Source organism: Molothrus aeneus, chromosome 3 (assembly GCF_037042795.1).
Source record: "Molothrus aeneus isolate 106 chromosome 3, BPBGC_Maene_1.0, whole genome shotgun sequence".
Classification (NCBI taxonomy): domain Eukaryota; kingdom Metazoa; phylum Chordata; class Aves; order Passeriformes; family Icteridae; genus Molothrus; species Molothrus aeneus.
This window is the reverse complement of record NC_089648.1, coordinates 21,069,125-21,331,926: the sequence shown is the minus strand read 5'-3', so window position 1 is coordinate 21,331,926 and position 262,802 is coordinate 21,069,125. Positions and strand designations below refer to the sequence as shown.

The following is a 262,802-nucleotide window of genomic DNA, read 5'->3' as shown; positions in this document are numbered from 1 at the left end:
TTTCCAGGTTATCTTTTCAACGCAGTGAATTCCTGGAAGTTCTTGTCATGAATCAGAGACACTGATGACTGGGGAATATCTCTGGGAACATTTCCTTGCAAATAGATATATAAGCCTCACAACTGAAAAATCATTCATCTCTCCCATACCTTATTTAGCAGCTGAAACCAAGGATTCTTTCACTGTTGTACTGACAGGACTTACCAGATCAGTCAGCACTCAGATCATCAGTTGCTTGGTAGCAATTCTCTGGTACCATAGATGGAGGGAAGATTTATCCAGCGGTACATTTCCCAGGACACTCCATGACAGTCAGGTTTCACCATACTGCAATTTGTAGTGCATTTGAACAGTGTGTGGTGCACTTGGGCCTGCTGTTTCTCACCATTTGTCAGATGCTGCCCTGGCTCACCTGAGCACACTGCTAACACTGCAGGTGCTGCCTGCAGAGCCTTCATATTTTGGTGTCAAAGTCATGGACTCTGACAATGCCACTGAGGATGGACTTCTCCAAGCAGTAGCAATCATATTGCTGCTGTCTTCTGCATGGCTCCAACCACAAGCAAATAATCTCTCTCAGTCACTGACAGAAAGCAAATTTAATATGGTAGGGTTGTATTTGGCCTGCTGGCTTTTGTCTGAGCTGCTGAAGCATGCTAGTTAATATAATGGGGCTCACAGAGGGAACTCTGCTTTTTCACAGACATACAATCTTCCCTAGAAAAGTGCCACTTTCAGAGTAATCAGAGTAATATACCTTGTTTGGTTTGGTTTTGGTTTTTGTTTTTGGGTTTTTGGGGTTTTTTAGTGCTTGTTTTCTCTCAGCAAAACAGTTTTTCATTTACTGGAAAGATCTTCATGCTATTTACTTCAAATCCAGTTAGCCCACCCACACAGAAGTGTATCATGAGCAAAACAAGGGAAAGTTCATTCAGTCTCCAGCAGCAGTCCCCAGGCTTTGCAAGGCTGAGACCCATTTAAGAATAACTGCTGATGTTGCCATGTCTTTTCCAGCACATATTTCTTTCTCTCCCCTCTCCCTGCCCCCTTTCTCCCTCCACATGTTGTGGCTGGGCCCTTGGGTTGCTGCCTGTGCCCAAAAGGGCTGAAAGGCTTGGCTTTGGTATCTGTGCTGTGGAGGTGCACTGGCAGGGACCACGGGCCCAGGAGGGTGAAACAATCAGCTCAGAAAGGAGAGAAAGGAGTGTCCTGGGCCAGCAAAGGACACATGCTTAGATATGGTGCTCCAGAGCACAGCTGGACCATGGGCATGGCATACAGGACTTTCTCAGGAAAAGTCAGAACTATTCAGAGCAGGCTGTACTTTCTCCAGGACTCTGGGATAAACTTACCATAGAACTATTGCAGGGAGAGCTGTGACTGAAGTGAACAGCCTTTCTGCTGTCACCTTCTACAAGCTCCTGAGTGACAGACCCCTTGTTGTATCTCTGATGCTGGTTTTTTTGCTCTCCTTCCCTTTTTTAGGAGAAGATGATAGCTATGGTTTATTACAACCTAGAATCCTGAAGCCCTAGAAAAGAGAATCACAGGGTGTTACAATGCCAGGAGTGAGAAAAGATTGTTTAAAATTAGTATTAACTAGAGCAAAGGAAGAAATTTAAGAACAGAAAATCAGGTATAAGCAAACCCCTTACACCCTCCTGGAGACCCCCCAGAGCACAATAACAAACACTCCTCCTGCCATGGCATGTCCCTGCTCTCTGTGCACAGTGAGCCCAGAGCAGATGTAGAACCCCTGATGGTTTTAACTCTGTGCAGAACCACAAAACCTGAGCTGCAGCTTTTAAACTGCTCTTGCTTCTTTCTTGCCTTTCTGTTCACCACTTAAGAGTCATTTCATAGTAGTGTAGTGGTCTGTTTAATTGCTGATTTTCTTAACCAAGCAACTTAACTGAGTAACTGCAAATTGTGTTCTTTTAGCTCTGACTGAAAATGATGAAGTGTCATGAAATACTCAGCCAAAAAACAGATGTAGTAAGGCAAGCTGAGCAGCAAAAAATACAACACAGATGGTCACGATAAATTAATTGAAGACACAAGGGAGGGAGATGCAAAAAAATGCCATGGAGCCTGTAAGTAGACAGATGTCAAAAATATCTGTGATTATGCACTTAATTGCACTCTCTGTGATGGCTTGATTCCTGATGTACACTCTTAACAAACAATAATCTCCAAAGGGCATTGCCAAGGTTCTTGGCTTTTAAAATGACCACATCTCAAATGCTGACACAGTGCATGATACCACCTTTGCAGGGGTAATAATCTCTTAAACATTAATTTTCATTATGTGATGAAAATTTCTCCAGTACTAGACATTTAACCACTTTCACAAAATATTTGAAGGGGTTTTGTCTCTGTCTTACCAAAATATGTGTTATTTTATCTTACACTAATACAAATCCAGCTGACAGCAATTGACAGATTTTCATTAGCCCCAAGAGGCTTCAAATTATTTGTCCTCTTTCATTCAAAAGTGAATTTTTCACTGTTCAAAATTCAGTACAACAGGAGTTTTGCCATTAAATTCGACAGGACCAAGACTTTGTCCATGCTCTGTTTGAGTTCCAGAGTCAAATGAAATCAGTGCAGGGGAAGGAGGGATTTAATCTGATTTGGAAAGGAATTTACAAAGGGGGGGGAGGGGGAGTGTAATGATAATGCCATCATTTCTCTGAATACAAATATGGAGGGAATTAATTAATTGCTCCATTCAGTGTGTAACCTCACTGTATCACTGAAACTTCAAACTTCTTGTTGTGCAAGAAGCACAAACTTTTACACATACATCCCCTTCAGGAGAGAGTGGTAGGAAGAAAAAAGGACAAGGACACCTCAGTAACTGCTTTGGGGATTTGAGAGTGAAGGACAAAACAGTAGTAAGGTTGTCTGGAGGCAAGAACTGAAAACTCAGCGAGTCCCAGTGGGATCACACTGTTTGTGTAGAGGCTCCCAGAGAAAGCCAACTCCTCCCACTCTGGGACAGACAGAGCTCTGGACTGTGCCTCTGTTCCTGCTTGGGTCCAAGAGATGCTTCTTTTAAACACTTAGGAAAAGATGCAGGGTACAAAATCTCCCTGTCATTACACCCTGAAACCTTAAAGCCTACTTTCCACAGCTGGGGGAAGTAGGACCAGCCCTTCCTTGTTGCCAACAACTGCTTAAGAATGAAAGTTTCTGAAATGGTGGTGTTTCAGGGAGGGGCACCCTGTGGGCATTTGAATTAAGCCCACATTTTCTGAGATGCCATTTATATCCATGGACTCTCTCCAGGGTCACCCACACAGCACATGGGAAGCACTTGCATCTAAGTTTCAACCCAGCATTTGGGGTGCTGTTTGCACTGCTCCACTGACCTGCTGGGCACTCCAACACTGGCCATAAGCCTCAAATACCTCTTGGCACAGCTGGGAGCAAAAGCTGGCACACTGCAGCCCTCCCACTGGCTTGGCCCTGGAGATGATTTTCCCTTTGGCCAGGCTGTTTCCTGCTCTCCATCCACGTTCACCTCTTGGGCCTCCATGGAGGGCTCTGCTGCTGCAGAGGCTGCAAGAGACTCTGGCTCGGAGGGCTGGAAAGCAGAGGGCAGGCACAACAATTGATCCTTTCCTGCACACAGTGTTTTGGTCAGGCTGAGTGAGAGTGCTGCCTCTGCTGCCTCCTGACTTCATGTCTAAAGCCTGGAGGGCCTGAGTGCTGCAGGGACAAGGGGACACCTGAGTTGCTCCTTGTGGGTCCCTAACAAGCCATTAAAAAAGCATCACAAGGGGACAGTGGCATTTGTTTTTCCAGATTTTATCAAACTTGCTCTCCTCAAAATGTGAATTCTTAAGGTGAATCTTAAATATCTTGAACATAATTCCTTCAATTAAACGCCCATTCTCCAAAAGCTAGGTAGCATTACCCACGCACAGACATGTATTTCTTTCAGTGTGGGAGGTCAACAGTGGAAACTCCAATCCCAAAAATGCTGAGACTTATTCTAACTCTGTAATTTTTATTTATTTAGTCAAATTATTTAGATGTCATTTAAATCCAAGCAAACGACTGCCCTTTCCTGAAGGCACAGCACTCATTCATTCCCCGGCATTACCCCGGCACTATCAGCAGCCAGGGCAGGGAACTCTGCTGGAGCAGGTGCTAAATGCAGTGATTGAACAAGCCCGGCTCAGTCTCTTAAGCAGAAGGTGATCTACAGAAGCAGATGCATCCGGTGGATTGTATTCACAACACACAGAGAGTGTTCAAGCAGTGCCCAGCCTCAGTGCCCACCAGGGAGCTGCAGAGCCTCCCTGAAGCACGGTCCTGCTCAGCCCTGGAAGGTGAAATTCCTCCGTGCAGCATGAGGCAGCCGATGCAGGAGATCAGGCAGAGGCTGTTCTCTGCACCAAGAGAGCCACCCAGACATATCTGAAATAACTCGGGCTCAGCCTAGATGAGATGTTCTGATACGATGCTTATCTGACATCCCACCCTTCTGTATGACAGGAACTGTTTTGGGCCTGCCAGTGGAATGTTCCACAACTTAACTCAAAATATTAATTACTTGACAGGCTAGTGCTCATTTTCCTATCATGGCAGCTGTCTGTTTTCTGTTGTGATTCTAAATGGTTAAGCAAGCTGCATAATCTGCTGTAATACGCTGTGGTCTGCTGCATGCACCTAGATTGGAGTGTTACTTAAGCTTTAATCCCCAAGAAATCAGTGATTACCCACAGGAGACAAATGGAGGGCTGTTTATAGTATAGTTGCTAGACAACAGTGCACCATTGAAAGTATATTTGTCCAAAGATTAACTGCATCTCAGAGGCTGACAACTTTTCCAACCACCTGTTTCTGAAAAGTGAAGTTTAAAGCATCTAGATTTTCAAAAGAAAGGAGAGCAGCCCAATAATGGCTTGGCATTTTCAGGACACAGGGAAATGATGAGTGCAGTGCACAATGTAGAGGAAGGGGCTTGGTCTGCTGGGAAGTGAAGGAGCAGCATGATGAATACTCTGCACAGGTTCCTGCCACCTCTCTGCACACACAAGGTGTGCATTTCCCCAGCTTTTATCCACCAGTGCTAAGCAGCTGCTTTAAAGCCTTTCATTCCCTGCCTCCCTCAGAGAGTAAAACCAAAAATAGTAAAGAAATTACAGAAAGTGTACCATTAAATCAATCTGGTTTTCTCCCCTTTCCTCTCCTGAGTGTTACAGCAACTACCTTTGTTCCTTTTGGAAAAGGGGGATATGTAAATGGAGCAGAGCTGGGCTGCACTTACCAAGATCTATTTGGCTATGCTCAAATGCAAACTGCATGGATAATGTCCAATTTAAATGGTGTTTCCTTACTTACTGCAGTGCTATCACACTTAGCTTTGCCTCTTCCAATAGTTTTGCCTCTTCTTATAGTTTGTTGGTTTTTCGTTTGTTTGTTTGTTTTTGGTTTTGTTGTTGTTTTGTTTGTTTGGTTGGTTGGTTGGTTTGGTTTGGGTTTTTACTGTCTCTTTGACCACATTGTTTTTATCTTCTTCCCAATACAGCAAATCAAGCAAGGAAAGAATATATGGACAGGGGAGAGGGTCCTTTGTGTGGAAGAAGCAGGGGGACAAGAAATCCAACAGAGACCCAGAAAAGCAAGATTTTCCTGACTTGTCATTTCAAATACTGTTTTTATTTTTTAGGAATCAAGTGTCTGGAATATATAGATTTTACAGTATATGGCCTCTATGTGACTTGACAACTTTTTGAATTAATCTGGGGTTTTTTTGCAGAGAGGGATCTATTCAAAATGTACATGAATTCTAAAAAATCTAATCCTTTTAAATAATTTTCTCAAAGCAGCAGTGTGAGCAATGCCACCACATCAGTGCTCCCCCTCCTCAGCTTGGACCATTGGCTGGCCCAAACACGGGGAAAGGACTTTGCTGGAGAAGCTGCAAGGCAGATGTGGCTGCTGCTGCAGGGGCTGGGAGGTCACCCCAGCCACCATCAGGGTTGGGACAGCATGAAGCACAGCATGAAGCCTTCCCTGACAGTTCTCCATCTAATCTATTCCTGAATGCAGTGGCAGGGATCCTGTGGCCCCCCTTGGTTACCAGCCACAAGTTCCATGGTAACATTTTTCTTCTCATCTAACATAAATTCTCCTTCACACAGATTAACCTGATTTGCCCTCACCTTGTACCAAGTAGATGGGGAGAACAACTGCCCCAGTAGAATACCTGGGACTTGGATTTATCCCATGACCTGCTGTGACCATCCTGCTGTGACCCCTTGTTCTTAGTTTGCAGTACTTGTGCCACTTGTGTAGTTGTACATTCCTAAATATATAATTTCACCTTCATCATCACTGAATTTCATTCTGGGCCATTTTCCCTGTTAGTCCAAATCATCTTTAACTCAGGCCCTCACTCCAGGTGAGTCCTTCAGTCCTTTCAGGCAAGCAGGTCATAGCAAAGTTATATAAATACATTCTCCAGTTAGCACCACTGGACATAACAGTAAAAATATCCAGTAGAGACGGGCTCACAGCACATCCCTGTGAGACCTTATTTGAAATTACCTCTTGCTGAGATAAAGGAACCAGAGAGAGCTCAGAGAGTGGTTTTTCAACAAACATTTCTTTGTTATGGTGCTTCATCTACACCACAGGGTCCCTAGTGCATCATTAACTTCTAAATTGTTGCACAGAAGTCTGTGCAGCTGAGAGCAGGGTCTGGCCTGCACATTAGTAAGATTTGCTGTTCTGGTCTGTTTCAAAGCCATCAAGATGAAGACTCTCTATTCTTAGCTTGAGTAGTGGCATTAATGCACAGCACTGCAAGAAAAGCAGAGAAATATGTTCCCCTAAGTGCTACCTTTTTTGGGGACAAAGGCAGTCAGGGCCAACCATAGCTCCCAGGACACCCATTTTAGACATATGTACACACAGCCTCCAAAGCACTTGACACACATCCTCCCAGGCTGAAGCTAGAACTTGTTTGCAAATTCAGAGGAAGATTTGAACCTGGGTTATGTGCATGAATTTGAAGGGACAAAAGAGAAATTATATGAACTTCATTAAAGATGACCTCTCAGTAGATGTGCCAGGAAAATTGCATCCATTGTATCAGAGAATTTTGTTTCTTTTCTATGAATAGTGTCACAACATGAAAATTCAGAATGTGCAGGCTTAGTTTTCTGAGGAATTTTTCTCCTTTTTTTCCCTTATGAAGCAGAAAACCCCAGAATGTGATGGATTTCGGTACCTTATACCCAGTGTGGAAAACACCAATTTAATAAATGGGAATATTTGTCCAAATAAAGGAACTGAAGCTGCTGGAAAAGCGAGGACAGGGAGATCAGGCAGCTCTGTGAAGAAGAGCAGAAGCAGTGTAGAGAAAATGTAGAAGCAAGAAGTTATTTTCTTATGCAAAAGCTGTCCACCCCCTTATATCAAGAAACGACAAGCCATTCCCTCATGGAAGTGAGAAAAAAAATACTGAACATGTCTGTTCAACATTGCTTTTGATTAATTCTCTGTGAAAAGGCAGTCCCTGTCCCATCACACTCACTGGGTGTCTGCATGGACTTCGAGAGGAAGAAGACTTGAAGTGCATCAAGTGAACATTGTTGCTGCTCCAGTCTCTGAGAGGATCACTCTCCTCACCCCCCACTGCCAGCCCTTGTAGTTTGGAGAGAAAAGCCACACATGGAGATGGGCAGGTGACTGAGCCACCTTCCAGGGCTGGAGCTCAGCGCAGCAGAGGGGATGGAGCTCCTTTGTGGCAATGGGCACAGCTTCTCCCATGGCTCTGCCTGTTTGGAGGTGGATGCTGCAGCTCTGCTTACCAAGGGCTGACAGCCTGCAAGTGGTGCTGGTGCTAAAAGACACCAGTTATTTCTCAGCCCATGTCTGGAAGTGAACATGGAAAGGAATAGGTTAAAAATGGAAGCCTCCTTTCTTTCCTGAGCACTGCTATTACTGTGAAGTGGTCTCTGCTCAAAGCTTGCCTACAGGGGGGAAGAGATTGTCATTTGAGAGCACCTACTGCAAGGATATTCTTATTATTCTTATTCTGCTCTGAGACTGCTTTTTCCCAATTATCCCAAATAACATATTCCATAAGATTCAATGCTGTCTTATTTCTTTCATGTAGTCAAGCCTCAATTGCCAGCAGAAGGCAAAACAGAAAGCTGATGGACAAGGCTAATCTCCTGAAGAGGGGAGGCTGCAGGCACTGCCCTCTCTGAGGACCCATTTTAGCAGCAGGTAGCAGAACTAGACAGATTCCCCTGGAAAAATTACTGACAAAAACTCAAATGCAAAACAAATAACCTGCTCCACTCTCATCTGCTTATTGCTGAAGCAAAATCACTTGTCAGCAAGGGGGACATGAGCACATAGTATGTTGTCACGGCCTGGCAGCTTGCACCATCTGCATTTTGCAAGGACATATTCCTGCAGGCAGTGACCAGCTTTCTCTCTCACTTTGAGTGCTTCTGACAGGGAAGTGCTCCCACAGCCTTAATTCTGGTGGGAAATGTAACTTCTGGAGTGAGATACTAGCAGAAGAGAACCTATGACATTCAAAGCAAAGAGTCTGATTGCCCTCTTATCTTTCCCTCCAGCCTCTGGATGTCTCTGGCTCCTCCTCAAAGCCCAGCCCTACATCCTAACATGAAATGTGGTATAGAGAGGCTCTGGGACCAGACCCTGGTGCCCATCAGGAGTGTGGCTCCTGCACAGCTGGGAAGCTCCTTCATTTCACAGAGTGCTGCACTGCCCTGTGCAGAAGGAGCAGGTGGAGGAAAAGCCCTCTTCACTTCTTGTTGCTGGTCTGGTGACTGTGGAGGAGCAGACAGGCTAAAGCAAACAGTACAGCAGCAGTCAGTGCTCTGTTGAGCAAGAGAGCACGTGTGTGCAGGGTGGATTGAGTCCCACTCTAGAAGGCCAAACAGCAGACCTGGTGCTCTAATGTTTCAGATATTTTGCTTTTGATGAAGTACATTTCTGGTGGCTGCAGGTCAGTCACTATTGCCCCGAAGGACTGGATATTCAGTGTAAGGTAAACCAGCAAGCTGTGCTGACCCCACCCTGTTCACACAGCATGGAACCTCACCCATGCATCCATCACAGCAGAATCTGGCTTGGGATGCCTTCACCATCTCTTTACTCTCATTTCAGCCCTTCTCTGAGCAAATCATCTGTGCCTGTCACGCACTCAAACTTTAGACTGGAGAAGAGCTCAAAACAGAAAGTCAAATTTTAATCCAGCACAGCCACAGGGAGTGGAGGTCTCTTTTCTGCTGCAAATATTTATCTAGCACATTACTGATGCTTTGGGACATCACGATAGAAGATTAGAATGATTATGATCTCTGCAAAAAGTGGCTTGTCATGATTCGTGAAAGGCAGCTCAGCCAGAATGAACCTGGTCCTGGACCAGCAGCTGAAATGCAAGGAAGCCTAAGGGAAGAAACATTAATGTGTTTTCAGTGATAGGGCTACAAGAGGATTAGTTCTGTGATGTCTGAGTCCAGCGTTCCAGAAACTGAATTGGCTTTTGCAGAATAATTCATTATCTCTACTGAAAAGCTTTTCTGAGGATTTGAAAAGGGACACAAAGAGGGGCCAAAAATTCACACTGGCTCCAGGGGGCTGATCTTTGGCATTGAACTGATGTTCATTGTATGCTAGCAAAAGGAGGCTGGAAGGTGGAAATAGATACCCATGGGCACTATGACACTATAAAAAGCAGCAGGGCCAGCTCAAAAATGGCTGAGGCAATAGTACAAGGGAAAGAAGAAAGATTTAGTTGCAGCAAATGTTCACTGAGCTTACACAACAGATTTTTTTTCCTCCCTTCATACCATAGTGGTGCTTGACAAAGACAGATAAATGCAGTTTTGAGTTACGATACCAACTGTAACGAAATCATCACACCATTGAGGAATGCTGTTTTCAGCAGAAACACTTCGGTCAACTCTCACATGGGCTCCAGAATCCTGATTCAGATGGCTTTGTGACAGGATTTACCTGCATGTTTATTCTTTAAGGTATTTCATAGCTATTAGAGCTATTATTCAGCTCACTGGGTGGTTCATTTATTCTTTATGGAAGCTGTAAGTGTCCTGAGAAATGGCCTTCTTTCCAGTGACCGAACAGGTACCATACGGCGAGCTCCTGGTCCTCGCCTGCCATCTGCTCCAGCCTGCTGGGAGGGACCAGCTGCAGAGGCAGCAATCATTCCGTTTCCTCTGACACTCAGTCCTTGAGGTCTCTGCTGATTGCCCGTGACAGCCCGGTAGGTCTTATGGTGATGTGCACAGCTATCCAATCAGCAGAGGATTGGCACCATCTGTCCCCCTGAGGGCCCGCATCCCTGGCGGTGATTATGCCTGTAAAGGCAGGTAGCGCCCCTGAGCTCAGCACAGCCCTGACCATTCCTGGCAGCCAAGGACGGGCCCCTTCCCTGAGCCTGCCCTTACCACAGGCAATGCAGCAGGGCTCTGCTTGGGGCTCTGGCACCCTTGACACAGCCAAATGTGGGGTGACTGCTGGGACAAGTGTTATGAGTAGAAAAGTTGCCCATTTTTTTAAAGGTTGCAGAGTTCACAAATTAGGCCGGTTGCTGCCAAGGTGGAGTTCTAACTGTTTGTTGTTGTAATCACCTGTTGTTAATAGTTTTTCTTTAACTACCTGTTGCCGATGGTTGGGAATTCCCCTTTTTGTCGAGTGGCACCCTGCTGCTTCCTGGAGGATGGCACCCGGGATGGTGAAGAGGAGGGGACATCGGGGCTGGCATGCAAATGAGGCAATCCCTCACCAAACCTAGCAAAAACCCTAAAAACAACGAGCCAACACAGAATTGATGGATTGAAGTGATGTCTAGACACGAGGAACAGAATCCAGTGTCCACTTTTTCCCTTTTCACCCCTCATCCTAACCTAAAGATGTTGGCTGGACACAGGACCTCAAATGTCAAAGCAAAAAGGTGGGAACCTCCTGGTGTTCTCGTGAGGATAGAAGCCCCGGCTCTGCCTGCAAACCAGCAGACACAGCTGCACTTTTCCTCCTGCTCTTTGCCATTTCTGGGAGCAGTGGTGGTGTGAGTGTGACCTGCTGGTTCTTCCCACCCGAGCTGATTTTTTAATAAAGGCATTAAAGGGAGAAAGGTCTCCTGCCCTATTTATTTCACAAGGTTTTGGCAAGGTCACCCAGGACGCAGCAGGTGCCCAGCATGGTGCTCACCTCGTGCCTCACACACACCGGAGTCCTGGAATCTGTAATGAGGGATTCTCCTGCACCAGGGTGAACACAGGTGTTGTCTGCACTCTCACCGTGCTTGGGGTGATTTAATGATGGACGTGTCCAGGGAAGGTGGAGGATGCACAAATATTCAACGCACAACTGTTTAGGGAGCTGCTTCCCTGCACTGAGCTGTCCTCTCAGGTTTAGGGCTGAAGAATAAGACCTCCTGTCACTGGTTAAACTGTGCTTCAGGCACAACAGCAGTCAGGAGCTGTGCTGCAGGAACTGACTGACAGCAAGGCACAGAAAAGGGATTAGTCCTTCAAGTCAGCAAAAGAAGAAAGAAATTGAAATGACAAAGATAGAGTGCAGCCTCAGAGCTGCAGATTGCCCTGCATGGCTGTGGAGCACCTTGTTTTAGAGGTGATGGAAAGAGCAGGAAATCGAGCTCTCCTGCTGATCTCTATTACCAGCTCTCACTCCACTTGCTCTGCTACACGCAAACCTGCAGACCCACACCTGGGTTTTTAAACACATACTTAGCAGGCAGCTTGAAGAGGACAAAATGTAAGAGTCACAGAAGTCTCTTCTTAGCAACTGTGCAATGAGAAAACTTTAAAAAAGGAACCTACTTCTCGGGGCATCTCGCTGGTCACAGTGACCCCGAGAAAAGTCCAAAAGTCTCTTTTCCCAGCCTGGCAGTCGAAGAAGGAGTCAGAGCTGTTCATTTCTCAGTCTCAAGGTTGTTTATTGCTCCTTATCTATAAAATTCTTTCACTTGTACTGCCGAGGTCCATTCAGCAAGACAGTCTGAGGCATTCTGCCTGCCCCGGGGCAGTGTTATCTCTTTATACTAAAAACTACGTGTACAATATTTACAATTACTTTCCAATACCTATCACCTATGTTAGACAGTGAGCTTCTACTCTAAACCAATCTAAAAGTGCCAACATCACAGCAGAAGATGGAGGCCAAGAAGAAGAAGGAGAAAGGCTGGACACGCCCAGATCCCTCTATCTTGCCTCCTGAACCCCCATGCCAAAAACCCTAAAATCTACTTTTCCACCTTGTGATAAATTTACTATCATTCTACTTAAACTGTTGTGGCTTGCTGATCTTCATGCAAGGTTGGTAATTTGCTCCATGGGTCATAATCCAAACCACAGGCATTTTGGGCTCTGTGCCAGGGTCTCTGAACCCCCTGGCAGGGGTCTTGGCTGCTCAGGACAGACAGAGGGATGTCCTGGGTTCTGACATCTACTGACTCTGAAGTAAAAGGTGCTCAACTTATTATAAGATGATCCAATTTCTTTAAAGTTGAACATACTGGTGCTCCTGCAGTTCTACCAGCAGGTTTCAGATTAGGCATCTGCTCAGGCATTGCCTCAAGTGGGTGTGGGGGTCACTTCAGAAAAATGGTTGTGGAAAATCAAGCTCTCCTTCCATTCTGCATGCTGGCTGCAAGGAAATCACTGATGCCATTCACTAAAGCAGGACCAGCCAGAGTCTTTTGAAGCACTGGTAATGATGTATTCACTGAATAAACAATCTGTGATATCCTCACTGGAGTGCCATGCTAAGCACATGGGCAGATGTGGAGGTGCAAACAGCAGAATGGGGGGATGAGTCACTGCTCACCCCAAAGGCTTGTGATGGGCAAGTCCCAGGCACAACAGCTCTGAGCATAGATGAGCTGCAGTGGTGGAAAAGGCACGTTTCAGTTCATTCATTCATTCACTCACTCACTCCTAACACCACTGCTTTTGCTTCCTGAGACCCTAGCAGAAGTTTTAAGGCTCTCTGAGAAAGTTTAAAACTCTCTTTTCAGGAAGGGATGTTATTTTCAAAACCCATGCCTCTCAACTGCAGTCACTGCAGCCTTTGGAAGAAAAACAGGCTATCAAAGCAAAGAAGAGTCAAGCTCCTTGCACCCCAAGGGAGTTTGGGACCAAGTGTGGCCTGATCTCTGAAAGCAGAGCTGAACTGCCAGGAGCACTGAGATTTCTTCCTATGCAGCCACCAGGCAGGGCCCAGGAGTGAGAAAACTTCCTGATGCAGCTTGGGTTAGAGGTGACAACAACCAAACCAACAGCATACGTCCTCCACGTTTCTTAACATGATTGCTAGTTTCTGCTGAAAAAAAAGGCCCACCAAATATTACAGGTGAGGTAATATTACAGGTATTATTATAAAAGTGAGCCCCTGTGTAGAGCTGGAGAAGGGTTTGGCCCTGACCAGCACTCACTGTCAGCAGCACCAAAGCACACAAGAGCTTTTAAAGGAACAGGAATAGCCAGAAGCAAGGCAGTTTTACTGTGTCCCCTGCACCATAGGCAGGCTTTTAGCTATTTGAAAATTATTACTGCTCAATCTGAATGTGGCATCTTTAAGGACCAAGTTGTCCCTTTTTCTCATAGCCTGCTTCCATCCCCTGGCAAAACCCCTGCTTCACAGTTACCTTTGAGCCTGTAACCAGCTATTTAACTGCTAGAAACAAGTCAGATTTCATCACCAGGCCCCACCTGTGCCTGAACATGTCCATTCCAGCTTATACTGTCATGTCCTCGAGCACTGCTCTGGCAGGTGCTGGTGTGGTGGCAAACACTGACCAGCTTTGCCTCAGCTCTGTCCTTAGGAATGGTCACTGCTGTTAGTACTGGATCATGCCAGCTCCAACCAGGCATGGACATTGGCATACAAGGCCTGCATGGAGGCTGCACCATGCCTTAAACTGGTTTTAGCTGGCACAAGTTTCTTGGCACTAGTGGTGTGATACAGACATTTCAACCTGTGGAGGAAAAGCAAGGCCAAGCTTTGTTACCAACTTTAGGTGAAGTCCTAAAATTAGCATTACACAGAGTGACTGCCTGAAAAATCAGAGTGACAGCTTGTGGATTGAAGGCACAAAATTGAAAGCCTAAGAGTTTTCATGAGCAAAGTGCTTCAGGTGGCTTTGGGCATGGCAGTGTGCCAGCTGATACACACACAGGGCCTTCCAGCTAAAATGAGAAACAAATTCACCTCTAGACTCTCCTCAGGCTTCTAAAAAATTCTCTGTTTGTTCCCAACAGTTCAAATATAAAACTTAGAAGTTCTCAGGACTAAAGGAACAGAACCTCAGAGGGATTTTTAGCCAGCTTGCCTGGCCAATTGATCAAAGACACTCCCTGTTCAAACAGATGGGAGTAGAGCAGGTCTCTTCATGATCCAGCAGAGAAAAATTTTCCTCCAGCACAAAAATAGCCCAAACAAACCTGAATGTGTATTACAACCTAAATAGCACTGCCTCCCATCTGTTAGATAAGGCATAATCAAAACCTACGATGTCCTGCAAAAACTGACAAGGACTCTTTGCCTGAGACAGAAATGCCACTATGGTGTTTCTGGAGGGACTCTCACAGGCATGGAAGGGGTGGTCCTGTGTTAGATCTGACCTGCACCTCTTGCTTTTCCCAGAGTAAGCTGGCTCCTTACAGCACATGCTGAGAGCACTGGCCTGTGGTATTCACATGCCCTCTGAACAGAGAGAAGCTGTGAGACAAGCAGAGAAGAAGGAAAACACAATTCTTATCTTGTTTGCTGTGCCTGTGTTGTGCTAAAGTAGAATGCAATATGGAGATTGTTCACCCAAAGTGAGGATGTTTTGTTCCCTTGGCCTATCAGGGCCAAGAAGTGTGTGTGTGTATGTCCATGTGTGTGTGTGTGTGTGTGTGTGTGGGTGTGGGTGTGTGTGAGACTGTCACGGGACTGTCACGGGACAGTCACGAGAGAATCAGAGATGAGTGCAGGGTGAGCAGTTGTGAGCAAGAGTGAGTGCAGGGCAGATTCAGTTTAGATACAATGTACAGAGTATAGTACAATAAAGTAATTCTTTAGCCTTCTGATGACGGAGTCAGATGCATCATTCTCTGTCCCCTTCCTCGGAGTCACCTTTGATTTACAGTACTGGCCCACGTCTCTCTCGTCCTGGCCCTCTCATGCACGAGCCTGGGCTCTTGCCAGAGCTGCTCTTTGTGCCATTTGAGCCAAGCCCAGCTGAATTCCAGCACCACAGGCTTACTGTGAGGGAGAGGAGATTGCTCTTGGTCACATCTGTCCTCCTCCCTGGCTCACTCCTGAGGCTCACAGCAGGTTCCTGGTGGCCTGACAAAGCTCCCAGCAAAACCTACCTGGCAGCTCCCTGTTTCCCAAGCCCAGCAGAAAACAGGCAGCCCCACAGCCATCTCAGTGCACAATGCTGGGGGCTGTGCTGGGCAGGCAGCCAGCCCTGCTAATCCATGCCAGGGCCATGGAGTAACCATGAGCATCCCTGGCATGGCCAGGAGGGGCTGGACATGTGCCCATGGGCACAGTGTGGGCATGCAGGCAGGGGAGCATGGCTGTGCTCCTGACAGGATTTGCTATAAGAGGCACTTTTCAGGGAGGATTAGCAAACTTGCCCCTGAGCAAGTGGTGAGCAAGACAGCCCTGGCCAGGCAGAGTGTGCTTGAAGGAGATGAGCACTGGACCAGTTTGGGGTTGATCATTGCTGCTGCTGCTGCTAAAGCTGCAGGCGTTTGCAGCAAGGTATTTTAATGGAAACTAAAAGCTTTGCAGAAGGACAGCTTGAATCACAAGTGAGCGACAGAAAATTGACAGGCTAATTCCATGTTTCATTTTTAGCAGAATTATTCTGAAGTGTAGGATGGCGGTTAACTGATTTAACCAAGTTCTTACTTCACATAAGAGAGGCAGAACAAAGAAAACTACCTTTTTTCTTTTCTGCAATTTCTCATTATAATCAAGCAGCAACATGCATATCTTTAGCTAGACTTCCATCTATAAACTGTTAATTGCTAATGAATGTGATTATAAGAATAGTTTTGCTTCAAAACTATACATAGAGCAGTAACTGTGCACTTAGGTTTGTGTAGTAACAAATTTCACTTTTATTCACTTTTAATTTCACTTTTAAATTCCATATGATTTCCATCACCCTCAGATTGGCAGAACACACTGGAGTGTAGTCCTTGGAGATGCCCAAAACTGTACCAAAAAGACAAGCCAAGGAGAGAGCAGCTCTCCCTGGCCAGACAGCCTCAAGGACAGGGCCCAGGGATGTTATAGATGGATACAAATCAGGCAGGCTGCCCTAGGGAGGGGGTGCAGGCTGTGTCCATCACCAGGATGAGTGCAAGGAGGGGGGTCCTCCCCAGAACCCAAGCCCATCCTCACCACAGAGGGTGGCTGAGCTACTTCATCCCAATCTCAGTGGGCTCTGGCCTGAGGACAGAGGTGTGCTCCCAGCTCCTTTGGAATCATGCCCAGGAGGATCAGGTGCCCACATCAGCTCCCAGAACTTGTGATTGAATGCACAAACAAAACTGCTGGTAGGGCTGTGCCTACATTAGGCTGAGGTGTAGGTGAATACCCAGCTTTGTGCAGTGGGTATCACAGGGTGATTTACACTGGGAACAGGAATCTTCCAGGTTAGCTAGTGATCCTTTGTCCTTACCCCAAATGATAGCAAAGATGCAGAGTTTGGCAGAGGCTGGCAGGATGACAATTCCCTCTTTCCTCCCCAGCTGCCTCTCGGTGGGGGTAGGGTGGGGCTGGGTGCAGAAGACAAGTGCCCACAGCCCTTTTAGCCGCTCCTCTGCGGGGAAAGCCCGAGAGCTCACGTGGTTTAGGGTGCTCCCTTCCATCATCGCCTCCTTCGGCCCCATGAGGGTCTCTGGGCAGAAATGCACGCACTCATGGCCCACCTTCGCTGCTGTCATCTCCCTTTGCAGGGCTCGGGCTCGGCTCCGCTGTGCTCCTGCTCTGGCAGAAGGGAGCAGCGTGTCACACGCCTGATGCTCCCGCCCGACCCCAGCTGCGACTCTGCCCAGCGCTGCTCCCCGACTCGCAGCTGGCTCTGGGGGCGTTCCACGCCTGCAGCCGGCACACACTTTGTTCTCCTCTCCTCCAAAGGTTGGATCTCCCTCCTTATAGAGAATGCAATTTTTAGGATGCTGTTCAACAACACTTATTCTTTCACAGGAGCAAAATCCTTATTAGTGAGCCTATGAGCAATGATTATTACCTTGACTACCAAAGGGCTTTGTGTTTGCACTTCTTTTCCTGGCTGATCACCCAGTCCCGTGTGCTAATCCAAACAAGACCTTTAATAGTAACATGAGCAAACCAGTGTTGTGTAGGCTAAGCTGGGCAGGAACATCATCTGCTTAATTACATGAGGTGGGAAGGGTTAGACTCTGACCCGAGCTATGATGGGTTTAAGCTGTCTACACTCGAAATTCCCTCAGAGCTCCTGAGAATCCAGAGTCTGACTCACATCTCCAGAGGTAAGTTTTATGGTACAGTCAGGAGACAGGGTAATATGTGCCCTGACCAGCCCTCTCTAGCTGCTGTCCTTCCTTTATCTTCTTTTCTGTTTGGTGTGAGATACCTCCTCAGTGGCAAACACTTTTATGCACCATTTCTGCCCCAAAAGAGCACCACTACTACTTCTATGCCACTGGAGCATAAGCAGTAAGAGCACTCAAGTGGGGAAAAAGAAACCACCAGGGTGTCTTCACTTCCAAAACAAACTCCAAGAAGTTCCTTCCCTCTTTTCCTGAGTTTTGCCTTCAGAGTTTTCCCTCTAGTCTGCAGAGCAGCTTCTCCTGATGCTGTGAGGTCCATGTATCCCCCCATGCTGTAGTGCCTCGGTAGCTCTGGGGTTTGGCCCAGTCTCACAGGGCAAAACTGACACAGAAATTCACACAGACAAAGAGAAAAGGTGATCTTACAACAGTGGCTGATGTTTGTAAGCTGGTTTTTTTCAATAAGCTGAGCCTGCATTTGATCACCAAAAGCAGGTCATTTTGGGTAAAGAGCACTGACAGGGAACAGGCATTTACTGAGCTCCCTTATGGTAACAGACTAAAATCCCTGTCCCACTGCTGCTTTGCCTCGAAGGATGTGGTGAACAGGAAACAAACCCAGCCCTCCTCGATCCTCTGATCTCCAGCAATTTCCTCCATCGCCCACCGTGCAGAGCTGCCCTCATTGCCCTGGGCCTGCTTAACCCGGCTCTACCTTCACTTGTGCTAGCAGCAGCATTACATAAATGACTTACTCACTACTGATCCTCTCTTAAGTAAGCAAGTGGGATGACATCACCCACCAGGACACAGCAGCTGCTCAGGGAGGGAGGGAAGGGCTGAGCCGTGCGTGGGTGGGTGCGCACACACAGACCGCTCGAGCCACGGCTGCGTGGCAGAGCCCAATCCTCCCAGGCATGGAGAAGCAGCAGCAATAATTCAGGCCTGGAAGCACCTCAGGAGATCTCATCCCACCCTCCTGCTCACATTAGGGTCAACAATGAGGCCACACCAGGTTGTTCAGTGCTTTATTCATCTGAGTCTTGAAAACTTCTAAGAATGCAGCAAGTAGCTTCTCTGGGCAACGTGCTCCAGGGTTCAACTGTTCTCACAGGGAAATATTGCTCCCTACTATCCAGTCTGACTTCTTTTTACAACTTAAAGCCACTTTGCCAATTGTAAAGGTGGTTTTAAATACCCCTATACACAAAAATATCATGTAGGTGCATTCAAATCAATCCACATCTCTGCCCACATCTTTGTTCATAGCAGCCCAAGCCGTCTCCAGCCTTTAATAAACTTGTTATACAATATTTGTTGTACACAGCATCATTTAATTTGTCTGTGGGAGTGCAGAAATTGGTTCATCTCCTAAATACCTCAAGCAAGCAGGACTATAAGCACTAAGGCAGCTAAAATGACTGCATAGCTTATGTTTTGTCCAGATGCTGCATTATTCCTTCATACTACAGAAATCTACTGTTCACTAATTTCTCACAGCCTCCCTCCAGGCAGGAGGATCCCTGCCAGGTGCTCATCTCCAGAAAGTGTCTTCATGCCCAGCTCAGCCTTCTCCATGAGATCAGGTGGTCCCATGCTTGGGGCAGCCCTTCTCCAGCCCAAGCTGGCTGGTGACAGAGACCACACAAAGTCTCCTGTGTGCTGGGGCTCTGGCACTGGCCTCAGGCTGTGCTTTGGGATGAAAATCTTCAACCCCCCAAAACCACCGTCACTCCACAGGACTCTACCCAGCATCACCTAATTTTGTTCCACCCAAAAGAGGGGTCAGTAGGATCTGGTGTGAGTTGCTGCAATGGTCAGGAAAGGAAATCACATCCACCTGCCACATTCAGAGGCCACCTAGCAAACTGACAGCTGGTGAAGTGGAGGGAGTGAAGAGAGGCACTGGAAAGAACCAAAAGAAGTGGTGCTTGTTAATACCCACCTTTGGGAAGGGAATTTTGCTTGAGATGGTTTGGTGGCATAGTGCACAACCAGGACAGTGCCAGCTTGCACCTCTGGGCTCAGAAGTCTCTAAAACTGATTCAGATTAGAATGATCCTAACAACTCTCAACTCCCACCATTATGCACAGACCAGTTCTGCATTAGACATGTGGTGGAAGCAAATATTTCCACCTGCACTGGGACAGTTATTTCCAACACCAAAATCAAGAAATGTATAGAAAACCACTAATTCCCTGTCCTTGCACTTAGAATATGCTTTCAAAATTACCAGCTTTAACATAAAATCAAGTTCAGGAAATTTTAATTTCTCTTCTGATTTTGAGCCTCTTGGGTGTGCTCCAATTCTGTTGTGAGGCTTCTTTCTAGGAAGATGAGTGCCAGAAGTTTTTAATTTTTTTTAATCTAAAAGCAAGACTGTAATTCTGTGAAGGCACCCAGGGAGAACAAAAAACTACGAGACCTTGCACAGAAGCAATGATAGCAGACTGTACCACTGCAGCTCATACCACTCACACTGAGACACCTGTATCTGCTGGGGGGAACCCTGTAAACTGAAGAATACCCCTAAAAGGCAAAAAACCAGCGAAGAGTGTAGGAAGCTTAAGGAAGGAAAGAGGTTGGTTCCTCATGTGGTTTGCTCCCTGGCCACACCACCACCCAACACAAACACCAGGAGCAGGTTGAGTGCCCACAGCCCCAGCCCCACTGGGTGTTAGTGCTCACAAAGTGCTTTGAACACATGCCACAACAATTGTGCACAGACATACAAACAGCACAGGGGTGCTGGAGATTAAGTGTGCCTAAGGAATAAGGGGCTTTTCCTTTCAAAACTACCCTGAGTGAGTTGTCTTGGAGGGCAGGTGCCTGCAGAGACACTGTTGTTTGGTGTATAACCCACTGTGCAAAATTCTTGCCTGTCATCTCATATTAGATCTGGCAACTTGCTCAAACTGGAGGAGAAAATGGATTTCTGTAGTAAATTTCAGGCATCATAAAGAAACATACAAAAATTTAGGTTCTTTAATTATCAAAGCAAATTCAAAGCCAGAGGAAGCAGAAAAAGCTATTAAAATCTGCTCAAAAGGATAATTAAGATTGCTTGAAAATGTTACATGGTTAAATGCTGCCCTTTGTGCATTGTGAGAGCAAGGTTAGTGGCTCAGATATGTCTGTTTGTTAGGAAGAAAGACTCATCTGCAACAACCCTGCTCTGCAGGCTTCTGGCAAGAAGGAGAAATTGGCTCTTTTCAGTGAGTGGGTTAATACCACGCTCACAGAGATTGCTGGGGGATTGAGAGACCTCCCTTCTCCCTGTGGCTAGATTCCTGGACACCAAATCTACCGCCTGTAGAATGCTTTTTCCAAGTAAAATGGAGGAGAAAGTGTTCAGCCTGGGGGTTGCAGAAATCAGCCTCTCCCTACCCAAAGAAGAGGATCCAGCATATGTCAAAAATAGCACTAAGCGCCCTGGAGACCTTCCTAGAAGTGCAGAAGTCCCATCTGTAACCAGAAAAGTTGCGACGTCCGGTGTATATATAATTACCAGCAAGCAACCCGAGGAGCGCCAGATGTGTCTTGCCCAGGAGCAGAGCGAGGCCCGAGCTTTCCAGCGCCTCCCGCTCGGGAAAGGTGCGGCGGGCAGGCGAGGCGGCAGCACATGGAGGGCAGCCAGCTGGGAGCTGCTCCAAAGCCGGCGCCCAGACAGAGGTGAAAATCAATAATGCTGCTAATAAATCATAGCGCAACCGCTGGCGCTCAGCCCGGCTTTGCCCCGGCCTCGGGTTCGTCACTTCTGGCTGCTCTCTCCTGGGCTGGGCCTCGCTGGCTCCTGCGGCCAGCGCCCGGCCGGGGCAGGGGCTGCTCCCGGCCCCGCTCCCGGCCCCGCTCCCGGCCCCGCTCAGCCCTCCGGGGCGCCCCTTCCCGAGAGCTCTCCCGCATCCCCCGCGGTATTTGCGGGGATGCGGGGCGGGAGGGAAGGGGGTCAGGCGGCTCCCCCGGGAGGGAAGGGCTCAGGCGGCTCCCAGGGCTCCATCCCGCAGCCCCGCGCTGCCGGGCCAGCAGTGACACCGCGCGGCGGGCACCGGCACCGGCCCCGGGCACCGGCTCGGCGGGGACACCGCGGGGACAGCGCCTGCTCCGCCGGGGCCGTGCTCTCGGCTGTGGGCACAGGGGTCTGCGTGCCCCCATCCTCCTCGGGGGATGAGGCTTCTCCTCCCTCTCCTTCTGGATACACACACACACACGCACATCCATATATAAAAATGTATATATATAGCTGCAGCCCACCTCCCTCCTCCTCGACTCAAAGCCTATATCGCTGTCGTGTCTTGCCTCCACGCTCCGCATGCCCATTCCCACTGGCGGCGCCGCAGAGGTGCCCGCAAACCCTCCCGGCTCCGCGACACCCTCCGGGACGCAACAGCCTTATCTGTAATCAAACTCACCCCGCTTTTTCCCAACCTTAGTCCCTTACACTATCCCCATTTGGCTCGCCCTCCCGAGATGTTTTAAATGAGATTCTGATTTCTTCAGGCCAGGGATGATCTTTTATCATGTCTGGTACAACCCTTCCCGCGCGGGGGTGCAGGCAGCATGGGACCTCCAGGCATAATTTCAGTCCCGATAATAAGTACTGGGCACGTTGTTTGTCTCCCCGCTCAGGCTGCCACGCTGTGCTGTAATCAAACTTGCTGATTGTTTTTAACAGGCAGGTGTGTACTTTGGGCCTGATGCAAGGCTGTCCTACATTCTGCTCTGGGTCACTTCAGGATCTGTGCATTTGATACTGGAGGGCTGTGGTAATCCTCCAGGCTCCTGTGCTGCAGGGCTCTGGTTCCCTGCCTCCCTAAAAAACCTGAGACCCCTGCACTCAGCACAGCGTGTGGGCACGATGCTTGCCCAGGGGACACACCTGCTTGCTTGTCTGCCATGAAGGAGAGGTGAGCTGATGCTGTCCTCTCATTCCACTTTGTGAACCACAGCACTCCCTGAAGGCTGCCAGCCCCGTGATGCCCAGCAGAACGGACGTGCTGGGTACATTTCTCCTAATTTTCCCATTAATAAGCATGTGGTCAGTGCTGGTGCTGGACTGTGCTGTACTGCCAGCACCACAGACTCCCATGAGGAGCCATGGCAGGACAAGAAGACTCCTTGCTGCTCCTTGGATTAGCATCTGTCAAGCCAAGCTGGTCGCTCCAGCTGTGCAGATCAGTAGAGCAGAGACATCAGCACTTTCTGAGGTGCCAATTTGCAGCTGTGGCTCCCTGTGTGGCCAGCCTGCCCCATGGGAGCCACACACCAGGACTGACAATGTCTCTGAGGAGGACACTGGTGCTTGCAGATACTGCTGGCACATGATGCTGCTGTGGAGCTGCACCACAGACACAAACTTCTGCAGAGATCATGTCCCTGGTTTTCTCCAAAGTGACCTGGTTAAAGGGCAAGTCTTTGGGGTTGGGGAGACAACCAGAATTGTCACTGCCAGATCTGTGATGTGGCAGATCACTTGGGAATGCACTGAGACCCTGGAGAATAGTTTTCCTTCCAGATGCTGCTGTGCTGAGGCTGACAGTGCTGTGTATCTCTGTGTCCAAGACCCCTTGGCATGCCCAGGACCCATGGGCAACCCCAGCCCTGGAGTGACTCATCCCCACAGGTCCAGAATGAAAACTCAGGAACATGTCTCTTCTTTCTGCTTAGCATTCTCCCTTGAATGCTAGCAGTTTCTTCAGTGTCTTCAGGGGCCTCAGATATTCATTTTTAAGCCCCCTAAAATATGGCTTGGAAAAATGGAAAACACATCCACACCTGGCATCAGGCAGATGCCCATCTGGATCTGGAGAATGCTACAGAAGAGTCTGTTCTCTGAATATCACCGAGATCAGAGAGAACTGGGCCTCTCATCTGCTGAGCAAACAGTTGCATAAATGAAACTGCCTCGGGCTCACTGGAGTAAACCCACACACCCAGTGTGTTCTGGAGTTCAAGCGTTTTATAGAAGGAAAGCATGGAAATACCACTGTCTGCTAGGGACAGTTCACTGCTCCACCTTTTTCAGCTCTCCTCTGGCAGGCTGTCATCACACCTTGCCTATCACACTGCTCTCCTCTGCCCTGCACTCTGGGCAGCTTTCCAGGCTCCAGCTGGGGAATACCGACTTGATTAGATTTGATTCACAAAGGCACTTCACAACAGTTGTTCACCTAAACAAAATAAAAGTCTTAGATCTAAGGATATTAATTAAGGGCAGGATAGATCCTTTTGAAGCAAACTACTGGTAACTCACCAAATTTTAAATAGTACACTTTCCTGCCAAAATCCCCTGCTGAGGGAAAGTTCACATAAGTTCAGCTGCTCAACCCATGATTTCCTGAAATAGGAGGTGACATGTTTCTGACTTTTGGGTCCCTTAAACATAAAGACTCCTGTTCCAATTTTGTCAATTAACCACTCATCTGGTATGCTGGAAGTTTTAGCCATTTTTTCAGACCTCAGACAAACAGGATGCCAACAAGGATGAGGAGGATGTTGTATCTCTTACTCCTTCCCCTCTGGTTCTTCTTGCTTGGACTCCTAATTGATGTGTCCAACATGCACTCTAGAAATGAGAACAAAAAGCCATTGCACCTGCAGCAATGTCCAGTTCCCAATAATTTCTGCTCAGGCTGAGCTGGGAGGGAAGAATCCCTGGCCCAGTTCCATGCTGTGGTGTCCATCATACCCAAAATTCACTTTTTCTCCCCTGGCTGATTACTCAGTAGATACATATAGATGGGAATGAGTTGATTCCTTTCTGAAAACTGGCAGACTTTGATGGCTACTACTGAGTTGATAATGTGGTTTGCCACCCCATGGTCTCAGTCTGTCACCATGTTCAGTTTTTCCAATCTGTGAGGCTGTGGCTGGAACTGCTTAAAAAGCAAAGCATGTTGCACAAGGAGAAAACCAATGGTGACATACCAACAGCCTTCCTGGGTGCCCAGGGAGAAGAGCAAAGCTGACCTCTTTGGAACCAGGATAGGGGAGCATCATTTGCAAGCCACTGTCCTGGTGAAGAGGTCAGCCTCTCTGACCAGCTCAGCTACCAGCTCCTCCTGAAGCACTCACAGGTGCAGGGACCAGGCTGGCTTTGACTCCCTCCCTTCTGGCAGTTTCATCTTGAAAGAAAACCACTATGGTGACACATTCAGTTTCCTCTCCATTAAACCATTCCAGAAAAATAATCTCTACCAAATGTACTTTCTTCAGAAGCAGCACAAAGCCTGCTCTGTGAATCCCAACAACAATGTGCTCATTAAAAACTTGCTGTTATGCAGCAATGAAAGTGCTCTTGGGAAATGGGTCTAAAAAAGGGGTACAGTCAGGAGCAGAAAAGTGACAGAGAAAGGAATTTACAGTCAGACACTCCTTCACTAGGATGGAGTTACTTCAGTCTTACTGCAAAATGCTCTAAGGCAAAATGAGAGCTGTTCCTGAGCAGAGGAAAACATGCAGGCACATGTGACACTGGCCTATGGACACTGCTCACGTTATGGAAAGGGCACCTGGGGGCCACATGACATCTCTCAGGAGAAGGCCATGGTTGAGGTGGGCCTCTGAGAAGAGCAGGAGACTGGCCTGAAGCTCAGCACTGTTCCCATCAGCTCCCAGCCTTGCAGAAGGTAGAGGCGTTTCCTGCAGTGTCAGATACAACACCGGATTGTGCCACCGCCCATGCCCAGGCACAATCCCACTCTTCCTCTGGGGAAGGACAGCCCCCAGCTTGCCAGGCAGGTCTGGTGCACCACACTGCAACATGAGACAAGAGAAAAGACTTTTGGCCGGATCAAAATGAGTCACTCTTTTAACTGGAAATGTAAGCGAAGTGAGGACCATTGTGCAAAATGTTTCCATGCTGATGAATCAGCCTCTTCCAAAGGGAAAAGCAGAGCTGTGTGAGGAACACTGGCCCGTTATACAGCACAAGCCCTCCCCCAGAGACCTCACAATTAGGGCCTGAGACAAGCTGGAGCAAGCAGGCAAAATAAATCCTGGGTTCACAGGTACCAATTAAGCAAGGAGAGCAGAAATCTGAGTTTACCACTGGCCTGACCAATGCCAAAGGGGAAGAGTGTGTTGGCCATTTTCAAAATTAGATTTAAAAGAAGAAGAGCTGGTTAATATGAACCAATAGGCCTCGCTAGGCTGAAAAATGATGCAATAGCCCTCTGTGTGTTTCTGCCTTCCCCTTTTATGCATATGTCATGAATAATTAACTGGTTCTTTGTCTTCAACCCTTGATGAATTCTGGGGTGTAGTAACAGGAGTAGCCGATGGTATCTCTTGACTGTTTTCCCTTCAGACAATACTACACTCTTGCATGTAATCCTATAATGGCACAAAGCAGGTTCTCCTTATCCTCCCCATCAGGTTTCTATCCTGTCTTCTTCCTGTGCATGTAATTATCTTCTGGAGTCACGTTCATGGAAGCAATAAGCACACACACCACTCAGCAGCACCGTTCAGACTGGCAGAGCTGCTAGTGCTGGGCTATAATTACACAGTAGAAATCCTTCAGCAGCAGTCAGCAGCCCTGGACAATAACAGCAAACAAGTAATACCTTGTAGGCCAGCTTACCCGTTCATTTTTTATTATTTTTGTGGTCATGAGTCATGTGGGAGCATCTAGCAGGTAACGTGTCCCATACAAGTGTTGGGCCTGGAGACCAACGGAGCAAACAATATTTTTTCTTTGGCTGTAATCTGAGCCACCCTCAGGAGACAAGGTGGGTTATCACTGTCCTGGCAGCCATGCAGGTGGCCAGGCACATAGTGATGGTCCACCATGACCAGGAGTTAGGGAGTTGCCAGAGCAAATGAAACACAAGACAGGAGGTACATGAATAAATCTGGTGCACCAGCACTGCAGAAAAACACAATCCATGCTGGGAACAAGCAACAAAGAATGTGATCCCATCCTACCCAAAGGCAGGATTGTCATATTCAACTTTCTAGCAAACCATTCAACAGTCCAAAGCTTGGGAAGTTCTGCAGGACACCTTGCACACGTTCATGCACCTCCCAGGAGCACCATGAAAGCCACAGTAATCCTGGAAGCGTGACAATATTGGAGGCTGAACTAAATCACACCACTATGTGCAGGTGCCCACATTTCATTCGATGTGGTTGAAGAGGGGAAAAGCAGCCTGATGGAATTAGTGTGCACTTCTGGTGTGGACAGCCATCACAGGCTGCCAGAGGGAAGGGAGCTTTCTGGGGAAGGAGACAGAACATGGCTGGCACAGAGGGCATAGATGGGAGGGCTGGCCCCAGCCAGGGTGAGACAAGCAAGTTTACTTGAGATCTTGGGGGATGATTAAAAAATGAAACACAAAGGTAGGTCTGAAGAGTTGCACGAGCAGTCTCACAGTGAAGTAGCACAAACAGGTACCACTGGTCTGCATCTCCCTGCTCTCACCCACACTCCTCATCCTGCCCCAGCTGCTGGCTCCACAGGGCCTGAGTCTCCCCAGCTCCCTTCTAGGAAAGGACAGCTCCCACCCTTTGTCTCCTGCCAGGCTGGTAGGGCTCTGCCTTTCTTACATACATCCTCAGGAGTCCTGTGGACTGTCCTTGGCTGGCACTGCAAAGGTGCAAGGGGCACCCACACCCCTTGTGGCCCCTTCCTGAAGGAGCATGTACTAAAGTGCAGTAGTGAACTTCCCCCCTCTTCCCATCATGTATTACAAGCCTTTTATGAAAGCAAATCATTAGAAAAACAAATTAGTAAAATAAAATTACCTGAGACATGACCTCAGCCTGGCCGCTTGGAGCAAGAGGCAGTGTCTGCACCTGGTCAACTGTTGCTACAACTATGCCACAGCATTTTATGGAGTAGTCACAGAAAAGGCAGGGTCCATGCTGCATGTTATTAATGTTTCTGGTGAAAGAACAACACTATTTCCCTGACTTTCCAGCTTTTTCTTATGGCAAATTACTGGGAAGTGTTTACCTAGCTACTGGAGCTGAGAGTGAAATGAGTGCATTGCAGCAAATAAACTGCCCATTTTTTTCCTTCGAAACAAACATAAAACAGTGGGATCAAAATCTGCTCTTTTCTTTGGTAGACGCAATGCCTGACTTGTCCCAGCTAAACACATTTCCCTCCAGCTTCATCCTTCACTTTTCAGTGATGCTCCCAGCTAGCATGGGATTCCAGAGCAACATGGAGACAACACAAGGATCTATCTGGGACAAACACTCCTGTGCAGAGTGACAACAAGCACAAGACAGGGGATTACTGCAGGCTAGGGAGTGTATCCACCTCAAAAATGCTGTTGACTGCAGATGTATGAGGAAACATGTCACCATTGTAGACAGACATGTACATAGTGATGTCTGATTCAGATCACTACTAATTACTCTGGCAGGGTACTTGAGGTGCCTTAGAAAGCCAACACCCGCTGATGAGGCGTGATCCTTCCTGGAGCCGGGTTCTGCCACTGACTGCAGCTTGGGTGATTCAGCTTGCGCTTGTCTTTGCTCCTAAGAAAGGGTTTGCAACTTCTTCTGGTGCTGAGCTCCCACAAGGAATGTGTTCACTGCTCTGTCATGAACTGAATGACAGCCCTGAAAGCAAGTAAATTTATGACAGTTTGATACTCAGCTATAAATAAATGCTCTCGGGGTGTGGGTTTTCACCCACTTTTGCTTGGCAGTAAATTCTCTCAGGAACTGAAGGAAAAGTATGGTGCAATCCATGCTCTAGGTGAGGAAGAGGGAAGATGCTAGCTCTGCCCCTCTGTCCATGCAGAGAGGCTCCAAACAAGACTAAAAGCAAAAAAAAGAAAAGGCAAGAAGAAATGATGGATGTGAAATGCAGAAGAGAAATATAACTAAATATCAGAGGGGTAAATAAACATCCATTAAGGGATGTGCACTTGAAGCATCCCTTCTCCATGGGCAGGGCTTCCATTCCCAACTGTGCCACCTCCAGCCCCACCATGGCCTCTAACCCATCTCAGAAGACCTGAGAGATGTGAAGGCCACTCTGATCCAAGGCTCACTCATTTGTTCCTAGGGCATAGTTCATCTTGCCCAGCCACCTCTGTATTCCAGCCACAGTGAATGAAGAGGTAAATGCCACCTCAGTGACACTAAATCCACAAATTCCCAGGGTGACACTAAACCCACAAACACTGGTTTCTGCAGTACAGGTAGTCTTCTAAAGAGCCAGCACCCCAGGGAGTAGGTATTTAGGCATACTTGTAATTTGATTTTAAAGGTTGGAGAATCCTGAGCAAAGAGCTGGGGAAAGTGGTGTGAAAAGACTGCACTGGTTTTCTAATTGGCATCTTCTTGGCATTGTAGCAATATACATTAGCAATAGCAAAACATCCAAGACAAGACATTCAACAGAAACGAGGTCAGTGGAACTAAACACATTATTGCTGAAACCAGCTTGCCTCTCAACATTAACTGTGCCATGAAAGACACTGACTCAAACCCAGTAAGAGATGGAATATTAGAGGTTGCCGTGCACATTTCTCAAGATCTCCTCCATTGATCCTGCTGCCCAGTTGACTATCAGCCTCTTTGACGACTTCCAGTTTCACCAGGGAGTCCTTTTATTTTCTACCTTGTGCTGGTTTGAGGCTCCCATATGGAAGTTTGTGCCATCCAGTGCTCACAGCAGCACTGACTGCTCTGGTGTCTTCTGCACAGTACTTACACACCCATGGCAGAGGTCTGTCCCATACAGAGGCTGTGCTATTCCATCATATGCTCACTCACTTGTTTTATATGGGTTTTTTCCCAAAAAGGAAAATAGAATTATTTTTTCAGGTTTTCTTTCTGTTTTTGTTTCATCTTGGTTTGGTTTTAAATCATCTTAATATTACTTGGAGAAAAAGGAATTGCATTTTGGACTGATGCAAGTAGCCATGGGTGAAAGGATACTCTCATTCAAATATTGTACTGAGGTCACACAGCACAAGAAAGTAAATTAAAATATTTTTATCACTGTTATGGTAAAGACTCTTGAAAAAAACCCCAGTATTTTGCAACCTTGCATTTCCTGACGCATGAAGATGAATCTAAGTCCCAGCACTGGGAATGAAGACCTTTGGTTTTTTTGCTCCTATGGAAAAAGAAAGTGGAAAAGCACATCAAAAGGGCACTACTGCTTGTCTAGGTGCCTTCTGGGAAAATGGGGAGACCATGCTCTAACAGAGCATTGCCTGATGCATTAAACAGATACCTGCAGGTGGATTCAGAGCAATGACGAAGTTAGGAAACCCAACAATTTGGGTCAGAAAGAAAAAAAAAACTTTGGCTGCAGCTGAAAAAGTGCTCTTGACTTTTAACAGTGTTGACCCTCAAAAAATATGAGGTAGACTCTGGCTGTTTCTCTAGAGAAAATAATGCCAAAGCTATACTGAAAACTGGAAAATTAAGGTTAGGAAGAGGGTGGTTCATTAATGATAAATCATCATGTCACTCTTTTATTTGCAGGGAAACCAGAAAGTTTCTCTTCTCAGGTGTACCAAGGTCTTCAGGTGGAAATGATTGCATACACAGTTGCTGAGTCTGTTACGGATAATTGTAATCTGTTTTTCCACTGAAGTAAACTCCCTCATCCTTTTGCAGTTCAACTCAGGTGATAGTTTTCAACACTTACATCATCATCATCATAAAAAGGAGTGTCCAAAGTCCTGCAGGGACTGGGAGGGGCAAGCAGCAGGCATCATCTCTGCCTCCTGCCCAGGAACATCAACAGCACCTGGCAGGTGATAAGCAGCATTTAGCCTGGGTAGGGGCAATATCCAAGCAGGCAAAATCAGTAGGTTCTGAAGCAAAATAAATCTGCTGAGTTTTGAAATAGACTTCTACTTGAAAGAGAAAAGTTAGCATGGAAGAGCAGCTGGGAGAATCAAAAGGGCTGCCAGTGTGGGCTGGTCTTGCAGAGTGAATAGGGAAACATCATCCCATCACAAGCCATCCCATCCCTGCTGCCATTTGAGGGACCCCAGGAACACTTACCCTTGGAGCAGATCCAAAGAAGGAGAGTGACTGGCCCAGGCACCACAAGAATTGAGGGATCCCCAGCAAGGAAGCGTGGGGTGCTCACCCTGTTCTCTGCACCCTCACACAGCCCTCTGGGTCAGATCAGTACAAGGATTTAGCTGCCTACAAATGCAAATCAGGCCAACGTGGTGTTTCCCAAAGCATTTGCATCTCAGACACCCACATATTCCTAAAACTCTCCCCTCCCGCCCATGCACTCTGCGTTAGTTTCTTCATTTCTAAAATGGATATGGTAATTACCCGCCTCTCTGGCAGCAGCAGCAGCAGGAGGAGGGAGATACCTGCTCTGCTGCCGTTCCCTCCAAGGTGGCAGCACCACATCCCCTTCCCATTCCCCTCTGAGCCATGTGCCAGGCAATGCAGGCTACTCCATCAGCACCTGCACTTGCATCTGGAGACTTTGGGAGAGGAGAGAAATGCCAGCTCTGCATCCAGCCCTGTTTAAGATGGTTTTCTGGGATGATGCTTCCTGACCATTACCTCAATATCTTCAGGCTTCTGCCTCAGGAAAACTTCAGGCTCCCCAGACCAGCAGCACATCTGATCGTTGTGTTTCACACACGCAGCTGCTGGCAGGCACGTGATGGGCACTTGCCAGAAATACCATGGGGTCATGAGCGTGCGCTGCAGGGAAATGAAATCTGTGTGGGTGCCTTTCAAGGAAACCACAAGTCTTTGGGTGCCCCAGCAATCACACAGCTCAAGAGAATCAGTACCCTGTGTGAATTTTTTGCAGTGTATTTTTCCTGCACTGTCAGCCTTTTGTACTTCCCTTTCATAGCTAAGCCATGTCTGCATCTCTTCTTGGCAGTGCTCATTTCTCACAGTAAGAGAATATCATCAAAACCTAAGAATAACAAACAGAAGTGTATTCTTGCCAATCAGCATAAAGCAATCGCACATTAAATTGACCTTCTGGATAGCACTTTATGTTCTATTTACTCAAGCATAAAATCCTATTTTCCTTTATATAGGAAAGAGGGAAGTGTACAGACAGAGAGGTTTCACTTCAGGAACACAGAATACCAAAGAGAGTTCACCAATTCAGTTTGCAGGCTGAACTCAGCAATTAAAATATCACAACACAAGTAGGAATCTATATGCTCAAGCAAACACTTCAGCTGATCATCCACCTACTTCAGGCAGGTAATCCATCAGGTCTGGCCACTCTGACACTTTTGAAAACTTGTGCAAACAAAAGCAGTAGGCAGTGCAGCAAGTTAGACCTTGAGGCAGATGCACCAGCTGATGGCAGAGCAACATACCTGACCTAAAATGTCCCAGGCCAAAGAGGGAGCCACCCAGACTAAGCTCACAGAAGAGCACGTATGGTGCGGTCAGTGTTAAATTCTGGGTGCTCAGGTGCTTCTAAACCTCTCAGACACAAAAGGTACCACCAAAACAGCAATGTAGCAAGCAAGAGGATGCAGCTCCCCTTGGCTGCAGTAGATGCAGCTCATTCCATACAGGCCCTCAGGGAGGTGCTGAGTGTGGTACACTAAATTAGCAGAAATGGTGCAGCACACTTATTCATGCATCCTGTGAGCTGCTGGACTCACAGAAATTCCACAGAACGTGGTGGAAACAAACTCTCGTCAGCTGCAGAGCTGTTTGCTCAGCCATTCCAGCTCTTATTTTTCATCCATGTCAGGCTCATCCTGAAATAGGGAGCACCATATGGTGATGGTGCAGTGGTCCTGTGCTTTTCACCACAAACCTAACAAAGAACAGCCCTGGAGTTTTAACCCAGCCCATGGTGCTGCCTCCCGGGTGTCTGCTACCAGTGGTTTTTTCTCATCTGAGCACTCAAAAAATTGTTTGGTTATCTAAAAATGCCAAGATACACAAAACCATAGGAAGATACTAACAGTGGAGAGCTGAGCTGTAGTGATTAATAAAGACACCAGATCCTTCAGAGTTTCATTAGGAAATACAGCAGAGACCTGAGTCACTGGCTGCTCACAGCATTTTCTGCAGCAGTGGCACTCATGCACCTTGCAACACCTCTGCTGGCTCAGCCACCTCGCCTGCCTGGGAGTTTCACTACAGCCCATGAGAGTTATGCTCCAAATTGTGCTGGAGGATTGAAAAATTGCCCAAACCACTGTTTCTTGACTAGCAGACTGGCTTGTGGAGTATGTGCGTCAAATCTCATGCCATGTGGAGGAATGTCAGGGTACCCAGACCCAGGAGTCACAAGAAGGAAGCCACAATAGCCCTGGTCATTAAAAGGTCTCAGGGATTAGCTGCTAGGCATGATCTTTCTTCTATTTGAACATTCCATGTTCATAAGCTCGTAAATCGCTGTAGTTTTGTCACCAGGGACTGCCATCCTGGGTCTGATAGGTCTTTCCTTTTGTAGCCTGCCTCCAAAAGGACTCAGCAGTGGGTGCTGATGGAAAGAGGGTAAGACACAAGGCATGCACTGCCCAGCCCCTCTCTTGGCGGATCGTCTTTTTCAGAAATTCTTTTTCCTCCAAGGTGTACAGGGCTAGACAGGCATTTGTGCTCACAGATAGCTTATCTCTCCAGTTCATCCTCAGTCCTGGGCCTCCAGCTGCATGCACTGCCTGCTGATCAGCAGCAAACCTGCAGGTTCCCTTGGGCAAAACACAAAGGGAAAACAAAAAGAACATCAGGACTACAAGGGGACTCAGGTCAAAGGGTCTCCCAGCAGGCAGCCTGCCCACTACCTGGCAATTCCCATTGCAAATACCCTTGCAGCAGAACCTGCTTTTACTTAGCCAGCCACAGGAGCAGACTTGGGCCAGAGAAGCAAGTGACAAAATTCCTGCTCATTTCAATGAGAAGCAGCAGGCCAAGCTCCAGTGCTCCAGATATTCCCACCAGACACCAATGCAGATTTTCTTCAGAGCTGGTTCCTGTTGTAGTAGGAGACACAAAGCTGGCTTCTTCTGGCATCCAGAGCACTCTCCTTAGAGAGGAAAGATAAGTAAAGACTTTGGTATTCATTTGTGCAGCCTGGTCTTTTGCCACTCACTCCTCACACAAATGACAACCACAAGCATGGTGGAGGGGACAGAGGCAGAGCCCTGAGATGGGTCTGGCTCAGCAAATGCTGCCTAAGACTTAGCACAGGCCAGGGCTCAAACTCCTTCAACATCCACCCCTCCACAGTGTTAGCTCCTGTTTTGCTGACAGTTGCAGCTGTGGAGAGCCTTTTGCTGATTCACAGGCTTTGCGAGGGTTATTATTAGCTTATGGAGATGAAATGGCTGTTGATTTGAAAAGATTTGGTAGAAAACCAGGACAGGGTGACCTGAAGCTGGGAGGATTTCATTTTCTTGATGGCAAATGTCGAGCCCATCATGCTTTGCCTGTATGCACATACAAGCTGATGAGGATTAATGCACGAGAACTATTGACACTATTAAAACAGCAGCACCCTCCCCCTGAAGAAAATAGGAGAGAAGAGAGAAATCATTTTACATGGCTCCCCATCCCCCTAATAAACAAGGAGCTAGGACCTGGGGAATGACAGTTCTGGGAGATAAGGGAGTGGGGCTGATGGTCACTGACATGAGGTGTCCACCTGCTCTGGCTGGCTGTGTTTTTTTATGCAATATTGTCTCCTAGCAAGAATGCCCAATGTCTTTGCCCTCCATCTTCCACAGTCATCTTAATCCTTCAGAGCAAGAGCTCTTGTAGTAGTAGGTGGGAAATGGAGTCAGATGTTTCCTGAACTGTCCTATAAAGTTTCTCTGCTAGAGTGTTCAAGCAGCACTGATGCCATGGGGAAACACAGCAGGAGTGGCTACACAATCCCTCCACCACCTCAGCAAAACAGTACAGGAAACCAAAGAGAATAAAATGGTCTGTAACAATTTATTTGCACAAATCATCCAACTCCAGAAGCAAATCAGATTGCTTCCTTGGTGCCTAATTAAGTTGATTTGCTCTCCCTCGGACACATGGGAGTAGGACTGGTTGCTGTCACAGCCTTGACAGACTTTTCAGGGCTCCAAACAGATTCCCACCTGGCCCCCTGTGTGGGTATCAAAAGGGAAGGACTGTTTTTAGTACCTTGGGAAACACTCCTTGACCAGCTACTGCACCAAGAGGTCAGAGCTGAAGTCCCTGCTCGTGCGGCACCCCAGGGCCAGCATTTGGGCCGGTGCTGTTCAGCCCGGGCTGTGCTTGACACACCAATCCAGCTCTGCAGCCTCCTGCCTAGGGAAACAAGGGCGCCGCAGTGCTCCAGGCAGGCTCATGCTCAGCTGCATGCATCTGCCTGATGGATTCAGCCTGCGGAGCTACTCACACAGCTCTCCTGCTCGTCTCAGTGAAAGAAGAGAGATCAGTAACAGAGCTGACAGCTGAAGCCAGACCTGTTCAGATCTGCTGCCACCGGTGAGCCTGGTTCAGGAATCTCTGTCTGAATTTCCATTTGGACCCACAGAATTAGTTTGAGTACAAGAGGGCAGCAATAACGCACCTAATTTGTTTCACCCTGGAATACATCATCATTTAAAAGCCTGGAATATTTATTGTTGGCAAAGAGATATTGATTGCTTAGCCACAGGCAGAGTAAAAATCATTGAGGTTGAAAAAAGAACAAGCAACAAAACAAACCAGAAAAATTGCTCTGGTGGCTTCCTTCCACACTGGAGTGCGATGCACTGCCTCCGTTGTTACTGCCTTCCAGCATCCCTCAGCCCTCACAAGTTTCCAGGGCACAAAAAAATGGCCTTTCCCTTTGAATTTATTGGAGAATGGATTCCAGCAGCTCCCGGGCACTCTATCACCTTCCTGCAGGGGAACATAAAACAGGGCCCTTGTCTCAGCCTGTGCCGTAGGAACAAACAAACAAGGGCAGCTCCCTGCGGCTCGGCCAGCGGCCCATCCACGCGAGGGCTGCCTGCATTGTACCAGCGAGCTCCAGCTGCGCGCTTCTGAGCCCGCTCGGCTCCCAGCTCCCCACCGCCCCTGGATGTTTGGAGCCACTTATTTCCTTCTTAGGGTTCGCCCAACAGGAAAGCTGCTCCCCACCCCTAAAACCTGATTAAAAGCTAATGGTCCATTGTGGCTCTTGTAAAAGATGGATTTCCCTGCTAATGCGGGCCGCCGGCTTTCTTGTGGCGGCGGCGATTCTAGCGCTGCTTGGACGCCGCAGTTGGGTGCATGCGGCCGGAGCGGTTTCCTTTCAGCAAATAGCATTTTAATAGCCTGAGGGCAATGGCTCTCCTCACTGGGGTGCTGCAGTGGCCCTGTGGCAAGCCTCGCTGTGGCTCCATTTGCCACAAAACCCCTCACGCTTCTTCCTCGGTGGCCTCTCCTCAGGCACAGCGGCAGTGGCGCCTGCTGGAGCAGCTGTGGGGCAGCTCTGGACAGGGACTCAGCGGCAGGAGAAAATGGGGCTGATCCTGTGGGCACTGGCCTGGCCATTTTCTGCCATGGGGGCTGGGATAAAACCTCCTGGGCGAGTGGGCCGTGCTGGAGGGCTCAGGGAATTGCCGTGAGGGCACCGCTGCTGGCCAGGGCCTGCTCCAGCTCCAGCCCCGGCGCGGAGCTGCCCGCGCTGCCTCAGGCCCGGCGAAAGGCAGGGTGCGCCGGGCCGCTTGGTGAGATAAGTGCGGGGCTGTCCCCCTCCCCGGCAGCCAGGCCTCTGTAATCTGTCCCCTGGCACCCATCCATGGCCATCCCAGCACAGCTGGGCACAAGGATTGCAGCCTTGCGAGGTGACTTCGGCCACGCACAAAGACTGAGGCCAAGTGTGAGGATCGCAGTGCTGCAGCCCCTCAGAGGCAGCCAGTCCTACAAACCCTCTCTGAGACTGAAATGTCAGCAAGGTTGTGCTGGCATCCAAGGAAGAGCAGGATCCCGGCACAGCCACGCTCCCCTCTGCTCTTCCCAGCCGCCTCTTTGCTGCAGTGAGGAGGAGGAGGTAAATTAGTGCCTCGTGGGTCTTTGCCACCCGCCTCTGGAGAGAGGGTAGGTGTTCCTCAAGGTTTTGATTATTCTCTTTTTTTTGCCTGGTTTTAAAGGGAAAAAAGATAACATAAGGTGCCACCCATATTTCAAAAGGAAGAAATGTGGACTAACCTGTCAGTTCATTCACAGGGAACAATTTATTGTGTTCTCATCAAGCCATCCTACTGGGTTTTTTTTTTTTAAGTACTGTCTTTTCTCAGCCTAACCTTATTGATTATTCCTTCCCAAAGCTTTAGATAATTATTTGGTTCAACATTTATCAGTTAAAGAGTAATTCATGTGCTAATACGTGTAATCCAACAGCACAGTTTAATTGCAAGATCTTAGCACTGCAGTTGAGCTGCATTATTTGGTTTAATTTCTCTTATTCTTTTACGGGCTCTAATTAGCCCCATGCAAAAACAGACTTTCTAGATGTTAGCAGCTCTGAAAGCTTTTAGCAAAAACTACTGGGGTCCAAATGTTTTGTTCTACTAAAAACACTGAGAGAACTTGAACATGTAATTTCACTTAAAAACGTATTTCAAAACAGAAAGTGGTTTGGAGTCAGGTTTTTTTGAATAACTATTTTAGGAAGTTAAAGCATTTTACAAAACAAAATGTCATCATCCCTCAAGTCTGTCTCTGCCGTGAACCACCAGCTACTGAAATGTTTGTGCTGGTATTTTCAAAATTTGGGGGGAGGGTATGGATTTCTCTTCTTGCCTTAGCATCACTAAAAGGAATAGAAATTGAAAGTGCACAAGGTAAACCATCTGCTTACAAAAGACCTGAGCAAGGGCTTTGGGTGCCCCAGTGCCCTAGATCAGGTCTGGCCTTCTCAGTCATGGCACGTGACATGGCATCTCTGCTGTAGACATCAGATTTTTTCCCCCAAACAGAATAGTAGCATTTTCAAGACAATCTCAATGTAAAGCAAACAAATGTGCTTTAAGGATCCTAAATTCTATGCAAGCTCACTTGTCTAAAGTACACAGGGGCTTTGGGCACTTGGGAGTGCTGCTCATGCCTCTGGGCTTTCTACAGCATCTAAGCACGTGGGAATGTGGTTGTTTATCCTTATGTCCTGTGAGACAATGAGGTCCACAATACATTTATGATGCTTCTATAGACTGCCAGCAGTCCTGGAGGTGGCTGTGACTTGGATGTGGTGCTTCCTTGCCCTGAGAGAGGACAATGAGAGGACAACTGAGCGAGCTGGGACAAGATGGATTTACTCTCCACTGAACTCCACAGCTCTTGCTCACACCCAACACACTACAGACTCCTCATGAGCAGCAAGACAACTTCTTTCTTTCAGCCCCTCTGCTCCTGCCTGCGCGAGAAGCTGTGTACCAGGGAAGCACTGGCTGCATGCAGATCATGGAGGGCTCTCATTTCACCACCTGACACATAAAAGCAAAAAATAAAGAAGTCAGAAACATTATCACCATGGAACTGTTCTGGATGAACTTAATCTGAGATTAAAACCAAACCAGGAGCATTTTCAGCATGGCAGGCATTTTCTTTAGCTTCCAGAAAAGAAAAACATGAGTCAACAGGCTAAAGAAATCTCAGAAACAGGTGGTGAGAGACGCTGTATGGAGTTCAGTATTTGTGCAGTTGCTCTGGTTCTTACATAGGCCTGTTTTAAATGAACCAAAATACCACTCTGTGTTTGTGGTTGACATATATCTACTGTCTTACAAGCAATGGGCAGCTACCATAGCTTTGCTGCAGAGATGTTTATTCATTTAATAAGACAGTCAAATCTCCTCTCTACAACTTTTAAGAAAATCTAAGTGTGACCAAATTAAGGAAAAAAAAAACCACAAAACCCCACCACATTCTTTTGGGCTTAGTTGGGTTTTTTTTTGTTTTGTTTTTTGAGTTTTTTTCTAGTTCTTCTGGACATCAAAGAGAACAAAATCAGGAAAACCCTTGAGTCCAACTGCTTCTGTATCCCTCCTAATTGACCTGCACAGAAGTCTATCTCTATATCACTTTCAAGCTGCTTTAGCTAAATTGCTTCAGGATACAAGAGGTTAAAGCACCCTACTGGGCAGAAATCTTTTACTTTAGAGGTCTAGCAGCCTTTCCCTTAATCTGCAGAGTGGAGCTGTGATCATACAACAGCTAAAGTCATGAGCTTGTTAATGCTAAAATGACAGATGTTATAACAACAGGATATTTATTAAGTTTCCCATTACCCTGCTGGGTTGTCAGACCCTGATTTCTTTCTAAGACTGCTTTTTGATTTTTAATAACCAAAAGTTAACAGAAGTCTGTTTCCAGCCTTCTAACAAGAAGTCACGTGAAAGGAAAAAAACTAAAAAGAAAATATTTATAAACTCTCTGTCTCAGCTTGACTCCTATTAAAGGAGGAAGCAGTACTACTAATTCTGTCTGTCTTTCTGCCTCCATGTTTTGGTGTAGATTTGTTTTAGAGTAGGTATAGTTTTAACCTTTTACCTAAACACTGTACAGCATGGCATGAAAAGCCGGAGTCCATGTGATTCCGAAGTCCTGGAAACTTTAGTACCTATTAATTATTTAGTGAAGCACTGCAGACTCTCTCGTGGTGGGTGTTTTTTCTCACTGCTGGATTAGAAAGCATCCAGCAGCCCTGCCTGGAGGATACCTACCTCTGTGATCAGTGCTATGCTGGGAGGTGACAACCCCTGCCCAAGCAGAGCAGAAGTTACTGTGGAAAAAGCAGACAGCCTAGAAAAGCCACGTGCACAAGGAAACAAGAAATAACTAGGTTTAAGCAGTTATTTCTGCATAAATTGAGTTTCAAGTTTCATTTATCAGTTCTAAACTCAGTAACAGCATTAATCCCAGAACAGCTGGAGTGGCAGCCCAGTATCAGAGTTGTTACACCACTGGTGGTGCCCTTTCCACCAGCCCAGTGCTCCCTTTACACCTATGCCACACACGCTCTGGATGTGGAGGCCTTCCCTATGGACCCAGGGGAAGTTTCAAACATTGAGGGCTGGGCAGTGCTGTGCATGCCTTTGTTGGTAGATGGGTGTTCTGTGACAGGAGCTGCTCAGAGCACAGATTACCTGATTACAGCTGGCCTGCACGTCCCAGCTCATGGCAGTCATGCCCTCACTTCTCCCATGTGCTGTGGCCCTAAAATTGGTGCAGCACAGGAGCAATCCAGGCCTCTCTGAGGAGCACTGCTGGTTTTCCATCCCTCAGGTTGGGTCAGTTTGCAGTTTGCAGTGCAATCCAAGAGAGAATGGCCTCTTTCCTTAGAACAGGTGTAGTCCTTCTGGAGGCTTATTGAGATTTCTACAAGCCACCCATGATCTCTATTTCTGAGGCCATCCTTAAACTGAAATTTCAGCTTTTGGGGGAAACTGAAAACCATATAGAGATAAACGAGACCCCTCAGAGAACCATAGCTTCTACCTTGGTCACATTTTTGAGTCTCAGTGAGTACTTTGTATTTCTTTAAGCACTTTTTAGCAGAGTTTGAGGGATGAAAAGCATGCCAGAGGTCAGAGCCCTGCATGTGCTACAAACAGAGAGCACTTTTCACCTGTCAGAGTTCCCAATACAAGGCAGGCTCTTATATTCATAATCTACGTATCAGAGATGAAAAGTGAGATGAAAAACATACTCTGAGGGGTCCTGTAACAATCATTACCATCCTATTTGATTTATTTAGTAAACATCTCAGACTTGCCAAAAAGCACCTCAGTGAAATTTCAATGAATATTAAGTTTTCCTCCTCTACATATGAGTGGCTGTGTTTGGGGTTAGTCACAGATACAGAAAGTAAAAAAAAAAAAAAAAACCAAAAAAATCAAACCAAACCAAACAAAAAAACCCCATCAAAATCCAAGAGCCCAGCTTTTCTTAACAAAGGCTTAAAGTGTTGAGAATTAATCTAGCCTTATCTTCAACACATTCTTCCACATTTCCAGGTCTTTGATATCCTCCATCCAGCCCAACTTGGTTCAGAGTCTTGCACTCCTACTGAGCACAGGAAAACACAGTGTCACTGACTCAGCCAACCAGCATGTGGCCCCTGAAGACATTATCACAGGAAGATACCCTGAAGCTAATTGGGTTAAGACATCCCCTTCAAAAAGAATCTGTCAGAACAAAGTTCCTGTCAGAACCAAGTTGTTTGAAAAGCAGGATGGTCATATTTGGGTAAAACCTCAGCAAACTCTCACATTATTTAAAAGAAGGATCACGTGTACTGGAAGGAGTTGCTGAATGATGTACAGTCCAGAATTGCATCTATCATGCTCTCCACTCCTCCCCTGCCATAATTTAACTGGCTGGATAAATCAGTGCATAGGACAGGATCTAATCTGGTATTTATGGAATAAAGTCCCCATCACATCATTGAAGGATCAGTTTTTCAGAATGCTATGTATAGTACAGGCCAAAATGCAACTCAGGAACTGATACATTTTCTTCTGTTTCACTAAAGCAGCTTCTTCTTTGTGAAGTTCAAGCAAATATTTTTCCATCCCAATTTATTGCTGTGGTCCCTCTTTCCACAGTACATTCTACAGCTACTCAGAGCTCTGCAGAGTGCTGAAGTACTTGTTAGTGGCAAGTGACCTGCTACCAAAATTGTGTGGTTAGCTCTACTTTTTATGAATTGACACTTCCTCTCTTTTTAGCTGATATTAAAGAAAAATAATATGTTAGCAAAAATTGGACAGGTTTTTGAAAATAAAGTTTATTTCTATGTTCTGTGGATTAGAAACAAGGACACAGAATAAGTAAATAATTAATTAAATGTTTTATCAGGAGAATTGATTATTTAATTTGAAAATATTCTTAGTAATATTAAAAAATACTTGCATTTGAACTTTAAAAGCATAGAAATATTTCTGTTACCTAGAGGAACTTTAAAACCTTCATCATCATTGAAATAAGTCAGATCTATTAAAACATAGCTGGTTTTAGCAGTTGCAGACACACTGCACTGCATTAACCCCAAATTTGCAGTTTAAGGATAAGGTTTAGAGATAAAGGGGAAGGGGAAGATGGCAGCAGCCCATCCTTGTTTATCTTGTTTAATTTTTGTCCTAGCCCAGACCAATGACTTTTTCTCTCCAAACCACTGTTTTGAAAGGGGAACTCTCATGTTGCATAAGAACCCTCCATATCCGACTTTACCTTAAGTCATTTGGAGAAATACTGCACTTTCAGTGCCACTGCCAGCAGCAAACCCCCATGCAAAGACATTATTTTTGCCAAGCTGCAGTCTCTTGCAGAGAGAGGCCACTCCTCATATGCTCGGGTGTGAAACTAAACTGCTGTTACCTGATTTTCTGCACCATTTCTCTAGCAGTGAGCTAGGCTTGGTACTTCACACTAACCTTTCCTGATGGAACAGCTGAGCCTGTGCTGGCTACCTTCTGTCTCAGGAAGATTAAGGTCTCAGCTTCAGCTGTGATCTGTTTGAACATGTTTTTCTATGTCTTTCACTAACTTGGATTTCCATGCACTCCTGGTGTAGGTCCCTCGGTAACAAGCTGTTAAGCACTGCGGAGCTATAGAGGAAAACCAAATAAAGTCATTACCCTCATTAAAGCAGCTGCAGGATGGGGAAGATATAACCACTCCAAAATCAAAACCCACACACACTCCATTGATGCCATAATTTCATTTGCTTCCTACTAACCAGAGAGACCACTGTGGGAGAACCAGAGAGACCACTTCTTTCATCTCTGATAGTATCAAAAGTGACTGCCTTTTTGATACTATCAGAGATGAAAGAAGTTTTGGCAAAAATCTCATAGATCACATTTTCTATTATTAAAGAATAAATCTAAAGAACTCCAGTGTCTGCCCTTCTGTTTTTCCATGCCACATTAATTATTGCACGCACATGCAGTAATAGTAACTCCGATTGTTCTCTGGGCAGAGGACAGCAAGCAGGAGCATCACAGAAAGCTACTGCAGAAGTTGTAGACTTGAGTATCACCCCAGCTTTCAGTAGAGAAACACTGTTTTGACATCACCTCATTTTTGTAGATACTTTTAGGAAGGGCACACAGTAAGAGTTCAAGCTCTGGTTGCAATGGCACTTTTTCTCAGAGCAGCACACGGTGTTGCAAGGCAGTTGAGCTGCACTCTCTCCTTAGCTGTGTGGCTAAACTTCTCAGCATGAAGGGAATGGGAAAAGGGATAAAAACCCCATGTAAGTTTTCAATAAATGTTACTGAGGTTTTCAGTGGCACATAGAGTTTGGGTGATGCTCTGGGTTTTTCACATACAGCCCGTGATGTCACGCTGTGGCTGTGACGTCAGCGCAGCTCTGATACAGGAGCTCTGCCCACGCAGCTTGACTCAATATTTAGTTCTGCAGTTTTCCTACTCCTTCAGAAAAAGATAACTGGGACATTATGGTGCCAAGTGTCATTCCACTTCCAAGCTCAACCATATGTACCAAACACCTCCTTTTTAGCAATAACTTGCCGACTAACTTGTCAGTGTCTCTACTGTGCTGCTGCTGCATGCAGGGAGGTTTTCAGCAAACTGGAAACACACCCACCAAGGCTGGGTAATAATTCTTGTGATAATTAAACACAGTTCTTTCCTTTTTTCTTTTTGAACAGCAATGTGAAGAGAAAATCACTTCAAACTATCATGACACAGAAACCTAAGACCTCTGCCAGTATGGATATTTAGGATTAATTACTTGAGCCTAGATTTTACCTAGTACTTAAGCCCAAACCTTCCTAAAGCTCAAGCTGGAAGCATGCAGAATCAGCCCCATCTATCTGGGTCAGAACTTTCCCACGTGCCCACAAAAATACAAGTGAAAATCATCACCTGAATTTTGCTAATTCACATAATCCCTTTCTCAAGGAAAAACGTGCTTGTCTGCAACTGATTGGGAGAGAGCCCTTGGAAGCACAGGATAAAACAATGGACTGAGTCTCCAGTCAGTGCTGCCTAATGAAAAAATCTTGAGAGTATAGCAATATATGCAACATTTATCTGTGGGAGTGTTGTTCACTCCTGAACTAGGGTATGAGCACCTAGCTCAGGTGAGCAGCAGTGACCCAGTTACCTGCAGACTCCCTGTGCTGTACTCTGCACCCTCAGCTACAGGGATCACACAGTAACATCAAACCAAGCAGTGAAGCTTGAATCCAGGTCTGCAGCAGGCCAGCAGCATCCTCTTACACTCAGCAGACACACTGTGAAGCACAGAAGACTGGCAGCAAGTGAGTATCTCCCTTGGCTGAGGTCTTGCCTATACTGCAGAACACAGTTGCCTACAGCACAGAATATAGGCAACTGGAACACGCGTGGGCCAACCCACAGCAAACCTAATCCAAGAAATTAAATCTAAGAAATTCAACCAGTGAGTCCAGGGGAAGATGAGCACAGCCTTCAGCCCAGGCCAGCAACACGAGCACAAATGCAGGAAGCCCAGCAGGTTGCACATCCTGTTCCACAGCATCACCAGGGCTATTCTTAGCTGCAGGAGCTGGTGCAGGAGGAAAATGCTGGGAAGCCGACCAATGCTGTAACTAGAAACAGAGCTTGGGTGATGGGGGGTGGGGATTGCCATTTGGTCTCAGCAACACTTTAAGGTTTGTGTTGTCAAAAATTAAAAAAGGATAAACCAAACCACAAATATATATAAATGCTAGCCAAAGTCTCAGTGGCAAGGCTTTCATGCCAGGTTTGGGATGCTAGCACAGATCAGCCTGAGAAGGTGCCTGCGGAGTCAGATGCTCCCATCCCACCCCTCTTCTGTGGCACTAGCTCCTCCAATGGAAAAGCAGCAAGGAGTTGTTCTGGGAGCTGGATCTGGTGGTCCTTGAGGTCAAGCAACTATCTGCGGTCAGGCAACTATCTGCATGAATGACATGGCAAAAGTAAGCTACAGACCTGAAGCTTCCCTTCCTGCTAATTTAAAATTCCCACACCAGCATGTCTCATAAAGGATGTTCATAGTAAATTCAAATCACATCATTTCACAGACAGGTAGAAGCAGCTTTGGAAAATGGCAAAACTCATGCTCATGTTCTCATAAAGAATGTTCATAGTAAGTTCAAACCACATCATTTCATGGAGAGGTAGAAGCAGCTTTGGAAAATGGCAAAACTCAAGCTCACATGCAGTGTTTACAGCATAACCAAACATACCCTCCTGCACATATAACTAATAATGTGGAATCACTTTTCCCTCTTGAAGCAGAAAAAGGTGCTGCTGAAGGGCTCCCAAATGAACTCACGACTGCAAGCTTATTAACAGCTCAAAGCAGCTATTGGTCACCATCCTGCCCTCCTCAGTGCTAGTACTGGCATCTGCAGTCAGTCCTTTTCTCCCAAAAAACTGTGCAAACTGTAGTTTTTCTGAGTTGAAACAAATGAAGCTGAAAAGCGCCAAAGCATCTTCTGCTCTAAAGCAGATTTCTTCCAAACACATTGAAAGAACAGTATAGAGTCCTATTAGGAAGCCTACTTTATTGACCCTTATGGCATATATTTAACCATGGGCAATTGACAGGTCAAGATGATTTTTTTATTATTTTCAAAAGCTGTTTTCATTTGAGATTAAAAAATGCCTTTTGCATAGTTAACTCTTTACCATACTAGAACTGAGCAACTATTTTTTTAATTGCACCTGGAACCCAGCCAGTTGGAGGCCAGGACTTTACAACCCATTTACTAACCTCCACCTCCTCTATTTGTGCTCTTGTCATCTCTTTTTGATGTTCTGAGAGATAGTGAATGTATATTTCTACTAGTTAGATTCCTTCCTGGGAGCTGATCTGAGAAAGAAATCCCAACTAAAATGTATTTGATGGTCAAGAGCTCCATTTATTTTCTCAGCACTTTAATACTTAAAAACAAAAACAAAAAAAAAGGAAAAAAAAAAGAAAAAAAAAAGAACATTATTCTTTATTTTAAAAGAAGGCAAAAGAAATATCATCAGTGAACAAGCTATGCCAATTATATTTTAACATTGTTCAGAAACAGGATCCAGGACATGAAAAAAAAAAGAAGCCAAATTAATCCCATGTGCTTTTTGGAGACATACAGATGAAAGATATTTTTCAGCTTTGTGGTTTTGCTTTTCAACTAGTTAGACAACACAGTGAGTGCAAAAAATATAAATGTGAGCCTGCTAAAACATGGTGCTGTACCTCACAGGCAGCTAACCACACAAAGCAAAGGTCACAAGGAATAATCGGACCTTCTGTTATCAGCAATGCTACGTTTGATTTGGAAAATTGTCAACTCTGGCTTTAGCTCAGGCAAATGGAGCATCCACCTCTTTCTGCCTAGCAGAGAAAGGAAAAGCCAAAGATACTGTGGACCTGAACCACTTAAATGCATACCTAAAAAGGGTGTAACTGATGCTATGCTATGGAGCTAAAATAGTCAGAGCATATTTATATGCTTTAAAATATAGTTGGCAGTATTTCCCATTCCCTCCACATGGAACTCGGAACATCTAATTACAAAATTCACCCCCTCCATCCCTCCCAGTCTCTCCATAGCTGAAGAGATTAGAAAGTGCAGTCAAAGCAGGGGGCAGGGGAAGGGGAATGGCAGGAATCTTTATCCCTCCTCCCTAAACTCCACCAGGCAGTGTTTAATAAATTCAGATGGCCCAATTTCAGAAGCTAACAATGTCCATTTAGCTAAACTTGCTAACAAGTCTTAGGACACTCAGTGGGCTTTTTTCCCTTTCTTTTTAGAGAATGGGGAAAAGGAATAAATTCTGGAATTACACCAAACTGACAGTATTTCTACAGCAAATTTAGAAACACCATAGCAGTCCTGATTTTAATACATCCATAAAATCTAGGTACTTTTTTCTTTAAAAGCTAGGCTACACTGGCAGAAGCTTTGGACTCACTCCCACAAGTAATACCTGGTGTGCAAGTAAGTACTCGTCAGCCTGATGAAACTATTTAAGAATAGAGAAATTTTCAGGAGTGAGCCCTTGCCATGACTTTTGGGGAGTCACAAGCTGGGGCTGGTTCTCTTACTTAACTCCATGTATGTCCGTACCGCACACTGCGATGTGGCAACTACAGACATTAACTAAGCCCACACTGGGTGTTGAAAGCAAATGAGCTACAATTACTAGGGGCTCCACAGAAACAATTTACTCTGCTAAAAAGGAAGACTGATGGTACTGTGGCTAGCCCACTTAGTGTCTGAATTCGTTCTGCACCTCACCTTAGGTGCAGATATAATCTAGGAAGTGATTCTAAAATAGCATGTTCCTGGATGAGGCATGTACTAAAATATTTCATCTGGTGATGTTTGGTACATCTCTGACACATTTAATCAGAAGCCTAAACAATCTGAAATACAAACTTATTTTTCCTTAAAATCAGTGTTCCATAATTGTTTTTATTTTAAAAATTCAGGAATGTGATACACAATACAATTAGCTCCCCACCACTGCAGTGTTCACTTACATGAGATTCACTAGTTTCATGCTTTGTGGAAAAAAAATAAAGAGAGACTGTGCAGTGCTTTTGAATGCTCTCAGTATTCTTAAACTGTGATCTTCAGAACAAATCAAGTCTGTATAAACCCAGACAGATCAAGTTAAAAAAAATCGAGCTATTTCACAAGCTAGTGGGCTACAGTCGGGTCTCCTACAGCCAGAAGGGAGAAATTGTGTTCCTGCTGCTGCACAGCCACCATGCTGACCTCACTCTATGCTTTCAGGGAGTTTATCATCAAGGGCTAAGGAGACTAAAGGGCCCTGGTAACACCAGCCGGTGCTGCACATGCAACAGGGCACGTGACAGAGGCCATGCAACTCCCCCTCCTGCCCCCATCATCATCACCATCATCACTGTCACCTCTGCATCCTGTCCTGATACTCAAAGTAACGAGGGGGAGAGCTTTTTGTCTTTTTAGTTAGCCATTGCCTGCAATGGACACAGAAATAGAAAAATATGACTTCTGGCACCAAAAAAAAAAAAGATATTAAATAGTTTAAAATGGAATTAGTGACTACAACTCCCTCTATTCAGATGCATTTACTGAGACTATTAACCAATGCTGGTAACTGTTATGACTTACCAGTTGCCCTTTTTTAATAAGAGCAACAGGAAAGAAGTTAATCAGACTTCTCAGTGCTACCATGGTTAGATTTGTTGGTATTTTTTAAAATAAACTAAAGAACAGTAGTTCTATGGTGTGTTAGTGATTTATGGCAGAACCTCAAGAATTCGTACTAATGATTGAGACAAATTTTAAACTAGTGATGAAAATAATTAGTGAAAGTTTACCATAGAAAGCAAGGATACACATTTAAAAAAAATAGTACTTTGTTCATTTCAAAATTTACTAGGTTAATACTCTGTAGTATAGTAGCAGTGGTAGCATACTCAGCAAATGTAGTCTCATACAAGATCTCATTTAACAGTCAACTCTAGATCATATACAGGTAACAGAAAAAAGAGTTAAGATAATTCAGAAAAACCAAAAACATATATAAATACTATATTAACACATTTAAGTTAGTTTATGAGACTATACAACAAGCATAAACACAGAAGGTGAGCAATGCTGGTGGCTGCGAAGCACCAACATCCCAAGCCAGCACAAAGCCGAGCCTACCCATCCACAGCCCACAGCTTCCTGCAGATGCACCTGAGCAGCCAAGAGGCAGAAGCCCCGGTCAGTGCTGTGCTGCACCCCAGCAATGCAGCCTGTGATGGGGCTCCCTGGGAGCAGAGGCAGCACCTCCAGCTTTCCTGTGCTTTGGCACACAGGGCCGGTGCTGGCCCTGCTCACTGCACAGGTAATGCACAACACTGTAATCCACCCGTGGATAATCGAGAGTTGACTGCAATGCTCTGCTGAGAGCTTGGGTGAGACCACTGACTGACTTGGCCAGTCCAGGTCTGATGAGCAGCAGGACTATTCTTTGTACTACTTAGGAGCAATTATGATGCAAGACACAAATTAGAAATGCAAACTAGGGAGGTGTTCTGTATCTGGAGGCAAAGCTACATTCCCTTCACTAACAAAACATTCTTTTTAAAAAAATCTCTATTTAAATACTGTTAAAAACCTGAAAACCACAGCATCAAAGAATTTCGTAAGGCCAAAACTATCCTCAGTTCCCTCTGGTTGTGCCTAGGTATTGCAATGCATTTGTAGAAGTAGTAAATGCCAGGTAATCTAGTATCTTATCCTCTTTCCAGTGCCTTCCAGTAACAGATCTCAGAGCTCTTCACACAATAGTTAAGCCTCACAACACCCCTGTGAGGTAGGTATTATCCCCATTTGAAGACAGGGAAACTGAGGCAAAGTGTTTATCGTGTCCAGAGTCATAGAGCAAAGAATGGAAGATCTGAGTTGTTTTCCAGTTTTGCACACAGGAGCAATCTGTTAATCACAAGACATTAGTTCCCATACATGACATGAGAGTGGATCAAAAGGGCCAGGCTTTTAGATTAGATTTCTTGTATGTTTTATCTTTCAACTCTCACCTCATCTCTGCCAAATTCAGAGTCCACAGAGCAATTTCTCCTTTCCTAAGGTGTAAGTTGGCAGCACACTGTAACAGCTTCTTTAGAGACAGTTGTCAATTAACTGAGTCAAGGTTTTAAATCACAGATGCAGATACTGAGTAAGTGAAATGTGATCCATAAGCATCTCGAAGTGTGAAATACAGTGATCCCTGCACCACTTCCTCAAAAGTCAGTGGAGGGCTCCTGAGGACATGGTGGGGGACCAGGACTGAAGTCACTGCAAGTGTTTACAGACACACTGACCTAGAAGCAAAATGCACCATTATTTTTGGGGAGCTGCTGTCTGTGCTTGAAAGCAGGAGTTATACTGTCAGTGCTTGGCAGACCTTCCCCAACAGAGCACTTAGCGACAGAACAAATTATTTTATCTTAGTAAACTCAGCATCAGCTAAGTATTTATTCTTAGCACTGTTAAGTCAAGGGTTCCTTAAACCTCAAAGACTTTCATGACCAGACACAACTTGAAAGTAAGAGAAAACAGCAGAAAATCCATAAAACATAGAAGTCTGTGTTACTTTATCAACTAGTCTCATGTCTGGATCACAGAGCAGTATACAGTAGCTTGAACTGCCATTCTGACAGAAAAAAACCCTTTCACTTCTGTTGTTTTCAATTACCTAGCTACCTTACCAGAAGAAGAGGGGACAATTTCTGACAATCACATGATGTTGTCTTTAAAATATGCTGTGCGATAAATTCACTAGAAAAGCCTTCACAATTTTTATTATTATTACATAGCTTTAAGAAAAATATGTGAAACTGCAAAGTGGTTTCCAGTTTTTAGTAGTTATATCTTTTAAAATGTTCTATGAACTTTGGTTTTCTTAGGGCTTCTAAATAAACAATATATTAAGGTATCTACAAATCAAATATTAAAGGAAAAAGTAGGTCCAAGAAATCTGTAACACAAATTGAGTTCCTACATGCTTATCCCTCAAATACCTTTTCACTGGAAAAAAGTATCTTAATTTGAAGCACAGCAAAAGTGTCTCTGCTGAAATGTTGAAACTGGTTTTCTGAAGTGTTACAGCATGGATGCACTTTCTGTCTGTCCCAGTCAAACAAAGTCAACACAAACGCATTGTATCATGACAGTGACATTATATTCTTTAAAACAAGCATTCTATATTTAGCAATATGACAAGAACAAGGACTTCAGCAATTACACTATTTGGCAAAATTGCATCTCGAACGTCTGTCTCTTCCTCTTGCAACACAGCTGTTGACAAAGTCTCCACAGCTCAGGTAGCACCCTTCAGGGAGTTACAAAGATGACTCAAACTGCTCATTTTGATCGGTGTTCGCCTCCAGCTTCACTGAAGGGATGCTCTCCGACTTAGTCCTCCTCGTTTTCGGAAATTCAATGACAACTTCTGAACAAGAAATACTAAGTGATGACGATTTTTCTGTCTTCTTTGCAGTACTATCTTCTCCTGCTCCGCAACACTGCTTCAAAGCACACTGAGTCCTGCAAGGAAACTCGCATTTCCCTCTCCCTGACTCAGAGCCAACGCTGGCAAACTCGGGCTGAATGGTAGTTGCATGAATCCCTTCGTCGTGAAAGATCTCTTTGATGCGCTTGGCCACCATCATGTAGGTGGAAGGGTCAGGACACTTGATGTGAGCAGTGCCAATGATCCTGCTGCCTGCTAGCTGCCAAATGTGTAATTCATGGATTGCTTCAACTCCTTCGAGGGTGCGTAGCTTTGAGTTCAAAGAATGGACGTCTATTTGTTTGGGAACAGTCTGTAGAAGGATGAGGGCTGACTCCCTAAGCAACGGGTAAGTTGTGTAAAGGAGTATACAGACCATAATCAAACAGAGGACAGGATCTAAATATAGCAGCCAGCAAGGACCAGCCACCGTAATGCTGTCTTGCTCTGACTTGTTAGTGCTGCCAAGTGCTCGGAATAAAGTAGTATTTTCCATGCAATGATCATTGACACATGGATTATAGCAAGGCCCATCTTCAGGGCATGGATTCCACAAGCCATAGAAGAGCAAGGCATTCACTACCACAATTACTGAACCTAAGGCATCTCCAAAAACATGCAGAAAAACTCCACGCATGTTAAGTTGTGCACTAGAGTCTTCTTCAACTTCCTCTTCATCCAGAGGATAATGGCCAGCATTCCCATTCACTTGTACGTCACTCAGGTCATCTTTCATATCACCTGACAAGAAAACAATAAAACAGTTAGTCAAGAGCTATAATACAACATGGTACTGTAATTCCTTATAAAATCATATCCAGCAGTAAGCATGGCACACTGAGTATGAAACCGAAAAGCAGCTCAACCCACACACTTAGCAACATCTTCTCTGGCTGAGGAAAACTCAGTTTTCCCAATAAGTGATCTAAATAATCTAGAAGGCAACTGTTTCTACGTGGAGATTAAAGATGTAGAGTAGCACAGAATGAAGATGACCACATTTTAATTACTGTACTGAAAAACTACTTTCACCTTTCCAGCTGTATAACCATTTGCCTATTCACTGCTTGTTTCCTAAACAAAATGCAGAGTTACAGAGGGTATGTAAAAAAGCTGGTTTAAGTAGCTTAGTTAGGTACATTTGTTCCTTCTTTTGAAACACCATTGATCACATTGCTAAAATCCATCTTTCACCATAGGACTGCATTGCTATTTCATATTAAAATCTGAAGCTAGAAGCTCAAAAGCTGTGTGATACAGCTGTGTAGTAGCTTCTTTTCAGGTTTACCAATGCCTTTTCAAGAGGTTTCTGAATTCAAGGAAAAGGAAGTTCTTCCAAGATGGTGCATGGAGTTAGCAGGACCATGAGATACAATCAGCTGAAATTTTAGGTCTAAAACACAGAATTTACCAGCAGAATTGACTATAGGACAGTGTAAATTATCACTGAAACTCTGAGGATATGAATTACTGTTATTTATATTTCAGAATAAATAAATAAGTAGTAAAATTATATTTTTTTTATGCAAGTGACATATAGCTGTTGAGTGACATACAGCTTCTGATGTGCAAAGTAATATGTCATGGACTGTACATAAATTAACATTTTAGTGCCCTCCTTTGTCACAACTGCCTGCAATATTTATCAACACAGCTAACCAGCTACATGGGAATAAACATACACATCACTACAAAGAAGAATCCTTTCTGAAGGAAAACAATCTTCCAATGTTCAAATTGGAGAGAACTGTACATGATTAACCTCCTGCTTCTCTTCAGAAGTTCTTCTTTGGCTACTTCCAGTGGTAAAGAAAAGCAACAGGCACTGGTCCCTGGCCTGACAAACTGAAACAAGGAGCTCTTACTGCTTCTGAGGTTATTGAGTTCAGAGCTTTGTAAACATTAACAAGACATGCAGCTTCTGCTGTTCTGCCCTTGTGGCTGCCATTCTGCAATTGCAGAGTGCGCTCAAGTCCTCACCTCTCTGAAGAGGGAGTGGGCTCCTACCAAGGCTTAGTTCCAAGCCCCAGCTCATTACCTCATCCAGTACACTTCTGCCCTGAAGCTCCAGCTACATTTTCCACACTACCCCTAGGAGTTATGGAACATGGGACGTGTAACTTTCCAGAGAAGTAAATACATTAGAGGGAAATATCTTAAGGAAATACAAACTTTTTTTACAGAGTTCAGACCTCAAGGTCCACGATGAGAGCAAGGAAAGAGGAACGCTTTACTTTGTACCAAGTACTTGGAATAATGGAGATCTGAAAAGTACAGCTATCTATATGAGTGGGTAACAGGACACATAGTTCCAGAAAGCTCTTGAACCAACTTGGAACGAACTTTTTTTTTAATGGCAAATGGTTAAAACATGTCCATTTGAAATATGTTCATTGAAATGTAACAAAAACCTGATTATTTTGCATAAAGTGCATCCATAGAAATGCCTGTGCATGACTAGCCCCTAAGGCTATGCCTGCTTTTCACTTCCACCTTAGGAAATCAGGACTACCCCACGCTGTGATTTCCAGTGAAGGCACAGGACCACCTTTGTCAGAATCTCTACATCTTTTATCTTCTCCCAAGCCTCCAATCACCTCTACCTGCCACTTTTTCATAGGCAAACTATGAGTAAGCTCCATCCATTACATAATCATGACAGGGCAATGAAGGAAATACAAACTTATTTCAAAGTTTCACTGTGACCAAAATTATGTCCTATTACCACCTAAACACCCACAACAAATTATTTGTTATTGCCAGAAGCACATCCATGAGACATTTCAGGCAAGTTAGCTCACAACAATATGCATTTTAATCCATGCTATAACTTTTTTTCTCTAACTAGTCCAAAACTTGGCTAAAAGCACAACTTTTCACCATTAAAGAATCATTCCCAAGCCAAGATATGTATGAGACTAAGGGTTAAGGGAATTTTACATTGTCTGAAACTAATTATTAGGATACCTTGCTGGAACTAAACCAATATTAAGAGCTTATTATGTGGTCAAGAAGATGGTGTAGTGTTTTCAGAGGAACTTTGCTATCCTCTTGAAAAACCTGTCTTTCCAAAGCCAACAGGGAGTCAGCGAAACAGAAACTAAGTTTCTCAAATGTGTATTGGAACCTCTGATCACAGAAAACCTGAAACTGTAGCAAAGTTCATTCCGATCAATTAAAGCGCCCTTTAAGCTAAAACAATAGTCTGCTGATGTCACCCTGAAGCTGGAGGAGAGAAATTGGTTCCAAAGCCTGAAGTCCATTCCTTCTGGTGACAAGGATGCCCTAGGAACAGAGAAGTGGCAATCACACACACCTTTCACTCCGCTAGCACGCAATACTTGGCTTTGACCAAGCAGCTTCAATATCAGCTATCCAGGCTTGTGGATCCACTAAAAAATAACCCTAGAAATTCCTACCCATGAAACTGTTTAACCACAATTGGGAAGGGAAGATTTTAAACGTATGCCTGCATGTAGGTCAGTGGGAAGGTGCATGCTTTAAAAAGCTAAACAAAAATTATTCCAAGACACCACACATGTGCCCTAACACCAGCATGCTCCACATTCTGGCTTCCAGAGTTCTGACTGGCAATCTCCAATACTTCTTCCTATTAATACCAATGCTATGAAGAAGCACAATGTTATTGCAGTGGAATACACGTTGGTATCTTTGGTTTAGATGGAGAGTAGCTTCCAGGTAGCTGATAACCGACCCAATGGAGCGATCCAGCTGCTGGGACCGAGGCACTGAGCCGCGCTCCTTTTGATGTGTAGCCAGTTCGGATGGCAATAGGAGAGCGTCTTGTGACAGCTCGTGTCGCTAGGCAAGGAACGCTTGTCATGTGCCTTCCCTTGCAGAACCAACTTTTTTCCCAGGGCAAACTGCTTTATCCTAAGACTCTTTTTTACACTCTGACCTGTCTGCAAGACAAACATGCAGCTTAGGGCATCCGAAGGAAAGGCGCGAGGAAGAGGTGCGACAGCCATGTGCCCCAAGAGCTGCCGAGAAAGTTTCTCGCCTCTTTCCCAGGAGTGGGGACAGATGGTCCTCACAGGGTCCTGACAGAGCCCGCACCAGGTGGGACCAGGACGGCCACCGCCCTACTCGGGGAAAGGACCCCTCCCGCTTTTCTACGCGTAGATGAGGCAGCGGCGCTTCCCCGCGGGGCTTACCCAGCTTCTCCTGGCTGACTCCGTTGGAGCTGCTGGAGTTCTCCACCAAGGTGCTGGTCTCGTCGCGGTTCAGCGCAGCCTCGCCGTCCCCGGGCGGCTGCTCGGGCTTGGGGCCGCCGCGGGGGTGCTGCTGCCGGCCGCCGTGCGAGTGCCCGTGGCCGTGGGCGTGCCCGTGGCCCCCGACGCCGTGGTGGTTGAAGAGGCAGAGCCCCAGCAGGTTGATGATGAGCCCCGCCACCCCCACGGCGATGACCACCAGCGGCTGCTGGATCTCGTGGGGCTCCGTGAAGCGCTCGATGGCCTCCAGCAGGATGGTGAAGCAGAGGGCGGTGAGGAACACGGCGTTGACGAGGGCGCCCATCACCTCGGCCCGCACCCACCCGAACGTGTTCTTCTTGGTGGCGCGGGTGCGCTGGGCGAAGCGCACGGCCACCAGCGCCACGACCAAGGCCATCACGTCGGAGAGCATGTGGAAGGAGTCGGAGAGCATGGCCAGCGACGACGTGACGCGGCTCACCGCCACCTCCACCACGAAGAACAGGAAGGTGAGCGCCAGCATGCACAGCAGCCGCGCCCGCCGGTTCTGCCAGCACCGCGGCCCGCCCGGACCGTGCGCCGCCATCCCCCCGCACATCGCGGCTGCCCCGGCGGGGGCGCGAGGAGCGCGGCGGGCGGTCGGAGCCCCGAGCGCTCGGGCGGCCGCTCCGCTCCGCTCCCCCCGCGCCGCCGCCGCCGCCGCTCCCTCCGCAGGCGCCGGGCGAGCAAACTTTGCACCCGAGCCCCCTCACTCTTTTCACACGGAACCCGAGCGCCGCCTCGGCCACGCCCCCGCCCGCGCCCCATTGGCCGGCGCGCCCCGCCCGCCCGGCCGTGCCCTCCCGCCTCCGCGCCCGGCCCCGCTCGCCATTGGCCCGCGCGCCCTCGCGACAGCGGGGCCCCGCCCCCGCCCGGTAACGCCTAGCGAGCCGCGGCCTCCCCGTTCCGCCCGCCCGCGCCCGAAACGGGGAGTGGGCGGGGCCACACGTGACGCGTTGGGGAACTACGGATCCCCATTGGCTCACGCCGCCGGCTTTCCCCTCTCGCCCCGCCCCCGCAGGCCCCGCCCGCGGCGAGCGGGACTCGTGCAAAAGGTGCGCTTCACACGGCCCCTGCCCGGCGCGCGCCTGGGGGCGGGGCTTCCCCTGCGGGCCGCGGGGGCGGGGCCCGGCGTGAGGGGCGCTGTGACGTCACGCGTCCGGAGCCGGGATTTCGAGTGGGATTTGCGCTTTTCGGTGACTTTTTTGGGGGGGGGATGGCTCTGTTTAATTCTTTTCCTGTTCGTGTCACTGAGGGCAGGAAGATAAGTGCGGACGCAATCACTAATAACTAATGGGCGGCTAAAAAAATTGTAAGAGAAGAAGTTTTGCTTGAAGTTTTGAAAGGCTGTATAAAATAATAATGTATTCATAAAATATATATAATAGTTGCTAAAATGTGAAATACTAATTATTAAATTTTATAATAATTGTTCTATAATAATATAGGGGAAAATAAGTAAATGCTAAAAGGTCAGTTCCTGAACACTGTTTGTTAGGCTTGTAGTTAGGAAAGGGAAAGCAAGTGTTTGGAGACATCCAGACAAACCACAGAAGCGTAACTACAAAATTTAAAAAAAATATAAAGCTCAAAGTTATGAAAAGGCAGAGCTGACCTCTTACTTTGCCCACTGTTTTAGAGAACCAAGAAACATGGTGGCAAGAGAAAGGGGTGAAAGAATATTCCATGAGCAGAACGTGAGAGGAGGCAGCAGCCCTGGCTCTGCAGCTGTGGGTGTAGCTGTGTGTGGGCCCAGAGAGGCAGGAGGAGAGCTGGTGCCTTGAGAAGGAAGAGCTAGCCAGAATGCAAAATGTCCTTCCTATACTCGGAGATTTCAAAGGGATTGTGATTCAGGCTCCGTGCAAAGGTTCCTGGCTTCGTTTGGGCAGTAAAATGACAGAAGGCGCTCACGTGTCCACAAGGAATGCATTATCTATGAGAATTACTGAGGGCAGTGATTCAGGACAGGCTTCCCCTGTGCTCGGCAGCATCCCCATGAGCCCACACCTGGATACCACACTGTTACCCATGTGCCATTCCCTCACCTTTGCGTAACCTTCCTCACATGGCAGAGCTGGCTTGGGCACTGCTGTGCTGACCTGTGACCCTGAGCCCTGTTTTCTGCTTCTTGTGTCAGAATCTAGGTGTGCTACGCGCTGGACGTAGCGGTAGCAGCGCACCCAGAACTCTTTAATGCCCATTGTAAAACAGTCAACAATTAGATTGCTGTAACATTCTCCTTACCTGCCTGGCTTCCCGTATGCCCTGACATCACTCGCTGAGGAGTAAATAACCGGGAAGCTGAACGGTGATTACATGGAAACGCAACATGCCCGTGTTGTGTCGTCCTCACTCCCACACAAGGCCATTAGTTAACAAGGAAGAATTGCCCAAATTTAGGATATATGGGTCAAAGAAACTGGTACAGCTCAAACCTCTTTTAATTCCTGCAGGTGAAGTGGGTCATCATTTTACAGGGATTGCTATTAATCCAATGGAATTTAGGTAGGAAGGAAGGGAGGACAGCAAGTTTGGTGTCTCTCACTGGCTCAGCTCCAGGAATTCATTAAACTGGGTTTTAGTTGGTTGCCACTGGGGTGTCATCATTTTCTTGATTAAAAGTACTCAGTCCCTTCCTGAGAGAAATAAACAGGATATCAATATTAGTAGAATCCTGACGAATAAAACTTCATTATAAACTTGTCAAGAGCTTTGCCTGATTTAAGGAGGGAAGTTAGGGCTTTTTGGACTCCTTTCTTAGTATGCAGATGATGTCCAGATCCATTTGTGTTCCTTTTAAGGTCTCTCCACCATGAGACCTCCTGATCTGCTCCACACCACTGGTCAGTGTACTGCAGCCTTCCCCTTAGAGGATGGCATCCTGTTGATCCTTAGCCATGTCCAGGGATAGCTTTTTGTCCTGTTATACCATGCCGAATGCTTAATTCTACTTGGGGCCAAAAGCCACAAGACATGGACAATATACCCCAGGAGAATGGGAGGGCGTGGTTTCTTCTCAGGCAGGGAAGAAAAATGGTTCCTGAGGCCTTCCACTGCTCCCTGATGAATAGAACTGGGCATACAGTTTTGACCCAGCCACTGTTGTCTCTGTGGGCTTCAAACACAGGGACTTTGATGAATGATCCCCTGTGGCAGCCCAGTCCCCTTGCTGGACGTGCCAGGCATCACTGGCAGCTGGACCACACAGGAGTTCACGCTGCTACCTCTTCCCCACACTCTTTTTGTAAACCAGTGGGCTGTATGCTGCTGTTTCCAGGCTTTTCTATTGTATTACCATGCACCAGCCAAGAGAAACAGGGATAGTTCCTATAGTTCTTAGGGCTGTCCATCTGGCAGCATCATCAATTTTAAGATTAATGGGAAAGTGACTGATACAGGTACCTAATGAAACCATAAATGGTGTTTCACAGGAGACACAATGTTCCTGCTTATGCTTTTAGGGAGAATACTTTGTCTTCAGAGTAGGGAGGACTCTGGATTTTTTGTTGTTTTGTTGGGGTTTTTTTTAGGCTTCCAGGCATTGTTCATGACTCAAAGAATTCTTTCTCAGCTCAGTTTCCGGTCCACAGATGCGAAAGGACCCAGCTAAAGTCTGTTTACTTACCATAAAAGCTCTGTGTTCCGAGGAGAGAAGTAGCTGTGGATGTTTGGCACACAGCTTCTCTCCCCCCAGAGCCAGGAGACAAGCCTGAACAGAGAGCTGCTGCTGCTTGTCACCTGTCCTGCAGCAAAACGTTTTGTACCGAGTCGTGCTGGGCTCTCCCGAGCCAGCCGAGCCCTGTGTGAAGAGCAGGACTTTGGCTGGCAGTTCTGCTGTTACTCAGCATGTTTGCTGAGCAAATAAAGCCACTGCTTTTTCCCTTTGAATTTCTGCGCAGGGTTGTAAGTGGAGAGATCTCCACCACGGAGGGCTCTGCATCACTCTGTGCCTTTCCACTTGGGAAAGGTGAAGCCTTGCCTAGAAACCACGGCTGCAGTCACATATTACAGAGCACACTGCCTCCTTTTAACACCTAACTCTTCCCCTTTCTGTGCAGTCATCAGACCTGTCGGCTTTTAATGAGGGCTTTGTGGGACTGTGGCAAACATGTCTCCATCTGTCTGTTCCACTTCAAGGCTGTCAGCTTTCATTTTAGGCTGTGTTTCTCACAGGCAGTGAGTCTCTCTCTCTCTCTCTGGTAGCTGTCCTTACAAGGTTTCCTCAAATTAGATGCAGTCGGCATCACCAAAGCCATCAGAAGCACTCGCTGTCCAGAGACCTGCATAAAAAAGGTTGTTCCTTGCAATGAAAAACAACACAAATGAAAAGTGAGTGTTTCTGTTCATGTAGCTCTAGGTTGGATTCACTGTTATGCCTGATTCAGGAAATTCAGTAGCTTTATCAAGTAAAGGACTTAGACATGTGTTTGCAGTTAATTAAAAGGCCTTCTTTGAACAGAGGCAAGTTAAGCTTGTGCTTACATGCTTTTGTTTGTGACCTGTGAAGAAAGACTATAGCAGTAATTGGCACTGAGATAGGAAATGAAGGACACCTTGCTCTACAAAGTGATTTCTTCTTCTTCTGCCTGATTACTGTGTCTGTGAAATCTGGGCTCTTTGGAAGTTGGTGGCAGAACTCCAGGCAAGTTGAGGTGATCAGTATGTCATCCACTATACTTCTTCTGAACCTTGAAAATCAGATTAAAAACCCTTTTTTTTCCCCTTCTGAAACATTTTCTTCTTAATGAAGAAACAGCTCATTTTAAAAATATGCCTCTCTTATGTCCAGTTTTGATCTTTCCTTTATTTTGCATTTTTACTTTCAAGCTGCTCACTTGATTCAATGGCATTCAGTTTCCTGTAAATGCTCCAGAACTTTGGGCACAATTAACTGTATGGCCAATCTGTAATTATTTCTGATGAACAGGCATGCCCTTTTTGGTGGACTAAAGAGCATTTCCTGGCTGCTTTGATTACCAATTTGTCTGCTTATTATACAAATAGTATTTTCCTAAAATCCACAAGTAAGCAGGCAAAATAGTTGCTCAAATCAGCTGTGAAATTAATACTGATAAGGTATTAGTTAGAACTAATGCCTTATTCAGCTAGTGCCTGAGTGGATCCAAGTAGAAAAATCATCACCATATTAATCATTAAAGGAAAAAAGGCAGGAGAACTTGTGGTGTTACTCACTTTTGCACACAGTGTGGCTCTCTGGTGGAAAGAGTAACAATGACTCAAGAGGGATTGGAAAATTCTGTAAATATGGAATTCTGGAATGAAAATGTCTTTGCATCTGATTGGTTCATAACATTTTTAATTATTACTGAAATAAATTACTATCCTTCTTATGGCATTTTAAATAAATTATACTGCTAAGCTCTGCCTTTTATTATCTTTAGGAAGAACATGAGAACAAGCCAATTCTGTTGGAGCCGTGATAATGAGTATCAAGGAATCAATGGGTAATTGCTAAGGATAGACACTGAGAGGGATGTGTGCTAATCACAGTGGTGCCTGCTACACCTATTTACAGTACCAGGTCCTCTCAGAGAGCTCACAAAACTTTCTGGTGCCTGAGCTGCTTAATTGGGGGCAGGAATTTCCTTTTTCACAGTAGGATGCTGGATTTCATTGGTGAAGGATCTCTGGATGGTGTCTTGTTGGAAGAAGATCACTCAGGTCCTTTGAGGTAAGTCCCTGCAGGAACAGTTAATACTGTAGGAACTCATAAACATGCATGTACTGGCATTGGAAAAGGCAGTTCAAAACTAGTTCAACAAGTGCAGCTCTGAGTTGTGGGAGGCTGCAGAGCACCTCCATGTAGTGCTGCAAAGAAGCAATGCCCTTTGGTGGCACATTTTGCCCTGAGGAATGGAGCTATGCTGGTTTATCTCCCTGTCTCCTGGGAGCTCAGTGACATCAAGGGCACACTGTGCAAAGACCTCAGTCCCAGCGACTGAGCTAGGCTGTGTAAGAGCATGGTTCCAGAAGAGGAAGATCCCCAGGCAGATTGGAAAGGAAGCCATCCCCCTGGCTGTGTGCATGCAGAGTTTACAGGCTGCTTCCTGGAACAGCCATGAGCACAGGATACAGCACATCCTCTCATTTGTGCTGTGCCTGCAGCGTGGCACAGAGCCTGGTGGCACAGGATGTGCAGGGCATGCTCAGGCTCGGGGCCCTGGGCAGCACCCCTGGCAGGCTCCTGCTCTGACCTGGCGCCACCAGGTCTGACCTGGAGGGCAGCCCAGGTGCTGCTGGTGTTCCCAGCCAGCTCACCTAGCCACACTCTGCTCCTGCTGCCACAGCACACACCACGCAAGAGCTGCAGCCCTCTGTCCTGACACAAAGGCTGTAAAGTCATTCAAGTGGCTGAACTATAGCATACTCATCATTTTACCATCCATGTATTAGATATTTACTGGGTCAGATTTAGATTGATGAAATTTATTACACAATAAATACTGGTGCTTTGAATTGGAGTGTGCTGCTATCCCAGCTCTGAGACATGCTGGACACTGCTGCTTTTCCCAGACACCACATGCCCTTCACATAAGGATGGAGACATGAAGGCCTCTTTTTAAGGATCAATTATATTTGATGTTTGTCAAATCATATCCCAAGGTAGTAAACATAGACATGTTAAGTTTATGTTCTATAACTGTATCTATTAATTTTCCAGACTGCCTTGTACAGAGGCCATTTGTTCTCTACTTAGGCTGGTTTAACTAAAAGCTGATGCCAAAAGGGGCCACTGCAAGTCCCTTTCAGAAACTATATTCCTGCTCCCAACCAGGCCTCAGATCTAGCAGTTAGGGCATGTGATGCTATGAGGGGCATCAGCTTTGCCTGCCAGTGCAACCAAAAACTAAATTCCTTTTCATCTTCATTGCTTTTCAGCCAGTCCAGCAAGGTAATCCTATTTACCTAGAGCAGCAGGATTGCTAGAGCTAACACGCAGGACCATGTGATTGGGGCAGGGAAAAGTGTGTGACCATGTACTGGCATCCACTGATGCTGGTCATGAAACCACAGCCTCATCTGGACAAGAAGGGAGGGATTCATGTTTGGGAATCAGTAGCTGATACACAAACGTCTTGTGATCACAAGTCTCCCTTTAGAGTCAGCAGAGATCTAATCAGCTTTGTCAGTGGAGTCTGCAACATGGTTTATCTCCTCCTACAATGCTGTGTAGTTGATCAGATGAATTCCATCCTTAGAGTGCGCATTTCTGCCCTGGGTTATAGAGAAAGCCTGGTGTGAATTGCCTAGAGATTAGGTCAAGGGCTAATGAAGTGACTCCTGCCCACACCATTACTTTTGCCCACTATAAAACAAGGATTTTCCTTATTCTTACATTAAAGAGCATGCGTTAAGTGAGTTCTTTAATGACACAAACTGAGTAATGCCAGCAGGAAGAGTAGAATCCAATGGCCTGTCCTGCCAATACCAATGGCTGTACCAATATGCTAGAAATGTGATGTTCAAGGCTGGGTCTCCAAATTAAAATTCACAGGCACAGCGGAGGTGTTTTGATTTAATCAGTCCTGGGCAGGTGACAGTTTGCTCAGAAGCAAACATAAGGGGTGGATGCTTTTGGAAAGCAGGTCATTTATGCAGGTGATTGAACATGGAGGAGCCTCGCTTGGGGCATGAGTTTTGAAAACACCTTCATCCAGATCTTACAAGCTAATTCCATAGAGTTCACTATCAATGGCTATTTGGATAGCAAAATAGTGACTGTGAGCATTGCTTCTTGCAAGCTTTATTTGTGTTAACCTGCTTTATACCTAGCCAGATGTTTCTGCCTCAATGTTTGGGGAAATAAGGGTTCAGATTGGCATGGGTGGATTAAATGATGTTCTACAGTAGCTGCAGGGGCAATGGAGGGAACCCATTTCCATCACTGCTAAGATGACAAAGCAGTTAGTAAATCCAGCAGTTACAGTGGTTGTCCCAGGAAGGACTTGTCAGTCAAGTTTCTAAGTAATCTGTTTGTGAAATATGTGTTCCATCTCCCTTATTGACTAACAATGTATATTATCTGTTTAGTTAACTGCGGGGCTAAAGGTCTTTTTTCCTGTCATTTGTCAAGCTCTTGTGTAAAAAGCTGCAGTTAAACTGTGTATAACCTTAGGATCCTGAACAGTGCCAACTAAAGTTCTAGGAATATGCTTATTCAGTTTTTTATTAGCCACATAAAATAGACAAACTTTGTGCCTTTGCCAATTAAATAAACCAGAACCTATCTCTTTCTTGGAAATTCTGCTACAGAAAGATATTCTCCTTGTAAAAAAGGAAGTGTGTAAATAAGCAAAATATATATTTGAGGAGCAGTTGCATAGCATGCCAGTGTTGTTAAAGCTCCAGTGTATGCATTTTATAGCACTGTAGTGATATAAAATCACCATAGGCATTATCAAAACACTTACAGACACTAACTGTTAAAAATCAATAACTTAGGAGATCTTTTTCAAATTGTCTTCAAAGTTTCTGTGTTGTTGATAATTATATCCAACACCTTTGTATCTAATCCTAAGTAGGAAAAATGTTTCATGGAGACTTGGTTACAGCCTATAAGCACACAGAAAGTCAGCCAATAGTGTTTGTATGTTCACATATCCCCAAGGAGTTGTAACAGGCTGGGCTGACACAGTCTTCCATGGGAGACAGCTCTCCCAGTGGATTGCCCTCTAGGACACTGCGTGGGTGAACAAGGATTTGGGTGTGCACCAGTGGCCACTCCTGAGATCTTCTGTATGGCAACATGCAGGCACTGTGTAGGCTGGAAGTGTTTCAGGAGGGAGAGGAGGAGCTGCTTGATTGCTGTAATTTAATTTAGCCATCATTATCATTTGCCATCGTCCTACGTGATGGCTCTGGCCTGATCCAGCAGTCAGGGCAGCAAGAGCCCAGCACTTCCTACCAGGGCGTGTAGCATGAGTGAGCCTTCCCTCTGCTGGGGTGATTCATCCTAGCCCCAGATACCACAGCATCCTCCTGACCTTCTCAGTCCTCTTGGCCTCCTTAGTGTCTCTGACCTGCTGGAAGTGTGTCACACAGCCTGCCTGTGCTGCTCGGGATGGTGACACAGATCCCAGTGAATGGATGTGGATCTCAGGCAGCCAAATCCCAGTGCTCAGCCTCCCCATGGCAGGGAACAACCAGTTACAGGAGCTGTGCTGTGCCCTGTGAGTGCCAGGCCCCAGTGTAACGCACACTTGGAGGCAGCCCAGTTTCATGTTTCTGTCTTATCTGCTTCAGGCAACGAGGGAGCCCTCTGGGGCAGCAGGATAGCACATCTGCCTGGGGACCCTCCCACTGCAGCACTGCTGCCCGCTCCCCCTCCTCACTCCTGCACGAGTGTTTATCTGGACTGGAGATAACAGCTGGAGCCTTGCAAGGGGAATGGTCACCTCCAGCTCTTCCTTTCCAGACTGCCTGCACAGCCTGTGGGTGTGCCTGAGGGCCGTGATCTGCAAGGTCTCCACACAGCCTTCTGAAGCCACCAAGGTGCAAACCAGCTAATGATTAAACCTGCTTTCTCAGTTTTACTGCTGGAGAAAGGCTTCTGTGGCAAAGCACCGAGGAGAGCACAGTACTCCTTTCACATCAAAAGAATATGCAGACACCCAAGGTAAATACTGGCCTGCATTGAGCACACTTATTTCTGTGCTGCTATCTATTTACCTTGATGGTTTCAGTGAACAGAGTTCCTCAGTCCTCTAAAGAGTTCTCTGCACAGTGGCCAAACAAACAATGTAATTTTCTGGGTTTTGTTTGTTTCAGTAAAAAAAAAAGCAACAGTGGGACTGAAAAATACAAAGGAAATGGAGCAGACAGTCAAGAAGGAACAAAGACTGCAAGAGGGAAAAGAAAAGCAAGAGCAAGTAATTGGCAGAGTCAGAATTAGTTATTTCTATTAATTTCAAAGTTCTTGCTTCTTTCTGCCAGCCTCATTTGATTGCTGGGCAACAGGGGCAGTTTCTACAGGTTTCCCTTTAGTTAAAGGGATTTGTTTATAAGACGTATTATTTGTAATAAACATAAGGATATCACTTTGTAAAAACATTCTTCTTCAGGAAGTAATAAAACACTTGCTCAGTTTAAAGTGTGTCCTCAAGTGTTTTGGTGGATGGGTGTTATACTTATGTGGTTTTACTCCACTGAATCATCCCCAGAGAGAGTAGAAATGAGGGGTGGTGGGGAAAGAGATTTGGAAACAAATAAACACTCTAAATCAAAAGGGCAGGACTTTGTACGCAGCCCAGGCCACAACAGCATCAATGGCTCCCACAGGGCCAGAACTCCTCCTGCATTTCCCAGCCAAGGACAAAACCCAATAATCCTTCCCTCATTTTTCCTATGCAGCAACTTTCCTTGGTAGTTTGCAAACCCCAGTTCATCAGTGTCCGACGCATGGCAGATGTCTCCCAGAGCTGTGCAGCCCCCACACTGTCATTCTTCTGATGTCACTCACGCCTCAAACTTAAAGGACTTACCAGCAAGGGATGGGGGAAATGCATTTGTCAACAGCTTTTACTACAATAGTTGTTAGTAGGATTTATATTTTGTGAAAAAGGACGGGTTTTCTTAGGAATTCTCCATCCTTTGCAGATGCTCTAAGGGAGATGAAAGAAAATTTACAGAAAATCTCGAGGGGGGGCTCTGAAATTATTGCTCAAAGGCTGATCATTAGGAGCTGTGGCTTTGACACAACTTTAAACCCTGACTCAGAGATTCTCACATCAGGAACTCCTGTTTAAATTGTGTACTATCTTCTTGAAATCCATCCAGCAGTGATGGAAAGGTTTCAGGTTGTGGGGAAGCCCCCTCATTCCTCAGTATCTCAGCCCTGCAGTCTGACTATCCCTGGATGCTGGTGTCTTCTGGCAAGAGCAGCCCCAATCACTCCAGTCCACACACTGGAAATGTTTCAGAAGTACAAAAATAAAACATTAATGAAGATCAATATAAGAGAAAATCCAGAAATAATACACTCCAAAGAGATGACCTTAATAAACAACTGAAGGGGTCAATGGACTTTTTATTATGATGTTAAGACCAAATTTTTATAAAAAGTTTCTCTGTAACTCACAGAGAAAGATGTAACAGTGAAATGGGTACTAAATTAGAATTCCCAATTATAACACATGCCTTGAAAAGGCAGTTACATGGAAATCCTTTGCTTCCAATTACGCTGAATTAGGGTTAATGTTTTCACCATCGCAGGGAAATTACAGTGAAACCCCAATTACAGTGAAACCTGTAAATAAACTACCATCATTTTAACAACCACTCTCCCTCCCATACCAAGGGACAATTAGCTTAGACAAGATTTTAAAAATGGAAAACATATCAAATATAGTCTTTTGATACCTCCTCAGTAATCTATGTAAAATTACCTAAAATTATCCTTCCTCTTTCTTGAAGAAGTAACCACTTCATGAAACACATAAGCAAGAACAACACTACTCTGAGCAACCTAGGTGAGGAAGCAGAGCATTGAGTGCACATACAGACAGGCTCATCCTGTAAATTCAGGGTGAATTTCCTCTCATCAGTTACTGGGCTTGATCTAAGTAATAAAATTAGAAGGCTGGATGTTGCCACAGAGACATTTTCATTTTACCTTGTGGACTGTGTTGGTGTGTTGAGAGGGACCCAATAGCTGTGCAAAGACAACATATCAGCATAGGGTTGTTTCTTCTAGCTACATGCTTAAAACAGACCAAAACTCACTGCCAGGTAATGCAAGGCCTCAATAGGAATTTCCTTAGAATAACTCCCAGGCTGAGAAATGTCTAGTATGTGTATTTATTTAATTCTTTGTTATATTATATGTTTGCATTACATACATGTATCTATTAGACGTTACATTTTGTATTTTAATATTTGCATGTAAATGTTATATATTTATACACAAAATATAATATTATCTATTATATATTATATTCATGCTTATTTCATGCATTTATTATTACTTATTACTCGCCAAGGACAGGAAGGGACCCCACTTCATGGGTGTTATTGCGGTTGGGGATGTGAGGTGTGAGGCTGGGCTCATGTCCTGTTCCTCAGCACTGCTGGAGCTGGCACAGCATAGGAGGATTTACAGCATTGGAAGGAGTCCTCCTGGCATTAAAGAAGTGAGTAGCTCCTATTCTTCCAGGCTGAGTCACCAGGGAGAATGAGCCTGTAAATGGGGGAAGAGGATCATTTTTCTGTGTTTGGTTACTAACAAGGAAAGTAGGAGACAATTCTGTGTTTGCATATACTGAAAACTGTCCTCACCACTGCAAACACTCGTTGTTATTCAGTGCATTCCTTGTCGATGCTTCTGATTTTCTGTAAGAGAACAATTGGTGATTCTACTGTAAGATCACTAAAAAATATTAATTCACAGCCCGATATTATGGGATACAGGATTAGGACTGAAGCTGGCAGCATATTTGGTAGTACATGTTTTTGTAATAATAACAATAATAAATCCATGCAAAACATGCACAGTTTTTCTCCAACTTTGTACCGATTGTTTACATACAGTACATCTTATCTTCTACTAACTAGGAGTTAAATAGCATTATTCAGTATGTACAGATTTCAAAGCACTTCACTACAGCATAGCTAGTAATTTCTTCAATCCCACTTTCTAAAGGTGAGGGGTTTGAGGGGTGAGGGAGGCGGCTATTTTTTTGTTTGTTGGGTTTTTTGTTTTGGGTTTGGGTTGGTTTTGTTTGGTTGGTTGGTTTGGGGGTTTTTCTTTGGTATGTGTTGGGGTTCTTTGAGAAAGTTGTGAGGTTTGCCAAGCTGAAGATGTGGAGAAGCAGCTCAGTAAGGGATGCAGGGGCAGGACCCGCAGAAAAGCTTTAGAATCAATCTCCCTGACAGTGAGTCTTGCATGCCACTGAGGAAATGCAAACAAGCCAAGCCACATGTAAACGCTGCAAATCACGGCAATAATGCTGAGCTTAGGACTGACCTCGGCAGCAAGTGCTACTTCACTTCCAGGAAAGTGGAATATAAACTGAAAAAACAAGAATTTTTCAAAAAGCAAGTGACCAATAGAGCATCTGCAGCATCATCAGGAGGAACAGTGACTCTCCTGAGCGGTTTTCTGCCTCCTGGGTCTAGAGATAACAAAGCAGACCATTGTGCCGCAAAAATTGGCTATTAAAACCAATATAAAAAACCTGGCAGATGTCCACCAACTGTGTGAGTCCTTAAATTGGGTTAGGCCTCGGCTAGGTATCCCAACCGAAGACCTAGCCTCCCTTTTCAATTTATTGAAAGGGGGAGAGGAGCTTAGTTCTCCAAGGTCCCTTACCCCAGAGGCCCAGACAGCGCTGGAGAAAATCCAAGATTCCATTTCGGCCAGGCAGGCCCACAGATGTCAGCCGGGCCTGCCATTTAAATTCATCATTCTAGGTAAGCTGCCACACCTCCACGGGGTGATTTTTCAGTGGGACCACACAATCAAAGGCAAAGACCGAGGCTCGGGAGATCCCCTCTTAATCATAGAGTGGTTTTCCTCAGCCATCACAGGTCCAAAAGGATGACACAGCCATCTGAGCTGGTGGCAGAATTGATCCGAAAAGCTAGATCCCGGATCAGAGAGCTGGCAGGTTGTGACTTTGAATGCATACACATTCCTCTTAAATTCGAATTGGGCCATCTCAAAAGAAAAATGTTTGACGACCTTTTCAAGACTAATGAAATGCTCCAACTGGCTTTGGATAGCTACACCGGCCAAATTGCAGTAGATCGGCTGGCCCATAGATTATTTAATCAAGATGTTCAATTTACATTAACAACGAAACGGATAAAGAGCAGAACCCCTCTAAATGGTTTGACAGTTTTCACAGACGTGTCTGGAGCATCCCACAAGTCAGTCATGACTTGGAAGGATCCTCAGACTCAGCGGTGGGAGGCAGATGTCACTGAAGTAGAAGGTTCGCCTCAGGTTGCTGAGTTGGACGCTGTTGTCAGAGCTTTTGAGAGGTTCTCTGAACCATTCAATCTAGTTACTGTTTCGGCGTATGTAGCGGGTGTAGTGTCCAGAGCCGAAAATGCTGTTTTGCAAGAGGTGTCAAACATTCCTTTGTTTAACTTGCTCTCCAAGCTCGTAACTTTAGTCTCCCACCGAGAGCAACCTTTCTATGTGATGCATGTCAGATCACATACCGATTTGCCGGGGTTCATTGTGGAGGGCGCTGACGCCCTTGCCGCTCCAGTTCAGGCGGCCCCGCTCCCTGATCTGTTCGGTCAAGCAAAGATCAGCCACCAGCAGTTCCATCAAAACGCCCCTGGCCATCTTACGCGCGAACAGGCCAAGGCGATTGTGGCTACATGTCCCCAGTGCCAGTCCCACCAGCTCCCGTCAATACCTCTAGGAGCTAACCCCCGAGGACTATCCAGCTGCAAGGTGTGGCAAATGGATGTGACACACATCCCCTCATTTGGCCGACTCCAGTTTGTTCATGTCTCTGTAGATACTTTCTCCGGCGCAGTCTATGCCTCTGCCCACACAGGAGAAAGGGCAGCGGACTGTGAGAAACACCTGGTACAAGCGTTCACTGTCCTGGGCATCCCCAAGGTTCTCAAAACAGACAACGGCCCAGCGTACAAATCCAGGGAGCTGCGTGGCTTCCTGCAGCAATGGGGAATAGAGCATAAGACCGGCATCCCCTATTCCCCGACAGGCCAAGCCGCGGTGGAGAGGGCCCACCAGAGCCTCAAAAGAGTTTTAGATCAACAACGTACAGCAGTGAAGGTGGAGTCCCCCCACATCCGTCTCTCGAGGGCGTTGTTCACCATCAATTTCCTCAACTGTTCTTTTGAAAATCTGAACCCACCCATTACGAGACACTTCGGGAGACATGATCAGCTGCAGCCTAAGGCCAGGCCTCCGGTTCTGATTACCCAGGGATGCCCGAGCAAAGGAGGGGCTGAGGGGGAGCTGCATCCCCTTGATGAGCTCTGCCTGTGTCCTGCAGGAGTGCCGAAGTACCGCCCTCCAGAGCAGATTGCTTCCACTGCTACCATGGCCATTCAGGGGTGATCCAGTCCCTGGACATCCTGCTCCATGCCCTGGTCTGTGGGGACCTTCCTGTCACAACAAAGAGGACATCATCCAGGGCTGGCTGTTCCTCACGCCACAGGAGTCTTGGGGTGGGTACCTGGCTCCATGGCACAGAGCAAATACCCATGTTGGGAGGGTGCAAGGTGGCACACAAGCATCCCACTCTTGCATCTCTGGAGAAGGTGGCACATATCTCTCCATCCTGCTCTTCTCCAAAATGTAGAATCCATTAGGATGCTTGCGTGCAGCTCTGAGCAGCCCCAGTGTGGCCTGAGCACTGGGGACACTGGGAGAGGGTGGACAGGAGTTTTCTTCCACTGACCAGCAGTTTCTGTCTTGTCGTCCTCTCCCCAGAGAGCCAGAACCTCACCACATCAAAACATCATCACTCAGCCTGTGAGCTTGAAGGAAGGGGGTCAGGAGAAAACAATTTTTGTGAGGATGAAACACTTTATTTATGGTTAAAAATAAACTTTATGCTTTTGGTCCCCTTCCTCCAAGGCAATCTTTTTGTGACCTTGCTCACCAGCTTTTAGGAGGGGGTTAGGCAACCCAAAGAAGGAAACAACAGCCCCTATTTCAAACTGCAGCAGCCTCTTCAGCGACCCTGAAATGCCACCCAGGCACACATGTGTGAATGTGAAAAGCAAGTGGGTTGCAGGGACAGAGGTCTTGCCCCCTGTGAAAGCTGGGAGGAAATCAGAAGTGGCAAAATGCCCTTTCAGTTCAACCCCTGCCCAAATTGTTCATCTTCCACCTGTAGGCCCCTGCAAAATGGCCAGGCAGAGCTGGACTCTGGCAAGGTTATGTTTGGAATGCTTAGTGCCCCCTGGCATGAAAGTGTTCAAATACACTATAGTTTGTATTGATAGGAAAATGGATACTGAAGGAAGAAGGGGATTGTGGCAGATAGGGAAGTCTCTTCTTGCCTCTCCTTTCTGTCCCCAGGAGCTCCTCGTGAAGAGAAATGCCTACCCTGGCATGACACCTGACAGCACCCCATCCATCCACCCCTTCCTCCACCCGTGTCTGACCCATTCTGAGGACTTCATTAGCTAAACTAAGAGGAGTCCCAGCATCAATCAACACAGACCACAGAGAGATGAACCCTGTACAGTTAAGAAAGAAGATCACAGATCTTACTTCAGGGGTAGAATTAGAGAATTGTATCTTTCAGGAGTTTATAATTTACTCTAGTAAACCACAAAACACTAAACATAGGCTATGAATCTTAAACCAAAAAAAGCAGGAGGCGTGAGGGCACAGGGATCAATAAACCATAGGCCCTGGACCACAGGGATACCCTGTAAGCCATAAACTCCCCACAATCTGTGGCAAACACTGAAGGCTGAACCATCAACCCTAAGCAATAACCACTAAAGCTGGGTGAAAACCTGGAAATGCTGCCACTGGCATTTTACAACTTTCTTTGGAGGTGGAGAACATGACAGAGAACAGTGTGTTCTGGCTGTCAGATAGTGGTTTTGAGAAGTTTTATATGCTATTACACCTAGACCCTATTAACACCCTGTGCAGGGAGTACTGGATCTCTGGCACAGCATAGGCTCCACTGATGGCATCGTGGTCCCCCCACATATTTTCCTCATTCCTTTGTTGAAATGGGTGATGAGCAACAGCCAAAGGTCTGCCACAGTTGGAGAAATGCAGATTTACCACTGTAGAGAAGATACTTCTAGGGTACAGGGGCCATAATTGCCACAGGGACCAAAGAGATGGAGACTCAGAAGTGGCATCTCTCACTTTTATGAAGAAGCTTGATGGTCCTCTATATTTATGTCCGATTTTCATTAAGTTTCTTACGTGCCCAGCTGGCCAGCACTTTCCCACTGTTTAAGTGCTGTTCAAATGGCTGCAGAGAGGACAGGGCATAACTGTTGAAAACCAGGAGACTGGACTGTATTTTTCAAAGATGATGCAATTTCCCCTCCTGGCTATCCTTGATGTTTCTATGCATATAAAACTTCTGCAATTTCAGAGGTGCTCACAACTAATCATATTATTAAAATTCCTGTATTAAACAGTAATTAATTTCTCTCACAACATTCCACAGTGTCCACCGTTATTATCATCCCGTAAGGCTTAAGCTGTACCATATCCATACGTACACACTTCCCTTCCCTAAGACATTAGTATATCCATCAGCATGATGGCAATGTTTTGGAAGCACTCCATAAGCAGTCACCATTCCTATAAATGTTCTTTTTGTGAATGTTCTATTTCCTGAATATGTTTGAAAATTGCATCCTGAGTGTGATTCCAATGCTACACACGTTCTATTGGAAAAACAATAACGCCCTTGTAGGAAAACGTGAATTTCACTACTCCAAAGCAAAAATCCTGAGGGAGAATGAAGACCATCTCCAGGATGCCTTTTACTATGTTTGACACGTACTGGTAGGAAGTTCTTATTTCAAAAACCTCAAGAAATACCACATTTATCATATTAGAGTGATAATACTTCAAAAAGATGCTGTAAGGACTACAGTTAAACAGCTTAATGCTACAGTTGTAACCTAAGCTGTTCTCATTTATTACTGCCACTGTGATTGATACAGTTTGCACACTCTGTAGCATTTCGGATTCATAACAGTGTAGTTGTAAAGCAGGACTTTGTTTCAGCTATTTTTATAATGCATGCATAAAAGATGCAAAATGGCAAATCGGAGATAATTATAATTAATTGCACCAGCAAGTACTAAAGCATCCGTAGCCAAAGAAAGTCAGCATCTTGCAACAACGTGCTTAGAACAAACCAGGTAAAAATAAATGTAAATAAGATATTAGATTTTGAATGTATATATAATAGAGGATGTTCTTATAAATGACAAGGCAACAGTGCCATCTTGAGGTTACTAGAGTGTTAAAGGAAGAGGAATGCCACAGACAGTGCTCTCTCAAGGCATTTTACTTTTAAATACAGAAACGCGAGTTCCAAGAGAAAAAAAATGCCCTCAAGCCATTTTCTTACCTTGGTTGTGTTAAAAGCAAAGCATTTGTAAATGCCAGCCCTTTCACAAGATGGTTAGAGGGATGGAGCACCTCCACTATAAGAAAGATTAAGATTATTGGGATTGTTCAGCCCGGAGAAGGCTTTGGGGTGACCTAACTGTGGCCCTCCCACGCCTGAACAGAGCCTAAAAGAAAGATGGCAGTCTGTTCACAAGAGCATGTTGTGACAAGACAAGGGGGAATGGCTTTTAACCGAGAGTAGGTTTAGACTAGATTCTAGGAAGAAGTTCTTTGCTGTGAGGGTGGTGAGGCACTGGAACAGATTGCCCAGAGAAATTATGGATGTTTCTTGGATGGTTCCTGGCAGTGTTCAAGGCCAGGCTGGATGGAGTTCTGAGCAACCTGGTCTAGTGGAGTGTCCCTGTCCATGGCAGTGAGGTTGGAACCAGATGATCTGTAAGGTCCCTCCCAATTCAAACCATTCTGTGACTCTATGAATACGGTCTCTCATGAATCAGTATTCATTTTCTTGGCTGCCTCTTTTCCTCCTTTTGCTAATACCTGCATTTTATAGACAAAATATTCTTGAATCCATTGTATTTTTTTCAATTGTACAGACACCACTGTACAATTGGTGCACCTTTAATGTTTTATGGGTTAAGCCATAAAGATCCACATGAAGGCCAGAACTGCATTGTAGTGCAATGCAGTGATTTAGGCACAGAACAGAAAAACCTGAGTGTGCAAACATGGTGACAAAGCAGGGATTTACCCTCCACATACGTGTGAGAAGCTTCAGAAATATGAAAGAATGCAGAGGAAAGCTGCACTGATCCACATGGCACATTCCCACCACACCTACTGCTAGGGAATGACCACCAAAACATTGGTAGTTTTAGATTAGCAAACAAAATAGTCATGTCTAACTCTTTTAAGCAAAGGCTGTGGTGAAAACAGCAACCACTCCACAAGGAAATGTTAAGTTCTGCTGGGTTGTTAAGGATCTGCTAGAGCAGATCTGTTGTTGGGTTACACAAGTTATTCAAGAAAATAAGGATTTACTATTTAAAGGACAACTGCCTCACCCCAAACCCCAGATGCTAATCCACTGGATGGTGTCCCATCCTGGACAGCAGTCTCAGGGGATCAGTTTATAACAGTTTTAAGGCAAGGCAAAGAAGGTGCTATTTCAAATGCCCTGCCCTGCCAGAGGCCTTGTAGGAGGATGGACAAGGCATTCAGCTGCTCAGGCAGAAAGGAATATAAACTCAGAAGTTATGTTATTCTGACCCATCCCACACATTAGTCAAAACATAAAATTAAAAGTAACCTGCTTTGATAGAGCACTTACTTAGTAGGAAGAGATGCATAAAATCTTTGTGCTCTTTTGTTAAAAAATATTTACAAGTGCAGAAAAGAAGGCACAGTTTTCCCACATATACAGAATATCAACACTTCCTTTATCAACAACTGTGCATTACATACAGCATTTTAACCTACAGACTATAAATCTCTGTACATTTTTCACCTGAAAAGTTTTTCACATCAGATTTTAAACAAATAATTTATATGTATTCATTCTTTATATTTTCAGAAGAGTAAAGTATGGTAAACAGGAGGACCAAAATATTTTTCTTTAATAATACAATTAATTCAGTTTGTTTTATTTGGTATCAAAAGTACCTATTTTCATCATATAGCATCTTATGCATTTTTCATAAACTACCTGTCATAAACGAAGAGTTTGTAAAGCTGCTAAAATAATTTCTCAGTAGGTTCTAGCTTAAGAGAGGGAAGCACAAGTATCTGCCTATACATTTAATCTTCCTTTCAAAGATAAATGTATCTGTTACAGTTTCAACGCATGCCCAAGATTTGTCTGCTCTTTAGTTGATAGTTTTTTTCCAGTTCAGCCAGTGCTTGAGCCCGTAGATTTGCAGCATAGAGGCGCCTTTTGAGATCAGAGCTTTTCCCTTTGGAAAGGAAATAGTTTTCCATATTATGAGGTACAGCTTTCTCTTCAGTTCCATCAGAGTGTAAGTTCTTCTTGGTTGTAGAAAGGGGAAGCAGGAGTGCGTTATCTTAAGAAATCAAAAAGTACTGCATTAGTGCATCTTCCAGCATTTATTGCTTTTAACCCTGATGCCCAATTTGTCATCTACCTATGGCTTTAAGTCATCTAATTAAATGCATCTCTGTTAATAGCCACAATTATTTTCTATTTTTTGAGAAAAAAATTGAAAACAAGCCTTTAAATGATCATGGTAAAAAGATATATGCCATAGTAGTTTTTAGGGTGCACCTCCCAATACCTAAGGAAAGATTAGTTGATTAAGGAAAGAAGACATGTTTCTTCTGAAGGACAGGAATTAAATAAACAGTAACATAAGCCAGTTCCAAAAGAAAATGCAGAATGCATTTTCAGCTACTGAAAAAACTTGTCTTTGCTTCACAGCAGGGGCAGACTCAACCTGGCCAGTGGTTTTTGTACTTCACCCACATCATTCCAACTCTATCCTTGTATTAAGTCACTGGGGTACAAATTAGGCTCTGACTTGATGAGTAATGAGTTTAGGTGAATTAAAAATTAAGAAGCTGCTTTCACTGCAGCCTTCAGAACAGGAATTTTCATAGCATATCCTATAGCATGCCACCATCAAAAGGCAGTTAATACTCAAGAGTAGAAAAATTGCCATCAAAAACTATTATAACAGCTGAGTTGCCTCACATAAGAGCCAACTTCACAAGGCCCAACTTAAGGTGTGATTTTTATTCAATCAAAGGTCTAACTATTCTAATCTCAACACTGAAGCCTTAATTGTCAATTTATGAGGCTACAGCAAAGATGCAATAAGCACAAAAGAAGTTTAAAAGCCAGTAAATATTTCAGCATTTTTTAGCTTCATTAGTATAAGTCAGGTCTGTTTTAACATTAAATGGTTTACTAAGAATCAGAACATCCCTGTAAAAATAGGGCAGTGTCTAGGACACAGTCTTAAAAAATAGGAATATTGGTATTCCATTTTATTGTCAAGTGAACCACTCAATGGACTTCTAGGAGAAATCAGGGATCTAAGAGATGTGTGAGATGCAATCCAGTTGTGAAAAATACAGCAATATTTGAGCAACTGAAAACACAAGCAAGCAATCTTAGTACCACTACTGGAGAACACTTGGGCCATTTGTATGAGAATAGGAATAATTTTAGAAACAGTGTTACAAGAGCACCATGGAGTGAAATACCAGGGCAGCAAATCACATGCTCTACAGATATTGCAAAATTTGGTCAGTTTTATAATAACTATGTTCACTTTGCTGCATTATCCAGCTTGAGGTATTAACCACGCAAACAGGTTTTGCCTATCCTCAAAAACTAATATGCCTGGTAAGGTCAAAATATCATGTAAAGGGATAGGAAATGCAGAAGAGAACAGAAGTAAGAGCTGAAGCTCATTTGCCTTCAGTCATCCAGTTTTAGATGCAACATCAGAAAGCCAAAAGCAAGTTTGTTCTCAAATTCTTTAATGTGTCGATGTCAGACAAGATGTTGAGAGACGGGTGGAATTCCCAAAGTTGACAGAAATGTTAGGTACAGCTCAAGGAGCACTCCCTTTCTAGGGGCATTTTACTTGTGTCCTTTTCTGCTCTGATAGGCATTTCTTGGAAAAAAAAAAAAGGCTACTTCAGTTTTATTTGCTTTGGAGGCAGTGACATGCTTATCTTGCTTTATCAGACCAAAACTAAATGAAGAGAGTGTTACTGCATGTTAAAGAGTGTTCACACATCTTTGTTCTAGAGTACTACTTCTGACCCAGCCCTTCACTATCCCTACCACTATTTAAAAAGGCATTTAGATACTTGAATATTATTTGTAATAATAAAAGATGGGAGCAATGAACAGATGATACCCTTATGATAGCAAAGAATAAACAACCAAGGGCAAAGTGAGTATAAAATACTATTATAAAACAGATTGGACTAGAGGTAGTCAGGAAGTGTTTTAGTACCTTTTCAAATATGAATTTTTCTTTCTATAATAGCAATGTGTATTCTTCATAGTTTATATGATGCACCCACCAGTAATAGCTGGGTCCCTTGCAAAAAAATAATATTTCCCATGTTGAAGCTTTTGGAAGTTTAATGAAAACTGAATTTATTAGACATGTGCAATTTTATTTAAATTAACTAAATCAAAGGTCCGTAAAAAGACATCCATACATAAAATAAGTGCAACTCTGAGAAAGGTTTGGGTCACCACAAGAACCTAATTTCTCAGACAGCACAAAACTGCAGTGCAAACAGCGCTAACTCAGGCTTATGGTTGAGCATCACTCATTAAGTCCTTCTGCAAAGCAGAAAATCAAAAGTCTCTTCTCAACCTTGCAGCCATAAGTGGGCTTTGCCTTGCCCCAAGGGGACTGTGGCGAGCACGCTGAGCACCAGGGGCTTTCTTCTGCTCACACCAGACTACATCGACCCGTGCAAGCGCCTGCCGGAGTATTTGCATACCTGGGCCTTCCGCGCACGTTACCTCCTGCTGCTGCTGCTTCTGGAGACTGCACCTCTTCAGCAGGCTTTCAGCTCTGGTTTGGGAAGAGAAGTTTAAGCTTTTTGTTGTAAGACTGTAAAGCTTCTAATATAGACTAATATAGGTTAGTAAGATACCTAGCAAGTTTGTCCTCTGCCAGTCTCTCCCGAACACTGAGCTCCCGTTCTCTCTCTGGAAGCAGAAATATGGTAGTATGCAGCGTGAACATGTAAATGTTAGAGGGAATGTGCATGGTGGGCTTCTCTTACAGGGAAAGACAGCAGTAATAGCCAGTCAGGTGCACCCCACCCACACTTCTCATCCTATGGCTCTAAACAAAGGTAACTGCTGTGTAGATACACCTCTATCAATGCACTAATAAAGCACTAACAAGTACTCTGAAATGCCAGGCACACTTCTGTCCCAAACTCTGACGCGTCTGCAACAACAAAGAGACAGCAACTTTCTATTCTGCACATGAACTCATGGCACACATGACACCAGGTTTAAATATTTATATATCAAATATTATAATTCAGCTATGATTTAACACCCTGCTTACAACAGCAGCAGGTGTTATTCAGGCTCAGATAAAAAAATACATATGGTAAAAAACTGTATTGCAGAGCCTACTGCATATGCAGAGAGATATTTCATGTGGAGGAAATACCAGCACTTGAGGACAAGCCACCTATAGACTCACAGGTAAGCTACCTGTGGGGAGCAGCTTCTATACAAGCAGTTGACAGTTTACTCAAAGATTTTTTTTTCCAGCATGAGGCTCACCTTAGGTTACATGTTAGAATAGGGAATGTTTACTTACACAGCAGGTGAAAAAGCAACCTACACTGCACAGTGCAGACCCTACGTTTCTGTAAACTTTCCTAGCTGCCACTCAGGTTTAATAATCTTCACAAACCAGATTTCCATATCCAAACTACCAATTCTATCTTAGTAACTTAAAAAAGAAGCTAGTATAGCAGAGTAAGCCCCTAGCATTCTTGGTCTTGAGACACAATTCTAGTGGTGAATGCAGGACTACAGTATCTTAGTTCATTAAAATGAGGGTTGTGAAAACTGTCTACTTTTTCTTCCTCCAACTGAATCAGAATCCCATTGCCACCCCCTTCCCAAAATGGAATAGCATACGCTCCAGACGTTGTTCTCTCTCTTTAATGGCTTGCTCTCGCTCCTGTAATTGTTGCTCCTTTCGTTTCAGCTCATTTACTACAACATCTGAGAATTGCAGCCTTTCTGGCTCCCATATTTTGAAGCCTCTTCTTTCAGAATTCTGTTTTTGTTCTTCTGTTGCCACATCTTCTATCAAGGGGTGCCGCAGAATATCTTCAACAGAAGGTCGGCAGTAATCCTAAAGGAAATTAGGAAACGGAAAGGCATTACCAACAGGTTCCATCTGTAAGAAGAAACTGTGAGGCCAGAGATTTCCAAGCAAGATCAGCTAAGGTGCTACAAAGGAGCAGAGAGGAGAAAACTGGAGTTAGGAAGGGGTAGCACAGCAAGATGATAAAAGCCAAGGGAGAAGGCTGCTACCAGCCATCAGATCTAGAGCTTCAGGACTGTGTCTCCCAGCCCAGGGACCCTCTCCCTGCAGAGTCAGAAGGGGGTGGGTGAGCCTGCAGAGGCAGCTGTCAGCACATTCCTCAGCTAACACTCTGCTGAACAATCCATGCCTACTGGAGGCTTGGGCACTTGTTACAGCTTCATTGCCCCTGCCATGTTCTTCTCAATACCTCCACACCAGCTGTGGGGGAACAAGCTATACATTAGCCATATAAAGCCAACCCCAAAATGAAGAAAAAACAGCCCCTTCCATCTCCTAAACACACTGGAACCATTTTAACCCTGAAATTATAAGGTCTCAATAAGCATGCGATCAGGAAATCCCATGTAAGCCAATATTGAGGCCACCTTTTGGCATCCTGTGACCCTGGCATGACACTTGAGCTGCTGCCTCTGATGGACTCAGAGCAAACTCCTCCCTCCTTCCTCTACAAGTGACACTGCCAGTGACAAGGTGATAACCACCACTACTTCAGGTAGGCTTGTTTCATGATTGAGAAGAAAAACTAGTATTTCAATGCTAGCTCAAATCATAGGTGGGAAAATTAGTAATTGGTTCTTACCTTTACATTCAGCATGTCCTTGAGAAGGTCGTTCAGCTCCTCTGAGTAACGATACGGTATTCGCCTGACCCTCCCTTCCCTTATCTTTTCTGCCAGCTCCTTTTGGTTGAAAGCTGTAAATGGAGGCCTGAAGAAGAAAATTTTTCTTGGATTCTTTCAGTAGTTTTACAGGACTTATTTGCAGGGAAAAGAAAGTATCAGACTAAGAAAAAAAAACCTGCAGTCAAGGTTTGTTTTGACTATCTGATGTCAAGACCAATAGAGAAATAAAAATCTAGGACTAGTCTCTGAAACCTTTAAGCTTTCATCTACACAAAGTATAATCACACCTACATTAGCAGTTATGTTTCCACATTTGTTACCACACTACCATACTTACGAGAGAGCACATAATTCATACACAATACATCCCAGCGACCAGATGTCAGATTTCTCATTGTATGACAAGTAGTTCATTTGTTCCTAAAGAAAGAGAATAATTTTGGGTTTATTAAGAGAGACATGGTTCCACTATTGCAGGATAATCCATGGCTATTCAAACCTGAAATAAACCATTATATACTGGAGCAACTTCTAATATTCCATCTTAATTAATATCCATGTCTACTCTTACTAGAAGGATTTTAACTATTAGTGGCACTGTAGAAGACTGAAGTGTTGCACCAATCTTTAATTGGTGCAACTCTCAGTCAACATTAATTTTTCCCACACAAAGTGCCCTGTATCAGGGAAAAAAGTAATTCCTGCTCATTTCCACTACAACTTAAAATCCTACCATTAGAAGGTAATTTAATAAGCTCTTTACCTTAACATTATGAAGCATAAAAGCTCTCTAACTTCCCTGTTCCTTTTCAGGAACAATATACTCCAACACTTCTAGTGTCCGAAGAATATAACAAAACTTATACAGCAAAGAGCAGCTGTTATTAGAAGGAAGCTGATTGTGTCGGGAAGAAAGGAGATGAAAATGACTGCAGAATAACCTTGTCTCCAGAACACACATACTTTATGAAAAAAGTCACCTGCATTTAAGGCCAATAAGGCTTCATTAAAACCTCCCAAATATTCATGGACTCTGAGACCAACAGAGCACACCTTGGAGGGGCAAAAGGGAAGATAATGTATAGAAGGGAGGTCTTACTGGAGACATGTAATATGGAGTGCCAACAAACGTTGTGGCAAAGCTGGTGTCATGGTGCAATATCCTGGCCAGCCCAAAGTCTCCAAGTTTCACATTTTGTTTGCCATCTAGAAAGACATTTGCTGGTTTCAGGTCCCGGTGCACAGTGACCGCACCATCGCTCCGTCTGTGACACTCCTTCAGGGCCAACGTTAACTGAGTCAGCACTCGGAGAACAAAGCTTTCATCCAAGAAATGCCTGGAAAATGAACACATTGTTTAATGGATTTTCTGAACACACATCAGTTTGATTAGTCACTGCCACTTTTAGTTTCATAACTTTTTTCATAGCACTATCATAAAACGCCACTCAAATAAGCACAATCAGCAACAGGCATCTATGTATTCTACCTTTAAAACTGGTTTTTTAAATAAAAATCACTACACATATGTTAGATGACATTGAGGCTTTCATTGCAGAATCCCTGCAGTATTTTCTTCCTCCCCCATATCATCTAACAAACACATAGCATTTTCACTATTTACAAACATCAATTTGATGCTTTTGTGATGAGATCTGTCCCTTTGATCACTTAAGATAACAATATGTTGTCACTTGTTAATAATGAGCAACATACAGTAACAGCCAAAACAGGGCTGATTGTTCAATACAAACTCCCTTAAATGAAAACAACGATGCTGGTAGGCAGCTGCACAACTGTTTTAGACTACCCTCAAAAAGTAATAGGTGGTGTCATGTACTTGTTGGACCTAAGAATGTGAAAACTGACACTATACTTAAGTAGGATGCTAAGTCTAAGATTAGACCAAGGTGAAGACTTATCAACTTGATGTCTCTCCAAGCTTTACGTATAGGCAGATAAAATAGCTTTTCACAGTGCATGCAAAATCACTCCTCCCTTCCACATACTTTGGCGTTCTCATAAATTCCAGGGTCCCAGGAGTTTCACTCATGGGGAAAACCATGCTGCCTGTCAAAAAGAGCTGTAACCTCCTGGCTTATGTTCTTAACCCCATTCATAGCCAGAACCCCCTCAACAGCTTCTGCCTCACAGAAGAGCTCAGGGTTTCTTACTACTTCAGCACCAACACCCAATCCGGTGATGCAGTCAATAGCACAGTTCCCATCGCTGCTTTAACTTTGTACAAAACCTTTCACATTTGAGAAGAGCTGTTGAGTCCAAAGTCTTAAACCCGAAACTGCTCAGAAGTTACAAAGTAAGTTTCCCTTCTTTCCGGGCTGCCCAAGCCCCGTGCCAGACACTCCAAACACATTCCACGTGCCTTTCTTTGGCGCACTTGGCGATGAGGCTGGCCAGGTCTCCGCCGTCGCAGTACTCCATGACGATGTACAGGGTGGTGCTGCTCCTGTCGATGATGCGATCGTAGTAGCGCACGATGTTCGGGTGCCGCAGCTCCCTCAGCAGGTTCACCTCCGACACGAGCATCTGCTTCTCCGACTCCGTCATCGCGCCATAGTCCAGCTCCTTCCATACCAAGATCTGCGGAGGCACAAACACCCTGGGGAGTGACCGGGACAGCGGCCAGGCCCGCGCGGCTGCCAGAGCCGCTCGCGTGTCGCGGAGAGCCGCCAGCACCGGGCAGGGACGCACGGCAGCGGCAAAGCTGCGCTGCCGCCGGTTCCGCCTCCTGCTCACCTTGCCGTCGGCCTTGCGGCGCACCTTGCGGCACTTCCCATAGGAGCCGGCGCCGATGGTGAGCAGCACCTCGTAGTCGTCGGGGCGGCCGGGCATGGCGGGGAGCGCACGGACCGCGCCGGGCCGCGCGGGCCCCTGCGCTCGCGCCGCGCCGTTCAAACGCACCGCCCCGCCCGCCCATTGGCCGCGCCGCCCGCGCGCCGCGCCCGCCCATTGGCTGCGCTGCCGTAAACAGCGCCCGCGAGGCCCGGCGGGTATGGCCGTTACCGCCGGGGGCGGGGCCAGCGCCCATCGCGAGACCGGGGCGGGGCCAGGCCGCCCCTCTGGCCCCGCCCCGCGGCCGAGGGAGACGCCCTCGGCTGCTTTGCCGGCTGATTGCCCTTCGTTTCCGCGACTTTTTCTCTTTTCCGTTTTTCTTCCCTTTCCTTTCTTGTCCTTCCCTTCTTCCTGGTTAGACAAATCACCGGGCCTGCAGGTATCAATAACTCACATATTCATAGCTCCTCAGGAAGGGAAGGGGCGGCTTTTTTCCATCAAAAATAACAGTAAATCATCACGTTTCCTAAAATGTTTACATCTGTTGGATAGATAATGATAGATAATTTCAATATTCAGAAATGCTAAAAAAACCCTTAAGCTGTTTAAAATAATGTAAATCTAGTCTGAGTTACATTACTTACTGATTTATTGCAGTCTACAGCTTCTTCGTGAGGGGAAGAGCAGGGGCAGGCACTGATCTCTGCTCTCTGGTGCCAGTGACAGGACCTGAGGGAATGGCCTCGGCTGCTTTGCCGGCTGCTGCCCTTTCTTTTCCTCGACTTTTTCCCTTCTCCATTTTTCTTCCCTTTCCTTTCTTCTCCTTCCCTTCTTCCTGATTAGACAAATCACCGGGCCTGCAGGTATCAGTAAGTCACATATTCATAGCTCCTCAGGAAAGGGTGGGTTTTTTCCGTCAAAAATAACAGCAAATCATCGCCTTTCCTAAAATGCTTACATCTGTTAGATAGATAATGATAGATAATTTCACTATTCAAAAATGCTAAAAAAAAACTTAAGCTGTTTAAAATAATGTGAATCTAGTCTGGATTTATTGCAGTCTACAGTCTTACAGTGAGGGGAAGAGCAGGGGCAAGCACTGATCTCTGCTCTGTGGTGACAGCGACAGGACCTGAGGGAATGGCCTGAAGCTGTGTCAGGGGTGGTTTAGGCTGGGTATTAGAAAAAGGTTCTTCACCTATAGGGTTCCAGCTGGCCTCTGGAACAGGCTCCCAAGGGAAGTGGTCACAGCACCAGCCTGATGGAGCCCAAGAGGTGTTTGAGCAAAGCTCTGAGGCCCATGGTGTGACTTCTGGGCTGTCCTGTGCAGGGCCAGGAGTTGGACTCGAAGATCCTTCCAACTCAGTATGTTCTGTAAAAATCATCCTTTAAAACTAGTGTGGAAAATTTTCTCAAAAAATTTTCTTCAAAAATTCACTGACTAATAACTACCAAAGTCATGGCAGCTCTCCTGTCCCACCACATATGAACAGCCATGCTACATCATACACAAACCTCCTGCTGAAAACAAACCAAAGCATGTAATGACTTAAAACATAAAATTTGGAAAATGCAAACTGTGGGTCCACATCCAAACTTTGAGCCAGCAAATACTATGGTTACCTTAAATGGCACTGAGTAACACCACAATCTACGAATGGCATTATATACATTTTAAGAAGAATGTAGTGTATTTTCTAGCATAATTTATGATAAGGAATGATACCAAGGTGCAGTTCTGGATGCAATTTAATCTCTATCCATGTGGCAGTAGCTGTGACTGGAACAGCAAAGCATTGTAACATACTTGTAATAATAAATAATTATCGTGGCCCGGGCTGGAAGGGACCCTGAAGATCATCTTGTTCTAGCTCCCTGCCATGGACAGGGACACCTTTCCTGAATCAGGTGTGAAAGGGAACAGTTGTATGTCCTGACCTAGAAATTCAGCAATAGGACTGAGTACTTCCTCATTTTGCATCTCCAAGTGATCTCAATTATTCCCAATTTTGTTTCAGCTTTGAAATAGGTTTGAGTAGGTGTCATGCTATGACTGAATATTTATGAAATATTCTTCTATTAGTCTTTAGAAAAATCAAAACCTTTACTTTTGTCATCAGGAGGCACAAAAACTCCTGCTGGCCATTATAAAAATTGTATAGACTTCCATCTCTGAGAATAAATGGTCATTCCAGGAAAAAATGAGCAAATGAATTCTACAGTGTAAAGATATTTTGGTTTTGTAATTAATGAGTAACAGGGTAATCAAAAGGGTTCATGTTTATTACTGATTTCAATTACCTTGAAAGAAAATCCTCACCTGCACCATTAGCATAGTGAATAAATTATGGCATTGCACAATAAAAGCGACAAGCAGTGCAGGATGTATTATTCAGGCTGTAAGCTTCATTACTGGTTTCAAATATCTCCATTTCCAACTTCTGTATGTTCAAATTAGCAAAAGGTCATCATGCATTCCCACTGGTATCAATGGGAGCCTTTCTATTTATATTTCAAAAGAAATAGCGTAGGATTTCAATACTGTGTTTTGTCTAGGCACTATCTTAAAAGTTTCTTTAGAAATGTTGGTTTGAATCAGAGAAATGTCAAAATGTCATGCTTCAAAAGCCAGCAGCAGAGCCATTTTATTTTTGGCTAATTTTGAGAAAAATGCATTTCTAAAAGTGGTTATTAGAATTTTTGACAGGGACTCCATTTTCTGTCTTTCTGATTTTCACACTTATAAAAATAAGATTTTTTTCCTTTTTATATATGGATAAGTGAGCCCAGACACAGAAAAATCCCAAAACTATGTCTCAAGTTCAAAATGGGGGCCTCTTTTGTCATGTTTTTTTCAATTCTGGTCTCTAGTTCAGGAGCAACTCTCAGATTTCTAGTCCTGAAAATACATGTGCTGACTCCAGGCCCTCAAAAGCCACCAAATAGTTCTCAATAACATATTTATAATGTTGCTTCTAATATTATATCCTGCTTTTTACTTTTTTAACATCAAATTTCACAAATGATTTCCCAAAACTTAAACAAAATAAAAGTACTCTTTGGTAGTTGCCCACTGATGTTTTCCAGTTTTGATGACATCTGTCCTTTGTGCTGTAAGGAGTACATTTTCTCTTATTCCAGGACCTAGTTATCTGACAAAATACTAAGTGCTGAAGATAAATAGTATGGTAGACAATTTGATTTTTCTCCAAAGATACTTTCTTTTTTGCACGTGGAAATGGGTAAAAATAAATGTGTAACACTTTGCTGTGAAAGTCCAACACAATATAATTATTCAGACTGATAGTAAAAAAATTGTGGTAAAGTACTGAAGGAAATTAAGTTCTGTTTCTGGCAGTGTTTTTTTTTTTGTTTGTTTGTTTGTTTTCCAATCAGAGAAGATTGCACAGATTCAGAAAGTGAAAATAAGCTCAATAAGAAAAGTACTGAAAATGAAACCATAACAATTATTAATAATGAAAAATAAATGCACTTTATAAAAATAATTAGAAAAAACAACTAAGATAAATGTTGATTTTTTTCTTTTCAAAGAGGTGAAAGACATGTAAAGTCATAGTCCAGGATCTCAGAAATGTACCAAAGTCTTCTAGCAAAAAAAGGAGGAGTTGAGTATTCAATATTAGATAGGTAAGAGAAATATTTTTACATGACAACAAGAGGACTTATAAATACTGGAGTGACTGAGACAATGAGTGTTTTATTTGAGTTCATTTTCACCATAGAAGTAGTTTGGGGTTTTTAACATTCAGTTGCATTTGTCCTTACTTATCTTTATGCACATTGGGTTTTTCTCCCTCACTTTCTCTCTTCTCTGTCCATGCCCAGACATTTTACATTTACCCAGGACTGTTGCACACAGATGACATAATTTTTTGGTGACGTTATGTTTACTGACTTTAACAACAAAAATCATCCACAAGATCAACAAAAACATATAAAATATTGGGATATTAGAGAGAAACACTCTAAAAGGTACCAGAGGATAAAATTTCCCTCTATTGATTTATGAGGGAAACAAAGAATATGTTCATTGAAGGAATTCTGCACAACACAGCCGTGGACAGGACAGCAAAGGACCAAATAGAGCAGCATTAATTCTAGTACTTGAGACCACGCTATTTTTCATCTTCTGTAACGCTTGGATTCAAAGGCAACTGGGACTCCGAGAGCAATGGGTGCAGCAGGGCAGGCTCCAGTGAGGGAGTTTGTTGCAGCAGCTCTACCTTGAAGGTTTTCCATTACAAACCCTTCAGATGGGAAAACATAAACCCCCATGAAATAAATTCAGCAGCAGGTCAAGTCTTTGCACAGAGGACTGTAAAATTGACAAGCTAAGAGGATGGGAAGCAATGAGGAGGAGACTGAGGAGGAAAGACACATTTTTGCATTCAGAGAGGGGAGCGTATGAATTCTACTAACTCCAGGTTTTTATTATCCATTTCTTATGTTCTGTAAAGTAATATTTAAATACAGTCCACAGCTGGACATTTTGAAAGTATGTAATTACTTACTCTCTTTCTTGTAATGAAACTAATAGCCCTATATGTTATGTATTCTTCATATATATGCTAATTTTCAAAATAGTATTCATTAACCTCAAGAACAGAAAGTGCTTGAATTATCTTTAAGACCACTATTTAAACTGATTAAAAGACTGATTATTTGATGTGTATAGAACTTCAAAAATGAAATTACAGAGTCCTCTTAAATCCTTAATTAGTCAAAATTTAAAGACATGGGATTGTCTCTAAGGAAGGATTCCAGTATGATCATCCATGATTTCTGTTGGCTTGCTTACCAAGTCATTCCTAGGAAAGCAGAAAAGTTTAGGATCTGTGCCTCAATTTATCCTCTTTTGAAAGGGAAATTTTTCTGATTAAAATTCATATCTAGGAGCTCTCAAAATGCTCAAAAAATGCTTTAAGTGATACAGTAAGTAAATATTTTGCTTTAAGTGAAACAGTAAGTAAGTAAAGCTGCTTAATTTTTTTTATAGCAACAATATTAGAGTTTCTTATTGTGGAACAGCTAGCCTCAAATGTTTTTCCATGAATTTATTTGTACTTATAGTCCCTTCAGATATGTTGGGAGAAAGTTTTTCAATATATTTCAAGAAAGTTTTTCAACCATCACCAGAATTTCATGCACCATTATTGTCACAGATATTTTCATTATGAGGTCAGTCACTATTTCTCTAACTCCCAATGTCTACAAACCCATGATATAATCCCAATAATAAGATTCCTCCCTGCCTTGTTTCTTCTTTGAGAGAAAAATGCACAGAATTCACATTAAAGTCACATCATGAGCAATGATGGCAGAATCTCTTCCAGGTTCTTTCCCAGGTCATCACACCTGCAAAATGTGGTGCAGCTCCAGCTTTCCCTGAATGCAGCACCTTTCTGTACACCTGGAAGGGATGGTCCCAAGGCAGTGTGGGAGTGTGCAGAGCCTCTGGGAACAGGTAACACACACAGGAGCTGATGGCAAATGTAGTCACCTACTTTTGCTGGGAGCTCTCACAACCATCCTGGGGGCAAGAGGCCTTCATTCTCAATCACATGATGATAAAGTTGAAAATACTGACATAAAAAAATTATTGGAAAAAAAAAAGCGGCTTGAGATTGTGAAATATTTTTTGAAAGTTTGAAATGTTGTGCTGATTATCCTGTCACCAAAATTCTGAGATAGATTGTAGCCAGGGAAATGTTAGGAATTTGACAGCTTGGGAAAAATCACTGACATTTTATGCACTCTGCACAGTATTTTGCCTTTTACATTTTAACAAAAATGTGTACTTAGCTAAGGACTATTCTCCTTGCTTCCATAAGTGGCAGAGCAGTGTCAGGGAGACTGTCATCAGGGTTTTGTTTCCAGTAAACAAAGACTGATATTCATCCTTCTGTTACTCTCTTCTCCCTCTCAGAATCATCTAGTTTGAAGAGTCTTTTCCACTATGCTGTTTCTGTTATTAAGCTTCCAAATGAATTGTTGTATGCATCAGTGGGAGGCTTTATAAATAAAAGAGAGAAGAGTAGGAGGAACAAAAAACGAAAGAAAGCTTTCTAGCATTTTTATGTTGATAACCTACGTTTTCAGGAAAGTACATAGTAAATGAAGACTTACACTGCATAAAATCCACAAAAACTCTGTGGGTTTCCTAAACCAAAATGTCGTTAAATCAAAAATCTGTCATGTGCCTCAGTAGTGTGCAGAAAACCATGCTGTGAAAGGCCAGTGTCCACAAAGGAGACAGAGGAGCCCTGCAAGGATCTGCCTTGCCTTGCCTTGCACTCGGGAAAGGGTAAGCCACAGTCATGACAATCAGATCGTGAGACCTCTTCTGATGGCAAAGATTTATATCCATGGATTCAAAGTCACAGGGGAATCTGGGCTGCTTATTTCTTAAGTCTGAAGTTCTGCTTTGCAGTCAATGAGTTTTGAGGTGGGAGAAGAAAGAAGGATTTCTTACCGATTCTTTTTTTTTTTGACTGTATAAATAAGGATATTTTAATGTATGTGAATATAGTCATTCTTTTTTCAGTTGTGTTGAGGACCTTGAGATCTGTGACACAAGGGATTCTCTCTTAAACTCAGGGACTGACAAAATATCGGGACAGGACAAGAGGAAGTGGCTTTAAACTGAAAGAAGTCAGGTTTAGATTAGCTGTTGGGAAGAAATTCTGTACTGTGGCAGTGGTGGGGCACTGGCACTGGTTGCCCAGAAAAGCTGGGGATGTCTCATCCCTGAAGTGTTAAAGGCCAGGATGGATGGAGCTCTAAGTGACCTGATCTAGTGAAAGGTGTCCCTGCCCATGTCAGGAGGGTTGGAACTGGATGATCTTTAAGCTCCCCTTCCAACTCAAACTGTTCTGTGATTCTGACAGGATTGTTTGGGTGAGTAACACTGAGCTCACAAGCCACAAGTTCAGCACTGTCAGTACAGGGACGTTTGGTCAGAGCTCTCGGATGCATTCCCTGCTCTCTCGAGGAAATCCCCAAAGGGACCTTGGCACCTCTGATGAACAGAGCTAAAAGTACATCCTCTGCATGAGTTGGTGGCAGTGGCACCAAGTGTGCATCCCTGTGTCTGCTGGCAAGAGAAACTGAAGTGCCTTAACAGTGCTGATACTCACAGAGCTTCCAGTCACCTGCAAGAGGAGTGGGGCAGCTTGCCCCTCTCTGAGCCACCTTCAGTCTGTGGGATCTCAGGAAACCTTCCTACCACAGTGACACAATAGTTCTAATTCTATTTTGCTAGTCTCTTTGTCAAAACATATATTTTTAATTTTTTTAATGCTTTCTCTGGGAGTTGTTTAACAATGACAGCTGTCTAGGAAGTCTTAAAATGGTGCATTGTTGGAGACTATGGCAAATGAGCCACATCAGTACATCAGTAAGTTCAGAGCCTTCACAGAAGAGCTGTGGCTTCTGAGAATGAAGGAGACTTTTTCTTCTGCAGCTATATTCGCTGCTTTTTAAGCTGGCTTCACAGTTAACCAGGATTTCTCTATCTCAAAACCTATTTCATGACCCTGGGTTTCTAAGACTTTCTGATTTTTAAGACACTTAAGAGACTTTCTGGGTCAGAAGACCAGTCCCAGCTTTATCACACTGCAATACTGGATGTGGTAAAAATCCCTAAAACCGTAAGTGAAAAAAACAAAACAAAAAAACCCCACTCATCAGATAAAGCAAAGGAAAAAAATTTGATTTACAATCTGCTTCTGCAGAAGGCCTCATTAATCCTATATGTGCAATTAATTATTCAAATAACTTGTTGAAAATTGATATAATTATTTCTAATTATTCTTGGTTAGAGTCCTAGAATTATGTGATTACATCTAGATGCATGTGTTATAAATGCAGAACGTACAGCCTAGATGAGGAGGAAATGTCATTTTATTTTTCAGTTTATTCATTTTTACTAGATAAAAAATTCACAGTTTAATTTTCATAATCATAAACAGAGGTTCACTGAACTTATCTTTATTACATTTGTTTTGGTAAGTTAAGTGGTAGAACCTCTGCAGTTATGGAGGCAAAATTCATGGTTTTTTAATATTTAGGAAGGTTAAAAGCACCTTAGAGTTGAGTGATTGACATGGAAGTAATGTGATTGTGTGTTTCCTTTCTACAAAACCAAGCCTGTAGTGTTAAGATAAGTAGGTTATTCCTAGGAGAATATCACTGGAGAAGCAGCAGTTAATTCAAAGTTAGTTTGTTTTTAATCCATCTCAGTCTTTGCCTTTCTCTCATAACACACTCTTGAATTTGACATTTCTTTCTATGGTAAATTCAGCTATGTTCTTATGATTGTCTAGCACAGGTGCTTAGTAGGTTTCAATAGGTATCAGATAAGCATCTGAACTTGATTTGTTTTTTACGTCTTTATTAAAAGCCATGACAAAGCTATTTGATCTCATTCTGCAACAGCAGAGTAGTGTAGGCTAGGATTGACTGCTGAAGTGAAATCATTCTGCAAGCAAAGTGCAAAATTGATTGTAAAGGTCTTTAATTAAGACCACATTTATTAAAAATGTGCATTAAGTTTACTTGTGTTGTGTCTTAGAAGATTCTGTCTTCTTATGTGAGGGAATGCTACATCTAAACAGAATGGGTCCTGTCCACCAGCAGCTTGCACAACTGGATAAATTCCTACTGAAGCAAGTAGAAACTCCCTGCCAGTTTAAGTCCAGGTAGGAAGTATGTTTTCTGGAGATGAATACCAGTCCTACATATGCTCTGATGCCAGAGGATCACCAAGTGAACAGTGAAAAAGATTTCAACATGCTGGAAAATAGGGACATGACATCTGGTGGCTGAGGAAAGTTCTCAGCAGATTTTCATGCTCAGAGCAATAATACCTCAGCTGTAAAGCACTTTCTGCCATGAGACTGCTCACTAACTCATGCTAAGCAAGAGGACAGAGCATCCATTTGTGAAATCTCTCATCCTCTTCAAGTTACTGAAGAACCTCAGACACAAATTTTAAAGCCTGATCTGGAGATACCACATCAAGCCCAAATCACATCAATACCATTATTCTTTTTCCTATCGAAATGACAGCAAGTACTGTTAGACACAGCAAAAAGTGTCTCTGAAGTAAGGCAAGCCACAGAAACACAATCTGTAATTTATGTAAGGCCATTAAATAACAATGGAAGAGAGTTCCAGCTCCTTTTGGCACAATTTTCTAAAGTCTTTGATACAAAGCAGCCCAAACTTAACAAGACACTGTTCTAGTCCTGATGTACCTGAAGATGAGAAATGTTCCCAAATAACCCCAGAGAAAGAGGCTGCACAAGAAGAGCCAGACAGAATGACAGCAAGATCCTCTCCTCTTATTGTAAAATCATCTAACAGTGTTCAGAAATTTTGAAATCACTCACCAATACCAAGAATAAGGATTATAAGAATATGTTAATACTTTCATCTCTCAGTCTTATTGGAGAGCAAATGGAAATTCCTGTCTTTAAGGGAAGTGCTCTGATTATCTTTAATGGTCAAGTCTACCTTCTGTATGTAATGAGGCATGAAGATTTGTCAGCAGAGATGGAAATAGCTGGCCACCACATGTTGCTTATGAAGACCATGGCTTGGCTCAATCCATGTGGTAATCTAACAATATCTGTAATCTAACTTTCTAAGTTCCACATCCAGTGCTGTCAGGGGAGGATGCTGTGAAGCAGAACATAAAATATCTTACAACCTGTGCTACCTACACACACCAGGAGAAAGCATCAAATGAAACATATTTCTCTTCACAAAGGATAACTGCCATCTCTCAGCCCAAGGATTGGTCATATATTTTTAAAAACAGCTGCCAGCAGAGACACGGTGTGACACAGTGTGACGCCTATTCCTATTGTTTGGACAACGTCCAAGTTCAGTCCTCATCAGTCCTAAATTTTGCTTACTTAGTAGCAAAAGGAGAAGAGAAAATTATACTTATCTATTACAAGTAGAATACCTGTTTCAGGTGTGGTTTAAACTTTTATGAGCAAGCAAGAGGTGGGCAGTGAGGCTTGTAGGACATTGTCATCAATGGAAATAATAGAAGGGAAGGGCATCTAACTCTTTAGGGAACTCACTGCCTCATCCCTCCTGTAAGGCAGGACCCTTCTATGCCTCTAGAACATTTCCACTTGACAGATACATTTTAGCAAATTTTGCTTTCATGTTCATATGAATTAGATATTTTCAGCTGTCCTGATTTGAAGCAATCAGCAAACACTGTGGGTAGACATAAGTATTTAAAGAAGAAGGTGGCCACCTTCCTTCTTTTTTCTCACAGTTTTTAAGCTTTATTTCTGTAGGAGGCTTCCAGGAAGACACTTAATGACATCAATATAACCTCTTGCCTAGGCAGCAAGGGAAGCACCAGCTTTTGAGGGGAACTCATTATAGAAAAGACAGGCACAATACATTCAGGTTAATAGGAGAAAGCAGGGAGCCAGCAATTGCAGGACTGGTACAGCCAATATAATTATGAAAGCTTGTCCTTTGCTTCACATTTTGTTCATATAGAAAGACTTTGAGAAGGGAATTTCAAAACCAGAAGTATATACATACGTACTTACATATATCATTTTTATATATATAATTTTTTTTAAGCCTGTTTCTTAAATCTAGCACAGCCCTTTATTGAAGGAGTCTCCAATAGTCTCAGTGTATTTGCCTGTTCTGTATTTCACCCATGACCCTGAATGCCATTCTGTAGCACAGCCTGATTTATCTCCTCAGAGCCCACACGGATGTGCTGACTGGACACACATTACCCTCACTGCAGAGGAGAGGTGTGAGGCTGGGACTGGGAAAGCAGGCTCAGAATGCTTCAGTGAGTGAGCTAAGGACACCTATGATCAGAGATGAGGAACTTTTGCAGTTCCTGTGTAGCCACAGGCACCAGGCAGGCTCAGCACTAAGGTCACAGCACCGTGCCATGGTGCCTGTCAAAACGTGCCAAACACTGAGACTCAGCTGCTGGTGGCAGCACAGGAACTTCAAGGCTGATCTTCCAAGTGGAAGAGAAGAAATAGATCATGATTTTACAGGTCACTGAAGCTGTTCCTGTCATGTTCAAAGGGGAGTTATTCTGGCACTCAGTGAATCCAGCAACAGAAAATGTCAAAAGCTACCTGGAAATATCTGGGACCAGAGGGAGAACCTGTGCATGGAAGATCTCTACTCAGGATTTTCCAGGGGAATTACCTGTCAGTTGGATTATTTGCCCTCTGTGACAGCTCATAGAGGGAAAAAAAGTCACTGCAACAGAGGGTAGTTCTATATTTTAATCTGGCTATCTTTTGTCAGGCTTTCCTGGAAAGGCTGAACTGCACTATCAGAAATTAAAAGCACCTCAGAGTGCTTAAGGAAAATGCCCAATAGGAACAGAACTCAGTTACAGGTTATGGCTATGCTTCACTTGTCTGTGCACAGAGTGGACCCTCAAACAAAGCAAGGGCACCTATAAAATGAGCAGGAGTGCCTAAAGAGGCTAAATGCATCAGGAATGACTCTGAATTTTAAGAGAGGACATGCTCCTAACACAGCAGCCTAAACCAACATCAGTCCTTGTCATTCAGGGCTTAATGTTTGAGAGAGCATTATGTCAGAATCATATCTGATTGTTACACACATTCCAAACCCACTGCCAAGGATGACTGGGAAACATGAACAGCAGTTCTGGTCTGGCTGACTGTGCCTTGAGCCAGCAGCACTCTGGGGTATGAACAACCACTTGCTGATGGTTTTGGTCTCATGGTGTTTGCCAAGGCTTTTCCTAAAGGATCTGCAGATCTCCTTCCTGAGTCAGACTAACTGCACTGTAGGCCCCTCTGCAGTTTGCATGACTGGCACTCCATCAGAAGTTGACTTGATGGGATCTGTGGTTATTGTCACAACCCAGGCTCTTACCCACAAGAAAGAGTGGGGCACAGCAAAATGCTTTTGCAAGACACCTAAGACATTTCTATTTCCAGGGTAACAATTTCTGAAAACTTCTGCAAAGCACAGTTTAAAATAGTCTTTAAAATGAGGGAAAGAGAGAGTGGGAAGGAAGGATGGAGAGAGGAGAGGAGAGGAGAGGAGAGGAGAGGAGAGGAGAGGAGAGGAGAGGAGAGGAGAGGAGAGGAGAGGAGAGGAGAGGAGAGGAGAGGAGAGGAGAGGAGAGGAGAGGAGAGGAGAGGAGAGGAGAGGAGAGGAGAGGAGAGGAGAGGAGAGGAGAGGAGAGAGGAGAGGAGAGGAGAGGAGAGGAGAGGAGAGGAGAGGAGAGGAGAGGAGAGGAGAGGAGAGGAGAGGAGAGGAGAAGAAAGAAAGAAAGAAAGAAAGAAAGAAAGAAAGAAAGAAAGAAAGAAAGAAAGAAAGAAAGAAAGAAAGAAAGAAAGAAAGAAAGAAAGAAAGAAAGAAAGAAAGAAAGAAAGAAAGAAAGAAAGAAAGAAAGAAAGAAAGAAAGAAAGAAAGAAAGAAAGAAAGAAAGAAAGAGAGAGAGAGAGAGAGAGAGAGAGAGAGAAAGAAAGAAAGAAAGAAAGAAAGAAAGAAAGAAAGAAAGAAAGAAAGAAAGAAAGAAAGAAAGAAAGAAAGAAAGAAAGAAAGAAAGAAAGAAAGAAAGAAAGAAAGAAAGAAAGAAAGAAAGAAAGAAAGAAAGAAAGAAAGAAAGAAAGAAAGAAAGGAAGGAAGGAAGGAAGGAAGGAAGGAAGGAAGGAAGGAAGGAAGGAAGGAAGGAAGGAAGGAAGGAAGGAAGGAAGGAAGGAAGGAAGGAAGGAAGGAAGGAAGGAAGGAAGGAAGGAAGGAAGGAAGGAAGGAAGGAAGGAAGGAAGGAAGGAAGGAAGGAAGGAAGGAAGGAAGGAAGGAAGGAAGGAAGGAAGGAAGGAAGGAAGGAAGGAAGGAAGGAAGGAAGGAAGGAAGGTCCTTGGGGGAATTTCGTCCCATTTAAGTAGTCTTATTGCTGGAAAAATTGATTAGTATTTCTTTTATCAGGATTAATTCGTGGCCTGGCAGAGTCCCTTTAAATGCTAGCAGTAATTCTTCATTGCCCTTGCTGTCTGCCACCTCCAAAATACTCATCAGCAAGTGCAGCTACCTATCAGCTGTTACACAACCATCTGTGCAGCTTTTGATTATGTTTTTTTTTTTTTTCTTCCAGATCCAGATCCTTCTGGAAAGAGAGAAAGAGACAAAATGTTACAGTGATGCTACACAACAGGGCGATAAATTGTGAGTAGATACAGTATACATGAGACAGTTTAGGGTAATGGCTGCTGACACCTCAGGCAGTCCACAGCCCCCAGGTCTGCAAAATTAGGGTGATAACAATTATTGTGGCATGTGACAAACAAATTCCTAAATCCATGGAGAACTGCTCTTTCTCAATGTGAAATCTGATTTCTGTGGTACTTCATTCAGTTCTGGAGGGGCTGAAGATCAGAATCTGAGACTATTTTGCTTCCATCTTGGTGATTTCAGTATCATCTTGAATTTACCTTGAAGCCTGGAAATGTGTAATAAAAATCCAGATTGGAATGAATTTTATGGATCACACCGATCTGTAATTGCCCTCTCTTTTTCTATTTAAAAATAGAAAGAAAACGTTACTTGTATTGTTGGGTAAAACTCATTTCAAACACCCTGATTACTTCTGTCTATTTTTCTGCTAGAAGTTTATCTCATCAATAAAAAGGATAAAGAATTTTGTAGAAAATAGATGCAGAGTTTCAATGAGAAAAAGATGCAACCCTGATGTAGGTTTGCAAAGCCAGCTAAAAATAACATAAAATTTTTGTGTTCAAATGCATGTTTAGCTAATTAGATCATTTGATTCACAGAATATTAGTTTGAATAAATACAGGGCTTCAGAGCTCTCTGGAGCTCATTCCCTTTTGTCCTCAGGGAAGTACCCACATGGTGTAATCCTAGTGAAGACAGCAGCTTTGCCTGGGTCCCTGGGGCATGGTGCTCATCCCTCAGCACACTTGAGTGCATGAAGCCCCTCACTGGCTGCCATCCTGAGAATCTGCTAATTCAATTTCTCAGCGACTTCCAGCATTCTCTCTGATCCTGTAAGTCCTGAGAGTGCAGGGAGTTAATGTGTTCTCTGCAAGAGGTGATTATTGTATTAATTAGTCACGCTCCAGAGCTTTATATGGATAAGACTGAAGCATTTAAAAGTCAAAAGTTACAATGCCACTTCCTAGAATTATGTCTAAGTGACCCCACAAAAAAAATCTTCACTGGCATTGCTCAGGAAAAGCAATTCTCCCTCTGGCCACAGGGAGCCACACGGCCACCGCTGTGAGCCCAGGAAAGAAAGCAAGGGAGAAGGCAAAATCTGTCGAGTCTGTAAAGTCCCTGCCAGAGGAGTTTGCAACAGGGGTTGTTCTCTCCTTGAGATTACCCCACCAGTTACACCTGCTTTCTCACCAGCACCTGCTGGGACCTTGCACTGTTGTTAGCCTGGCACACAGAATGCATGGATAGCAAAATACTTGCACACAAACAGAGTAATTGGCGCAGACTGTTGTTGTAACTTTTAAGTTCATTTTTGACTGCAATTTTAAGGTCACTTTGCAAGATGGAGAACGACCACTAATGTGTGAAGCCCTAAGTAACAGCAGCAGTTGCTTGACCCCAGAGAATAATCCAGATTTTGTGTGATCACCCCAAGTATACGACTCTTAAACATCTAATTCTCTCTGTACCAGTAGCATTCTCACCAGTAACATCACAGATCAGAAGGCCTGGTCATTATTTCACACTCCATACATCTAGAATAGTTCTGGAATTAATGTACAGTTCTGGTAGCACTCAGCTTCATTGTGCTTCCTAGACAAGAGCGTGACATTCGGCTCCCTCAGCACCCTCAGCTTCTTTTTCAAGATGTCTACCTGGCTCTCAGAGACAGACTTGCACTGCATCTTCCCAGTGTCTTCCTCAATCTGTTTCCACAAAATTTCAATTTGGTAAGCCTGGAGATTCAAGAAAAGTTGCTGTAGATCTTTTCTTGTGAGGGAAGGAAAAAACCTTAAATGACAACTCAACAGAAAAGCATCCAGGGAATTGTTCAGGTCCACTGAGGGATCAGTTTCCCTTGTTTTCAGCCTGTCCTTATCTTTTCCTTTCTCTAGACACAGTACATGCACTACAAAGGTAGAAACAAACTTCTTTGAGGATTTAAATTCTAACTAGGCATCTAAATAGATAATATTTAATTTATTCAGGTCCTTAACACTCATTGTCATGCAATCTCAGTTCCCAGAGTGTGTAAACATGCAGAGATATTGCCTAAGAGTTCAAATATTGAGATAGTTGGTTTGGACTGGAAGGTCTGCTGCACTGATTCTCACTGTGCCAGATCAGAGGAGGAGTACTGATAATGCCATGGACCTGCCCAGTGTCACATGCCAAGTTAATTGTTGATCCAGAAACTGAGCCTGCTAATGCTGAATATCATTGGTTTTCCATCTAGTGTTCTTTGCTGCTCTCAAGGCAGAAGTCTAGCTGCTTGGAGGTGCAGATTTGACCTGTAAAATCAAATTACATTGTCTTAGTCCAAACATAGCCTCAATTCCAAATATCCCCAGCTTTGTCTGAAAGCTGATACTTCCTAAATAAAGAGTTCCCTCTCTTTCATATATCTAGTGAGGATAAAGTGTATCCTCCTTGGACTCTTCCTTGGAGGACTTTAGAAATGCTCTCTGACCAAATGACATTTGACATTTCCTTTGCCACTTTGCAAGGCTCCTTGGAGGGCTGAGCTACTCTTATTTCTGCCATGGAGGCAAAGCCACCATTTCACTACCTTCAAGCTAAACAGTGTATGATGGGCAACAATTCAGAATTAATTTGACAGTAATGGAGTTGACAACTATTACTGTGAGGTATTTCTGCTATGAACATTGTCATCCTGTCCTCATTTCACACATACCCCACATCCCCCCCTGCCAAGTTTTGGAATCTCTGAGCAGCAGACAACCCTAATGCATTCACATATACCCAGGCACACCAGCAACTTTGGACTTGGCTTCTTTGGATACAGCAGATGTAGCTTGGAGGGACAAAACAGCCCCATCAGCAAGGGGCTTTAAAGTACAGAACACACACAGGTCCATGGGAAGGGGCAATTCCTTCTAAACAGGAGTCAGGCCTAGAATCATAAACTAATTTTGGTTGGAATGAATTTTTGGAGCTCCTGTGGTCCAACACCTTGCTAAAATCATAGAATATCTTAGGCAAAAATGCTTCTTTCTGTCTCTCTTTCTAATTAGAATGCCCAAAAATAACTGGCAGTGGAAGGATGCATTCTGGGTACATGACTAGAAAAAACAGTGCAGGTTTAATTTAAAGTATGTGCAATTCCTTTCTTTCTAACACAGGTATCCGTGCAGAATGAATAGCACTGAGGCAAATATAATTATAAAACCAGACACAACTGGCTGCAGTCACTACACAGTATCAGAGTGGTTCCTCTCCCTATCTGCAATGATTTGATGTATTAACACCCACATTGTAATTTGGGCCTTGCAACTCTGAGAATGAAGGCAAAATCCTGAAATAATAAATGGCATAGGGCGACAAAAACTGAGCAGCAGTCTCTTTGTACTGTACTCAAAAGCACTTCACTTCCCTTGGACTTCTCTTTCGATTTCTCAAATGAAATGTGATTCCAACGTGCCTTGTGGGAGCTTGGCTCCTGCCATGCCGGATATCCCTGCTCAGCAGAGGGCTGCATTGCCCCCAGGCTGCAGCACTTACCACAGGAAGCATGGCACAGAGCTGCCCCAGGCTCACTGCCAGTGACTTGGACATGGCCTCTCCTTGATCCCAACCTGCTGGACGTAATGAGTTTGTGCCCCGCTTGTGGAGAGCCAGGCTAAAGACAGATGCTGGTCACTGAAGAAACCCACACATGGCAAAAATGCCAAGATGTGTGAGGACAGGCATTGAAAGCAAGGACAGGTTCCTATGCAGCTGATGAAAGAAATTTCCTTAACTTTTAATGTCTCAGCAGCTAAATTTGTAAAATCAGTACTTAGTGTTCTACTAAGGTATTAACACAAAGTCTCAGCTCCATTCAAGTCAATAGGAGCCTCTTTTCTGACTTCACTCTGAATAGCTGGTGTAGGTTTATTTTAGTAACTAGCCCTGTACCACAGCAACTATCATAAGAAGATATCATGTATAACAATCAGTTTTGTGATTTTTATCAGTATGATACTTGGAAAACTTCAGGAAACAAGATGATTCCAGGAGAGTTCTGTAAATGTAATTTCTACAAGAATAACAACACCGCCTACTTGGTCTAATCTAATAATGTTTGCCAGTTCCAGGTAGCAAATATCTCAGTAGACTCAAACAGAGCACAGTCAAGTAAGTCCTTCCTTTGCTTTAAACACAGACAACAGGAACATCAGTTATCCCACATGCTGCTGATAAAAATGAGGTGGTTTGTTTTTACTGAAACCCTCCCTGCTGGTTTCCTGTGTTGCCATGGGCAAGGCAGGCACAGGGGCTGTGTGTCACTTCTGCTTCTCTGGAATGAAATGAGCTCTGCTACCAACTTCTCAGGAGACAGGTAATGATCAAGATTTTGATCTTTTGATAAGCTGCAGCATAGAAGAGCAAGATGCTTTCATTATTAATATTCTCATACGTTTATCCTGTAGTAATTTATTGCACAAGCCAAGAATTATTCCTCAAAGAAGTGTAGAAGATAAATCCTCTCGAGCTGTTCTATGAGTGAGAGAACCAGGGAATGCTGGATTCCTGCAGATTTGAGTTGTCTCCTGAACTCTGCTTCCTCCTCCCTTAATAGCAGCTCTGCTGCATGTTCCCTGCAACACCCACTGGGTATGGAGAGCACACGCTGCAGTCACCACAGCCATCACAGACTGGCCAGCTGACCAGGTTAAATAAAATGCCTGTATTCTGCCCACTTTTTCCTCACTTGGGGGTTGTTAAGCTGGAGAGTCTGCCCTCTGTGTAGCTATTATTTTTTTTCAGTAAAAAGCCCTCTTAGGATCACACTTGTAGGATTTAAAAGAAGCCAAGGATGGCCAGTATGTCTGAAATCTGTGAGGCAGAGTAACAACAGATTAATCAACCATGAAAATCTTCTCCTTTTAGGAAACTGAGGGTGTTTCTCCCACCCCTCATGTGTGGGATGGAAATGCAATATCAATACTCCCAGACAACCCTGTTTTATGGCAATAAAGTGCAATACAATCAGCTGAGGGCATTTTCATATTTTAAAGATAATTTCCATGTGTTGTCATGATAGGGTTAAATCCTTTTTCATGCTCTAGATAAGCATTTAACAATCTTGTATCTCAATATAATCATAGATTTTCAAACATCTTGGTTGGGGGATAATTCTTATAGCATATTTTATTGAAAACTGCTAGTGTGATGGAGTGAATAGAGACTGTAATTTTGTCTAAAATTTCAGAAGGGAAAATGTCACATATGGATAGTTTATTATAGACATTTCTAATGCCTTGAAAATATAAAGTATTGAGCCTGATCCTAAAGCTGTCCATTTTACAATGGAATTCAACTTTTTGGCCTTAAGATCCGTATTCCTTAAGTCACAGGCTGAAGAAAGATGTGTAGGTAATAGGAGAAGCAGCAGCCTATTCTTTGGCCTGGCTAACTGCAGACAGTCCAAATAGTTATTTTAATACATCTTACTCTGTTAGGAGTATTACAGTATCATTTATTTGTGCTTACAGCACTAGCACTAGCAAGGTCATTGGTGAGCTCAGTTTTTTATTTGAGTGTGGTTTTACCTAAGCTAACAGGAGCACCCAGGAAAGTTCACAGCTGTAAGGACACCAACTATATTGCAACTACATGGACATGACTCAACCAAGATTGGATGAGGAGACTTTTCTTATTCTGTCCAGAAAATACAGTTCTTTTCCCAAAAGGCCTTCCCTAATGTCTTTAATGGAAAAACATTCTACATAATTATGTGACTCCTAATTAACAAGAGCTGGCTCTGAATTCTTGTTTAAGATATGCTGGCCTGCACAGTTCTAAACTGACAGCTTTAACTCAGTATCTTCAGTAAGGGTGTGACCGTGTGCTCTGTGCTTCTCAGTGGTTCAGATCACTGACTTTGCACAGCCCCTGTGATACCCATCAATCCTGTCTCCTGGTGGCTCACACAGACAGCTTAGTCAGCTCCATGAAAGGTTTCATTTTTTAAATGAAAAATTCAGATGAAGATTGCTGCTGTCTGTGATTCAACTGCCTGTGAAAAATAGCAATGTCCTCTAATATTCATTGTTTGAATAGTGCTGGTGTACTGGAATAATAATCAAAGTAAAATCAATTGTAATTTTGGCTGCAAATAAGGTCTCTGTGATTAGATGATCTGAGGGACACAGTTTGTGGTTGCATGAGACATCCAGAAGAAAAGAGGAAGCTTAGAAGACATACCACAAGGTGCAGGACCCCAATTTAAACCTCATTTGAAAGGGAGTTGTTAGTCCTGTGTTTCTGAGGTGAAAGTCATGTTGGTCACATCCAGTGGGAAATGCTGACCCATTACCTAACCTCTGTAGTTTCACTTTAGACAGAATCACAGAATCTGGTGTCTCTTTGATCCCACCACAAGCTAATTTGGCATATTGTGCTGGCAGAAAATAGCTAGCTTTGGTTTGGGTGGGCCTAAAGTTTGTGTCAGTGCTATTCAGTGCAGAACACAAAACCACAGGGAGGCAAAGTGACTTGGCAGGCCAGAGGGGAATGCCTTCCAATGCTTTTCCAAGGCCAGTCCAGTAGAGAGACCACAAGGCTTCATGTGTTGCTTAAAATACTGAAATGGCCTCCAACATTTCAGTGTCAAAATCAATAGCATTCTGATGAATTGGGACATTAATTTTCTTCCCCCTCCCCCCTTCCCATATTTTTAATCTCTTTCTCTCTGCTGGTATACTAAATTTGTTTTGAGGTTTCAGACAAATTTGGAACATTTTAGCTTTTCATTTTAATTAGTAGACACAAGAGGACCTGACCCTTTTTATAATAACTGGGAGGGTTGAATAATCAAAGCCTGAGTAGTCAAGGTCAAAATGTGTTTCTTACTGTACATTTTAGAGTTCTCTAATACCAACTCTATACACCACAGATGTTAATCTATAAAATCTTCAGAACTCAAATATTTGGGTTCTTTCTGTGAACAAATTAAACAAGACACAGTTTTTAAAATGAAAATTATTAATGTCACAGTTGCCTAACATTGCATGTAGTAGCAGTGCATCTGTCTGTGTTTAGGTCTGTTCCCATCAGCAATAATACTTAGGATAAAGCTGCTTCTGTCTTTAATACAGGATCTGTAATGTCACGGGAGGTTCAATGTCTGCACCACAAGCACAATTACATAATGATGCATCACCCACAGCATCTATTGCTGTGCATTTGTCAACAAGAACGAGAGGCATATGCTTAGAGGGATCAATGTTCCTCTTAACACATTGCATCAGAGGGATGAGCAGACACCCCCATGGAAATGGATCCCAGGAGCAGGTAGCCTGGGTTTCTTAAGACATTGTTCTCATTCTTCCTGAAAGCAAGAACAAAATCATCTCTGCTTGGTTATGCTAATCTGTTTTCAAAGCTTGAAACAATTTGTCAGAACAGGCTATTTCACCATTAAAACAATTCTGAACTCGGGTGCTACTCCCGCAGCAATGGATTTAGGAGAGAAAAGGGAGAAATCGGCCTACACACAGAGCTACACAGCAGCTCCAGTTCATGGCAGTGCTTACAACACTCCAACTGGTGCACTTGGAGACCTAGGAGGAAGCTAACTAAATGTGCTTGCACATGCCTGAGCCAATTAACTAAACCATGGAAAGCCTGTATGTAAGTACACAAGATCTTTTCCAGCCTTAATGATTCTATGATAATTACTTCTACAAAGCTGCTTCCTATGTCTAACATTCAAAATAACTGCTTCAGCCAAGTAATTCTTCAGCTTTCTGGAAAGAATAACCTAGAAGTAAGGTGCTTATATCAGAAAAGAATAAAAGGCGGGAAGAGATTCTAATTTTAATAAAAATACTGAGTCCCCTAACAAGGAACAGTTCAAAAGAGGGCAGGGTGGGGCATTTAATTGCTGCTAAATGTACCACCAATCCCCATCAGGGTGAATGCTGAGTACTTGTCCCATAAGTTCATCTTCAGTGGTGAGCTCACCAGACCCTCATCCTAAAGTCTGTTTCTTTCCCTGAACTTTCCTCCCCCTCCTCTAGCTCTGGAAACCTCCCAGAGCAGTGCTGTGGGATCTAATGAGCACTATTAGCCAGCACTCCGCTGCCTTGGTTCTTGGCCTGGTGTGTTCACACAGACTGAAATCAAAGCCTGGCCAAACCAATAAGCCACACTCTGGATGGAACATCTGAATGCAGAACAACCACCTACACTTTCTAATGTAGTGGTCACCACTGGCAGAGAAACTGAGAGGTGTAGGAGGCAAGCTCTGCATCTGCCACAAATAAATCAGGAAATGACCATGACTTAAGACCCCCAGTGCTCCCATCCTTTGGGAAGACTGGGAGAGCCAGTACTGCAGACAGGAGAGACACTGCTATGTGGAGGTAGCTCCAGAGGCTTCTTTTCATGGACTGCATGCAGCACTGGGAGCTGACTGCAGGTTGTGTTTTGAACTGTACCCAGCAGTGTTGATGTGACTGGGTTTGAGAGATTGTGCTTGAGCAGTTCTCTTCCACAGGGTATCTCACCTCAGTGAGGCAATCATCTGGTCCAGCTGCAGCCTCAGGCATTTACTTAGTAATTCACTCCCTCCAATAAAAAGATAAAAATTCATGTTTTATAAAGCTGGAAGAAAAGACTTTCTAGTACAGTGCAAAAATGTAGTGCATCCCTCTCATCTTGTCTACTTATCATTATAAATGCCACTTCTCTTTTTGATTTTGACACATATGCACTTACTGCCTTTTCTTTCCACTTTTGTCTAAATGTTAAAGAAAATTTCAACTTTTAAATATCATTCTAAGTCTTTCTTGTAGGTCTGTGACTCAGCTGAATAGAAGCACCTTCCAGCCTCTTTATTTTCTGTGTTTTAGGGTGCAGTCCTGAGAGATAAATAAGTGAGCTTTCTCATCATTTGAGGCTTAAGTGTAAGCCATTACTCAGCTAAAAATCCAGGTGGAATGTTGTCAGCAGAGTTCTTACCCAGCTCTGGGACAACAGGTGAGCAGGAAGAAAGTAAGGCTGAGAAGAGAGCAGCATCTCACTGGCTATTTAGCTGAAACATTTATTGTAAAATATCTCAGTCACTGCTTGAGCAGAAGCTCATGATTCCACAGATCTTGGCCTGAGAAATTCCTATTTGGGCCAGCACAGCCCAGCAAGTGGTACCAATGCTAAGCCCAGGCCTTCCTAGTTAATCTCTTTGGTAGTCAGTTTATCAAACACCTGATACCTACCAGGGATCAGGGGGATGCAACATGATTAGTAATCTGCTGCATCACCAGAGAAAACTGAGGACAGCAACCAGTTTGGCAGATCTTATATAACAAACAAGTTGGGTCCAAAAATCTCAGCACAGATGTAATAATCCTCTTATTTATATATCTCCTTTTGGAGGGGATGAAGGACTCTTAACATTTCAGTACTGGAAACTTCCACTAATGCAAGTGATGCAAGTTGGAAGAAAGAGAGTGTCCTGAAGGACTGAAGAAGCTGAGCCTCTGCAGGACAGGTAACACTGTCAGGCTGCACTACCAGACAAAAAGGCACTGAGCAATCCAGGTGCACTGGTGCCTATGGGATGTTCTTTGGGAAATGTTCTCCAGCCTTCAAGTGGTAGTTAGATAGTAACAGCACATTTCTCTCTAGCTGTGGCAGATAATTTCTGGAAAGGACTTTGCGTTTGGGATGTGTTCAGCAGAGATTTATCATCTTAAGGAAACTGGACTTTTCCCAAGGTCAAGACAGGATGGCCTGTGCAATTGTTTGTGGCAAATCCTTAAACTGCAAAGAACAAAAAAGTGAGCAGCCCAAAGCCTTGTACAAGCTGAAACATTCATTTTATCCTTTACATTAAACTTTAGTTTCTCTAGGTGTTCTTAAACTTGGTTTCAACCTAAAACAGGATCCTGGGCATGAAGTAGCAATCCAAAAGTTAAATCACCTAGTGATTTTTAGTACCATGGGAATTTACTCAACTAAGAGCAGCACAGCACAGTTTAAATCAGACACCCAAGTTAAGTTTTTCTGACATTAATGTTAAATTCTGATATGGGAAAAATCCTGTTCTATGTCCTATCTGAAAAATTCTAAATTATCAACTGTTAATACAAATTCCAACAGGATACCGTGACTCACCCTACCTTCCCAATTAATCACCAGAAAATATTGTGTCCACAGCAATGTTTGTATTTCAAATTGTTCAAATAGCTCATGTAGGATAGTGGGGTGCACTTCATTATCTCTTCAACTCTCTGGAAAATGTGCTGGAATACAGAGACCTACCAGAGTGTGCCAGTTTGTTGAATTACATATCCAGGGAGATGGTACACTCATGAGATCTGGTCATTATAGAAATACATGTGGCTTTGATCAGGTGGAGATAAATGCAGTGGCAAAAAGCATGAAAAGTTTTACTATGGTTTGGAAGGACAGGAGAAAGAGTCACACTTTAGTTTTCTGAACCCAATCCTGGGCACTTTCAAGAGCAGGTGTAAAGCTGACAAAGTGCAAATGCACTTAAGTGCCTACCCACTTAACCTGAGTGGGTTGCAGATTCCAGGCTAGGCTGCATTTAGAGAGAGCCCAGTGGGAGAAACAAGCTGGCTTTCTATCCCCATCCTTTTCTGATTCTGATTTAATGATCCTTTAAATGTCCTGTGTCCTCTTTCCCATCTCCCAAGATGTAGAAAGTTGTTTTGACTTTCCCACTGATTTGGTTTTGTTTGCTTCCAGCTTTGCAGCAATGCAGATGTGTTCCTGGTAAAAGGAGACCCCACCTTTGATGTTTAACTACCAGCAGCCAGTGCACAAGGCAGGAAAGAGAGTAAGCAAATCCCAGTGCAGAGACTTTGCATACAGAGAACATGTATTTTACATATGCATCTAAGTCAACTCCTACTCCTTATGGAAACCTCGTCCCAAGAGCTCCTTTTGCTGTTATTTTTTTCCCCTTTTAACAGTTTTAGCCTTCTTAGCCTTCAATAGCACATGATGCAGCAATTAGAAGAAATAAGTATGATTAACCACTAGCAAAATGTATTTTCTCTTCCTCCTGACTTGCAAACACCAAGGTGATAAAAAAACAACTAACAAGTTTTGTTCTGAGGTGGGTGCTATGCTTGTACTTCACCTTGTCAGTGTAACACATACTTTTGGTACCAAGTAAGGGTTATTGCCCTGACCTGGAGACTTCCATGCAGTGCTCTAAGTAAGGAATGTTTTGTTCCTGCAGTTTTGATAATTTAGCTGCAGCTCTGGCCTGTCTTACTATGCAGCTTATTCCTGATTCATCTTCTGAGCTTACAAAATACCAGATAAAAATAGATTATTGTTCTATCTAAATTCCCATAATCCTTGTGCTCATTAAAAATAAAGTCATGTAACTGTTCTTAGTCAGGATTGCACTAATTAATACAACTGGCACTTCTGACCTTGTGATTTCTACCCTTAATACAGCCAGGTTGGCTGTGCTGCCTGCATTAACATACCCAGGATATATAATACCTCCTTACACAACAAAGTGCTGCAGAGAGAAATGCAAACCAGAAAATAAAGGTCAGAAGCCTGTATGGAGTTTCTCCACATCCTTATCCTTTGGCTTCATTGAATATTTTTGTATTTATTTCCATATAACAAATTAGAAATTCACAAATAAAAATCAGCGGCCAACTTTTCATAGATCCTTTAGGAGACAGGGCAGCTCCCCAAAGTGCTCTTGATCAGTGGCTCTGGTTCAGGTTAGCAGTTTGTTGGTTTCTGTAACAGCTCCTGGGATCTCAAAAATTTTGGGGAGATGGCAGCACATTCTTATTAAACTTGACCTCATTTGACTGGGTTTTTTTTATTTTTAAAAGAAAGACAGATTAATATGAAGGAAGCAACTTCCCTGTTCTCACTTCACCTTACGGAACAGCTTTTTCTTTTTAGCCTTCACTATGCAATAAAATTAAATGTGGGTATTTTTGTGTGGGAAATTAAAAACTGTTGGCAGAAAAGTGTTGTTCTGCAGCTGCTGATTTATGTATTGTTTGATTTATATGTGTCACTGGAGTCAGGAAATTACTAATCCATTAATCAGTCTAATCCTTTCACCATCAAGCTATATGGATAAGTATTTAAATAAATTATACTGATAGGACAATCAATTCTCTGAATGTTGTAATAAAAAGCAGAAGGAACTTAACTATGCAGGTGATGGATCTACCACAATGAGAACAGGAATTTAAATAGTTCAGAGAAATACTCAGTCGTGGTAGACTGACAGGGGATATAAAAGCAGGAAAGGTAGAGAGGAAAAAACTCCATCAGAGTTTGGTTTTTTTCTTTTAAATCTCTCATAACACAAGAGGAAAGGAAGAATCAATGCAAACCCAGAAGATTTATAAAGAATGAAACTTTTTCTGAAAAAAGTGCACTTCTGACAGAGTTTCCAAGTGGCCTGCAGGACTCATTAACCTTCCCAAGCTCAGAAATCATCAGGTCAACAAAATAAAACCAGAAACTAAACCAACAAACCCTGACAGCGGGGAGGTAAACTGAAAGTAAACCAAAACAGGGATGTAAATTTCAGTGGGCCAGGACATAAACCAACTTCTAGTGGGAGGATTAGGAAGAAAATTCCTATATATAGCAAGGTTATTTGGTGCTTGTCCACTCCAGGGATCCTTACAATTTTCTCTGAGGCACTTGTCCTGACTATTCTGGTGTGAGGATAATGGCTCAGACATATCTGGGGCCTGATTCCCTATGCAGCTCTCTATGCTTTCTATGCATCTGTGCTTATATAAGAAAGGAAGATATTTTAAGTTACTCCAGAGATGCAAATGATTAATCTGAAAAATTAGCATTGTATTTATTGCTATTTCTTGCAGAATTGGGGGTTGTAAGCCTGGAGCAGAAAGCAGAAATGTTGCATTGAGAAGGTAAAAGCATAAAAAAAGAATTTGCCATCTAGCTGCTAATAAAATTCCAAGCTTCACAGACGTTTGGGCCAAAGCCCATGAATTATTTATTCTTGTTACCTGCATAATGTAGGTCACAACCTCTCTCTGTAATTAGGCTAAACAGTACCTACTTCTATTTCAGCTCTGTAATAAAACATTTAAGGCAACAGTTCTGATTTCAGGACTTGAAGGATGGAGAACTGAAAACATGCCCAAGCTGGGGCTTTCCCTCCCTTCCTCATCCTGAGCTCAGCTCATTATATTCTGCATGGAACTGCTGCCTCCTCAACCTTTTTTTTTTCCAGCCTGGAGTCCATGACTGACAGCACCTGCTGAGTACTTGTACATAGTAAAGTGGTATTTTACTTAACCCTTGGATAAGCTAAGCAGACAAGACTTCCTTCTTTCTCTAAGATTTTGCAGATTAACTTTGTAGCTTTAATTGTCTCTGCCTGGGTCTTTTAGGGGTTGTGTTGGTACAGCTTCACTTCATGTGTGTAAGGCTTATTCAAAGATTAATGCTAAAAATCAATCTTGACCTAGATCCTTCTCTCAGCAAGCAGAGAGACTTGGGTAAGGGCCTCACAGGAGCAGGTGTTAGAGGCAACCTTTGGTGACTGTTCTCACCTACAGGTGCTTCTGCCCACTTAGCAAATCCTTAGCTGCCTGTTCTGACCTTTAGGGATCAGCTCTGGTACAAACATGGAATATCAAACTGCATCTTGTGAGTATTTCCCATGGGGAATGGCTGGAGTAAGAAAACCCATCAGTTGCTGCCTTAAGTGACAGTGGAATCAACACTTAATATTGGAATACACAGAAGTGGGGGAAAATTTTTTTGACAGAAATTAATCTAGTGCCACCTAAGCAACATTGCTTCAGCAAATATTACTGCAGGCCTGTGGGCAATTAACAGAGCTTAGATTTAAGACTCTACTAAATGTTAAATATTATTCACAACTGTTTTTGTCATCAGCTTTGGATAAGGAATCTCCTGAAAAAGCAACCCCACCCACCTTATAGGATACAAGGTTCAGCCCTGAAGGCTCTTAAAATTGCTTGTCCACAAGGTCCTGTAAATTGTTTGGCCATGGTGTAACAGAGCAGAGCATTGCACATAAAATGTTCCACTGCTTTTGCCAGCTGCAAGAGAGTATTTTGTCAGAGCAGTGGCAAAAAACAAAACAAAATCCAACCAAACTCAAAACCAAAAAGCAAACCAAACCATCAGTTCTGTTCTAACAGGTTCTAAGTTTGGCATTTTCATTGCAGGAAAATGACTGTCTCATCCAGCAAAGGGAGCTTTTTCTCATCTCTTTTTGTCAGGCATCGTTCTGACATCTTGTGCACGTCAACACAGAAGGTGCAGCACAGCCCCTATCTAACAGCTCTGGGTTTCTCCCCTTTAAATCCTTGCTGATGAGGAAGACCCAGTGTGTCTGCCTAAGAGAAATGCAGAGAGAAGGGAACACAAGAACAGTATCAGAAGCATCTTCAGTGTTGCCAAAAGCACAGGAGTAGAAAACCCAACAGCTTCACTTTGGGGGAAAACACTGACAGGCTCTTCTTTTCTGTCTTGCCACTTTGAGTCAATATTCAATATATGGTCTCGCTAATGTTGCAGAGGGAAATCCTACTACCCTCTGCTCCTATTTGGTCTATCTGCTCAAAGGGTCAAATCTTCCCTTTTATTTACTTCTATGTATTTACAGCAGAAATGCCACTGCAGCCCTCAGTTGCCAGAATTTCTCAACTCTTGTGTTTTCTGGTTAATTTCTCTTCCTGGAAGACATCTGTTCCTAGTGGCTAGATGACCTTCCTTTTTTCAGCATCAAACATAAACTGCATTAAGTGACTCGGACCATTCAGCAACTTGTCCTCCTTAATAACAATCAGCAATAAAAAGTGCTTTATTTAATATAATTTATGAAAATATTGTACACAGTTGAACAGATCTGCAGAATTATACTAGCTAACTGCAAATGAAAAAAATCTCATCTTCAAAAGTAATTCAGTATAAATTGACCTTTTAGTTTTTCTCCTTCAGTTTCTCAAGTGAGATTATAAAACACCAACTCTATTGTGGCAGATAATAATGAGCCACGTTTGCCATCTGATTTAGTCTTGTAGTTCTGTTGAGCAAGACCTGTGTTGCTTTTTCCCAAAGCCACACAGAAGAGCTGTACTGAGGTTACCTTATTATTTACTCTTTGTATAGACCCAGAGTTTGATCTTATTGATCCCTTTCACAACACCCACTTTTTTGGAACTTCCAGTTTCCCAAGACATGCTACCTTTAATCCAGTAAATATCTGTTCTTAGCAGCCTTTAATACTTACACAATAACACCATTTACAACAAACTTGATGACTTATTTTTAAGCAAAAATATTGGCAGCCTTTTTATTCAGCTGCACCAGATCCCAGCACTAGCTGCTCTGAAACTCCTGATGCATCACTTCTCCAAGCCCATGGAGAAGTCTTAGCCAAACCTGGTACAAAACCAAATTGACATTAGAAAGGACAATAGACCCAAGAGACTTCTTCCTTATTCCACAGAGAGCCCAAGGACATATGGAGAGTTTAAGTTAACAGATTCTAGCTATAGAAGGTACTGACCAGAAAACCTCCTTTTTTCTCCCCCAGGAGACACCTTTTCTTTGCCTTTGAGATCAAAGTAACTGCAGCATGTAACACCTGACCACCTCAGGGGCCTGGTCTTTTACCTGTAGCCTTTCATTATTTTTCACAAGATGATTTTTTTTTTTTTTGTTAAATCAAGACAAAAATGTGCTTTTTTGTAAACCAGAGTAAGCACTCATGACATTTACACACATTTTTTATTTGCTGTTTCTGCTGAAATTAGTGATCTTTAAAAATGAAGAACATCCTTTCAGAAAAGCTGACAGTTACGAGAACAGCAAAATGACAATAGAGTCCTGAGAGATAAAAATTTATTTATCTGATCAGCATGTCATGATATGGTCACAACTCATACAGCTGACATTCTTATAGCCAAGAGGGATGTTTTTTCTTTTTAAAAATACATTTTTCTTTCCAGCAGGAAGGATTTTTTAAAAACAAACATTTCATACTAGGCAGGAATTAAAAACAATGGCTTTTTCAATATGACAACACGGCTGGTAAGCACTGGATACCCCACCAGTGTCTTAATATTCAGATTTCAAGTTTTCCCTCCCACTCCCCAGTTCCCCCCACCCCACACAGAAAAACACCACACAAAAAAACCAAGACAAACCCAGATGGGAAACAAAGAGGTAGACATCACTACAACTACGGCGCTGTTTTGGAAATTGTGCGAGATGTCTCACGGTGCTCCAAGGAGTTCCTTTTCCCTTCATTAGACATTGCAGAACTGGGCCCCAGCAGTGAACTCCAGAGGTGACAGGAGCCAGGAGGTGCCAGGGCTGCAGACAGGTGGGGCTGTCCCACCTGGCATTGCTCTGCCCAGCTGGAGTTGCTTAAAATCAGATCCCTCTTTAAAACTATGGATCTCACAATGACAACCTCCTTTCCCCAACAAGGCTGGAGTCACATCCTTCTAGGAGGCAAACCAGGCTCAAGGGGGCTCAGGTTCTGCTCTTGGCACGCCCTCAGCTCTCAGAAACTTTCAGAAGACTCATTGCTACAGTGACTTGCAGAGGAACTCTGCAGCTGGGCACTGGCACAGCTTCCTAGTGGGTGCTGCAGTGAGGGCTGCAGAAGCTGCTGCCCCCTCTCTCCCCTACTGCTCCACTCCTCCTCTTGCCACCTCTGGCACTGAAACATTTGTCTCTGTATCCTTCCTAATAAGCAATGTTATCTGTCACAAATTAACACTGCAGCTGTACAGTGAACCAAAGAGTTATTTTACTATTTGTTGTGTTTACGGTAAGCACAGTAAAGGTTGTGTATCCATTAGTTATAAGCACAATAAATACAATCATCAAAGAAAATCTTCTCATCTATTAAGGATCAGAAGCATATGAAATAGTGTTGAAAAAAAAATCAACTCTATTTTTGCCACAGCAAAAAAAAAAAAAGAAAACCCAAAAAACCCAAACAAAACCAAACCAAACAAAAACCCCCCTTCAACAACAAAACCCCCAAAAAACAAAACAAACAAAAAAACCCCCAAAAACCCAAACAACAACAAAAACAAAAAACCAAAACCAAACAAACAAAACCCCCAAAACAAACAAACAAAACCAAAACAAAACAAAAAAAAACACCCCCAAAACAACAAAAAAACAACAACAAACCAAAACCAAACAAAAACACCCGGAGCCCAGGGAAAAGAAAGAGAAATGCTGCTTCTGGTATCTGTCTACATTTCTGAAAGACATCTTGGCTGCTGGAAAGATTTTATAAAAAAATATGCAATGAAATCAATTCAGCAAAATAATTCCAAACATCACCAGTCCTTTGCAAAACCACTGACAGTCACTTCAGGTTTCCACATTTTATCACACAAAACAAAAATGCAGGTAATAGTGAAGGGAAGGAGAAAACTGGAGGTGAAGATAACTGCTATAAAAACTGCTATACCCTCTTCATCATACAGTATGAACATCATGGTGGAGTAATTTTAAGTAACTAACTCATTTTAATAGGACAGTTGTTCAGTGAATAATTACTTCATTATCTCATGATAAAATAAAAGGTCTAACTTTAAAATGCATAAAGTCCTTCCAATGACAACTTCTATCACAGCCAGGCAGTCTACAGCTCTTACAGAAAAAGCAGAGCTGCTCAGAAGCATTTCTAATGTATGCAGACATTTTAAACCAGAGTATGGTTTCCATTTTGCTCTTCCCATTTATTTTTAAAAGAAGTGTAAAAACTATCAAGTATGCAATTTTGCAAAATAACCCTTTATTTCATATGGCTCCATTATTTCCAAAAAATACAGAACCCCAGATGTATAACTGTTTTGTGTGATTGTATCAGATCACCACAAAATCTTCAGCTGACTGTCAAGAGAATGTATTCAAGCCTGGGCTCATGGTTTGGAAATCCCAGTTTTAGGTACCTTTGGTCCCAAAATTTATGTCAAGGCAAAGCGGAGCAGTTGAATCCTGTCACACACAGTGATCGGTATCTGTTATTATCTTGTACAAACAGGTGAGAAAAGTTAACAGCACTTTATGGCAGTGTCACACAAAGAAAAGTTCTATCATCTGCAAGCCAAGTGAACAAGGAACAGTACCACAGTGATCGCTTTATTTTTACTGCAAAGAGATGCACCTTATTTGTGACGCTGGGGGAGGAGGGAGAGGGAAGCTTTTCATTTCCAGGAAATCAAGGTAAACTGAAATTTCACTTTTCAACATCTGGTGATAGCAACTTTAAAATAGGGAAAAAAAAAAAGAAAGAAGAAAAAGAGACACCACTGTTGCAAGATTCAACAGAACCACACGTGGAACCCAAGTGAGACTGAAATGATGGCGCACTCACCCCAGGGCACTGAGGAAACTGCTTGGTGTGGATGGACAGGTGCTCTTCACATCATGGGATTCACAGAGCAGCAAAGCTAAACCGTGAGGACTGACACAACTTCAACTCTAACAACTTCTTTATGAACAATTAAACATAGAAATGTGGAGATGCTTTTTGGGCAACCCTGGCAGAGAACCATCTTTATTCTTATTATTCTTATTATCTGCAATGCACTCAAATTGCTCTGTTCTCACTTCTGTATGCAACAGCTTTCAGTTGGAATTTTTTCTGTGAATTTTTCATTTTTGATAATTTTACCATTATTTTTTCCATTATTTTTCTCCTAATACAAATTCAATGTGATATTAATTTGTGATCAACTGTACAGTTCATTAATGTTTCTATCAAAACACATTTTGAACTCTCCAGAGGAGGCAACCCATGGATGGTGCAGCAAAATGCCCAGAACAGCCAACTGCCAGAAGGTAGAACCAAACTGCAGCAGACAGAAATTTGTGTTTTACAGACTCACCTGCTAAGCTCCAGACAGTCTGGACCAGCATGGTATTTTTAGCACTGAATTTCCTACATGTTGTATCCATTTTACATTCTTCCCTTCACAGCAAAACTAATTTTATCCAATTTATTATCTTTCATGAAGCAGCATCTGGGATCATGCTGGGAGGCTCCTCTGGTGTTGCTTTCCAACAGTTTCATTCCGGTGTCACCCACAGCAACTCGGCCGTACAGAGCTGCGGTGCCAGGCGCTCTTCACATTTCCCAGTGCAGGCAGGAGGGAAGCCTGGGACATGACACTGTTTCCACACCCTACTGAAACAACAACCAGTGCTTGGAAACAAACCTCTTGTAAGAGTAAGAACTACAGAGGAACAAAGTGAAAATGAACAGGACCAGATCAATCAAACACTTGTCTGAAACATTACTGCGCAGTAATTTCTTGAGGCAGCACGTGAACACTTGCTATTGACTGCAACCCACTGGGAAAATAAAAATACTGCATTTGACAAAACAAGATGCTCTTACATGGAGTTCACAGGGTCTATAAGGAACAATCTCCTGATGTGAGCAACTGCTGTGCATTCTGCTTACATAAACTTCCCTTCTTCCATCAGTCCAGTCTGTCCTAGCTCAAAATAAAATGAGCTGTACTCTGGGCATCTCTGTGGTTCTGATCAAACTACATGGGGGAGGACAGCAAGTGAGTAGCTTGCCACCTGCCTTTTGGAGTTGAAGGAGTCAGTCCCATGGGCAGCAGAATAACCACTTACACATAACAGTGCTGGGCTGCCCCAACACCCCCCTGTCAAATGGCAGATTAAATACATTCATTCCATCAGCTGAACTTTAGCAAGAACAACATGAAACAACAAATACTCCACAGACTCCCTCCCTATCAAGGCATACCTACCTCTTTTTAATGGTTACACCAGAATTCAGGTGCAGAGATGGTATTTATAAACAGCATCCTGCCTCAAACATGAAGCTATTGGCGACCACTGTACTTTGCCTCCAGCCTCTTGTGGAGTCAGGGAGGGAAAACACACTTCAGGGGACCTTACTGTGGTGTCATTTTGCATCCATCCCCACTGAGCAACCACTGCTGCATGGGGAGGGGCAGGGATGGCATATTTGACAAAGTATTTTTCCACAAAGCAAGGGGAAATTGGCACTGCCTCGTGCTTTGGTATGCTCTTTGCCCCCCCCACAGAAAGAGAACACTGGCAAGGTTTTGTATTCTGCACACCACCTCCTGTGATTCATGTAGCAGCAGAGGGAGACAGAAGGGGAATCAATATTGCTAGCTCAGAGCCAAAACCACTGAGGGCTTACTTTGTTCTCAACAAAATTACTCTGTAGAAGGCAGTATGCCAACATCTGAAGTTCTGGCTACCCTGCCTGTATTTAGAGAGATTAGTTTTATTTTAGGAACCGTTCTCGCAAATCTGTGCATAATCACATAAACACAATGCCAACCAGACCTGCCAGAAGTAAGGCTGTACATCACTGACATCCTTTCAAAAGGATCCTGCACTACACATCTGAAAGTGTCCTCTGTTCCCATCTGCCCTTCAGTTCAACCCCTCCTTATTCCAGTAAGATTTTAGCAGTAAGATTTTAGTGGTGAGCTAATTAATACTGCCCTCCATGTAGTTATTCAGAATATTTACCATATTTATTTTTTCAGTAGTATCTTCCTACAGATTTATGATAGCAATTATACCTATTTTTTTCTCTTTACGAAACTAGTTTTTCTTCTATTACTCCTTAGCAAAACATTAAGATGGTTGGCATTTAATTATTCAAACTCTCCCACAAGTATATTTAGCAGTGTTGCAACCAGCAGGGAGAAAAAGGCCTCTATAAACCACTCCAAGGTCACCTTGGTTGGACTGCAGTATACAAAATACAAAGGTGGCTAAAAATCACCAGCAGCACCAGCAGACCTTCAGAAACAGCTAGAATTGCTCTGCCTTCCAACGTGTGACAAACGAAGTTTCCCTCTGTTCCCTATCTTTCCTTCACTGACTTTTCACCTTTGAAAGTGCATTTTCAAAACTGATGATGAGGGTTTAGCTGCATTCTGAACAAAAAGGGAATTTAACCGAATGACTTTGTATCTTCCAAGTTTCCCTGTAACAAGAGACACTGGTAGCACATGGAACTCGGAGAGCTGATGGCAAGACCACAGCAGGGACGGGCTGATTCATCCCATGTGGACAGCTTTTAATCACACTGTGATGCTGCAATGCTTGTTTGAGGACCAGTGCCTCAGAGGACAGACCTGACACCAGATCTTATTTGGGTGTTGGGTTCAGATCGATGTGTCTGCTACAACAACTGCTGACTGCGTAGCCACAAAGACACCTCCACAGCTCTGCTGAGGATTCTGACTCCAGCACAATGAGCTGCAGTAAAGTACACGTTGTGCAAATGAGGAATCTCTACCACACCAATGCTGTACACACTACTGAAGAGACAAGTTGCTGAATTTTCTGAGCTCTAACTACAATGCCAAGAAATACTTGTGGTGACAAAGCTTTCTTGTCACAGACATTCTTCTACGGTGGTTGTACGATTGCACCTTTTGTCCAAATGCTGAATTTGCTTAAGTGTGGGTGAGAGTATACATTTTTAAAAATACAGACAATTCTTAAAATAATACATCATCAGGTCACTATGTTACTGATCTTCACTTTTAGTGGAGTTTAAAATTCCCCCAAAGAGAGGTAAAAGTCCATCCAGTATTTTCCTTTACTCTTGAATATTCACATTTGCACATACAACATGATACTCATTTGCAAGAGCCTGGATTCCCATTGTGTCCTCAGGTCCCATTCCACTTTTAAAATAGGCAATGGTACAAATACTGAAAGAGGCAGTACCACATCCCTCCTGACAAAAATGCAAATGATTGTATGGCAACCAGCCACAGGTTACTGAGGGTCATCTCCCGAGAAATCGCTTTTGTCTGACCCTGGGGTGGTGGAAAAGCTCCTGCAAGAGAAAAGAAAACACATTTAATGCTTTGCCCAGGGATGACAGCCTTAATGCACCACTTTATTGCTTCTCTACTGCTTGTCCCAGCAATGGTGCCCACACAGAATTAACTGGGTACTGCTCTATTCTCTAATGCTGTCAAATTTATGACAGATTTTCCAGAAGCCTTCAAAAAAACAAAAAACCCCATATCAAAACACAACCCCTTAATTAATAAGAGCAATTTTGATTTCCTTATAAACTTTAAGCATAAACCTGAAAGCATTCCTTAGAAGCTGCTATCACTGTACTCAACCTTTGCAGAGAGATCCAACTGTCAATTAAGTTTTTTGTTATTTCTGAAGTTTTATTAGTACCTCCATGATCAAATTGAATGGAATCCATATTAAACTCTACAGCTGTTTGGTGGTGATACTGTATACTGTGAAGAAGCAACACACATAAGTTCTTGAGGTTCCTCTTGAAAATGTAATTACACACACAACACCCCTTCTTTAAAGAACAGTTTCCACATATTGTTTGAACACCCAGTCATACTGACTAAGGAAACACTGTCATTTGCCACGGAGCTTTCCAGAAATTCTTTACTGAAATCCTTGCTTAGATGGGAAAGACTGGAAGAGATTCATCTGACAATAAAATTTAGTTTTTCCATACTTTGACTTTTTCTGACTTGCAACACTAAATTAAATGTGCCTGAATACGTCAGAGCTTTATGGCTGTAAGCAAACTATTTGCATATATTTACATCAGCATACTAAATCATCTGTGTTACACTGTACTGAGATGCACAAAGACTTGATGACACAAAGCACTTTTATTGCTGTTAATCCTGAACAGGGGATATAAAACTCTGAATTACACCAGAGAAGATGATGTACTTGCTGCAGCATTATGGAGTCTCAACTTCTCTCAGAAGAAAATGAAATTAATGATTCAAAGAGTAAAGATGCAGCAATGTCAATTTTTAATCTTGGGAACCACACAATTTGGGCAATTAGATACCATCAGCAGCTTATCTCTGTGCTTCACATTTGCAATCACTGGAGGAACTGCAATCAAGCATTTGAGACAAAGCTTTTCTTCCTGCATGAATGCTCTTAATTAAAAAAAAAAAAAAAGTAAACAAGGAAAAAGCCTTAAAACATCCTTGATGAGCCCCATCCACCTCTCCCTGACAGGTATTTCACACTTGGGCAGATTTGCTACATCATTATTCCCCAGTAACTCACAGCTAAGCTTCTATCTGTCCGCTCTAGGCTAGATTTGTTCTTCCATGGCCCATTTGTTTTTCTGTACTAACACTGACCTCTGCTTTAAACACCTTTTCTTTTTCCCTTGTAGGTACAGAGAGCTGTCTCTCTCCCCCTTCCCAAGCCAGCTCTGACTCTTCCCTTTCCCACCTGAGACAAGCCAAGTACTTTTAGTTGTCCTTAACAGAAATGACGCCACCTTCCCTTAATCTCAGCTCTGATTATCTGTCCCTCTTCCCAGTTCAATCTGTATTCCCTGACAGGGAGAATGGACTGTATGCAGGATTTCCAGATGAGGTTTCTGATCTGGCACAACAAGGAGTGTTTCCATAGCATTAGGGAAGCCATTCCTTACTTTTTTCATCACCTCACACCATTTGGCTTCTGAGCACAGGGAATGAGGAGCACAATGCCTTCAGTACACCATCACTCTTTTCCAACTGCTCCTAGCTTATGGTTGGGGTTTTTTCCTTAATTGGTCCCCAAGTGTTTTTGTCCTGCTAAATGCAATCTCACTTGTGTTACTGAGGGCTTCAAGGCTGTCTTGCTGAAGAGTTCAGAGAAATCAAGAACTTGCCAATATAAGCTTTCCACTAACTACCTAAAACAGGAGTCTGTTACCTACAGCTATTAACTTGAAATGGTTCTAATTTTATAAATGAAATGTGTAAAATGCACCTGTAAAAAATTATGGGATTAGCTTCATATCAAATTTTAGGCATACTTTTCTTTTGGTTTGGATTTCCAGAGGTCTAATATTACAGATGATCTAAGTTCTTGACGCTTAAAGAGTACAGCAAAATGGAGAAAGGTGCTCTGGGCTTTGTTTCTTTCTCTTCCCAAATAAAAATAAGCCAAGAAATGAATTCTTGGCTTAGTCAATGCAACCTTTTAAAGTTTCATGGAGCATTAAATGTTACCCCAGCTTTTTGAAGTAAGCTTTATTAAGAGAGAGAAGTTCCTAAGCAGTGTGTATTGTAGAGTAATATAATGATGATAATGATAACAATAATAATGATTAATTATAACAGAAACAGCCCTAAGTCTTAAAACCACACCCTCCTGTGACCATGTGCCAGGTGAGTACAAAGCTGGCTCTTGAGCAGCCTCAGGGACTCCCCTCAGAGTCAACCTCAGGACCTTTCCAAGGGGTTTCAAAAAACTGCCGCAGCACTTTTTCAGTAGGCCAACTAAAGCAATGCAAGCAAGTTCTCAAAAAGTATAAATGGCAGTAACTTTAAATTATACTAATTTATGCCTAATAAGGTCCTATGTCACAGCATTTACATTTAAAACATGTCTTTATTAATTCATACTGATTGCACTGGCAAATTATTACCAATTATGCTATTTTGGAAGTGCATTTTAATGAATAAATCTGATTATATTAATTATACTCTAAGAAATTCTAGACTAGTTAGATTTTCTAGGTATGACTTATTTCAGTAGCATAAAATAATGTCACAAAACCATGAATTCTTTACAATGTATTTGACACACGTGTATTTTAAAAGATATTCACAAAGTTATTTGTCTAATAAAGTCCAATATGTGCATTTGGATGTGATTTATATAGCAGAGTCTGAACCCTGCCATCAATGGTGGCTAAGTGACAGCAACATTTCATAAAACAAAATACAACTGTGGATTGTTAAAGAATTAATCTCTTTAAGCACTTGGATTGATAAATTAAGTACTCAAAACTAGATTAAAGCAGGCTTTGCAATAAATCACCTCACAGAAGAAGCATCTTCATTTAACACAGTCACCTAGGAATACTAAACTCAGCTGATTTGAGACACTGAACATTTCCCATCAGCAACTGTGATGCACAGGGCTGCAGATCACAGCTCCAGAGAATCTGTGCCATGTATTCTCACAGGTCCTTCCAATCATACTTCAATCATGGAGCTTTGCCACGAAATCCCAGAGCAGCACGTTTCACAGCTGAACTGTGTGTCACTTTTTTGACAGCTCCCAAACACTACCCTACTTCTAGTGTTGCCCAGGTAATTTACCTATCCTAGATAATTCTTTAATCCTACTTTTTGCAACTAAGAAAGCAGTAATAATAGCAATAATTGTAATAGCAATAATTGTACCACACATGTGAAGGAATTACACATTCCTGCACCATTCTGAGATCCTTGTAAGGAAAGCCATTAGCAAAGCACAGCTCTCTCTGCTAGGTAGCATCCTACCTGTTTCATAGAAATGTGTCAAGAGGTCCTCCTTTTCAATGAATCGTTGATACAGCCAGTTTGTGAGAGCTTCAGGCTCAGCAGGTACATCCTTCACTGGAAAAATCCTATCAAAGAAACAAACACAAATTAAACCTAGCAATGTGGAGAACAAAACTCTTCTGCCCCAGCCCACCACAAAACAGAGACAACAAGACTTTTGTATAAATCTAACTGCATGACCTGCACTCTCTCCAACTCAGATCACAGAGGCATTAAGGGTACAAGAGTGGGAAACTCCAGGCTGCCATCCAGAACCACAAAGAGACATTGGCATCAGTCTCCACCAAATGCTCTACTACAGCTTTTGATAAAAACTACTAAGGCACTGGTTTGTTCTTTTTTTAATAGAATACCACCACACTATATTCCTATTCCCTAAGAAGAATACAAACCAAGTGGAATGAAAGAAATAAAAAAATAAGAAAGTAAATTCATAGCTTTGAAGAAACAATACAGCAGGCAGAAGCCACATAATGACATCACTAAGCACCAACAGCTCTTCCACATCCCAGGAAACAAGCCCTCTGTGCTTTTCAAAGGATGCTGGCAGCTTTCTTTGAATTTACAAGGCACATTTTACACTGAAAACTGACCCTGTACTCAAATATTGCTGCTCTGTTTTAAAAAAACACCAACGGGAGAATTGCTAGGATTTTGGTACTTATATGCTGAATATTAGATGACTTAGAAAAACAGACACCCAGAGCAGAATTCACTGTGGTACACACATCCCGAAACTCCCAAATAACCCACCATACCTCACTGGATTATTTCAAAATCACATTTCCAATCTTAGAGTAAGTGTGAAACCTCCTCAGCAGACCCTCAGTGCCTTTTGATGTATAAACAAGAACTTACACATCCAGTGTGCTGTACTGGCAGGCCAAGGCAGGAGAGATTTGTGTATCAGGCTAACCTGGAAAATTCACACTCTGAAATGCAAGGCCTTTACTGTAGGTTTCTCTTTCCAGGTGAGCACCCACTTAGCTTCTCATTTACACCATGCTTCTATTTTCATTAGTGAATTTCCATTTCATTTTCAACACAGTCTTTCTCAACTGATCATACTGCAAAGAATTGGAAGTAACACCACAATCATCTGGGAATGTCAGAGTAAGAAAATAAGACCCTTCTGAAGAATGCTTTTGTTGCTGTTATAATTTCAACATCTTTGCCAGCTTTGTTCATTTGTCATTTGTCCTTCCTCCTTTCAGTCTGATGCATGGAAAAATAAGCTCGAAGTGGGGGAGTCAAGCAGCAAGCATTGCTCTAAGGAGTGAATTACAAACCACAGTGCTTTGGCATACAGAGACAACTTCAATATAAGGAGATGAACGACTTTATTTACACACTATGGTATCACCATGAACTCAGCTATCTCTCTAGCCTTTGGAGTAACTCTACCTACACCCTCCTGGCACTGTGGAGTTCTCTATGCTCCAGTAAAGCCAGTCCTGGTAACCAGAAATTAGCAACTGTTATCTCAGATAAAACAGAGTTTGAAGGAAAGTCTTTGCCCAAAGACAAATGTTATGAAATGGTGCTTCAGTAATCAGCTCAAATATTCAGTCTGGAAATTAGGAACAAAGACAAACAATAAAGAACTATTTTATCTTGAAGCCCAGATACTGTACAGCAGGTTAAAATTAAACCACCTAGCAGCAAGTAAAAAACACACCCACAGAGCAAGGACCATTTTGCTGAAGGCAAAACACTTACACTTACTCTGTGTCCCCAAATACAACTGGGCTGCCAAGCACTATTTTTACTCTCTTCTGCCAATCTGCTGTAAAGAGATAAAAGGCTCAGCAACTGAATACTGTGTTTCACAGAGTATTTTTGAAGGACAGATGCTTTACCCAGGTTTTAAGAGGGTTCACAACTAAGAGAACGTGTGCTGTCTCAGGACAGAAGTGTAGGGTTACCTGGCTTCACGTGCAGTCTCCATTGTAGACTGTAAGATATTCTTCACCTCTGCCTTCACTTCTCCCTGACCTAATGGGTAACAACTCTGTTTTGTCAAGAACATTCCTCCTAATCTGGAAACATAATAGGATCTTGCAAGATACCTGTTAAAAAGAATTTCTGAGCTGGCACTTTAATGGAGCAGTGCAGTAGCACAGGTGATAGCAGCTCTGTGAGAGACTAATGGAAGCACTGCACACCACTTCCCTGCTTGAATCCATCCAGGCTCTTGTGTGGATCAATAATGCTGCCAGAATGCTTGAATCTCTGGAGATAAATTCTGCTGCTTTGAAGTCTGAGAAGCAGCCACTGCTACACGCAGATTGAACAAACATTAACAGACTGAAAAACAACTGGTTTTCCAGTAATGCTACACTAGCTGCCACAACTCAGCAATGGTAAGTGCTGGTGTATTTAGAAGCATTTTCAAATGTATTTTTAGATTATCCAGAGTTATTTTTACCAGCAGAACATTCTTACTAATGACTGATCTAAATTAGAGATTAAATATTAAAAAAAAATATCCTCAAACTCTGGAAAGAAGCCCTTTCTGTACTCAATAAGGCAAAGCTAAACCCCCCCCATATTTAAACTAAACATACTGCTAATGCCATGGTTCTCTGCCCATCAGATGGCTCAGCTGGCATCTGTGTTTTACAAGAACACTCTCTTGAAGGAGACTGGGTTCAGGAAGGTGAGTGAGCAAGTCTACTCTTACAAAACTCCCCACACAGGGAATCCAAAACAACAGCAGAAAGCCACTGCTCTGACAGGAACAGGGTCAAACCCAACCACAGGATGCTGGCATCTGCCAGGTCCAGTGTTAAAAGATGCAGAAAAAAGTTCCTTATTTTCAGTGAGATATGTAAACAGGTGTCCCTGTGGTCAGGCATGAGCATCACCTTGGCTCTACCCCACCTTTGGGTATGTAGGATCAGGAATGCCATTGGAAGCAAACAGTTTGCTCATCTCCTCAGGGGAATAAAATATTGCACAGAACTGCCAAGGCAAGGAATAAGGTCAACATGTAACATCTGGAGCTCCTGGAGTCTCTGGGGCACTTGGATCTTTCTAGCTTTTGGGCAAAACTAACTTCACATTCATTAAAGTAAGAGCATCTTTATTCCTGGTGTGGCAAACAAGGAATTTAATAGACTGGATAAGAATTTGACCAGAACATTCAAGCAGAATGGAAATACCTTTTTTGCTCCTCATCACAGGGGAAGGGGCTAAAAGCAGTGGCAGCATAGGCTGCACCCTGGGAAGTGAAAAGTGGTGGTGGAAATAAAGACACATTTCAATGGGAATCTGCCAAGAATCTTTTTCCAGTAATGAAGCATTACCCTGCAGCTGGAGGTGGCAGCAGCTGCAGGGACAGTCTGGGTACCTGACTGAGGGATGGCCACTTCTTAAACTGCTACACACATTTGTGTCCATGTCCCAAACCAGATTATATTAGAATAAATGACAAAAAATAAATAAAAAAAAAAATTAAAAACCAGGAGATCTAACTGCCAAAGACATGCTGGTATATGTGAGAATTGTGGAGAATTAGCTACTGATAGGCTGTTTCTCAGAAAACACCACAGGATTTTCTGAAATATTGCATGCTTAGAAACATTTTTCTCCTTTAAGTTGTCGTTACTGGAGAAACAACTGCTGATTCTGTATTTAAATTCTGAAATTCATGGTTACCACTATAAGTACTAACTGCCTTTTATCACCTGTCCTACCCTGAACTGAAGTCCTGTATTGCTTGCTACTCCATTTAAGTCATGATATTATTTGCTGCTTCAATGGCTCTAAATAAATCCAGGGCAGTGGAGGCTGTTGGTAGATGTCAGGCATGACCAAAAATAAAGTTACTTGCGTATAAAAGTGCATTAAAATACACTGCCAAACGGGATGCCCTTCTGCAACATTCATTCAGCAACCACAATGCATTTCATCTTATTTATAGCTCGGAGCCTGGCTTATTTCAATAGATCTGTATCAATGCAGACACAAAAATAGAACTTGCTCAGCAGCTGACAGCTTGTTTCAGCAGTGGCACAGCAAAGGCTGGCAGGGAGGCAAGGGGACAGAGCTGGAGCAGCCTGTGTGACACTGCCATGCACGGCCAGCCCTGCGTCACAGCTGACTCAGGCTGCCTCTGACGTCAGGGCTGCTGCACACAGCCACTGTCACACAGCCCAAACGTGGCATGGGAGCATCCAAGGGCACCACCCTGCAAGGAAACCAAGGCAAGAAACCCAGCCTCACACCACCCCTGACTGAGGGGATGCTAAGCACCGAGCCAGCTTCACAGCCAGGGGGTTTATATTTGCAAGTCTCAGGTTCTGCCAACAGAACTGCAGCACACAAGAAATTATTGCTGGAGAAACCTGGGGTTCAGCTAAGAAACACCAAGCCAATCAAACTAAACAAGTGCCTGGTGTGAAATGAAAATACACAAACCCCAAACTCGACTCATGGCACAGAAATGGTGGGAGCTGAGAACAGCAGCCAGTCTGTGGCCTTGCTACATGGACACCAAAGCACTCAGCTTATTTCTGCTGAGAGCAATTGTAGCGAGTCTGGATTTACAGGCAACACGCAGCACACAATGAGCCAAGCATAAACCTAAACTCTGTGAGAAGAGCAAGCAAACCTTTCCAAGAGACTCATTACAAGGCAGGTCTTACAGTGATGCCTCTAGTTTGGCATGCTTTGCATGCATTGACATCTCCCACAAAAATCCCAGTGCTGTTTGGCCTGGAGGAAATTCATTAGATATTTTCTTGAGTATTATATTTTAGATAGCAAACTGAATTTTGCAGCACTTTCCAGTAAGTTATGAGGAAAGTCAGTCAGGGTCAAAAAGCAATTCAATAGATGGGTAAAGTTCTCACACCTTGTGTTTTTAGATCCAAATGTGGTAATTGTTCTTTTTTCTAGGGAGGTTTCTTTTGACATTCTGAGGAAAATCAGGCCACAGCTTAGCCTAATTATGAACTTCTGAAAATTGTGTCATTTGTACTGAAAACTGAAGTTTGAAAAGCAAGGTTCAACTCATTATCAAAATTGAGCTTTCAAAAAAAAAAAAGATTACTGGATTAAACCAAGCCTTCTCTGCCATTTCCACCAGCCAGAAAAGCACCTAAAAATTGTAACATAAGCATCCTTGCTGTGTTCTCTTCTGTTGCTCCCTGAGCAGGATGAAAAAGAAATAATCCTGCAGCAAAGGCCCAGGCTATGAGAAAAGGCAACCACCAAATTTTAAAGTCTGTAAGGCAGAAAGAGACAGGTGGTGATCCAGGGGCACAGCAGAAGGAAGGGACTGACTGAGCCACCAGAACAAAAGCAGCTCTGCAGTCTCTTCTGCTCCAGTTTGAGTGGCACAGAAAATGTTCCTTTTTTCCCTACTGCTGTCAGACATCAAAACCTCAACTCTGGACTACTCTAAAAGGGAATAAGCATGTTTAAATCTTGATTCTTCTTTCATACAACAGAGATGGCATTTGGACAAAACTATTCTTCACTTTTTCCAAAGGGGTGCTTTTTTCCCCCCTATAACTCAGTTAAAAGAAACTACATGAGAAACTATTGTGCTCTCTTCCCAGTTATTTCAAAAATACCCTTAAAATTTATTTCAAATGTTATCTCCCAAGACATTCCAAATTACAAAAAATGAGCAAGATTTTATTGCACTAAATGCAGGAAAGCATAACACCAGTACAGACAGATTTGATATACATTTAAAGAAAATTTCAGAGGACATCCATGTGCCCACCTGCACCCACCTCAGAGTGCAGGGGCCATGTGCCTCAAGAACTACCAGGACTGGAAGACAGAATGAGCTCCAGGCAAACCCAAGACACTCTGGGCTCATTTCAGAGCCATCACACACCCTGTGCTTGCTCAGGGAGAGATACTGCATGGCTTTCCATTTGGGACACACTTCAACTGCTGTTACAGGGTCAGCCATGACAAACAGAGGTTATTAAAAACATACAGAAAGCAGTCAAACAGAGAGGCTGGGCTTGCCCCTGTTTAACCCAGTGACTTAGACCTTACACCCCCCAAAAATGTATGTTTTTCTTAGAATTTCAGTACTACAAGAACTTAAACATTCAAGTTCAATGCAAAAAAGGTTGCATTTATGCTTGTGATCAAAGATAGGTCTGAATATACATTTAGAAGCAGGAAATGAATTCAACTTAAGTTAACTTACTGTTGTTTTCAAAGAAAGTATTTTTGGAAATATTTTTCAGAAGAATTCTAAATACATTCAACTTGCAATTATCCCAGAGATCTGAGAGAGTACTAAGGTGACCTGAATAAAGGACAACAGATATAATGCCATCTTATATAAATTAGGGTGTAAGTATGTTCACCTTCAGGGGAACTTGGAAGGCAGCTTTCTATAAAAAGTAAGGACAGATTTAAACACGGCTGTGGAAAGGAGCTCCTGTACTCTGCATCACACAACACTGACACAGCTGTGATGATGGAGAAGGTCATTCCCACTTAAACTGCCACCCAGGGGATCCACACAAGACTCCTTGAAAGCTTTCTATAAAAAAAAGCTCTCCTAATCATCAAGAGGGAGTAAGACAAAATGATGTGATTTTGGGATAAAATGCAACAATTTACTTAGTATAGGAAGTGTTAAAATACTCCTGGAGTGAGCTGGAATTCACTGTAAACTAAAAGCAAAATTCAACTTCTCTCCATTAGTTTAGGTCTTGAGACAAAGAACTGCTGAGGAGAAAAGTTTTAATAGTCTCCCATCCCAGCTGTCAATGAGAGCTGCAACTTTTTCAAGCTGCTTTTTCCAGCTGTTTGCTCAACTACTTAAAGTATTCTTTGAGTGAAAAAGCTGGCCTTTCTTTGTCAGAAAGTTAAATAGAATATTTTATTAGGAAATCTGTTTATTTAACAACAGTGATTTTTAATTAGTTGTCATTACTAAAAACAAAATTTAAAAAAGTTTGGTTTAGCAGCACCTTAACACTAAAGTTAAAAAGATGATTACCATCATTATACCTGATGCCTTCAGGTATATTCCCCACAACTCTACTCAACCACAGGACACTAGTCCAAAACTTAAATGTCTGTCCTAAGATACAGAATAGTCACCAAACTTCAAAAAAAAAGATTGATTGTGTTTAAATAATATGAGTTGCCCACCTGTGTGAGACACAAAAAACCCACTCCCACTGCTCCTGATTTCCCCCATCCTGAAATGACACAAGTGATTTGTGAATCCTTGAGCTCAGTGTAGGAGGAGCAGCTTCATTTCCTACCTGTAATGCACGTGTGTCACTGCTGGTTGTCGGTAGCCAAGAATCCAGGTCTGGATGTCTATAGGTTCAGCTTTGGGATATGCAATGGTTGTATCTATCACCCACTGGAGGCCTTTGGATTTGCTCTCTAGGAATAAAAAAGAAAATTCCATGTCACTTATTTGAGAGTTATGCAGTTTTTATATCACTTCCTGAGGTATGAAGCACAAATAAGACCATCAAAAATCAAATCCAGATTTCATTATAGGGCACAGAAACACCCTTACTAACATCAGCTGGACCTACATTTTATTTCATGGTTATTTCTGCTGTCCTTAGATACTGTGGTACACAGAATAGAACAAGTTCACTCACCAGGTCTGAGTACAGTCACAGGACATCTTGGCTCCAAGGTCAGGTGCTTCCCCCCATTCACCAAAGAAAAAATCCCAAAATAAACATCCAAGCTTCTTGGTCTGCACTTCAAGCACATGTGCACCTGGGCCTTTCTAAAAGATCACTGATGGAGCAGCAGCCATTTAGATCTCTCAAAGGTTCTTAAAAATGTGAGTTGCAGGATGAAGAAGAAAAGCATCACTTTCAGGGTGTGCTCAGGGTAAGAAAGCAAGGAACAGAAGCTGGTCAGTTTTCAGAGAGGGGAAGATACTGCACCCACAGGGTTCCAGGAGAGGATGACACCAGTACATGCTCATATGCTGCTCAGCCCACTTAGAAACTGAAAAAAGGATCAAAGGAGGTGAAAATATTTGCTATTAAGATAAGTCAAGAGAATCAAATCTGTGGGTCCCTTCCAACTAAGAATATTCCATGACTCTATTAAAATCTGAATATAAGTTACAACCAGCAACAGTGCAGGTCATAAATCAACGACCCCTCTCTGGTCTTTGATTCACAGGTTTGCTAAGAGGAGAGCAGCAGATCTGTAGAGCAAACCAAGAAGGAAGGCCACATTGCCAAGATGGCACTTGGAGTTTAGCCTGTGAATTTTCTCTTTGTTCTGGAGCTGTCCTGTGTCTGAGGTCACATTATGCCCCAGCCAGCAGAGTAATGCTCACTTACTGCCTGCCAGTACAACATGCTCACACCACATCAGGCAGTATCTCTAAGGATTTAAAAAGCTGACTATCACAAACAGCCACCCATGGGCAAGAGCATGTAAGGAGTGTTAGCTTTCAGTACAAAGTACAATACTCCTCAAGCCTGCAGCTGAGAAAGCTACAAAAGAAATGTAACAGAGGTTGACAAGAGCATTGCCAGCACCAAGAACATGTACTGGGATTGACTGTTCACCATCCTTCCCTATACAAGGACAGACACTCAAAATTCAGCCAAGAGGAAAAGTTTTCATAACAAACAGAAAAATGATCCTCTGTGCAGAGGGGGGAAAAATAAATTTTGGGAATCTCTTGCTAAAGGGTGCCAAGGATGGCAGGAGCTGGGATCAAGAGGGAACTGAATAACCATGGAGGGTTGACTAACCAGGCAGAAATCCCCACCTAGCTTGGGAAACCCACCACACAGGAAACTGTCAGAAGCTTGGAGAATATGTGGGAGAAGTGTGATGCTTCCTTGCTGTGTGCTCACTCTGTAATTTCCTTGGAGTCCTGGACAAGTTGCTGGGCTAGAGTGTGGCCTTGCCCAGAGCAGCCACTCTGATTTTAAAGATCTACCACACACCTGAAGAAATCTGCAGCACTGAGTGTGAGCAGCACCCTGAGCCACAGTTGCTGACTCCAGCTAGAATGTGCATGCAAGGACTGGCTTGCAAGTTTCTACCTGCATTTAATTTAATTTCATTTGCATTTAATTTAATTAAGTGTGAAAATTACAGCAAGGCTGTCACATGTATCTATCAATTATTTCAACAAGCAGACAGCGTTTTCTTGCTGTCTGCTCATCAGTGGAGTTGTACTGCTTCATTAAAAATGCACTACTCCAACAGGGCTAGGCAGCATTTCCTAAAATTTAGATTATGAGTTCTTAGCAGCATGCAACATATTATTCCAAAACTTGACCCAGGGCAAGCTGCATAGGTCATGCTGAAGCATTCAGCGTTACCTTCTGGAAATTCAGTATTTTAGAGCCCTGACAGACACATGAAATGAGAACTGGAGGCTACAGGCTTGCCAGGATCTTGACAGAGTGCTTGTCAAGTCTCTCTTAAGAAAAGCACTAACTACAGAGTGCTTCATTTTAAAAGTAGCAATGAATCAGAGAAGAGCCAATATGAAATTAATATTAAATCAACAGAAGTATTAATTTAGAAATAGATTTTGAAACAAAGTCATTCAAGTTATTATTTTCCCAGATGTAAAGCAAGAATGGATAAAGGCAAGTAAATTGCCAAAGTTAAATTGCCTAAGTGAGTAAGCAACAAAGATCATTAATTGCAGTGAAAAAGTGCCAGATGAATATGGGCACATTTTCTAATTATTTACAGTAAAGTGTTTCAAAATAATTTATTCAATATTTAGCTATATTTAAAGCTGTTCTTTCAGTGGATAATGGTTTGCACTTCATTAAGGGAAGACTCCTGCAGTCCTCTGCTGTGCTGATTTCCTACCTTCTGCTTTTGTGGAGAGAGCTGCTGCAGCACTGGATTCCTCAGTCCAGCTCCAAACTCCCCTCCAACCCTTGTCAGGGCAGGGTGAGGGAAAAAAACAGACAGCCCACCAGAAACCCCAGGCCAGGAAAAAAAAAGTTCTGTCAGCAACATCAGCCTCTAGAGACCTCCCTTTAGAGCAAGCAGGTGTTAGTGCAGCTACCTCCACGTGCTCTCCAATCACAGTATTGGTGCATGCTCTGCTTTAAAATAAGCCTTACATAATCATCCAAGATATATGACTGCCAAAAAAACCTACATCACCAAGGATTTAGGAAAATTAATTTTGCAATACATCTTGAAATTTTTTTTGGGGGGGGAGAGGGGTTATACTGTGTTGCAACCTGCTCATAAACAAATTTATTTTAAAGTCCAGGAGCTCTGACAGATCCTGAAACTGGAAAAGAAACTGACAACTGCACAAAACACAAAGGAGTGGTACCTAAATATCTCCAAGGATGCTGCTTTCAGGTGTAAGCAGACCTCTGACCAAGAATAAAACCTATTATTTTTTAAATGGAGCACATTAACAGGAGCTCAAACCAAAGCCTGTGCATTAGTTATAACAGTGTGAATCTCAGGTCTGGCATTTGCACCTGAGCAATCAGGGAGCTGCATGTACCTGTGCTAAAGAACTCCTCTCACCCAGCTTGCCTTGGCCAACTCAGCCACACCTTTCTGACAGCCAAACTCTTCCAACTTTCTGCCTACCATTAAAAGGCACCCTTATCTTTCATTTCTAGTACTTGCTGAAAGCTTGAGCAGCCTGGCTGTCAGAGGCTCCAGCAGAAGAAGCTGCTGCACAGACCATACTTCAGCTGATCTCTCCAAGCACTGGTTTTTCTGTTGTGCTGTCACTCTGCTTACCACTTCCAGCACAAGATACGGATTTTTCAAACTGCTTGAAAATGTTAACACTCTGATTTTTTTAAAATGCCACATAAACCTTCTGAACATGCCCACAGGCACCTGCCCTGCACAACAGCACCCAAACCCTGCAGCAGTGAGGCACCTTAGTGTGAATGGTACATACTTGTCTTATGAGTGCTAAGCCAAAACTGAACAATCTAAGGAACAGCAGCTTTCTGGCCTAGACAATAAAAAAAAAAAAAAAAAAAAAAAAAAAAAAAGTAAAATTTAAACAGCTTCCTAATTTGTTTGTTGTTTGGGGTTTTGGGCTTTTTTCCAAGTCATCAGCAGAGGCAAATCTTCACAACTATTTTCTTCACTGTGGATTCAAGGGTATTCAGTTGCTCCCTATCTACTTAAAAGCAACTCATCATCAGAGTCTTTAAGGCACTCGACCTGTCATCCTCTGAAGTCCTTTCACAACTTGACTGTCTACAATCACAAATTTATGGGGGTTCAGAGCTTCTCTTCATTCCCCCTCCGTGTCCTCCCTGGGGTTGCTATTTCCTGGGGTCAACTCATGCTAAACACCAGATCAGATGATGCACAGAGCCCCTCAAACCCACCAGCAGACTGCCAGTGTTTGCCACTGAGAAAAATAATAAATCATAGATTTCAGCAGGAAAGCCTGCCTCCAGCTGAGCTCTGGCTGGTGTCACACTGCCAGACTGGATTCAGAGTGGAAGGAATGCACCAGCCAGGTGTGCACCTGAGGACTGCAGCTTGCACTTGGAAAAGAGAGTATTTGTTAGCATTCACCAGTATGCAGGTGTGGTTTCCTGAACACTTGCACCACTCTGAATGCAGCCAAAGAGGCTGCTGGCTCTTCCTGCACAGCAATCTGTTCTTGTAGCTTGTCCCTTGTTCTCTACTTGTCCTTGTGTGATCAGCTGGATCACTGGCCCCAGAATTAACTTTTTTCTCCAAAGATTAACTCTCAGACTGAACATACTACTCATCATTCCAAGATTTTGATGCAACAAACCACCTGGAACAAAACAAGAAGTCTTTTTTTCCAGGGGGAAGAAAAACAACAATCAAAAGCTTTCTCACATGTTATTCAAGTCACGTTCCTCAGGTAACAGTGAATGAAAAAGTTTGACTTTTAAAAAAATCAATTATGTAGTTCAATTTACAGCCCTGCAGAAGTGAAAATTTAATTTCTCCGAGAGAAACAGCGTCAGAACTGAATGTACTCTGCTGCATTTGAAAACAGTAAGGTAAGATTTCAGTATGGCTCTAACTATAGTAACCTCTTATCAGACAAAAAATTGCTGCATGGTAGAATAAAACAGATTTTTAAAAACACACTAGAGCAAGTTTGATCAAAAATAAGCTCTGGAATGTGCATCTTTGAAGAACAATAGCTCCAAACTCCTTTGAATTGTCAGCTTTTGGCATTTAGAACATTTTGATAGTTCTGAAACTCACAAAATCAATTCTTATCAAGTGAAGAAACAGTGTATTTGCAACCATGTCAAAGAGTAAGTGTTGTGCTAAAAAAAATTCAAAAAGCTGTAAAATACCCCTGTGAACACACCCTGGGTCACTACTGGGTTAGGGTGATGATGGCTGCTCATCAAGTGTTTTTATCCTGCCCATTTTCTATTCTGCACTAAAACCTTCTTCTGGGACACAGGTGCTGGCAGCAGTGCTGGCCCATCTGTCCCACCTGGAGGCTTTCATCAGACATCAGAAGTACCTTAAACTCTCTTTTCAGGGACAGACATCACTTACCTACATTGTCTGCATTATTCAGCTTCAACAGTGGTCATGCTATCAGACTGCACAACCTTTCCTATGTTTTTCCATCCTTCTACAATTTAGGAATACAACTACATAATTTTGTTAAACTAAAAAAGAGTTTCAAAAGGCAGCAAAAGCAATAAGCATTTCAGTAACTTAATTTAGTATTTACCAGCAATAAGTTAAAATTCACTCCGATGAAGGCTGGTACTTGGGTTTTTAAATATGAAAGAAAACTGTTAAGAAGAAAAAATTAAGACAATAGAAGCTTCTTGTCCTGGAAAAGCCCCTGATAAAGAACTGATCACTTTAAGTACAACAATTATCAAACAGTATATTAATATAATGTTATATATATATATAGTACAGCTCAGGAACATATGATTTGTTCTTCCTGTCACTTTACAGAAGAAGAATCAGCTCCTAAACTGTGAGAAGTTCATTACTAGCATAAAAATAAATTGAAAAGGAGATTGGATAGTAAGATCATAATTAAGACTAATGAATTTTTGGGGAGGTTACTGAACCTTGCACTTCTCAGCATAAACCCACCTCTACCAAAGGGATGCCATAAATCAGATTAGAGACCTTGGAGCAGGACAGATGATGCAGCACTGAGCTACAATTAGCTCAAATCTTGAACTACAACTTGAAGGCCACAGCTTTGGTGACATGTGACATACAAAAGCCAGCTGGGCTCAGGAGCTGGGCTGTGACACAATCAAACAACTCTGTCTGACTTGGTTTGTGTCAAACTGTGATAACAGTGCATTAAGCACAAACCACCTTTTATTCTAGTTTCCTTTGTCATCTTTTCTTCTTTCACCCAGTTTTACACATCTCTCCAACTGAGAAAGTAGAATGGTATCAAATTTACAACAGTATAAAAGCTACAAGGATCATTTAAAATGAATTAAGTACTAATAAAATTACAGCAATGAAGAACAGAACTGTGTATCATGACTCAACATTAAAACAGCTACCAAGGAAACTCAACAGGAAGGGGACATAATTTTTGATGAGGAAAACTCTTAATCTATAAACCAATTGAAATAAAATCATGTGGGAGAGGAAGGTGAATTACCATGAGTATCAATAAAGCTTGGTGGAAACAAAAAAATAGGGAGAATAATAAATGATGAAGTAGAAAGCTTATTATAGTAAAGTGAATAATTTGGCAAGCTAGGACTCCAGGAACATTGTTAAGATAGTACAGAGCACAAGAAGTGTTGCAGATGAAAAATGTGTCCAGCAAACCATGAAGTGTTTGCTTCTGTGATGCTTCTGATAAAGAAACCACTTTCCAAGCAAAGGAGAAGAGTTATAATGTCCAAAAGCTTTACAGGCAGTCTCTATGCCAGCCCCTGGCTAAACCTTTACTCTGTGCACTACACCTGGCTCTAGCACCCACAGCTCAACTATGGCCACCTGAATAGGAGGGAAACTCGATTTCACTGACATGGGTTTTTCATGGGATTAGGGAGAAAAAAGGGAAAAGAGAGAAAAGATTAAAAGTAAAGATATCCACTAACTTGGTTAGAGTTCTAACTTTATAATATAACCATAGCAATTTATAGAATTATATTTCATTCAACTGAACAAACATTTTCTGACATGGTAAGAGACCAATAAAAGCATTCAGAAAGCAACAGATGAGAGGAAGACTCTTTTATACAAGATACAATCAGGAACTAATATTTCATACATCTCTGAAAGGCAAGTTTTACAATGCTGGAAATATTTTTGTGAGCTTAAAAGAAGAGAGGACATAAAATACCTCAGTGTCACTACGTATCAAATACTACTTTTTCCTAGCATATAAAATTTATTTTCACTTTTCTTTTTCATCTCTTTTAATACGTTTTCAAGTCCATTACTATGAAAGAGTGACAGCTAAACCCACACATTTCATTCCTATTTTTGCCCAATTATCTTTTCTTGAGTAGGATGGACAATATGGTTCCATTTTATTTCTGAGAGAATTCCTTTATTTTAGTACCCAGTTAGGTCCACTACTATCAAACGCTCATTTCTCTAGAGTCTGAATGATGCCACTCAAAGAGGGGAAAAAAAGGAAGCCAAGTTCAATGTTCAGCTAAGTTGACAGCAACCTAAGAATAGGGAAATATAAAATTGGTATTTGACGAGCACTTTTGGCCTCCCTCCAGAACCAGACAACTTATAATTAATTTGGGGAAATTCTTACTCTCCATACCTTTTTAAGATAGCAAGAAATAGAACAGGAACAGGCCAAACTTTTCTCCTCAGAAAAACCCCAACTTTTTAACAAGGACCAGGGTATTCAGTTTCTCTCTTTTAAACCTAAGATATTTTATGACAAGAGCTTTCTTCAGCCTTTCTTTGCTGAATGTAGCCTGACAGGAAACACTCTGGTGAATTCCACAGCTTGATTTTTCAGCTCATTTTAAATCCTACCTTCACCTCTCCAAGAACATCATCTCAATTTATTTCCTCTGTTGACAAGAATAACTTCAAAACTAAAAATGTGGAAGCAATTTCTGTACAAGGGTTCTTGCTAACCCTGAGATTTGAACTTCAGACAGAAAATAATTCCAAGTCTTTTGCTTATGTGGCTTCATTAGTAAGGATCTTTGTTTCAAATTGTTAAATGATTATCAAAATTTGGCTGTGAAACACCAGCCCCACCCATCAATAAGAAACTACCACAACTCCCCAAGCCATTGTTTCTATAATAAGTAACAGAAATCCACAAGAAAGTTCAGAAAGATCTAACCCTGCTCTTGAACATGCCAAGAAGTTAATTTTAAAAACCAAGAGACTAAAGCACCGTGTCCCATAACCACAGGTATTATTTATATGCCAGCTATACCCTCCCCTATAGCCCAGGCACCCAGAACAATAATGCTGCAGGAATATTCTTATTCCCTCATAACTCTTCTGACATGACAGCCAAAGCAATCCTTCAAATCTAGTGATCAGTGACAGTTAACTCCAGCAACAATGGAGACAGGCAACACAAAGGTCTGTACAGAACAGAAGAACCTGAACTCAGTGGAAAAGAGTTCAAGAAGAGGAATAAAGTAAACAGCAGTGGATGCAAAGAAACTTCTAAAGCCTGGAATAAAAATATGAACACAGCTAGCATATTCCAGAAATACTTTTACTATAGTTCCATGCTGTCACAAACCAGTGCAAACCATCAATCCTGCCAAAGGAGTAGATCATGTTCTTGCTCACTCTGGGTGCTTATTCCAGTATCTGCTTCACCCATCATGTGAGCCAAGCCAAGCACTCAGGCAGCCATACCACAAACTAAATCAAATTAAAACTAAGTGGTTTCTTTTGTCTCAACATCAAAAATAAAGTTAGCAGAACTAAAATTATTATGAAAACATTTATACAATGTATTTGATATTTAAAGAGACCAATTCTACACAAGTTTTTTTTTAACTCAAGTCTTTGACATTCATTTGCTTTATACCCATAGAGTGAAGTGATCTTTACCTTTTCTCGCAGCATCTCCACCTGATGGAGTTCCATTTTCTTGCGGCGCTACAAGTGTCTTCAGAATGACTTGTGTTGCCCCAAGTCTTGGCAGGGTGACATGCTTAAGAAATGGCAAATTGTTTTTCTTGGCAAATGCCTGGCTTGTTTCTCTTCTTTTTCTAAGAAAGCCACCCTCTGGAAATAAAACAATCCATTTCCTATTGCGGCTCCTGTAATATTTTTCTAGATGATCTTTGAGTAACACGAGCTGCTGGTCACGGTGTGCTCTCCCCTGTAAGGATAAAACATTATCTGAATAAAATGATTGCTTAAAAGAGGTAATATCAGACATAATAATTAAGGATTAATTCTAAGGATTTTATCTTTTCAGAGATAAAAATAAAAATACAATAAAAAGCAATGTTCTCCTTGGAGTACCTGCTGGAGGCCCATAGACCAGGCCTCAGCTGGGTTAGCACAGCAGAACCACAGACCTCACTCCGATCTGCACTGCTCCAACGACCCACTCATTTCTCCTCTTTGGTGCATTAGGGTAACTTCTTCATTTATGAACAGTAAGATACAGCCTTAATTACTGCACAAATATCTTCAGGAACAATCTTTCCTCTTCCCATCTCTGCATGCACCAAGCTATCCAAATTTTCAGAGGAATCTCTTTACATTAATTAGCAGTTTTGAGTGTTTCAAAGTGACCTTGTCAAATCACTCAAAAGACACAGGAGGGAAAAATTAAAGCTCTCCTCAGCAGAGGTGATTTTAATTCTCTGAAATGTCAACAAAACTGCCACAAACATTGCACTGGTGGTTAGTTGGGTTTTTTGGTCAGAGGAAGGAAGAGGGAGTTTGTGGGGTTAAATGAAAGACAGTATTTTCTCAAAAGTGAGTTTTGTGAAAGTGCTTCTCCTACATTTAAGTCTCCCCATATTGCAATTACTTCCAACTTAGCACAAAAGGGAAGGAAAAGGCTCTCCCTGCTCATATTAATGCAATTATAAAGCAATATAAAAGTCCTCAGTTAAGCCAGTCCTTTCTTATCAGACCTCCAGGATAGCACAGTAGTTAAGAAAAGAGCAGTGAACAATAACCATCCAAATATTACTAGAGTTAGGCAAAGGACTATTACTCCCTCAAATGAAGTATTTTGCCACACCCAAAGGCTAACAGCCTAGAAACATTATATTTTCAATTGGCTTATCTTTAGACTCACAATGACATCATTGTATCTGTGATGCTGTCTATGTCAGCCACTTGACAAAAATGAGGAAAAGCCTTTGTTTTTGCAGCTCAGTGATGGTTTGGTTTTGTGACTGGAATTGCAACCCCACACTCAGAAATTGTAACTAACAAGGTGACAGCCTTGTGTACCTCAAAATGGGCATATTGTAAGTTCTACCTATTGAAAGAATTTACATTTTACAAAACATCCAGCCCTGTTCCTTCCATCCATCCTTTCACAATACACAGCTGTGTGCCTCTAGAGACCTTTGTTTTCTAACTATGCCTCTAGTGTTAGTGAATCTCACTTCAGCTGTGTATTGCTGTGTATTGCGCATTTCTTTATTTCATTCTCAAATTTTGAGCAAATTAACTTCTTCTCTGCAATGTGAAAATTCATTAATTCTCTCTGGCTCTCTACACATTTTATGTCCAGAAAAAGGAATAAGGAGAGGAAAGAAACATGTATGATGGATATTGCAGTTCATGTAACTGGAAACAGGCTCATGCTTTTCATCGGCCTACTGAGTTTCTGCTCAGAGAGTGCAGTTTGATCAACAGCCACCAAACAACAAAAAACCCTACCCAAGCTGTATGAAATAATCTGAAGGTCTCATTCATTAATATTTCAGATGTTGAGGTCAACAGACATTCTTTCCTAATGCTCAAATAATAACTAACCTTCAAGAACCAATTAATTACTATTTACACCACCTTAAATTGATCCACTGCTATGTCACCATCAAAAGGGACAGTTCTGCTTGTCCTAATTTGAAACTTTGCAGCCAGAAGAGTGACCTAACCAGACAGACTCCCTGCATGGCTTCAAGGTCACTAAGGAAAGATGAGAGGTGTGCTCAGAAACAGAGATAAAAAGGACTGCCCATGTATTTTACTTGTACGCCTCTCTCATAACAGGCTCTCTTCACAACTGGATTCCATCATCATTTGTGTCTATGCAAATAATAAAAACAGCTTGGAAAATAAAGTAGCTTCAGAACAAAGAAATATACACTCCTCAAATATACACTTCACAGCAAAGCTATTTCATTGTGCAAACCAACCACAAGGTGATAAAGAAGTCCTGTAACACCATGATGTTCCAAATGTAAGTATAAATCAAAGTAGTTTATGTGTTTCCATTTACCTGTCTTATAAAGAAGTCTCCATGGATTAGAGACACAATGCCAAAGTTTGTATACTTAAAAATATGGTCCATCAGCCACATCATCTGACGGACAACCTGAAAAGTAAAAATACATTTTAAAAATAAGCGAATTATCAAGTGCAGAGAATGATGAATTATGTACATACTGGTCACATTCTTGTCATTCTTACAGCAATAAAACTAGCAAATAAATAGAATAAGGTCCTTTATGCCCAAATATAAAGCAGCACAGGTGCTACGCTTCTCCCTCGAGAGTAGGATTAAATGGCTTTTTGTTATGTAATACACAGCTCTACAGCATTAGCCACGCCAGAGCAGCCACTTGTATTCCTGAGAATTTAATCAAAGCCTGCTGCTTGTCCCAGTCAAGCAGCACAGTGGGAAGGCAAAACCAGCAAGGCTGAACTGATCAATTCACTTGACCATTGCTTCTTACAGGACAGTGAAGGCAGCTACTTTACCTGTTCAGTCCTTTGAGATTTAAAATAGAAGAATTACTCCCAAAAAAGTAAACAACAGAAGGGAAAAGCTTCTTTTCTCACAAGGTCTTTTTCCTCTGTATCTCCTACATGTAGTTTTTGAGAGGGGTAGGAAGTGGTTCCCCAAAACTGCAACACCCAGTGTCTCTTACATGCTCCCAATCATGGGCTAGGCTGCCTTTTCTCTTCCCTGGGTTATGAGCCCACATCACAACTGACACAAGTTCAGTGAACCTGAAATCATGTACCATTTACCACTTCCATTTACCACTATCAAGAAAGAATATGAAGGACTGTGACATTTCTCTGGTGGTCAGATGATCGTGCAAGCACCTTCTGCTTTGCATCTTTCTCACGCACTTTGAGGCAAACACAGAAGAAAGCAGCCTAAGAAATAAAGATAACATGCTATACTATCCCTTCCTGTCTGCCAGTGGTATTCCTTACTAGATGCTACACATCCAAAGGACCAAAGGCACATTATGTATTTGTGAGTGATAAAAGAAAAATTAGTTCCTAGATCCAATGCCTTACTTGAGACTAATACTGGTGAAATAGTTTATCCTACAGTGATCTCCATGCTACGTTAAATTAAAGTGAGGATCTTAAAGCCAAATTCTTCTCTGCAGACATTAACATTCTTTCTATTTCAGTAAACTAAAAAGCTTTATGCAAAAAAACCAAGAAAGAAGGGTGTGCCCTAAGGACAAGAGTCAAAAAAACAGCATCACTCAGAGGTGTTACTGCTCATCAAGGCACTACAATAAACTCATGCCCATGCATCACCCAAAGGGGACAGGCTGCTGTAGGGAACCACATCATTTGATAGAAACACCACCAAAATTTCACTAATGATGATTTAGCCTGCAGCAGTACGCAGGCCTGCCAGTGTTCATCTACTACTTTGGCATTCTGACAACTACCTTCTATTGTACCAGGCAGAAGGTAAACCAACACAATCTATTTTACTGGAGGAGATAAGCAAGCTTAATACTCTGCTTTGCTGGAAAGACAATGTGTCTTTTGAGGAGTCAGCACTGGTCCCAGATGCTCCATGGCATTCCTGGATGAGGAACTCTTGCCCAGCAGTGCTACAGCTTCTCCACTGCCATACCATCTGATGCTGTCTTTAGGTAATGGTAGATTTATCCTGCAAGATGATCACTGCTCTTCAAAGTCTGAAGTCCATCTCACCTTGTTTCAGGTGCCACAGGGCTTCCAACTAGCATCCCTAAGCTTTCCCAGTCTTTCTGAGGAGGGATGAGATTTGTCAAAGATAAGTGTGACACACAAATTACAACTGAGACACACACAGTCTACAGTGTGGGCTACAAAGAGACAAACTTCAGAGCACAGTGATCATAAATTTGCCTGTAAGCCTAGGCAATGGTAAGAAGTACAAAGAGAAAGTATTTTTATGTATGAAATAATATATATACACATACTAACATACCAAATCAAAAAGCAGTTCAAAGAATAGGACACAGTTATCTTGTCTGCACTCAAAAGGCAAATGAGATTAATGGATATGCATTTTATTCTGCTAGCAAGGGCAGAATAGAAGACACTGCAAAATTTTGTTGGTAACTCTTCTAGGTACTGACTCCTCTACTTAGTATCCTCAGGAATAAAGCAACACTTATGAGATGAGCATCTTATCAGTTGCATTTCAAGGAGGTTTAAACAAAGACATTTAGAACACAATTTATAGTTGTGAACTATATATTCTGAACACAATGTAATAGTTGTTGATGTCTTCAGAGAACTTTTGATTGCCACTTCAGGTCCTTTTTCCTTCATGCTTCCTGGTTAAGTAAGTTCAGAAGCTAGAAAAAGCTTTTTCCAACTATATAAAAAAACCAATCTAAGCGCCTTCTATTCACAGGCCCACTTGAGTCTACACAGATGTCATAACAAAGCAACCTGGACAGACTGACTTTAATCTTTCAAGCACCTGTAACTTAATAATGAAACCTGAGAAGGCATGACTTGAAATCTGCACACAAACCACTGCAAGCTGCACTTTTGTCCCCACTACACCCTTCCTGGCACTGCTTTCTGTTCCAAATCAGAAAAAACCCTACATTTATCAGTCCTAGTCCAGTCAGAAAGCAGTAATAGCAGTATTTTAACCTACTTCTTTGCATTAAACACATAACCTTCAATATTTGTGAAAACACAACTTACTTACTGAATTTTTTTAACTCTTACTTTCACAAAGAAATTAGAACATTTTCTCAAACTTTAAAAAAAGTATAACTAGGTCACTTCTTCCCCTGAAATGTTGCTGTTTGGCTTATATTATGGTATAATGTATTAATCAAACAATGCCAATCCAGTCCTTCCACTAAAATTCTAATTTTTAGCTCAAATTCCCCTTCTCTAATCAGAGATCGTTCTTTTCTTATTCATGTAAGTTAATCTAGAAAACCAGAAATATCTCAGCACATGTATTTTATCTTACTGCTTTGTGAGATTAAATTTACTTAAAACAGATAGGCTACGCTCTCATTGGTATAAAAGGATTTATAAAATACTGGAAAAAATTACCATCATGGCTCCTGACACCACCCTTGGGAAACACTGTCAAGTTACAAGACTGTCTCATGAGTTTTCCTCACTACATAGAAAATTCCAGAACTTTAAATTGAACACTTCTGATGTCTTGCATGAACTTTTTTTTTAAAGCAGCATTAAACTATAAGTGCTTGCAGATTACATCTGGTTTTGGTCTGTACTGGCTGGTAAAGCAAGCAAAAGAAGTTCTGGACTAGCACAAGCTTAACACTCCTAAACAACAACAAAAAAAATTCTTGAAAATTACAATCTTGCTGATAGAATAGTATCAAGCTTGTGAAGGACTCTATGTTAAGTTTAAACTGGATTTAAGGAAAGCTGACTAATTTAAGCATTTGCATACTGTACAATGATTATTTCTGGACAGGTAGGTTTATTTTTTTTTCCTTCCAGTACTTTCACAGTCACACTAAGTAAGGAAAATTCTCTTTAGAAATATGAAGCATGCTATTTTAAAGCACCTGATCCAGCAAGTTCTAGCAAACATGAACTATCCTGATCTTTCTCATTATTTTCAGCCACTTGTACCACTCATGCTGTATTTTAAGCATGTATTGAAACTCATATTGTTTTACTTCTTTATTAGCTAAAAACATCAAAGCCATACTAAGCTGTGGACATGCACATTCCAAGAGCAATGACTGCAACTACTTGAGGGAAAAAACAGTGATTTTAGGGATTTTCTGCCTTTTTGAATAATTTCCATGGTGAAGATTATTTGTGATCTCAATGGCTTCCTTCATTTTTAGCATCTCCTACATTCACTGAAACTTACTCTGTCTTGACTGAAGTTTTTAAGCTATGGGGTCAAATGGGATAAGCATGACTTAGATTTATATCTATAAACCACTGGTTAAGAATATATGCCATACACATCCACAGGACTACACCCTCACAGTCACATCTTTACCATAAGATTGTCCCATGTACAATTTTGATGAGGGAAATTAAAGAGTTTATTCCATCATTCTACTCATTTGGGTACAGCACAGAATACCATCTATACCAAATTCCCTCAATTCCAAAAGAAATGAAAGCAATCAAAAGTACTTTTACAACAGCCTGCTCTAGACTAGAGTAGAAAGAAAGGTCTCTGCTCCATCTTGAGTACCATTTTCATACTTTGTGAGGTGGGGTTGTTTAAAAGGTATTTTAATTGGTTGGTTTGGGTTTTTTTAATCAACTTTGCTGTCATAAGCAAGATCTGGAAAACTTTCTACAAAATGGTAAATCGCTGATAAAGGTAAGCGTACCCATAACTATATTAATTTGCACTAAGAAAAACAGTGCCAGGTACAAATTGTGCAGATGCAACAAAAATCAGTTCTTGTTTCCTTGTTTCTTCAGGGTATGATGAAGGAAGCAACACTAAGACACTTAAAGAAAGAAGGCAACACTAAGACAGATACAGCTGATGCATTTTTTTCAGCTTGACAGGTATGCCTCCTACTCTTTGTAGCCTAATCAGGCACACATGCCCTTCTTCCTGATTTGTACAGAAATCTGATCTCCTGTTAAGATCCTATACTCTGGTTTCCACTCCTTACACATGAATTTTCTGAACAGCAATGCATGGAACAATTAACATTAGTTAAACTTCTCACCAAGAAATCCTTAAGGGCTTGTGAAATAAGAGTTCAAGTAATTTGGACCTTAGCTAGGTAGCTTTGGCATGCCCTCATCCTACCAAAACCCCATACACGGCTTGCTCTAACTTTGAGAAAAATTCCATGCTGGAATAAAGTCGTAACCAAGAAGCTCGACCTATGCTGGTCTGAGCAAATTTGGCTTGAGTTGCACAAAGGCATGAGGTAAGAGGAAAAAGTCAAGTACATGATTGCTTGTGAGGAGATCTGCTTCCCTCTGTGTTAACCTTGACTGGATGCACAGTGACTCAGCTCACAGATCACCTTCTCCAAAGAGTGTCCAGGGTCTACACCTGCTCCAAGCTCCAGGCTCTCACTCTGGAGCAGATCCAAACAGAAAGCTCCCTACTGAGATGACCTGCTGGGTTACTGTGAGCCACTAGGGCTGCACAGGGATGTGAGCAGGGAGCCCAGCAGGCCCAGCAGCCACCCCCTGCCCCGGCTGTAGCCTACCGTGCCTTTGTCCTGCAGGCACATCATCAGCGTGCAGACGTCACCCGTCGCTTGGTGGTTCACCAGCACCATGGCTTCATCTTCTGACACTGCTTTGACATCATCACCCCATTCCACTACTATCAATAAAAAAAAAAGGTAAATTTAACAATGAGAGCGTGGACATTTTTCTATCAACAAAACGACCCCACACCCAGACTACAATCATAAAGAAACCTACATGCTACAAGTCAATTTATATTGGCACTTAGCAAGAGTGTTTATCCAAGCAGGGGGTATCCAGCTCAGTTTGAAACTGCATGCACAGAATAAGAACAAAACAAAAATACTCTACCAGAACATGTGCACAGAGATTGATCTTTTTGTGTCATTACACCATTCTATATTTAGGGTCTGAAAATTACATAAGCTTTTTGACCCAGCTTTCATATTCATCTATCTCACCTCATTAGATTAAAAAGAAAATTATATTGTCAACTCTGGGTTTTGCTGGCTGGGCTTGGTTTTGTTTTTTTTTTTAATTTAGCAAGTTTTTTTCATTTCTACACTCACTATTATTATTCTACTCCAGTAAAAGCAAAACAAAAAAATCTGTATTTGGATCATTAGGTTTAAAATGCTACGTCAAACAAACTCATTCATTCAAATCTAAACAAGTTAGCTAAAGGCAAAGAAGTGGGTTCAGAGAATGCTGCTCAGATGACAGAAACTATTAGTTAATATTTCATAGACCAGATGCTCCAGTGGCAAGAATGATGTCAGAAGGAAGATACAGTTGATTATCACCCAACACTTACACTGACTATCAAAACCATGCTGAGATAAGGAAGAGGGGTTAAAATTGATAGTTCCATCATCATGAAGTAAGTAAGTGGAGAAAGAGAAGACTGTCTCCCAAAGAACACAGGATGGGAAACCAGTTTACAGTGTGCTGTAAACTAAAGACCAGAATATGTCTAATGCTGCTACTGGGGCAAAGAGACAAGTGAATAGAGTCTGTCTTTCTTCAGTGAGAGCGATGGACACTGCAATAATGGACGCTGCAGTGCAGGGTTAAGGGAAAGGATGGAGACAGGCAGAGGAGCTCTGTGAAGTTCCAAAAGAAAAATAAGATGCATTGCCTGTGCATGTAGGACATAACTTTTTCTGTGTTTGTTCTGTACCTTCAGAGGTTCCTACTGGCTATAATTTTCAGTTCTGACAACAAACAGAATATTTCACCTGCACTACTGACTCTTTTGTACTGTTAAAAGTTCTTCAGGCAGTGAAAAACTCTCAGCACAGGCTAATTACTGTCTTTTAAAAGATGGTTTATCTGATGCAAAGGTAATAGGCTACGCACTGAAGACAAGAAGCAATAATCCATGCAGAGCTTCCCTGTCCTTGAAGAAATCAATTAGTATCACACTTTAAAAAACTGCCACTTTATTACTTTCTAACAGCTCCAAAATTAGTACTGAATTGAGACTTGAACACAAAATAAAAAAAGAAAATGCTGTGTTTGGTCACATATAGATGAAATCAGGCTAGAGACATGAGGGTGAAGAGAACTATCCATTCCAAAATGTTCAATGTCCTTTCCTTTCCTGGGAAAGCTAAGCACAGATCTCTCCTTATTTGTCTCACCATGAACTGGGAAGAGCCCCTTTATCCCTCCTCCCCACTATGTGCACATTCCCTGCAATGCCCTCTCTCACTCCATGAACACTGGAAAATGCCTGGCCATGGCAGCTGGAGTTGACCTTCCTTATCAAGTGTTGCACATATCTCACCATGGCAGTGTCCCATAGAGCAAGAAATTAAGATGAAAAAGAATTGTTTTAAAGGGAAATGAATCAACCACATACCAACTTTGAAATTATTACATCAGTGTTTCTATAAAGCAGCCAATATACAATAGTCCTACTGAACTGTGGCTTTCTAAAAGTAATAAAACCTAAGTACTAAATATATCAAGTATCTACAAAATTACATTTCTCAAAAGTAGCTAATTGTTTCCAAATAAAACTATTTTATTTCTAGATCACTCAGAGAAAATAAATGCATTTCCTTACTATAAATATTTCCCTGGAACATAGCAATTTAATACTAATAATTTAAATTGTAGAACAGTTTAAAATTAAGCTCTCCAAAAATGATTCAGAAATCTAACTTCACAATGGATTAAAATGAAGGTCATGACTGAAAAATACAAGCCATGAGAAGCAGCATACAGTTGAAAACAGCTAAAGAGGAGAACTTATAAAGCTCAATTTGCTATAAAAAAGTAAACTTTTAACATACTAGGTGAAGACTAATGTTTGACTTTGAAACTTTCAGATAGGCCCAGTCAAAGAAATACAGGGGAAAAAACCTCTCATTACCAATTTTACCTACTGTTGTTAAATACAAGAGAGTATAAAACAAACAAGCAGCTCACAATGCACTAACAGGCTTCAGCTGAGAAGCAAGAAAAAGGTGAGCTCCAAACACAAGGTGAAGAAAAATGAAGTTTGATTTAATTCTTCAAGCTGATTGACTCCACTCATTGCACCTATCAAGCAGCCAAGCCAAGAGCTCAGCTGACAGGTAGTGGGTTATTAAATCCCAGGGTACCAGCTGGCCTCCCTCTTGCTTCTTCCCCCTCTGTCACTACTCCTCAGGCAACCAGGCTGTCTCTTGTGCTTAATAACGCTTTATGGTCAATTGATTGACCTGATTATCAAGGAGAACAGAATCACTTTGTCCAAGTCCTTCACAGAGCATTTCTGGATTGAAAAGAGAACAGCAAACCACAGAAGTGTGCAGAAAAACCACTGCCACTGCTACAGTTTTATAAAGAAGAAAAAACCAAACCCTCAAATCTCTAGAGTTTTAAGTTCACTGTGTCCCTTTAAATTCTGTGGGGGGAATAAATGCTCATTTTCAATTTTCTCCCCACACAAAGAAGAACCTTTTGCTTTAAGAAATACTTGCACTATTACATTCCTCCACTGCAGCTGGAAACATTGAAATCAAAACCTCAGCTGCATGGCAGCAGAACCAACAACACTGCTTTGCTCCACTGTAAGAAGACAAAAAACAGCTTAAAGGCAAATATTTGTTACTTGAGGTCCTGAGATCCAGCAAACTTTCCTCCACAGCTTTTTTCTACTGCCAGAGCACATTTCTTAAGACAGCAATTCTGTGTCTACAGGCTGACAATAGTTACAATTTCTGCAAATGCAGTTTAACATAGTAAAATAACATAAAGGGAATAAAGAGCAGGAAATCATTTTAATGTGGCAAGACAAGTGATTTAGCTTAAAGAGACTTCACTTGTGACTTCAGGTTGTGAGCAAAAGGCTTCACCAGAAAAGGATGAAGACAAATCTACTTGCAATTACATGAGCCCCAGGACAGAAATATTTATCCTTCTCTCATAAAAAGAAGTGCAAGATGTACAACATCAAGAAAATATTTCATTTAATGAGCTGCAGACTTAGCTCTTTATGAGCTAATTCTTATAGAGCTCCAAGAAGAGAACAAAAGTAATACAATTTTCCATATTTTTACTGAACTATTACTAGTTATTTCAGGTTCTCAGAACACTTGGCTACTTTGTAATCATGTCCTTAATGTAACTGTCTGCATGCAAGTGATGCTATGAATAAATATTCAAGCACTTCAATTACAGTATGTCATGAGGCTCAGCAAAGGACTACTAACCTAACTAACCATTCATTAGATTTATTTTTTAGTTTTGAATATACCTGGAAGAATGGCACTCTACTTATTTGTGCAATTGCTCAGACATTAATATGAACAACTTCTTTCTGCATACTGTATTTTAAAACTTAAAAAATGCTCTGAAACTTTCAGCTTTCTTTGTTATAGACAGTAGTTTCATCTCTTCTTTGTTATAGACAGTAGTTTCACTACAGTGTCCCCTAAGAATTGGCATAGATCTCCTTGGCCTCATAGCAACTTAAGTCCTAATTTATTATTTCAAAAAGCCCTGAGTTTTAAAGACTGACATTTTATGGCAAGGTCAGGGAAGTCACCTTAAGCATTCCAGTCACAACTACTAAAACACAAATCACCTAAAAGTTACAATATAAGTAAACATGTAACTGATTTGGATATCCACTTTTTTTGCTACTTAGGCTTGAGTCCACGCAACATTCACAACTTTCTCTAGAAGCTGGAAGAAGTTAAGAACTTCCACACCAGAACTTTCCACAGAATCACAGAATGGGTAAGGTTGGAAGGAACCACAGTGACTCATGCAGCTCAACCTCCCTGCTCAAGCAGGCCCATCCCAGAGCACACGGCACAGGATTGCATCCACACAGTTCTTGAATATCTCCAGTGAGGGAGACTCTCCACAACTTCTCTGGACAACCTGTTCCAGTGCTTGGTCACTGTGCAGTAAAGTTCTTCCTCATATTCAGGTGGAAATTCCTATGCATCAGTTTCTGCACATTGTCCTTGTCCTACTGCCTGGCACCACTGAGCAGAGCCTGGTCCATCCTCTGACATCTCCCTTCAGACACCTAAGAATTTGATTGATGAGGTCCCCTCTCAGTCACCTCTCTCATCTTTTCCTCCTAAGAGAGATGCTCCAGTCCCTGCATCGTCTTTGCAGACCTCCACTGGACCAGCTCTGGTAGCTCCACATCTCTCTTGTACTGAGGAGCCCAGAACTGGACACAGCACTCCACATGCGGCCTCACTGGAGCAGAGCTGAGGGGCAGGATCACCTCCCCTGACCTGCTGGCAATGCTGTCCCCAGTGCACCCCAGGACACTGCTGGCCTTCCTGGCACAAGGTGCTGATGGCTCACGGACAGCTTTGGTGTCCACCAGGACTTAGAGGTGATTCTCACAGAGCTGCTCTCCAGTGGGCCAGCTCCCAGACTGTGCTGCTGGTGCACAGGGTTATTCCTCCCCAGGTACAGGACCCTGCCTTTTTAGACCCCTCCATCGTTTATTTTCCCTTCTGATCACTTGCATCCATTTCACAAGACTTCATAAAAACTCGTTCCAAGAAGCTGCAGACTGGCAACTGTTAGAACAGAACAGATCCACCTTTAGTAGATCGCTTGGAAACCTCCAGCAACAAATAAACAGCATTATTGAGGAACAGCCTTCCTCAAAAGCTACCTAGCAGAAGGAATGTTATTGTTAGGTATTGAGCAGTGACTAATGCCTGACAACGAGGTTTCTATCTTTTAAACATTTCCCCTCTTAGTCAAGCGTTTATGTCTGGCAAATTGCAATCCTGCTTTACTGTTATTCACTAACAACTCAAAGCATGTTTCAACTGGAGTAACCATGTAGAGTTGTTCAACTCATTTGTCTCTCCTTAATAGATGGGATTCTTTGATAGCTGACATTACGAAATCCCAGAAGTGATGCCAAAGGTTAAATACTACTTAGATGTTTTTTACCCTTCACAAAAAGGTTAAGGTATTTATCTCTGAGCACTGGTTGTCTACAATGAAAAAAAGGAAAACAAAAAATGGACTAAGCTAATTACCATACAGTTAGTCTTTTACACTTATTAAGCATGTATTTTAGGGTCAGAATGTATTTCAAAACACCTACATAAAATCAGACATATACTACTTCAAAGAGAAAAACAGCTCTTCTTATCCCACCCATTCCTTCCAAAATTCCAACTGCCAAGGAAGGTTTTTAGTAACACACAAGAGGTACAGATGATGAATAAAAATACAGCACAGAAAAGGAAGAACATACATACAATATCATATCTCATTAAACATAGCTTCACTTCATATACTGTCCTTCTTCTATTAAAGAATGTACCCTTTCTAACAGAAGTATTGTTGACTTCAAGGCTACCACAATATCCATATCTTTAGGTGGTAAACATGCAATCTCAAACCAGATTTTGCTAACAAAAAGAGCATCCTTTACAGATAACTTGATTCAGATTGTTATGATGACAAACTGACTGCACTGACAATTTTCCCCTTTATTTCAATCAACAAAAACGCTTGACATGGAAAATTCAGAGTAGGAACAGAAGCTAGGGAAGGGAAGGCTGCAAATAAAGGGAGGTTATTCCTACAATATATGTTAATAAGCCAAGGCTGGGTTTAAGATGTCCCAGTCACCATCTTTGGTTTTTTGTGACCAACCATTTTGCACACCTCTATGCTTCATTGTATGAAACAACACAAATTTCTTTTTGCTCTCAGTTCTTCTTAGCTTCTGTTCCCTCCTCCTGCAGTTTAAAGTCAGATGTGCTTTGTGGACAAGAACACTTCAGTAGTCACAATATTTATCCCCTAAGTGAACCCACCCTCTTACTTCAATTAACCAACAGTCAGAAGTGTTAAAAACAGGAGACAATTACAACACAGGTGCCCTGGCTCTGTCACCTCTCTAACCAAGCCAAGAACCAGGTTCTTCCCAAAGCACAGCAGTTCCTTTTAGAAAGAGGCTCTAGCAATGACTGCTTTTGAAGACTGACTTAATTTTCCTGGAGTGCACGTTCAAGACCTCAAGGGTACAGTTTACTTGAGTTCTATAATTCACTGGCACAAGAGATGACGCTTGTGGCTGAAGAGAGGGCTCCTTTTACCCATATGTGAATGAGAATCAATAATCAGCAAAACCTTAGCTCACCTTCAAGGAAGCAAACTTCTTCCACTGACTTAAGCACTGGCAATACCATTTCAAGAGCTTCAGCATTTCGCAGTTGTATTAGGCAAGCAGTTTACATGATGAGAAAACTTTTAAAATTAAAAGATCCTGTCAGAATAACAAGCTATGACCACAGCAGATATTTAAGGAAGAGCTCCAATATATCTTAAGAATTACAAGAACATGTCTTGCACTGGACATATCCCCCACATTTTCTGGAGGTCTCAGTTATTTCATGCTGCTCTCACAACACTGCCTGACATGTAGAGGCACCCAAATCCTACATCTCATAGTTTTGATCATCCAAACTGGAAGCCCAGCTATAGATGGTGGTGCCTGCTCCCAAGGAGCAGTACAAGTCACAGTGTTTGCAGCCCCACAGGTAAACAGGAACTGTGAGATGTGAAGGTTGATGTCAACTTTCATGACTACAGTAGTAATGAACTGTAGCAGCTGAGAAGGAACCCCGCTGTCTGTTTTGCTGTTTCTATTCTTAGAAAAGCAACTGCAAGACTGAAGAAGGAGATGGAGTGCTGAAATCCTTTTGAAGCACCTCGCGCTCATGAGTCACAGCACTCGCAGAAGGAGCGAGCTGAGCAGCACATTCCTCCCCAGTGACAGATAAAATACATTAACCACTCAGAAGAACATCAATGCATTCATGAAGTAATATCCTAAAGCTTTAATACCTTACAGACTGCAGATGGTATAATGGCCAGGAGAAAAAAAATAGTTTGTTTGAAGTCTAGAAGGAGAAGCAAAACAGTGGGGTAGTCTAGCAAGTTTTCTCACCATTAAAGAATATTTCAAAATAAAAAATCAGCACAAGGTAAGGTTATTAAGGCATACTGCAATTAAATATCGGGCCTAAAAGTTGAAAATTATCGTGACAAGTTTTAAAGTACGCACACAAAAAATTACCTAGTTAGAAGCACACTGTCACCAGGGCCCCAAAAAGGCAGATGAATCTGAGCCAAGAGTAAACACAGTTCAGATTAACTGCCACCACTTCAGTTTATGCACAAAGCTGACATCCTGTACCATTCTGGTCATTCCCAGTTACAGTGTGGAAAGAAATAACGTTCAAAAACATCTATTTCCAACATGAAATAGAGACTAATTTTACAGGACTGTCTTTAAGATTACCATAAACCAAAAAAAAGGATGTAAGCTAAAGATGAACTTCTGCCTTTTCCTGGTCAAAAGCCTCTAAACGCTGGGGATGACCAAAAAGTTGTAATGCCATAAGTGATGGAAGCAAAGAATCATATTTTCATAAATCAATTTTTAAAGAGGTTCTGAATAGAAGGATCTCAGCTAAGTTGTTACATAGTGCAAAGACAAGATTTGCAGCTTACTAAGACTGCACAATGGAAGTAACCTCATTTGAAAATCACTGATCACAAGATCCATCGTATGAAAAAAATGTCACATGGAATTTTGGTCCAGAGATGTTTTACTCCTCCTTAAACAGAGAGTATGGATTTGAAAATTTTAAGAGACAGCCAAGACATACAATTTTTTTTTACCATTCTGTACTTTGTGATTCAAGTCCAAGGTCAGAGAAGATGATGGAAACAGCAGAGACTACCTCCAGTCATAGAGGTCAGCACTTACTTAATTAGACCTGTTGTCAGACAAGGCTGTGGGTCTGTATTTTGGTCTGTTTATCCACAGGAATAATTTTTACAAGTGAAAAAGGATTTTCACCAATTAAGCACACGACTTTAAATACTGAATCCACATAATACTTTTCCATTGTTTTAAAATGCAAGAGTCAACATTTCAGGGTTTCACCTGTAACACTGATGTCTGCTTTTACAAGAGGCAAATTTGATGCTGGACTACCCTAAGCCCTACCTTAGAAGTCCTTTTCAGTGTACTGTATATTCACATGACAGTAATTTAACTATGGTTACAATGCAAACCATATCCTAATTGCAAAGAAAACTCTATCTGTAAGGCTGCTTTATGAAAAACAGCCTGGCTTTTCTAGAATTAAAAAGAAAAGTTACTTTGAAAGCAGCAATTCTGCAATACAACACCACTACAACATTCCCAGCATGCTTTTTTGCAAAAGCTTAAGTACTACAGAGGAGTGAGAAAGAAGGAAAGTGTGTTGGTTTTCTCTGGTAAAACAACATCCCAGTGCTGCTGGGTAAGGAAAATATGCTATGAATACAAAGTTTCCTATTATTGTTACCCTTATCACCCTTTCAAGCAAACAGCAGTTGGCTGAGGCTCTGTATTTTTAATAACTTGAACCCAGCAGGTTGCTACAGCACTTTACCCATGCTCATCTGCACCATCACTGCTGTGCCACTAAGCAAGCAGGAACAGAGCTGACAAACAGGCTCTGACTCAGCAAACACCGACAGGAACAGAAGTGCTACGGCACTTTTCTCTTTATTTTCCCTTTAAAAACTACTGTTATCTTATAAAAATGACCCATCTGCTGCATGAGTGGAGAACTTGTTCCCTCCTGGGTTCAAGTTAGAAAATACCATAGGACTTCATGCTCAGTATATGAAGTGGGGGGAAGAGGGAAGAAGCAGGATGTTTGCAGGGATGGTGCTTGTCTTCCCCAGCAAACACGTGTGCGATGGAGCCCTGCTTTCCCAGGGATGGGATGGCTGAACACCTGCCTGCCATGGGAACTGCAGAAAGATTTCCTTGCTTTGCTTTGCTTGTGTGCCCACCTTTTGCTTTCCCCATTAAACTTGGCTTCAACCCATGGGTTTTCTCACTTTTACTTTCAATTCTCTGCAGATCCTGCTAGTGGGGGAGTGACCCAGCAGCTGTGTGGGGCTTGGGGGGTGGCTGGGGTTAAACCATAACAAAGAGCCACTGAGATGATGAAGGAACCAGAGCATCTTCATAGGAGGAGAGGCTGAGGGAGCTGGGACTGCTCAGACTGAAGAACAAAAAAGCTTCAGAGGGAAAATCATGCCCATGTGTCAGTACCTGAGAGAGACCCAGAGAGAAGTGTAAAGATGGCTTATCCAGACTCTTCCCTGCAGTGTCCAGTGACAGGCTGAGAGGTAACAGGGACAAATAAAAAATATAGGATACCCCACTTCAACACACGGCAAAAAACCGCCACAACAACCACACCACCAAAGCATCTTTACTATAGTATGTTTCCAGGTTGCACAATGAGGTTGTGAAACGTCCGTTCAAACCCTGACAGGACACGAACCTGTGCAACCTGTGCAACTAACCTGGCTTTGAGCTGTATGATCCTCAAAGTCCTAAAAACCTAAACAATTCTAACAGCCTGATACCAGGAGGAAAAACACAGTGTTAACAGAACTCTCTCTTAGTGGATACGTGCAGCTACAACAAAACCTACAACTTCATCCTGCAGCATGAGAAGGAGCAGCTTTTACAATCACAAAGCACATATTGCAAATAAAAACTGGCAACGTTTTTCTGTCTTACTGCTGCAGAACTGCAGCAAAGATAAATCTGAAAGATAGTTCAAATCTTAATATGAAAGAAGCAGAGTATGATTCATCTGGGATCATCAAACTCAGGAAAAAAAGTGGGACCAACCCCAGGAGCTGGAGGCAACAATGCATTTTAGCCATTCAGAATAAGCCATTGTGTTCACTGCTAGGAAGTCTTGATATTTTCATCTGAAGATCTTCATTTAGATATTTTTCTCTTTAGCTATAGTATGGAAAAGTGAACTCCTCTATGGACACTGTTTTGTCTGCATGACAAACATAACACATGAAAGCAGCGAGACTGAAACTGAACTACTTTAGGTTACTGGAACACCAAGATACCCAAATTACTATTTAATGCTCAGATACAGCTAGTGACACCTACTCAAATACAAAACTTAAGAGTAATAACAAGTAAACAAAAAACTCCAACATGTAAAGTGGGAAGGCCCCAATTATTTCCCACATTATCTTTATCCAAGATATTTATCTAAAATAGTTACCTAAGCTGCTCTTATACTTGAGAAGCAGAAGAGAGTCACTGCAACATCACAGGACAATCTGTGCTGGTGGGAGAAAAACCCCCAAAACTAGAAGGGGCAAGCCAGCACAATCAGGGCTATCAGAAGATGGCATGATGGGGCAGCAAGCCCCAGCTGAACCAGGATGAATCCTTACAAAACTGTGGTTGGCCACGCTGGAAGACCTGCTGGGCAAGTCTGGTTGGGCCAACGAGAAAAGCATAACCAGGACAAGTCACCCAGGTTACCTTCAAAATTGCTGTGAATTTCTTTCTGAAACAAACTTGTTAGGCATGTTGTGGTCTCTAAAGCATAGCAAGTGTAGAATTTTGTTCTTTTAAAGAACATGTTTAGAACATGCTGAAAACCTGCATCCTCCCCACACTTTTTTGTAGGCTGATGTACAAGATAAAGTAAAACATCCTTGGTACAAAATTTTTGTAGCCATATGTCACAGAGATACAGAGCCACTACTTAGGAGGCAGGGACAGGGTGACAGCTGCTTAATTTTTAGTGGGCTTTGGATTTGTTTGGGGAAAGCAAAACAAAGAAAAAAATTTCTCCCCAAGAGAGCAGTCTGAAAGCACACCCCCTGTCACAGTTCAAGTACTGCATCCCAGCAATAACCTGAGCTGCCTTTGCAGAAGCAACTGACTAGGCAGCAGAAATCACCCAGAGGCTGTACCAAAAACTACAGTACCATTACTACGGTTTCCTTTTGAGTCACTAGCAATGGTATGCATTACTAATCTGATCCTGCTGCTTGTCTTTCCAGATGTCAAACTCCCCTGATGCCAAAAAGACTCTTTCAGAAGGTACTGCACTTGCCTCAACTGCTAAGGTGGCTCAGAAAGTACAGCTCACACATCGTACAGCCTTAACAAGCTAATAGATATAGGGATAAGGCAGTCAGACAAAACCCAGTCAGGGTCTGGGGGAGACAATGCCCAGAAAGGAGAGCCAATTTTTCAGCCCTAGAGCAAAGGGATGCATCTCAGATTGTGTCATCAACACCAAAAAACAGTACACTAACCCAAATGTGTGAAAAACCCCATTAGGATAATGGTCTCTCCTCCAGACAGAGCTCTCTCTTTCAGAGTGGGGGTAAGGCTGAAACCTGCTTTGCAATCTCAGCTGTTCACTCTGGGAATCCTGATGTAAACTGGCCAGCCTAGAACAAGCTGGCCAAAACTAATAACCAACAAGTCACTGCCCAGGAAGACAGCACTCCCACAGCTCCCATTCAACTGTTCAGCTGCTTCTGCAGAGGTGCATGCTGTTTGGGATCAAATTTTCCTCTTTATATGACAGAAACAGGGTCTGCACTGTGTAGTCCAGAATAATGTAAATAATGGGGAAACTGGATAAACTGGATAAAGACTCACTGAAAAAAAATGCACTTCCAAGGCAAAAACAAGGCTTTAAATAAATAATTGGAAAAAAATCTGTAATGCTGTTCCAAGAAGAAAATAAAACATGAGCTGTTTTATGGCTATAAAGTCTGATGGCTATAAAGAAAAAAAGGTAAGAATCATCTATTATCATAGATAGGTAAATAGGTGGATGCAATCCACACTTGATTTTTCTGCTTTTGAAGTGGACAGATTCAAGTCCTGGTTGCTTCTGAGAGCAATACATAAGACTTGAAAGAATTTATTACAGAAACTTTAAGTATATTCTGCTGATAACTGCTGAGGTGCTCAAAGTCAAATCCTGATAAAGACTGCAGATGTTCATTGTTACTTTTGAAGGAGCAAGCTCTACCACTACAAAGTTCTGCAAAAATTGCAGTTTTACTCTTTAGAGGGGAAAAAAAAAGTGTTGAGGTATTTTGAAAGCCACAGTTCCAGCCATACAGAAAATTCTGCTCTCACTTAGTCCAGATCCTCCAGTAAATTAAAAGTAGGGCTTTAAAGAGCAAGTAACTGGTGGCAGATAGCAATGAAATGGCCCAGGAAGAGATGGCCAGTTCCTCTCCTTTTCAGATTTGCAGATTGCAAGCTTCCAATATAATAACAAGGAAACCAGGGCATCTTGAAGCTTTTCAGATGTTTTTCCCAAAAAACACAGCTGCAGAAATGACACGACATATGCAGCAATTTTCCAACAAATATCCCAAGGCCATGCTATACCAAGTCTTTCTGGGAACAGCAGAAGAACTCAGCCAAATTTAGTTATTACATCCTGCATGGGGACTGGAAAGGGTGGCCAGCAATGAAAACACACTTGTTGTAAGTCTCGTTCACATTTTTCACTGAAAGTTTTAAGTTACTGTATGATTTGGGTCTACAAACTTTTCAGAGCACTACCCAAGAGACTCTTGGAGGTAAAAGGTATGCAGAATGCTGGAAACTGTCACTGCTTTCTCCTTTCTTGCAACCCAATTTCTCACAGGAAACTGATAAAACACAGCTATTCTAGAGCACTTACGTAATAGTTAGAGAGGTAACTCACCAAGGGTTTTCTGGTAGCCATGAAAATCTCTGAAGTGCCTTGAGGTTTATGAAACACAGGAACCAGAAAACTGCAATCAAACTGGAAGTGAGCAAACATTGCTTTTTCTTTATACAAGATGTGGAACTTGCTTGAACTCCAAGTGAGAGTTTGCCTTCACCTCTCCCTACGTAGAAACCCTAATTAATAGCATGGTGAAAAGGCCTGATCAGCCCCAAGCATTCAACTGCTTAGCTCTGAACTGCACCACTGGGACCAGGGGCAGGCAAGGGTTACAGCAAGAGGGCACACAGCAAGAAAAGCTGCCAGAGTGACAACAGCTAAGGACTAAGACTGTGCTCTTCAAAATACAAGCTACGTTACAAAAAAAATCTAATTACACGACTAAGAAAGGAAACCATTTCCTCAGTGCTCAAATCAACTGGGCTCAGAAAAACATGGTATTTCATCTATCCTTTAAATAAGTCATATTGATTAAATACAAACAAACAAAAGCAGGTCTTAATCTGCTTTTCCTCCTCAGGGAAACAAATTGCATGACTTTAATCAGTGGCTGAAGGTTCAAGTCAAGAAAACAATACTATTAGTGGAAGTCAAGATTCTACCTGTGGTAAGACCACCCCTATATCCCAGTTTGATCATTACCTTCTGTTTGCCTGAACCAAGTTGACACCTTGCAGTTACCTCTTCATATTCTTCAGTTCTTGCCTAAGTTACCACAACAAGACGTGATGATGTCTTGTTTTACAGCCAATGTTTCTCAGCCCAGCTCACTGTCCAGTACAAATAATCACCACATAAAAGCAGTGCCAGGAAAATCCTTTACTTTTAGATTACTTTGGTCAAACAGCCTACATGGGAAAGGCAAAAGGCCCTTTTCTGCATTTATTTGTGGTTTCCTTACAGTGACCATTTAAATCTTTTCAACTTGTCAAGTCTGGACAGAAAAAACACATACTGAGCACCTGAATGATCACAAGAACACTTGAGAAGGCAGATGTAGCATAATCTGAAAATCAATATCCTCAAGCCATAAAACTGGCTGCTAATCAGCAGCTGCAGCATTACTCTCCTCTCCACCCACACACCTCTGTGCCCTCCTCCAGCTGCAGCAGGACAGTGTGGCCATGTGCCACAGAACACAGCCAGGCACTGGACATGCTCAACCTGCACCACGGAGGGGCACGCTTCAAAATGAAAGGCCTGCAAAGAATCAAAAAATAACTACATTCAAATGCAAGAAAAAAGGATAAACCTTTTAAGAGAAGTGTTAAATGTTTCCATCATTATGTTTCAAGGACTTTAAAAAACTTCTCATCTAAAACCTACCACAAGGAAGTTGTAACACGAACTGTGAAAAGACTGTCCCTTGGACCTATAAGATACCAGGGTAATTTTTTCCAAATAATGGATTTTATAAAGGTTGGGGGAAATGATGTTCAGTTACCACAAATTTAATGAAATAATTTAATCACAAACCAATTAGAAGCTAATGATGCAAATAAATATAATAGCAAATGCCTATATTTAGTTTTATGTTTCTGTTTATGCAAAATCCATTATTAAAACAAGAGGCCACAGTAAGTTTGTAAAGCATGCTGGAATGTGTATGATACCTATTCTAACTGGAAACTTATGTATTACTTTTGTTGATATGACACAACAAATGAGAACAAAACCTCTTATTAAATTGCCCCAGGTTATCCTATACCAGTTCAGTGACTTTTAAGAATTAAGTGTGTGGCCAGGTTTCAGGTTGACAGTAAGCAGAAGCCCATCATAACATCAGAAATACCTTTGATGGCATAGTCAGGCTATCACAAATTAAGCAATTAGCAAGAAAAAACAGCCTCTCTCATTATATTATTCTAGCTGATGTACCTCAAAGCAGCAGCAGAAAGTTTACTGCTCCTAATTTTACAAAAAGTTTAGCATATGTTACTATTACAAAACAAATAATCCCCTTACACCTGCTGACAACTGCAAGAAGCACCTTGGATTTGTGGCCAACAGACACTACTTGGAAGTACTTCAGCAATACCTTTCACTAACATAAAATAGTCAATCCCTAGAAACAAATTTATTGAAACATTCTGAGCAGATGATTCCAACACCTATCCTTCATGCTCGGTGCACAAACCAGTACTGAATGCACCTTTCAATGAAATGCTCAGGCTCAAATTGTGAAATATGCTACTGCAATGACAGTAATTGAGGCTTCTCTTTTTCTCTCTCTTTTCACTGCTCACATTAAAGAAAAATTCTACAGCTCAAATAAAAAAAGTTTCAATAGATTTAGAACAAATGGTGAAAATGACAGCAGAAAAAATGTTAGGGAACAAAAGAAGAAAAAGAACAGACTTTAGAGTAGTTCAGTTAAAAACTACTTTAGTGCAGAGCAGTTTCTCTGGAGAGCACCCATAAAGGGGTTGAACAACAGAGCTGTGAAAGAGACTGTGAAAATAAGCTTTTCCATTTCAAATATAGAAGGGTGCCACAAATGAAAGATATGAGGACTCTCAAACTTCTGCTTTACAATTAAATGATTAATGTGAATATTTTTAAGTCTGTGTGTAGCAATGGGCACTGTAAGCACTTTAAATGCACCTTTTTATGACATGTGGCTACTAGTGCCTTGGCATATCCTACTCCTGAAACTCTTGCCAGAAGTCTTACAAATGACTTTTTCTTCAAACAAAAAGAAAACTAGGAAAAAATAATTAAAAAAAAAATTAGGCTACAGAAGTCTAGCACTCCCACAGAGTAAGAACTTTGGTCAGTACCATTCAAACACAAAATTCTACCTACCCAACCAAATCCTCCATGCTTTGCTCAAAAAAAAATGCCTCAGATCAAACCCAGGGAGTGACCAGACAGCCAGATTTACATTTACCACGCAGTTCTTGCAAAGCATCAGGAAAGGGTGGTAATGGGACTGGAAAAGAAGGGAGGAGGCCACCTGCTAGTGTTCCTTCCCACAGCAACCACCCAGAAGAACCCTTTGCCTTCCTACAGTGACACACAGGGACACCGCTCGTGGTTACATGAACTCAGTGCTGCATTTCAGCTTTTAAAGTTCAGCGGGATGTTAAAAATAATCAGAGCAGGTGAGCAACAAAGGAAAAAAAAGGTATGTTTCAGTATTTTCTCCCTTTGAAGGAGAGGAGGAACAGAAGTGCTCCTCTAGCCTGCAAAAATCTTGTCAAACTTGAGAAGCCCAAGATAGGCATCAAATGATCTTGAGAATTTTGAGATGTGTTAACCAAGACAACAGAATTATCTGGGCAAAGACCTTGCTGTTGTCCCATTCCTTTCCTCTGTTACTACATTAGAAGACCAAAGTATCAGGTTTGATAATACAAACAGAAGAGCTCCAAACACAAAAAATACTCGTCTGTTCATTTTCACATCATCCACTCCATGCAAGAGGTTTAACAGACATTTATATTAACCATGCCTGCATCTGGAAACATTTTTACAAATGTCAGCTGAGCCTCACAGGTCCTTCATTCTCTATTAATGCATACACAGGCTATGGTTCTATTTATTTCCAAGTAATGCTGTTGACAGGAGCAACAACAACTGAATTTCATGCCAGAGACAACCACAGGAAATAAAAATGGGTAAGAATGAAGAATGCATTTGGAAAGCAAACTGGCAGCTATTGGAGTTGGAGATTTGCCAGGCCATCTATATATATTTATGCATATCAAAATAGGACAGGCTCAGGTACATAACTCCAGAGGCCACACTTCTAACGTGATGCCTTCCAGAGTGGTGCAACAGTGGTACAGAACCCTTCCTGACAGACTCTCATGCTCCTTACAATCCACACCATTGCTCTCTCCCTGGTTTTCCCAAATATACTCAAATATGCCTTGACCTTCAAGTTTCTACATGTCCCTGGGTCAGATTCACAACTGACTTTTTTTTTTTACTCTGACCTGCCTACAGGAATCTGAGCATCACTGCTCTTTCTTGAGAGCTTGATGTGGTTTTAAGAGGAAAATTAACACCATCCTAGCCAAAATCAGGATGGAGTTTCAGTCAGGTTGATATCCTTCCAGTCCTCTTTTTAGGAGGCTACATGAACTTCTGTAAAAAGAAGTTAGTAGAAGGTATTAAAAGCTCAATATATTAAGTTCTTTTACCAGTTAGCCTTTTTCCTAATATTAGGAGTAAAGAGTTTTCTGCATATGCCTTTTGGACCTAAAATACTATGATAAGCAAGGTGTACCAAACCCCACAGGAAAGGATGCTGCTTCCAGCACCATCTGCCACTGCCAGGTTAATGTGTTGCTCCAGAAGCAGAAGTAACAAATGCTGATTTCCCAAAAACCCACTGTCTAAACTCCTTCTCCCCAACAGGGTGGACAAGATATACTGGCACTGTGGCAAACCCTGAGTCATTGATGCACTGTTTGAACAAGCAGCAGATGTCAAATAAGACATACAATGGCTGAGTCTGCCTGCAGCACCCTCAGCTGAGGCACAAACTTGGGTCTCTCTCCTCTGCTCAGCTGTCAATTTTCACAAAACTCATGAGAACACAATCATGCCTGAAATCCGAACCATCTGGTCAACTGCAGACAGATTTGCAAGGAAGCAAATCAGAAGTGTGGGAGAGCTGAGAGAAAGAATAGCTGTTAAACAAGTAGCTGAATCTCATCAGGAAACTATACTTAAACATGGTCACATTTATCTACAGGGGTAATAAACACCCAAGTCAGAAAATTACATTAAAATGGTGTTTGATGGCCCACCTTAAACACCACACTCAAACATAACTGATGCTTAAATTAACCAAAAGTATGTGTTCTTAATATTGATAGGGCTTTTCTCCCCCACTTCTGGCAAACAAACATAGACACTATGGACTTTCACAGAAACTCCACATGCTTGTAACCACAGGATGATAGAAAACAAATTAAACTAAATTTTAAGAGAAGTCAAAGTCCTCCCTTTTGCCACCAAAAAAGCTCCAAATCCACAAGCATTCACACCACTGTCCTAAAGAGTCAACTTTCCTGAAGCCATGTCCTCCCAAACAGCAGCAGCTCTGCTCCTTGCTCTTAGAACACCACTTCTATTTTTAGTTCCACACAAGTGAGAAGCAGTAATAAAGCTATTCATCTTTCCTCTCCTCCTTTACTTAAATTACAAAACTGAGGTGAATCTCTAAGCTATGAACTATTAAACTCCTTAAAAAAGGACAATTCCTTACCTTTAGAACTGTAACATTTGAACAAGAAGTTTTACAGTTATGTTGTATGAATCAAAAAAAGAAGAACACCACTGGCATTATCTGGCAAAGCATTTGTGAAAAGGTATAATGGAAGTATTTAAGGAAAAAATTAAACATAACCTCCAGGTACTGCTGTCTTATTAAATCTCACACGACTTGCAATGTTCTACCTTTTAATGGGGACACTAAAAATTACCTTCTCCTTTACACAGAGTCAAGGAGATTGAATCTTTTCCATTCTGCCCAGGAAGCAGAATCACTGAGTTGTCCAATTTGGTTCTGCTTTGAGTTCAGCTGTGAGTGAAATGGTTCTGGTTTGATTTCAGCCTGCACTAATGAGGCTGGTGACCCTCTTAGAGAGGTCTTAATTCTTCAATAGCTTTAGAACAACTGAGATGAAACTACTGGACTGTGAAGGTGAACCACTGATATTTTTTAGTATTATTCTCCATTCTGCTCTTTACAAGTTTTGTAACTGAAGGTATAGCTGTTCACTGGGACAAAACTTTCCCTAAGCTCTCCACCATGATACTCATCTATTTCCTAAACTGCTACTTCACTTAAATGTTTATTACTTTATATTGTTGAACATCAAACAACTTCTGCATTGTTTTGGCTATTCATGCAGCTTAAGTACTTTTGAAGTTTTCTACAACTGTCTCTGTAGCTGACAAATTCAAATAGTACACATATAAAACTTAAGAGAAACCCCATTGCTGAGCTTGCACCAGAACCATCACCAGAACTTATTTCATTATGAACTAGTTTTCAGTTTATCCTAGTCCTTCGTTCTCACCCTAGGCTTACTTTTCTTCTCTAAAAGAATTTGGCAGAAGGCACTCTTCCAGTCTAAACAACATCAACCAGTTAAGAAAATAGTAAGAAAAGATGAAGAAATCTACTTCAGTGAGATTCACATACTAAAGCCCTGACCTGCATGGGACTGCTCTCTTGAATTGAGGCCATAAGCAGTAGTTTAAAAAATACACTAAAGCTGGTGCTGCCACCAAAAGATGCATTTCCTTCCTCTTTCTCTCTGCTCTTTGTACCTACTTTCTCTCACCACACCCACAAAAAGAAGTGGGTTAGGGACTGTGTCTTCTATGTCACCCAGCAAAAAAAAGGGGTGGATGTGTAGTGTTAGCAGAGGCCAGAACTGGCTGTGATCCAGACCACCATACATCATTAAATATTTGGCCAATAAAACTGAAGCAGTGGCAGGATGAGTATAAAAGGCTGGGATGGATTTCTGCTGTGGCACTTCCTGCTTGAAATGCCTTGTGTGGGGAGAGGAAAAGGCCAGAACGGCCCCATACACAGCATCCCTCACTGGTGTCATGGACCATTTTTGGGAATGCAAGCGTACTAGCTTTATTTATTTCAGTAAGTGCACCCACAGTGGCTGGACTGAGCCGTGTGGCTGCAGGAGCAGGGCACTTCCGTGCCTACACAATCCCGCATCGGACGCCTCATCCCCAGCAGCAGAGCTGACACCCCACTCCAACACACACCAGATTACATATCTTGGAGCTGTACTTTGGCTCAGTTCACCCTGCAGAGTTACAGCACTATGATTATATCCCATAAAGGATTTACTAACTACCCTGTCTAATTAGGGTTGCACAACTCTTCCATTTTTCAGCACCTTCAAACCTTGCCAAACTAACCTTTGGCAAGACTTTTCTGTCCCTCTCACACACATGACAGAAAAATGGAAAGTGATGTATTCTGTTAATCTGTTTGAGCCTCATTCTAAAAAAGTAATTTCCTAGAACAAAACTTTAGAGAAAAAGAGCTTTCTTCTCTACATTAAAAATTGAATTTTATTTTCCTCCACCTTTCTTCCAGATTTTCTCCCAGAAAATCTCTAAAACTTCCATGCTTTAGTTACATTAAATGAGAGTGAGAAATTGCATCTTTGACATAAAGGCATAATTTCTCACATGTTTCAATACACATGATGACACTGTTCAATTGCAAAAAAAATTCACTGCAAAGAATTTGTGGACAAAGTATTTAACTCTCTAAGATTATGCTTGTCCAAATCAGAGCTGGAGAAAAGCTTTCCTCTATTTATTTCACATGGTTCCTAAAAGCCTACATCAAGGAAAAGAACAGCAAAAGGTAAAGAGAACAGAGACACATCTCTCAGGTATTCTTAGTCATATCCCCTCAGTAATGAAAGGAGAAGTAAGAAGACTAATGTGAATAGATATGCTAAAAACAAAGGCCCAGATGAAGTAGGGGGGATAAAAACACATGCTAAAAATAGCAAACTCAGCTATAAGGAAGAATGGAACCCAGAATTGCTAAAACTTCACTTTCCTTTGGCTGTGAGCATATGAGCTAATTTAGAAGCATTCCACAGCCATTGCTGGACTTCAAATTATATAATCATACCTTTCTGTATATGTATTCATCAATAATTTCATCTTTACTATGCTTTGGTAGGCTTGCAATAATTCTTGTATTATCCACAGTAGGTGAAACAGGAACAGAGAGTAACCTGCTGTAAAAAAAGGGGGGAAAAAAGGAAAAAAACCCAAACAAACAAGAAATTTAAAAAGGACTTAAATAGCAACAAACAACAAAAACAAGTGTGAGCTTTTACTCTAAGCTTTGTGCCAGGAGGCAGCAGCTTTCTGAAAAAAAAAAAAAAATCAACTCAGAGAATATTTCATTATCTAATCTTTTGGAATGACCCTTTACAGTGAAATGATACAATAGAAAAATGAATTACAAGCTTTACTGCTCCTGACACATTAGATTACATTTGCTGGCATTAGAAGAAGTACAAAGAAGTATGGTAACTGTAACCCATGTCCCCAGAAGGAGATATGGGGATCTTCTGATGTGATTTCTCATGCCATTAGAAAAGGACAAGGGTCTTTGTACAGCATTCTGTACAGACACATGACATGTACAAAGAAGATGACACCAAGTTCAGTGCACACCTTCCCTCCTCTTACGCAAAGCTGCCTTTGAGATGGGCCTTTGCTCTGAGGCCACAGTGGAAACAGCTCCAATGTCCCCAGCTCATCCAACTGTGACCTTTTCTTATCCAGACAGCTCCAAAGGTAAACACAAACTTCCTCTTACAAACAGCAAAATGAATGCAAAAATTCCTGCTTGATCTCAGCATTTGCACATCTCAGGTACTTTTGCACATTCTAAGAAAACGTTATCAAGAACCATTTTCCTTCTCCATTTCACACACTGCCTGACCTCAAAACAGAAGCTGTTTCCCTGTGCCTCTCCCTGCCCAGTCCTCAGAGTAGTGACCAGACCCAAAAGCAAAACACTGCCAGTGAAAAATCACACCGTAGGAACTGAGGAGAGCAGAACCAATGGCAGGGTTAGAGGCACAGACAGGTCTCCTGAAATAACACTGCCTGCCTTGTATGGGACAAAAAATTTACTTTATCTCATCTGCTGTCCTTCAGCTTCTGCTGCTCTTCCTGCCCAAGGAGAGGGGCCAACCTGTCAGGAGAAGCAGCACAGACAGCACATGTTGTCTGCACCAAGGAAGTGTTGTCACAGCAACTCCACCTGTGGTCTTTTACAGCTCTGGAAGACAAAAATATTTGCATTCTTAGACGATTAGAGGAATTAAGGCTGTTGGCTGATAAAACATAAACAAGATTTTGCATTAGAAGGAAAAAAAAGGTATGACTGCTGAAAAAATTATAGAGTGGTCTCATTCTAATCCCTTGTATAAATCAGCCAATAAAAGCTAAATGACTTGCAAGGAGAAGAGATGGGGACAACTAAAAATCAAAATCTCAGTCTTAGCTTTTTTTACTTGGCTGAACAGAGAAGGAAAGAGAAATTCTCCTCACTTAACAAAACCTGACAATTCTTACAGACACTCTTTAAAATTAGTCACCATCCTGGCTGACACAGAACAGTAACACCATAGGATTGGTCCACTTTTAATTAAGCACTGCATCATTACACCAGCAAGCACAGTCACAGCACTCATAGTTTTTAGTGTGTGGTCACAGGTGTATTACTCCATTCCACCTGCCCACAGCCCACTGACCTATCCAATACTGCTCTGTGTGTCACTGAGAGGCTGAAACACAAGTTTTTGTCAAGGTGTCCTCTCTCCTGCTGGAATATGAAATAGTCCAGGCACAGATCTGAAGAAACCCCCTGCCCAGGTGCACACAAGCCTGCAGAGCCCACAGCTTCTCTCTGCTGGTGCTGACACAAGAGCTGATGACTGCTGCAGCCAGAGGACACTCGCTGTGACGGTGTTCGCAGGGGTCTTAGCATGAGGGAAGAGACGAGAATGCTGACTTTGTATTTCAGAAGGCTTGATTTATTACTTTATGATATATATTATATTAAAACTACACTAAAATAATAGAAGAAAAGATTTCATCAGAAAGCTAGCTAAGAATAGAAAAAGAATGATGATAAAATCTTGTGACTGACCAAGACAGTCCGGACACCTGGACTGTGATTGGCCATTAATTAGAAACAACCACATGAGACCAATCACAGATCCACCTGTTGCATTCCAAAGCAGCAGATAATTATTGTTTACATTTTGTTCTTGAGGCTTCTCAGCTTCTCAAGAGAAATAATCTTAAGGAAAAGATTTTTCGGAAAATATCATAGCTACAATTCACCCTGCCAGCCCCTCCCCAGCCACAGCCAGAGGCACCAGCCCCGCTCCCCACGGTAGGATGAGCTGTGTGGAACACACTGGAGCAGAACATCAGCATCCCCAGTGTCAGGGCTGCACTGCCAGCTGATTGCTCTGAGTCCCAGAGACTCCTCATTGCAACACTGCAACAACACCATCACGGGCTCTGACCAACTCCTGCATTCCGACTGCACAGAGGCAACCAAACAGTTCCTCTGTGTGTAATTAATTAAGCAAGCTTCTCTCTGGCAGTCCTATTTTTGGTGATTTGATTAAGTATATGGATATTACACTGAGTCTGCAATACTTGACCAAAGAAGATGAAATCACTCAGATAATTGCTTTAAAACTAGTTTTGTAGGTGAGCAAAAGATCGTCAGAAATTCACCACCACAGATATGCTCCATATCCCTCCCATCTACCACACTATTTAGTGCTATCTGGCATACTCATATATTAAATGACAAATTGTAGTACAGGGGAAAAAGGTACTTGCCAATGAAGGATCAAGCACTCTTGAGTTTGCTTTTTTTAGAATGCATCTTCCAACAAATGCAGGAAAATATTTAGAAGTATTATTCAAAGGTGCCTTTCAAATCACGCTAATATGCAGATTCCAAGTGCCCTGGCTGAACAGCTCCTACAAGAGCAACACACTTATTTTGAAGGCAAAAAAATGCCCTTAAAAAAGGAGATTTCTAGAAGAGTTATAAGAAGGCCTTTCTGAAATCATATAAAAATAAAATAACATTGCTAGACTGTCTGTACACTCTTCATAAAAAGATATCCATTTTTCATTTTTGTAAGAACCCTATGAAGCCCAAGAGAACAACAGAGATATTTATCAAATTCTGCCCTTTAAAAATCAAAGTAAACCAATTATGCACAAGTTCTCTCTCATACTTGCATCTTAAGAAGAAAAAGATTAGGGAGAGGACAGTGACCTTTACAATTTCTCTTCCCAGTCCCTTCTTTAATTTGCTTGTGCAGTCATATGCTATTTCTTTACAGAATATCAAGTGCATCTGCAAACAGAAACCACCTACATTTATCAAAAAGCACAGATTAGAGCTACTGATACAGACACAGATCAGGTAATTTCTGTGATCATAAATCCTCTATGTTCCTAAGAAAAACCCCCAGGTTTAGACAGGGTGAGGAAGAGAAGGGCAGACATGATTCAGGAGTCCTTCCTCAGCTCTTCCAGCTATATTCAATAAAATATACCAACAATTATGCAACATCAGCAAAGCCCAGAAGGGTAAGCTAGCACTCACCATATTCTCTTCATTTGGTGTCGAGCTTTCTCCTACACATTACACACAAATTATGGGAGCAAAAAAAGTCTGCCCTGAATCTATTCTGGAGGCTGAGTTTAAGTCCTTAATTACAAATTATTTATGTCACTTCTTACTCAAGAGACTACCCAAGCTTGGAAAGGGAAAAAATAAATAAACAAAAGAACTAAAACATACTTGCAACACAACTGAAACAGACTACTCCCTCCAACTAAAAGACAAGTGAACTTATTTATCTGGTTACCCTCTTAAAGACAAACCAACAAAAAATCCATCACCAACTACTCTGCTACTCAAAAGACAAAAACTTTAATCTTTTCCATGAACCCATGCATATCTACTGTCTTGTATTTACTTTTGCAAAGATAGGACATACTGAAGCCTACCTTTGACTTAGTTTTTTTGAATTTAGAACAGAAGAATTCTGGAGCAATGTCACTTTCAGATGCACCACTACAAGTCTTGGACACCAACTCTAATAAAGCAGTATTTCAGTTCTGAGTTAGTTATGTCATACTGTATAAATAACAGGGAACCTAGTGGCAGGTTTTTAAAAAACTATTAATCTGGAAAAGGACACAGATTACTCTGTCTGCATATGTTGAAGCCAGATACACTTTCCAGGTTTGTTCTGCAAGTGGTAGAGAGCACTGATGAGATTAAAGAAAGGACAAAGAAATAAACTGTTCTTGCTAATTCATATAATTTCAGTATAAAACACACTAACGCCTTAATGTCAAATAAAATGCATTTAAACTAAACTTTCATACAAGCATTTTCTCAAAATCCTCCCCAACAGCCATGCTTCATAGTGAAAAGCAAAAAGAAGGGCCTTCTTACCCATACACCATCCCTTAAACACTTCTGCATAGCAGTCTGTAAATACTTCAAACAAATATACTGAGACATTTCAAAACTGTAAAACAAATTATTTCAAATTGTCAAGATACATCAGCAACACCAACCAACAGATGCTTCAGGAAGATTCTAGGATATGCAGATCATGCTAAGACCACCTTCCAAGCAATAGGCAAAAGAAACCACACAGTTCTGCAGTCAGCAGTGAAACTACCCTGAGGAAATGGCTTTCAAAAATTGTCATGGGACAATGAATTTTAACCAGCACATTCAGTACACACAGTTAATCCTCGGGGTCACAAGCTGAATGACTTTAACATCACCATTATGGCCATAAACTTTCCCATTTCCAATTAATCGTACACGAGACATCTTGAAAGTCAGTCCTTCCTCCTGGAAGACCCGTGTGCTTTATGACACAAAGCAGACTTTTACAAGTGTACCTGCCACTGCAAACACCATGTGGACTTCTTTTAATGAGCAAACATATAAAAAGGTCTTTAAACAGCATCTCTGGATAAGCTTGAGCTGTACCAGGCAAGGCAGTTTTGAAGCAGTGCAACGCTGTGACAGTTCTAGCCCGACAGATCAGAGTCCAGCTTGCTGCTGCTGCCACCATGTCCTTAAAAAGCAAGGGAAGCTCACCTAGAGTATCCACAGAACCTTTGTGCATCTTGGAAAGGCACAGGACAGGGAACCCAAAGCCACACTGGCACTGAGGCGTCAGCTCTCGTTGCCTAACAAGCCTCCGTCTGGGCCAACACTGACTTTCTGACTAATCAGGAGTCTGACCAGACTCCAGAGCTGTCTGCTGCCATTCCTTGTTTTTCTTGTTTACACAAGACCTGCAGATGCAGCCTGGGCAGAAGAGAAGGAAAGAATTTTAGGAGGGCTGCTCACACTTTGCACTCAATAGATTCATTTCTTCCCTTTCCAAAGCTCATACAAAGAACTGATGGCTGGTTTTTTGCATGAAGTGCAGTAGCCAGATGAAAATCAGTGCATTCGAGGACAAGACCAGAGCCTTCCTTAATATTTCAGTTCAGTCCATCACCTTGATGAGCCTATGAATACTAAACGAGCAAAAACAAGTTCAGTAATAACCACAAAGCAAGCATGCAGAGGAAAACCCCTACAGATACTGTAATTAGCTCTGCTAACAGTAAATGAAGAGTCATACGGTTGAGAAACATTCCACATCACTACTTGAATGAAAGAGGTTCCCTCTGCTTCCCTCCCTTCTGAGACGGCACAAAAGACAGTCGCTGTTGCAAGGAGCAGAAGACCTACTCTTCTGACACGAGCTTCGTGTCAAACTTCTTAGCCTTGGCTCCTGATGTTTCTAAGGGGAGATGATTTAGAGATGCACACACTTAATATAAGAAAAGTTTAGTTCTACTAGCGACGTGCATAGTACGAATCAACTCTCTTCTGAGATGTATCTTTTTCGTGAAACACTAAACATGATCAAGATACTAAGGAGAAGTCATATTTCCCAGTTCACTAGCACAAAATACTGACTGCAAACCTCTTAAAACACATAAAGTTCCTAGCTATAACTTAGAAAATGTTTCACTACACAGCATCTCAACCCAGAAACACATCTGTGTAAGACAACTGAAAGAAGAACATCCTGCATATCTACTACAGTCAAATATTCCCCTATACATCCCCTTATGAAAACAGTCTTTTAACACATTAGTATGTTTTAAATTAATAAGACATTCTTACCTGTGTATCCTGCCCACCAGCCCCAGGAAGCCACCATAGCTAAAAGCCATTTAAATAACACTCCTTCGATATACCAGAAGCTTTTGCTGTCCAATATTCGGAGAGGCTGCAGCACAATTAAATACAAGACGTAGGACGGAATAGCAACCAGGTTATTGGCGACCATAAAAGCGAACCTGAGGAGTGCTTTCAGGCAGGTGTAGCCCAACTTCTGGGCCTGCTCTAGAGTCACGGCCATGCTCTTCACAGCGGAGGGCGCGGGACCGTCCTGCGGAGAGAGGGAGAGCAAGGTGGCACAGGGAGCGCTCCCTGAGTGGGGACAGTAAAACCACGGCGGCACAGGGAGCGCTCCCTGAGTGGGGACAGTAAAACCACGGCGGCACAGGGAGCGCTCCCTGAGTGGGGACAGTAAAACCACGGCGGCACAGGGAGCGCTCCCTGAGTGGGGACAGTAAAACCACGGTGGCACAGGGAGCGCTCCCTGAGTGGGGACAGTAAAACCACGGTGGCACAGGGAGCGCTCCCTGAGTGGGGACAGCAAAAATACGGCGGCACAGGGAGCGCTCCCTGAGTGGGGACAGTAAAACCACGGCGGCACAGGGAGCGCTCCCTGAGTGGGGACAGCAAAACCACGGCGGCACAGGGAGCGCTCCCTGAGTGGGGACAGCAAAACCACGGCGGCACAGGGAGCGGTGCCCGAGGGGGCGAGGCGCGGGTGTCCCCGGCCCGGCCCCGGCCCGCTCCCGCGCCGGCCGTGGGTCCCCGGGCAGGCAGCGACCCCCGCCCCGGGGCAGGCACGAAGGCTCCGGCGCGACCTCCGGCCGGCGCCGCCTCCGTGCCCGGGCTACGGGGGAGCCCAGCCCGCACTCCCGGCCCGGGGCACTCACGCGTGCTCCCGGCCGCCCTCCGGCTCCCCCTCCACGGAAAGGCGGCGGGCGCTCCGGCGGCTGCCGGCGGCCTCTCTCCCGGGCCGGCGCGGCTGACAGGAGCCCGGGCCCGCGGGGCGGGGAGGCGGCGGCCCGGCCCCGGGACTCACCTCCGGCGGGGCGGCGGAGCGGCGGCGGAAGCGGCGGGGCTGGGGGAGCTGGGCCCGGCGGCGGCGGCGGTCTGGGCTGGCGGCGGCGGCTGGCGGCGGCTCATGGACCCGGCGGGGGCTGGCCCGGCCGCGGCAGCGCTGCTCGCCCTGCGGCTCCCTGCGGAGGGAGAGGGGGGCGGGCGGCGTGAGCGCGGGGGAGGCGGGAGCGCCGGGCCGGGCGGGCGGGCAGGCGCAGACCGCGGGTTCACCTCGGTTCTCCCGCGCCCGCGGCCGGGCCTGGCACGCTTCGCTTTGCTTCGCTTTGCGTTCCCTTCCCCTCCCCTCGCTTACCCTTCCCCTCCCTGCCGGCTCGGCGCTCCGCGGGCGGGACCGCGCCGAGCCCCGGCCCCGCAAGGGCAGGCGGTGCCGCGGGCAGGGGGAGGACCCTGCACCTGCCGGGGGCGGGGGTTCGTACCTCGGCACCGCCGCCGCCTCCGAGCTCCCGCCGCGGGTTCATGCCGGGCGCTGGGGCCGCGCTCCCCGCCCCCGCCGCGTCCGCCCTGACCGCCCGGCAGCGGGGCTGGCGCTGCAACGAGCGCCGCCCCCGCCGGGCAGCGCACAGCCCCTGCACCCTCCCGCTCTCACTGACACACACACCCCCAGACACCCAGACAGACAGACAGACACCGGGACGGGTGCCGCAGCGCATCCCGGGCTAGCCCGCGCACACCCGCGCTCCGCGGAGGGGACACAAGCAGGGGCTGCCCTCAGCGCCCGTCCGGAGCCGGGCTGGGCGACACGGGGACGAACCGGGGAATGGCCTGAATCTGTGTCAGGGGAGGTTTTAGGTGGATCTCAGGAAAAGGTTCTTCACCCAGAGGGTGTTTGGGCACTGGAACGAGCTCCCCAGGGCAGTGGTCACAGCACCAAGCCTGGCAGAGCTCAAGGAGAGTTTGGACCACACTCCCAGGCAAGCACACGGTGTGACTCCTGGGGGTGTCCTGGGCAGGACACGGGGCTGGATGGGATAACCAGTGCTCTCCATCCCGTATAACTGTGGTTCTATGAGCAGGGAGCAGCATGGCTCGGCCCCACCACTCCCCCTCACCCTTGGGTTTTGGTTAAATTTGGGCAGTCAGGGAAGGTAGAAGAGGTTCCACAGGTTCCCTCAGCACTGCCAGAAAGATCCTTTGGGCCCAGACAGCAACAGTGCATTTTGTCTTGTCCTTGTAGTCTAAGTCCCTGGTGTGTGCTTTTTATAGCTCAACTTTTCCAGTCTTCTTCCTTCTCTCTCATCCCTGCCCAGCAGCCACAAACATCATCCACCTCCAAACCAGCTCCGTGATGGTCTCCAGCCTACAGAGACACCCGATGCCAGCACAGAAGCAGCTGAGGGCAGAGACCCAACAGCCCCATCCAGAGAGCCTGCACCTTTACAAAACCACTCCAGAGTGAGGATGTTTTGCCTTCTGTGTAACTGCATCTTCCCTTGTGGTGATACAGGACTGTTGCCTCTTGTCTGTTCACTGTGCCTGTCAGACACAGGTCTGCTCCTGCCCTCTCTGTAACCCCTGAAGGGGCCATGGAAGAGCGCTGCCAGACTTGCATCAGCTCTCTCTGGCCTGACCAGGCTGCTCCCTCTGCTTACTTGAGCTTTTAAAACACTTGCACTGAGCAGAATGGCTTTGCAAATGATTTTAACTCTGCTTGCATTGCTAAGGAAGAGCAGCAGCTGAAACCACCTTAACAAGGAGATGTGCTAGAAGGTCTTTTGTGCTGAAAAAAGAAAAAAAAAAGTTCAAATTGTAATATGGGGACTGAAGAACCTATCGGTTTCCCATACTAACCATGCCATGTGTAAAGCTAGTCGACTGTTTCCTAGACAATGAGTCTTCAGGGATGACTGTACCATCAACAAAATTAAATCCCAACCTCTATTCCAGGAAGCAAACAAAGTTGTTATTGCAGTTAAATTTAATTTGAGAACTTAAAAATGCAAACAACCAAATAATACCATCATATTCTACTTGAGCAAAACAAAACACTAAACTTCTGACCTTTTTGACAAAAAGGACACATCTTGCATAAGTGTCTCCAAGTCTGGGTGTTTTTCTGCCTGTGTTATTTTTATTCCTAGGTTAAACCTGACAGTTGTGCTCAGTAATCATTATGCAGTCAGCTTGAGCTCTTCTGAAGTGCTACCAGCATCAGTAGAACTTGAGTTTTATGTTGGTTTGGGTTTTTTTTTTCCCATATATCTCATACAAACAACTCTGGGCATACACTTGATGTTATTCTCAGCAAAATTTTGCTCCAAAATTCTCAGGTAGGAAAAGGACAATTTTTAGGCCATTATTAAGAATACATTTTAGTTTTTTACATCAAACAGCAAAATGAAGCTTAGTTTATGTATCATTCCAAGCTTTAGAATATTTATTATAATAATTTTTTAGAAAATTTAAAGTCTCTTAATTTTATTCCCACTTCACAGTTTGGAACACTATTCTGAAGCCTGGTGCATCCAATGAGGGACTGCAGAAATGATGTTAGACAAGTAATGAATTAGGCAATTTATCCTGCAGAAAGGAATTGCACATGGGGAAGCAGCTGTACAAAGCATTCATTCTTTGTCAGTGACTGCCTTGGAGCTTAGGAAGCTGTGGTTTAGCATTCTGCTGAATGAGCTCCTAGCAAAGACCCACCCCTATTCCTCATTTCCTGGCCTTCCCATGGACAGCCCAGTGCTAGGAAGTGTGCACAATGAAATAACCCCACTGCTCTGGAGAAGCCAGCTGTGCCACCCAGTCTGAGCCTCTGAAGAATCCTTTCTGGTACCAAGTTACATGTGTGCCATTACTGCAAACAAAAAGAAGGAGACAACTAAAAGCAGCAAATTTTTATTAGGTCAATAACTCTGAAGCCCAGAAGTATCACAAGTGATTTTTGGTTTCGATTTTAAGAAAATAAATTCCCTTTTCTGGAAGCCATTCCTCAATCTCTGAGCTTTCATTATATATAGTTTGTCTTTTTACTACTATAAATGCAAAAAAAGGGCTAAGTATTAATACAAGCAGCTCTCACTTTGTGGCCTTTTAAATAATTTCTCTAAAGTTTACATGTTTTTTGACTGAATACCCCCCCATAACTTCCTCTTTTCAGCCTCACAGAAATACTGACAGGGATGTCACTACTGATCATTGTGAAAATACTTTTAAATGTGCTTATTAACTGGTAGCTACAGATATGAACATTGGTAAAATTAGGTCATTAACCAATGTCAGTGATTGCTGGAGCAGATAAATAAATATTGGAGTTGTCTCCCACTTACCTTCATAAAACCCACAGGCCACAAACACAGGGGAAGGATGGGCTTGTTCCTGCCCATGAGAAGGGAGCACATGTTAGAGGTGTGAAGGGGACACAGTAATAAACAAACTGTTTGTATTTGGCTGCTTTAACAATTGTCCAGAGGAGCACCCAGCTTACTGCACAGGCTGGACCTGAGCTCTGGCTCTGATTCCAGTCAGGTGTCAGCCACAACTCCTCAGAGGCCTTTTGAAGAAGGTAACGCGTCTCCTGGCTGGGTGCACTGTCAGAAGTGACTGAGCTGCTGTCATTGTCACACTGTGCCCTTCAGTGGCACATCTTTGCAGCCCAGCCTGGCTGCAGGGTTAGGGTGGACAACAAAAGGAGGAGTAAATGGCAGCACAGCCATCCAAGCAGTCCTCGAGGCACAGCCATAATGGAATCCAGGCTGGGAGCTGCCAACGCCGGCCAGCTGAAGGATCGCTTTCTGGAGTTAGGAAACAGCAAGTTTTGGAATGCTTGTGAACCTCACTCTGGGTCACAGATTGGCAAATCAGAAGCTGCTCATTTGTCACGACCAGATTCAGTCAGCTCTCCCTGCTTGCTCTCCTTGCAGCAAACTGAAATCTTTTCCATGCAGATGCCATGTGGTTGGAGCAGAAAGGGTTAGGAGGATGCACTCATGTGCTGACAACAGTAAAAACAAAATGGCATTTTACAAATCATAATCTCTGTCATACAGAGAGCAAGGACAAGAAAATAAATTTTCTGAGAAATCTCAGAAATTCTACAGAACAGAAAACAACTACTGCTTCCAGCCTCTCAGAAAAAAAAAACAACTGGCTACTTGGGGAATTATCTAAAATTTTATTTTAAAAAGAGAGCATGATAGAAAACATGGAAGAAGACTAAACTGCCATGAGGAACTACAGAGATGGGAACATGCAGAGCATGGGCTGCTGAAAGATGCATAATATGAAATGGGGAATATACTCAGGGGAACATAAATACAGAAAGCATCTCAAGTGAATTAAGTAGTTAGCATTAGATTTGGAAAAGTCATAGTTTGAAGAAGCATCAAGAACCTATGTTTTCTATAATCTGCAATGAAAAAGGGGGAAAAAAGATAAACCCACACCAAAACACAAAAGGGAGGAAGTTTTAGGATATGGAAAAAAATAAATTACATTTAACCTTCAATTCTGAGCTGCTTTGCAGTGTCAAACACCCCAGTGTGAGGGATTTTTGCATTACTGTCTTTAAAACATTTAACATTTTCATTACAACAGTTAAACCCTCCAAAATACTCTGTAACAGTAGTTTCTACTGCAACCTCTGTAAGAAAGACAAAATTACTTCCATTCTCCAAGTAGATTCTCAGATTTAAAGGGCAGTATCAGTTACTCCATCTCCACCAGCTGCACCTCAGGAGGAACCGTGCTTGTCCGAGTCCCTTGAACTTCAGTGGCAAGCTGATCCCATGTTCTTTCCTGCAGTCATCCAATATCAGCCATGCTTTTTACAAGATCTATTTTCAGTAATCTTTCAGACACACAAGTTCCTTTGAAGGCTCACCTTCATTTATCACACACAAAACATAAAACCCAGGCCACTTGCCTTTTGTCATTTCTCTCCAGGAAGTAAATGTTATCAGCCTATTTGACCTTTTAGTCAAAGATGCTTTTGTTTGCACTTTAATTCTTATAATAATTTAAGGACACTTCAGGGTAACACGAAGCAGCAGTTAAAAAGGAAGTAAATTGTGGCATTGACTTTAACACTTGTCACATTCCTGAATTTATGTAAAAAGGCTTTAACTGAACCTCAGCCCCCTGACAAGTTTCCTTCCCTTGCTTGCACCTCCAGATCCTTCACCAAGACGAGCCAGCTGCAGCCTTGCCAGGTCCCCTGGCTCTAGCAAACAGAGTTGTCATTTTTGCTCATTTTCTCTAATATTTAAACCTTTGGATGAAAGGCTAAGTTTTTTCATGTTAAAAAATTATAGGCCTCAGAGGAAACATCACAAGCATGACCAAAACTTTCAGGCTCCTGATAAATGCACACTTTTCTTCTCCCTTCTACTAGCTTCAGCTGACATCAGATCTTAGACTGTGCTCGTTTAACAAGACTGCAGGATGCCAGGTTAAGGTCTCGAGTTGTTTTAGGGCCATTTTTTTATCACTAGTGCAAGACAGACTAAACAAAATGTATTTTTTCCTGAGTGAATAAAAAGTTGAAGCATTGAAATAGCAGCATTTGACCTGAAATGGGTTTTGGATGTTGTTTCTTTGGCTGTTTGTTTTTTTTTAACCAGGAATCATTAAATATGATGCAAGTTGGAATGTTACATAGCTCTTTAAGTTAATATTTCATTCCAAAATTTTTGTAAGCCTAAATGAGACCAAGTAAACATTTTATAACCAGGCATTATTGCATTTGTAATTTTGCCCAAGGGAATTTTATACAGTTAGACACAGACAGAAGAAGAAACTCTGGCTCCAGTGAGGCAATTCCAGTGCAATGCTTGAAGTTCTGTCCAACACAAAGTAAAAAATAAAGTTTGACACACAGCTTCTGGGGTGTTCTCAGAGCAAAGCAAGCCAAGGAGGCCATGCAACGTGGAAGACAAAGCTACACAAAATCAGGATACTAAAATACCAGTGTGCAAAAGTACTGGGGAAGAGAGAAGACTGCTCATGTCTAATGCTGGGGCTGGCTGTGGTCCCATCACTCCATCTACTGAGTCCTGCGTCCAACGGGTCTTTATATAGTGAGATTGTCAAGAACGTGTACTGCATCCTCCCTGCTCTGCATTTCAGATGGAGCTCATCTGGTGGGTTGCTGCTGCTCAAGTTAATTGGCCAGCATAGTTGGGCTTTCTCTAAGGGAAGGCATTTTTGTCCCATTTAATACCTACTTTTTATTTATCATGTGCTTTCCAATTGTTTGCTGAGTCCGAGGCAGTGTCAAAATAGATTTACTGGGTATGGACACATAAAAAGTGATAGTTCATAAACTTTTTCAGGTGTGGATTATGTTCTAATATTTAGAAGTACTCTGTTATTTAGGATTTATCAAGGGTTTGTTTTTAACTGGTTTTGGATGCATTTATTTCCTTTGTGTGTGATAACCAGCATCTGTATTACTTCCACCACAGAGAATCTAAAGACACTCTAAGGATAAGCTGCTGAGGGGAACAAAGCCAGATGATGCTTCAGTGAAGGCTATCTTGATCTCCCAAAAGAATCTGGGTACATTAATATCTGAATGTACTTATTCTTTCTGCAGTATAACAGGAGCAAATCAAGGAATTTTGGAGCTGTTAAGAAGAGTGCAGTCATCTTCTTCATGACCTTCACCATTTGAAAGACAACAAAACCCAGAATATATCCCATTTTCCAATATCCAACTTGCCAGCTAGTCAAGACTAGCAGAAGATGAGGCAGATGTAGCCATTGCTCCCTTTCTTCTTCCAGCTCTATGCAAATTTCATAATTTTCCTCTTAGGCAGAGCTTGCTAACCCTCACACAATGCCACTCTTGGATTTTCCTTTTCAATCTGTTTTACATAAGATGTACACATCATATTTATAATTTTTTGGGTTACTCTTGGTCCACCATATGATTAATATAAGGCCTCTTATTGCAGCTACATGTTCTGTAACTCATATGCAGATCTGGTAAGGTTACTCAATGTATTTCACAGTTGGCCAAATCAATATAATCTTAAAAACCAGAGAGGTTGTTCCTGCTATTACAATGCCTTTTCATACTGTAATAAAGTCTCCATACCAGCCCCTGTCATTGTGAGCTGAATAATTCAGGTGTTTTGAGGTGTCTGATTTCACATTAAAGCAAAACTGAAGACTTTGACAGAGGCCTCTTATTAAAGGTGGGTAACAGATACAGCACAATGCAGCCAGGTGGCCAGTGAGCAGCACTCCCTTTGCTGCTCTATGGAGTGTTTTAACCTTGCTCCCTGTGTGTCAGTCACTGGGCAGCTTTGACAGCAAAACTGGGTCCTCAACTCAGTTCCATGGGTGTTTTCTTCACCCCATTGACACTGCTGTCATCAAGGTAAGCTTGAGCTGAGGGTTTGCTTTTGATTTTTGTGGCATCTTGTTTTGTGTTGGTTTGTTGGCATTTTTGAAAGAAAGGAGCTCTAGAGTTACTCCAACTAATTAATCTTTAACCTCTTTGTTTGCTTGGTTATGAAATCTTTTGTCCATAACATTGATTTAATTCAATCCCATCTACAGAATCTTACTACTCCAGGCAATGATAACATGCTGATTATAGATAAGCTTGCACTTTGCAAGATTTTTTTGTAAGCCCATTAAGTTTGCATAAGGAAGCCTGCTACAAACACAGAGATGAAGCCAACCTGTTTTTAGGCAGATGGGACTCCTAACATTTTCTAGTTATCACACTGTTTTGTGATTAGCCATTTTTAAAAAATATATATAGAAAAAACCAGGAATTTGACAGCCCTGAATTAATCTCTAATATTTCTCTCCATCTGTACTGACAAACTAAGCACTATGCTGTATGGTCCTGATCATAAAGTTCATATGTTGCATAAAGATCAGATGAAGCTCTTATTGTAACTCAAGTTCACTTCAAGTCAGCATTTACCAGACTGACCTACTTTGGTTTTGGTAAACTCTTAATACTAAGTCAGTGTTTGTAGATCAAACCATAAATACTAGAGAACTAAATAAATACTTATCACTGTTATTAAATGTGATTATCACACTTCAATCCCTAGTGAACTGCTTGTTACAAAATAAAAGAGTTATTCACACTACTTTATCCTTCTTATGTTTGTTGAATTCTATATCGGTTCAATCTAAAATTAATATTGATGTTTCAGGAAAGTGGTGATTTTTGAGTTGAAAAAGAAAGTAGAGAGTCCAATGTAACAACAACAGCTGCCTTTGTGGGGGAGTCTGTTTGTCCATGTGCTGAATTCCAGTGATTTCAAACAGCAATGGCCAAAGTGCAAAGATTCATCCTATCTGAGCTGACTGAAGACCTGGGGACAAACTAATAGGTCTGATCCAAGGTCCACTGTACATTTCCAGGAAGCCAGTATTGTAAAATAAATACCATCACTGAAATCTGATTAGGACAGAGATCTATTGAAATACTCCTCATCTTCCCTCCCCCAGTTTAGCACAGCATGCAACCTCCTTGTCTTATGATGCCATATGCAGCTTTGCAACTGTTTGCTGAGCTTCCTCAAGACTATGTTTAACTTGGTTACCCAAAGAAGGTCATGAACACATCCATGGTGCAAGCTGCTTATACAGTTTTTGCAGAAGCTCAAGGAAATCCAAAAGGAGAAGTCGCACCATGATTTGCATTCAAGCTGCCCACATCCTCTGCAGCCTCACTACCTGCCTGAAAAACACAGTTGCACTCTCTCTGCTGAATGCAGAATACTGATGTCCACTGTTAACAGCAATTAAGCATTTCTTTGGGAAAACTTCAGTTAAAGATACTCTTGGCACTGGTTAATGAGTAATCATTAATTAAGGTAGACAACACTGTCAGTTAAGCATTAAAAGGTATCCTGTTTTGGTTTTTTGTTTGTTTGTTTGTTTGTTTTTTTCCCTACGGGGAAAGATCATAGAATCACAGAATGGCTTTGGTTGGAAGGGACCTTAAAGACCGTTTAGTCCAACCCCCCTGCTCTGTGCAGAGACCTCTCCCACTAGACCAGGCTGCTCAGAGCCCCATCCAACCTGGCCTTAAACACTTCCAGGGATGGGGCATCCCCAGCTTCTCTGGGCAACCTGTGCCAGTGCCTCACCACCCTCACAGTAAAGAATTCCCTCCTAATATCCCATCTAAACCTACTTTCTTCAGTTTGAATCCTTTCCCTCTTGTCCTGTCACTACATGCCCTTGTAAAAAGTCCCTCTCCATCTTTCTCACAGGCTCCCTTCAGGTACTGCAAGGCCACAATTAGGTCCTAACTGAAGCCTTCTTTTTTCCATGGATGCAGGAGAAGGTTGAATTCCAGAAAACCCTTATAGATCTTAGCTGTAGTTTCATATTAAGTTTATCATCCTAAGCCAGGGGCAGGCCCAATGTGCTCAGCAGGAGAGGAAGGGAGGAGGCACCACGCCCTGTCCTATGACTGGCATCAACAATAAAGCCATTCCTGTCCTCCCTACAGCCAATCCAAACCACTTTATCCTGATTTACAGCAGCCAACAGCACAGACTTGGGCAACAGTCATCAGTCAAAGAGGAGCTTTTATCTAGATGATAGAAATGCTGTTATGTGTTTTTTACCACAGACATCCAAGACCAGTTCCCTTAAGTCTGTGCCACTAACATGTTTGTAAGGGACAATTACTTCCTATTTTCATGCCACACAGTCATGTGCTGCCCAGAAGCTCCATAGGTTGGCATGTGCAGTAAGAGCTGGAAATTGTTCTTCCTGAAATACCATAATTGTTTATCATTAGTGCTATTGATGCATTTCAACTTAATAAAATGTTGTAAAACCCATTACTCCATTGTTAACTGTGGCTAAGAAAAGCAATCCTAATGGCATGGATGAATCCACAAGGGATTACACAGTTTGATTTGTTCAGCCTAAGTCAACAAAAAGGAACAAAGAAACTAAAGTAAGGTTTCAAAATCATACAGTTTCCTAATGATAGCTATAACTGTAATACTATTTTTGTAATACTATGTATTTCAAAAAAAATATTGAGGAAAGTGAAAGCATAACAGAAACTCCCTTTGTCAAACAGAAGTGATGCAAGTGGAAGATAAAAACCCTTTCAACTATCTGCTCAACTCTTACCCCTTTTTCTCCATATGGAAATATCAGTAGTCCCAGTTCCACTGAGCTTCTCTGGAGCCCTACACCCCCTTGTCAATCCAATGCGGTTCAGGCTGAGGCTGACCAGTGTTTTGTGCCTCATCTCACACTGTCTCAAATGCAAGTTTCTCTAAGGTCCCAGCTGTCACCTCCCTGCTCTACAGCCCCAAGGTTTCCACTGGAAGCTGGAGGCTCTGAGCAGGACACTCACCATGCTGTTCAGGTGGGGATCCATCCCCAGCTTTGGGGGTTGAAAAATGGCATTAAATGAAGTTGTGAGATTGATAAATGTAGTCTCATTATTGGTAGAACTCAGATCCTTCCACTTGCTTCCACTTAAAATTGTCAAGACTGAGACATCAGTGGAAGCCACTACAAGTTTTGGAAGGCAGGAGGAAGGAGAATGAAGAACAGGCTGATGTGTTGAAGCTCTGAAAAATTATCAAACAAGATGTGCCTTGTGGTAGTGCTGAATGATACATCACAGCAAATTCAGTATCATAGAACCATAACTGCTTATCACACTCAGCTCTGAGAATGGTGCACTGAGTTAATTGAGGTCAAGAATTAATTGCATGTCTTTCAGATAACACTTCTAAATGGCAGCATCTGTCTAAAGAGAAGACATTAATTCAAACCTTTTAGGCCAAACATTTACAGAGAAGCAGAAAGTCTCAGTCAGAGCAAGAATGTGAAAAAGTAAGTAAAATGTTATCTTGTCATAAAATGTGTCTTGATTGGCAAACTGTAAGTATGGATCAAAGCAGTGATATGCTGGAGAAAGAGCTCAATACAGCAGAGTGTAGGCTTGAGTATTTAACCTACTCTTTCATGTTCTCTTCTCTGTACTTGTGTATTCCAAGGAATTTGCCTCCTAAACCCAGCCTTGCATCCTCTTTTCCACTGTTAATACTTAGTGATGACTGAGTTAGATTCTTTCTTTCAAGGCAAAGCTACCAAAAATGGACACAAAAATAAACAACAGTTGAAGAACAAATTATGTTGCATTTGTGACAGTTTGTTAGTAAGGGTTCTCAGGCTTGACTGGTGAAGAAACAGGACATACCATGGGGTGGTTCTTGAATTCCAGACTATCTTGGTGCCTGAGATTACCAGCTGCCAACCTAGCAGGGAGCAGCCCTGGCCAGGGCAATGTCTCAGATATTCCAGGAGTATCTACCATGCCCAGGGATAAGCTCTTTCTTTTCCTGAAGGCAAGGAGGAATGGAAGCAGAGGCTTGACACCTTCTTGTTCCACACCAGCTATTGCTGTCTCAGGTTGGGGTGGAGGCCAGTAATTTGGACTATGTAAATGATATTGCACATTCCACTCCCTACAACACACACTCTTATTGTGGTAACTTCTGTCTCCAAGAGGAGGTAATATAGGAGTTGTTACATTCCTTAAATATTGATCATCTCTCCCCTAAGGATGTGGTGTACATAAAAAACAAACAAACAATGACCCCAGCCAACCAACCCCAACCTAGACCAACATCAGTCGTTGGAGGAGTGCACAAAAACATTCCCTGGGCTCCCCCTCCTAGATGGCAGCATCTGGGGCTGTGAGCAAACATTAATTACACATGTCCAATCTCCAGCAGAAAGGCTCACATTCCAGGTAAGGTAATCTCTGCTACTCATTATGCTGCCAGATACCTTCACACTTGCTCCTGGTCACTAACTTTTCCATGTGAAAGGTGAGCAAGGATGGGAACAGCCCTGCCATGCGGTCAGGCAGAGGCTACCACTGAGTGTAAAGCAGCCAGGGTGATCTGTACTGTACACTTGCACAGCATTGCTCAGCTCATTCTGCTCCTCCTCCTGTGACAGAAACCCAAAGCATCACAACTTCTTCAAAGGTAACCCCAGGGAGTTACAGAAAGAATCCAAGGGTGCATTTGGAAGGACTGGGTGCAAGCACTGCTGTGCAGGATGGCCTGTTAGAAGCTGTGGATTATGTCTTGAGGAGATGGATGGAAAAGTGCAAGCTAGCAGCTGAGTGAAGACACAACTGAGTAGAATCCACTTGTGAATTTGCAGAATCAAGGCAATAGATTGCAGGGAAAAAAGTTGATCAAGCTTGCTCAAATACACTGTGTAATACACTCTACAGAAGCCTTAATCATTGCAGAACCTCAGGAAGATTTGCAAACCACTGCTGTAACCAACACACCCAGGAGCAGTCATTCCTCAACAGTATTTGCCAGAGGCCTTAGAAAACACTACTTGACTTTATGTTCAAAACAAAAAGATAAATCTTGCAATTTTAGTCTTGCAATGCTGCAACTCAGAGATCAGCAGCTGCCAAAACCCTACAGTCTCTGGTCACTGTCTTTAAAAACAGATGAAAAATGAAATATCCTTCCAAAATAAATGGATTAACATTCTGTTCCAGTAGAAAAGCAATGAGTATCACAGAAAAACTCTCTGTACCCTTGTTCACAGAAGCTCTTCACCCTGTGAGCTGTGTTGCTGAGATCTTACCCAGCCTGGAACAGCTGATGGAGTTCACATTGAATTTCAGCTGAACTGTTATAAAAATCCTGCAGGGTTTCCACAAAAGGTCATCACAATGTATGCAAATGCAGGATGAAAGGATATAAAAGAACATACAAGATAAACAATTGAATTCCTGATTAAAAATAGTTCAGCTGAACCTAGGAATTATATAAACACCAAAGATGACTTTTTATAATCTGATCATGCTAGTCAGTGACTTCATTATGCAGGGAAATATGAGCTAGAATACTCAGATTTTTCAGTGCATTCTACAGTTTCACATTCAGAGCCATTTGCATGCATTCAGTTCCAGGCAAAGTCCACTGCTAGGTACATCTGTTGTCTGCACACAGAGCTCTACAGGGCTGCCTAGATAAACACAAAAAAATTGAATTTTGAACCTGTGATACAATGGATGTGAAATCTAGCTCTTGCTACCATCTAGATTAAAAAGAAAGCTCATGGACCAGGTTCTCATTTTAGCAATTTGGAAGCACTAATTCTGTTACATTACACCTCATCATCAAGAACATTTAAATTAGTCTTTCATCAGTAAAGCTTCATTACTTATCATGTGCTATTTGAGTGCATTTATTAAAGGCACTGTTAGTATGTACCCCTCCTGAAAACTCAAATACCTTGAGATCTTTTTCAGATTCTCTTTTAGAATTCATCTTTAATATTTGCTACTACAGAAGTTTAAGTTTGTCCAGTTTCTTTTAACTTCCACCCTCCTTCAGACTAACACTTGCTTACACATGCACAAATACCTTAAAGGCTTATATTCCTGAAGATGCAAAGCTTTTGTGCATCTCCAAAATACTTTAGTAAGTGAAATGTCCATGCAACTGCAGCTCTTTCTACTCCTAGGCAGCCAAAATGATTAAAGAAACTAATTAAATAATTAATCACAAGTAGCATTCTTCATAATGACTGGATTCTTTTGCCATTACCTGGGTAACACAGATAAATATTTTACTGTATCAGGTTGTATGTCTTGCCAGGCTTGTAATTGAAGTGGCCTGGAAGTTTAATATTTTAGAGAGGCACAAATGAGTCATGGTCTCAACTGCCTGTGCTGAGCATGAATTATGCACCTGATTTTAACAGCAGCCCAGCAGAGAGCTGTGGCAGAGATCCTGTGCCCTGTGTCAACCCTACTACAGCATTGCAGGGATTTGTCCTACATTAAAGGAAACTTTTGTCTACATTCTGATTAGAAATTCAAGTCCTGTGAATGGCTTGTGAATCCATGTAGACTGTTGAGTAATCAAATGACTGGTGAACAAATTACATCTCAGCAGCCCAGCCCAGCTGTAGATTGCTGCTGTCTTGCTGGACAAAGTCCTTTCCACCTCTGCCCTTCAGCTGTCAGCTTTTCATTATCAGCACCACAGCTGGAACTGAGAATGGGTACAAATGAATCACTGCTCCAACAGCTGAGCTGCTGGGACTGACCCAGGCCCCAGCTTCTCTACAATGTACAGGTCAAAGTCTTCCTGAAGGAAAGATAAAGGACAAAATGAGTTATGTTTTTGTTCACATGTGGTCTCACTATTTCCATAATCTACTGTACTAAGTAAATAACGTTATTACTTGTAATCATTTCTGTGAGCACAACAAGAATGCTGGGGTTTTTTATCTCTTCTAAAGGGAGGAGATGAGGACATAAACCAGGTGATAATTACATTGATAAAATTTTAAATTGGTAATTTGCCATCAACTTTTGTCGACTGCAAGTCACACAAGCGCTGCCCCAGTCCCACCCACAGGATGGAGTGGCAGCCACTTGGCTTGCAAAACTACTGTTAAATTCCTGCTGATAATCCTTTACTCCTTGAATGGCAAAATGTCAGGCACAGCCCAGCAAGACTGGGCATTTGAAGGTCAACCAAAACTAATTGAATTGCCAAACAATACTGTTGGAAGGACAGATTTTTATATTTCTTTTCGGAAGGACAGATTTTACTGAGCATTTGGCTCTTTTTAAAATTATTTTTTTAAGCCACACTTCCTGGAGTCATATACTAAAAATAAAAATGAGGAATGAGATTAGGCTAAACATGATTTATGGCTATCATGATTGTAGAGAAGCAGCTGAAAGGAAAAGCTCAAGAGATTAAAAATGGCATTTTTCAAATTTATTCAGATTGCATAGCAGAGAATTTGAGGTGGTCAGTGCCAATCTCTCCCTGGGCTGCCTTGGAGCTGCTGGAAGTGGTCAAAGATTTACAGAAGAGGATGTCAAGCTCCCAGCAGTTTTCCATAGCAGAGGGTATTTTCATCTCTGCCAGGAGGAGATAAGTGACCACACACAGGTGAGAACTCCCAGGTAAGACAAAGCACATCACAGTGAACAGGGGCTGACTTGGCAGTGGATGTCCAAAAGCAGCACAGCCTGTAGGTGCTGTTATTGGCCACGACTGCAAGGGCAGAGAGCACAGAGAGCAGCAGAAAGGCAAAGATCACCCTCTCAGGTGATCAGACAGGCATCACAGAGGGCTCTCCCATCTGTCTTCTCACAGCAAGAGCTCCCTGTATTTGTACTACAGAGCAGGCTGCACTGAAAACAAATTTTAAGTTCCATATCCCTCTGGGTAAGCTGTTTTCTGGTGAGGTAGTGTTGACACATAAATATATTCAGTGAATCATCAACATTCCCATCTGCCATTTAGTACACTCACTTCACTAAAGGGCAGACCTGAACATGAGCACCTAATCTGCAACACCAGGTTTTGTGGAAAAAAGGTTCAATTACAAAAACAAACAAAAAAACAAAAAACAAAACACAAACAAAAAAACCGACAAAAAAAAAGCCCAACCCCCCCCCCCCAAAAAAAAACCCCAAAAAACAAACCAAAAACAAACAAAAAACCCCCCAAACCATCAGCATGGCATTTAAAAATATTTTTTTTTCTCAAAAGCATTAATTGCCTTTTAAGTTCTGCACTGGTTTTGTTATCTTACCAAATTGAACTACTGGAGGCATTGCAACACAGTTAAGAGTCATGGGGGGTGTGTCCTCCTTTTTCCTATACAAAAAGAAAAAATATCCCTCCACAAAACAGAACAATATTTTCTATGACCATAGTCAATTCCTGAAACTCTGAACAGCAAAACAAAGCTGGGGGTTTGAATCAGGGGTTTGAGAGCTCTTGTTATTGTCATTATATGGTTTTGTTTTGTTTTAAATAGGAAAACCAACACAATTGGGTGCTTTTTTTTTAGGGTCAGGCTGAAATATAACTAAATATACAGCCTTCAAGCTATTCTTCTGCTTCATCTTTATTGCCCCACTCCCCCAAAAATGAAAATCAGTGTATATTTTTGTCCTTGACCTAATTTACACACACTAACAGAAATACAAATCTCCCCAGTGGATCTGTGATGTGGCTAGTACTACCCAGATGCAGTCAGGATTAATACTCTCAGAATTTCCTACCCAACTCACAAAGACTTGGTCCACACTAAAACTCAAACCCTTACAACAAGGAGAATCAAGGAAATCTGCATGTCTCTCACATTGGAACAGGCAGCTGTCAGGAAAACCTTTCCCTCTGCAAGGGTGAAAATGCACATCAATTCACTGCAGGTGACAGAGAGATAAAGGAAATTAACTGTTAGAGTTTGTACTTTGGAGGGAGGATCAGCTCACTGCTTACATATATCAGCTTCACTGATGAGTTGCAATAATTAGCCTAATTAATTACAATTGCTTTTGCTCCTCCCTTGTGGAATGAGGGAGAGACCTGCTGAAGAGGTCAGACATGTGGCAATGATTACAACTGCTGAAATTTCCCCTGTGTCTGCAGGGGGTGACCAGCCCTCAGAGGTCTCCATCACGTCACTCAGTGATCTGCTTTGGGCACTGCCATTTGCACAGACTGATTTCTGCAAACATGTGCCCATGGAACCAGTACCAGTGGAGTTCAGGCTGAGGAATAAAAGCCTAGCTTTAGCCAGAATCTGTAAGTGTTCCTGTAGGGGTATCACTGGTATAACCTGCAATCAGACCTCTGCACACCGTGGGGCTTTGTGAAACGAGCAGAGTCAGAAGCTGTCATCGCTCACCACTGTGAGCCGCTGCCCACGTGCACTGCTGGCAAATCAGGACAGACTCGGGCATGCCTCACCTGCTGCAGAGCAGGGACTGACACTCACACTGCTCCAAAGGGCATTCCTTCCTTCCTTCCTGTCCTTGTGTCACCTCTCTCACTCTGGGCAGTGACTCAGAGCAGCAGCAAGGCTGGGCAGCTGGCTGGGAACTCTGCAGTGCTCTCTGCCCTCCCCAGTGCCCATGCAGAAAGCCACAGTTCAGGTGCACATGAACTCAGAGTTTCCTCCAGGCTCCTGCTAAACACAGAAATACACTGCAGGTGCACAGGCAGCCAGTCCAGCAGTTCACCAGTACCTCCAGGATACACCACTCTCTTCCCCAGCACCTGTCTGGTACTCACTGCATTGGCCAAGTCACTCTACAAACCAGCAGGAAAAAACCACTCAAGCCTACTGGAACTGTTTTAAGTGGATAAAGTCATGATGTGATCCAAAGAGCAGAGCTGGAGTCAGGAATAAGCACAAGAGAGTCCCTTTTCAGCACTGCCACACACCTAGAAGGTGTCAAGTGAAGCATGAAACTGTACCCTGGAGATTCACCCACCGTGTTTGGCAGAGTCCATCCATCCACATCACACTCAGTTTATATTTATCCCAGTCTCTTCCAGCTCAACTGCTCCTCCTTGGGTTTTCTCCATAGTTAGCTGTGTGTTAAGCATGGACAGCTCTTAATTTCACATTAACTGCATTCCTAAATTTAGAGCTTCTGGGAAGCAAGGACAGGCTCTATAAAATGGATTGCCAGCAAGCCACATACTTAAAATGCTGAGCAAAGGTATTTTAAATCAGCCAACCCACACAAGTCTCTTATTTTATCCTGTCCTCCTTGGAGCTTTGTAGTCACCATTGATATCCCTAAAAAAACCCCTTCCAAACAATTGCTTTTAGTAATCAAAGTTTTAAAACATTTCTGGAGAACTCCACAATCATATCTGAGGGAAAGTCAATATGACTCCTTATCTATAGGGAAAAAGAAAAAGGATGATTTTTAAGACTGTGAAGTGACTATGGCCTAAATTTTTACCATCTATAAAATTAAACAGTTTTAGTATCTCCTTGACTGCTCTACTAGGTCACTAGTAAAAATAAAAATCAGCTTTTTACTACAGTTAGGTGTCCAGTGACTAGAAAGTGTTCAAGGCATTGTTACAGGCTCCTTCTAACCTCAGAAAGACTCTCCTCTCAAAATTCACTGAACGCAGCTCTCACCTTATCTAAGGTCCTTGGGTCAGGAGGCTGAGGCTAAGTGCAAACTTCATTGACATACAACCAAGCTGTCCTTAATTTTGACAGCATCACTTGGAGGTGCACAAGGAAGAGATAAAGATCATATCCTAAAAGCAAATAAGAACACCAAAGAAATGCTTCCTATTTCTCAGCTAACAATCACCAGAGTAGAGCAACTTCTGAAGCCCAACCTGGGATGACTGCTCACTGAAATGCAGCAATCTGTAACTTCAGGAGTGAGTCTGAGCAGCTGCTGTTTGGCAGAGAGATGTTCCTTGGAGTACAAACAACTCAGGAACTATCAGGGGTCACTAAGATAGATAGGCTTGTTTCCTGGTGGCACAAAACAGTACCTGGCTTAAAGATTCACAGGGGAGGAGAGGGAAACTGCAACACTGCATAACATGCCTTGCTAGAAAAGCATGCAACTCTGGGTTTTCCTTTGATTTCAAGAAGTGTTTTTGTCTCAGTGACTCTCTCTGCTCTGGAGATGAAAATGGCAAGGTTCTAGGTAAGTTTGTTTTTGCTTAGCATCTCAGGTTGTGTCCTTGGAGGCATCCATGTGTGTGAAGCAAGAGCAGCTCCCATAGTGCTGGACACAGAACTACAGCAGTCAAGCAGAGAGAACTAGCAGTTCTTGGGCTTTACTCAAACCAGAACTGCTTTGAGAGCTGGCAGGGCTCCCAAGTTCCCCCCTCTACCCTCTGTTTTCCCCCCCTGCTGTCTTGGTTTGCAGACACCTGAGTACACCTGCACTGCCACAAAAGGAACAGATTGTTCAGAGAAGATGCTGTCAGGAACTAAAAGGACACGTGTGTGTAAATATGCTGATCAAGGACACTGGAAGCATTTGAGGCAAACAGAAAGACAACAAACCAGAAAAGAAATGAAGCTAATCTGAAGGCAAGATGCCTCCATACTGTGTTGTATGAGCTCTCTCTTTCTCTATATGCATACATGTACACTGAATATCACTCAAAAGATATTTTTAGGAATGCAATAAAATTCCTTCAAATCCTATAAATTCTTTCAGTAGGTTGGTGGGGTTTTCAACTAAAATTGTTGCATCACTAAATAAAATAATTCTTAAAAGTTTATGCATATCTTTAAAGAACCACTGAACTTGCTTCCAGACCTGTGCAATTCCTGTACAGTTTCATAGGATTTAAGTCAAAATATATCCCCTATGAAATACAAAAACTTCAGCTATATTAAGGCATATCAGTCCTTGGGTAAAATGAGGGCATATCCAAGGAAACAAAAACAGGAAAGGAAGTCTGAGATTCCATGCATAGAGATTCCATGAATACCCACGATGAGTGCAACTTCGGGAATCACTTCTGAAATACACTTGCATGACCTTAGCAGGAGATTACACTCCAAATTCCAGGGGAAGGTAGAATCTGACAGAGGACATTCCTTCCCTGCCCTGCACTCAGTTCCACATTGCCTGGAGCGAGGGATCAGCCAGGAATCCAGAAATGACACTTTCTGGACACATGCCTGAGCACATGTTCACAGGAATGAGAGGCAAGTACTTCCGAGGGTAAGTGGCTCCACCATCCGTGGGGGAGTCAGGTCAAATTACAGAGCCTAAGCACCAAAAACTATTGTCTTCATGCTGCACTGCACATACTGCCAGCACCTCCAGGCATCTTCATTTCACCATCTCCTCCTGCTCAGCCCAACAATTTATCCAAGCTAGATGAAGGCACATCTCAGTGATCAGGAACAGATCATGACATGGCTGTCTGCACAAGCCCTTCTGTTGTTTGAATTCTTAGCAGCTGTCTCAGGACCAATGTCTAGCCACTGAGTATTTTCTTTCTTCTGCCAGTAAGTGAAACAGATCTGAATTGTCTTCCATTATCAGTGTGCATCTATGCATAGTAATCAAGTTACTGCTTTGTTTACTGAGAAACACTGAGGAGATTTAAGTTGGGTCCATATATTAGAAGTGCCTTCCTAATTCTTTGTTGCACTTCTTCAAGTACAGGCACCAGAAACTGAATACAGGACTCAAACAAGAATAACCTCTCTGCTTCCACTAATAGTGAAGGATCACATTCACTGCTGATAGCTCCAACAGCAGCTTTCTGTATTTGCTGTAACTTTAACACTCTTCCTCACTTCTGTTTAGGTATTTTGAGACATTGTGTGCCATAAAATCCGTGGTTTCTGTTTGACAGGTGTATATCCCAGCTTATTAGGAATAAAAAAATACACTGTGTTAGAAAACAAAAAAATCTCCCCACACAGAAAATTACCTCACTACAAATCCAAGTAAACATAAAGCACTATGCTTACATAGAAGGAGAATTTACTAATAGGTCCAGGCCCTTTCCTGATCAGCACACACATATAACTAACCTGCAAATGAATCAGCATGAGAAACTCTTCAGAGTTTGTTAGAAATACAGGTATTTGTACAGCCACCCTCCTATACAAGGTAATTTCCAATAAAGCAGCAATTGCAATTTTCTCTCCCTGCAATCTCCCATACCTAACATCCAGATTCTCAGGCTTCAAGTATTATTTGCTGGGCTTTAAAAATGATACAAGTTCTTGGAGTTCTAGAGGCCTCTCAGATCAGGTGAGCAGATATGTGTTTAAAGGAGGAACACTTTTTTCAGCTGTAGTAGGGTTACTCTCACCAGCTCACAGACAGCTGAGCCTCAGGCCAGAGCAGGGCTTTCCCACTCTGAACATCACATGGCCTTTGAGAAAAGTTTGTTCCCCAGCATGGAAATGTCTTGTAATTTCTGAGTTGTTTTGGAATGGCACCATCAAAGGTTTCCACCAACATATTGGTCAATAAAAGCAAGAAACACATTCAAATTGCACGATAAAAAAACCTCTTTGACCGCTAAGTCTCTCTTTTTTTTTTTTTTTTTTTTACATTAAAATACAGATGTTTTTGTGGTAAAGAACTGATCTATGGCTTTAATGGAAAAACCCAACTGACCACAAAGAGTTCAGCTCTTTAATCTGACAGAAAGCATACACAGCAGCAGGCCAGGCATCTCCTTCTGGACCACTCAACCAGCTGTAGCTACAGGTACATATATGCCTGTGTGCACACAGCTGAATACACACACACACACACACACACACACACACACACACACACACACCTGGAACTATGGGCATGGAACCACAGAAGTGGGACAGAAACCACCACTTTTCTCAGTCAGCTTGAAAGGCTGTGGCACTTTGTGTCTCTTGCTCAAAAGGAAAATCATTTACAGAGGATGCTAGTCAACTTTTCACCAATTTTGTGTCTTCTGTTTCAACCTTGCCTCCCAGTTACCATTTCCAGTTAGGATTACAGCCTGACCAAGGTATGATAGCATCATCACTATCAGTTTGTTTGGGGTTTTTTGGATAGTCTCCAGCCAAGAGGAACTACTATGGGAAAACACAGCAAAAAAAATCTTCATCCTGCTATGCAAAAGAAGCCTCAGCTTACAGCAATTCATTATCATATTCTCTGTAGTTGAAGCAAGCAAAACCTGCAAACTCCAGTCAGCTCTAGAATGAAATCAGATTGAAGAAATAACAGTATCATGGGATTTTGCTGAGAAAATAACAATAAAAATTTCTGCTCCAAGAGAGGGATTAACAAACTGAATTATGTAAGAAGTGCCAGCCCTCCTCCTCCTCATTCAAGTGGGTCCTGCTTTGCTACAGAGTGATAAGCAGAGAGTATTTATGAAGACCAGGTGAAGGTCATGCTATCACTGCTATCAAGCAGTGATCTACTGCTTGTGAGTCTGGATACAGTTCAGCCTTTTATATCACAAAGGAAGTGTGAAAATGATGTATGAAGCAGTGTATTTCCAAAATGATTCTGGATCAATTTCTAGAATTGGCAAAATTCTATTTCAAGTTCCTGTAAAATTAACAATTAAGCTTTGCAAGTTGGTCAAAGAACACGTAAGATTACAAAGTTTTGGTATAAAAGACTCCTTTTAAAAAACAGAGCTGCTTACTTGCAAGCTGTCATTCATTTTAATTTCCCTCTAAAAAGAGCAAATAAAAAAAACCCTACAAAAGAAAAGGTTTCAGAGATACAGATGCATGAAAATTTAAAAACAACATGGTAATATCTTCCATATCATCTGAGAGACAGTGATTATTCCCACCTGGAAAACTCTGCCTCTTGCAAGACTCCCCAGACAGCAACCCCTCAAGCAGTCTCCTCCCTCTGCAGTGACTGGGTATCACAAGTGAACTGCAATTTTTTTTCTTCCAGCTGCATGCATTAAGTAGTGCTGAAGAATTTTAATAACATACATACACCAGCCAAATACTGGAACTTACTATTAAAATGTCAGAAAAAGAATCTCTGGATATTCCTGCCAATTGCTTCACATTAAAAGATACACACTTGGTATTACATTCATTTCTGTATAACCAGCCAAAGTGAAGTGTTTCCCAATGTCCTGTAAGCCTGACATTAGAAATTACGTGTTTCAAAAAACATGGAAAGTACCAGTGAACAAGCTTAGCGTCCACTGCAGTTTGTGGAGCCTGCTGGAACAGGTTTGTAAACAGAAGTTAGAGATCAGGTAGAAGTTCTTACAGTAAGAGCACAACTCCAGATTTGAACAGCTGCCTCTGCTGAATCAAGTCCGAATTTACTCCAGATAATTTAAGAAGCAACAAATTGGCATCTGAGACTTTCTAGGAGAAGGCTGCAATAAAAACATCTTCAAAAAAGCCTTTAAAAAAGAAGTGTCCAGAAGAGCTGCAGTCCCAGCAGAGCAGGCTGGGGTGGCTGCTGCAGTCCCAGCAGAGCAGGCTGGGGTGACGGTGGCACTCAGAAGCGCGAGTACGCCGTTCTCTGCTGCTGCTGCTGCGCTGGGGCCGGGCCCTGCTGCTGCTGCTGCTGCTGCAGGCGAACCTGCTGCGAGTATGGATCCTCAAGAGACTTCACAAAAATCGTTGTTTTAGGCCCAGTTTTCCAGACAATACCGTTTGAGTCTATCACAGAGGACTCCACGGTGATGTTGTGGGTGCCAAGGATGACAAAGTTGAGCAGGAACTGTGTGCTGAAGTAGTCGTTGTGCGGTTCCACCCTCTGCTCCATTTCATTGGTCATGCTGTCAAGAGGGATCTGAGAACACAGATGGAAGGTTAAAACATCATAAACCTGCCAAAAATAAGTTTTCAGGTCTCCACTTGAAGGAGAGAGGAGAAAAAAGGAAAAATCTGTTTGCAATTCTCCTAAACCAATTCATGTGCATACTTGAGACAGCTTGACAACCTAACAAGTCATCTTCCACCTGAGGTTCTACTTTTCCACAAAGTAATGTGAGTCAAACATCACACACTTCCGAGCCCTGTAACCTTTTACAAGCCATTAACTTTCTCCTATTCTCCTTCAAAAAACCTCAAACAGCAAAACAAACAAAAACCTGACCCCAAAACCCACCAAAACAGGCCTTTCACTAAGTATCACATGCTAGAAGAACCTAAACCTCAGGCACACAGCCTTTGGTAAAACCGTTGACTTAAGTTTAGTATGTGTCTCCTCAGATGCTATTTGATTTGGACAGTCTGTCCTCATGATTTCCACAAACAAAATAAAAGAACCATAAAATGACTATAAAAAATTCTAGAGACTATGTGGTAGAAAATAATCTACTCCTGGTTTGTTTGTTTTTCCCTGTGGAGTTTTATATGATATATAACTAGGCTGAGTTTTCCTCATCTCAGGCAGATTCCTCGTGACTTGTTCTGAACATCACAAAGCCTCTTTGTTTGGAAGAAGAGCTGTTACAAAAAGGTATTGACATCTTGCAGACTTAAAAATCCCAGATCCCCTCCACAAGTTATGCTTGGCTCTGGCCAGTGCTTGAATGTCAACTGGCAGGAATGAAAGGATCAAAGAACCACCCCCATTCATCTCATCCTGGGAATTCTGCTACCCAGAGACAAACAAAACAACAGCAAAACAGCAAAAAAGCTTAAGACTCCTCCTGGCTCTGTTCTATCCACACCTTATAGTCCTGTCCAGATTTGCTCTGCAGCACTGAAGAGACATTGAGACAGACAGACTGGATTTTACGGAAAAGGCCTGGTTTGGATCCGTGCTGAACCACTCCCTCCACCTTGAGTGCCAGCTGCTGGTTGTTCTGTACTGCTATAGGCTCTGCTGGGTTCCTTGGAGATGGGGATAGAGCAAGCTGGAACACAATAAACAGAGCAAAATGTAATTATAAGCCTCCAAAAAAGCAAACAAAATTCAAGGATGAAACAGGACACCTTCTTATAGGAAAATATCCAAGAGAGGTTGGGTAGGAAAATCAGCAAATGGAAACACAGCCTTTATCAGAGACTCATGACTATATTATTTAATAAACATCATCAGCAATGCCACATATTATCTTTGAATCAGTTTAATTTACTTCACTTCTTCAAAAGATGTGGAAAAAAATCTTCCACAGAACAGCCATAGGTACATGAAGCTGAACAAAGAAGCAAAATAAGCAAAATGCAATAAGAGTAAATAATAAAACTTAGGGCTTTCACTTTTCCCAGAAACAAGGAGCACTTGAGTAAAACGAAAAAAAAAAAACCCAAAAACCATGACCTTAGTCATATTTAGTCATTCTTAAGTCAGTGAGCTGATATATAGGACAATTTTCTTCCAAGATAGTGAACATTGCTTTTCAAAGGGAAAGGAAAATAAACCAAATACAAATCTATAAAAGCTGCCCTTCCAGGACTAGAATTATTTAGCTTTGTAGACTTGGAATCAACAAAAAATCCAGGTACATTTTACTTTTAAGACTTTGCAATCAAAGAACTGAATCCTACTTGCCTAAGTGACAGTCTAGTGGTCCTGAACAACCCTGCATACATGCTATTCAAGTTACTCCTAACAGGTTAACCCAAATGCCACTTGCAGTTATGTATCTTCACTAAAAATCCTTAAGCTTTGTGCCTTCAGTAGGGCTTTTCTCATGAGGTAAAGACTTTCTAAAGAAATTTGAGGCCATATTTGAGCAGTACTTACCTTAATACTTGTAGACTGCAGCTTTTGGAAAAAGTACCTTTGAAAAGAAAGGGGCACCTTCAACAAGGCAATGACAGCATTGCACAGACAAGCTGTATGCTGCAAGAAACAAGAGCCAAAACAGCTGAGAAAAAATATCATTCATGACACAGGAAATAGACATATACCTGAGCTACTGAAAGAGCAGGAATTTCCATTTAAAGTCCAAAAATGTATTAATACAGTCATAGAATTATAGCCACTAAGACTACAATGACTATATTCAGCCTCTCTGTTTTATGTTCTGCCCCTTATTGAAGGAGGCATTCTGCTCTGGAAAAAAAACAAGGAGGTCAAGCAAAAGAAAAATACAGATCTTTCCAGTCCTGGTGTTAAGAGTTCACAGAGTAGGATCTGCTTGAAACACTCCTACACACAAACTCTCAAAAAACAACTCCCTTCCAAGCAAAAAGCCTGGCATCTATCACAACTTAATGCAATACTTCAGTTTCAAGCCTCTTGTCTACTCTTTCTTTCCGTGCTGCACCATGCCTCTGGCCCAGATGAACACAAGCACTGCCACTGGAGTCACCAAGCTGCCTTGGTGTGCAGCCAGCCACAGCTAAGTGTACAGGCTTTACCTTTGCTGTGGTTTACATTATTTACTCCTCTAGTCTATTTGGAATTGGTGAGGACTGTTGGTTTTAGAAACCAGGCAAACAGATGCCAACCATGCCAAACCACCTTGCTCCCACCAACATGCACTTCAGCTTCAGGATGCTCATGAGCAGCAAGAGCCAAAGGCACCAGCCCTGTAAGGAGGGTGTTATCAGCCCACTGTTTGCACCAGCACACTCACACTGTGCTCCCTGATGCCCTGCACTGATAAGAGAAACACAACACTCCCAAAGCACAGGGCTCACCACCAGCAGCTCAGGGAACAAAGCCAGGCTGCTCTGTGGCAGGGAGAGAATTCCTTCACAGCAAGAACATGAATGAGGAGAATGTGCTCCAGGGTTTGCATGTGAGGGTGGTGAGGGGTCTGACAGCTCTTGCAGTGACCTTATCAGAATCTGCTGTGCTCTTAGGATAGGAATTTTAAAAGTAATAATTTTAATCAGACCAGCAAGATTACAGAGATGTTTCAGCAAAATGGTTCTTGAAGTATTTTTAAACAAGTGTGTCTCTGTAGAGACCATTTGAGTCAGAAATGTTACTTAACTGAGAATGCTTCCCAGTTTCTTGCCTACCACAGATATATGGAGTTCTGGGGTTTTGGCCCTCTTCTCTAGACAATGTACATTTAAAACTGTTACTTGCCAAGTAAGACACAGGAGCATATTTCCTGTTGAGGGATTCCACTTCCTCTAGCACATGATTAAATACAGACATCATTCTTCTTTCATATTCACTTTCAACATGAGCTGTTCCATTTGAGCTATATTCCTGGAAACTAAAAAAAAAGAAAAAAAATGAAACTTTTCATTAGGTCTAACTTACTTTCCTCATCATAACCAGGAAGGCACACTACCAAACAGACATGACAAGACATTACAACACGAAATCCATTAAGAAATGTCTTTCAAACTGTTTACTCTGTTCTTTAAATTATTTTTCCACTATAACACTTGCCCTTTACATTTAAATCTTTCTTACCTACCATTTATTCACCACTTCTTGTCCCCACCCTCTCAGCTGAAGCAGTGACAGGTCTAACAGACTCAGCATACTTACTTCCCCTGGCTTTTTTAACCCTGCAGTGTCATGAAAATCTCACAACACACAGCAAGAATGCCAGTCAGAATTAAAACTAAATCTCCAAGTTTATAATCTCCTCCTTTGAATAGAAGTCTATCTCATTGACTAATACACCTTCTAAGCAATGCTTAATTCATAATGAGTACTAGAGTCACTTAGGATGTTCACTTTTATTACCAGCTTTAAAATCACAGAGAGATTTTATCCACAATAATTTCCATTTAATCTCAGCCTGGGATTTTTAAACAGTGATTCAATACATCAGAACTTCAAGGTTGCTTTCTAGTGGATTTAAGTTCACTGTTAGAAAAAGAGCCAGAGGTGATGACTTTACATTAAAAATTTGAACTAATTTAGTGCATGTGTTTTCACAACTTTGAAGGAAGCTAAGGTGAACTTACAAGTCCAAACAACAGGTATGGGATCTAATACACAACAACAGAAAAAAAATAAGTGGCTAAAGGAGAGATTAGAAATTCAAGTCTATATTTAAGATAACTCCAGTACAGTGCTCTCAAGAGCAAAATCAGTGTGAAATGCAGAACCCAAAAGAGAGTCCCCAGTCTGCCAGGTACAGCACAGCAGCAACAGATCCTCAAGCCTGCTCAGAACTAGAAATGTCTACTGAGAAACTTTCTGAACATTCCTTGAATTCCTAGGCTTAAAGCTCCAAGGATTTATTAATAAGCAGAAAAGGAGTATGAAGTTAACTATCAAACCTACCTTGCAGATTCTGGATCCAAAATCAGAGCTTCTATTGCATGTGAAATCAACAGGCAGCTCTGCTGTTGTCTGATATTAATACTAAGGGGCTAAAAGACTTTCAAAGTTGGCACCTAAAGCAAGAAATGCAGTGTATTTAGTGGCACTTTTCCTTGCTTCTGTGAAGTAATCCTACAGTCATTACCCATTTAGTGAACAGAGAGCAAGAAGTGCGAAAATACCAAGTTATAAGCTGCTCCAATTTTTGTGTTGTAACTTTTAACAAGTAATTCCAAACAATATTATGGCAATGTTTATTTTCAAATGGCTTTTAAACAATTGGCAGCTAATCTTTATGTTATTTATTTTCAAAATTACTTCATGGCAGTCTTAAAAGAAAAGAGGATTCTTATGCCTCATGCTGTGCACATGAGAAGGAAAGTGGACAAACCCCAGGATTTTTAAAGGATACAGTTCTACATTCCTTAGAGTTGCTGAGTCTGCATCAAAAGATGACTGATAGAGATCTCCATACCGTGTAGCCAAGTTTCGGAATTCCTCCATTGAGTGTTTCATCTGCAGAGACAATGTTACTAGGCAAAAACACAAAATAAAGCAAAACAAAACCCCACACATCCAGAAAACCACTACACTGTAACATACAACACTGAAGGAATAAGGTGGCACATTGGAGAAAAGTTTATAAAGTTCTTGCTTCTTCACTCAGAAAATTATTACCAAAGTGACAGACTGTTATCCACGCATTAAACAGGTACATTTCCTGCACCAACAAAATCTCCTTGGCTTAAAAACAAAGCAAAAGAAAAAAAAAACTCCATCAACAACCTCCTCCATCCCCTGCTGGTTAATCAAACTACTCTGTCTTTCAATGACCACCCACTGGCTGGATTTAGAAGCAAACCTCCTTGGTGTTCCAAGGAGGTACCAAGGCAAGGTTTGTACAGTACCAAGGCAGTTGCCAACTCTCAGCAAAAGGAGTTGCAGAATCATCCTCAGGTATATCTATTCTTCCTTAGTGTATTCAAAGTGTCTGAGGTGTTTCAAAGCAAGGTGTGAAAAGCCTTGCTGCAAGTTTGAGTGTACCAAGTGACTTGCTACGTGTATATCCCTGGAAGCTGTGTGACTGGGGGAGAAAACACAAGTGCACATTCACCTTCAAAACACAGCCTGCTACAGGCAGGTGTTTTCAGAGCTACAGGTGAAAACCAAAACCCACTTCACAACTACTTTTCATTTCTTTTGTGAAATATGTTTGCTGAGAAGCAGAATTCATACCAGAGTCACAAACACAACTGCACAAGAGTGGAACAGGAGCACATGCCTGGTTGGAGATGCGGCCACACCTCTGGAGATCATTTCCCGATGTCATAGCAATGGTCGTGGCAATGGCTGGGGGTGGACTTGTTTTTAGGCTGTTGCAGGTACAAATAAGTTGAGAAAAAGCTTGCAGAAGGTCAATCCTGAGTTTCACAAATCCACACTGAAAGCTCAGAGGATTAAGTGGTGTACTAGCAGCCTGAAACACAGTAATAGGAATGTTGGCAAACTAGGTCAAAAGCAAAAATGATAAAATTACACTGCAGTGGCACTGAACAGTCGCAGAAAACTGAATCGTCAAGTTCAATTCTAAAAGCTGTTTTTTTTAAAATTACATTTAACAGTGTTGCTCAATTTCAATCATACTAATATAAATGACATAGAAGTTACATAATTACTAAGTCATATTCCAAGCATGGCACCCTTGTAAGAAATGTGACTTAAGCAGTTAAAATACTCTTAGGGCATCTATTTCCTCTTTTTCTGATGCCAAGCCATTAGACTTCAAATGACATTAGGCCAGATAGTCTGTACCATAAGAAAAAATACACTGAATTGGATGGCAAACAAGAAACAAAAGGACTGAAAAAGTGATTCTCTGCATCAGCTAGAAGAAAAAGGATTGGCTCAAGTTACCCACAGCAAGAGGAAGGGGTGTTGTTTTTGGAACTGGGAAATGGATGGGGACATTATGAAGGCACTGAACCTTGCATTTGATGAAGGCAAGAGACACAGTCTAGTGGTAACTAAGAACAGTAAATAACAGAATTCCAGGAGACTAGACAAGCTGCTATTGTTCAGAAAATACAGTTCTATGAAGCTTTGCTCCCTAAAAGCTTATCTGACTTGTAGAAGCATCTATGACAGTTTAGGACACCCAGGAGGGGGTAAACTGCAGTACTCGAGGTTTGATACTAGTTAAGCCAAAAATCCACTACTTATTTTTCTTAAACTGTTGGATTTTGAGAAGAACAAGCCCTCTCCAAAAACAAAGCACTGGTACTTCCTCTTGGACTCATGCCTGTCTTTGCCAGTGCTTCTTATTCCTTACCAGGTCACTTCTCAAAGCAGGAAGTTATAATCTACCCCAGAACCTTACTAAGAACAATTTCTTTGCTGGCAGAAAACCAGCCAACTGGTTTCTAACAAAGCATCACATCATCTGAGAACTGGCCCACTACTGGCTAAAGTGAGGAAACATCAGTCCACTGCAACCACTTTAAACTACTGAACTAGATTTCAACTGAAAAAATAAGACTTATTTCATATTTAAAGCATTAAGCCTCTCTTATCTATCACTTTGCTTTTCCTTCTACAAGGGCACAAAAAAACCCTTAAGAACTGGAATTGTTCAGTTTATTTTGCAAGGATGGTTTCAGAAAACCCTCTGTAGAAGAGGGCGACACTGCACTGTAATTGCTCTACAGAGACTACATGCTTTTAAAGAGTAAAGTACTCATATCAGAAAATACAGACTTTTTAGTAGCACAAATTGGACTTGAATCTTGTAAATGGAAATACAAGCTTGTCTCATTAATACTGCAATTCACCTTATCTGCCATGGGCAGTGAGTGAGTTACAATTCTTTCTGAAAGTGACAGAAGTATTTCTTTGGCTCAGCCAAGTTCTTCAAACACCACCACTTGACATACTTGGAATTGGTGCTACTTAACCAATGGCTGTATAAGTGCTTGGTTCAAGTTTTGTATCATCTTTAGATTAGCAGCAGTGGAAAAATAAACCCAATGCTTCCAATGAGACACAGGATCTGTGCCAGAAAGAGCAGGACCCATTTAAAACCTTTGCTAACTGTACAACCAAGCACACAGCAAGGCAGATGGGGACTGTGGTCAATGTGCTCCCTGACAAGTCCCCGCTCTCCCACAGGGTGAAACTCTTATCCATAAAGCAGAGGGACTTCTTTCCCTCAAGTGCACTAACTCCAATGAAAGAACACTTTGCAGTGCAAGACAGAGTTTTATGTTTATCAAGGAGGAATTGAGAAATTTTCCGACAAGGCGCTGTCTGAACATTTCATCGTTGCTAAACTGGGCTGGCTGAACATCTGCAAGAGATTTACTGACACTGTGTTTTCCAGCTACAAAGTGGAGCAGCTACACCAGGCTCATCACATGCACCACTGGTGTGTGGTACCAGCAGGGCTGAGTCATGCTCTGCACTGAAACAGCAGCAACAGGAGAGCTCCAGCCAGAAGAAAGAGAGCAGAAGCCTTCAGCAGCAAGGCTGTCATGTACATTTTGTGGCACTTTGCTCCCCTTGGAGAGGCTGAGTTCTATAGACAAGCAGTGAGTGGTTCCTTTTGCAGTTGATACACTAAAGCACAGCTGGGAAATTGTCCAGAGTGATGCAACAAGTCAGCAACAACCAGCAGTAAAACCCAATTTCCTCCCCTCTAACCTACAAATCCTGTACTCACTCCTCTGGACCACAAGCATCCGTAAGGAGGGCACTGGGCCCAGAAAAGCACTATGTGCAACAGGAACTGGAGTCAGCAGAAGAGATGAAGACAGGAATCCTTCAACAGAAAAAAAGCCCCAAACTCCATGGAAGGGGTAATTAAATTACTGGATCACAGTATGACCTATTTAAGTATGTTATTTTCCTGCCTGTATTAAATATTAACATCTAATTAGATGAGGTCCTCCTCTCAATGTCTTCTTGATGTAAGAGAAATCTCAAAGTGTTGAATTAAAAGCCTGATTCACTCAACCAACACTTAAAGACAAACACTTCAGAAATGATGGGTCTTTCAGAGGACAAAAGTGGAAATTTATGTCATTGAAGCTTATTCAGGGACATTTTATTAATAAATTTTAGTATCTGAACTTTATTAAATACTAATGTCTGAATTGTCATGACCCTAACTATCCAGTAACTAAAACAACAAAGCAGCTTCACTGAAAAGGCATACAGAAACTGTATGTAAAGATTGCTTCATGGAAACTAAAATATGAAAAAGTATTGTGTGAAGCTGGATCATCTTTGCTTAAGAAGCAACTTTACAGTAGGAACTGAAGGTCCCTAATCATTAATACTTTTTTTTATGTTCACAGACATCACACAGCTTCTTGGTATTTTTACCACTTCAGAGAAGCAGAAAGTATTTATATAAAAGCAGGTACCAGTTGGATTTGATGAAACTGAATTGTCTTTCCTCTTCTTACTAGATTGCTTTTAGGATTCCATGAGATCACATTGTCAAATAGAAGGCAGCATGAGCTCAGCAGGAGGGAGGAAGACAATTGAATCCTTCTTTATATTTCAAGAAGATAGCAGCCAATTTAGGCCAATTCCCAGGCTTGACTATTACAATAGCTTTTATTCACCCAAAGCAAGGAGTGGAAAACTATAAGTATTGTAACTTTAATTTAAACAAGATCTGTCACATTTCATTTGATCTGATCAAGGCAGGAAATGAGGGGTGGAGGGAGAAGAAAAAGCAAGGAGAAATCTAGCTAATCACACTTGGCTGAGTTATAGGATGTGTTCTCTCAAGATGCAGTGTGTGATGCCTGCAGAGGAGAACCAAACGGAGTCTGGCAGATGCCAGAGCTATTGAAGAGCTTTTCAGAGAGCTAAGAACAGAGCCCAAGGAGCCATGCTGCAGCAGCAGAAACATCAGCAGCAGAGGGGTGTGCTGACCGTGAGCGAGGCGATCCCTTTGTGGTAGGACTTGAGGGCCTCGGCGATGCAGGAGAGCGCGGAGCTGGAGCTCTCCTCCTGCAGCCCTGTCAGGCACTGCTCAGCCTGGGAGAACTCCTTCAGGCTGTTCAGCCAGAAGTAGAAGTGCTCTGAAGCCACCTGGGTCAGCAGGCTCTGGTACAGCTCTCTGGCCATGTCGTGGTTGCCCTGTAATGACAAGAATGTTTCTGAAAGGGGACGTGAAAGAAGGCTGGGGATTTCCACAGAACTTACACAAATAAGAACACAGGAACATCTCCAGCTTTCAAACAGAAACACTGAAACTTTTTTCAATTATTTGATTGTGGCAATGCTAATAATAAACAAAAGCACAAGTGCTTACTTTATAGAAATACCAGCCTGTAAAAAAGTATAGTATTTATTTACACAAGATAATTCAATAAGATGAGAAAAAAACATGGAAATTTACCTCGGCATCTCATACTAGGGTTTCTGTGTAATTCTAACCCCAACTGTGAATTTACTTAAGGGAAAAGGGAAACAGTATATTTTTCTTCCTTTCTTCACATTGAAGAAAGAGAACCATACATCAGGATGACCTTCACATTCTGAAGAGCAGTCAGACAATACAGATTAGGCATGTGCTCAACAAAGTGCCAGGACATCACTTACTTTCTTCTCAAATACTTCAAAAGGATAAGTAAAAAACCATTTTGATGGGATGAATGTCACAAATTCTGAATATCTGAATCTGCATTCCAGGGAATTAGAAGGGAAAGTGATTTTATTTTTTTCCCCCATTCACTTCTTTCTCCCAAGTCCTACAATTTTCCTTATTCCCTTATCCAATTCAAAGAATTCCCTGCCAATTCCTTCAATCACAGCAAACCATTTTTCTCCAGGTATTTTCACTTACCATCCTGGAAGCTTGCCTGGCTATCCTGTAGGCTGTCCATCCATTGGAGGCATTCTCAAGCTGCTGTTTGATAACAGTTTTGATTTCTGTGGACAAAGCTTTCTGACTGGAAACAAATATTACTGTGGCAAGAGAAACCTAGCAGAGAGTGGAGGAGTGAGAAAGAAAGTTATATTTCAGTAACTAAAGAAAACAGGAAAAAAAAAGCCATTTCTGTTTTATTTTGGGCTCAAAACTACGTAGAAGATTACATATACATATTTTAATTGCAAAACTTCTCAGTCATATATCTTTTTAATAGTTACAGCAATCCAAGTATTTCTTGTAGATAAAAGCAACTTTCATTTAAAGAATCTCTAATCTGCCTTTTAGCTGAAATATTTCAAATGCTACAAGTAATTTAACAGAAAGCTTCTAATTTATTTTTTAAAATTCAAATTCCTTCCCAAGTACACATGATGAAAGCATTTTTCTCTCTTACAGTATATTAAGTCATTTGCCTCAGAGCACCCTATATAAATGGAGATAGCTGACATTTGGCCTTTAAACACTACTTTAGAGACACCCCAACAATTTCAATAGCCACGTTTGCCTAAGCAGTGCCATCTGCTGGAAAATCTAATGGAATACACTGCATAGTACAGCTCCATCTAGGAGATATTTTTACAATGAACACTGACATAAAGAGTCAGAAGTTAAAAGAAAACTGAAACTAGTGGCTACAGAGTGGCACATCAACCTGGACACATAACAAATGCCTTAGCTGCCTTTTAAAATACAGTCCATTCCCAATTGTTAATACAGACTTTATCCATCAAGGGAGTTCTTACCAAGAGCTCCTGCTTTTTATCTGTGGCAGATTGTCCAATTAATTTATAGAGGTCCATTAGGTCTCCCAGCATGCCATCTGCCAGGACAGGCAGCTGCATGGCAATGGCTGCCAGGCAGTGGCACATGAGGATCCTGGCATTGTCCTGGGCACTGTGCAGCTGTGCCAGCAGGGATTCCACCACGGACTGGCTCAGGTGGGGGCGGCACTTCACCAGCTTCACCATGCAGGTCAGCGTGATCTGCAACTCACACAGCCCACAGGAACATCACCACAATGGCCTCAAACCAACAAAGCCAGGCCCACCTACTTAGCTGCAAGCAGGACTGCAGAAACACTCATCTGGTATTTTCACAACTATGTACTCTACAAAAGATGAGATTTTTCCAAGAGCCCAAGTCTTTGTTCCTGAGCTACCAGCACTAAAACACATCACAAATTCAAGAAACATTAATAGTCTCTCACGCCACCAGCCTTTAAGGTAAATAACTAGAAAAATCACTGATGGTTTGTGAAGTGGGAAAATAATAATAATTTATAAAAATGCATCTCCATCTCCAAAAAGCAAGTTGTCTCCAAGATTCTCTTTGTCCTCCAGAGACACCTCAATCCAATGTTCATGTTTTATTACAGCTGTTCCTCTGAGAGGAATGCTCCCTGCCATCTGCAACAATCCTCTTATCCTACAGTTGAGAGTTGTACTATGGCTATGCTCAGTTTCTCTGCTGCTCTGAACTCTGATTATGGGCAAACCAGAAAAAATCTTCTTTTCCCTCCAGTCTGTTATGCTTCCAGCAGAAAGGATCTGGTGCACACCAGCCTCTCTGTTACACAAGCTGTTATTACAGTTGTGAAGGGGAAGACAACAGTAATGTCACCTTTAAGGTTGCCTGAGCTCCTGGGCTATCATCTTGACTACAGAGAACAAGAAGAGCTTCTAAGCCAAAAACTGCATCTTGCTCCAAAGGCAGAAGATCTACAAAAAGAGAAAGAGTTAGTTTGTTCTCTGTTCTGTTCTCTGACCATAGCTGGTGTAATGCTTGCACTGCTGTTGCAGTCATGACAATTAAGAATCTTCCTAACACTTCTGCTTTGCCTTACTTTGATGAGAAACAATTCTGTCATTCCATCTCTTGGGTAACTATTCAGCAGCCCCACTGACACTTGCAAAGCATGCATAAATCTTGGCACTAAGACTTCTAAATGTCCTATTATTATTTTGCAACAGGCTCTGTGCAAAGGGCTTTCAAAAGTTGACCAACAATTCACTAATCTTACGGCAAAGGTCAAACAAGCATTCATTTAGCACGAGTTCTATTGTGGGCAGTAATTTTCTCTAAATGAGAGAAAGATGGAACCTTCCCAACCATTCATAAGGCCATACTAGATGACAGTGCCCATTCTCCCTAACCAGCCTGAGGGATCAGACAGACTTACATCCAGGTTCACAGACAGGACGAGTTAATCCGTGCTAAGTGCATAAGCCTGGCTGCAAACAGAGCCACTGCATTGCCCCTGCTTTCCCTTACCTTTATCCTGGCAAGAGGCTGAAATATTGGTCAGAATTCTCACTCCATGAGCTGCAATGCCACGGTTATTATGGTAACAGCACTCCTGTGCTAGTTTTACCAAATCAAATGACCTGGCAGTTGTAGCTGCTGCTCCTAAATAAAAGCAAGGCAAATGGAACATAAAACTGCACACTCCATAAATATACCACAGATCTTTAAGTACATTTCTGCAAAACCATTATATTGATTTAGGGTTTTTTCTTACGTTTAAACAATAGGATGAAAATATTTTTCTCTCTTCAGACAAACCCAGAGACTCTCTCATTCTTGAACACTACACAAGTTAGACACATGAGAAATCAACCTTTAGCTCCAAATGTTCTATTTCAGGACTCAGAGAAATACTGCCTTAAGAAATATTATGTCTGATTAAAAAAAGCTGGTGAGCCTATTAATTATTAAGCCATGCCAGAATGACTGAAGAGGATGTACTATTTTTTTTCCATTTCTGCAGCCCATGTATTTGAGCTCATAGCACTCATTTGGGCAGTCTGGCTTTCAAGAAGAAAAAAGAGTGTGATCATAATTTTGAGAACAAGATACTTTGAATCACTTTTAAATGTCTACTTTTTCTAAAATTTCTCCAGAATATTGTCACAGTATTTTGGTGACACCTGGTACTACTGTCAAGCCCACAAGGGTGGAACAGTAACACAGCAGTCCACTCTTACACCATGAAGCCTCCCTACTACTCAAAAATTATGCATACCCATGATTTCAAAGCACCTTAAGCAGAACACAGGTCAGCCATTTGAGAGGCAACATGCTCCTTCACAAAATGAAGAAAACTTGAAGACCCAAAGGCAAAAACCCTTCTAATATACCACAATACCCACAAAACACAACAAAACCACCATTATTCATAACTATACAGTGTCCCATTTTAATTTTACATACATGATGAACACAGTCTGACTCTCAGTGTTCTGAAGTTCAAAAATAGTTTTAGAAAATGCTACAAAGTGTTGAGATGAAACTGATCAGCAGCAGAAAACCAAGCTATTAGAATGCCAAAGGTAACCATCTCATCCAGTTTTCTTACCTGGAGCACTGCTGAAGTACTGTTTAATGGCAATGGTCCCTGATAACGTGGAAAGAACAGATAACATGCCCATTTTCAAGCTGTCATAAGGAGTGTTTAGAGCAGATTCACAGAGTGCCTAAAAATCCCCAGGAAAAAAATATAGAGGTGAGAAGTAGCATGAGCTATCTGTATGGAGAATTTAGTTGCACTGCTCTGGGAAGTTTTATGAATCAAGATTTTTCCCACAGAAAATACTGTACTAAAATCAAAAGCCAAGTCCTGAAGCATCTGGTTTAGAGAATTGAGGATGTGGCTTGCAGAAAAGTGACAGTGGGTCCTATATGCTAGGAAACATCAATTATAAGTCATTAATTAATTAAAAATCAGTGGCAAAAATATTATCTGGTCTCATTGATCCAATATTATAAAGGATTTTAGGATAGTTTTAGGCATACTGATTATCTTGCATTGTAACAATCTGCAAGGTTATATATGCAAGGACATATATTTATATATGTCTCTGAAGAGCAAGGTTTCAAGTGCCATTTCCTTTAGCACTATTGGTGTCCAACAGGAGTTTAAGGTTCTTGATAAATAAATTAAGGGGTATTTTATGTTCTAACTCATTTGTAGTGCCTTTTGCCAGATCTTATCACAGGTCTTATCACATTTAGGTTTGAATAACTCTGCAAATGCACATTGTTCTCAATTCCTTATGCCAACATTGCTCACAATTTAGTCATTCACTGGTTTTGGATGCTTTTTTAGTCAACAGGAGGGACAGTAATATGAGACATAAATAGAAAATATAAGTATATTCTGCTTTAGAGCGTGCCAAAGCTGAATGCCAAAGAGCCAATAATGAAAAAAAAGAAAAATAACACAATTAGTTCCATAGAACATTAAAAAACCCTCACAGTGTTCTTATCAGGTATATGTATTGTGTAAGGGTTAAATTCTAAACATATTTGTGATTTGTACCAATTAGTATTTTGCTAATCCACTGACTAGAATGACACCAACAGACAGAGAAGATCTAATGACTGGTAGAGAAAATGTGTCTTGATGTCTCCCAAGACACTGATGCTTTCCTCCAGTGCTGTCAGATCAGCTCTCAGGGCATATCTGAAACAGTGACTGTGAACACTGCCAGGAGCACAGAGGAGTCAGCAGGATGGACTGCTCCAGGCAGCAATAGCTTCTGAGGCTGATGGCTAGAAATCGGTGAAGCCTCCACAGTGCAAAGACCAAACTTCCCACCTGACCTACACAGGACAGACTTAAAATGCTGAAGAAACTAACCAATGTTTGTTGGTAAAAAGGTACAAATGGCAGGCCTTGTCACAAGAAAATGAGGGGCTGTTCTAGTCCTTGTTGTATAAACATAGTATTTGTTTATATTATCTCCAATTGTTGGGAGAACAACTTCCCAACTCAAAATGTCAACTTGTTATTTCAGAAGTCAGAAAAACTCTGTTTCTGCATGCCATTCAGCAAGCAGTAGTAAGCTTCAGACAACTAGCTCTGTTTTCACCCAGTCACTGGTTCAGTTCTGACATCAGTGGAACTTTTCCCTATGCATTTCAACCATCAGGACACCCACTCTACTTCAAAACACTGCATGACAATGAAAGCCAAGTTATCAATGCCTCTCACTTGTACTGACATAACTACTACTGCAATATGGGATAGAGTAGCATTTTCTTCAGAAAAAATCCACAATTCCTTAAAATTCCTAAAAGGAAATAAATTTCTGGAGTTAACCCATTATGAAGAATAAAGCAGTTCACTAAAGCAAAAAGCACTGCACACTCCAAACCATCATCTCCAAGAACTGGGGACAAAGCAGAACCTGCTTGATTTCTCACAGGATTGTTAACAAAAACCTGCATAGCTTTTTCTCCCAGATGCCTTATGCTCCAACAGGACAGAATCCAAGTAGCTTCCAAGAGTAACAAAAGCAAAGAAAAAATGACCCAGGAAAAAGTAGAGCTGTAACCCTCTGCCATTAAGTTCTTGAAATATTTACTTTCCCATTAATCTAAACTGAAGTTATTTTCCATAGTAATTTCTACCAGAAAAAGGAGAAGGAGAAAAAATTCATATGCAACAGTGATTGAAAGAAGGCAGCAGTAACATCTACAACATAACACAAGTTTCCCCAAACAGCACAGGTGCACTATAAACACCTTCTCACTGATACAACAGGAGTCACAAAGCTGCCATTGTAAAAACCCCATTAATCCTAAGAAATGAAATCAAAATCCCATTTGTCCTTTCAAGTACCCCTGGCTGGATGACATGTTTTGACAAATCCCAGAGGCTGTTTTGCACCAGAGCACTGGTGTGTACTCATTGTGGTAAGATCAGTGTAAAAACACTCAGCTCTCATGTCTGTTACCTGAAATGACTTTGTCAGATGGAAAAGCTACTTCCTCATGGTACAGAGGCTTCCTACATGGCACATGCCTTCCCTTGGTAATAATGCTTCAGCTTCAATCCTTGAGTGTCAACTTATCCAACTGAAGACATTCTGTGAGCTGCTCATTAATGCTTGGCTAGGCTGCTTGGCAGAGTAACCTAACTTAAGGGTATGGAGATGTATGTTACTCCTTCCTTTACCTCCCAAATCATTCCTCTGAGAAGAATTCTACAAATCCTTGGGAAGTTTCATAATAAACTTTAGCTTAAAAAACATATAGACCTGAATATTTTCTCTGCTCCATGTATGTGGTGTCTTGTTGGCCAGCAGCCTCAAATCCTGGATTGCAAGCCTCTTCACAGCCTTCCTGGGGTCATTTTTCAAGTACTGCAGCAAAAGTTGAATCTGCAAGAAAATAAATTCATTGTTTAAAAGTGATGCTACTAGGAGGAAGTATTTTCAAAAGCACTCAGGAAGAAATGTTGAGCACACAGAGCCAAAACTAACTTGAGAAAGTATGAACATGCCAGCCATGGTTTTTAGTCTCCATCCCCACCCTGGCTACATCAGTTTTATGCAGTATTGGCTGTTGTGCTGCAGAAATACAGCCTAAATCTCCATGTTTACTGCCATAAAAAAAAAATAAAAGCAGCACATTAAGTGTTCTCATGTTGTTTCAGTAGACTGAGGTTCAGCACCATCAGAAGCATCATCTGAAATACAGAAGTGAGCCACAGGAGAGAGTTTCAGACAGATCAATGCCATTATCTAACAGACACAGACACCAGCCTTGCATGGCTGTACAGGGCTGAAAGAAAGCAAATAGATTTTTGTGACTCCTTTACAAAGACTAGCTGGATGAGTCTCAAGTGACACTGTGTTCAGACCTGCTCTATAAATCACATCCAAAAAGCTCATTATCAGAGCATAAAAAGCATTATATTTTTTTCATCACTGCTTTCCCACTACTTGGTTTATAGTCTTGAATTTAAGGAACTGATTGAAATTCCTCAAAATTCTCCAAGAAATGCACTTTAAATGCATGAAAGAAAGGCAAAAGGCACACTCACAACCCAAGACAATATACAGAAATGCAAAGTGAAGCCTGGCTTCCACAGGCAAGTTGAAGTCTCTTCAGAAAAAGTCAGGGTGTTTATTTTCCCATATGCTGATCTATCCTTGTTGATTTGAATCCCTGATTTAAAAAAAGACATGTTGTGAACTGTAAAAAAGGAGTAGTGTGTTTGATACAGTCACCTAGAAATGGAACCAGAAAAGGTAAAAAATATCAAAGCAGCAGCAGTTTTCAGGGTATTCCTCCTCAACAGCACAGGAGCAACCAACCCAGCCCAGGCATCACTGTTTGTTTTGATCAGCATGGAGAACCTGAGTGCTTCTAAAATGTACTTTGTACTTCAAGAGGAAGGCGTGCCTTAGGAAGAGTTACCTGCTTGGGAATGTCAACCAAAGAAGAAGCAGCAAGCAGAGTGAAGGTGTGCAGGGTGACAATGACCATCTTGGTGGAGGGGTAGGATGTCACCAGCTGCTGCAGCAGCTGCCTGGAGCTGGAGGCCAGGCTGGCATCGTGGTGCATGTGCTGCAGAATAGGGATCAACTTCAGCTTCAGGTCCACAGGTGTGGCCAAACCTGCAATAAGGAAAGAAACACAGCCAGAGTTAGTCCTTGGGCTGGCGTTTTTTGGCAGTTCTGAGGCACAGAGTATGTCTGGATTGCTACCACTGCTGAAAGGAGATTGTGCAAACACCTGCAGTGGCTTCAAATAACTCATGCTCTAGCTAGGTGTGAAATGACAGCACTATCAAGCACTTTCATGGCTGTTTGAGAAAGCTGCTCCTTGCTTCCCTGCAGGTAACACACAAATTAACTCATCTGAAGCAACCTATCAGAGTCTATGCAAGTTTATTCATCACACTATAGATGGGCTTTTATTCTGTACCAAACAAGTGCTTCAAAAACTTAAATTTTAGGAGGATTTAAGATAACCAGACAGATTATTGGTCACCTAATTTAAAAACTGGAATCATCTAAGGACAACAGCATTCTGATATCTAATATGTAAGTATGAATAATAAAGAACTTTAATTTCTCTGAAAGATTTTCTCCCTTATCACTCAACATACAAATGTACCTTGAATCATTTCGCTGATTTTGTTACATATTCCGACAGCAAAATCCCTGTGGAGAAAAGAAAGTATCAGGTGAAATGAAAAATAAAAAATTAAATCATTAAAAATAGAAAAAAAATTTTGACTGAACTACCAAACACTGTGTTTTAACAATTAAAAGTTATACAAAAGAGTGCCTGCCAAAACCTGAGTCTTTTCAGAACCACTGCACAGAGGGCATGACCAAATGAGAAAATGAAAGCTTTCAAAAACTGACAAGCAGCACTACATTTTACTAATATTTCTGTCAAATAATTAATGATTAAAGCTGCTATTCCACTTCTCATAGTTATGAGCTTTCTATTTCAGAAAAAAAATCTGCTGAACTTGTATTCAGATTTCCTTACATCGTTATTGCACGTAATTGTTTTGCTATAAAGGACAGCACAACAGAAAATAGAGAGGTTTGTGAATGTCAGTGTTAATGGAGTTTCCATTCTCTGTAATGTGAAAAAGTGAAAAAAATAGTTCTTACTTAGATTGTGCAGAAAAGTTGGCAGCAGCAAATATAGCAGCTTCAACTTCCACATTGTCATGGGAATCCAAACTTTGGCGAATACTGTGATGTGCATTCTTCCTTTCTGGAATGATAGATGCCATGCTGCCCAACATCCTGCAGAAATAAACCCCAGCAAAATCAGGAAGAACAGTGATCATGAAGAAATGATGAAACCAAATAAAAATGTAAAAAAGACTGGTTAAAAGGCTAGGTTTATATAAATATATGCTCTTTCATGACTATTACAGAAACAAGCAAATGCTAAAAGTAAATATGCCATTAAATGTAACAGATTTTGTTGTGTGGGTTGCATCAGTGGTTTGATAAAAATTCCATTACATTTTGATAACTTTTAGCTTGAAATTGGCACAGTGAGAAACTTACCAAAAATTCTTTTAAAATTAAGAGTTCACTATGGCATGATTTATTTCCAACATCTTTTACTGATCTAAGATAAGGTTATTAGTGAAAAAAGTAGCATCACTTTTTGTGTAACTGCTAAAAAAGTAGTCTATACTTTGCCAAAAATATTTCAAAGATACCTTTCAGGCATATTTAGCATTATCCAGTTAAAAGAAGAATAAATGTAGGATTTATACTGATGGTAATTTTAGCTACAGTTCTGTGCAAATATTTACACAGTTATCAGCAATAAAATTTCACAGACAAAGTTTTGTTTAAGCAGCTCTTTCTTTCAACAAGTTCTTCCTTATTGACACTATTCAAAGAGGACAAAAAAACCAACAGAAGATTTTAAACTGAAACGGTTGAACCAACAGCTATTTTAATATTTTATTTGACGTATCCTGTGAATTTAGTAATTAAAGTACTTATGCAAACTGAGAGGACTCCTGGGACTTGTAGCAGCCTGTGAAGATAACCCTCAATGCCAGTCAACAACTGCAATCTTATATTAGAGCACTGAACAGAAACTACAAAAACCATGCAGGCATATTGTATTTACAGATTCCTGAGACACCAGGGCATGAAAACATAATCTCAAATGAAATATTGAAAGAAAAAAGAAATGGACATATGACCTAATCAATCAAAGGTCATTAGCTAATGACCTCCCATCTCCCAGCAGTGAAATCAATAACAGTTCCAGATGGAGGTATAAAAAGAATATAAAAAAAGACAAGTGTTCTCTTCACATTTGAATTCACCTGCACAGGGGCTGGAAGATGCAGTTAAGAGGATCATGTTGGATAGCATTAGAGACACAGACACCAAACCAGCAGAACAGTGGCATGGAAGACAGATTAATTTTGTTTTCCCACTTGATTCCCAGAAGTTCAAAGCAATCAGTAATATAACAGCATTTCCTTAGAAGTTACTGATCAGAGATCAACTAGCAGTTCCAGCTAGGACAAGGCAGAATGAAAAATAGGTGCAAGCATAACAAGGTTCGTGTAAGTTTTGGCTGCAAGTTAACAAAAAACATTTTGACACAAAAGGAAGCACTTTCACTTGGTCTAAAAATATCCTAGGCAAGATGTGATATATTGCATATAGCTACTGTCTGGGTTATGCATAATACAGATTCAGTTTTCTTCTCTGGTGTACACAAAATTTCAACACTGCAAATTCTCTCTTGCCTGGGACCGTCCACAAAATTCTGACCATCATAAGTAGTTAATTACCTTGTTCTTCTTATCACCAATCCTTATCATTCATGCCTTTCAAAGACAGCTTTTCTTTTCACTCTATGAGACTTTTAACTCTATGAGGCATGTATAAAAACCCTCCTTTATTTCACTCACAGAATCACAGAATGGCCTGGGCTGGAAGGGACCTTAAAGATCATCCAGTTCCAAACCTCTGGCCACAGACAGGGACATCTTCCACTAGACCAGGTTGCTCAAAGCCCCATCCAGCCTGGCCTTGAACACTTTCATGGATGACACATCCACAGCTTCTCTGGGTAACCTGTTCCAGTGCTTCGCCACACTCACAATACAGAATTTTTTCCCAATATCTTATCTAAACCTACTCTCTTTAGTTTGAATCCATTCCCCCAAGTCCTGTCACTACAGGCTGTTGTAAAAAGTCCCTCTCCATCATTCTTGTAGTCTCCCTTCAGGAACTGGAAGGCCACAATTAGAGCACTCTGAAGCCTTCTCTTCTCCAGGCTGAACAATCCCTGTTCTCTCAGCATTTCCTCACAGGAGAGGTGCTCCATCCCTCTAATCTCAGTTGCCTCCTCTGGACTCCCTCCAACAGGTCCATGTCCTTCCTGTGCTGGGGACCCCAGAGCTGGGCACAGCACTGCAGGAGGGGGTCTCACCAGAGGGGAGCAGAGAGGCAGAATCCCCTTCCTTGGCCTGCTGCCCAGGCTCCTTTTGATGCAGCCCAAAACACATTTGGCTCTCTGGGCTGCCAGTGAACACTGCTGGGTCATGTCCAGCTTTTCATCCACCAGCACCTCCCAGTCCTCGGCAGGGCTGCTCTTGATCTATTCATCCCCAGCCTGGACTGATACCAGGGGTTTCCCTGGCCCAGATGCAACACCTTGCACTTGGTCTTGTTATTCCAGACAAGCACGTTGATAGCGACTTACAGGTTTGCAGTAAATCAGAACAATTCACCGGATTTGAAGTAAATGAGGATCCCTCCTGCCATACTCACCGGAGTGTAATAGCCCGAGCTACCGGATCATTGCTATGGATCACCGAGAAAACTCTCTTGACAAATTCATCCACATTCAGGATCTTCTCTAAGTGCTTCTCACTCTGCTGAGTAACTTTCAGCACACATAGCCTCAGGAAGTTGTTCCTGTTAGAAAATACACACATTTCTTAGTCAGGCTATTTAGTAACAAATATTCAAGCACGTTAAATACTAAATTACTCAACTATAACTTTGGGGAGCAAGTTAAAACAAGGAGATATCTATGCTTTAGAAACATTTGAGCAGACTGATACAGTAAAATAGAGACCATTAACATACTATAGCTTTATTTTCTAGTTCAGATAGTGTCAAACTAAAGCCCAATTCCAGGGAAATGAACCTCTGACACCAGTGAGGAGGGGTGTAAGCAAATGGCTCTTTTGTGCACACACAGGGATCCAGATCTGCTGGAAAAACACATTCAATACTAAGACAGAGAAGTCTTAAATACCACTGTCAATTGCTGAGCAAATTTATTTTCCTTCCTGAAGACAAGAGTGAACATTCCACAACATCAGTGTACACCTTTGTAAGCTTTTAAGCAGCAGCTTTGATTCCATTATATACATCACTAAGACAGCAGGCAGTTGGAAAAGCTGTACTTCAAGTTTTGATAGATGTGAAAAATGCCAATCACTTGCTTTTAAAAATTTAAAAGTTTTATAGTAATAAAATGGTTATAAAAATAGTAATACAATTAGAGTAATAATAATTTGAACAAATTGAATTAGGACAATATGAGACAATAGAGACAAAGAGTTATGGACATCCGGGTACCTTCTTCTGGGCAGCAGGAGCCCAAAAAAGGACACCCAGATTAACCCTTAAAAGCAATAGCCCGTTGTATATTCATACATCTCATACATGATGCATAAATTCCATTCAAACACAGGATTCTGTCTGGTCTGTGTCAACTTCTTCCTCTTAATCCTAACAGCACCTTCGAGGAGGGAAGAAGTTCATTTCTTCTGATAATGGGGCGATAAATTCTCTTTCTCTGAAAGATTTAGGTGTCCTGTGGCTGCTAGCTGGTGCGAGTGCCTCAATCCTTTCTTAAAAAAAAATCCCACTTACATAGTTCTTATTTTAACTACAAAAGTTACCTTTTAACTACAAGACTACATTTATCATATTATTAAAATGTTAATACAGCACTACTAATCAATACATCAAAATACATATAGTAAATATCTGCGTAGAGCCATATAATATGCACTTTTCACATTAGAGATTCGATTTGCACATGTGAGCATCCATCCATTTAGGAGTTACGATTTGGATGCGCTTATAGAGCAAAACTTACACCAGTGAACTTAAACCAGTCAGAGAGAGAATCCTCAAATCAGGAAAGGAACTGTGTCGTTACCACTCACAGCCACTCAAGCCCACTAAAGAAGTGGAAAACAAGTTCCAATCAAGCACGACCACAACAGACTGGGTACCACAGGGGTGTTGGCAGGCGAGCACGACCCGCGAGACTCCACTGCAGGACACTCCAAGGCACGGTGTGCTCCCACGGATCAGACCCGAACGGACAGGAGCCGACCGGCAGCACTCACCCCACTCTGAAAACATCGGCCAGTTTTAGGAACGCCGAGTTGATGAGAATAGGGAACGGGTATTTCTGGAAGAGCCTCGGAAAACGAACGACGGCTTCGCACTGCTCCCCGAGCTTGCCAGACCTGAGGCCTAACGGAGACAGCACAATTACCGCAGGCACCACCAGCCCGCGTCCTTCCTCCGCACCCTGCCCTGGGTAAAGCGGTACCGACCGAAGCCCCCACGCGGGCTCACCTTTGTCCAGCTCCATGAGGGCGGAGTTGGCGTCCAGCTCCTGCTCGCCATAGCCGGCGTCCGCCAGGAAGGACTTGCCGCTGGCCGCCATTGCCGCCGCCGGCCCCGCGCATGCGCAGCCGCGCGCCTGACCCCGCCCACCCGGCGCGGCCGCGGGAACAGCCGGCGGGTGTGGCCTGGAGGCCCCGCCCCCCAGCGCCGCCCAATCAGAGGAGGCGGGCGCGGCGCGGCGCGCTCGCCGCTGGCCAATGAGGGCGCTTGGCGCGCTTGGCGGGCCGGAGGTTTGGCGGGAGCTGGTGCGGTGCGCACTGGCCGTGTCCCTGTGGCCATGCTGTGTCGCGCGCTGCTCCGCCGCGCCGCCGCTGCGCCCGCCCGTGAGTACCGCGCCTTGCCCCTGCCACCGCCACCGCGCCTTGCCCCTGCCACCGCCACCGCGCCTTCCCGTACCCCCTTCCGTCCCCATCCATCCCCGGCCGCCTGCACAGCCGCGGTGGCCGTCTCGCGGCTCGTGGCGCCTGAGCCTGTGGTGTCTGAGGCGCTTACGGTCCGTCTGTCCCGTTGTAGGTCGGTCCTCAGCGCTTCCCCTGCAGCATCTCTTGGAGAGCTACCAGTGCAGCCGAGAAGATGATCACCTGTCTTACGGGGAAACGGGAATGCCGATCCCTCCTTTCGGCTGCACCTTTTCTACAGGTAAAGTCACCTCCTGAAAGCCCTTTTGTGCGGCCGGGGTATGGGCTCTGTTGTCAGCAGTCTGTTGTTTTAAAGTCAGCTTACTGCTACAGCTGCTACAGTGAGCTAGCCCCTACACGTGATAAACTTTGGATCGTGGTGCACCTAGATACCGATGGAAAGTATTCCCTCAAAGAAGCAACTGTAAAGCATTCATTTTAGTGTCTCTTTTGTTTCATCTGTGTGTGTTTCAAGTTGTGTCCTCTTGGTGACAGTGTGAGGCTACACAGGTGAAAAACTGGGGCTTTGTTCAAAATATATAAAAGCTATAATAGGGTGGAGAACATTAGGTAGAAATCAAATGCGGATGGGTGTCACTAGGTTGTGCTGTACACATGGCATTTCCCCATGATGGGGGAAGGGAGTAAGCAATAAAGCTCCTGGATCTTTAGGCCAAAACATCTTCATTCGTTGTACTCTAGTTTTGGCATGAGATTTTACATTTCTCTAAGGTGGCTTCCTGCTTTTCCAAGTCAGATCACAGAAAATGCTGGAGGCTGTAGATGATAGGTACTCTAGATACAGGAAACTGTAACTGGAAAACTGTTATAGCCGGTGAAAGAGGTATTATCTCAAAAGTTGCTTCTGGAGCCATTTGATTGCCCATGTATAGTCATTCCTGAACGGAGCATCTAGAAAAAATGCTTGCCAGTATTTCTGCATTTTAACACTTAGGTTGCTATGTAGATGCTGTTAATTTCACAGTCTTATGTTTGCTGCATTCCCTATTTAAAGCATCTATGGTTTTCACAAAGAGCATGGGCATGATTTTGTATTAGCTACATAATATATTTCAATTTCTTTTCAGCCCCTAATTTGGAGCACATCCTGGCAGTTGCAAATGAAGAAGGGTTTGTTAGACTGTATGATACTGAAGCACAGACCACCAGCAAGCTCATCTTTAAAGGTAGATGTTGTACAGAAGATGATCTTCATTTGATGTGACAAGTGTGGGATTTGCTGGAATCGAAGAGAGCTTTTTGCAAGTCCTTAAAACATAAATTGTAGGCAGTACTTTATTCCTTCCACATACTTTGCTGAGTCTTCTTTACAAAGCAGCAGCATGAATGTGCTCTTAAATCAGCAGTAGTAGATGAATTGTTCTGTGTTGTCTTTCATGCCTAAGGCAAACTGTTGACGAGATTTCTGATTTCAGTGTGTGATGTGATTTAGTCTTCTGCAAAATACCATGCTACAATGCACTGAACTAATCTTGGCTTTTGTTTTCTTGTTAGAATGGCGGGCTCACTCAAATGCTGTATTTGACCTTGCCTGGGTGCCAGGGGAACACAGGATTGTAAGGAATCTTTTGCCATCTGACTTTTTTTTTAATGCTTTGGCAACTGTGTACAGAAAATGACTTAAGCTTTTTATTTTTCCCTCTGAAGGTCACTGCTTCAGGAGATCAGACAGCCAAGGTGTGGGATGTGAGAGCTGGCGAGCTTCTTGGCATATGCAAAGGTCACCAGTGTAGCCTCAAGTCAGTCGCTTTTTCTAGATTTGAGAAAGGTAAATTGATATTGCCTGTTGTCTGTTTTTTCCTTCTTCTTTACCCCTGGAAAAGTATTTTAGGGGCTAAAAAAGGGCTTTGGAAGCTGACAGCTTCCAAATAGCTACCAATAGCACAGGCCTGACAGCTACCAATAGCACAGGCCTGAGCAGTGACTCAGCCAGGAAAGCAAAACTGTTTAGCTGGAACTTGATGGTGTCCTGATGCTAAAATCTGCACATTTCTGATCTTGGGCAAAGATAAGATCTGCTTCCATACCCAAGTGTGTGAATATGCTTTCCATAGGCTGGTTTCTCTAGTGGGAGTAAAAAAAGAATAGCAAGAGTAAGGGAATAAGTCAAAAGCACGGCAAAACAATGGCCTGAGTTTTGTATTTCCGGGACTAGCATCCCAAGTGTTAGGACAGGAGAGCCAGAGGTACACTGATGGCATTCTACTGCATTCAGTTAATTAAATAAATGGTTTTAGAAGCTAATAAGACTTTTTTTTTCTCTCAGCTGTTTTCTGTACTGGAGGGAGAGATGGAAACATCATGGTTTGGGATACCAGGTGCAACAAGAAAGGTAAATAAACTTTCAGATATGTATCAGAAAAGCTTGGTGTCTCATGTAAAAGGACTACTGCTCAGATGGGCTGGTTGGACCGATACTTCTGATTACAATGTAGGCAGCAGAGGATTCTCAGATAACTGTACTGCTTTAGGTACTGTAAGAGGATGGAATAGGTATCTCTGCTATTTATGTATACCATGGCATTTCCCCACTTTGCAGCAGTCCCAGATGTGCAACATCAAACCACAGGCTGGTTTGATAATCCCTGTGTGTAAGTCAGGAGGTGAGGCTGTACAGAATGCATCCCTGCTAGGGCAGTGCAAGAGCAGGTGAGACAGGAGAGATTGCTTAGGTCAGAGCCATCCAGAGGGGTGAGGAAAAGCTGGAAAGGCTCCTGCCAGAGTAGGAAGGAAGGCAGAAAGTGTAGGAAAAAAGAGCTTGTGAGTGCTGGTAGCAACTGAATATATTGTGGGAACACCTACGATGAATATGATGTAAGCTCATTCTGCTCCTCTGTTTCCTGGAGCTTTTCCTTCTCCAGCCCCTTTCCCTTATGCCATTTCCCGGTTCTCTGCTCTGCCACAGGAGTTTCTTTGCCTGTCTTGCTCTTCCATCTGTCCCAGGTGGCTTTTCAAACAGGCAAGTGAAGGAAAAGTTGACTGACTCCACATGATCGAAGTGGAAGGTGTAGGGAAAAAAAAAGTAGAAAAATTCCCTTAGTCTAGTAAGGCAGTACATTTCATAAGTTAACAGACAAAAGGCTGAACATGAAATTATAAAATAGAGTGGAAAAGCACTGGACATGTTCCAGTGAGGCAGTTCTGCTTAGGATGAGGTGGGTTGAACACTCCAGACCAGGATGCATGTGAAAAACAGACCAAGAGGTAATGATTTCCAGAGGGAGCCTGCCTAGATCAGTTTTAGTTTCATTGTCCATGTACACTGACCTCTGCAGTGTGTTCTCACTGGTTTTGTATGTAATTGATTTTTGTTTTCAGAAGAAGTAATGATTTTAAAGGTTAACCTAAGCCACCTTTTAGGTCTAATCCCAAGCTGATGCCTGTTTTATTAAAGTGATAGCAAAATTGCATGTAAACTACTAATTGAGATGTCTTTGATTTCCTTCAGATGGCTTTTACAGGCAGGTAAATCAAATCAGTGGAGCACACAATGTGGCTGACAAGCAGACTCCTTCCAAACCAAAGAAGAAGAGGCAGAACCTGAGAGGACTTGCTCCCTTGGTGGTGGGTGTCTGGGCAACAAGCAAAATGTGTCTTCTGAGGACACTTATTCACAGAATTCTTCCTGAGTAAATATAGTGAGAAATATGGGGCTTGTATGTGGTAAATGCTTCCATTTATCTTTGCAGAGATAGGGTTTTTTGTCATGGTCATTTGCAGTGGCTAATTTTAGACATTGTTTAGGTGCCTAACAACCCGTGTGCCATAAAAGCCAACTTTGGGCAAATGCTATGTGAAAATACATGGGGTTTTTTTTTCCCTCCCCAGGGAGGAAAGGAGTGGCCAGCATTCCCTTTTTGAGGGGAGAGATATGGAGAGTTGTAAATTTTTTTTCTGTCTTTTTTTTTTTACTCCCTTAATTTGACCAGACAAATCACGGCCTTATTGGCGTAAGGCCTGATCATTTTTAATCTATTAGACTTTGGGATGAAGGCAGCTCTCTTATCTGTGAGCTGAAAGATGTAATCTCAAACTGCTGCCCAAACACTTATCTCTCAGTGGCAATTTCACTAGTGGGAGTGTTCAAAGCATTGTTGTGTCCTAAATGACATCTGCTGTTTCTATGTTCTGCTGCCTGGCTAGGAGGAGGTTTTCCCTGCATTCACATGGCCTTGAACTAAGATCTTGCTGTCCTTAAAAGAAAATAAAGTTCTTTTTTCTTCTCTTTTTAAGGATTTCCAGCAGAGTGTAACTGTGGTACTGCTTCAAGATGAGCATACTCTTATCTCTGCAGGAGCTGTTGATGGGTAAGGAGGGAGGATGCCTGCTTTCCTGTCTATTCTGTGCGCTCAGTGGCATAAAAAGATTCGGAGATTTTTCTCTCTAAGATCACTCAGTGGCCAACAAAGCCTAGAGCTACTGCTAGGTGGAAACAACAGCTATGCTGCCAGCTTGCATTGGCTTTACTCCCTTACTGGAGCTTGCAGTACTGGACAAACTGTGATATGTGGTAAATGCTCATTTTAGGCTTAGCTATGGGGCAGAATGAGAGCAATTCTTCCCTCTTTCTCTATCTCTCTATTCTCATGGACCTATGAGACCATACATAGACAGACTATTGTTAGACAGCCTTTATGGATGTGAGTGGGTGGTCAGGGCCTGGACATGTGTAGGCATGCTTGAGAAAATGTTGCTTTGAGTTACAAAAGATGCATTCTCTTAGATGCCAGATCCCTTGCAGCATCTTGGAGCTTGAGCAAACTCTCTTATTGATCAGCATGGCAATGATCCTCTTGGACTCGATTCTTTAGCAGGTTCCATGTGGTCAGAGCCTTTCTGAAGCAGATAAGATTGACTGTCCTGCCTATGGTTCATGACAGAGACTTGCTCCCAAAGAGCAAGTAAAAAAATTGGAAGACTTAATTTTTAAAACCACAAACTAAAACTACTCATCAGAAGTATAAATGCATCCATGTGTTTCCTTTTACTAGTTGAAGGAAGTTGGCTTCTAGGCTCTTGCTGTGTCTTGTGTTAGTTACAGAAGGCAGTGCTGCCTCCTCACCCATGGCCAGCAGAGCAATGTTTGGCTTTTAGCACGGCTCTACTCCTGCTCAGCTGTTGTCTCCTTAGCACTGGACACTCCTCAGTCATGAGCACCCTGATTTCTGTGCTCTTAAAGGGCTGTATCAGCATGGGAAGGGAAATGAGGAAGCTGAAGACACTGGTGCTTTTCTCTTGCAGCGTGATCAAGGTGTGGGACCTGCGCAGGAACTACGCGGCTTTCCGCCAGGACCCACTGCCCGTGCGCTCCTTCTGCTACCCTGGGACCAGCACTCGCAGGCTTGGTGAGCACTGCACATGTTACAGTGCACAGAGAATTTAACAAGTACTGTCTGTGACATTTCTTACCTTTATAGCCAGTTGTTGATCAGACTGGCAAACTCTGCAGGGTATTTTGATTGCCAGTATCAAATTTTCAAGTTGAAGAGTGAACATGCCTGACTTTTCTATCACTGCACCAATGATAAAAATGTGCAGAAGCTTCAGCAGTGCATTTTCATAAACAGAGTTGAGGAACAGTAAAGCTCTTCATGAGGAATTTAGCTAGTCATTTTGATACATAAGTAAAATTCAGATTGAACTTTCTTTGCATTGTATCTTGAAAGACAACAGACTGGACTGGGTTTTTATACTATCACCCCTTGAAACTGTTATCAAAAAAGATAGCACACTTGTTCATATTTCTCTGTCTTCTTTTTAACTTTAATGCCTTACAGTGCTCTGGTGAAACACAGTAATTCCTGATTATTTGTCTGATCAATGTGGTAATGGTCAGTGTCACTCCCAAGGAGGTAGTTGTGAAATAATTTGCCTGCAGGGAAAGATTTTTCTTGAACCTGAATCACTAGCAAATCAGAGACTGGCTTGTACTATCAAAGCATGAGCATCTTTATTTTTGGTCTCTGCTTCTACAACTGGTTGTTCCTGTTATCTGTTTGAAACTATCAAATAAATCACTTGCCTGTTCTGAAGGTGCAATTCCTTTCTAAATACCACCCTGAACTCTCATGAGAAAATGTAGATGTTTCTAGAAACATTTCTTCTTCAGCAAGTGCTCTGTCAAACATAGAAATTTTACCATGACAATCTCATACATGATACAGATCCTTTCCAAATTTCCTTCTCTGGGCATTTCTTTGAGAATGTCTCTTTTCCAAATTTTTTTGTTCTGAAGAACTTCTCCCTTTCTCTGTAGGATACTCTAGCCTGGTTTTGGATTCCACTGGTGCTAATCTGTTTGCTAACTGCACTGATGACAGTATCTACATGTTCAATATGACAAGCTTAAGAACCACTCCAGGTAAGCATGATATCTGTGGAAATAGCTGCAAAAAGTATAGATGTTACAGAGCCTAGAAAGGCAAGTTTGTCTTTCTAACACAGAGAGACAGAGACAAGGTTCAACACTTGAAGGAAACCTATTCCATGCTCTTATCTCTAAAGCTATGCAGAACAGATCCACATTTTGTGTTAAGCCATCCACATAAAATTAATCTGGTTCACCCAGACAGAGACTGATGGTAGTTTGCCTGTTAGCTCTAGTTATCCAGTGAGGAATGGCTACTATCCAGCCTGAAGGAAGTTTGAAACCTCTGCTAACTGGCAGTCACTGGTTTGTCAGACTTTTAGACATGAATCCACTGAAAGTGATCACCTGATAACTTCAGATATTTTAAGGTGTCTTTTCAGTTTAACTTACACCACAGCTTCTGGAAGAAAGGATCCCCAGCATATTGAGGTGCTTCATCCTTTCGGATTCCTTCAGCTCTGCAGCTGTGACCTTTTCATGCACAAGATGGCCCTGAGCCTTTGGTGCACGAAGCTGCTTTGCCATAGGCCGGTGGCAAAACTGTTAGATGCATTCCAGCCAGCCACATCATTTATTTTCCATTGCCTTTTCTCAGTCTTTCAGTTAACTGAAATTAAATGAACAATGTGTCCTTCTGTCTGCTCTTCAGGAAGGCAGTCTGGTGGGTGGGAATGCTTCCAGAGTGGAGAAGTGCTGCGAGTAGTAAATATTAACAGCTTGGTTGTTGAGGTTAACCCTGGCTGCTCTGTGGGGATGGGCTGTCTGTCCTGTCCCTCACATGAGCTGGCTGTGGCCAGTGCAGCCCTCAGCCTCTTCACGGAGCTCTTGCCTTGTGTGTGCAGCCATGTGCAGCCCCGTGCTCCAGCTGGATGGAGCTCCTATGCAGCCATGTGCAGCCCCACGCTCCGGCTGGATGGAGCTCCTATACAGCCATGTGCAGCCCCGTGCTCCAGCTGGATGGAGCTCCTATGCAGCCATGTGCAGCCCCACGCTCCGGCTGGATGGAGCTCCTATGCAGCCATGTGCAGCCCCACGCTCCAGCTGGATGGAGCTCCTGTGCAGCCATGTGCAGCCCCGTGCTCCAGCTGGATGGAGCTCCTGTGCAGCCATGTGCAGCCCCGTGCTCCAGCTGGATGGAGCTCCTGTGCAGCCATGTGCAGCCCCGTGCTCCAGCTGGATGGAGCTCCTATACAGCCATGTGCAGCCCCATGCTCCAGCTGGATGGAGCTCCTGTGCAGCCGAGGTGGTTCCAGCTGGATGGAGCTCCTGTGCAGCCATGTGCAGCCCCGTGCTCCAGCTGGATGGAGCTCCTATGCAGCCATGTGCAGCCCCACGCTCCGGCTGGATGGAGCTCCTATACAGCCATGTGCAGCCCCGTGCTCCAGCTGGATGGAGCTCCTATACAGCCATGTGCAGCCCCGTGCTCCAGCTGGATGGAGCTCCTACACAGCCATGTGCAGCCCTGTGCTCCAGCTGGATGGAGCTCCTATGCAGCCATGTGCAGCCCCACGCTCCGGCTGGATGGAGCTCCTATACAGCCATGTGCAGCCCCGTGCTCCAGCTGGATGGAGCTCCTATACAGCCATGTGCAGCCCCGTGCTCCAGCTGGATGGAGCTCCTACACAGCCATGTGCAGCCCTGTGCTCCAGCTGGATGGAGCTCCTATGCAGCCATGTGCAGCCCCACGCTCCGGCTGGATGGAGCTCCTATACAGCCATGTGCAGCCCCACGCTCCAGCTGGATGGAGCTCCTATACAGCCATGTGCAGCCCCGTGCTCCAGCTGGATGGAGCTCCTATGCAGCCATGTGCAGCCCCACGCTCCAGCTGGATGGAGCTCCTATGCAGCCATGTGCAGCCCCACGCTCCAGCTGGATGGAGCTCCTATACAGCCATGTGCAGCCCTGTGCTCTGGCTGGATGGAGCTCCTATACAGCCATGTGCAGCCCCACGCTCTGGCTGGATGGAGCTCCTCTACAGCCATGTGCAGCCCCACGCTCCAGCTGGATGGGGCTCCCATGCTGCTCCTCGGAGCAGCTCCTACAGAGGGCAGTGCCTGCCTGCCCTTGGGCCGCCCTCACTGCAGCTGCAGCTGCTCCCATCCAGCACTGAGGCGCCTCTAGTTTGTCAGGAAATCCTCCTGTAACAGCACTTGCTGCCTGCTTTAGGAGGGATTGGTTGTCTGATGGCTCCTGCACTGCAAGAGCTGTGGGCAAAAAAATCAAATGGGCTTGCAACTCTTCAAAGGCCACTGAAGGCAGCCATGTGTCCTCTTGGTCTGTGGGTTATTTCCTCTGTGAGAGCCACTACTGAAACAGGGCTGGAGGAGAGGGAGCCAGCCCATCCTGGGCTGCCCTGGGAGCCTTGTGCTTTGTGCCCCATGAGAGGACAGGACGTGGTGCCGCCAAGGACTTCACATCACGCTCAGTTCTCGTGCCAGCGGAGGCCGTGGTGGTACAGCCATGTCAGCCATTTGGGGTGGTGGTCTCAAGGCTTTAGCAAACACTACTGAGGCTTTAAATACTGGAGAGCATGACTGATGAAATACAGGTTTTTGATGAAATAAAGCTGCTGGCAGCAGGAGGAAGGAGCAGCCAGTGCCTTTGGGCCACCTGTGTGGAAGAAGGCTCCTGCTGTGGGGCTGCCCTTGTTGATGGAGCGGGACTGGTGATGGCGGCTGAGGGAGGAGGAAACAGGCAACCTGAACCAGAGGAGTGGGGCAGCCCAGGTGAGGGCTGAGAGCCTGCTTGTCATACGGGTCAAGGTAGAGCTTTAATGAAACTGCCATTGGTTTGTTTGGGAAGCCTGAAGGGCTCCAGAACAATAATAAATCTTCCTGCTGCCAGAGCCCCAGAGCAAGGGAGCAGTGCAACCACTTTCTCTAAAGGATAAGTGGCTAGGCAGGAAAAGCCTGTAAGATCAGCCCTCCTTGCACAACTGACTCGAGGGCTATGCATTGAGTGGGGCTTTTACTGATTTTTGTATTTTATTTCCTCTTCACAGTGTCAGTTTTCAGTGGACACCAGAATTCCACCTTTTACATCAAATCCAGCACCAGCCCAGATGACCAGTTCCTGGTCAGTGGCTCGAGTGACTGCAATGCCTACATCTGGAAGGTGAGGCAATGGGAGCAGCTGCTTTTGCTTTTCATGTTCACATAGAACACTCCTTGCTCCCCAATCCTACCCAAAGCAGCATGGGCTAGCTCCTGGCATGTTGTGCCTGGAGTGTGTATGTTGCTGTCAAGGCTTTGTGTAATTGTTTAATGTAAAACAGAGCTAACCTCCTGCCATCAGTACATCTCTCATCACTGCTGCTTATTGCAAATTGTTGCTCTTAATCTGGTTTTAATGGGCATTAAAATCCTTTTTCAGTCCTGTTGATTCAGGCAGCTATGACAAGTAGACAGATAGTTCTCAGTTCATAGTTATCAATGGAACACATTAGCAGAAACCTAAAAGTTTAATTGTTTTAAAGGGCACTCTTTCCCTCCACCTCTCCCTTTTCCAGCTCCTGCTTCAGACATAGCTTTTTCTCATGCTTAATTTACAGTAGTTAAAGCCTTTGTGTTACAGCAAGGGCTCAGCCAGAGCCTTCAGCAAAATTCCAAAGCACTGTCTGACAGCTGAGGGCCTTCATCACTTAACATCTTGCAGTGATGTGCAGGAAATGCAAATGTCACCAAGATAGTAGCAGGCACCTCAGAATAAGGCATGCCTCAAGTTCTGATCTTCATGCTCCTCATATGGGAACAGAGTGGACTTACTGAAGTAGAACAGACAGAAGCCACAGGTGACTGCCTATTACAGTTTTGGACTGTGTGAACTTTTAGGGAATGTTGACTTATGCATCCATTTCACAACGAGTTTGAAAGTAAAATACAAACCTCTCAGAAGAGAGGGTCAGCCTACTGAGGCTGTGGTTTGAGCACGTAGCCTCTTTATTTTGAAGAACACTTGGAGGCAGCTGGGTGGCTCACTCAGTGGAGGCAGGAGTGTGGTAGCAGGATTACTGTGCCAAGTGGTGTCATTTTAACCTTCCCTGTGTTCTGTGCAAATTCAGCAAAAATGCCTGTGTGAACTTGAGTTGCAGATTCTGCATTCATGTGTTTCGATACTCTCTTGGAACACAGGCTGGGACTCAGTTGAGAGTATTCAAGGATGTCATTATATCTCAAAATTTAAGCATTTGAGCACATTTAAAATGCATCAATGTAGGGAACATTTCTGTTGCTATCACATATGAGTGACAGATCGTATTGCATATTTATAAAATAAATCATCAGATGATTACTTTTTATTTTAATACCACAGTCATATTAGAAAGGGGGACTTCCAGTGCATTTGTCTCTTTCAAGATCTGTCATATTCAGAGGCTTCTTAATTAAATGTTGACAAATTTGACTCTGAAACATATGTATCTTTTCCTGGCATGAGGACTTACTATGCTGTGAAGAAAACAATGGTTAGATGATGCATGAATAGTTAACAGGTAATGTTATAAGGACCTTTATGAAGAGCTCTTTCTGTATCTAGAGAGGAATGAAGTGCAGAGGAAGACCTTTTCCACTTAGACGATTTCTTTGAGAAACTTTTGCAGCAGTGCTAAGTTTGTGTTTGATTGAGAAACGCTGTGGATAGAAGTTATTGCTGACAAGGATGCTGTTTCAGTCTTTTTTCATATACAAGTCACTTCCAGGCAAGAAACACTTCTTTTGTTGTGTTTGGTTTGGTTTTATTTAAATTAGAAGTTAATCAATTGATGAACTCTCACTCTTGAACAACCATAAGATTATACAAGCTGAAGAGCAGAGAGGTTTTTCTCCACAAAGATGGTACCTATCTGAGGTACCTTCCTGGTAATAAAACAATACCATTTGTAGATCTGTGCTTCCATTGTTCTTTCAATCCTTTGATGTGGATCCCTCCCAGGAAACCGTATCATGTTACACTTTGGTGTGTCCCAGCCCTGGAATGGAGGTGCTTCTGTATCATATGGTGCACAAAGCCATAGACACCATTTTAGGCTGCATCTTGAAAATGGATCTAACAGCTGTTTCCAGTGAGGAGAGTAACTAAAAAAGGTCTCATTTCCTAGGTTTCTCTTTTTAACCTTTCCACAATAGGCCTCACTTCCCCAACAATATCCTGTCAATTCAGGCACAAAAAGCAGCCTGTGCTGGGGCTAATCCTGACTTTCCATGCAGACTGCCTGACAGTCTTCTGCCAAACACATGGACACAGCCATAACTCTGCACTCCACAGGAATAGTATAGTTCCTTTAATTTACACTGCTATATTGTAAAATCACCGTATCCTAGAAAGAGTAATTCCCTTCCTCTGCTTTCCTTCCAGCAATCAGTGGCTACTGGACCACTGTTTTGGCTGCTATGAATGTATAATAGCAAGACTGCTATTAACTGTAAGTGAAGATGTTCTCTGCACCAGGACCTTCTGTTTATTCCCTAAATAGGGATTTGATTTCCATTGCATCTTTTGGCAGTGAAGGGAATGCTCTGACCAAGGCATTTAGTGGCTATTTAGTCAAGTGATTGCCTCTATCATGCCAGGGGAAAAAAGGGTCCTGTTAAGATGAACCTGTTTGTATCAAAACAACTTAAGTTCTGAAGCTGCAGTTTTGCAGGCCGTTGTAGATGATCTACAAGAGAAAAATGTTTGTGAATCAGAAGCCTTCCCCAAAGTCTTGCATCTTCCTTTGAAACCTATATGTAACATCCACTACTTTTCCCAGACAGCAAAGGATCTGTTCATTCCCTTAGTAATTTATGCAAATCCCCTTGATAAATCTCCCTTATAATGTCACATCAATGGTGGTGACTCACAGCTCCAGAAAGGATTGCCTGCTGAAAGCAAGCAAAACTCTGTGTGTGTGTGTGTGTGTGTGTGTGTGTTTATGTTCATGTGTGTGTGTTTTCTTCTTTGGGCCACTTAGTGCTGGCTTCAGCTCTGTCACTTGCAGGAGCTGGAGTCAAAGATAAGTAGCAATACAGGAGAAAGATTTTTATGAAGAGTGTGAGAGAAGTGGAGATCAGTTGAATGGATGTGAGTGATTGAGAGAACTTTTCTATGAATCTTAAGAGGGTGTCTGGTCCAGCTGATTGATTGGAGAAGGAACAGGCACTTGGCAGTTGCACAAATGCCAGTTTTGAAGCCACTGGAGGTTCATCTATGGGATTTTGTTGGCAGTGGTTTCATTTTTTTAATAAACCGTTGACCTGTGATTGGGACATTGGTAAAATAGCAGCAGAATATATTTGCCTAACCTGATACAAAATATGAGTTCCCAACATCCTACCTGGAACAGGTAGAGGTATTTAAAATGCTTGTGTCATGTTTTGGGCTGTCAGCTCTGGAGGCAGAATTCCTGTGTAGCAGGAATTGAACAAGTGTTTCCATGAACTGCTGCTTAGGACTTCCTCAGTTGTTGCCTCATGTTGACAGGCTGAGAGCTTTTCATACAGGAAAGAGGGGAAGTATCCATATGCTTCACAGGTGGGATATGGGCTTTTCCTTGGTATCTTAGGCTGTGTGCCTTCTGACTGTTGGCTTGTTTTTGTGGAATTTTTAAGGTTTCTGAGCCAAGCCTTCCTCCACGGATACTCCTTGGTCACTCTCATGAAGTTACCTCCATTGCTTGGTGTCCTTCAGACTTCACTAAGGTTTGTCTTCTGCAAAATGGATTTTACTGGGAAACAATAGATGTGATGTGACAACATCTGCTTTTCAAAATGACAGCAGCAATTGTTGTTTTGGGAGGAAATTTTTAGTCAATCAGTTCTAAAATGTTCATTTAGGAGACAGTAATCCAACCTTGTCATATTAGCACAACATATCAGAACCTTTTTATTCTTTTCAGATAATTTTGGCTAATTGAGAAATTCTAAGAAATTGCAAATCAGTAAAGACCTCTCGTGATGAGAGCTTGATACTACCTATAAGAGACAAGACAATGAAATAATTTAATCAGGGCTTTCATAAGCCAAAGGCTTGTTTTGTTGTTCCATATTCACATCTTCCTTTCCCTCTGACCATTGATATATCTGCTAGTCTAGTACAGAGTGGCAAGAAGTTTTGAATGCCCTTTAAAAATGTATGGACTCTTTTCATTGTGACCTCTTTTCAAAATCTGAGCTGCTTTTATGACAAAAAGAGCCTCCAGTGAAATTGGGTCGGTAGTTATGCACCAGGTGTCGCTGACAGGAAAACAACTGGAGTAGGAAGTTGGCTCAAATGTTTGGCCTAGCTCAAAACTAGAGATAACCCTGAAAAATCCTGAGCAGTGTCCTAACAACAACCAGAGTTCCTTCTACCCCACAATGTTAAAGAAGTCAGCTTCTTTCCCTAGCTTCCATTGCAGCACCAGAACTTCAGAAATGCATTACAGTGTAGGAGGGTGGGAGTCTTGCAGGGAAACATTGGGAATTGTTCTCATTGTGTAAGATGCACAATATGAGAACTAGCATGTCAGATGAAATTTGTGATCTAGAGGTAGCCCAGCATCCTCATCATGATGTGTTGGAAATGCAGACCAATTCAGCCTTTCAAATTGTTACTGGCACAGGGAAGAAATAGGCAGTCATTTTTCAGATGCCAATGCATGAGGAAAAGTGGAAAATATGGAGCTAACACAGGTCAGGAAGCTGCTTGGTGTGATTTGAGAAGCAAGGTTGCTTTTGGTAGGGACAACATTGGTGTGACAAAAGTCAGAGACACTTGGCCCATTCTGATTGCTATGAACTCTCACCACAGCATTTCCTTTTTCTTTCTACTGGTTGATTTCTACTGAGTCAACAGCTAATCTGCCTGAAGATAGCCACAAAGTGTGGGTTGGATGGGTGCTGCTCCTTTGGTCAGGATTCCAGAGATCTTTTTGGAGCATGTGATGCTGCAGCAGGGCTCTAGAGCTGTATTCCTGGCAGAGTTGGGTTCTCTGCCAGGTACTGCTGACATCTGACTCTGAAGAGATAGCACAGCTCATGCAGCAGCCATCCAATGTCACCTTCTCGGTGTGCTGCAAATGTTTGTCCCCAAGCTGAAGATGTCCTCAGCAAAAGAGGCAGATTGAGATGCAGGTGCACAAAGGATCATGGCTGCTTTTGTCTACCAAGGGTTGGAAATCCCAAAATGTGCCGTGCCCTGAGCAGAGCAGTGTCTCTTACATAGCCATGTGAAGCAAATGGTGCAGTAATGAAACAGAGTTGGGTTTTTTTCACTGTTCAGTGGTCTATCTTGTACCCCTTCAGCCATGCTTCACCATCATTCATACTGGCGTGGTGTGCTGGATGAAGCTGTTCCAGTTCGCTCAGCCAGTGATCCATAGGATGTGCCCTGGTCACTCTAACACACAAATTTATACTTAGATTGCCACATGCTCTGATGACAACACTGTGAGGATTTGGCGCCTACAACGTTGTCCTGAGGAAGAGAAATCAGTATCCAGCAAAGCCAGCCTGGTGGGCTGGGTCACTCAGAAGAAACCAGAAGAACAACATGGAGCAGGTAAGGCCCTTGAGCTATCTTGCTCACACAGCTGCTGAATTTCGTCTGTTCTCTGTACCAACAAAAGCCTTTGGCTTGTTGGTACAGAGGTTTTTCTCATATTAGGCAATTACTCATATAGCCAGACAAGCACTTCTACTTGTAAATACTTCTGCCATCAACAGGACAAGCTGGCTGAAGTAGCTTACAAGTATGGCAAAGTCTGTCAAAGCAGATATTCATTGACACAGCTTGTTGGGCAGCCAGATCTTCAGTGGGTTTCAGCAGGGTTTGATAACTGACCAGCCTAAGGAGATGTCACTGTAGCAAGAACTCACCTTTTTTAAATTGCCCTATCAAATACTAAGCAAGAGCAGTAAGATCATATGCTTTTTCTAGTTTGGTAGTTTACCCAGCAAAGGGCTGACAGCACATGTAGAGCCTTGGAACTCTGACCTGTTTGCTTCTGCCCATAGCTGAACTGTGCACAGAGTTATTTCTCAGGTGCAGTTATCAGTGTTGTCTCTCTTTCTTCAGCTTTAGTCAGTGGTACTGACCATATACAGCCAAATGAAATGCTGTGTAGTGAAAGTACTTAAAAAAAACATGTAGACAATTGTGATGATTGTAATGTCCCAGAATTAGTCACCTATTCATGTGTTAAGTCTAGTGAGCAAATGCATTACCTTCCACAAAGCCTGGGCACTCAGACAAGTTGTGCAGCATGCTCTGAGCTAGCAAGCAGATGTGGGCTCTGTAGAGAAGGGAGTCACTAAGCAGGTAGTACCCTAGAGCAGAAGAAAGGAGCCCTGATCATAATATTAACTTTGATTTGTCTGTAACCTGCATTATGTTGCAGTAGAGTAGGTGAAAGGAGGAGAAGTGCCCTCCCCCCAAAGTGAAGTGAGATGAGCTTCTCTGCAGAGTAGCTCTGAAACTAAGAATACAATAGCTTCCCAGCAGCTGCTGCTGTGACTTCCTGCATTCCACCTATCTTTATGAGCCACCTTCCAAATGAATTTCATCTTGGCTAGCACAAATAAAGGCTGAAGGTCTCCAAATCCCACTAATGGGATAACATTACCTCTATAACCTTTTGCCAGTGAGTAACAAGTCTAGCAGGAAGTTTGCAGGACAATGGGAGGGAGAGTGCCAGGACCACTACATAGCTGGTAATTGTTTTGTGTGTGCAAAATTGTTTTCTTTTTTGAGCCTCCTCAGAGAGGGTTCAAAAATACCTTTGTGTCCTAATGCCAGCAAAACAGAAGTAAGCATAGGTTTAGACCAAAACCATGAGATCTAAAGTATCTTATACACTAAGACCTTATAAGTCAGGTTTGGCAATAATACCAGAAAAAATTACTTATTTCTCCTTGCTCTTACTGCATGAAAGTAACACAGGAGGGAAGAGGAAGTACACAGACACTGCAAACACAAGAGCAGGCTTCCTGCTGACCTTGGCTCTTGAACACAAAACACGTGCTGGTAGAATATAGGAGTTATCTGCAGAGACTAATTCAGAGCAGGCAAGCAGAGGACTATTTCAGACCTGCTGGGATGAATCTAGGTAGTTCCCCACCCATTTCTGACGAACAAATTAGGAGATTGAGGTTGTGTATTGATTGTTGACCTATTTCTTGAAGTGTAGCAACCAGAGTTTCCTCTTTGGCAATTACTTTTGTGGTTTCTTTAAGTTGTACTACTTTCTCTGTGGTTTTGTGTAGCCAAATTTCTGGAGCAGGCCTGTGCGTGGACAATTTGTGAGTCTTAAATTTGGAGATTGATAATACCACTCTAAAAGATTTGTGGCAGAGAAGGTAGGAAGCATCCAAAATAACCTGCTTTGGTGTGATGCAGGTTGACTGCAGGTATTTGCAATATTGTACCATGTGCAGTGGCAGCATAAATGGAAACAACTTCAAACTAGCTTGGTAGAAACTTGAATAATGCATGCAGTCTCAGGAAAAAAAAAAACCCGATCTTCATATTCTTTATCTCAAATTTGTGTTTGTTTCTTACCATGACACTCATCCTACTCCCAGGATAACTCTTTTTCCATTATTCTGTGTGTCCACAGCGTAACTCTCAGACCAGTTTGGGATTCAAAGTGCTCATACCCAATTAGTCATACAATATTTCTGCTGAATGAATTTGTAATAATCATTATGGATCAAGAGTTGCTGAGCTTGCTGTTTTCTTCCCCCCTAGGAGCTTAGATTTTTGAGTGCAACTAATTTCCCAGCTGAGTTATTATTGTCTTGTAAGTGCTCATTAAACCAAAGATTAGGAGAAGAAATCTTGGCAGTTCTATTTGCATAGCCCAGATAGAAGCAAGTTGTTATGAAGTAGCCTATTTTATCAGGAAAGGAGCCTTTGATTCTGTTTTTTGTGTTGAAGTTATTTGTAGTGGGATCCTTGAATATGGGATCCTATTCAATTTTGCTGTGATGCAGCAGTACTTGTATTTTGGATACTAGTTAGATAATACAGTGAAAGGATCAGAAGAGTTTTAGTATGGTATATAACCAGGCCTGTGGGTGCTCACTCAACATGTTGTTTGTGAGACAGCCCAACACTGTAAAGAAACTGGCAGGTTGTTCACACTAGACTTCTCATTGTTCTAATGAAGTGCTTTATAGTGCATTGCTAGTGCTCAGAGTGGGCAGTTTGGATTAAACCCCTGGTACACACAAAAATTTTAGTGCTCTTGTGCCCAGCAGTGGAAGTGCACAGAGGAACTTAAGGCACTACCCCATTTAATTGCATCACCATGAGTTAGGTGAATGAGAAAGTATTGTATTTGCTGGGAATGTCCCAATGAAGGCAGGAATGATGACTCTGACTCCATGTTCTCAGAATTTATTACTTTATAATACTATATTACATTAAAGAATACTATACTAAATGTGCTAAAGAATACAGAAAGGATACTTACTCAATGCTAAAAGGATAATAGTGAAAACTCGTGACTCTGGAGAGAGTCACAACACAGCTTGGCCCTGATTGGCCAAAGAATCAAAACAACTCACACCAGAATCCAATGAAACAATCCTCCTGTGGGCAAACAATCTCCAAACACATTCCACATGAGCAAAACAGAGGAGAAGCAAATGAGATAAGGATTTTTTCCTTTTCTCTGAGACTTCTCATCTTCCCAGGAGAAAAATCCTGGATGAAGGAATTTTTTCAGAGAATGTGAATGCTATAAGAAAGCAGGCATCTTACAAACCTACTAATGTGCTCCCTGTGGGAGGGGGCTGGAGATAAAAACATTTGAAAAAATTAAAGTAACACTCTCTAATATTGCTGCAGACTGAGATCCTTGCTATGTATGATTCCCACTGTTGTTAGTGAGGTCCTTATGTCCCTAGCTATGACTGGTGTTTTCTGAGTGTTCAAAATTTCTCTTTTACAAGCAGGGGCATTTATATCTTGGCTAGTGAGCTCAGAAGCCACTGTGAAATACCTGCTTGGGAATAATTTGTTAAGAGATTTTATTTCCTTTGGAATTAAGTCCTTGTTCGGCAGGTGAAGAATTTCTCAGGCTTCCCTGGGTGTGGTAAATAACTACTGGCTCCATTCTAATACAACATTGCAGAAAGTTCAACAGCAAAAAGACAAGAGAATGAAAGAATGTTCTTCACTAAAAAAATGTTTCAAATCTGCAGCCAGTAACACCTGGAGCATTATTTACATGCTAGGGCATCACAGTGTAAGGCTCCCTTGCTACTGTAATTAGCCATGGGACCTGCTTGCAGTACCTTTGTCCATCAGCTCAGTTATGGAGCTATTAAAGATGCAGGGCAGGTGGGGACCAGCCTTTTTGCCAGGCAGTTGTCTGGAAAAGCAAAATCCAAAGCTCCAGCAAGGCTAGATACACTTGGAAGATTCAAGATTTGTTTTGTCAGTTCTTTTTGGCTGTAGCTCATGTAAGAACTCTCACTACCAAAGGGATAGATGTCAGACATTACACAAATGTACTGCATTATGCTTTATCAATGTGATACAGGATTTTATAAAGGACTTGTACCAGTTTAACCAAAGTCAGAGGGATTTATACAACTTCTTAGTTCAAAAGGGTGTATTTGACCCACAGGGTCAGCACTGGTTCATCTCCTGGTTGGAAGAGGTGTTTTTAAAAAGACTGTCCTTAATTTGTTGTTCTGTGTTCCTCATCAGACTTCTTATTTCTCCCCTCCCAGGGCCAGCAGCCAGCCCACAGAGCACTCCTGCCAAGGCCCTGAGAGCAGGCAGTGTGTGCATTTCCTCACCACGGCCTGCTGCCTGTGCTCCCACGCAGTGCGGAGACCTCCCTCTGCCCACCAGCACTCCCACGGCTGCTCCCAAAACCCCGACTGCCACAGCCTCCACCCCAGCCAAGCCACCTGCAGCCAGCCCCTCTGCGTCCCCCAGACTGATCCCTTCCTCCAGAATGTCCATCAAACACTGGGTTACAAGGACTCCTTGCTCTTCTCCTCCAAAAGTGGAGAAAGAGGCTCCTTCTCCTAGAAAAGCCCTGGCAGAAGTCACCCAGGGCCTCCTGGAATCTGCTTGCCCTCCTCAAGTGCCACACTCACAGTTTGAAAAGCGTGCCAAGAGAAGGCTTGACTGCAGCAAGGAGGCTGATGCAGGGCAGAAGTGTCTACAGGGCTGTAGCTGTGTGACTGAGCTGGACCATGCAGCTAAGAAATCCAAGCTGAATTTATGTCACTTGGTTCCAGACCAAAAAGCTTCTGATGAAGACTCTGTCAGCCTGGCTGACTTGTGTAATGACCATGAAGGCTCCAGCCACAGCCCAAAAGAGCCTTCCCTTTCTGGAAGCCATATTAATCCCTCAGGCATTCAAATTTCCCCCCATCTTTTCAGATCTCCATGTGGGAAAGACACTGAGGTAGTAGATAAAGAGAACAGTTCTCCTGAAAGAAAAAATTGGTTGTCTGCTCTGGGAGAGAAGCTACGGACCGGCAGAGCTGGCAGCCAGAGCACATCAAACAGCCCCCTGTCATCCTGCAGCCCTGGTGCCAAGAGACAAGAGTCTGTGGCAGTGGCCACTTCACCAAAAACTGTAAGTAGGGCAGCCAACAACATCCTCATGAAATAAGTTCTCCCTAGCTGCCACTCTCCCTTTGTTTGTTCCCTCCTGCTCAGACACAAAGAATTATCTGATCCCTTTGACTATGGACAAAAGGGATGGTTTCTGAACTAATAAGCCAGATACATTAATGCTGTTACCTGCTAATCCTCTCCATGCAGGAATAGAATTTTTATGATGTGTCCTTCATTTTCAAGGGACTTGAGGCACACAGGAGCTCAGAGATCCCTGCAGCTCCCAGCTGGATGTTAGAAGAATGCAGCCATCTTAAAGAGAGCTCTACTCTGAGGCACAATAATGCCAACAGCTTTCCTGGCAGATCTCCTGTTCATGTGTTCACCATCATATCTGCCTGTGTATGTTACTGGAAAGCCACTTAAACATTGGAAGAAAGAGCTAAATTCTCTTCCAGCTCAGGTAGCAAAAGAATTTGTTACCCGTGTTAAAACTGTGGGGCATTAAATAAAGCCTTCAGTTCCTTCAATGGAAAACTAGAAGGGTACAAGAGTGAGGGTTTGTTTCTAAAACAAACCAAACTTGACTTGTCCCTGAAGCTGGACTCCCAAGTCCTCTCCAGTGTCTTTGACTGAGTTTCATTTTAGTAAATGTTAGGTAAATTTTCAGTCATCAAATTTTAGTTGTACTCTTGAATATCTGATGCTAAAAGTTGTTGCCATCATTGAGGCTTATCTCATTTCTTGCCTGATTTCATCACTTCCAACACTTCTATCAGATACAACCTGGGCAAAGCACCAGTTCTGAAGTTATTCATAGCAGCTGGACTCCTCAAGTTGTGGTTGTACCAAGCAACCTTGGTTATAGGAAACCTACAACTACTTGTGACTACTTGTGCTTTATGCTGTACATGTTTAAACACAAGACAGAGAGATTTGCCCTGGAGAGAGATTACTATAGAACAATTACCTTTCCTGCCCAGTATGCCCTGATTCAGATTTTGGGATGCTCCTGTGTTGTTCTCATAGCCTGAGGAGATGCCAGGAATACCGAACAGCATTCATTGAATTTGCTGTATCTTGGAAATCTTACAGCAGCTCTCTTACCTGCTGTGGGGAAGCTGAAACTGCAGCTGGAGTGCATTTCTCATGGCAGTGGGACAACCCCAGGATTTAGGCAGTGTTTCCTGTAGATGGAAAGCCTCTTACCTTGGAGACCGATTGTAGTAAAGAACCTTTCATTTACTCTCTTAGTTGGGAAGCCGAGCAAATTGGAGCAATGATGGAGGGGAGACTTTTGATATTCCTGCAGCATATGAGCTGTTCACCTAAAAGTGTTTCAGGCTAATTTTGGTTTTATTTCCTGCTAGGCTGCAGCCACTTCAGTTTCCATGAGGAAGATCTGCACATACTTCCACAGAAAGCCACAGAATGACTGAAGCAGTGTGCGGCGCTTGCACCTGAAGGATGTTGACACCAGGCTATCAAGACCAGACTTAACAATGCCAACAGCAATGCACCAGGATTTCACAATTTGTTGTCAGACCTTCATAGACTTGAGGTTTTAGTCTTCCCATTTTTAAAGTTGTTACCAGTTGAAGTGAGCTGTGTAAAATCTACACAATACTTACTCATGGTCTCTTTCTGACTTAGGGTATGTATTTTTTTTATAAACAAAGTATTTTTTACGTGGCAACTGTTCTAGTCCAAAGACAGACATAGCTCTGCTGTGTATTGTTGGCAGGCATATATAGCTTGTCAGTTCATGTTACTAATCTGCTGTTCAAACTGCCACTACTTTAGAGTAGTGTGTAAATCATTACACTCTCCTGAAAAATAAGTGTCGGAATGTATGTACAGAAATTTACTGGAGGTACATCTGAGCCTCTTCATGCTGAATGGCATTTCTACAGTTATTCCTCTAGTACTGCAATGACTGCCTGCTTCCAGCAAGGAAGTTAGCTATGTGTTAATTAAATCTAAAAACTTTTTAAATAGCCCACATCCATTTGATGGTGACTATGGTGTAAGAAGAGACAAAGTTTTAATCAAGTACGTAATGCCTGTACTCCCCTTGCTATCCCCCTTCTTCTCCCACCCTGGAAACTGCTGTGTTTACCTACTTAGCTGCCTCTTGAACCATCAGCACTACAGCTCTTAAGACCAAAAGTTTACCACTTTACTGAAATAAAATACTGGCAAGGTGTGTTCAAAAAATTAGTTTGATCTGTCCTAAATAGGCATCCCCTAACAGCCCATTTCCAGTCAGTTCTTACAGGTTCAGCCTGTAGCAAAGGCATTAGTAACTGCTTATAACATAACCTTCATAACAGTTTTATAATACAGTTGTTACAAAATAATACCTTGTAAATTGTGGGAGAGGCAACTGACATTTTAGAAAGCACTTGAGAGCATTTACATATTAATATTAAAGGCTTTGCCATTGTAAATTGTCCCCAGTGCCGATAGAACAAAGTCACTGAAATGAGATCACTGTCAATGACACTAATTCCTCAGCCACGCTTTCCCCAGGATCTTTTAGTAGAAGACTTCTATCTTATGCTGGAGCTGTGTTTTCTAGTGTCTAGCTGTGTTTTCTACTCTGTTTTCTAGTGTAATCATTCCCATGAACTTTGAAACCAATCAAATCCTTTGAATCCTTATTATGTTTTTTCCACTGTAGAAGAATTGAGGTATATGAAGGGGATATGATTCCACTAACTTATATTTTCTATCTTAAACTTTAACCTCTACTTTACAGTAACATTGGAAAGTATGGTAGCTGAAAGGGATTAGAAGGAAACAAGTTGGTTTGTATTTTATGTGGTAGATTGTATTTTGCAAGGAAATAAATTACTTGAGAGAAAATGGCTTTTGTAAAAGGTCTGTTACAGCTACGAAGAAAAAGGAAATGTGCAATGTGCTTTTTTGAAAAAAATAAAAGTAGTTAATATCATGTTGCATCTTTTAGCATAAGCTCTTGGGTACCAATAGGGGCCAGGACAGCTTTCTCCTGTTTCCTGAATTACAGGCCATCATCCTATGAATGCTTCAGGCATTCTTTTTAGTTCTTTTTTAAAAAAATGGATTTTTAAAAAGTGACTACCTGAATAGATCTAGTATCTTAGGCAAAACAGGAATATAAAAAAATCTGCTAGTTTAATTTTAACCTACTTCTAGATATTGAAGTAGATGGAAGCAGTAGAAACATAACCTAAAATTAGTAGGTTTGGGATTTAATTCTGTCTTAATTTTAATTATAGCAACTTTGTGGGGTACAACCTGCCTTGCTTTACCCAGATTTTCATGCAGGATTCCTCCATGCAGTTTGTAAAAAACGTTGCAGAGCAAAGAGATATGAACCCTATTGAAGTACAAGAGAGTCATCAGACACATCAACAATAGGATTTTGTGTTTCTCCACTCTTTCATAGTATTTTACTCTTCCAGAAATGTTCTGCAGCCCAACCACTATGTCCTGTATCTTATAAATGTCTACCTAGAGAGGATATATAGTAATGGCTTATCACTTGGATGAATAATATTCCATGGGCATGTGAGATTTTCTTCTTTTATAGAAGATACTTGTTTAGTGGAACAACTTGTTTTGTTTTATGGACCACCAGGCATTTATTTCTTCATCCGAAGCTGGTGTCAACCTGGTTCAGAGTCTAGGAGAATGAACTGATATGTCCAACTGCCTTGACTTTATCTGTGATAAAATCAAAATTGCAAAAGCATGGAAAAATTGCTGATATAAATCATATGTCAACAAGCTATACCTCCGAGTTTTCTTTCCTTCTAAAGGATTTACAGAAACTCTGACCTCCATGTTTCATAATCAAATTAAACCTTTTAAGATATTATTCCCTATAATCCTATATATGTATGTAGATCCCACCTTATGTATCCTACAGGTTTTTCCAGGCAGATGATAGTGACTCTTCATGTCCTGTCTCTGTCCTCAGTGTTTACTCTCTGACTGCCAAGTGGGATTTGGGACTGACCACAGCAGTTTCTGCTGCTGCTATATCCAACAGCTCTTGCTGCTGCTCTGTTGGAAGTTGTGCCTCTCCTGCTCACTCTGAGCACCCAACCAGTCTGGATTTAGGGCAACTTGACAGCAACTGGGGCTAACCAACCCTGCTGGGCAAAACTGAGCAGGCACTCCCAGGATCTGTACAGATGCATGGTCAGCAAGCCTGGGCAAGCATTTCTGCTGGGAACAGCACTCATTTAAGAGTCCCCTGGGGAAGCTACCTGCCAAGAAAACCTAAAATTTATTGCCTCAGTTCCCTGCGTCAGCAGATAGTTATGGACCAAAACCATGGAAGGGACAGACGTGAGCGTGTGGGGACAACATTGCCACCAAGGGGACTGTGCTGTCAAACTGCCTCTTGATGTGTAGAGTTGGCTTCTAGTAGAGTTCAACCTCTTGTTGGTCAGGGAGTGCTTGAGTCTTCCTCTGGCATGGTTGTTTCTGCAGCCACTGAACATGGCTGAAATCTCCAGTATGGTCCATCTTACTTTTGAGTGTCCACCTTGTAGCCTGACTACTGAGGTGGTAGAAAAATGCACCATCATGGCATTGGAAGATGTTCTCATTGCTGTCTGCATGTGGTATATCATTTCTTAAGAAGTTTTGTTTAGAAATAGATGTTTTTCAGCCAGGGATTTGCCAAAAGCATTTGGTAGCTGGGTATTCTAGGGTTTATGTGTAATTCTTCTGAAGCGGCTCTTCAAGGTCAAATATTAAATGTTTTCCATCACCAATATTTATTTTCCAGTAAATGGGAAATAGTGTTCATCTTCAGGTCCCCTATAATCAAATTTCATTCTTTCCCTCCTGAAGCTGACCTAAACATTTTTCCAAGTGGAAATTATCACTCTGTTTCTCTTCACAGAACTCAGAACCCAATGGTTTGCATTTTTCCCTCTCTGATTTATGTATGGCCCAGACTAGAAGAAATAAAATACATTGTGCTACTGTACAGTGTCCATGTGTTGTCCTTCAAAGAGCAGCTTTACCCATAAAGAGCTGCTCTTCTGCTGCACTCCACAAAATGCCAAATACAATGCAAAGCATGGGTGAGGGGAAAGCAAACATGAAAGAGTCCATATGTAATTTCTTCTAAAATGACTCAAACATTTCATGTCAGTTGTTTTATAGAATAATGCATTGTTGATATGAGGACAGCATGAACCCAGAAGAGAAAAAGCAAAATTGCAATCAAAGATAACCTTTAAATTTTAAGCCTTGGTCTGAATTACATATTTTTCTAATCAGAATAACTAACTTTCCATCTTAATTGGTGCATTATGGAAAAATTCCAGGGACTAAAAGTACAGCAGGAAGACACATTACTCTAGTCTTGTGCAGCTAGACAAAGACTCCAAAATCAGAAAGCATTATGTATAATGAAGTCTGAATACCCCATCTTAATTTTTCAATATAGTATTTTTAACTGCTGGATCTACAACAGTTCTTATTTTTGAAGTTGTTCAGTCTTGATTTAAATGCTTTGCATGATTACAGGTCCATTACAGTTGTACATAAATTGTTCTAGAGTTGGGATATTGTGAAAAGACTGATTTATTGAATTTGTTCAGCTTTGTCTTTTGCCTCTTAGCTCAGGTTACTCGCTTTTTAGTCTGGGTTGCAGATATTTATATTACATTAGATCTTCTATCCAATTTGTAGAAAGCCCAAACATAAGACAACCACCTCTGGTTCTCCTCTGTCATGAGCTAAAGAGATTCTACATACAAAACCCAAAACAGCCAAGAAAGTGCTTCATTCCTGCACATTAAAGAGCCACAGTAGTAGCTCCGCTTACATTAACACCAAAGCCACTCTCTGTCTTGTCTTCACTCAGATTTATGGTTTACTTCTCTTGTCTGAAGAATGACTGAATCCTTTGGCAAAGCATCTTCAACCACCCACTTCTGTGCCATCCTTGGATTTTTTTGTTTGGGTCATAAATTATGTAACTCCCTGGTTGCCTCATAAGTGTGCTCTCATGTTGTATTGTGAGTGTGGCAGAGGAGGAGATGGGCACAAACCCAAGCAGCAAAGACAAGGCTGACCTAGAAGAGCTGATCATTCTTACATTCACATGCCTATAACTGTGACAAACCTGTTTTGGTTGGGGTTTTATCCCTCTAGTTGTAACATCATTATGATAAAATACCAGTTTATTCTCCTATTCCTGTTCTGCCAAAGGTGTTAAGTATCCAAAAACCAGAATACTGATAGTCTGTGTGACTGTAAAGCCAGCTCCAGCAACAGCAGTGTAGGCTGTGTTGACAGGAGTTTAGCAGATATTGTCAGAGTGTATTACTGAATTATTCAGTGTCACCATTATTTTTGTTCTGCTGCTTTTCATGGATTCACTGACAGAGAAGTGATAGTTTGTATACTGAGATCAAGAGATCCCTTGGATTCTTGAAAACAACCTATGACTGGCATAACTGCAATGAGTTCTTGTTTGCTTGAATGGACTGATTTGCTTCAGGTAGCTGACAGCAAGGCAATTATGTGAAAATTGGAAGTGTTACATCACGAGGAATTGGCTGTTTGTACACATCCAGCTGTTTAAGAAGCAGGACTGGAAGAGTGATAAAGAGAAAACTGATGTTTGCACAAGTTAGTAGGGGGAAAACAATCACCATTAAGTGTGAAAGAGCAAAGTTCATTGCATAAGACAGGCAAGTGACTGGAGAAACTAATATTCATCCAGTTGTTACATGCTTAGAGGAAAAAGTAGGGCTTGGGAGGCCTATGCTGCACCTTTGTATCAGACTCACACCTATATACTGCTATTTTTTTCCTCAGTGCTATGGGATAGTTGTCCATGCTTGCCAGTTCATTCTGATTAAGAGAGAGTGTGAATTTGCAGGCTGTTCCTTCTCTTTGTGGACACTCTTCTTTCGCCTGTTCTGATTTAACCTAATCAACTTCTGAAAAGAAGTCAGTTTTGACACAGTCTTTTGATTAATTAGAATAAGGTTTTCTTCTTTCAGAATAAGCCTGGTTTTGCACTGGATTGTTCAGAAACAGCTATTCTGAAAAAAACAGCTATTCAAACAGCCCTACAGTAACTCCACTATGGAGGTGAATCTTCAAGAAAGTCATGTGAGACTGCTGGGGGAGCAGTATAACATAAAAGCGAGGATATTCTCAAGCATAAAGGCAGCAGGAAAATAATTCTCCATGAAAATTAATGTCTTAACTTCCTTATCTCAGCACCCCCAGCCACAGCAGTTAGAAAGCATGCCACAGAGAAGGGCTCTGGTTTTGAGTCACACAGCCTCTGGTTTGGCTGTCAATGTGCTTCTGCCCATCCAGGGCTGAAGGGACCCCTGCTGCTGCTTCTGCTTCCTGGGGCCGAGCCCTCCTCACCCCTGTGCCCAGTGAGAAGGAATTCCACTCGCCTGTGCATTTGTACAGAGCCCTGCTGCTCTGCTTCCCTGCAGCCCCATGGAATCGGGGATGTTCCCTTCTGGCCCCAGAGGGTCTGGGAGGCTGTGCCTGCATCCCTGCACCTCCAGCCCTGCACCCCCCAGCTCCTGCCTCTGCTGCTGCCCCAGAGGGCCTCACTGGGTCCCCCACTGTGCTCACACAGCTGAAGTGCTCAAAAAAGCTGCTCTGGCCGTGCTTTTATGGGCTTGCTGTGCACCCAGCAGGGACAGCACCTTGGGCCACCCTGAGCACAGGGCGTGCGTGCAGCCTTCCTTTTCATTTTCTCCCCGGGAGGCGGAGAAGAGTGAGTTTTAAATACAATGCTGAGAGTTCGGGGCTGCTAAGCAGAGCCTGCCTGATTGCAGATGCAGCTGGAGCTCCTGGCTTAGTCCTGGCACGAGCAAGTTAAGGACAAAAGGTCTTCGCTCCTCTTATGCAAAGAGACAATTTCTGTGGCAGCTGAGGGCAGCATTAGTATTCATGCCTTGGCTGGTCTGGCAGCAATGCAGCTAACTTGATATTAACTGTGGCACAATGACTGGGCTTTATGGGCTGTTTCTTAATATATACCACAGGTAACCAACCAAATGTTTCTTTATCCTATTTTCCTCGGGGTACCTGCTGCTCCAACAATGGCCTGGGTTTTTCTTGCAGTGGTGGTGGTTTTTTAAGAGTCATAGGCAGGTTCCCCACTGGGCTCATTTATTGTCGTGTTGTAATTTTGTGTTGGTTTATTTTCCAGATGACCAAAGTTCCTCTTAAACTCAAGTCATCTGTGTTTACAAATATTTTATTGTGTAATATACTAAAGCTTTTTCCCAGCATTTGAACTGGACCATAGATTTGATGCTGAGACATTTCCACATTGTATGCATTAGAAATGTGTTACCCTGAATGACTAATGGAAATTATTTCTGCTCCAGGAAGCAAAATGATGCTGAGTGAAAGAGAGAAGAGGGTTTATATGGAAACAAGAGTATATTCCCCTTTGCTCAGGCCTGCTGAAATGCTCTCTCCTCTGCCCCCTCGTTGTGTATCTCACCACGGCACAAGGGTGTGCCAGAACATGTTCCCACAACCTTTCAACCCATTCAGCACAGCCTGCAACTTTCCTGGCTATTTTTGTGTACTCTACTCAATGATTAAGTGCCCAGGACTGTGATAATACATCCTTTCAGCACTGGCAACCAACAAAATGCAGTCTCAGCTGCTCACAAACAGCTTTTCCAGTTCTTCTTCCTTAAAAAAAATGGATTATTGATAGATTATCCTTCTGATCATAAGGGTCTAAACTTGGAGACGTGTTCTTCCTGGCAAGGACTTCAGCTCTTAGTAATCAAGGATTATTCTTGTTGACAATAGGGGTTCTGCATCTAAGTGAAGCCCCTTGCAGGCTGCCTTTGCCTGCTATAAACAAAGTGTCTCATCTGCAGCTGAAGATTAACCACGTCTGGGTGGAAACAGGGCAGCTATTCAATTTTACAAAGCTGAAGCAGTTTCCTGAACACCTCTGGTTGTATAGTGGTATTTTAGCTTTGCTTCAGCTTCTCAGTCTATTTACCAAACAGGCTATAACCCTGCTGATGATTTGTCCTCAGTAGTAAAGCCCCTTCTCTCTCTGACATCTGAGTTTTTGCATTGCTCAGTCACACTCGGGTGCTGTGAGCCCTCACTCCCCCAGCAAGATTAATTCAATCTCATATTGACCAGGTGAAAGGGTTTACCATCAATTCACTGTGGTTCATTGTTCTTGTCAACACCAGAACAGAGTCTTGTGGTCTGGGTCAGGGTGCAGTGATACTCCCCAATAAACGATTTCAATTTCTCCTTCAGGATCAGCTGGCAGAGACCAAAGCACAGCACATCCATGGCAGCTGACTGACAGCTCGCTGGCAGCTCACAACCCAAATCACGCCTGCTTCACATTATACCCTCGTGAACTAATAAAAATAAAACAACAAAATGGGAGCTCTTCCACTGAGCAGAGCAGGGGAGCATCAGCCACTGCAATGTGGGCAGGATGTGACAAAATCAGAAATCAGAACTTTTGGTTCCCACCTTCCCACTCACCTTCAGGAGTGCCTGAATCCTTGAGGAGCCTCCATTGCCTGAGCTTCCAGGCAGGCTCTGCAGCAATGCTTGAAGGAGTTTGTCTTCCAAGGACCTCTGGCACAGTGAACATTTCACCATTAAAGCTTGACTCACTAAACAGAGCAGGGGTTAAATGTAGGGAACCACACTGAGGGTCTGGCCCTGCACATACCTGCAGAGACAGGTGATTTTTGATGCCAAGGTCACCTGCAGGTGATTTTTAATGCCAAGATCACCTTCTAGTATCAGGGTCAGGCACCAGAAGAAAGCATTCCCCTGATGGGCTATCTCTGATTCTACGAGACATATCCTCCGAGCCCCACATGGCAGCCAGAGGAAAGTCTCCATCCAGAAGCAGAAAAGGAGGCTGTTTTGGGACCTGCCAGCCATGGCCAATAGGAGTTGTGCAGGCAAAGGGCCAGACTCCCACAGATATAAATCAGTCAGGCTCCACTGACATCCCAGCTCTGCTCGTTCACACTCAGGGAAGGTGTTGCTCACTGTATTTCAGGTGTTAGATTCTAATTTACACTCACTCTCTGTCCCACTACAAGGCAAACACATTCATTGGCAGGCTCTTGGCTGAAGAGGGTGCTGCATTATACCTCTGGTTTCATTCTAAAAAGTAAAAGCAAAACCTTAGCCTAGCCCTCCCAAACTACGGTATGAAAATGCATGCCAAAACTGTGCTGTAAAAATATTTGGAATGTTAAAAATAGATTGGCATTTGAATAGCTGTTGAAAGGGGAAGCAGTCCCAACTAAACCTGGCATGACCACAGCTGTTTATTTTCCCTACACTTATTTCCAAGCAGGTTCCAGCACACAGGGGGATAATTTCCTCATAGGGGCTTTGTACCCCAGGTGGTGGCAGCTTTGTATCCCACTGGTGGCAGCTCCCAGTGTGACTGTAGCTGGTTCCCCACTGCTGTCACCTGCCTTCCTGGCCTGGCATCCACTCTGGCCATTGCCGTCATCAAACTGGAAACTTTTTCACCACGGGAAACTATGAAGCTTGAGTTAATGAGAACAGAAATCTCACTTAGGGAAAGACTAGCATCTTCAAAGTTTAGCCTCTGAACCTATTCTCTGCTATTTTAAAGGCAGAACCTACTGATTTATCAAATCATCAGACAGATCAATGCATGCAAACATTGTCTGCTTTCTCAGTGCCCTGTGCTGATGTGCTTGCACATTGCTCATTTTCCACACTGAATTCATGCTATACTAAATCAAACATTCATATGTAACTCTCTGCAGCATCCTGTTCATGGCAAAATAATGATACCTTAGAAGCATATTTTCCCAGCTGAACTCTTAAGTACCAATGTATTTTTATACAATCAATATTCATCTTTAAATATGAGAGACCTACAGAATTTCTTATGAATCTTTTGAAGGGCCAGAACATGGGCCAAGTGGAAGTGCCACACTATGGAGAGGGGAAGTGATACCAAGAAGAGTGATAAGTCAATGTTTTAGGAAGCCAATGGATAGAGAGAAAAGCAGTAGATAAATAATCACACGTTATTCTTGTCCAATTTAAGCTTCAAACCATCATTAGCAAGAACTTGCTGCCAGTAGAATTATGAATGTCTTCTGTGATATTTTACATGACCATATTTGTGTGTGTTTCTAAACAAAATCTCCTCTGCATCACACTGCAACGGTCAGCTTCACACTTTTTCAGGGCAAAAAGCTTCACCTTTGTTCTTTCTTGCCAGAATGCCTCACTTAAATTGTGCCTGGGTTTTTGATGGCTGCCTGAGGTGGTTTCTCTGTGTGCTAGAAGAATCATTTCAAAAGGCTTATTTGTTCTAAGTACACCAGAGGAATGCAGGCAAGTGCACTGGTGAGGGAAAAGATAAACAGAGCAAACAAAAAGAGCAGTTTAATCTTGCTCAGCTGTATCTCAGCTGCAATTCTACTTTCTCTGGGCAGCTTTGACACAATCAGATGCAAGAGGATGGCAAGGAAGTGAAATTTGCAGTAGCACCCAGCCCCACCTTGAAACAAGACTGAAACACCCACAGCAAAGGAAAGCCTCACTCACCAAGCCATAACACACAACAGAAATTTGCTCTACCACAGCTGCAATTTATTGGTAGTCTCTTACATTTCTGTACCTATAGTGTGTAGCAGGAAGCTATCAACTGCATTATCACACATAATGGTTTCTGCTTAGCAAGGCTGCAGATGAGTCATTAGATCCACCAGCACAAGTTCTGTGTGCTGCTTCATGCCAGGCACATCCTGACGAGCCAGGGCAGCAGGGTGGCCATCTGTACCCCTGGGGATGCCCACAGGACAGGAGGCTGGAGCTGAACCCTCTTCCTGCCAGCAGCAAGTTCTCTGCAGGTTGTTTGACATTTTTCTCTTTGTTTCTCCTTCTGTATAAAGCTATTCCTCTCTATTTCATCTGATGCTGTTGGTGTCTCCCATTGCAATTACTTTAAAATCATTGCACGGAAGGACATCCGTAGAGATGCACTTTACAGCTCCAGGGTAACTGGTGGGATGAGGAGAGAGCACATTGCCCCCCCAAATCCAGAGAGCTAATGTAATTACAGGCTTTCTGCATCACAGCTGGGGAAGCAAAAAAAAAAAAAAAAAAAAAGCTTCACTCTCCTTCTTTCTGGCATTTCAGTGTGGATGAGAGTGGGAAAACCCAGGAAAGGATCACTATGGTAGGGCTGTGAAATAATATTTAAATCAACATCCTAAAGCAATAAAAGGAGTTTGCTTCACAGGATGATTTCTTTATGGTGACATTTTATTATACTTCAGGTTTGCTGAAGCCTCCAGAAAATGTCATATGGTCCAAATGAATAAGTACTTAATCAGTAGAAAACCCTTCTCACTCTTTTCATGTTGTTGCAGTGCTGCCACAAGCCACCCAAAAAGGCAGGCTTGGGCCAGGGAATCCCTCCCCACAGCCCTTGTCCACAGCAAGACCTGTGCCCTGTTCCCAGGAGGCTGCCTGGCTCCAGCAGGGTCCCTGGGGCTGCACTGCTGTGCCTGCACCTTGGGCTTGGCTTTTAGCCTCCTTTACCAGATCTGCTATTTACCAGAACCCATCCTTGGACCAAAGCAGGTTTCCCTCCTCCACTTTGACAACTGGAAAAACACAGACTTATTTCAGAGATGAATGGTTTGAGGGGCGTCACAGCTGATTAACAAAAATCCTCTGTAAGAATAAGCCTCCCCTTTGAGCTACTTTCAAATAACCTTTAGCACAAATGTCTCTCCAGGCTCAGGACAGCTGAATGCAAAGCAGACAGGTCCCAAGAGCTCAAAGAGTTTTCCCCTGCTCTCTTGTACGTCTCTCTATCTTTTTGCCATGTTGCATTTGCATTTAAAAGTAACAAATGAGCAAAAATTACACCTTGTGGGAAGTTTATCTCTGTTCACATGATCTGCTTTCTTTTTTTAGCAGGATGCTTCCTGTATGCTCAGGGAGGTCAGTCACTGTTTCTGGTAAACTGCATTCCCAGAAGAGAAGGGAGTGCAGGATGGGCAGGTTCTGGATAAGTAGCTAAGTAGTCCCTGACAACACAGGGGATTCAAAGGGAAGAATTTTTTCTTTTTTTTCATGCAGGAATCCCCCTCCCTTCAGGCCTCCTGAGACACTGGCAGGGTGAGCACAGCATCTCTTGTTGCAAACCCGTCAGAGACGCAGCTGCTGAGTTCAAGCATGAGGGTGAAAGGAAGATCAAAACCACTGTGCAGTGTGCTGTGCTGCCTTCAACTGCAGAGAGAGGCCCTGGGGCCAGCTCTCCTCCCCCTTTCTGGAGGCAAAGCTTGGGGCACTGCCCCCTGCCCCAGAGACACCCAGGGAGAGGGGAGGGAAGCCCTGCACAGCCCCTGTGCCATTTGGGTTCAACATGCCCAGATTCAGGTGGGAGAGCACAGGCCATCCCTCCTTCCTCCCTCTCCCAGCACCACCGTGGGTCATTTGGCTCCTCAGTGTCCAGGACCTGGCTGGAGACCTCTTGCCCACAGTGCTGGCAGAGGCTCTGGTCATTCTTTCCATGTGATATATATGGTAACAGAGTTTGCACAAGGTCAGAGCTGGGAATAAATTCCATTGCTCAAATAGGAGAGAGCTAAGTTTCATTCACTCGCCGCTGTTCCAGCTCGGTGTCAACGCTGTTTGTTAAGGGTGACCTATTACAGGTGACCTACAGGCTGCCCTGGAAACCAAATTCATTTTCTATCTCTCCTCCAAGCTGGCAAAAGCCCCTTGGTAGAGGCAGTGACTGAGCTGGGTGTGTTTGCTCCAGCCAGGCTGGGGGTGCTGCCCAGGCTGCTCCTTTGGGCACCACCGAGGGCACAGCCCAGGGCCAGGCACAGCACGCCTGGGAGCCACAGGATCTCTGCCTGTGACTGTGCCATGGGCCCAAATGAGGTGGCAGAGTGCTGATCTTGGCTGCCTTTACTGCTTCCAGAGGTCACTGCTGGCACTGCTCTCCCAGGCCACGCCAAGCCGCCAGCCCGGCATCTCACACGGCCGCTGGGCAGCCCCAGTGGGGCTCCCAAGCCCTGCTCCCAAAAGGCTCATCCTGCCTCCAGTGGGAAAATCCCTTTTGTGCAGCTGGATGTTGAAAATATGCCAAATCACCTGCCAAAAAACAAGCAGTTGGAGGCTGTGCTAATAGATGCACAAAGAGACAGAATTATGCATTACAGACAGTTAAAAATGAATGAAAAATATCTGACATTTCAACAGCCCTGAGCACTCACTCTTGCAAGTTACAAGAGGGAGTAAAAGGACGCTAAATGTTCCATGTGTGGTGTATATTAAATATGGCAATTGTGGATTGAAGACTATTAATCTCTGCTCTTTTACCCAGATCACATAGAAAAGACTTAGTTTGGAACACCTGAAATATGCAAATGTTGTTCAGGTAAATAAATTATGGGCAAATCAACTGTCCATGTGCATAACAACTGCTTGGTGAATATAAGAGAGGAAAAAAAATTCTCATCTGAACACACCTAATGGCTTTTACAAGGTCCTGAGTAGGAGGTTACCTAATAAACACACATTTTATTTGAATGATGGATCTGCCTCACATCTGTGCACCAGTGTTTGAGATCTGCTCAAATTCCCCCTGCAGCTGAGGTTAAATTAGTATTTATACACATTTATCACTGGTTGAACAGCCAAGAGTGTCATTTCAGGTAATGATGTCTGGAATAGGGGGAATACATGGTGGAATAATAAAACAGCATTCTGAGCAATCAGACTATAGATCATATTGGATGGTGTGAATTCAAAATATTAAAACTGCACCAAGTGAAGGTGCTTCATCATCGTGCTGGTTTGGATACTCAAGAAAACCATTCTCTGTTTTTGCTATCAAGACACTGGACTAAGTGAAATTTAGGTCACTCACTTCTTCCTAAACCATTCCTGTTCATTAATTCAATTTTGAGAATTTAGAGGAAAGTGTCTTTTTACACTTTGATATATGTATGGAGAGGGAAAATGTGTTTATAGGATAGCAGGTGGTGTAATTTACATGAGGAAACTACCACTGAAAATTGATCTCTCAAATCCAATAGCTCACCACTGTACAAACATAGAGCTACTGTAGTCTCAGTTTGCAGAAGTTTTAACATTTCAGAAAAGCAAAGCAAATTACAGTCATTTTTAGATCTCCTACCACACATTACTAAATTTTAAATTGTAATCCATATGTGTACCAGAACCAAAGAAAATTCCTGCCCCAAGGAATGATCAAATCTAGTTGACTGATGAAAGCATAATCTATTACAGGTAAGCCACTTCCATATTTTAGAAGTATCTAATTAGACTTGAAAACATGCCTGCAGAATCTGCTGGTACCTTGTATTTATACAGATACAACCTTTCTCCCTGATTTAGGGGCCAATCTGAAACCTGTATTCTGTTTATTTTCATTTTGGGCTTCCTCAGTGGCCCCATCACTTGTTCACTGACAGCACACTTGAGAGCCTCTGTCGCTGGAGTTGTTTCTACTTGGAGGCTGTTTGAGATCCTTGGGGTGCCAAGGTGATAAGCATCACACAGGTCTGTAAAGCAGGCTAGCAGGGCTCACTCTGATGGAGGTGCTATGAGGGGAAAGGCTAAGGATATCTTGGGAGAGCATAAACAAAGTTATCTCCACAAGGAGTAAACAGATCCAACCTGTGGCAGGGAAGACGGGTGGGAATTACGTCTGAATTAACGTTCTCTGCTTGCATTGCAAAAGATTGAATGTGTAAGTTGAATTAATTTAAAGAGACATCCGGATGTTTACAAAGATCTTCCTTCTGTTTTCTATTCTAAATACATTCTCCTTTGAAATACTGAGCCTTAAGCCAAATGCTTAAGTCTTTAATAAGAATTTTTGACTAAGTAATAAAATTGATAATGACTTCAGGTTTTGGCCATGGGTAAAAAGAAATCTTCTTCCTATGACAGAGAAGAATAATCCATTGATATGAAGTATCTAAATGGTCACTGACACATGATTTCATTTCTTAAATCCCTGACCACTGATCTTTCAAATGCTTTGTAGTTTGAAACAGATACACTGCATGCTTTAGAAAGTGCTGAATTATGCACTTTTTCCAGCCCGAGAATGCAAACCTCTCATGTGATTAATACTGTTTTTTAAGACAAAGCCTTGAGAGGGAGTGAGATTAGCTGGCCTACAGTGTGATGGTTCTCTCCTGGGCAGATGTGCTGGGGAAGCAAAGGGCACTGCTGCCACATCTGTCCAGAGGCAGCAGCAGTCTGGCTCTCCTCTCTGGTTGGTGGCACAAAATATTCCTGTTGCATCACTTCCATCAATAAATCACCCTCTCCCTCGTGACAGATTAGGTGATATTATTGTGTTTACATAAAGCACAATCAATGCTGCTGACTCAAACAATTCCCAGTTGGTGTAGCAGAGGATGTCCCTACAGTCACCAGGGCCTGGCCCAAACACACTGCAGGCAGTTAAATACCAGTAAAACAGAGAATTGCATTGTAACTTCTGTCCATGACTGCTCTCAGTGAATTATCTTCTCTCCTGTTATATTTCAGAGATTTCAGTGGACAGTTTTTTCTCCTACTGGATACTGTACAGTATCCAAATGACAAGCAGAGGACACTTCAGTAGGAAAAAATAAATCCCAGGTAATCTGCTGAATTTGATTACTTTACTGAAGGTTATATTCCTTTCCCAAGTTGCTTTAGCATCTCTGAACTGTGCCAAAATTGCCTCTCCTGTGTGGCTGAGGTAGAACACTTAGTATTTCCTAAAGATATGGAGTGAAATGCATCCTCAAGATGAACAGAAGAGATGAGTCCATGAATCTTCTGGATAGCTTTGTGTTTGTCACCCCAATGCTGCATCACCTGGCCAGGAGTGTGTGTGCTCTGAACTGTTGGTGGATAAAAACAGGACAACAAACTGGGATTGGCCAAGTCAAGCAATATACTTGGATATATATACATATATATATATATCCATAGATATATATCTGTGGATATATATATATATATATCCACAGATACCTGGACAGGTGTAATCAAGGAAAGCAATAGAACACTTCAAGTCTAAAATCTACAACAAAAATCTTTCAACAGTATTGAAATTCAACATATTGATATTCACCAGATCTAAAATCTTTCAACAGTATTGAAAGAAAAGACAGATTAGAGCAAATTTCCTTAAGCTAGGCTTGGATCAGTAAACTTGATATATTCTGAAGGAGAAATTTTTAAAGATCAGTACCTCCCCTCTGTAAATTAGCCCATTATCTCAATACAAGATATCTGTATCTAGCAAGTGATAGAATTCTAGTAACAGGGCATTTTTCTGACCAGCACAGACAACCTGATTTTTAAACAAAACTAAAAGAATTATTTTTTTCAAATGCACTGGAGGAAAAAAAAAGGTGGGTAGCTGTATTTGTGTATAATCCCCTCCCTGCTTCTCCTCCCTGTGTTTTGTAGAGGAACAAAGCTCTTATCTTGGATGTTTAAATTCCACAAACCCAACAACAATGGAGTGCTCATCCCTGTGACGTCTGAATTTCCTGTGTGGCTCAAACCCCTCCTAAGTGAGATATCCCTAATCACAGACCAGCCACTCTTGAAGTTGCAAGAAATCCCTGTGAGACGGTGGGACAGTTTTTTATATCACTGCTGAAATCTGTTCAAGACAAGCTAAGAGAGGCACACGTGGACTGGCTACACCTCCCTTGTGAGGTACAGCACTTTGCACCATCTTCTGCAACCCTCAGGGTCCCTGCAGTGAACTGAAGCCTAATTCTGTTGCCTTTAGAAAGAAGGACCAAAAAAAAAAAGCGTGCATTATTTTTATTCCTGTGCTGGTGACCACAGCATTACGCAAGAGTGGAAGGAAGGAAGTGAAGAAAGTGGGTTGTTGTGCTCACTCACTCACATCAACAACTCTCTGGAGCTCCTCAAGCTGCTGAGAAGGGCATCTGAAATGTGCTATGAGAGGTAAACAAAGCTCTGGTTGTACCAAGGATATGGAGGGCAGTATTAATCACATCTCAGGGGACCTCTTTGCCTCTCCAGTTCAGACCCCGTATGCAAACATCAGACATATCAACAAATAAAATATGTTACACATCAGTGCCATGACTGTGCTTCAAAGGGGATGAAGCTACTTTCCCAAGTAGCTGCCCAGAGTTATGTTTGTTTTATGAGCCAGCTTTAGCTGCACACAGCTTCCACTGGTATAAGACCTGCCTACTGCACACCTCTGCTAAATTAATTGCTTGTCCTAATCAGCTACATAGTTTGCAGTTCTGTTTCTCCTGACCTCAGACACATTTATTGTAAGAGGGGAGTTGATGCACAAATGGCATGTTTTTCAGCAGTGTGTCTGTTCCTTGAAAGGAAGGTAGTTTGCTGATTTTTCTACAAAAAAATTCTAAAGATGCCTGTTTTTCCTCTCTTTTCAGCCTTTACACACACTCTTATGGCTCTGAAATAGGTGCCCCTTCAACAGACCCTGCACAGCTGGACCCCAGTTGTGGGCAAGTGCCTCCCTTTCCACAGAAAGATTTAACTTCATCCTAAAATTAATTAGGCACTGGCCTACAATTAAACATCCAAGCCTCTATCTTCAAAAGTTTTCACCTTGTGCTGCAATCCCCACTCTCCCTCACTGCCAACAGTGCTAGCCCCAGGATGATGCCTGCCACCTTCCTGGTGGTCCCAATGAGGAAGAAAGAAATGGAACAGGGATTGTAAGGGTCCACCCAGCTCTGGGTGCATTTGGCTGTTTTCATTTTAAGTTCAAAGCCTTCTACATGGCAGCTGATTAGGAGACTTTCCAAAATCTACAGGAGGCTGGGAAGGAATCCAGCATCACAAAGAGTATCCTGACAGAAACAGAAGAACTGGCAAATAAGCATATGTGAAACGTACCCCTTTTTGTCACAAGCAGAGGCACTGTTTTCCCAACAAACACCCAATCCATCTGGTAAAGAGCAGCCACTACCTGTCTCTGTGGATATGATCCTTGCTGCCTAGACAAAGGGAGTTTTAAGCAAGCAATCCCTCTACCCTATACATTGCCCTCTTCTTACCCCATTACCTTTCCAGTGTTGCTACCCTTTTGTAACAGATGATATTTTTCTGACATCCTAGACCTACAAAATGATAGCAGAGTCATGCAAATAGGCTCATTTGCAGAGATAAGAATTCATCACGAGCACTGTTTTCCAGGACTGGGCCTTATATTTTTCCTTCAACTCTGCAACAATTTCTCTCCTGCCAAATCCCTTTCTGTCTAGATCCTGCTCTTACATTCAGACTCCATTTCCTGTGGCTTTGGTTTGGCTGGAGTTTATACTCTCTTTTTCTTCTTAATCCCTCAACTTTCTTTTGCAGTATTTTATTTTTGCTTCTCAAGCTCCTAATAGTGTTTCTGTAATCAGATTTCTTCTGCACAGCTTCTGAAAAGGCAGTACTGCAGGTCTGTCTCAGAGCATTAGTTTGCAAGCATTAGAAGAGGCAGAGAAAAACCCTCTGTGTCTAAATCCTGCCATTTAAACTACTATAATGGACGATGCTCGCAGAAAGTCCTTTCTATATTTTTTTAAGGGTATCTCAAGTGTCACACACGCTGCAGGCACAGACTTTTTGAGTCAAGGATTTGCACTGACATCGGCATCTCCTCGATTTTCTTCATAAAGCAACGTGCCCAGCTCTTCCCTGCTATGTCCTCGCCCCTCTCCAGCGGCTGCAATAACAGCAGAAGTAATTCAGAGGAGCGAGCAAGAGGCTCCTGCTTTGTGTGTAGCAGTGAAAAGCCCAAGGACAGAGCAAGGCAGTGCTTCTGGCAGCAGAGCACAGGATAATTAGCCAGCCCTGGTTACACATCCGTTGGTGCAGGAATGGCATACTTTCCTGGTGAGCTGGCAGGTAATAAAGCTTGCGTGCTTACACGTCCATTATGAAGAGGCTTATGAAGAGCCTCTCCTCCTCCAGGAATGCTGGAGTGTACATGGAAATGAGTCTGTGGTCACCCAGCACTTCGCAGGTATCCAGCTGTGCACTCAGCACGCACGGAGCACGCAAAGCTGTGCCAGCCTCCCAGGCAGAATCCAAATATTTCTGCTTAGAGAAGCAAGATCCTTTTAGCTGGAGCAAAGACAAGGCCCATTTGCTTTTAGCACTGTTTGAACCACAGGGAAAAAAAAGCTGTTTCTCATTCTCTTCAAAGAAAGATGGTTGCACATATTTCTCCAGGCCCCCAAGGAATATTTTGTCTCCATCTAAAATCCTCCAGATTACTTCACGAGTTTCTTAGGCAGTATCTCATTGATTACTGTTGCTATAACTCCTCCTAAACAGATGAAATATTTCAACTGCTTCAGAGAAATGTCCCCTCTCTGCAGTGACGTGTGTAGAAATGCCTCTCGTAACTTCTGAATCTGGCTTATCTTTCCCAGGGGATGAGGCATGACAATCTTCTGCTATTCCTCTCCCTGGTGCTTAGAACTGTGCTTCTGCCTTTGGCAAAGGATAAGGGAGGTCAGAATCTTCCCCAATACATTTTGTTGAAGCTACAGTATTTGAGACAGGTTATTACTGTTAATATTACTAATTGTTTTAGAACATATTTTTACTGTCTTATACTTATGGACTTTATGGAGTGAATGCTACTACTCCCTTCTAGCTACTAACTACTCCCTTCAGGCATACTTCCTTTGAAGCAGCAGGTACAGGGTAAATGCTTCCAAACTCAGGAGCTGCTAGGGTTTAGAATGAATGTGATGATGATTAGTATTTCCTTCAGGAACTTCATGTTTCTGAGATATTCTTAACATTGGATTCTTGCATCTGTCAGACACTCAAAGCTCCCATGGGATCTAGGGAAGTTGCAGTCCAGCCAAGTCCACTTATTCCCACAGTTCACTTTCCACACCTCATTAAAAAAGTGATTCAGCATTTCTATTCAAAGCTTCAGCAGCCCTGCACATTAAAAAAGAAACCCTTCAGAAACAAACCCACATATGCTGTTAAGCACATACAGTACTCTCAGTGGGATTATATGGCAATAAGGAAATATTTTTGGGTAAAACACCAAAACAGAAAAACATTTTTAAAAAGCAATGCAATACAAATGAGGCCAGTAGCTCCACATGACTCCAAACAACATTCCAAGGTCTTCAAGGATTCATCTATGCTTACCAGTTCTGCTGCTTTAATTATGCTAACTCAGGGCAGCATAATGCCTTTCTGGCACAGCAGCAAGTATACTGCTACAGTTTAGTCCAGTTACACACATTGAGAATACATACTTATTTATACCTTTGTGTGCAGAGGGCAGATTTTACTAGCTATGTGTATATCTATCTATCTATCTATCTATCTATCTATCTATCTATCTATCTATCTATCTATCTATCTCAAAAGAAAAATCATATGCTTGTTAATAAAACCTTTGGGTCAATTAGGTCAGAAGTCCCAAGTAATTTCACCTTTACTTGAACTTGCTTATTTCTCTATCAGTTCTTCTGGGGTTTTCTTTGGAGATCTCTTTATCGTGACTCCCCTTTGCCTTCCCTGCTGCACTTTTATGTGTGCTGCTGCAGCTGCCAAACCTCTTCCCAGGTTTGATTCCAGGCTTGACTCCTCTCCTATGTGTATGATCATCTGAATTCCATTTTTCCTGACAACATTCACTTCCTCTTTGTTCCTGTGAGCTGGGTTAACAAACCAGCTGGAGCAGAAGGCCAGCATGAGCCCGGTTATTCCAGCAGGACAGGTGGATGTTAAGCAATACTGTTACCTGCTTATTCCTGCATTTTCATATAGAAAGGTAGGGAACAAATACAATTTGAGAGAGGTAGTTTTCTTCTTACCGTGAGACTGCCTCACCAGCCTATTTTCCATTGCAAAGAGGTTTCCTTAAGTGCAGATCTTGTTTTTTCCCCATGTAGGTTCTCTCTGAACCTACATGGGGAAAATAGGCTCTTGCACACTCAGATTTATCAGACATTTGAATCAGAAATAAGCAGCCACCCCACAAATGTGGGTAAGGTACCTACATGTGTACATCTATCTTCCCTACTTCTCTGGTAACAGTGACACAATTACTCCTGACAACAGGAGATCACTACTGGAGTAACTCCTCCATGCCTCCTGAAGGGAGTCAGCGTCCCCTCAAGCCCCTGGGCACACATCAACCTGTCCTTCTCTGAGGCAGTCACAAGCTGGAGGCAAGAAGGGAGAGATTCTTCCATCTGAAGCAGACAGTCACCACCTCTGAACACATCTTCATGCCACAGCTGGCACTGGCCATTTGATGAGAAGTCTGAGAGCCCAGGCTCATCTATTACAAATTAATATGCAGAACTGTCTGTTTATGTTAACCACAGCCTGACTGTCCAGGGAGAAGTCCCACAACTCTTTGGACTTGCAAACTTGCATGTGATGTCTCTGCTGGTTGTGTCAGCTGCAGAAACAGTTGTATTTTCAAAAGGGAAGCGTGAGAAGGACATTGGAGAGCTGCCTGCATTACACTGATGTCCTCCTTGCACATGGGAGAGGTACCAGGCTGCTGTAAAACATCACTCAGGGAACTAATCTGCAACCCCAGACAGGAAAACTCATTTTTGCCTGAAACACTCTCAAGCTTTTATCTCTGGGAGCTGGGGAAGCAAAGGGCTGCACAGTGCTCAGTATGGTGGGTGCTTGATCCCTGATTACTTCATGCCAGTCATTTAAACAACCTAGGGAAAAACCAAGGCAAGGACCTAACTGATGTGACTATTAAAGAAAAAAAAGCCAAGGTTCAAAATCTGATTTCCTTCATATTTAGTCCAGTTGAGTGAGAGCAGCCACACTGCAAACCAGGGTGTCAGGAGCAGGAAACTGAAGCCTGTATTGACTGAAACATCAGCCTGAATCCCACTCTGACCCAGATCACAAAGATTAAAAGCAACACAATCCCTGAACTAATGAAGTGGCTAAGTGGATAGGACTTAATGACAGTGTGATACTTGGGTTATGGCTTGTGTGCAGTAAAGGGGAACTCTGTGGATAACTGATGAATTTATTTGTTCCCCTTTTTCTCAGCCTCTCCAGAACCAGCACTCACAGTCTCATAGAGTCTTGATCCTGCCAACAATTCAGAGAGGGACGTTAAATGTCAGAAATGCAGTACTGAAATGGCTTAATTTTGTCCAATCAGTGGCTTTTTTTTTTTTAATTTATTTACACTCTAAGCTGTTTAACTGGGGCAGGGACAACTTATTTTCATGGATTTGCATACGGGATTCAAACTACAACTCTTATATTTCAATGGAACACTTGTAGGTGCTTCCATAAAAGAAGTAAAGTGAAAAATCCTACAGTGAGAAAGTCTAATGATTACTGAGAAGAGCAGTAATCCAAGGATAAGTGACATCTAGTACAGCTCTGTGGCAGTGACAGAGACAGCAAATAAGGCACTAACAGCTCTTGTTAGCAAAGGAGCAAATACAGCACCAGCAGCTGTGGGTGAATGTGCAATCTCTGTAGAAAGGCCTGTGCCTCTACCACCCAGCTTTACAGCAAAATCCAATGGATACTGAGCTCCCCAGTGCTGCACAAAGAAGGAAGATGACACAAGACATGGTTGTGGGTGACTTCAAACTGCAGACAGCCCCAAAATACACCACGCTTGTTAA

General features: G+C 42.7%; 5 protein-coding genes across 6 annotated transcripts; 1 reads left to right on the top strand and 4 right to left on the bottom strand.

Moving 5' to 3' along the window:
* Positions 1 to 45,419: 45,419 nt before the first annotated feature.
* SLC30A1 (solute carrier family 30 member 1) lies at positions 45,420 to 55,299 on the bottom strand. Its single transcript, XM_066546453.1, has 2 exons — positions 54,666 to 55,299; positions 45,420 to 51,231 (listed from the first exon to the last, which is right to left on the bottom strand). Exons 1-2 carry the CDS (start codon positions 55,297 to 55,299, stop codon positions 50,321 to 50,323), a joined length of 1,545 nt encoding a protein of 514 aa, XP_066402550.1. The 3' UTR covers positions 45,420 to 50,320.
* A 19,226-nt stretch (positions 55,300 to 74,525) lies between these two features.
* Positions 74,526 to 82,359, bottom strand: NEK2 (NIMA related kinase 2). Of its 2 annotated transcripts, XM_066547848.1 has the most exons (10): positions 82,264 to 82,359; positions 81,890 to 82,107; positions 80,606 to 80,843; positions 79,844 to 79,926; positions 79,465 to 79,591; positions 78,470 to 78,689; positions 77,458 to 77,512; positions 77,302 to 77,375; positions 76,404 to 76,451; positions 74,526 to 74,873 (listed from the first exon to the last, which is right to left on the bottom strand). In XM_066547848.1, the coding sequence occupies exons 1-10, from the start codon at positions 82,357 to 82,359 to the stop codon at positions 74,650 to 74,652; spliced, it is 1,383 nt and encodes a 460-aa protein (XP_066403945.1). In that variant the 3' UTR covers positions 74,526 to 74,649. The 2 variants fall into 2 exon arrangements, with proteins under 2 accessions (XP_066403945.1, XP_066403946.1); XM_066547849.1 differs by lacking the exon at positions 76,404 to 76,451.
* Positions 82,360 to 111,302: 28,943 nt separating this feature from the next.
* LPGAT1 (lysophosphatidylglycerol acyltransferase 1) lies at positions 111,303 to 172,442 on the bottom strand. Its single transcript, XM_066546452.1, has 8 exons — positions 172,351 to 172,442; positions 171,315 to 171,582; positions 144,473 to 144,591; positions 139,297 to 139,392; positions 136,932 to 137,205; positions 128,189 to 128,315; positions 120,894 to 121,000; positions 111,303 to 117,436 (listed from the first exon to the last, which is right to left on the bottom strand). The coding sequence occupies exons 2-8, from the start codon at positions 171,550 to 171,552 to the stop codon at positions 117,285 to 117,287; spliced, it is 1,113 nt and encodes a 370-aa protein (XP_066402549.1). The 5' UTR covers positions 171,553 to 171,582; positions 172,351 to 172,442; the 3' UTR covers positions 111,303 to 117,284.
* Positions 172,443 to 194,304: 21,862 nt separating this feature from the next.
* Positions 194,305 to 218,792, bottom strand: INTS7 (integrator complex subunit 7). Its single transcript, XM_066546451.1, has 20 exons — positions 218,695 to 218,792; positions 218,460 to 218,589; positions 216,859 to 217,005; positions 214,207 to 214,344; positions 213,695 to 213,741; positions 212,993 to 213,192; positions 211,828 to 211,950; positions 209,142 to 209,259; positions 208,058 to 208,192; positions 207,407 to 207,504; positions 206,530 to 206,769; positions 205,700 to 205,837; positions 204,784 to 204,990; positions 201,125 to 201,319; positions 200,255 to 200,358; positions 199,804 to 199,872; positions 198,643 to 198,775; positions 197,344 to 197,442; positions 196,325 to 196,510; positions 194,305 to 195,438 (listed from the first exon to the last, which is right to left on the bottom strand). Exons 1-20 carry the CDS (start codon positions 218,783 to 218,785, stop codon positions 195,142 to 195,144), a joined length of 2,895 nt encoding a protein of 964 aa, XP_066402548.1. The 5' UTR covers positions 218,786 to 218,792; the 3' UTR covers positions 194,305 to 195,141.
* A 230-nt stretch (positions 218,793 to 219,022) lies between these two features.
* On the top strand, positions 219,023 to 240,515 carry DTL (denticleless E3 ubiquitin protein ligase homolog). Its single transcript, XM_066547847.1, has 15 exons — positions 219,023 to 219,068; positions 219,259 to 219,384; positions 220,232 to 220,330; positions 220,659 to 220,720; positions 220,812 to 220,932; positions 221,431 to 221,496; positions 222,613 to 222,728; positions 223,398 to 223,471; positions 224,406 to 224,509; positions 225,421 to 225,525; positions 228,536 to 228,648; positions 232,122 to 232,211; positions 233,913 to 234,051; positions 238,233 to 239,095; positions 240,447 to 240,515. The coding sequence occupies exons 1-15, from the start codon at positions 219,023 to 219,025 to the stop codon at positions 240,513 to 240,515; spliced, it is 2,193 nt and encodes a 730-aa protein (XP_066403944.1).
* The last annotated feature ends 22,287 nt before the right edge of the window (positions 240,516 to 262,802 follow it).

Excerpts from the sequence above, each read along its gene's own strand:
- SLC30A1 (XM_066546453.1), bottom strand. The coding sequence starts at position 55,299 with ATGTGCGGGGGGATGGCGGCGCACGGTCCGGGCGGGCCGCGGTGCTGG. Across the intron at positions 51,232-54,665 it reads AGTCAGCCAGGAGAAGCTGG|GTGATATGAAAGATGACCTG; the intron begins GTAAGCCCCGCG and ends TTTTCTTGTCAG.
- NEK2 (XM_066547848.1), bottom strand. The coding sequence starts at position 82,359 with ATGCCCGGCCGCCCCGACGACTACGAGGTGCTGCTCACCATCGGCGCC. Across the intron at positions 79,927-80,605 it reads CTCCATATTACATGTCTCCA|GAACAAATGAACTACTTGTC; the intron begins GTAAGACCTCCC and ends CTCTTTCTTTAG. Across the intron at positions 79,592-79,843 it reads TATGAATTATGTGCTCTCTC|GCCTCCATTTACAGCTTTCA; the intron begins GTAAGTATGGTA and ends TTTCTTCTTCAG.
- LPGAT1 (XM_066546452.1), bottom strand. The coding sequence starts at position 171,552 with ATGGCCGTGACTCTAGAGCAGGCCCAGAAGTTGGGCTACACCTGCCTG. Across the intron at positions 144,592-171,314 it reads CTGGTGGGCAGGATACACAG|TAGTGGAATGGGGTGATGAT; the intron begins GTAAGAATGTCT and ends TTTTATTGATAG. Across the intron at positions 139,393-144,472 it reads GCCTGCAGGACAAAGGCACG|GTTGTCCGTCAGATGATGTG; the intron begins GTAGGCTACAGC and ends TTTACTTTTCAG.
- INTS7 (XM_066546451.1), bottom strand. The coding sequence starts at position 218,785 with ATGGCGGCCAGCGGCAAGTCCTTCCTGGCGGACGCCGGCTATGGCGAG. Across the intron at positions 209,260-211,827 it reads GGAGCAGAGAAAATATTCAG|GCACTCTGTGAATCTGCTCT; the intron begins GTCTATATGTTT and ends GGGGATTTTTAG. Across the intron at positions 206,770-207,406 it reads GAGCTCAGGCAACCTTAAAG|ATCACGCTGACCTGCATGGT; the intron begins GTGACATTACTG and ends TGTGAGTTGCAG.
- DTL (XM_066547847.1), top strand. The coding sequence starts at position 219,023 with ATGCTGTGTCGCGCGCTGCTCCGCCGCGCCGCCGCTGCGCCCGCCC. Across the intron at positions 232,212-233,912 it reads GTCCTTCAGACTTCACTAAG|ATTGCCACATGCTCTGATGA; the intron begins GTTTGTCTTCTG and ends ATTTATACTTAG. Across the intron at positions 234,052-238,232 it reads AGAAGAACAACATGGAGCAG|GGCCAGCAGCCAGCCCACAG; the intron begins GTAAGGCCCTTG and ends CTCCCCTCCCAG.